The sequence below is a fragment of the Solanum lycopersicum genome, chromosome 6 (assembly GCF_036512215.1).
Source record: "Solanum lycopersicum chromosome 6, SLM_r2.1".
NCBI classification, from domain to species: domain Eukaryota; kingdom Viridiplantae; phylum Streptophyta; class Magnoliopsida; order Solanales; family Solanaceae; genus Solanum; species Solanum lycopersicum.
In genome coordinates this window covers 43,458,426-43,697,298 of record NC_090805.1, presented here as the reverse complement: position 1 = coordinate 43,697,298, position 238,873 = coordinate 43,458,426, and the positions used below count along the sequence as shown (strand labels likewise).

Below are 238,873 nucleotides of genomic sequence, written 5' to 3'. Positions count from 1 at the left end.
TAAGGGATATATATAGATATATATACCTTTGAAATATGTTAAATATTTCACATTTCCACAGTGAAACCAACACCATAATCTTCTTCAACACATGCTTCAATTGTCAACTCTCTATTTCCCAAATTCAAATTAGCTCATATAAAAGTTCAAATAATGATCAATTGCACTACTTAGGTTGAATCCTCACAATTTTATAGATACAACTCTATTATTATCAATCATTCTCAAATTACAAATATCATTATCAGAATTTCACAATTATGATTTCCTAACGATATAGCAAACTTAGGTATGCATAATAATTCTGCATTATTTGCAACATTTATTCTGATGGTCAAGATGAGATTATGGTGGTTGAGGATTGTAGTTATTCAGTGGAGGTAAAATAATCAAAGAAAAAAATGACAAAGATAAAGATATATGAGAATTCGTTTTAATATGATGTGTTTTTGTATGATTTTTTTGTTTGTCGATACGTGAATATCACTACAACAAGAGAGTAATAATAATCTTCAAGTGTTGTTTTTTGAAGTGAAAAGAATCACTTGTTTTTTTTTTAATAGTAATTGATATAGAGAGACGAGAAATCGTAATCAAATTGGATTATTTTGTTAAAAAAAATTTATAGTTCAATGACAAATTTATTCCTTTTTTCTTTGTAAAAAAAAAGGTTCACATATAAAAAATGAGTGAATAAAAGGTATATCTACAATTGAGCATAAATTTAGCTAGAGTTTGAAAATAGATTTTCAAATATTCTTGACAATTGTTATTCGAGTAAAAATTTAGGTGAAATTTTAACAAGTGTTTAGCCATAGTATTTGAGAAATATATTTTACTTTCTAAAAAAATATAATTTATACTCATAAGTTTTATAAACTATCAAAATTAACTATAAGTTTGTATTACAAGTCAATCGAATGTCCGTTGCAACAATAACAAATAGTGTTTATGACGCTAGAACAATATAATTGTTTGGAGTGAGTGCAATTAATATCATTCCATACATCGTGAAGTAGACAAAACACATGACTTTGTTACCTTGAGCCGGTTGTTCATCATTTTCATCAACAAACATATTATCATTTAAAATTCACTGAATATTTCACCACTACTTGATGTTCACGTAAAAAAAATATGTAATACAACGCAAACAACTGATATAAAGGGTGTTTTTGTAAAAGACAAAAGTTTGGGATGAATTTCAATTTTCAAAAGATTCCAAATAATGAGATTTGATCCAAATACTAAAAAAAGTTAGTATTTGAAAATTTGAGATATTTATTAAATAATAATAAATTGTATGAACAAACATTATTTGCCAATTTTTTTCTCCAATATTATTTGAGAAATCTATGGCGGTTAACAGTATCACAAGGTTCAAGAGTTTAAATATTTTCTCAATAAAAATAACTTGAAAGGTCTTGGTATACAACTTTATAATTATGAGGAGAAAAGTGTAATTCCATCAAACTAGATGAGAGGCTTTGTGAAATTCATCCTCTTAATTCCATCTAAATAGCCTAAACCCCTCAAAAACCCCTTCAAATTTTCAGTTACAGTCCCGTTCATGGCGGCATTTCTTCGAGCATCTCGTAGATCACTTCTCTCGTGTTGTGGCATTCTATATTCTCACGGCCAACAATCCTCTCTCAATTCCAGCAAGCACATCTTCCAATTTTTTAGGAGTCACGCATCGCAGGCAATCCAAAAATCACCATTTGAATCAAACATACTCAGAATACTTCGCAATGAAATCGAGTATCAGTTGGATTACGCCCCTCCCCACCCGGTAAATCTTCAACGAACTATGCAATTTATCTATTTTGGGAAGACAATGAATTTCCCCCTTTCTACTTTATTTTCGAGTCACTGAGTTATGACTACTCAGCGTGTACTGATTTTACTGTTTTTTTCCGGAAATTGAGGCTAAGTATTTTAATTGTTTGGAGAACATTTACATTATGTCAGGTGTTTAAGTTTGGTTGGAGATTGTAGCAGAGTGTGGAAATAAGTGTGAAATTTTTAACTTTTCCTAAGGCAAATTATTGAGTCGTAGTTATTGTTATGAATGGTATTGGTCCAAATGCAGCGAAATGGATATAAAGGAATCAATAAAGCTGACCCCGACTAGTTTGGGATGAATGTAGGCTTATAAATGCTACTACTGCAATAAAACATTCACTTTGTGGCTTTTTCCCCAGCAATGGCTCCAACTCGAGATTTTGATTCATAGAACTGTTCATTGTATCATATATCACCATTGAATATTCATTATCAAGAATAAAAGAATTTCGGATATTGTGGTACACTTGATCAGAGGTGGAGTAAGGATTTTCAGTTCACAATTTGTAGAAATAGGCACATGAATTAGTCGAAGGGGTTTAACATATATATATATATATATAAAATTATTTTAACCATTTATAAATAATATAATTTTCTGCCGAATGGGGTTCGGATGAACCCCTTTCGTACAAGGTGGCTCCGTCTCTGCTCTTGATAGGTTCAACTTCAACCAAGCTAGTTTATTATGGCTCAAGGCCAGTTTGAAACTCTTCGTGGCTCGATTTGAGCTTTACTTCATGGTGTTGTAATGAATAAGTTGAATTAATCCGTGCTACCTGGTAAACTAGTTTGGTTTGCTTGAACTCCCAATTTGATGAGGTGGTAAAAAATGAGCTAATGAAATGCAAATCTTTAGGGGCGATGAAGGAATATATCTCTGTCTTACATTAGCTGTTAATTAGGTTTTATGCTAACTTACATCCCAAAAGTTAGCTCAAAGGAATGAAAATTGCTTAAATCTTGTAAGAAGTCCACCAATTTCATTAACTATCAATGCGGTACTTTTTGCTTAAACACCCTACTTTACGCCCAGTGCTTAACATCTGGTGCGTGGGCAATTTTTTTGGGCATTTTTGACCCACCTCACGCCCATTGCTTAGTATTTGTGCCTTGCAATTTTTGGGCATTTTTTGACCCACTTCACACCTAGTGCATATGGTGCGTGGGCAATTTTTTGAATTTTTTTGGGCCCGAACATTGGGTGAAATGGGCCCTGCTCTGATACCATGCTAAATTACGTCTTAAGCTTAACTCATACCTCAAAAGTTAGCTCAAAAGGAGGAGGATTGTCCAAGCCTCATAAGGAGTTCACCCATCTCACTAACCACCAATGACACCCCCTCTCGTGTGGTCCTGCTTCTTTTTCATGGCCAAGTACGTGAAAATTCTTTTTTATTTTGGGTGGCAGTGAGCAGGACATCTGATACCATGTTGAAGTTTGTGACCAGCTCATCTAAAAGTTTAAGCTATTAGAGAAAACAACACTTTTATTATTTAATGATATTCTCAACATAGGCAAAGGAAATACTGAAAATACATATTTATATTTTTTCTTTTTGTGGATATCATGGGAGAGAAACCCTCGAGAGTTTTTCAAAAGGTAATGATTTTCTGAATCTCTCTTTCTATTTTGAAACCCTGTGCCTGAAGCCATAATCTTAAGTTTATGCAATTGGACATTTTGGAGGCCAATAGAACCTAAGTGTAGCTGTATTATCAATTCCGGGACTAGTCACCTGTATAAACTTTCTTTCGAATTAAGCCAATTGGTTTTCGAATGAACTTATCATTTGGTCACTAGAGGTTGCTTTATCTTTAGATGGTGTGCATTTGGTTCTGTATGCTTGTATATGTATGTGTTTGAATGTCTTCAGGCATGTGTATATCTTTAATGTGTCTATGCTGTTTCATACATCCGTGTGCTTGGATATATGTCGTTACAATGCAGATACAGTTCACTATTCTTAATAGGAGAAATAAATTCTTATAACTGACGAGTGTCTTTTATGGTGTGGCTGTCGACTCGTTTAGTTGAATTGTTTACTACGAAAAGTGAACAGTTCTTTTAGTATTAATTGACTGCAGTCAATTTTTTTCCATCCTTTGGTTTATTCTATCCAAAGAGAAAGGATATATTCCTCGTCAACCAATTTTCTTTTGTTATTCTGCAGTGCTTATTTATGCTATAAAAATCTCTATTAGCTTACCTGCCTTTCTGCATTTTGGGCAAGAAACTGTAAGATAGCTCTGTTATTTCTTTAAGCCCTTTTTATTGTTCAATTCAATGGTGATATTTGCATCCCTGTTATTTCTCAAACTGTATGTTGGCTTTCTCCAGCCTGTTACAAAGTTTAATACATTTATGGTGGAAGATCGGCCAGGAGAGCAGTGGGTTACCTTGAGGAGGAAATTTGGCGAGGATGAACATATCAAAATCGAGGCAACAATGATTGATGGAGCAATTACCATTCCAAAAGGAAATGATGAGAATTTAGGGGAGGATGTGCGGCTTCACATAAGTGTGCTAGTTGACATATGGAAAGGTGAAGGTAGTGATTTCTTGGAGTTCGTCTGTTCATCCTGGCCAAATTCCTTGGAAATTCAGAAAGTTTACTTACTCAGAAGTGACAGTTCTCGAGCTCAACCTTATATGGGCCCCAATGTTAAGTATGAGGCGTCTTCTTACTTTATTATATTGTGTATGCATTATACTTGCATTAATCTATTTCACCTATTTATAGAGTAAAATTCCCCAAAATAAGAGAAAAGATTAGGAGCTGAATTTTTCTTTTTTCTCATTGAAGTTCTTTTTTTCTTAAGTTCTTCTTTACAGAATAAAATAAAAGGAGTCACAAGCTTTCTCTGCATATTGTCTACCTATTCATTTTTGACATACTATGTATGTTCATTATTTAGTTGCAGTTTCTTATTCTTGCTCCTGAGTTTTTTTATACTTCTTTGTGCTTTTAATTTCAGGGATTTGAACAGTGGCTTCCGAGATGGCCTAAACGAATTCCTAAAGGCAAGAGGGATAGGTGATGAACTTTCTGCATTCCTTCATGAATTTATGATGAATAAAGATAGGATTGAAGCGATTGGATGGTTGAGAAAAATCCAGTCTTTTGTTGAAAAGTAGAGGCACGTTTCTGCCCTCTCAAATTCTCTGTAAAATTGATCTATGTAACTTATGCTTAGCTTTGCTGTGAGTTTTTGCACGAAATTTCAATTACCTCTGTGTTTACCTACGGGTCAATCAGATATTGTTTCTCAAGTCATTAGGTACTTTGCAACCTTCTCAGAGATGAAAAATCTACTGACTCGGTAAACCAAATTCAATTATTTTCTGCTTCAATTAGGGAATAAGAAGAGTGGCTGCAAATAAAATGGAATCAGACTTGTACAGCCAAATTCTTCCATTGAAATTTTCAAAGTGGAGTGAGTAGCTCTTTCATTTGGACTTTGGAGTACTTGCTCTTCAACTTCATTGCAAAACAATTTTCTTACAAGAATATTAAAGGATCATCTTGTGTAGTAAACCTGTTTACCAAAATGAATTTGGTATTCTGCCTGGGATCCAATTGATTATGTATTTACTTATTCATCTGGTTTTACAAGTAGGTGAACTGCCAAATGTCTAATTTATAATCAGGGGGTCTGCTTCACCTTACAATTCTCAGTATGTTACTGGCACAACTTTTCTGTTCAGTGCTTATAGTGATTATCTAGTAAAGTACAAGCAAACGGTCAGCTGTGGTAATAAACAGTTCAATTCTGCTGATCTCATGGCCTTAGCCAAGCAACAGGTAGTGAATTTGTTCATATTAGTAGCACACTTCTGATGCATTTCACAATTTACTTAGCTGTTTCAATCAAAAAATATAGATGGGGACCATCTCTATGGCAATCGATTTCCATTTTTTTCCAGGGAAGAGCGCACAAATAAGAGGAGTGATACTGATGAATTTATATTTTAACATTTGTACTAGAGATGATCACAATGGGAGGCTTTAAGCTTAGAGTTTGAGCATGACTATAAAATTCTCCAAAACAAGTAGTACTTGATAGGTAAACATTGTTTTTAAATTGGTTACAAAAGAGAGGACACAGATATGGAAAAGCACAACAGATGAGTCATAATATTAAGGAAACCATAGATTTCTAACCTATCAATTCAAACATAATAAACTTTGCAACACAGATATAACAACTCGCCTTTCTTTATAAATAATGTTGATCAACTATACACCTTTTTCTTATTAAACTAATAATAGAAATCCTAAAGAGGGATCAAACCCATACATACTTCTCTCTATATATACAAATAATTTTTTATTATGTATCTATCTATTGTCAGTACTCAGTATCCTTCCACAAGTTTCATCCTCTACTTCCTTCAGATCTGTCAAGTACCTCACGAATTTATGATTGCAGGTCTTGATTGTTATCTTCTTGATTGGTTTGTCTAGAAGGGGCTTCGGATCCAGCAATTGCCTCGAGAATTTATGATGGCCAATCTTGAATGTTATCTTCTGGATTGGTTGGTGTAGAAAGGACATTGAATCAATTTTCTTCTTCCTTGTCTTTGCTATGTTGGCTACTTTGGATAAATTCTGCAGAAAAGTATGGTTCAAGAGCATGTCTGCAGTCCAACGCGTGCTCGGATTCTTCACAAGACATTTTTCCAGAAAATTTCTAGCCTCATTTGACAACTTTGGATTCTGAAGCTTTGGTTCTTCAAACTCGATTTTGTCCAACACATCATCACCATCTGCGTCTTCCCATAGCGGTGTCCCAGTAATCAGCTCATAGACAGTACAGCCAAGAGCCCAAATATCAACTTTTGGGGTATACTCAGTGTTAATCACGGACTCAGGTGCCATATACCTTTCTGTTCCCCTGATAATTCCCTGTTTTTGATTCATGCCCTGTTCCAAGGTGATGGAGAGCCCGAAATCAGCAATCTTGGCAGTTTTGTCCGCGCCTACAAGGAGAATATTTCCAGGTTTGATATCGCAGTGAATAATTCCTTTATTGTGTATACAACTGAGCCCTATAAGTACATTCTTTGTGTGTTTCTTAACTTCAAACTCCGACAGTGAATTGCAGTTCTGAAGACGATCAGCAAGGCTTCCTCCGGAAGCATACTCGAGTAATAAGTTGTAAAGATTGACGTTATCTTCAAAAGAGACATTAGCTCCGAAACAGTGAACAATGTAAGGAGAATGTTTGAACATTCGGAGGATTTCAACTTCTTGTTTCAATGATTGAGAAGCAGTGTAGTTGCATGATTTGAGGGCGATGAGAGATGGAAGAGTAACACCACGAAATAGTGCGTTAGACGTAGAAGCTAACGAGACAACACCGAATCCACCTTGACCTAGAGTTGTGCCCCTCTTCCACAATAACCCCGCCATTGAAATTGAAAATTAAGTATGTTTGTAAGTAGTATATTTTATCATAAGAATACATTAGAAGAGAGTAATTTATATATGTTATCATATTCCCTTTCCTATACCTAAATGGATTCTTACAGTTACTTAAAAAGATAAAAGAATGATTTCACTTTACCAAATTTCTATTTTAATTTGTTTCCTAATTTTTCCTTCTACACTATTCTTTTCCCGTGTGTTCTAATTCCTTTAGGGATTAATTTAATTCAATTTCGATTTTATTTTCCTATATAAAATTTTAATTTATTTTTTATGAAAAAAAAATCTATGCATAGGCATGTTAGATCCTTCTAGTGAAGTTCATGTTTATTTTTAGTTCATAGATATTTTTTATTTTTCTCACATGAATTATTTTTTGTATAAATTTAAGGAATCCCATAGTGTAAATCAATAATTACATTCTGTCCCGACAAGTTTACTAATTACAAAAAATCCCTTAAAATTGCTGAGCCGTGATACTTTAGAAAGTTGTGATACATAGTAAATGATACATAGTAACTTAAAATTGTTAAGAAAAAATAGGGGATAAAAACGGACAATTTACAGCTGTTACTAAAACAGCTTAAATTGTGGTAACAGATCATTAATCAGCATTAAATCAGCACTTAATTGGATATTAATTTCATAATTTGAAAATCAAAGATTGTATCAGTTATTTAGAAAACAATTGGAGTTGCCGAAATTTTTTTGTTGTTGCAGTGGGTTTTTGAAGATGAATACTTCGATTTTGATTAGACATTCCGGAATTTGGGTGAACGAATTGCAGTATGAAAATTACAAAATTGATGGAATCGTTGTTGGAGATTCAATTTCGTTTTCTAATCTCAAAGCAGCAATTGCGGCCGAGTTGGACATTGATGTATCAAGGAAAGAAATTGAAATTCGATACATTGTAGAAGGTAACTCCTGTCCGATGAAACTTAAGAACGATATGAGTGTTAAACTATATTTTGAACTGAAAAAAAACGAGCCTGGATTTTCAATATATCCATTATGTATTGACACAATTGAGAAGAATAGTGGTACTGTACATAACTTTGATGGAAGAAGTGGAGAAATAACGTGTGTAGAAGGCACAACAAATGATACACAGGCTTTGGCAATAGTTGAAAATAGCTTATTTGAGACACATGAAAATTCAGAAGTTGGAGTTGCAAATGTTATAATAAATTCAGATATTGTTGATGTGAAGACAGGTCAGATATACAAGGATAAAGCAACACTTGTAGATGTGATGACGAAATATAAGATAAAGAACAACTTCAACTGCAAAGTGAAGAGGTCTGATCAACAAAGGTATGACAGTATTTTGATGTTTTAATGTATCATGTGTTGTTTTATAATTTAATTAGTACATGAAACATTACTGTGTTCTATATGAAAACCTGCAAGTTTCATATGTTATTTTATAATCTAATGTATCATCATTTCAGGAATTTGTTTTTGATACATTGAAATAAGTATTTTGATACTTGAAAGTACTACTACTGATATAGTAAGGACTGTATCATTTTAAACAGTCATATCACAAATAGTGGATAAATTTCATTAAAGTTTGATACTTTTCTTAAAAATTGGTTGATACTTTTTGTGTGATTCATTGTTTGATTAATTTAAACATTATTGTTGAATATATTATATATGATGTATTTGATATGTGTATTAATATGCTTAAAAAATATACGCAGCTATGTGTTGGTATGCTTTTCAGACAAATGTGGTTGGACTATGAAGGCGTCGTGCAGGAAAAAATCTGATATATTCATTGTTAGAAATTTCAATAGTGAACATACGTGTCCGATGAGGGAGAGGGTATTAATCAAAGTCCAAGCAACAGTGGGATTTGTAAGTGGAGTGACAGCTCCAAAATTGGTCAATTATAAACGAATTTATACACCAAGGGATATAATTGATGATATTAGAGAATATTATGGTGTTGAAATATCTTATCAGCAAGCATGGCGTGCTAAAGAACGTGCACTCTCCATGATTAGAGGAAAACCATCTGCTGGATATAGACGGATGCCGCGATACATACACATGTTAAAAACTGTGTATCCAGATTCTTATATAAGAATGCATAAGACTGAAGAGGATGAATTTATGTATCTGTTCATCGCCTTAAGACCATTCATTAGGGGATTTAAATACTGCAGACCAGTAGTTGTTGTGGATGGTGCACATCTGAGTGGAGCTTACAAAGGGACATTTGTATCAGCAAGCACACTTGATGCCGCAGGTATTTTTTATTTATAGTAATGATGTCTTTTTATATATTAAGTATCAAATAATATAATGTGTGTGTAATCAGGTTGCATATTTCCATTGGCATATGGTGTTGTTGACACCGAAAATGATTGTTCGTGGAAATGGTTTTTTGAACAGTTCAAACATGCATTTGGCGATAGAAAAGATATGTGTGTTGTTTCAGATAGAAATGAGAGTATCATGAAGAGTGTAAGGATTGTGTTCCCCGATGTACCTCATTATGCATGCATCTGGCATCTTTGGAAGAATGTATGTGGAAACTTCAAAAGGAGCAGAAAGGCCATAAGTGATCTATTCTACTCTATGGCCAAGGCATATAGAAAGGAAGATTTTGATAAGTTGATGGCTAAGGTTGATAGAATTGATCACAGGGTTAAGGAGTACCTTGAATATGCAGGTTACGAAAAGTGGTCAAGAGTTCATGCAACAGTAAACAGAGGTAGAATGATGACTTCAAACATTGCAGAATGTATCAATGGTTGTCTTGTTGAAGCACGCCAATTAACTATATTAGAATTCTTGGAAGAGGTTAGAATTCTTTTTGGATCTTGGCATTGCAAAAACAGAGAAGTAGCCTCATACACAAAGGACACATTAGGTAGAAAATTTGAGGAATTGTTGATTATAAATGCAGCTAAAAGTTCAAAAATGGAGGTATGTATCATTATATGATACTTTATATTATATATATCTAATTCTGTGTATCATTATGCTTTTTTTAACATGATTTGGTTTTTAAAAGTTATATATTTAAAATTTTTGATGTACACAGGTTGTTCCATCATCTGAGTTTATTTTCTCGGTTTATGAAAATGGAAGAAGATATATTGTTTGTTTTGAGCGGAAAGTATGTTGTTGTGGTAGATTTCAACTAGATGAGATACCTTGTTCACATGCAATAGCTGTATTGAAAAAAAAGAATGTCACCGATATGAATCCGTATTGCTCTGATTATTACAAGCCTGATGCGTTGGCAAAAACATATGAAATTCCAATGGTGCCAATGCCAGATAAGAAAGATTGGTCAGATCCTAAACACGTGGTAGCTGAAACTGTGTATCCACCTAGATACAGAAGATCATCTGGACGACCAAGAAAAAGAAGAAGAAAGAATGCAGATGAAAAGATTTCGGTGAACACAAATTGTTGTGGACAATGTGGACAAGAAGGGCACAACAGAAGAACTTGTACTTTCTACCCAAAAGAGAAGTGAATTTGTCGTAATGTTTCTATGATATAAAGAATAATTTATCACGTAAACATTTAAATGAATTTCAGTTTTAATTACGACTGCAAATTGAACACTTTGTGTTTAGATAAATAAACGTACAAACATGTGGTAATTACATTTGAAGTCGTGCTTATGATTATAAATACTTTCTTATTATTGGTGTTGGTAAAAATACTTGTGTCAATATTTGTTTTGAATATATAAATCTTATGCTACAGTAAGATAACATAATGTACATGATACATATGGTTAATCTAGTGTATCATGTACATTTATTGTGTATTTTTTGTACACATTGTTTATATAAAGTATCATGTACTTTTAGTGTGTATCATTGGTTTGCACAATGATACATCTCCATTAGATAAAAAATACAAATATATTGTTAATGTTATTGAGTACTTTAGAATGACTATAAATCATGTATCATGTGAATTTATATAATTTAACTTGTGTAATGCTTTTTTTGATATGCTTTTATTAAAATATACAGTAAATAACTTTCCTTTAAAAAAATAATAGCAATTCATATGAATATGCTATTCAATTTACGTAAGTATCTTGTAAAATTTAAGGATTAGAGTGTAACATATTGTACATTATACATACGGTTTGGCCAATGTATCAGTTATTTTTAGTGTGTTTCTGTTACATATGTATCATTTGGTTTTGGCAGTGTATCATCTAGATTAAATAAAAAATTTAAAAATCTTTATGTCTATGTTTGATTATAAATACTTTGATTATACTTTATTAAATGATTTAAACCTGGTTTTGTCAGTATATTTATTATGTCTATTTTTAATTAAAAATTTAAAAATGTTTATGTCTATCATTTGATATTTATATCTTCAATATAAACAAATTTGTTACGTAATGTGAAAAAAATATTCATGGAAATTGACAAAACCAAAAAAATAACATTAAAAAGGATAAAAATAGTTGTTCAATAACATATAAAAATAATAAATATAACATTAAAACATTGTTTTATCATGAAATGCTACGCTATGTGAACTAAATCTTCTTCTGGTGGTGGTGTGACTACGCCCCTGGATTTTGGTGGATCATCATTGTCGCTAACATATCCGCACTTAGCCTTCTCAATTCCATAACTCCACAGCAATGCTCCATATCTTTGACGCAGGTAATCAGGATTAAAATCAGCATAAGATATATTGATTTGGTCACTGATATACTCGGCAAATGCAGTAACATATAACCCACAGTCTCTACAAAAAATACAGAATAAATTAAAAACTTAATGATACATTAAAAAGGGCAACTGAAAAAATTCTTGATACTTACAGGCTATCGCTTTCCTGTGTAGGGATGTCTTGTGCAAATTCTATTATGAAAGGAACTTGAGGCTCCAGAAGTGATCCATTATTGTTGTCTTTATATGCTTGACAATCAGCAAAATTTGTGCGTTCATTTTCTTCAAAAAAACCACTGTCAAGTAGGTATGAAGGAAGCATTTTAGACAACATCTTGATCTCATGAGGAATTGTTTGTTTCCTTGTGCTAATTGATGAGTCAAAAACCCTTATCAACCTGTTTTTCAACTCAACAACAGCCAACACCCAATGGAATTGTTGATCACAGTTAATTGGGATGTAGACCTCATCTACAAGATGTCATGGTAAAGCAGCTGGTATTCCAAACCCTTTGATGGTGTTAATTATTGACCTCTCATGTACAGATACAACTGAAGCGCGATCAATATGTTCTTGTGTAGTAAGACTATCATCATCATCGTCCATGTAATATCTATCATAACAGTTTTTTACATGTGACATGAACAAACAGTGGGTTGTTGTGTATCTGTATTGATCCATGCTGCAAAGTTTTGATTTTTTACGAAGGTAGTAAAAAATCACATCGATGTGCTATAAACAAAATGAAAACAGAGTAAGAAATTATTTACATCTAAACAATATAAAAAAAGAAATATAATTATGTGAATATAGTATGATACTTTTGCAAATTAAATAGTATGATACTTATACATAATGTATCATTGCTAATTAAATAGTATGATACTTATAGATAATGTATCATGACGTTATAATATAGTTATGACTGATACATATTTCATAAATAGTTTAATATTTTACCTCATCAGACCAACACTTGTTTGGCTGTGACATGGCATAAAACCAATTCTTGTTCATTGGAAAAGCAACAACAAAGTCCATCATCGTAAATCCAAAAGAAGAAGATCTTGATCTGTATTTATCGTCCGATGGGTTCCTGCATATATGATACTTAAGTTTTCAATGTATCCACATGATACATAACACTCAATTATTTACAGTTTTTATATAACAAAGTATAATGAATTAGTTGTATATAAAATGATTACGCCTAACACTGAGAAAAAAAATGTATAAAACTTACTTATTGTTATGATTTTTTAGAAGCCCCCTCAACAACCAATTCATGTAATCCTCAATCAGTTTCGGTGAAACTTTATCTGCAATGCCACATCCTTCGAACGGGAAATGGAGTCGAGCCATATCCTTCAATTTCTCTTTTCCCTTTTCGCTTGACCCAAGAGAAGTACAATATGGAGATTGAATCCTTCTCGAAGGCATTCTATTTCTATGCGCAGGAGTGACTGCATCAGTTTTAACAGCAATCCCCGTTATTGGAATTTCAGTGGGTAATTGACTGTCGGTCAACAAGTACTGGCTGCTAGTTATATTCTTTGGATCGTAAGAATATAATGGTCTAGCATTGGTAGCATCTTTACCCAAATCTTTGATAAGCGCTTCTATTGCTGCTTGAGTTGATGGCGATATTGTTGTTGAAGTTGAAGAATCCTGTATAATATGATGTAATGATTTTTAGAATAAATTTGTGTGTAATGAAATTGTGTGTCATAAATCAAAATTGAAAAATGTACCGATGAATCTGTTGTTGTTTTTTCGGGCAACACATGAGGGATGTTGTGATGAACATTGTCGTCAACGGGTTGGTCCATGATATGTTCATTTAAATCTTGGTGCGACTGATGTGCGTCACCATCCTGAATATGCAGTTTTGAAATAAAAACTGTTAATATAATTTGTGCTGATACGTAACATTGATAACAATCACATGATACATAGTATTGATTAAATATGAATGATACATGACAGAATATAAAATGAGAAAAAAATGATCATGATACAAAGCATTGACTATATGTGCATGATACACAACATACCCACTGTATCATAAACATTACCTTTGGATCAGTGACTATTGGTTCACCCTCATTTACAGCAACACCAACACCATCCACATCGACATCCCCTGCATCGTCGACGATATGATGCTCACCATTTTTACCAGAAAAACCACCACCATCCTCAGCTACACCACCCATATCATCGAGATCAACCGGTATTTGCTGAGATGTTTGTTTGTCAGACTGAAATGTGCTTGTATCAGCCTGAAAATTGATGTTCTCTTTGCTAATAGATTGCATCAGCTGGGAGTGATTTGCTTTTATCAAAATAATCAATTCCTCAAATTTCTTGTCAACCTAAAAATTGCAGATACATTTAGGATAAATAAAAGTTTGTTTAAAAATTACAAAATAATTTACTTACGTAAGTTTTCAAATATCCTTTCAACTCTTCAATATGAGGAATTATATTGTTGACATTCTGTGAATCTGCATATCCATGAACATCAGCAGCCGGGTTCTGAGAAACGTCTGGAACAGAACCATGTACATCAGCAGCCGATTTCGGTGACACTTGTGGAACAGAACCATGTACATCATCAGCATTCGAATGTTGAGGCAGACTTGACATGGAAACATGTACATCATCATCCGGTGTCGGAGACACATTTGATTGATCAGGCTGTTTCTGTTCTGACACCTTCTTTTTTTGAATAATCGATTTTTTTCTTCTTTTGGCGGTGGTGGAGGAGATGTATCAGACACTCTAGAATATGTCCTCAATAACTGTTCTGGCGGTTTTGTGGAGAAATCATCTAAATCATCTTGCTCGTTTGGTTGTACTAATGGTATTGATGTAGAATGAGCATGTTCAACTTGTGCAATATCAAAAGCTTCAATTTCCTCTGCTGTTGGGACAATGTTTGAACATGCATTCTAAATGTATCACAAGCACATAAGATAATTTAACTGTTAGATACAGTAATAATTCATAATGTATCACAAAGACATAAATAACGATATTCCATATACAAAAATAAAATTTTACCTTTTGGAAAATGGTGGACATAAGCATTTCAAACTTTGCCTTTTCAGACACAACTCTCCAATTGCATATTCTTGGGATGACATTGCGTTCTCTCACAGCTATTTCTGAATTTAAATTGGATGCACATTCGTATATCCAAACATTTAGTGCATATGGCATCCCATATAATCGGTACAACTTTTTACTAACGTCAAAATCCTGTCTAAGTGAACCAATTAGTTTGGAAAATGATAGCTGACCCCAAGGAAAATGTTGATATCTACCATCTTCAACCATTAGAAAGTCGACAATAGATATCGCTCTGTTATCAATAGAAGCTAATACAAATGTATGAATAAAGAACAGTATAGACATTTGGAGTGCATCCTGATTGCTCTCCCAATTACCCATCTTAAACCTTTGAACTAGTTGATGCTTTGTAACACTATTGACTGCACCAGGGAAATACTTTTTAAAAAGCATACAATTAGTTTGTTCTGGGTATTTGAAATCATTGGTATTTCCTCTGACCTTAAGTCCTGTTAATAATGCAAAATCATCTATACCAAATTTCAGGACACACCCGTTGGAATGTCTAATATGCAACATATTAGGGTTGCTTTGTTCCAATTCTAAAAGCAATAAGCACTTAGTTATTTGGCCCTGAAAATTACATTTAGATATGTCTAAAAAGGGTCCAAAAATTGTATCCTTAAACATTTGGATAACATTATCCCCCACGTATTTTTCAAAGTCCTTTAGGAAATTGTTGTTAAAGTTGACAGCAAACCTTATGGGATGTGTTGGTATCTTTTTAATCTTGTACTTCAGTGGCTGCAATTTGAAAATAAAACCGCAAATTAAAATGATATAGAAATATAACTACTAAATAAAACAACTAATAACTTAATGATACATGGTTTCAGTTTTCAGAATTTCATACTATATGAAAAACATGTGATACATGTCTATAACATGTATCATTGAATTAAATAAAACATTATAACATGTGATACATGTCTAATACATGTATCATAAACAGCGACTAAACAACATACACAAAGAATCTATATGTATCATCAACTATATCTGATTAAGCATTTATTAAACTTAATGAATGATACATTATAACAAGTTTCAAAACATGTATGAGTAAATCAACTAAACAACTAATACCTTATTGATACATGATATCATACAGGAATTCATACTACATGCAGAACATGTGATACATAGCTACTACATGTATCATTACATTTACTAAACAATGTACACACAGATTCAACATGTATCATCAAGCACAGATTATACTTTACTACACTTATTGAATGATACATTATAATAATTTTCAAAAACCTAATGATACATATAAAATATTATGAAACACAACAAATTCACGTATCAGTTGACCATCTAAAACACTATACACCCTTTTTAAAATGTATCAGCAAGCACACTTGATTCCTTAAAAATTTTACTAATTTAAACAACACCATTTTTAAGTACCAATATACTAACCCGAGACAATGTAGGCCTAACAACAGTGTTTGCTGCTTCTTTTTTCCTTTTTGGTTGTATTTTTACAACCTTTGATGTTTCGCCATGGTCTTTGTTTGAATCCTTTTGAAGATTCATAGGATCATGCAAAGACTTTTTCCTATTTTCTTTCCAATTATCATCATCGGAATCATATATCCTTCTATTGATTGACGGATCCATTACTATGAAGTAATAGAACAATTAACAAAAACGAAAAAGAGAAGAATATATGAATTGATGATGGATTAACTATAAAAAGGGTCTGGGTTCTTACGATTCAATATTAGGAAGAAATAGTCGAATATGGATTAAGAATAAAAAGAAGAAAATAGAAAAATCTGCTGGGTTGAGAAGATTCAAATTTATGAAGGGATGAAGACGATTAAGGAAAAAAAAAGAAGTGCAACGTGACTTTGGTAAGAACGGTAGAATGCAGTGGAACCCTGCTTCTATGTTTTTTGAATTTTGAAATTCAAAATTTCAAAATTTGTTCTTTTATTTAAATTTAATTAAATTTAATAATTCAAAATTAAAAAGATGATTAAAAGGTTGAGTGTTTAAATGGAAAAAATTTAAAATTCAAAAACTGATTTAAGAGGTTGAGTGTTTTAATGGAGAAAAAATAGGCATTAAAATTGGTAAATGTGTATTATAGGAGAGAGAGTGTAATGTATCTAAAAACTTATACTAAAATAAAAAAAATAGGGAATTATGTAATATTTAAAAAAAGTAGGGAAAATTAGAGAATATAAAAATTATAGTTGTGTATTTAAGTTATTTTTACTTATTTTTTTACTTCTTTGATTTAACGAATAATTTAAATTTGAAATATCTCCCCTAAAAATTTATTTTCTTATCATCATTTAAGGCTCTTATTCTTATTTCATTTTTGTGTGAAAATAAAAGAAAGAATTGTAAATGAAAAAAAAAATTAAGACTAATTTTTTGAGATTATATTGTAAATCAAATTTTATAATATCACCCACAAACTCTCTAATTGTAGTTACTCCTAGTAACAAATTTATCATATATTTTCAGTCAACTTGATGGACCCAAAACTTCTTAATTCCTTCATAAATAGTTTTTTTTTTTTTTAAAAAAACAATTTCTGTATTGTAATCATTAGAATTGTCTACACTTTCTCGATCAATTTTGATAAAAAAATTTTAAAATGGTTGATCAAATCGAACACAGATTGAACACTCACACTACACCCATATTGTGTCAACACGAGTGCAGCACAAACTAAAAGATAGCAAATTCTATCATGGAACAACGAAATTCTCTATTACGTATGAGACACAACTAATAATAATTGTACGAGGAAATTATTTCATTGATATTATATCCTTATGCGTGGGACTCTTGCATTATTTTCCTGGCTGGCCTTTGTTTTTTCTCTCATTTTTTTTGTTTTCTCTAAATCTAATTTGAAACAAATTTAATTACTTCTTCTGTTTGTATAATAAAAATAATTTATCTTTATACTTATTTATTTTAATAATATTTTAAAAAAATTATCATTAGTAATATCATAAAATACTACATAATATAATATTAATAATAAAATTTCAAATTTTAAAATATAATTAATAAAACTAAATTAGTAAATGAATTCTTTAATATAAATACAATTGAATATGAAATGAAACACTTATTATTGCACTACACATTAAATACTTAGATGTTATCGACATAGAAAGAATGGTTATGATTATTATTATTAGGCATTTGACTATAGAATTCATATATATTTTTATTGTATTTGAAATATATGGAGTTAAAGTTGAAAAATAGAGTTATGTTTTATTTTTTCAAAATAATATTTATATTATACCTATCTAAAACTTTAAAAGTAAAAAATGAGGAGAACAACATATTATACTAACATAGTTCCAAATTTAAAATATACCTTCAGAAAGAAAATGTTTTGTTTCAAATTTTCATGATAAAAATCTATTTTCAAATAAAATAAAAATTATTTAATAAATAATTTTTTTTTATGTTTAAATGAGTCCTAAAAGTAGAAGTTACAAAGATACTACTTGGATTACAAATAAACTTGAGACATAAGTAAAAAGTAATTAATAATAATTCTTATAGACATATGAGGACCATTTCATGAAATCATTGATATGACCAATTATGCATATGCAATATTACTAAAAAAAATTAAAGTATATTTTCCTTAAACCAAATACACCCTAACTTTTTCCTCGTAATGAAGTTTTGACTCTGGCTTATTAATCATATAAATCAACAATTATCTTCGTCTCATTTTATGTGACAATATTTGATCAGATACGAAATTTAAGAAATAATCGAGAATTTTGAAATGTTTGCTAAATTGCGCTTCAAAAAAATCAAAAAGTAAATTTATTTTTCTCTCTCCTCATAAATATATTTGAATACTATTTTTAAAATTAAATGAGAACAACAAAGGCAAAAGAGAAATTATACTTTTAAATAATTATTATTTAAAAAAAATAATAATGCCTCAAGTTTATATAAAATGGAACAGAGGAAGTAACATATAGAATACATAAATTTCTAGAGCTAAAATGCCAAAATATGAGTCATCTTATATTAATTTTTAAGACCCACAACGATATTACTTCAAGTTTATTATATTTTCACCTTATTTATATTTATTTAGTATTTCAAAAATCAATTTTTGTATAATTTTCACTTTTAACAAATATAGAAAAATAATTACATTTTTCTGTGTTATAATTTTAGCATTAATTCTTCATTGACCAAATTGTTTTCAAAATCTGATACTCCACTAAACATTAACTAGTTGAGAAAATCTGATAAAATAATTATATTTGAATATTTCAAATTCACATGTAACAGGTAAACTGTAAGTAGAAAATAATAGTAAAACATACAAACTGAGTGTTGAGCAGGACCGTTTGGGACATTTTTTTTCTCTATTTATCGCCGCCGTGAAACTTAAATGAACAGTCATTCTCCGATGCAAAAGGAACCAAACAACATTCATCAGCCCAACATGGTAAAACAACTAATGATTCTATTTTCAGTAACTAATGTTTTTGTGATTCTATAGTCATTTTTATTTTTATGGCTTTTTTTTCTCTACCTAAAAATGTCTGAAAGGATTGAGACGTTTTTTCGGGGACCGAGGGTGGGGGATGGTGGGAGAGATGTATGACTTGAAACAGTGTTGCTAAAACTTTACTTTTGTGTAGCATTTTTAAAAATATCTTTTTCTAGTTTAGAGTTGAAATTAAAGGATATATGAAAAAAATTGTGTATTATAAAAAAATTTGACAATTATGGTTTCATCAAACTAAATTTATTGCAAAATATCCTTATTGTTCAAATTGATAGATTATTATCTAATTAAAATGTTTAAAGAGGTGTAAAAGTAATTTAGATTAATACTCTAGCAAATAGCTTTTGAAAGGATGGATATAACTGGATATTTAGCTTGTTTAAGTTCGTTGAGACACTATTCATTATAAAATACAACTAAATGAGTGTTAAACACTTAAAATGAAAGATAACATGAAACATCAGAGTAGAAGTAAATATCTACACAGATAAAAAGTTTCACAAGATGTATATATAAACACCATAGTGACACATAATAAATTGAAAATTTTTTCAAAATGTCAATATTTTAGCATTTAAGAGGGCTCATGAGCAACACTTTCAATATTTAGTAAAAATGTCAAATTTTAGTTTGTTATGATCTTATTTATGTTTTTATTTTTTTTATTTAAAGAATATAATTATTTAATAACAAAAGAGAGAAAATCAAGGGAGAGAACATTTCAAAAAAGGTAAGGATCATTAATTTTCTCATTAGTTACATTTTCAAATAAAATTTAAATTTTATTCTTTTTTTTTCTCCAGAATTTTAACCTTTTTAAAATTATATTCATTTCACAATATATTCTATTTATATTTATTATAGTTTTTTATTAGTTTGTATTCATTTCAATAGGTATGCCGAATTTATCTATATAGTCATTTAAGAAATATATTTGTATTTTCATATATTTTTTCCCTATATAGTTAATTTTTCATCAAAAATCTTGTATGTATTCATTTCAATATGTATTTTATTTGTAATTCTATTTATTCTAGTTTTTATTTAGAATTTTGTATAATAATATATAAAATACAAAAAATTAGTATGATGAAAAAAGTGAATGAAATATAAAATTGAAAAGAAATAATTGAATATTTGGTGTACTCATTCTTAAATAAAATATATAACTAGTTGACATACCTTTAGAATAAATACAAATTAGAAAAAAATGTCAAATTTAGAAACAATGCAACATAATTTTTGAATGAATACAACTGTTAATTGTAAAAATACATACTGACTAAAACAATATCAAAATTCAATATATACTTTCAAATTTATGAATACAAAAAACAATAAAATTAGGAAATACAAAAATAAATACTAACTGTGGTACATTGACATAACTATAAAAAAAAACATAATACAAAATGAATTAAATATATGAAATACGATTCCAAATCTATGGATACAAAATACAATAAAATAATGAAATACAAAAATACATACGTCATCTAAAACAACAACAAAATTCAATATACACTTCCAAATCTATGAATACAAAAAACATCAAAACTATGAAATATACACAATCAAACTCATATAATGTGTTATATTGACATAACTAACACACACAAAAAAAAATAGATTACAAAATACAATAAATATATGAAATACAAAAATAAATACTAACTATAACACAATAAAAATTCCATATACACTTCCAAAAGCATTGTAACATGAATTTTTTTGAATCTTAAAAATTACTAAACAAATTAAACTAACATGCAAGACATAAAACATGTAAAAAAAAAAAAAACCTCTTCTCCAACAAATTGGTCTTCTTCAACTTCATGGTTATGAATTTGTGTGGGATTTTGCCCATCGACGGATTCAGTTTCTCCGTCGTGTATCCTCCTTAGAAGCGGAACCTACATTGTTGTTTAATTCTTGAGTGAAAAAAAAATTAAATGATGAAAAATCGGAAGAACTTTGATTATTTTGTCTAACAACTCTAGTAACTCTCTTGAAAACGTCAATTGAAGAGAGAATTATGTAATCTCAAACCCTAAAAAATATTTTAAGGACAACAACAAAATTAAAAAAAAACACTAAAATCAGTAAGTAAATAAATAAGGAATCTGAAAAACATAATACCCAAATCAATGTTAATCTTCAAATCAAATCTTGCAACGAAATTAAATGAGAATAGTAGAAAATATTAATATATTGAATCGAAAATCTGTGGAATTGATTTGGAAGAATGTTAGAGAAAAAAATTAAAAAGAAGAATAAGAAAAGAGAGAAAAATCTGGAAATTTGATTCGAAAGAAAGTAAGAGAGAGAAATTGATAAACTTAAGAAAAGAAAGAAAAAAATTAAAATGACATTAATATAAAAAAATGTGTAATATATGAGAGAGAAAGAAAAGCTATAAATAATGAGAGAGAAAATATTAATAATATCATAATAATTATTTATTTTTACAATAATGACATTTTTGACATGTTTACTAATATTATAAAAGTATGGATACTATCACTAAATAAGTTATTTTTTTTGACTAGTTAGCTAAATTTTTTACCGGGACTTAGGCCCAAAAACGAACATATCACTAGTGAACTAAGCCAGTGTATGTCTCCTCCATGACAACAGGCCCCTAATTACACTTTCAATTTTGATTCTTGAGTCTCATTCCTTACTAACAAACAGTTCATAATCATACCCAATGGGCGATATCATCATTGCACAAGCGTTTCATTTCTTGCGCATCACTTACTTATTTGACAGATATGAAATTTAATGGGAATTGGAACAAATAGATAACTTCTTAAATGTATGTATAGTCTCTCAATTGTATATATGAACTAACAACAAATCATAGTTCTCTAATACCAATTGTGAACATGATAGGTACGTAGAAGACAAAGATAAAGCTTCTCATAAAGTATATACTAATTCATTCAGTGAAAAGTTAAAATAAAAAAAACAATGCCGTCATAAAAGAGTCATGCGAGGCTACACTAAGAATTTTACAAAATGAAACATGACATGAGCATGATATTTATGATTCACCTTTGTGTAGCTGATGACATTTTGTTTCTTCATTCTTCATTTTATTCATATGGTAATGTCGATTTTAAAATTCTTGTCTTTTCTTATAAACTTGCAGAAAAAAATTTGTGAAGTTTGCGGTGGTTTTGGTATTCAAGAAGCAATTATTACCTGCTATGAGTGTAAGAATGTTGATGTGCACCAGTAAGTTCTCTCTTTAATATGAAAAGGCGAGTTGAAAGTCATGACTCTATGATTGTACTTTCTTTATCACCTGTGCGTGTGTATGTGTTATTTAAAAACTTTTAACACTCCCAATTCTAAATCCCTTCTGTTTTGACTGACTTGTTCTATTCACATAAAGGGCTATTTCTCTCAAAGAAAATTGCTAGTTAGATTACCAACTTTGTCCCCTTTTTTGGTATTTTAAATAGGAAAAAGAAGTGTAATAGAATTAAGAGACTAAATTGAAGTAATATTACCTTTTAGGAAGAGTAAGGACATCTTCGAGTTGTCTAATCTTTCTGGCATTGTTGAAAGCTAATAGTATTGGACATTGGGTTCTACCTAAACGATACACTTTTTTTTTTTTTATTTATTTAGGTTTCAAAGGGTAATTTATTTATAGAGGCTTAAGAGTCATAGGTTGTAGGTTTCTAGCTCCTGCTATGAGTGTTTGATTAGTAGTAGCGTTTATACGTAGGTTGTCAGTTCCTATTACAGGCATATGGGTAGAACTAGTTCTAATGCAAATACTAGTATAATCTATTCTTTCATTAGCATTTTGTGGCATTCAATCTTTTAAATATTGTGTGCATCTTTTATGCATGCATATTCATAATCTCGTTCTAATTTTTTTTCCTATTCCTTTCAGATATTGTGTTGTGAGCTATTGAGAAGTTGCAGCAGTAGAAATCCTAAAGAGGGATCAAACCCATACATACTTCTCTCTATATATACAAGTAATTTTTTATTATGTATCTATCTATTGTCAGTACTCAGTACCCTTCCACAAATTTCATTCTCTACTTCCTTCAGATCTGTCAAGTACCTCACGAATTTATGATTGCAGGTCTTCATTGTTATCTTCTTGATTGGTTTGTCTAGAAGGGGCTTTGGATCCAGCAGTTGCCTCGAGAATCTATGATGGCCGATCTTGAATGTTATCTTCTGGATTGGTTGGTGTAGAAAGGACATTGAATCAATTTTCTTCTTCCTTGTCTTTGCTATATTGGCTACTTTGGATAAATTCTGCAGAAAAGTATGGGTCAAGAGCATGTCTGCAGTCCAACGCGTGCTCGGATTCTTCACAAGACATTTTTCCAGAAAATTTCTAGCCTCATTTGACAACTTTGGATTCTGAAGCTCTGGTTCCTCAAACTCGATTTTGTCCAACACATCGCGTCTTCCCATTGCGGTGTCCCAGTAATCAGCTCATAGACAGTACAGCCAAGAGCCCAAATATCAACTTTTGGGGTATACTCAGTGTTAATCACGGACTCAGGTGCCATATACCTTTCTGTTCCCCTGATAATTCCCTGTTTTTGATTCATGCCCTGTTCCAAGGTCATGGAGAGCCCGAAATCAGCAATCTTGGCAGTTCTGTCCGCGCCTACAAGGAGAATATTTCCAGGTTTGATATCGCAGTGAATAATTCCTTTATTGTGTATACAACTGAGCCCTATAAGTACATTCTTTGTGTGTTTCTTAACTTCAAACTCCGACAGTGAATTGCAGTTCTGAAGACGATCAGCAAGGCTTCCTCCGGAAGCATACTCGAGCAATAAGTTGTAAAGATTCACGTTATCTTCAAAAGAGACATTAGCTCCGAAACAGTGAACAATGTAAGGTGAATGTTTGAACATTCGTAGGATTTCGACCTCTTCTTTCAACGATTGAGAATCACTGTAGTTGCAAGACTTGACAACAATTATAGAGGGAAGAGTAACACCACGAAATAGTGCCGAAACGACACTGAATCCACCTTGACCTAGAGTTGTGCCTCTCTTCCATAATAATCCCGCCATTAGAAAGTAAGAAATGTGTATGTCCCGCCACATGACAATTAAATTTTGCATCCGGATGGGGCTGAAGGGTGTAGAGTTGTGGAGAGGTTTGCGGAAAACTCTAGAACCTTTTATATTAATCAAGAAGGCTAAAAATTCCTTAGAATTCTCTAGAATAACTTAGATATTTTTGGAAAGGTTTAGAAAATCCTAGAATGTTTAAACTTTTCTAGAGAATGACTAAAGTGGGACTTGTAAAGTAAATAATATTTACACTTAGGTCCAGGTACTATAATTAAATAGAGTGTCATTCATTTACAAGGCATCCTAGCTTGAGAACAACCATCCAACTTGTAAGCCATAAAAAGCCTTCTTTCAAATCTCTCCGAGTCTTTCATTACATTTTCTTAGTGATCTTTACATTCTCTTAGTGATCTTAGTTTTAAGCAAATTGGATGTGCAGTATGTTTGTAGTATATGATATTGTACATACTAATGAGAATAATTTATAGAATACCTAATTTTTTATCCTATTTTGACTTATTTTAAACCCTACTAAAGTTTCCAAATATTACCATTACCTAAAAGTTATTACTAATTGGGTTTTCTAAAAGTTTGTTGAAATTACTTGGATTTGAAAACATCCCTTAAATTGTAATTTTTTTTGGTTATATGAGCAGTATTATTTATGTAACAAATTTATAACGCATTTCCATCAACTTGATAAACCCTAGCTTCTTAATTTATTTCTAAACAAGGTAGAGTCGTCATACTGAAAATCGAATAATGTTGTTGGTAAATATATTAGTTGATAGAAATAAATTATGCCAATAATTTGAAGAGAAAAAAAAGGATTGCCTTTATTGACATTATTATATAATTTTATTTTATTTAATTGATGTAAACTAAAGAAGACTTAATATTTGTTGATTTAGATTTAAATTGTACAAGGATAAAATAGGCACGGAAACAAATTAATCAACTATTAAGAACCACCCTGTAGGATCACGTCTTGTAATGCATCAAATTCTAGTTTACTAAATATTACAACTTCTCTCGTCAATTTTTATTTGTCATCAAATTCAACACATGCTTTTGTAATCCAATATTTATTCTTTTTATTTGTCATCAAAATCAACACATGCTTCTGATTTTCATTCAATATAGTTGATTTGTTGTTAGCTCATTTCTTAGTTTCAGAAGCCACACATTCCTGTGGATATCAGTAGATCTTCCTTCTGATAATTGACGTATGTTGATTATTTCATTGCAGTTTTTATTGTTCCATACTAGTTGTCGTAATTACTTCGACTATCAAACACAGTCATGACCTTCTTCCGTTGGAATGAATGCAACCTGTATTTAACTTGATGGACTTTGTCAGACGTGAAAAATATACTGACTTAGATAACTCAGATGGAAACCAAATTTGATATACATGGCTTTTGTAAGAAATGACAGAAATTTGATACATGGCATATTTATGTAATGAAGACTTTGGAATGCTTGTGGATGGTGTGATGGCAGAATCCTTGCACTTAGATGCCAGTAATTTGGTGATTTTGGTCTCATAATACATTACATAGAATTTGCGGATCAACTGGTTCTCATATTAGTTTACACCATCTACTCTGTCCTCTACTGAATATTCTCACTTTCACGCCCCAAAAACGACGGATTCTAAATCATGTTGATACTTGGATTGGCATAGCAACCGCGTGCATCAAAACCAATTCAAGATACCTTCTTACATGTATAAAAATGAAGAGTCACAAAATTCACTGGTGAATATACAAAAAGATACAAACAAGCAAAGATGGTGCTCAAAGCTCCATCAGGAGTCCAATTAATTACTGTCTCATTTCGTCATCCAGTAAACCAAAATGAGAAACATGCATACAGAGGCAACTAATGAAAGAATGATCGTATCCATAGACTTTTTCTTCTTTATTGCTGAAAGAATATGGTTAACCTGCAAAATTGAGAAAGAGCAAATAAGAAAAAAGGATATAGATCCCATATGTAACAGAAGTTTTCCACAAATATGTAACAATGTGATCTCACTGGCACTCTTTATAACAGAGAGGGGGCAGACATCCCCACCTGGGAGCAGGCCCTGTTTAACTTTGGTACTTCACTAGATCTTCTATGATTAAAAGAAGCTTCTACTTCTATAATAATAAAAGAAAGATCTAAAGAAGTGTTTCTAAAAGAAAAGGCGAAAAAGTATCCCACTTACAGGGTCACTTTTCTCTCAAATAATCTAGAACTTGCAGAAGTCTACAGACACCTCTACAGCACAAAAATACAAGATTTTCTTTTTGAGAAAGGTAACATACAAAAATACAAGATCTCAAAGTACTTTACACTGACGATCGTATTCCTTTTTGATTATCTAATTTTATTTTACCTTGGGAAAATGGTCAAATTTGCCCATGTACTAACCATTGAGCAAGTGTGTCCTCTATTAAACTGTCTTATATCAGCCCACAGAGGAAAAAGTCTTATTTTGCTCTTAACCTCTACCAGAACTCCAACCTGAGGGTCAACTTTTCAACCATAGTCAAAAGTCGAGGGTTAAATTTGGACATGATTTTTCTCAAAGCATTTAGACGTGTAGAACACGTATTAGAGTCCATCAAATTCACTTTGAAGCTACATTAACGGTGATGGAAAATATGAAACGATAAGTTAATCGAGAAGGGTATAAATGGACCAGAAGTCTAACAAAGTGCAAGAAATTACACATAGTACAAGGATAACTTTGAACCTTCCCTCTTTTTTCTTTATGGCAGTGATGTCTGGATTAACTTGCAAGTAACTCCAATTAATAAGCGGGGACCTATTACTCAAGTAAATCTGTTCACCAAAATGTATTCGGTATTCTGCCTGGGATCCAAACTGAATCTCCAGGTTGGTGCTCCTAAGCCTCAATACCAAGCAATCCCCTTGAGGACACTTGGAAGGATAAAATACTCAAACAACCAGTAAAGAGATGACTCATCTTGATCAGATCAATAAAGCAGCTTGTGGCAAATGTCATCACTATTTAGAATGAAAATTTAAGCTCTCCTGCTTCAGCTCAGCTCTAGAAATTGAATTGAAAAAAATAGGGTGCTTATAACATAGTTTACTCACCGTTGGGAGGCGACTGCTGATATTGCTGAGTTTTGAATTAATGCCACCAAATGTTGATCTTTGAAACATAAGTGTCTTTATTGTTTCTTGAGCTTGAGAAATCACACCATCCATCTATATCAAGAAGTCAGTAATTTCTTCTGATATATTATCAAGAGTCGGCAATTAAATACAACAATACACACGGCTATAAAACTAACAGAAAGAGCAGCACCTGATTACTACAATAAAATAAGTACTCTTAAAAATTACAATGTCCATGGAAAATCTGTGGCCATCTAGACAGAGCTTTGTACTCTTATAGTTTTTCCTTCCTTTACAGCTGTTACTCAAAAAACATTAAGCGTAATAGTTTGGGTGCAATGATTTGAAGATAAGTATATAGTTGCATATTGTTTTGGTTTCAAGTCCATAACGACTGCACATTCATTTTAAGATTAACATATATTACGCTGACCAAGTCTTAAATTTTTACTTTATTTAAATGTATATATCTCATGTTTAGCACATCACCCCAGCTATAATATGAGGAAAACAATAGATCCGCATTGAAAGAGAAGCAAGAAACAAAAGTAAGTTTTTTAGGCAGCTCCAAGTGTTTGAGAAATACTTCCACATATGAAAAGACGGATTCAACATCATAACTGTGGTGGAATTTTCTTCACATGACAAGGAAAGTTAACCAACATCAATATATCAAAGGAACTTTATATTTTTTACCTGTCCAGTAGTCCTATGGAGAGTAGCACGTTCGTTAAGGAGTGCTTGGTCATGAGACCCACTACCATCTTCCAGATCTAACCTGGTCCGGTCGAACTCTCTAAAATCTTCAAGCAATGAAGCATGCTCTTTCTTGGCTCTGTAACTTGAACGGATCCGGTTAAACTCCTACAGTCCAACAAGAAAATTTTTCAAGTATCATTACCTTATTTGATAAGAGGATGTTTTACTAATCATGCTATTATAAATATCAGAAATTGTCCATTGGGACATGGAAACAAACTGCTATTAAATATTTGGGAGTTGTCCGATGACACATGCATCTCTTTAAAAAGTATGATTCCATGATCAGATATTCACTGATTCCCATTACCAAAATTGCATATCATACTTGAAAATTTTCACTGTTCAGGCTACCCTGGTTTACTTTGGCAATGAAATCACTGATCTCTGTTAATTCCAACTGTTCTCAGCAACACAATTAAAGAAGTTACTGCATTGCAAATCATCATTTACCCACAGAATCATTGGTTAGTTGCAACTGTTCTTCACACAACTAAAGAGTTTACTCCATACTCAGACAATTTGCTAGAACAAGAAATTGTCAAGAGATGATTCTACAAGCATAAAACTCATTCTTCCCCTTAGTTCTCACTGTGAATAAAACTGATTCTCAACGACCATCTTATGAATTTTGGATCTCATCAAACTTAGCATGTTCAGCAAATTCCTCCACTTATCAAAGTTCATCTTGGACTTATTTGGCCATTCAGCTTTCTAAATGATGATACAACATAGAGCCCATACTCTTTATTAGTCCAATAGTTGTAATGGGTGCTGATAGCCATGACAATACTGACAAGTGACAAGGAACCCTGTCAGTGGTTCAAGAACAACTATAAGGTGAAATAGACCCCATTAAATATAAAACTAATTTTCAAGGGAATGTTTGCCTTAGGAACACCGAATACTAGCTTCCCCAACATACCACAAAAAAAGGTCTAGCTTCACAACCAATGCTGAGCTTCTAGTAAGCCATTTTTTTTATGTGATGACTAAGAAATTAGTTGCTTCAGCTTTGAAACTCGGGAATAGTGGGCTAGCCCTTGTACCATTCTCTACTTAAATACCAGATCTGATGCAAGAGTGAGGTTTCAAAGTCATGTGTAAATCTATCATACATTTTATATTCTACTACCATTGCCTTTGAACCATAGGCCTATGCAACAAGGCATTAGCATTTTGCTTGGCGCATATTTCCATTACTACAAAATATCCATGGCTTGTAGTTACAGAATCTGTATAAAATAGAGTTGCGTCAAGATCAAGCGGGAAAAAATAATTTAAAGAACCTGAAAAAGATCTTGAAGAATTTCTTGATGGCGAGTCAGTGTATGAGAGAAGATCTCAGATCCTCCCGATGAAACCCATGCTTGCATTTGTGAATTTACTTGTTGAAGTTGCTTGAGCAGCTGATCTATACTAGATTCAAGATCATGATCATTAGCGTTACCACTTTTGTTTGAAACAAATCTACGATACAAATGCATCTGCTCATCCAGCTGAGCTTCAAGCTTCCTTGCCTAGTTGGATATGTAAAACACGCATAAGAATTTTTCAATATATATGAGGGGAGAAAAGAAGAAATTAACGTGAGATTTCAACAGAAGCTTCACCACATGACAGACAAGATCAATTGTCCAATGTGAACCTAAGCTGAATCAAGCAGAGGACCAACTAAAAGTTATCCCTACCACATGCAAACTGTTTGTCATGATTCTAGCCAATTCCACACCATTAGAGAACTCTTCACGTAATCTTATCATAAGCTCAAACGAACAACTATGCTAAGACTAAGCAAGAAAAATGGTTTTTCAAGGCTCCTACATTAAGCACTAAATTCTAAAGAGAGACCACTTCAACCTAGCACAAACTTTCAGATACTCATAAAATGCTTTCTTCAAATTGCAACCAAGAAACTCAGATATAAATTCTGAATCCCCCAAAAGAAAAGTGAGAAACTCATCTTTACGCATGCTAGAAGTTCCCAATCAAAACTGCTCAGATTCGGTTTTCTTAAGTGATATGGTTTCCTAATGGCTTAAAAGCTAATATAAGTTGGCAAAGCTGGGACCTCCCAGATCCTCATCCTTGAGACTCTTCTTGACTATATCACCTCCAAAAACCAAGCTCATCCTATCCCTTCACAAATTCTTAATTAACAATGGCCCTGATAACTAAATAAACCTGTGGCAAAGCCAGGAACATTTTAGCAGATAAAAAACCCAATTTTGCATGGCTTCAAGTGTGTCATCCTATTTTATGTAGTCCTATCAAATCTGTATAATACAATTATCTAAGAAGGACCAAATGCATTGTGGGTCAAAAAGGAATATTGATAGCTTATAAAAAGGGGGAAGAGGAGGGGCGGAGAAAAGAGCATCGAAATGCCTGAATAAGAAGAATGAAAAATTGAATTTCAAGAAATGAAAGGCTGCTGATAGATTATTTTCCATTTGGCAGATAGTTTTGTCAAATATTTCAATCATTGGAGCTGATTACTCCTTATGCGCACTATTTTTTGAAATCAATAGTTACTCATTATGCCTAGGGATATCCCAGTGCAGATTAGTTTCAAATTTAAAATGATAACATGAGTTTCAGAGTATGATACAACGAAGTTTCACAATGAAAGACTCAGCATTGGAAAATTTGTTTTGGCTGTAATAACAGCATAGGCTTTGGCATGAAAGCATATATTAAAAGGTATACTTGGATCGTGCGAAATGATCATGCTTTCTGTGATAAGGTCTTACAAGTACAATAAGGGGAACAGCTTCATGTGCAAATCATTGACAAAGCTAATTTGTTGAGAATTCCAAAACTTGAGTTGTACCTTTCTCATTCATTTTCATATGCAATATTTCAGGCCTCTAGTAGCAAGGATTTGGACGAAAATCAATCAACTTTCAGTCAAAACCACTTACATAACTATTGATACGGTCCTGTTCAATCACATAACCAAGCGCCACTATAAGTAGTCATAGTCCAGATTGTCAACAAAATATAGAACAATTTGTATCACTCTTTTAAGTTCCACTCTAATGGAAACTCTTTTTAAATTCCACTCGAATGGAAAGAAAGAAGAGACACCATTGTGGTTAATTTCTAAGATTAACCCTCAAGAGTAAAAAGAAATATGATCTGCAATAATTGCATTACACCAAACTATCTCCCCTATGCTTCTCTAGCAAAACTTATGCAATAAAAAACTACAGCTACGGGGGGAATTAATACACGAGTTGGACCAATAAGCACATGCTTCCCTTTTAGAGAGAGCAGCATTACATCATGAAGTTTACATATCCTAACCAGCAACCCAAATGAAACAGAACAACTTAAAAACCAAAATCTAATCCTATCAATGCTGCTTCCTAGAATGGTTCCAGGGTATATATTCACATTAATTCTGGCTGTTCGGGTCATTGCACCTTTTGATTCTGGTAGAGTATAGTCAGATCGCAAAAAAAATACCTAGCAGTTCTACCTCTAAATCTCCCTCCGTAACTACAGGATCACAAAACCTATCCCAGCCCCCATAGATCTATTCAATTTCATCACTCAAATTCATGTATCATCATCCAAAATTCTGGAAAATTGCACACCGACAAAACACAATTTTCATTGGAGAAATGTTATACAAGTTGGAACGAAACAGAGAAGATTGACACAGTCAACAAGCACAAATAGAGAAGTCATCTAAATCATTGTTTACGTAAAATTAAAAACAGAAATTCGATCTGAAATGATGAATGAATGTTGTTACCTGCTTTCGCAAGGAATCCCAAGAGGTAGGAGGATCCATGAGAAAGAGAGCAAGGAGGATCGAAGAAGAATTGCAGAAATGGAAGATTCTAGAATCCCTTTCTCTACAAAATGGAGAGAAGAAGAAGAAGAATAAGGGAATTGAAATTTGGAGGAAACAATAGGGTACAGCGTGCGTTTGGTGGGGGGTGAGTGGAGATAGAGCCGTCAAAACTAACCGATTTTTTAGCCAAATTGTCCTTTAAATATGTAAACTTGCACATTTTTTTAAATTTTTTTTTTTTAACATTGATAAATGGAGCATTTTTAGTGGAGAGTAGATTAAGCATAATAATGGATTTAAAAACTAATGATGACTATTAAAAAAATGGAATAAATTGATTGAATAACGGTGAGACTCCATCGTTCTGATTCTAATTATTTTAAACAATCAATTGAATTTGATTAATTTCTTATTAAATGGGATTAAATAGTTCAATTTTTCATTTTTTATTTTCTCAATATTGACGCAAAACAAACTATTAAGGACCGGTTTTTTTGACACGTCTAAATATCTATTGATTTTTATTGTACTTTTAATAGTACTTTTTTATAGTCACATAAGTTTTTAAGTCAGTTATATTAGTTAAACTAAAGGCGTTTAAGTATACTAACAAAGGATATGGTATAGGTGGATAAAGTTGTTATCCCCTTGACCAAAGATGGTATGGAGCATTCTTTTTATGCGAGAATCTAAATTAGTCAAGCTTTAATACATATAACACACGCCAAATTAGAAATAAAAAATTAAAAAATATTCCATTTAGCAAACTTGAAGGATTAAAGATGCTTGAGATGATCTCTAGAGGACAAAAACAAATCCTACTCCCATTGGCTAAAAACTCAAAGCGAACCATATTTAAGAGTATTTTAACCAAAATTTCATGTAATTTCCACCTACCAATTTTTTTATTACAAGGATGGAAAATTCAATAAAAGCGATGGTTATCCAATTATACTTCACTCATGAATATAGCTATAGATGTTAAATTTCAAGAAAAACAGAGAAAACTTTTTATTGGACAAGTACGAAATTTCACATTGATTAAAAATACAGTAAAATATTTGAAAGAAATTAGATAGCGACTCACCTTACGCTAAGGTGAAAAATACTGAAGTTACAATTTTACAACATGTCCATTTATATGTGGCATGTTGTCAATAGATTAAAGTTACAATTTCACAGTATGGTCCCTTACTTATACATGGGATGCTTACAGGAAAATGAGTCCAGCACAAATGAACAATTGCCCTGCATCTATCCCTACATATACATGGGGTGCTTACAGGAAAATGAGTCCAGTACAAATGAACACTTGCCCTGCATCTATCCCTACAGACTTGTGATCACTTTTTCATACTTTGATTCGATCAATCAATCAAGATGTTAACGCTTTTGCTTATGCAGGTTAGTAAAGTATGTTTTCGCGTTTCAAAGGGAGTACTTGACGAGTGGAAAACACAAATAAGAAAAAAGGAAAACAGTCGCTCTTGTGTAGTCATTCTATAATGGTTTCTAGGAGATGTCATTTCCCTACAGAATTTACTTTCAGTCAGCAAGTGGAACGCCCTAAAAAACAGTTTCATTCTGCTATATCCATCACAACATTGGTGGTGCTAACGTAAGTATCATCCTGCTTCTCCACCATCTCTATATCAGTATCTCCGTTTAAACTGCAGTGTTTTATCTCCTCTCCAGGAATCTCTGAAGGGCTAATGTCATGGGATATATTGCTTTCTGTTGTCCTTAAATTGCTAGTACCCTCGGACACAAATTCTGTACCTGTTGGAAAATTGTCATGTTTTCCCTCAGTAGTGTGAAGCCTACCATCCCTTAGAAATGATGGCACTGGAGAGGGGTTTCCACCTTCGGGCTTCCAATCTTCTTGAAGTTCACTCCCTGGAGCATTACCAGGATTCTGATGCGCGGAAGAAAGTACTCGTTTCATCTCTTGGAAAAAGGCCTCCAGTGGAAGGAGGTTCCTTTTTAACGCCAGACTAGCTGGCTGACTTGCTACTGCATTAAATGAATCTTCACCAGAGTCAGAAAGTACCTTGCACATCTGCAAAACCAAAAAAAGTAAAGCACAAAACACCTACTTCACAACCCTTCCTGTGAAAATATGTTTTATCTCGTATTCCGGCAAATATGATTGATTAAAGATATGAGTTGTTGTAGCTGCACCTTACAGTTCTACATGTATCGACTATTTTGTCCCATATGCAAAAAGAAATGCAAGTAGGGACATGCTTCGGCCTAATGTTTCTGTTATGCATGATAGATTAGATTTTATATGTGCTGATACTTCAAATATCTACTGCCATGGAATTTTTCTGTCTTTCAGCCCCACCCCCTCCCCAAAAAATTAATTATGCTTTTTAAAAATATTTTCAACTTTAAATTTTTATTTTTAAACTCCTACTCCCCTCCACCGGCCAGCCCCCCTACCAGCCCCCACCCATCCCAACACTAAAAATCATTTCCGGAAAATATTTTATACTCACCAACCAAACATGAGAAAATAAGTCCAAAATCTACTTGTTTTCCATGAAAACATTTTCTAGGAAAACATTTTCCATGGAAAACATTTTCCTCCATACCAAATACACCCTTAGTCTTGACCTTAAAGTTGGCTATCTCTCGTCATTTCATAATGTCAGCTTCTTCTTTAATAAGTTTCTCTATTATGAGTAAAAGCAGAATATATTTTGATTGGAAATTGTCAATTTCTCTTCAGAAAATTATGAGATATTCAAGCAGGTATTAAGAGTCAATTTTAGGAAAAAGTACTCATTCTTCAATTTTATTCAAAAAAAATTCATTGGGAATGGGCCTGTGCACTGCATAGGCTAGTCTTTACTACTTATCATCATATCATATATCATCATCATATCATATTATTATTATTATTATTATTTTATTATATTATATATTATTATAAATGGGAAGCTCCAATATTCAAAGTTGGATTACCATTTTACCCTTTCACTAAATAAAAATAAAATTTCATTAATTTATTAAATACTAATATTTTAATTACATAATGATGGAATATGAAGTTCAACAACTTCACTTTAATAATAAATGACTCTTCCAATTCAGTGACTCTTTGAATTTTGAAACTAAAATAAATTTTATGTATTATAATTCAATGTTCTCTATTAGTTTGGTAGGTGAAAAGACAACTAAATATCAGTAAATTGTTCTTGATATCATCATATTCATCATCATTTACTGGTCTCTTTTCTTCTTCCCAGATAATGATATAGATACATATCGTCAAAAACTAACTAAAGGAAATAACAGATAGCTTCATTATGAAATTAAAGGGAGAAGTTTTCTTACAATATAGTTCAAGTGTTAAGTTTAGAAGTATAAGATATGACATATATATTCTTTAGATCTTTTTTATGTTAGCTTATGATTTGAGTTTTTCTTTTTCATTTTGGAGTAGGTATGATTGTCCAAAATAAACTTAGTATGCAACTCATCTATAATATAATATTGTATCATTTGACATTGTTCTGAAATTTATTTCTTCGATTTTTTGGAGTTAAGGTATGGTTGTAAAAAATAAATTTGGCATGCAAAGATTATTGTATGTTGTCTTTTCCTTCTATATTTTATTTTTTATATTTTCTCTCTATCATTCTTCTTTAATTTAATTTTCTAGGAAAAGATTATATTATCGGAACATTTATTTGAGATTGTTGCATTTTTATACTAATCATTACACACGTCTTCATAAAATTTTAATCATTCTAACGAATTTATTAAAAAAAAGATGGGATACACGTGCATATAAGCTTAAATCCTGAGATATGTATGGGAGCAGAATATTCACCTTATTGTAGAGCTGAGCAACACTCAAACGATCCACTTCACCATCACAAGCAATTTCAGAGATTCCCTGTGGAGCTGCGTTCAGAAGTATGATAGCATGCTAGTCAGTAGCTTCTTGATGCACTAGAGAAGCTTCAAGCAATGAATGGCTATACTTACAAATTGCAATAAGTTTTGGGAAATTATCAACCATTTCAGTGCCAGCTGCCTCAACACTTCGACTTAGTTCGTCTACAATCTTGGTGTCACGCTCCATCTCTTTCCCTGGCAGTTCATGAGGTTTTCCGCAACCCTGAGGGAAGCACATGGATACAAATAAACCACATGAATACAGGTTTAATTGCCCTCAAATGATCAAATCAATCAATGCGGGTGCAAATCCCAACAATTAAAACATAAGTCATATAGGAACAAAATGAGAAACAAAAATCACAAAACATGAAAATGAGCAAAGTGAAATTACCAAGGTCAAAAGCTGTTCTCAACAACATATATTTGGGATAAGTCATGATTTATCTGCCAAGACAGGTAGAAGGAATAAAGACTCGTCTGTCCCTTGACAACGAGAAAACAAAGACTAAGTAACACATGAAATTCTATTCCTTTAAGCTTCACAGAAAAAAGTCCGCAGAATGTATATATCTAACACACCAAAGGTTCTTTCTCAAGAGAACATCAAATTTCACAGGCTCTATCAATCATAGAGAAATGTAGCCTTTTACATAGTTTGGGACACCACAAGGTTACATATTCAATGATTAAGAACTAGCCGGAACATGAAGTTCCAAGGCTAGCCTGCTAACATGGAATGACAACGGAAATATACCTAGAGTCTACAGGACCCCAATCAAACCAGGTTCGTAGTCCTATGGCTCTTAAGGAAAGAGCATAACACTCGATCTACAAGTCTTAGTTTTTCTTCTGAGACGACGTGACACCAGGAGAGAAAAAAAGAAGGAAAGACGACGAAACCAGGTTTGTTAGTACCCTCTTTGGATACATATCAATGACTTATAGACTTCCAAGTATAATCTAATGAACTCCAACATCAGATATTTTTGAAAATTTAAGATGACTTACAACAACGTCTCTCTGATACTCAGCATTAATTGCATTCTCAAGAAGCATCACCCTTTTCCTTATAAATTCAACTTGTCTTCTCTGCATCTCTCTAAAATGATATAACAAAGACGAATCTTGATGAAGTTGGGTTCTGTTTGAAGGATCGCTTGTACCATGTGAGACTTCATGGTTAGTCTCATCAGCAGCCTTCACCTGATTTCCAGAAGTCCCAGCATTAGCTGTATTCAGACCATTTGGTGCTTGATAGACTCCTGGAGCAGAAACTTGTGAAACCCCTGAAGCGGGAAGCGCCTGAGAAGCTCCAGGAGCAGGAGGAACTTGTGGCTGAGAAGCTCCAGGAACTGGTAAAGTTATAGAAGGAAGATTCAGCTCTTTACAGACAACTTCTTGGATTCTCAACTCTTTGTCATCGATAATAGCTTGCCATCTTCCATAACCATGCCTGCAAAAAATAGAACAATTAGCATCTTCTGCACAATAATTGAACTAAACATTTAGATTACTGCCCCGGAATTTCAACAGCCGAAATGACCAATGATGCATTCAAAAAGAAAGGCACAATGAAAAATTGCTGCAACACTATGTACACCCAGACAATTTGCATTGGCGGAGAAAGAAGTAGAGGATGATGGTTGAATGACCACAAAAACTCTGGCATAACTAAATGAATAAACATAGATCATCCCTACATTAGGCTCCAATTATGCAAGAGATCTTATCAATCTTTTATCGTTTAGTAACTTCACATTTGGAGGAGGCAACGGAATCTCAGGCGTTTGTTCATTCATTATGGATTTGCTAGGTAGATATGCACTATGTTGGGTAGTGACTGAAGATCTGAAGCAAGCACTGATTAGCTTTGGCAGAATGATGTGGAAGAGGCAAAAACAACAACATAGCCAGTGAAACCCCACTATGTGGGATCTAGGGAGGGTAGAGCGTATGCAGACTTCATCACTACTTCGTAGAGGTAGAGAGGCTGTTTCTGAAAGACACTCGGCTCAAGTGCATCAAATCAAAGTAAAAAGAAGAAGAAATAATGAATAACAGTTGATAAGAAAATATGTTGTTTATTATATTTCAATTATCACACTATACATGCTGTATATGGTGGACAAGATGGAAGGAAATCATAAGATCTCTAATGGGAAAAAAGGATCATCTTTCATCTTTCTCGTGCAAAGTTTAGATGTCAAAAAAATTTATAAAAAAAAAAAGTTTAGATGTCTTCACGTTTACACTTAAGGGATGAGAGGGACATAATAAATGACGGAGAAGAAATCCTGGAGTATGGAGCCCTTTTAAGTATAGAAAGAGTACAGCACACCTAGTTGAACATAGCTAGCACCATCTTAGCATTGTTGTATTCAAATAAAATTACCTTTCTATATTTTAAAAAAAAGCCAAAAAGGTCAAACTTGCCCCTGCACTATCCGAAATTGAGCAACTTTTCCCTCTGGTAGACCCCTACCATTAGAAAAAACTCTGGTTTTCACCCTTATAAGGGAGCCTAACCTGACGGTAATTCTAAACCAAAAACAAAAGATGTAAGCTGAATTTAGGCTTCTCTCGACAAAGCTGGAGACATGAAATCCCCCATTTTACATTGGAGCTCTTGTACTGACAAGCACAATACGAGACACTTTGCTAATAGTAAGGATATCAATGGACCAAAAGGCAAACGGAAGGGGGAAATCGGGTAATGTCAGATAGTACTGGGCAATATGGGTACTTTTTCCATAAAAAAGTGGAATCAAGGGTATCATACGATTTGGTAGTATATCTATATTTCTCATGTGTGTTTATAATATTTCATTCCAAACCCTGCTCTCTCCTTTTTGATGATGAATCCAAATCCTGCTCGTTTTAGAAATCATGTCAGGGAAGTTTCTGAATTTTCTTTCCATAGACATTGTCAGAGTATAATGAAGACCATTAAGTACTCTTTCAAGTATGCAAATGCAATGGAGTAATCTCTGTTCTTTCTTGAAACCATTGAGCAACGCTATGCTATGTTAATATTATCCAAAATTGAGCAATGTTATGCTCTATTAAACTTTTGGTCTAATATACCCTTCCATAAGGAAAATATCTCATGTTTTCCCTTGATCATAGCATCTAGATGCCTCCTCTGCAAGGAGGCACTAGAAACCAACAAACACCTTTTCATGCATTGTGAAGTAACGACACAAATTTGGGCTATGTTCACTGCCATTGCTGGAATTAATTGGATCATGCCTGAACATACTGCAGACTTGCTTAGCTGTTGGATTAGAAGAGGAGGAAGCAAAAGCCAAAAATATGGTGGAGGACAGTCCCAGCCTGCATCTGGTGGACCATTTGGAAGGAGAGGAACCAGAGGATCTTTGAGGGAAAAGAATCCTCTATTTTGAAGATTAAGTGGAAAGTAATTACTTCACTAGGTTTTTGGTGTAAAGAACAGAGTATAGAAGAGGAAATCCAATTAGTGGATTTTATAGGCTAAGTATCTCTCTTTTCTTTTTTGTAAACTATTTGGAGGTGGCCAGAATAGCCTTAATGCTGAAGGAATACAATTTACCAATTTCAAAAAAAAAAATACAATTATGAAAATAAGCTTTAGAACTAAACATAATTTGTCCATTATTTCCTTATACTTTGAGTTAATCAAGAACTCGTTCCTACTCATTATGAAACAAAATAGGTTCATATTTTTCTGTCCTTTGTTAGAATTAATCTAATAAGCAACTTGATGTGCAATTTGATTCCTTTTCACAAACAGAGAAGACTCTTCATGGAACTATCCAGAAAAGATCTATTAACATATTTTCTAATAAAACCCTTCATACAGGGGCAGATCCACGTGGAGGAGTATGGGTTCACGTGAACCCATCCACCCCTCTGTAAACTGTGTGTAGCACTGGTGTTCTCCTAGTGAGCATCCATGACAAAAATGTCACTTTAGTCACATCTAAGAAGTTACTCCAAAGTGGCTCATCACTTTCTAACTTCATGACAGATCAGAGGGAAAAAAGAAAAAGAAAAAGAAAAGATTGCATACTTTAGTACTGCTCGTAGCAGCAGCAAATCATGATCTTCCTTCCAAACACGTCCACCTTTCAATCCAGGAAACCAAGATACGATGTCCTTGGCAAAAAGAGGACTAGTTGTCTCTTCCGAGAAAGCCTTGACCTGAAAGAACTGACACTCTGTGAAATTTTAAAAATTAATGTACATTAAGAAGTGTAGCTTGATATGCTCATGTGATTGACGAGGATATCTGAGTTCACGTGAAAACTTTAGCAGCGGCAAAAACTATACATGAAAGCCATGCATATATGATTGTCTAGCTAATACAAGAAACTATCAACATAGGAATAAGAAATAACATTGCATTCCATCAGGCTATACAAGGATACATTGGAAGTAGCAATTCATGGGGAAAAAATGTTATTGTCCCCTTTGTCTCATATGTGAGAGCAGAACTCCTCACTCGTGCAAAAAGAGCAACTTGTACTCACTTCCATGCGCAAGTACTAAAAAGAGCAGAGAGACATTCAAGGTTAAAAGGTTACTACATTAGGAGATCAATGAACCGAACTCATTCATAAACCACTCCCTTGAACTTTATAAATTAGGATTATAATTTCCAAACACAGGTGTATAAATGAACTCATCTTTGTTTGAATTATCTATCATCAAAAATATATTATGACAAACAAGAATTGTCAAACTCCAAACATATGAAAGCTTAAAATCTGGGCCGGATGATCTGGTAACTCTTTATGAATTCACCTGAAGTCAAGCTGCAGCCAGCAAAACTGTAAGGGGTTGTTTGGTGTGAGGGATAAAAATAAATAGTGATGGGATAAGAAAATAGTGATGGATAAAATTTTGTATCTTGTTTGGTTGCCATGTTTGGGATAACTTACCCCACCATTTATATCATTGTGGTGGGATAAGTTATCCCATATACATGGTGGGATAAGTTATCCCATAGGATAGTTAACTCCAGGATAACTAATACTGGGATAACTTGTTTCCAACCAAACAAACCCCTAACAAAATAGAGAATTGTGGGTGTTCTTAATAACATCACAACATCTAATATATTTACAGTTACAAAAATAATTAAAGAGAATATCAAAGTAAAACAATTCCTAAGCTATCGCCTATTTACAACTAACTCTCCCCCTCAAACTTAAGTATACAAATCATGTATTCGCAACTTGTCTCTATATACAGTATCCTAGATTTTCTAAGAGGTTTAATTAAGATAAAACCAGTTGACAATCCTAACTAAAACACAAGTCAATATCCTCACTTAGCACCTTTGAACAAAAAATGACAATCAACTTCTATATATTTCATATCTAATGAAACCCTGAACTTGATGTAACATATACGGCTGTACAATTAAAACAATATGACTTCATAGGCTGACATTATTGTACTCCAAAATCTTCAAGTAAATTGTTTCAGTTACAAAACTTCCGCAAGGCTAAAATCATGGCTCTATACTCTGCTTCTGTGCTTGATCAGGCAACAATATTATGTTTCTTACTCTTCCAAAAAGTCATGCTTCCTCCAAAGATACACAATAAACTTCTGTAAAACCTTTTTCTAACGTTGAATCGGCCCTATATGACTCCTATCATAATATAGTAGTCCTCCTTAACTCTCTTAAGATACTTCACTATTCTAATCATAACATTTAATGGATATCCATTAGTGCGTCCAGCAACTGACTTACAACAGTCATAGGGAAGCAACCAATCTCTTCCAGAGAGAAAAAAAAATGTAGCGCTCCCTAAGTTTCAATCTTTTCTTTTTCTTTTTTTTTTTTTTGAAATTGGAAAATTGTATTCCTTCAGCATTAAGGCTATGCTGGCTACCTCCAAATAGTTTACAAAAAAGAAAAGAGAGATACTTACAAAAGGCCTATAAAATCCACTAAGTGGATTTCCTCTTCTATACTCTGTTCTTTACACCAAAACCTAGTGAAGTAATTACTTTCCACTTAATCTTCAAAATAGAGGATTCTTTTCCTTCAAAGATCCTCTGGTTCCTCTCCTTCCAAATGATCCACCAGATGCAGGCTGGGACTGTCCTCCACCATATTATTTGGCTTTTGCTTCCTCCTCTTCTGATCCAACAGCTAAGCAAGTCTGCAGTAAGTTTAGGCATTATCCAATTGATTCCAGCAATGGCAGTGAACATAGCCCAAATTTGTGTCGTTACTTTGCAATGCATGAAAAAGTGTTTGTTGTTTTCTTGTGCCTCCTTGCGGAGGAGGCATCTAGATGCTATGATGAACCCCCTTTTTTGCAGTGCCTCATGTGTCAAGCATGCTTTCCTAGCTACTAGCCAAGTGAAGCATTTCACTTTACTAGGATCCACACTTTTCCATATAGTATTCCAAGGTCCAGTTGACCTGCCTCCAGCAACACTCAGTTCCCTTTTGTATACACTATTAACAGAGAGAATTCCATCATTGTGGTGCCTCCAAATGAGTTTGTCTGAATCTGTATTAATGCCCGGGAAGTTTCCAATTAGTTTTAGAAAATCTACTACCCATGGTATTTCCCAATCATTTAGGGGTCTTCTGAAAGTGAGGTTCCACCCTTGAGGGGACCACATTTCTTGTATACTGCATCCAGTATTCAAGCTTATTGAGAATAGTCTAGGAAAAAGGGATTTGAAGTGTGCCATGACCACTCCAGTCCTCTTTCTAAAAAGGTATCTTGTCTCCCCTACCAACTCTAACTTTGGTGTTTAGCTTGAGAGTCGTCCATAGATTCCTGATAGATTTCCAAACCCCAACCCCATATGTATTAGTCACTTTATTAGTGCACCATTGCCCCTCCGGACCATACTTATGAAGGATAATCTCCCTCCACAAGGACTGATTTTCTTGAGTAAATCTGCATAGCCATTTGGTAAGTAAACTCTTATTATGAAGCTTTAAGTTCCTCACTCCCAGACCTCCAAAACTCTTGCTTTGCTAACCTGCGCTCCATTTTACCAGGTTAAAACTATTCTCAATCTTGCTTCCTTGCCATAAGAAATCCCTTCTCAACTTGTCTAAGAATTTCAGCACCTCACCGGGAATGGGGAATAAAGACATTACATATGTTGGCAGAGAATTTAGGACTGCATTGATCAAAACAACTCTATCTACCAAGGAAAGGTATTGTGATTTCCAAAGAGCTAATCTTTTTTCTGTTTTCTCTATTATTCCATCCCATATATTCAAGGCTTTGTGATTAGCACCCAATGGCATTCCCAAATAAATTGTGGGCAACTCCTCTATCCTGCACCTCAAAATACCTGCCAGAGATTGAATTTGTTGCACCTCTTCCACTGGAAAATATTGCTTTTCCTCCAGTTAATCTTCAACCCAGAGCATGCTTCAAAAATCATCAGTATCACCCTTAGGTAGCATATTTGTTCTTGTTCAGCTTCGCAGAAAATCAGGTAGCATATTTGTTCTTGTTCAGCTTCGCAGAAAATCAGAGTGTCATCAGCATATAATAAGTGAGTCACCTCCATGATTTCACTGTCTTGTTCTTAATGCTAAAGCCTTCTATCCAGTTGTTTGTTGCAGCCCTTCTCATCAGACTGCCTAGCCCTTCCATAGCTATGATAAACAAGAAAGGTGACAAGGGGTCCCCTTGTCTCAGACCCCTTTCAGCTGGAAAAAAACCTGCAGGTTCTCCATTTATCAGAATGGAGAACCTGGTAGATACAGAATTCTATCCACTTAATCCACCTTCAGGGAGAATCCCATTTGCCTGAGAATGTTCAACAAGAAACTCCGGTTCAGGTGATCAAAGGCCTTTTCAGTAACTAACTTGCACATAACTCCGGGCACATCTCCTGTAATCCTGCTGTCAATGCATTCACTAGCAATAAGAGCAGCATCCATTATTTGTCTCCCTTTAATGAAAGCCATCTGGTGGTTGTTTACAACTCTGCTTATTACCTTCTTTAGTCTAACAGCCAACACCTTTGCTATGATTTTGTAGACCACGGAGATTAAACTAATGGGTCTGAAATCTCTTAGATCATTTGCTCCAATCTTTTTAGGAATCAAAGCTACAAAGGTGGCATTGGAGCTCTTTTCAAACTTGTAGTGAGAGTAAAATCTGTGGAACGTCTGCATCAGTTCTTCCTTTATTGTTTCCCAAAAAGCTTGAAAGAAGGCCATGATATAGCCATCTGGTCCAGGTGCTTTTTCTGCAGCACACATCTTTATCCCTGCCAGTACCTCTTCTTCCTCAAAAACTCTCAAGATTGTTTCTTTCTTCTGCTGAAATGCTTTGTACTTCATAAAGATTCAAAAAAGGTCTCCAATTTTCTGATTCTTTGTAGAGATCTTGATAGAAATTCACAAATGGAGCCCTTGATAGCCACAGGATCACTAGATAGTTCTCCATTGATCAACAAGGAATCCATAGTGTTGAGTCTTTTATGTGCAGTGGCCATTCTGTGAAAAAACTTAGTATTTTTATCACCACATTTTATCCATTGGACTCTGGATCTCTGCCACCAAAATATTTCTTCATTCCTGGCTACTTCGTCATATTCCATGGCTAAATGAGCCTTTATCAGCTGTTCATCATCATTTCACGGTCTCCAAGCTCCCTATTTGATCTAGGATGTGTTTTTTTCTTGCCTTCCAGTTCACCTTGTGCTCTTTGCTCCATTCTTTGAGTTTCGCCTTTAACATGCTTAATTTTGTTTAGAATATAGTCAGGGGTACCAGATATGATAAAGGAACGCCACCATTCTTGAACTTTCCTTTTAAGACAACAAAATCCAAAGAGCATATTGACATTTCACACGTCTTTACATTAAGACCACAAGATTGAAAGTCTCATTTCTTAAACTCAGTGTTCAGTCAAACTAGGACAATTAAATTGAAATGGGGGGAGTAACAATTAGGCAGTTGAGTTTGCCAGCCGATCAATGATGTCTTCCAACATTTGGAAAGAGTTACCCATCTCCCAATAATAGCTTGACATTAAGATCCATTGATGTGTCTACTGGCTTACAATCAAGTAATTCAGTTTCTTCCCAAATGTCTATCGCATATTTTCTTCATAATATGATGTGAAGGATGTCGCGTGTAGATTGGGCACTTCAGTTACAAGAAAGTATGTTTAAGCCTCCAAAGAGATTGATGCAACATATTATGAGAAGACCTAAATGACTAAAATGGTGCAAAAAGATATGCCCAAGCATTATCATTCTGAATGATGTAAATAAAACGCCAAATTGTGTCTGAAATCTGAATCTCAGTGCAAAAAAGAAACGAAGGTAGAATATAAATTAGAACGATTTCATTCAGGAATTGTCTTCATTGGAAGTAATGAAATACTAACAATTACCCTGACTCAGAAGATCATATTTGGTCCTAGATATCTCAATGAATTGAAGAAAAAGAAGTATGAGATCTTACAATGACAATACCTAAAAGTTGAACTTTTGAGATAAAGAGAGAATCGTGAGAAAAAACAAATTATCAATACCTTCCCCACATCTAATATAGTAGCTCCAGAGTTGATTCTAAAAGATAACAAAAGAATGAAAAAGTACAACCAAGTCCCTAAGCAATGTCCTATTTACATAACAAATGAAGATAGACGTGCAATATGTCCCCATGAAGACCATCATATATAAAAAATTAATCCACCAACAAGTGATGAGTTGATTTGGTCATCCAAAAAATAGTAGACCTCTGATATGGTTTAGTAAATAACAATCAAATTAATTAGTCTTGTAATTTGAGATTTTCCAATTTATATTTTCTAAAATAGAATAATAAATTAATTTCCAGGGTCAAGCCTTTAATACATTTAAACAGATGCGCACAGCAAAAAGAAGCAATTCAGAAGAAGACTTTATCTTAAACTGTCAGTAATCAATATGTCAGTTGATGTTCCTTTACACAGTGCATCATCCCATTTACCAGTACGGAAGTATCTACAAGTGCTACAGTATATGAGATATGTTGAGTACTTCAAGCTACTCCTTGTTTGGAAGGTACACAAGGTGAATAAAACTTTTTTCAGAACAGAGACCTTCTTTTTCTAGAAAAACTTCTATAACTTGAAAGGATTTCAAAGTTTTGTAAAGCAAAAACCATCAAACGAACACAGCTTCATAACTTGGAAAAGAAAATCTGCTACATTCCAAATGACACTAGATCTTATCCCACTTTATGAAGTTGTCAACCTTTCAAGTGATTTTGGTTGGTGCAGAAGAGTAGCCTCAGCTCAGACCAAGTAGACATGTTTCGTATAAGGTGTTCTATGTTACCTCGTGTGAACAATAAAAAAAGACCTATGCTTACTCTTGAACATTGATAACTTTGTTTTCCTTCTTCCACAAATCTACCCATATTCTTCAGTAATAAGAGCATAAAAGCCAAAAAAATCTGCCATTCTACGTCACAGGAATGGCTGTGACCTACGAATCTGATTGTCAAGTTCTTTTGTAGTATGTTAATCGGAGTTAAGTGTTCTTTCTGAGGTCCTTCAAATTTTTAGATCAATCTACTTATACTTCACTAGTATACGGGTTGCACCATACTTCGTTGTTGCAAAAGATTGCTTACCTATTAAAAATCCTTCTTTCAAATGCATGCCGCATCTAAATTATTGACAATATAATAAGCCCGTATATCCACGTTAGGCTATATAGTCATATCACAGATCAAAAGAAGCACCATGAAAGTAGGACAGTTTACAAAGTCCCACTTAAAAGTTGTTCACAACTAAAGCAGCATTGACCAATAGCCAACAACCTTGTAGTTCAGCAAGTTATCTGATTTAAAAAATTACCTTGTCTCTAATGAGAAGCAAGACTGCAATCCTCAATAGCACATCGGGTATTCTTAGTCCTTCTTTTGGAACCCCATCTGCAATCCAAAATTTTAAATGTTTTGACCAAAATGATGAGCAGAGAGGAGGGGAGAGAAATTAAAGCAGTAAAAAAAAGGACAAATAAGAGATTCACGAGAAAGACGTAAAGAATAAATATAACTCCTTCACCTCTAAATGTTGGTGATTCAGTAATATCTTCAGCAATATGAGACAAAAACAGAAACCCATAACTGCAAGACAGAAGAGAATTAAATTAAAAAAATTCCCTTTCAAGCAAATCAAATGTAGCTACTAAATCAATCGATGTGGGGGAAATACAACAGTAGGAATTTGTCGTAATAATATTATATGATAAATCACAGTATATGAGAAGCCATCAAGTTATCAGCTACAACTGCCAGAGAAATCAAATTTTAAGTTGATTTGACATCAACTTCTGCAATAACCGAAGTAGAATTATAGTTTGTCAGATGGTTTATTTGTTTTATTGAAACTGATAACTTCTGTGCTTTTCTTAAATGAACCAAACAGTACATAGGCTGTAATGTCTGAAACCAGATTTACAATGTGACTCCAACACATTGCAGCTATTCTGACCATCAAATGGAATCTAGCATATCAAGAATTTCTACAGTTTCTCCTGAGTAAGACTGTTTACCCCCAAAGTCAAAAGAGTAAAATGCAGTTCAATTTGATCTTTTGCACAGAATTGTCCAAATTCTCAAAACATCTAGAATTTCTTTCTTTCAAGATTGTCCACCAAATTCTAGCTGGGATAACTCTTCATCTTTCTATATCCTTTGTCAAAGTCCTGCTTCCTCCCAACTCACAGAGGTTTCAGAAATCTTGCATGGCATTATCCAAGAGATGCCTCTTAAGAAAATTAATAAGATCAACGAAAATCCTTCACGATTGTTCAATTAGCTTGCAATGAAGAAAAAGAAGGCTGTCTCTGCTCTTTCACCACAGCCGACGATGACAATACCATATGCAAGGTATAACTTCGATCATGTTAGCCTAATTCTGGAGATTCGAAAGATAGAGAAACGACGATTTAGAAAGAGTTAGGGCTTAGAACATGTTCCTTTTTCAAGTATATTTTGAGCTTTATCATACAGCAGTTTAGTTTTAATGGATGATATAGTAGAGAGGGGAGGTAGAAGGAAGTAGGGAGATGAGAGAGAAAAGGAGGAAAGTTACTTTCTTAACAGAGTTAGGGTATAGGACCAAAATGAACACCGAGTTTTTTGTTGTTTTGTTGCAAGGCATGTAATGCATTCTTCACTAAAAAATCCCTTTACCGGAGAGATACAGAAACAATTTAGTCAACACATCAATGTGGTCCATTTATTTTATCAGGAGCAGTCTATGATAGAGAAATATGGAACATACAGAAATCAAAGTTGATAACTTTACGTACTCTTTTATTTCTTCATAAGTTTTCTGCTTCAGTCTTGGTGTGAATTCTGCCCAGTCATAGTCTCCAACTCCAAACCTGTAAAGAAGATAGATTATTTCTACACCCTCATGCATTAACAATAGAGAAATAACACAGGAAAAATGCAGAGAAATAACACAGAACAGAAAGGAAGATAGCCAGATGATACCTCATTAAAACTTTGACAAATGCGGCCCTCTGGCTTTGATTAAACCCTAGTACTCTAAATGATTTTCCTTCTCCTTCCATCAAAGGAAGTGGTATGGAAGAGTCCACTGCCAAAATGAAGAACCTTTTTTTTTAGATACTATCAAGTATCCTAGTTGAAATGTGAAATTAAATCAAGAGTTCATATTTCACCACGAGATCGTTTTCTGTAAGGCCTTCTCACAACTGGCGCCCCAGGTAAAGCTGTCTCACCATCACTCAAATCCGCTTCATAGTTATCATCCTCGCCATCAGAGGTCACCTCTTCCAAACCAGCAAGATCATCGTCTTCAACAGACACCATCTGGGAGGAGAATGAAGAGATAGTCATGACAACAGTAGAACATAGGTATCCTTGTAAATATGGTTTCAGTGCAAGCTTTACATTATTTGATTCATTATAGAAATAGATACAGTAACCAGTTCCATAGAAAAAGGTAGGTAACTACTTGTGAGAGTTGAGCATATTTAAAGTAAACACTAAAAATATACTCCCTCAATCCCAAATTGTGGCATCTTTGGGATTTCGAGAATTAATGTGTTCCTTTTGACTGCCAATCTTTTATATGCCTGAATTGTTAATTATTATGACTTAAGTACTTCTTATGTAGTTTCAAATATATTAAGCTTATTTAAAAAAAAAATACTTGAAGATTCTATATCCAAATACACAGACAAAATTAAGAAACTTGACCCTTGAAACCCGAAAATGTGTCACATAAATTGAGACGAAAGGAATAAGTACAGACGGCAAATTGAAAGAATGACTAGATTAATATGTACAAACAATATAGAGTTTAACGCCCAGCCAATTCATTCAACAGAAGAAAAATTAAATAAATGAAAGACCCGTGTGAATGGCATTCCACACCTGTTTACGACTTCTCTTTCCCTTGCCCATACCATTGAATTCTTCGACTTTATGCATTTCATATCTATCTCGTAACAATTCTTCCCAGTAGGTTGCTCTCTCAGAATTGAGTACTGTTGCTTTGTTTTCCAAGGGAGGAGTTGGGATATCTTCTTCTGGTGTTGCTTCTGCTTCTTCTATATACTCAAAATTAGCTACCTAAAACATTCAGAAGCTTTTAGCTTGTCCTAGATCAGCTAACCAAATACAAAGCTCAAATGCACCAAAAGATAAGCTAAAACATGAAAAAACTTTAGGAGGACGATACTTTCACAAATAAACCAATATATAATCATAAAAGCTTTCTTCACATATCCCCTTTTCTTCATTGGGAAAAAAATTTCGAAACAATTTCGACTATGCAGCATATGAATTCCTTATTCTTGCTGGAAAATGTTAGAGAAGACCAGTCAAAGCATTTCTTGCTTAGGAAGTACTTAATCAATTAGACAGGTAATGGCAAGAATCAAGTATATTACATAACCAGAGATACTTTTACACATGAGAACGTTTCTAGTATGAAGCTCTGGATTCTAAGTACAGAAATATCAAGCTCACACTTTCCTGGTGTTATTGTTAAATAAATTGTCTATGGTCCTTCATGTGTTCATTACAGGGGGAATAAAAAGGAAACAAAATAGTATTCAAGGTGCAAACAAGTTAGAGGTACATGGTTAATATGGTTAATGACAAAAGACCTTCATATTCCACCCCATCCACTCCCCAATATTCACAAAGTTCCTCCTCTTATTCGTGTTGGTATCTAGCGATTAATTCTTGTATACCAGCTCTTCCTTCAACCTTAATCATTAAATCAGTCTTTTACATTTTATTTTTTCATGAGGTGTTATAAATTCACTGAATTAAATATAAGAACCCATTGATTTATTAACAAGGTGACATGTTCATAATATGTCGTAGTACATAAATGGAAATGATATTTTCTTGTATGCGATTTTAAATTGAATAAATACCACCCCACAAATGCAAGCGGCGAAGTAATGAGTAGAATTAAGTACATTAACTTAAGACATGACAATCATACTACAGTAGAAGTGCATTCCACATCAAACAGTACCTATGCAAATTTAAGGGAATTTTATTAATCTTTAGTTAGTATTGTAAAGATATGACATTTGGGCCTAACTCACCCTAAAAGCTAGCTCATGAAGGGAGGTTTGTCCAAGTCCATATAAGGAAACCAAATTACATCCGATGTGGGACTTCTTAACACTCCCCCGCACGCCCAGACCTCAACTGGAGTGTGAACACTTCTAAGTGGGGGGCCAACATTGGTGAACAAAAAATTGTGTCTTGGCACAGATACCATGTAAAAATATGACACCTGGGCAAAACTCAAACCCAGGAGGTTTGTCCAAGTCCACATAAGGAGACCAAATTTCATTCCTTTACTGATGTGGGACTTCTAAAATATACCATTTAGAAGACCAATTATATGTATTTTGTTCCTCCATTTTACGTCAAGTGCAAGTACAGCTTAATATTTGAACAGATTCAACTTAAGCACTGAGAAACTGTAAGGACTTGTATAGTTTGTTAGAATAGAATAGGTATACACAATCCTACACAGAATAGGAATAGTTTAGTCTCCTATTTGGTAAGTTATTGTATTATAGTGTCTATAAATAGGGTTCTCAATGTAATAATTAAAACAATGATTCAATAATATTCAATATTTTTCACTATTTCAAAACCTAATTATGGTTAACCTTGAGCTTAGTGACGTGTTAAATGATCTTAAATGTGTTAACAAGGGCACATGACGTAGGTGAGGTGCTTAAAACACGAATCTAGAGGTTTGAAATGAGTTGGAAATCACAGCGAATTGGTGTTGAGGCTTAAAAGTGCTGAAAATGTTGTTAAGCAATGCATAACCAACTGTTAAGGCTACCTAGTGTTACTCCCCCGTTGTGAGGAGATCAGCCCCAGTCCCCAGGGTTCTGCGAGAAAAACCCTGCGCTGCGAGAACGGGAGATGTTCCTGACTGATGGCACACACAATGGGCTCGTGCTGTGTGGGTGCCTTGCATCCTCCCGCACTATAAATAGCTCTATCTACCCCAACGGAAGGTATGGAGGGACAAAATCTGTCCAAAGGAATGGAAGTTTATAGCGATTATCCCCAACTCCTTATTAGATAGATGTTGGGGGAAGACAGGTAACACAATCCATTGGCACTGCAAAATCACCTTCCAATTATAAAAATGTTATAGAGATATACCTTGAAGGCCTTCAAAAATGAATCCTCTTCTTCATCGTCCATGGCAGCATCCTCATCTACAACTTGATCGCGATTGAGCAATCTGAGAAAACAAAACAAGAGAAACATCACTACATTCATGTGACATCAACTAATACCAACCCTGAAGAGAACTAAAGCAGAGGAGAAAGTGAACCTGACATAAAGAAAACTCACCTATCTATTGCAGCATCATCGTAATGTATTTGACGCAATTTTCCAGCCTCATCATTCTCATCAGCAAATAACTCTTTTGACCCATACCTTATAATATCATCCAGTTCTTCCTGAATTAAGATTGTAATGAGCCACCTTTTCATCGTACAACAGTCAATAATGATGACCGTCCACAAAATGCTTTCAGTGTTGACCAATTGTAAGGTGTTTGGGGGGGGCTGCAAACCGAAAATCTAGTACCTCACATTTAGTCTTAAGCTCAAAGATTGTGAATTAGTTACCTGGTTGATATTTTGTGCTTTAAGCCTTCCAACAACTAGATGCTCCAAAACCATTTTCTTCTTAGTCATTTGCATCATTCTTTCCTCAATGGTTCCTCTTAATATGAGTCGAAAAATCATTACCTGCAATATCAAATATAAAAAAAAACTATCAAAACCTTAGATACAGACCAAGAAATCAATGTCAACATGACCACCTCTTCTTTTGCCATAGAAGCGAGGCTAATGAGTATCAATATTTTTCCTTAGGACCAGCACCAGAAGGGAGGAAATTGTAACCTTATTTGTTTGTCCAAGCCGATGAGCTCTAGCCATTGCTTGTAGGTCAGCGTGGGGATTCCAATCACTGAAAGATACGCTTAAAAGATAAGCAAGAGGAATCGCAGCACATAGAAAAGAAAAATGCAAAGAAGTTTCTTTCTTTCCCTCTTCTCTAGATTTGAGACAGAACGCCTAAAGGGGGGAATTGGATAATACATTTTTACATGTCATACCGTATTGTTGAAGTGTTTGACCATCTCATTTTAAAAGCATACACTATAGCTAGAATACATTTTTTTTACTTAATACAGTGTAGTCAATGATAGAGAACTCTAGATAAGTACACATGTAATTCAAGAAAAAAAGTAACTTCACTCATAATACTTTTTTTAACCACTAATACACTTTTTGTCAATTATATTTGTTGTTCAGTACTGCTTTATTCAAGATAGAACTCGCGTGCACCTTCATGCCTTACCTTAACAGAATCGAGCCAGGGTTTAGCCCTTTTAAGTTAATGGGCTCTAAATTTATAATTTGTTGGTAAACTTACATAAATATACTATATTAAAAAAATATTTACCATTTATAGCAATAACAATTTTTTTTTCACTTGATCATTTTTAATACATTTATAATACAATTTTAATTCATATTACAAAGAACAATTTATTATTACAAGTTTTATTGATGAATAATACATTTATCATACATTTTAATACACTTATAAATACGATGTGTCAATTTCTTACCAAACAAGCATAATATTGTTAAAAAACACAGTTACAATACATATTTATGCAGACATAATTCACTTATAATACACATAATTCACTTTTAATGCATATTGCAGATTTTATATTGCATATATAATTCACTTTTAATACATATTGCAGATTTAACATAGTATTGCTATAAATGGTGATAAATAAAAAAAATATCACTAAAATTGGTAATTATTTATTAAAAAGTACCCATTCAAGTAATTTTTCCTTTTTTGTACATATAAAATGATTTTTTTAGGACAAATATAGTGTTTGAACCAATGTTATAGGGTTTGGCTCACCCCGTGCCTTGGTCTCTAGCTCCGTCCCTAACTACACTGAAGAGAGGCGAAGGCCTCCCTAAAGCTTCTGCACTTAAGCGTCTTTGATTAATGCTAACTTAATTATGTCTTCAGATGTCCCCTCATGTGTCGATCTAATTCTTTTTCATAGTCAAGCATGTGGAAATTCATTATGATAATTGGAGACAGTGAGACTCAAATTCAAAACCTTTGTCAGCTTTGATACCATGATAAAAATGACCGGATATAACTAAACACAAAAAGCAAGCTCATGAAGTAAGGATTGTCAGGACCACATATAAGAATTGTCAGGACCATATAAGGAGACCAAGTCCCCCATCCACTACCGATCGGGGAATCTAGCAAACATACTCATCCTACTTCTTGGTGTAACCAAGTTGACCCTCATATATATTGTACATATTCCAGTTGGCAAGCCTGAGCATTCAGAGTGTTAGATTGCACACCGGTAGTGAATGGAGGACTTGGTCGACGTATATGGTCTTGCGCAATCCACACCTCATGAGATAGTTTTTATGGTACAGTTAGGTACAATGTCCATTTCCTATCACTTATTCCATGCTAGAAACTTACCATATACACCTAAGGATAACAAGTATTGTTGAAATAGCACAGATAATCTAAAATCACAATTCTATCTTGAAAGAGCAAACATAGAACGAACTGAGAAGGTTTTGTTTCTCTATTAAGCCAACACATAGCAACATGCAAGGCTTAAAGGACCAAGAAAATGCCTAGATATTTGAGTTTAACCTTTGTCTTAATAATAAACCAGAGTAGAGGATAACTTTGAAAAGATGGTGAATGAAGAAGGTATTTGCCAACAGAAAATTATTGAAAGGATCTAGGATCAAACAACCACCACTGTATAGTATACCTGTTAATACATAGAATATTACCATGATTAAATAAAATAATACTGCATCTTCATAATACCAACAACAACATATCCAATATAATCTCACAAGTGGCATCTTAGAAGGGTAGAGTCTAGTGCATACGCAGACCTTACCCTACCTTGGGAAGTAGATGCATCTTCTTGATACCATCTACGAAATTCTGGTTCCATTAATGAACTTATTTATTTTTTGTTATGATGAAGCAAGAGAATTTGACACCATCTATGAGATTCTCTTACTTCATCAAAACAAAAAATTATACCATAAAAAGAAATTGAAAAAATTATAGTTGATGGAAATATGATAGATAGTGAAAAGCTGAACATGAGGTATTCTCACTTGCAACAAGAATTGTACATGTGGTCGATGAGACAGATACCTACTCTCAATGGTGCGGTTTTAGTAGATTCCAGAATATCAAAGGTGTAAGTAAATTAAGTTATCATTTGGAGGAGGAAGTCTATGACCCAAGGATAAAAGCCACAAGGCAGTTTTTATTGCTTTATTCTTGAAAATGAAAGAGTTCTAAATATCAAAAACTGTGACCTATTAGCTTTGATGGATGCTTTTATAAACACATTGCCAAGGTCATCAATGACATATGACACAAAAATGCTTACGGTGAAGGAGGAAATTCTCGACGTTTTCAAAGGGAAAATTAGGGTATTAACTGAAGATGTGTGGAAATAAAATATTAGGATTAGACGATAGTCTTTACAACATTGCGGCCTAGATGATTGATCAATGCTATGCTTCCATTTTGAAACAGCAAAGTATTGTATTGATCCAAGAATTACAGGAATCTCTCAAAGTGCTATGAAAGTTGAGACCAGAAGCCATTTGGATAGAGAGAGAGAAAGAGAGAGACAGAGACAGAGAGAGAGACAGAGAGAGAGAGGATTCTTGAATATACAAATATCATTTTTTTGATAAGGTATTCTCGAATATAATATTACCTGTCATAAATAATTACTGTGTCAGCAGTCGCAAGATTAATTCCTAAACCTCCAGCCCTAGTGGATAGAAGGAAGCAGAATCTTGAAGAATTCTTTGCATTAAATCTGTCAATTCGGATTTGTCGTTCTGCCCCAGGAACTTTTCCATCAATCCGTTCGTAGTGCCATTTCTAAAAACATTAACAGGTAAAAATGCATCATATTTTGAGATAATAAAGATGAATACCAAATCAGGTTTAAAATAATATAATGAACTAGTATCTTTACCTTATAGGTACAGTAGTCTTCTAGCAAGTCGAGCATATGCTGAAATTGTGAATATATAAGAACTCTGTGACCTTGGTCTTTAAGCTTAACCATCATCTTATCTAGAAGTTGTAATTTGCCAGAAGATTCCAGCAGCTGTCTGCCAAATCAAAATGATCCACAGTGCAGATAAGATAGGGTAGTTGAAAGAACTCAAGAATAAACATTTTTTACTTCAAAAAAAGCTCTAAGCACACCCTTCTTGCAGGCAGGATCATCAACGATCTTACTAGGCAACATTAGTGCTTAGGAAATTCATAAAACTCCAGTCTCCTAAAAGAATTTTCTCACTTTAGGCCCTAATGATCATAAGAAACTCCTTTGACTGCAATTTCCAGATTAAAACAAAAGATTCTCTCCAAATAAAATGGTATCATAAAAAAAATGAAGAATCGTGCTAAACATTTTCTTCTAGGGAAATATATCACTTTGACGTGGAGACATTAAAAGAAAAGTTGAAAAGGGAGCAACATGTTGATATTGCGGACTCTTCAAAAATATTGTTGGTCGAGTGTTGGATCCTCCCAAAGTAGTGCATTTTTTGAGGATCCAACACGGGTGCAACAATTTGGGGAATCCAAGCAACATAGCAAAACGCTACTTATTTAACAAGACATCGCTCCGCCACCATCATGAAAGGGAGAAGAGAACCACTCTCACTTAACATATCGCCCCTCCATCCAACATTAATGGCCCTACTCAGAGTAGCACCACTACCACCTTCCCTTAGCCTCATAGCCCTTATCATATTCTCACAACTGCCAACCCCTGTCCTTTTCCCTGAACAACTTCTCCCCTTCTCATTGGCTTGGTCACAGCTCTCACTAACACACCTCTTCGACCCACAATATGCTGTTCTTCTACCTGCTATAGTTGCTGACAATGTTTCCGAATTTTATTAGTGAAAAGATGGGAAACCACCCACCTTTCTCTGCCTCCATCTCGGTCACAGATAACAACAACCCCCACCCTAATTGTACCCCAGATTCCCTTCATAAATCATGTATCTCATATTCCACCCCTACCAGAGATGGTGGCCCCTTCACCCTCTGCATGCTATATTCCTTCGTTAACAAAGAAAAAAGATAAGACTTCAAACATACCTTCTTAATTATTTTTTATTTTATTCTTTTCTTTTAAAAAAAAACTTGATTTTCTGCAGGCAAGAAATCAATGAAATTTATTATAAGATAAGAAGTGTACTTGGTAAACTCGTTAGTATCCTCTGGTTCAACTCCTTCTAACATAAATGGATGACAGCAGAGCTTGCGCAGTTCCATAACCACATTTATGAGGGAAATCTGATAGGCAAGTATCAACCAAGGTCAGAATTCCTGTTACAGAACAATAAGCATATATCAAACAAGAAGAAGCTGGAGCACCTGAGCACCTCCCTTGCGAGCCAGTATCTGGAAGTTACGTGTCAAAATTGCTTTGTAATATTCTTTCTGCTTGCTACTCAATTCCACTCGCAAAATGAGCTCCTTTTTTGGAGGCAGCTCCTTCATGACATCTTTCTTGACCCCTGCAGCCAACAAAACACACTTACACCAAAGCTCAAGAGTTCCGCATAAAGATAAACACAATCATGTTTCTTGAAGCACTGCCCTAGCCCATAACTATAAGCTTCACTCTGGAACTGCAAGTACATGTAATTTGAAAGAAGTACATAAATTTCAGAAACTTAATCCATTTGACCCGGTACAGCATTGTACTATGTACCTATGAGTTACACAGGAATAAGCATGCATGTGGGGCTTCTGGAGAACGATTACATTCATCTAATGATGGTGTGGTTGATTTGAGAGGAGGACAACAAGAAGAATTTCCAACAACAAATGATATAAGGAGAACTTGGCATCTACTTCTTGCTTGTTTGACCACCCATCCTCAAAGGTGTACAAGATAAAGTATTTAATGGAAAAACGAACAATAAAAATAAGTTTAATATGATATAACTATGGCATCTGTAATGCGGTTAGCAAAGGCTTGCTTAACAGAGACCTACAATTTAGGAATCAAACAAAGATGTATGAGTAGCATAGTGAAACACCCTGATAGTGCCTACTTCCACAAATCAATGTAAACAATAACTACTTATACATCTACTGACAAATCACGAAATAAAAGCTTGAGATTTGTACTTCTCAGCAGATGGGGTGCCAGCATTTTATGAAGTCTTGAAATCTGTTCTTCCTGACTAATATCCTCAAATTCCTGTTGGAATTCCTCCAAGCTTCCAAACTACAATCAAGTTCCATATAAAAATTTCACATCATAACAAATCAACACGTAAATTGGTTAGAGACGAATGCTTCAAAAAATCTGTGGTAGCACTAACCTTCCCAGCATCAAGGAAGTGCATAAGCATGAAAAGTTCATCCAGATTGTTCTGAAAGATGGGGAGAAAAGGAGTGTCATAACCAATAGTTTGCAGATCACTGTTAGTGGCAGATAACAGATGATGGTGATGAGATGACAATAGACGATACTCATGTTAATAACAATTATTATTAATATCATAATAATTAGTTCTACCACTAGTACTAGTATTATTATTATCAGTACAACTACGACTACTATCATTGGCACTAACATCATTATTACGACAATCCTAATCATCCTGTTTTTATTATTGCTGTAACAATATTAATATGAGAAGTGCTGTAGGTGAGTTAAATGTTTTAGATAAATGACAAAATTCTACATTCCAATTATCAGATACCCTGAAAGGATGATAAATGACAATATTAATTTTTTTTTATACAGGTAAAATTAATGAATGACTGTATTCTCTTTGGAGAGAAACAAAAGACCAAGTGACCCGCCTACATCACTACTACCAGTCAATTGGCAATAAGTTATGATTGAGATGTTTGCTTTTCACTTTATTGATACTTGGGAGCATCTTCAGCTACCTTGGCATATGGGAAGTTAATGTTGGACATTCTGTGAAGGGCCTTTAAAGTCAAATTCGGGGTGCTTTATGTTAAAGAATGGCAAAAGTCCCACATCGATGGTTAATGAGATGGGTAACTCCTTATAAGGCCGACCTAATTTCACATGGTATCAGAGCAGGGCCCGTCTCACCCGATGTTGGGATCCCCAAAAATCAAAAATGTCCACGCACCAAATACTAAGTACTGGCCGCGAGGTGGGCTGTTAAAAAATGACAAAAGTCCCACATAAGAAATTAATGAGATGGATGGACTCCTTATAAGGTTTGGGCAATCCTCATCCCTTTGAGCTAGCTTTTGGGGTGTGAGTTAGGCCTAAGACCTAACTTCACATGGTACCAAAGCAGGACCCGTCTCACCCTATGTTGGAACCCCAAAATCAAAATTGTCCACGCACCAGATGCTAAGCACTGGGCGTGATGTGGGGTGTTAAAGAATGACAAAAGTCTCACATCGGTGGTTAATGAGATGGGTGGAAAACTTATAAGGCTTGGGCAATCTCCTCCCTTTGAGTTAGCTTTTGGGGTGTGTATTAGGCCTAAGACCCAATTTCACACTTTCAATGAAATTTAATATATTAAAAGCGGTGTCTCTCCATCGTGCATTGAAGGCTGACTCTGGCAAAATGATAACTAACCTATCTTCACCTTTGAGAGACAAGATACTCATGTACCATACATGTGCATTGTACTTCCTAGTACAAAAATATTCAGCCACCTCGTCCTTTGTCCTCCATCTTCTTACAGGTCCTTGTTGTCATTGGAACCTTCATTAGGATAAAACATATCCACTCCATCACTTTCTTACCAAGTGTTATTCTTGCCATCATGTTTCTGCTTCTCTCTACCCAGTCAAACCAAACATCCTGGCCAGAGGTCTATAGGGTGATACCAGATGATCTTAATCCAGCTGTGAAGTAAACTATTTTCGGCCGTTAGGTTACAAAAGATCCTTGGAAAATCATATTTTTGGGAATCGCGGTTAGGGCTGGTAGGGGGACCGGGATATCCCGACCCGCCCCGAGTCCGCCCCGGCACGCGTCGTATGTTATAGGGGGTTTAAGGGGTGGGGTTTGAGGGGACCGGTCAGGGGCCGGTTAACCCCTGAGTCCTGGTGGACCCGGCCCGATTGAACCAGCCTGTTCGCAAGACCCCTTCAGAAATTAATTTTTCTTTAAATCAAAAAAGTTACCTTTTTAGCCGTGGGGAAATGGCTAGTGGGCCCCCCAACAGCTTTTTGACACTTTTTGACTTCCCAAACACCTCCTACCATCACCCAACTTTTAAAACTTTAATTTAAACCCTCAAGGTATAATAATTACACTTTAACCCATTTTTAATATTATAAATACCCCTCTATCCCTTTCAATTTCTTACAAAATCGTTTATTCTCATTTCTCTCATCTATTTTTCTATATCCTCTCAACTCTCAGGTGTCAATCTTAATTTCTATTCTATTTTAATTCTCATATTATTATAATCCATATATTTCAATTTTCAATTCTAAATTTTCATATTATTTTATATATATATATATATATATATATAAAATCTCATATTTGTTATCAAGTATTGGTTGGAGTTTCAAATTACAAGTTACAACAAATCATAAGCTTCAAGAATCGATTTAACGTCTGCTATTAACGCAGACGTTTGGTACATTCGTTTCATAATATTTATATTTTATTTTTCGTCTTTATTTTTTGTGTTATTATTATTTTTATATTACATTTTATATATAATTAAGTATGAGTTCTAGCAAAAAAAAATATCGGTAAAGGAAAAGAAAAAGAACAAGATAACGAACAAAGTGGAATTTTTAAAATATTTAATTTTAGTAAAAAAAATAATAAAGAAAAAAAGAGTAGTAAAAGTGGTGGTACTTCATATAAATCAACGTGTAGAGTTAGATTTAACCCAAATGATTCTACTTATGTTGATACTCCTTATGATATTAATTCAAATGTTCAACTCGATCATCAAAGTTTAGAACGAAGTTATGGTAATATTAATCCTAATGTTGATGAAAATTCAGGTGAAGAAGTAGAAGCTGATTTGTGAGAAAAGGATTTAGAAGATACACCTACTAGTCCGGTGACAGAAGTTCCAAATGACACTATAAATTCGACGGAGCAAAATTGTGGACGTCCACTCCTTATACCTCTCACAAGGGAGAAGGTGAAGTATCAACGCCCTAAAACTTATATTGTGTGGCAATTTATGACTTTCGATAAAGAAAATAGTGTTGCTATTTTGTAATAAGTGTAAGCAACCTTTTAAACATAAACAAGGTGGGGGTCAAGGTGGGACGGGGGATTAAATAGACATTTGTTATCTTGTGTGCCGATTCAATATAAAGAAGCTAAAGCATTAGCCAATAGAAAAAAAGGAATTTCAATTGATGAATTTGATATTACCGGTAGTGCATCGGTAGGGGCTTCTCACATAGTTCAAGGAACATTAGATCTTTCTAGCCCCGGTGGTCCAATAACACAACGTAAATATAATAAGGAATTTGATCGCGAAAATTTAGCTAAAATGGTTTCTGTTTGTAGTTTGCCTTATAGTTTTACTTCATATCCCGATTTTATTGAATAAATTTAACAAACTTATAATCCGAATTATAGAGGTTTTCAAGAAATACTGTTAAACATGATGTTTTTGAATTTCAAGGTAAACATTGTTAATTTCTTCGTTGTATATTTAGCATATTATATAGTAGAGTGTCTATAACTACGGATATGGGTCGTAGTGTCAATGGAAATGATTATTTAACTGTTTCAACTCATTGGATTGATCATAATTGGAATTTGCAAAAAAGAATATTAAGTTATACACTATGTGTAGAGAAAAAACTGGTGCATACTTAGCTTCAAAAATTTTAAGTGTTTTAGATTATTACATGGTTACAGATAAAGTAATGTCTGTTGCATTAGATAATGCATCTAACAATACAAACGCTTCTAAAATGTTAAAAGTTAGATTATGTCCAATTGACAACAATGTTTTTCATGTTAAATGTGTTGCACATATATTAAATCTAGTTGTACAAGATGGTATTTCATTATTTGATTGTGGTTACATGAAAATTGACTATGTCGTTGCCTGGATTCTTAATACTAACAATGCTTCTAAAATTAAGGAATTTAATGAGCGTTGTTTACCATGTGAATTGTCACCTAGAAAAATTCCAACACATATTAAATCAAGGTGGAATTCATTTTACGAAATGTTTTCAGTTGCTTACAAATATAGAAGACCCATACAAATGTGTTTAATGTTCATAATGCTGACCCATTAGATAGAATTTGTGATGAAGATTGGGAAGAAACTAAAGACCTATTACAATTTTTAAGACTTTTTTATGATGCAACAATCATGTTTTCTGGAATTTATTATCCTACTATTTTATCAGTATTAATAAATATTTGTGCTCTTACAATTCAATTTTCTAAATATAAAAAAATAGATAAATTTAAAGTTGCAATTGAAGGTATGATTGAAAAATTAAAAAAATATTTTTTTCTTATTCCTCAAATTTATTTAACTGCTACTTTACTTTCATCCTGATTATAAATTACGAGGTGTGCAGGGCCTTATTGACACTTTTTGTGAAACTTAAGAAATTTTACCTAAAGAAATTCCAAATTGTGAAACGTGTAAGTCTAGCATAAAAGTAGAAGCAAAAATTTTGTATAAAAAATATAGAACTAGTGAAAATATTGAAGGAGAAGTTGGTCAAACTTCTAATCAAGATATTGATTTTGAAGTTCGAATTTCAACTTATATGAGAGGTTTTCTTTGTCTTAATTCTACTAACCGTGATGATTTAGAAGAATATATTAATCAATCTTTAGAAGTATTTGAAATCAAAGATGGCAATGAAGATTTATTAGGATGTGTAGTAGGCGAACCGTTGCATTTCCAACTTTGAGCAAAATGATTTGTGATGTTCTAGTTATTCAAGCTTCATCAGTTGCATTGGATGCTGCTTTCAGTGCGGCAAGGTTTCAAATTGGTGATCATCGTCATTCAATTTGCATTTTGATCATAAACAACAATTTTCGAATTGGTAAATACAAGCAAGTTGGATCAAAATGCAAATTGAATGCAGTGATGATAAATTAGAGTCACAAGAGTTTCGGGCAAGTTTGCCAACACCGAAGGATATCACCATCGATATGATGCGACAATTAGAATTAAATTTTAAAGGAGAAAAAAGATATTTTAGATTACATAAGAGAACTAATTGAAAAAAAACCCTTCCTAGAAGGTGGCTGCGTAAAATTAGTTACTCACCTAATTTTTTTAACAGATATTAGTTTTAAGTATTAAAACTTATTGAAACAGAACCCTTCCTAGAAGGTGGCTGCGTAGATTAGTTACTCCACTAATATTTGTTAATTGTAAATTCTAAGTTCTATTGAATAAATTTGAAGGTTTTAACTTTTATTCAAGTTTTTTTTAATACAATTATTGTCTTGCATTTTAATTTTAATATATACAACTAAATATATACTAAAGTACTAAACTAACTTTAAAATACTTAATTTAAAACTTGTAACTTGACATCTGAAATTTCAAGTTTACATTACTTTAAACTTCTCAAATTTGAAATTTAAAACTTTAAAGTTGAAACTTGAAATTTGAACATGAAGCTTGAAATTTGAAATTTGAAACATGAAGCTTGATTTTTGAAAATTGAAAATTGAAAATTGAAAATTGAAAATCGAAAATCGAAAATTTAATTTGAAATTTGAAAGTTAAAAGTTAAATTTTAAAATTATAGCTAAAAACATATAATTCATTACAAATAAATAAGTATTTAAAAAATAAAAAAGATCCCCCGTCCCGTCCCCCCAAATCCCATCCCATCCCGTGTATATAGTGGGACGGGATGGGACCTATTTCCGTCCCCCCAATCACGGTCCCGGTCCAAATCCCCCTTCCACGTCCCCCGTCCCCTCCCCCTTAGTCCCGTCCCCCAGTCCCCGTCCCCGTCCCCGTCCCCGTCCCCTTGCCAGCCCTAATCGTGGTGGGTGATAATTGTTGGTTGAGAAAGAAAAGATCTAAATCCGGTGAAAACACGCCGGAAAGAGTATTTTCCAGTCCTAAGAAGTAGGAGAGAAAATTTTTGGAAATCATCTAGGAGCATTTTCCTTGAGAGAACAATTAAAAGGAGGCAATTTCTGAACAGCTAGAATTAATTCATTTGATTCATTTCCATAACTATGTAACTGCTAATATATGATCATCATCTTATTATAGAACTTGTAAACTTCATTATTCACCTCTCCCTTCACCAATAGTGTTCATTCTATAAATGTGCGAGGAGAATATGATTCTAGCAGTAGAATGACAAGTCAAAAATGTGAAAGACAGATGATGAGTGACAATTCAGAGAAAGTTTGCTTTGTTTGATTGATGCAGTATAAGACTTCAAATAGTACGAGACAACACCTATATAAAATGCAAATTACAGACAAACCTGAAGAGGAGTTCCAGTCAAAAGGACACGATGTCTACTAGCGTACTGCTTCAATGAAGAAAACAGCTTTGAGTCCTTGTTTTTGAGACGGTGACCTTCATCAACAATCTAAATACGAATGGCAGCGCCCTTAAGAAAAGAAAAACATAAAACAAGTAACAACACACTTGAGAATTAAAGCAATTACCATGCACTCCCACTTGATAGGCTTCAAAGAGGCCGAGTCCATGTTGATCATTTCGTATGATGTGAGAAGGACATCAAATTTTGTTCTATCTTTCTTACTTTCACCAACTGTCTGACAAGATTTCTTTTTTTTGATCTTGTTAGAATTTTTGGGGAAGAAAAATTCATATTCCCTAATAACAGCACGAGCTTGTGCAGAACCAACGTACATAACCTACAGCATCACTTCTCCTTAGAAAAAGCATATCAAATATTCATGATAGAAATTAAAAAAAATCCAACTTACCACATTCATTTGAGGAGCCCAAGTGGCAAACTCCCGCTCCCAATTTCTCAATGTAGAAAGAGGAGCAACTACTAAATGTGGAGAGATATCCTCTTCAAAAAGAGAGGCTAGAAATGCAATACTCTGTATTGTTTTGCCTGCAGGCCTTATAATGCATCAGAAAAGAACAATTATAGAAGAAACTATATGCCGACACGAGTAGTACCACTAATTCACCTAGAATTCACATAGAAGTAATTATTATATAAGAAACTGGTATGGGAAAAGACTAGAAACAGGGGAAAAAGAAAAATAAACTCACCAAGCCCCATCTCATCTGCAAGTATCACATGTGTTTGTTTAGACCAAGAAAAACGTAGGAAATTCAGCCCTTCAAGCTGATACGGATGCAGTGAGCCTTTATATCAACCAAAAATGAAGATCAATAGAACTCTTTCAGATGAGTAGAATGATTTCTAAAAAGGAACATCGAGGATACCTCCAGAAAGAAATTCGGGACTCCTCTCATACTGTTGAAAAAGTTCTCTGGGTTTCAGTTTTAATTCAGTAGTCTCTTTAGGCACACTATTTTGTTTACTTGAAGACGCTTTGTCATCTCTAAACTGAACTCTATGATATCGTTCAATTTCCTGCTGAAAAGAAGAAATGTCCGATTCAAATTCCCAGTAGCACTCATCATAAGGAAGCTCCTTCCACTTAACAAGATACTCTTTCTCTTCACCTTCTCCCCTGTAAGTACAATAGCAATTACTTAGTGCAATTACACCTGAAACTTAGACCAAATTCCATATAATACACCACAAATGAACTATTTAAGAAAAAAACTAAAGAAAATAGGTGTTATCTGCAAAACAATTTCTGCTATCACTTGTTCTTTCAGAACCACAAAAGATGGGAAGATTTTTGAATTAGCACAAAATAACCACGAGCACCAAACATAATCTATCTTACCAACAGAGATAACTTCCTAATAGAAACCTAGGCTAGATATGTTATATGGTCAGAAAAACTTGACATCGGTAACATCACTACACCACCTCTGTTTCCACTTTCCAGAACTGATTATAGCACATTCACTTGGTATCTCATATTCCCACAAAAGGCATCACTCATACAATATTCCATTAGCACCAAAATCATTAATGCAATAGGTGAAGTAATCTACAACTCTCTAAATCATTCTAGGCATTGACAATATACCAAGACTTTCAGTACATGGCAAAATGCAATAAGAACAATTATCACAAATAACATAGTATGATTTATAGATCTACAAAAATTAGTTTCACTAAGTTAGATGAATCTTAATTCTCAAGGCTTACATACTTCTTGATTGGAGCACACTGTTCATCACTTCATCTTTTCTTTGATGAAGTAACAAATTTTATTTAAAAGTCTCAAGGCTTACATACTTCTTGATAGGAGCACACTGTTCATCACTTCATCTTTTCTTTGATGAAGTAACAAATTTTAATAAAAAGGGCAAAAGTGTGCCCGTATACAAGAAATATACCAAAAAATAGAAAACCTTACAAAAAATGATCTTCTACATATAGCACTAATCATCTATGCATGTAGGGATCTTGTGGGTGCACCAAAAAGAAACAAGGAAATAGACTATTCCTCAAGTGTTTAAAATCTTTCACTACTCCCACAAAAGCTCTCTTATTCCTCTCTCTCTCTCTCTCTCTCTCTCTCTCTCTCTCCATATGATCCACACAAGTGCAGAGGAGCAAAATCACACTCCCTGCATCTTCTCTTCCTTCTTTTACAGGCTCAACTAAACATTGTTTCTTTCACAATGCTCGGGATCACCCACTTAGATCTGAACCATCTCAGAATTTCTCAGTTCCCGCCATAAACAAGAAACCACCTAACTATGTAAAGACGGTGATTCCCATAGGAGCACATTGTTCATAGAACTCTTAACTTTCTCAATGAGATTACTTTGTAGTTACTATTTTCGTTATTGAGGTCACCATAATTTAACAATATGACCTCTCCTTAGAATCACAGGTTGGCTTTGCAGCTGCTTATCCTTGTATTCTAGCTATTTAACATACCATAATTGTTACCAAGGATAGTCGAGAAAATAAATACAAGTAGGACTGTAGGAGATTACAAAGGATTGAAAATGAAAGACTCGCAGCCTGATAAACATCATATTGACATCTCGTTTGGAGTGTATGGGATGAGAGAAATAAATAGTAAGAACAGGGTAGAAAGTGTCTTAGATCAACAGAAAGCATTAAAAGGTCCTTTTCATTTCACTTGTATTTCTCGTGTAGGAGAGAATATTCTGTTCTGTTGATAGCTTGACAAGCTTGAATAACTCGGGTTAAGTAATATACACAATCTGTAGATATACTTTTTGGCACTGACTCGATGTTTCTTAATAAACTTTCCACAAATCAAAAGGCAATTTAACAATATGACTTCTACAAACTTAGAGCTTTAACATTCAATTCTTAAAAGTTATCATTGCCATACAGGACCGGAGAAAAAGAAATTGGGGCCCAGACTGACAGAAGAGAGAGCACAAAAACGAGAGTGAGGGCACAGGCTCACCTGTTGATTGAGCCATAACATGCTCTTTGGTAGAGCCCTCACCTCTGACGGATACAGCTAGCGCTAGGAGCCTAGAAAGGTATATAGGCACAGGTTCATTCAACTCAATCTAATAGCCTATCAATCCGGCTCTAACAAAGGAGAGTTTTTGCACAGGCTCATCATTGGAGGTCGAACTGAGACAAGAGGAAGAAGTGGGATTGATAACTTTCAAGAAACCGGTGGAAAGCAAGCATTATGTCAGATTTTCACAAACTCTAACACAAGATCCATCTATGATTGCCGGCATAACCATAAAAAAGATCATTAAGAAAGTGTGAACATGTCCCACATCGGTTGAAGAAGTGGCCATTGTCTCCTTATATGATCTTGGAGCCACGAGGTTATGGGGAGATAAACCAGACGGTTTGGTGTTTCTTGGGTAATGTCAAGATCTGTGAAGGAGTTGATGATCAGTTGGAAGAGTGGAGCTAGAAGGAGGAGGCACAAGGTGAGGCATGTTACTCCATTTGCGATAATGTGGGTCATTTGGAAAGAGAGGAATAGGAGAGAATTTGAGCGTGTGGAGATGAGATTTTCTCAATTGAAAGGTAGTCTCCGATCCCTTATTTTCTTGTTGGTGAACCCATGTAATTCCTGTTTGTATAGAGGATTGGGTGCCCTTTGGAGAAAACCAAATTATGCAGGTTTCTCCAATTTGGTATATCTTTGTATACAGCCATGTTGGCCTTGTTATTATCAATGAAATCTTTTTTTTTATGACAAGGGAAACCCGCAGCCGCTATACCCTTTGGGTGCGCACAGGGTAAAGCCCCCGCTCCTATGCAATAGCTCGCAAACCACATAGGAGAGGTAATCCGCACCAGGCAAGCCTGATGCGACGAGCCCGACCCAGAAGGCAAATCCCCTTGCTTTTGCTGGCAAGGGATTCCAACTTAAAACCTCCAACATGGAAGTCCAAGCTCAAATCACTGGGCCACCCCGAAGGGTTTTTATCAATGAAATCTTTTACTTGAAAAAAAAAAGACAATCTTCACCTCATAAATTGTCTTTAGGTTGAGTCGCATCAAACGTCCATTTTGCTTTACATGGTATCAGAGTCAGACTCATGCCTTCTTGCATTCTTGACTTACTCAATGTTAAGTTTGGTGTTATGTTCATATGTTGCCCACAAATCAGTATGTCCAGCAACCAGAGTCATGGGGGCCTTGAACTGTTATGTCTCACATTTGATGAGAAAGTAAATTATTGTCTCCCTATACGTTTTTGGAGAATCCTCGTCCCATGAGGTATCTTTTGGGGTTGAGTTAGGACAAATATTCATTTTCCTTGCATGGTCAGACCCATTCTTACTCTAGGTTTTCCCAATGTTTGACTCTCATATTATATAGTTCAGGCTCCAAATATCCAACCCTGCCATGCAACGGAACAAGGTCCATGGAAAGATGTTATAATCTCCAGATATGCAATTGAGGACCCATGGACTACAAAGGAAGTTAGAAGCCCTTTTGGGGTTGGTTTATGGAGAACAATCAGGAATTTGTGGCCTAAAATATGGAGAAATTCAAAAATTGATATAGGAAATGGAAGGAAGACATTCTTCTGGAATGCTGTGTGGATTGGACAACACTCTTTGAAACAGTTGCATCCTGAGATTTATAATCTGAACCAACAGAACTACAGAAGGAAGCAACAGTAGCAGAAGTCAAAGACAACCAAGGATAGAACCTATCTTTTAGGAGAAGGTTGAATGACTGGGAGATAGACAAATTAGCAGATCTTTACAAGTCTTTGGAGCAGGCAAGTGACATTGACACAAAGGAGGACAGTTTACAATTCTTGAGGGCAACAATGGGAAGTTCACAATAAAATCGGCTTATAGACATTTTGACAGGCCAGCAGAAATGTTGTTACCGTGGCCTTGGAAGATGATACCGAACATTAATGTAACTCACAAGGTGGCTTGTTTCACCTGGTTGGTGGCTAAGGAAGCAGTACCAACTCAGGACAATCTGATGAAAAGGGGAAGACAGTTATGCTCCAGGTGTTTTTTTTTGTGAAATGGAAACAGAGAAACAAACCATCTCTTCCTCCATTGCAGAGTGACAGAGAAATTGTGGCAGTTCTTTTTGAATCGAAGGGGAATCAGTTGGTCAATGTCAAGACACACCTCTGATTTTCTAGCATGCTGGAATAGAGAAGGGAATACATCAGGTCACAAGGAGAGATGGAAGATTGTCCCTGCTAGCATCTGGTGGACAATTTGGAAGGAAAGGTACCAGAGATGCTTCGAAAACAAGAGCGTCCCTTTCCAGAGTTTGAAGTTGAACTGTCTTACAACCCTTTATTTTTGGTGTAATCATGCCCTCCCCAAAGAGGTGGAGGCTTTTTCTCACTTGTTAGATAGTTTAGGAGGCGTATAAATGATAGATCTTTTGGTTTTGCTTACTGTATACTCCTGATGTTATTACCACTGAAATACAACATTGGTGTATTGTTGTCTATAAAATGTTAAACTTTCTCAAAAGATAAAAAAAACATCCCACATTAGTTGAGAAAATTGGTTGTTGCCTCCTCATATGATCTTGGGTAAATCTGGCCTAATAAGCTAAGTTTTGGGTTGATTTAGGTTTCGGCTCTATTTTCCTTATAATAGCATCAGCAACACTCTAGCTTCACCCCCAACCCCTACCCCCCGGCCCTTCAAGTAGATCTGAGCTAGACCCTTTTTTGACCTATTTCCTAAAAGAGTTCTTTCATAGAAGTCCTCATAAAAATGTTCTGTTTGGAGATGCTTTAAAGATAGGTCCAATTCCATACATAAAGTAAAATGGAATTGTATTGGAACTCTACCTCTTTGGTGTAAACTACTTTGTATAGAAGATGTAGATCAGATTGTAGAGTTGATAGGAAGCTTGTAATTGCACTTTTGGAGGTGGCCAGCATATCCTTAATGCAGATGAATACAATTTACCAATTTCAAAAAAAAATGTTCTGTTTGGATAATTATTTTAGGGATTCAAGTTTTTACAAACAATTGTAATTTCATTTGATTTTTTTGCAAAACCAGAAAACTATTAGCAACTTTTACTTTGCAAACTATCAATCAGAACTATAGATTAACAATTACATCTGTATTTTGCAAACATTATGACAATATTCCTAAAGCAACATGTATAAGAGTAATAGGAACGTACCAAAAAGGGAAGGGTCAGTGAGATAACATGTCTAAGTTTATAAGCAATTTTAATAGTAAATTCGGTTTCATTTAAATCAATGCAAAAGCAACCTTTTCTTTGTTCTTATTTTGTGAAAAAAAATCTGTAATGTTTCTAAAAAAGAATTTTATTCAGTTAATTGAACGAACATTTTTTCCGGTTATAGTTAACAGTCCCACAAATCACATCTAGAATAACAAGAACATATCTCCACTAAGCATCTTTCTTGCTGTAAACAGGGATTTCCCCAATAATAATACAATTATTTACCGTATAAAAAATAAGTTCTAGACTAAGCATCATTTTAACCCTCAAACCTATGGTCACTACTACATCAAGGTAAACATATGCCTAACACTATGAAGTCTCAAGAAAAACTGTTCATCATCGGCAACTCCACTAGTAAAACAAAAGCTCAACTCTTACCTATGGACTCTTATGATCCAAGGCTCATGAAATAAAATTGACAAACTAGCTGAGAAAAAATTATAGCACAAGGAAAAAGTTCTACCCTCCTAGAAACTACTAAAATTTGGCATGACAAGGCAGATAGTGTAAGCTTTGAAAGAAAATGTTTAGACTGATCCATAGCTCAATTGAAATATATTTGATCTACTCTAAAAAAAATAACCTGCAAGCAAGAATCCGGTCAACTGTAGTCCACTCAGATCGAATAGCAACATAGTCCTCTTCGGAGTTAGTCATTGACGACATTTGACGATGAAAATTGTTCACTTTAGTCTTAAGACGTGGATGCAACTTGTAAGCTTTCAGAAACTCTTTTTCAGGCACCCTGCAAATTTGATAGGAGAATATAACTTCACCAACATAAAATTGCAATTCACAACACAAAAAAAAATTGCTAACAAGGAGCAATAAAATCTGGTAACCATGATAAAATAAAAAGTAAACGTAATCTAGCACTAGTTGAGAAATGGTCACTTTGTAAAGAAAAAAAAAATTGATGACAAGGGAAACCCGCAGCCGCTACCCTTTGGTAAAGAAAATTTTAATAACAGTACTATGAATCAAAGCACTTCGAAGGCGCGCTTAAGCAAGGACGCAAGGCTCAACTGTATTGAGCGCTTTCCGTCGCTTAGTAGGCGCTTCAGTGTCATCATCAAGGCATACAATTCCTTGCCAGTGAGCGTAAACCTAAAGAGGTGATGCTAAACAACTGATATTTCACATTATCATACTTCTTTTCAAATTATAGTTTGTATATTAGTAATTCATACTTATAATTATTAGTCTTGGATTACACATACATATTTTTATTTTTTTTCCATGGCTTTCTTCATTAAACTGTATGCTTTATTTGCGCTAAAAGCCCCAACGGACCCCTTAGAGCTTTTTTGCGCTTTTTGCGTTTCATTAACACTGACTAGAAGAAGCTCTCATATGATAGTAAATTGTCAAAATTGAAAACAGAGCCCAGAGCAAATAAAGTAGCAGCAAAGAAGGGTACCATATGCAGTGAAGATACGACAATCCTTTCCACTTAACAAGATATTGTTTAACGAATACATGTTTCGACCCCATATTAGAAGCATCACTATCATCAGCAACAGTTGGGCGCATTTCACAATCCAATATCTTGTCAATATCATTTAGGGGGCTTACCTACAAAAACATGGTAAAAATCAAAGTGACAAACAAAAACTCTGACAGTACAGAAAAATTTTCAAGAGGAAGGGAACCTACACACTCAGGGCACCTCCAACTGCTAGGAAGAGGAGCTTTTAGTGGTGGAAGTAAGCACTTGGGATGGTAAGCATAAGTGCACGATTCACAGTACAAGAGATCGCCCTCTCCTCCACAAGCTTGACAGGATTCATCTTTCTATAAGTGAACTTTCATCAGTTCTCCGGTGCAAGTAAAAGTATTGTAGATCATTATCATGCAACAAAAAAAGTGCATGCAAAGAAAAAGATCTCTCTAACTTAACATGGTAGGGGTAAGGTTGCGTACACATCACCCTTCCCAGATCTCACTTGTGGATTACACTGGTATGCTGTTGTTGTTGCAAAGAAAACGAGTATGGCAATGCAGTTACAAACTGTGAAGTTGATTTCTGTTTCCCTTTAGATTAGTGAATTCCACAAAGTAGCATAGAGATGATGCAATTTTATTCAAAGACACAAGGAACGCTTGACTCTAGATGAGGAGGTCAGTATATACCATTCATTACTCCTGCTATCTACCATACCAGGTCAGAGGCATCTTATTTTCAACAGGTCAACCAAAAGGGAATGACAAAGAGTCGAATAGTAAAAATATGATGCACATCACGAATACCATAGGGACAAAGTGCTAAAGCTAAGAAATACAATGTATGTATCACGTCAATGAACTAGAGAGGAAAGGTATTTCTGAATGGAGAAAACAAAACTTTCAGTTTCATCCAACACGGGGGAAGAATCAAATTTCAATCAAAAGGGAGCAACAACATTCTAAAGTGAAGAGGCTGTCTACAAGTACATAGAAAGATAGCTTGTAAAAGCAAGACTTGTCTGTGCTTTGCAAAATCTAGAAACATCTACATAAGTAGAAAGTCAGTATAACTTATTAGGGTCCTTGAATAATACCTTTTGGACTTTACTCTTATATCCTGTATATGAATGGAAGAAAGTTACTTACGAAGTTCGGCTGCATTCAGTAGTATATTCGGGGTAGTGTCTTAACTACACCCTGCATTTTCAGATTGAATATTTCATTGTTCTACAATGATTTTATTTGACTTTTCACAGTAATTAATATAAAAGCTTCTAGTATTTTTATTCACTTGGTACAGTTTTGAGGCCTGCATTAGATCAGCCCAAGGGCGTGACTTAGTGGTCAACGATATGGGTTGAGAACCATGAGTTCTCAGGTTCAAATCCTAGCGAAGGCAAAAATACTAGGTAACTAGTTTTCATTTTTCCAAGCCTTAGTGGATAGAGTTACCTAGTACTTGTGTTGGTATTGTGTTGGATGGAGATAACATGTACTCCATAGAATTAATCGAGGTGCACAAGCTGACCAAACACCATGGTTATCAAAAAGACAATCTTCCATATTTTTCTTTCATGGGAAGAAATTATGTTCAAGTAAGCAAGGATCTCATGAATCCTGTAGTTTATCCATTGTGTATAGACTTCAAGGTAAATTGAACGGCTAAATTCTCCCCTCTAAGCTTGACTCTATGTTGGATTAAGTTTTCGATGAAAAACTAAGTAACCCGAAAATAATTGTCTTTCCTCGCAATGATCAAGACAAACCGTATTCATCTATAGGTTCTAAGTCATATCATAAAGCAGCAATTCAGTTTATCAGACAATTCACAGGGGTATATGAAGTAAACCAAAATAAGGATCTGCCTTTCCTAGTGATTACCAATGTTATGCCCAATTCAGCTATAGGATCTAAGTCACATCCTGAAGTTGCAACTAAGTTACTACAAAGATAAGTGCACTAAAGATAATATGGAGAACATACCTTGTTACAGACTAGTCAAGCAAAGAATGGACAAAAGAATTAGCATAGAAAAGCAATATTCAAGGGGAATTTACCGCGTCAGGACGGAAAATTCTCTCAAAGTTTTCCTGTCTAGGCTCAGACTTCTTATCAAATTCATCATCAGAGTCATCAAACAAACTGTAAATTGGTCTTCTATCTGTTCGCACGCGAAGCCTCTCCACTAGGCTAGACATTTTCTGCATTAAACAAAGGGGGGAAACTAGGCATATGTGCTAAACATTCCATAAAACCCAAAAACAGAAAAACATCATAAAAATCAGTTGAACCCAATTAAAACCATAAAACTTCTAGTCCACGAAATCAAAGAAAAATGAGAGAACATAACTTTTGTGATGAAACAAAGTGAACATAAGAATGGATTAGCCTGCGGAAGCTAGTACAGTACAAGATGAGTGATAGGCACATGTGTATAAGTAGAGCAGGTCCACCTAGTTTCAAAGCGGACACATTTGGCCAAAAAAATTATTCACTTTTTTCCGGAATAACTTTTTACTTCATTTGAAAACCAGTGTTTGTGGTCATGAAGAATTTCAAGTCCAACTTGAAGTTGTATTTTAAATTTGGAAATCAGCTTATAACTTGTTTCCAAACTCACTTTTCACTTTTGAAATCGTATTTAAGTACATTCAAGTATTCCAAATATTCTTTGCTTAAAGTATAACCAAAAACAACTCCAACTCCATAAATATTATATAAAGTGGAAAATATTTGGAATCTATGGCCAAAAGCCAACTTAGAAGAAACAACCCATCACTCTCTAATCTAGCACTGGCCAATCCAGTAGGTTATTGGATAGACTCAGTGTTATCATTTCATTTGCTAAATCAGTAGTATTCTAAAAAATGGAACAAAGGAGTTTGCTAAGAGGTTCGGGATACGAGAAATGCAAAAAAGATATCTCTCCCATATCTCTCAAAGCTTTAACCTTTAAGCTACATTTGACATGGGTGGATATAGCATGAGGGACGCAGTAGCTACAACCACACCCCACAACCCTTCACTTGAACTAGTACACTTTTGCACAATTTTCTTTTAATTAAATACTCAAACTCGCAATCAAAGAACTTAAAATCTTGGATCCGCCACTAAGAGTTCAAAAACTAGTAACATAAAATTACTAATACAGAGAAACTAGAAATTGAGTGAGAAGAGCTGAATCACCTGCTACCTGTTCGTCAATTTGCCCAAGAGAAACTACCGCTTCCGAAATTGGGCGAAATTGACAGTTAAGAACTCAGATTTGCTGAAATTTATGGATGTAAGAGCGACAGAGATAGGATTTGTTCAGTTTTGAGGTCTGTACCAGACAACTACCGACTTGTTCCTTCAACGACAGAGGAGTGACCCCTCTTTGTGAGTTGAGTTAACTTTGTTCCGTTCTCTTCCCTTTTGTTTCTTTTGAGAATATAAAAAGAAAATGACCAAAATGGTCCTGATTATTTTTTATTTTTTTCCCTTTTAACTCAAACTCATAAATTTTGAATTAGAATAGAAGAGTGTTTACTATTTGATCAACTTTCTCTCGTTTTTTGCTATTTTATTTTGATTTTTAATTAATTGAAATAGTTTTAGCAATGTTCATTTTGATCCTTAAAATATTTCATAGGATTAAAATTGTCCTTCAAAACAAAACGGGTTCATTTTTATCATTTAACTTTAACCTAATAGATTTAATTTATTAAAAAAAAATTAACTTAAATTTAAATTTGGACTGGCTAATGAAATTTATCATTAGCGTCTGCTTTGTTAGCTCCAAATAATTTACTTCATAAAATCTAACATCATTTTCTTTGATTTTTTTCAACTAAATAAACTATTTTCTCTTTTATAAAATATTACTTCGTTGGCGTAATACTCATTTATGTTTATCAAAAGAAATAGTAAATATTGTGGCAAAAAATAGAGAAAATAATGCTAGATTTCATGGATGTTTTTCTTTGGAGCTAATAAAGAAACAACAATGCTGGATTTTGTCAGCCACGTGGGTCCATATTAAATTTTGTAATTTTTATTTTAATAAAATTGTTAAATTTAATCTGAACATTTTTTGCTATACAGTAACGATTATGTCAATTAAGTGAAACATATTAAAAACCAAAATAAATATTTATTATAAAACATTTCAATCAAGTAAAATATATTAAATATCAAAATAAAAATATTACTTCATGCATTAAGGACCAATTGATTATTGTCTCGACATATAACATATTCTTATCTTGTAGAAAAAAACTGAAAGATTCCATGTAACTCCTTTTTTGCTAATAGTTAAACACATTTTAGATTTAGCTATTCATTATTAATTTATATTAGTATTATTTAATAGAGATTATGGTTATTATACAAGAATTAATTAAAAATATCAGCCATAACTCAGCACACTAACTCATAAAACATTATAACTTTGCAACACGAAAGTTCAAAGAAGTGAAATTTACATACATGCACCACATGCTATATAAGTATATAAAAAAAAAGTTTAATTTTCTTAAACAAGTAATAGATAATCTAATATTAACCTGAAAAAGGACGGATCCATCAATGTCTAAGTTATAAAAATGATTTTCTTTTCCCACTAAATATAAAAAGGTGAAGTTTATAAAATATCTAAAACTACAATAGAGATGTCTTTGGGGAGAATATTAAGGACATTATTATTTTCCTCCTTTTTACTCTATTACACGATATTTTTTTTCAGATTTTAAAGTTGGCAAATTGTGTTCCAAAAAGCAACTCGTCTAATTTTAACAGCAATGACATATTTAATCCATGTTTACCAAAAGATTTTGCTAAATTTATTTAGTGAATATGTTTGCATTTGATTGTAAAATTTTGGTTTGGAATTTATATACAAATGAGCAAACATAATTTGTTAAAATATCCTCCTTATCCAACGTTGGCTGGTTCTTGATTTTGCGATGGACAGATTCCGCTAGGTGTAGTGCTATCAAAGTTGTACATTGTAATTTATGGACAACTGGCACTACGTGGAATCCAACTCTCACCAACAAAGTGAAAGTTCGTACCAAATCAATTGAGCAACTAAAATTTCCATGTGAGTCGTATTTTTGTAACCCTATCTGAAACAAAAATTTCCCTATGCATACATGAAGAGTACCTGCTACAATAATTTCTATTCAGGATAAGTCATCACATCTTTGTCCTTCAACAAGTATACATGACCAATCGATTCATGTAAGAAGATTATACATGAAATTTGCAATAAGAATACAGCTAATACACATTAGTCTCATTAAGGATAGAGAGGCAGCTGTAGTCAAGATCATTTGATTGCTAAAAAATAAAATTGCCAACAATAAAGTATGATGCATGAAGAAAAACTGAGCTGTAATAGAAAATTGTTTTGTACCTTCCCGCGTATCCTTTTCCTCTCGATGTTCCTTTTTTCAATTTAAACAAATAATGGGGGAACATGGTTCAAATCCATTCCATGAACTCAACCGTAGATCGCTAATGTACACAAATGTAACAATTTAATGTCTCCTAGTTAGAACTACCTCAATAAATGTAGCCGGTATCTAATACAGGCAGCTGAGTATTTCTCCTCTGCAGGACCCAAAAGTGGGAACAGGACCTGTCTCTTGGCATGTACTAAGTAATATGTAAATCTTTATCATCAAGAATCCTTGTATCAAAACAGGCAACTGTTGACTAGAAACAACCCCAAAATTTGTGATAACAGATTTACAGAACATGTGAATCTTTATCTGCCCATTGGTTCTAGCTGAACTTCCATGCAGTCAGCCGAAGCTGCGTCTTTCTCTGCCATTGCCTGGCTTGGACTGAGGAGGTCAGTGTCCTCCTCCTCACCACTACCCAGAACCCAATTGCTTCTGCCGGATATTCTATCTCGCCTTTTCTTCCTCTCACGATACTCCAGATACATCACTGTCAAAACGCCAACAAGAATCCACAGAATTAGAGCCCACATCAGCCTATGAACATCTTCATCACCGTACCTCTCTCCTAGATGCTTCATTCCTGTTATAAGAGCTGCAATGCCGACAACAATGGCACCCCTGCCCACAATGACATGGATATACTCCCAAACACGCCGGTTTGAAGAAACCTCCTCTCCTGCTCCAGGTTTCTTAGGTCGTAGGTATGCATTAATGGGTTGTGCAATAGCAAGAACTATGGCCAGCATTCCAAACTTAACATGAAGGGAGCTGAAACTCAAACCGCGAAGTTCGGCTACAGCAAAGAGAAAACCAAGGAAGACAATCGATAATCCGGAATACTGTAGATAAACATGAATCTGAAACCACCCATCTCCCTTGATATGTTTCAAATATCTAGCAGCTAAAATACCACCTGGCAGCAATATTCCCCAAGCCAGAAACATCATAAACCCGTGTACAGCTAACACTGGCCGTAAATCCTCCTCTGCCTCTGCTGAACCACGCATGAGCAGCACTCTGATAGGCCTGCTGCTTGTGAAGGAGTGCATATTTCTCACACTCAGATGGTCATCTGACCATTGAGCACCCATGGCCCAGATGACTTTGAGTGGTGTCGTTGGATCAACAATATTATTGCACTCTGGCTTATCGTCCAGATCGCAAGAGGGACGTAGTGGACGGGTGAATTCCATAGTAATAATACCATTCTCTGACTTGCATCTTGCGTGTGTCAAATTCTCATGAGTTGGGTGAATATTGGAAGCATCTCTTCCATCTATCCAGTATGTGCTTACTTTCCCGTTACCAGTGTCATCAACCCAGCCCACGTATGCATAACTATTCACCATACCACGACCAAAACCAATTGCCAAATAACCACTCTTTTTCTCCCCTCGAGCTGCAATGGAGATTGAATTTTCAGCCAACGTCCAAAAGAAAGTAACCTGCTGATCATCCAGAACTACGCTGCTGTTATACATATCAGGTAAGCCTGCATCAACCACTTGAACTTTCCACCCCATTTTCTGAGCATATAGAGACTGATAGTAAACTAAATCTGGCGTGTTCCGGTCAGGAGCCCAAACTAATTCTGTGGGAGTGGCTTGAACTCCTTGTGCTTCAGGTCCCCCAAAGTAGATGGTCTCTGACATATTCCTCAATGTAGCATTTCCACCAAGTGGATCTGAGGTTATATAGAAGGCAACATCATGCCCAGCCTGAATTGAAAACTTTACTTGAACACCCCTCTCTACCCTGAGAAGGGGTGCCTCTTTCTTGTTAATGTAGAGAACTTTAGAAGGGTTTGGAGGATTTGGGTAGAACACAGCTGGACCTGTTGAAACAACAAGTGGTCCTTTTTTATCTGCAATGACAAGGTCTTGATCTTGTTTATCTTCTGCATCCAGCGGCCCCAAGCAATCATCAATATGTTCCGAGACATTCAGTGTCAAGTGCCCATAGCTACCACCATGATTTTGTGGGAGATAAAAAGGCCGAAGACTATCCGGAGGTTTTATCAAACCTAAAGCCCATATCACTCTCATTGTAGCATTTTGATTCAATTGCAAATCATACTTAGTATCCATGGACTTCAATGGCTTCCTAAACCTAATAAAGGACACACCATCCTTCCTTTGCCCATAAAACAACCTCGTATTATTCACTAATCCAACCGGATCAGATCCTTCATATATAGTATCCGGACAAACACCCTCAACTCTCCCATCCTTGCTAATCATACACTCACTATACTTGGTAATGAAATAATCATCAGCAAAAGGAGATAAATCTTCCTTAAACCCCGTGACAGTAACATCACTACCCATCATAAAACTACTTGAAGCATTCGGATTCGCCCATCCAAATGCCATATAACTCAAAAAACCTATTGCCGCCTCTAATCCAATCTCAATCACATCCTCTTCCTCATTCAAACTCCACCTAACCCTATAATTATCTGCTAACACCTTACAATTATTGAACATTGTAGGCATCCCATTTCCCTTAATCACAGTCCCATTAACCAAACTTGGCAACGGGGCTAAAAACTCAGTCCCATTCGTCAAATTCCTCAAAACAACATGCCCAAAATCCGAAGCCATGGGAAGATCCCAAACAGCTAAAACATTTATATCATCCCACGTCACATTCTTCATCAATTTCACAACAAATCCATCACTTTTATAAGTTCTATTCAGCTTCTGCTCAGAAACTACAAAACCCTTTGTGAGGTTTTCCAAATGGTCCCCAACCGCACCCCACCAACGCACATCAGACCCTTCCAGCATATCAAAATGACTAACCTTAAATGAACAATCATCTATTACCTTAAGCACACCTCGTAATTGATGTTGTGCCATGGAAAATTGGTATGTGAAGTTCACAAGAGATGCACTCCGGATTTGAAGACAATCCGAACCCGGATCAGAAACGGAAAATCGAATCAAATGAGAAAAACTCCCAATTATAACAAGTAGTAATAGACGGCATAGTTTAAACACCTCCATACCATATAGATCCTCAAATTTCTGTATAAATCACAAGAAAAAGAGAGTGATTTACCTCAATTGATTACTCTTTCGGCTTCATATACAAGAGCAGCGTATTGAATGAAGAAAATTTTGAGATCGGCGATTGAGGTGAGAAGTAGTAACCAGGAAGGAAACAATAAAGTTAAGGAAAATGCCGAATCTCCAAACTTAGGAAGATTTCGTTAGTTGGAGTTGACGCAAAGGAACTTTTTTGAGTGGGGTGGGGGTGGGGGCTCCAAGCTAATTAAATTAGTACTATAATCACAATAACTATCCTCTAACTAAAGAGTTTTAACTAAGGGGGTTAAATTAGTACTATATTAGGTAAATTATTAGTGTTTCATATGAGATTGAATTATTTTACTAAGCTTATGTTAATATATAATTATTTGGTAATATTTGTATTTTCGATATGTATCCTATATTGTCAAGAATATTTTATCTTAAAGCAAAGCGTTCCTTTAAAATTCTAAAGTGCTATATTTTTTTAATTTTCGTGTTTGTTGCATAAAAATAATGAGTCATATGGAGATTTTAAGTATAAAGAACAGCATCAGGTGTTAAAAAAGAGATCAAAAGCTTCGAACAACAACACTCGATAAAGTAAAATATCACGTCCATATAAAACATAATTAACTGAATTTAAATGGAGGACCTTCGACTCCTTTCTTATGAACATCCATCAATCTTTATTTATAATAGTATGTCGTATACGTACAATAATCCCTAAAATTGTTAAGAATATATACATTTTTTTCATTATTTCGAAATAGTCATTATTTTCGCTAAGGTTTCATAATTTTATGAACACTTGAACTCACAAATAATAATAAAGAAGAAAAAGGCATATTCCTTAGCATATTTTTCAAAAAAATAGTTTGTCGGTTGTATCCAAGTATAGAGATCACAAATTTAATTGAAAATAGCCACAAAAAAAAAGAGTTATCGCTACAAGATAAACGATCTTTAACGATAATTAATAGCTTAATTGATGCTAAATATGTATTTTTAGAGGCAATTAGTATTCTCTATAAATGTCTCTAAAGTCCATACCGATATTGATTCTAATAATAAATAATTAATGTCTATAAAAGCTCTAGCACTCTTCATTAATGGACACATTTATTGTCGATAAAAAATATTTTTATCATAATGTATTTTGGGCATCTATTCTTTTTGATAAAATTTGATATGTTATTATGCCCAAAAAAGGAAAAGAGAAATATAGCAAATTAGTCAACCGCAAATAAGAAGTGGTGTAACTGTCTCTATACTATTATTCTAGGAAGAGTGCAATGATATACAAAATGTTCGTACCTAAGATAAAATAATCAAAATAATATACTAACAGTGGCAAGTAAGGAATTATATGTTTGATCCTTAAACGTCATCATTTGTTACGTAATCGTTATAACATATTTGTTGTTTTGTGCTATCAAATATAGCACAACCCACAAACATTTTTCAAAAAGTATTATGAAGAAACATGTAAAAGGGAATAAAAGATAAGATGAATTTTCAATCATCATTGTTGAGATTTTTAACAGAATTCCAACAGAGTAACTAAAATAGCAAAAAGAAATTGTTATAGTTAACATAAATCACTATGACTTATAGTTTAAGATTAAGTTTCATGAAATAGGAGGAAGAAAACTTTGACGAATGAAACACACTTCATAAGCTACCTAATTAATGTATTTGAATTTGATTTCCCTATAGTGGGAAAAAAACTACAAATAATATTAGTAGAAATAAAAGTATTTTTTATTAAAGAACCAAATGTTACGAATTAAATGATTTCAACAACGTTATGAGTTGTGGGTTGAGAGGCACAAGAGTAATACTGTCATATTGCTATTGAAATCAATTTTTTTTTTGTTTATTCTTTCTTCTTTTGGAGCCTTGGAATTAAATGTTGAGCTTTAAAAGGTCTATATGAAAAAATGAAGAGTTAAAATGAAAAAAATTATGACTTTTATGAAAAGTTCTGAATTTTCTAAAAAGCTATAACTTTTAAGAAGGGTTAAATAAGAATCATGATCCGTTAGGACACCACGTAGACGGGTTTAAGATTCAATTTTATTGGATTGTTGAATAAACAAATTTTAAATAATTTTAGAAGAAAAAGGTTATCAAGTTAGCAATTCAATTTTGATTTTTTAAAAATATTGAGTTATTGGATAAACTAATAACCCATTAAAATTGTATTAGTTTATTATTTTTCCTCTATATAAATATTAAATATTAATCTTAGTATGTTACAAATTGGTTTCTATTGTCGGCACTTTTTAGCCTTCAATTCACACTTCATAGTGACTTTGAAATTAGAACTTCACATTATACAAAACGACAAAACCTTAAGGGACTGTTTGATAACTGGATAAGAAAAAAGTTAATACATGAATAATTAGGTTACTCATGTATTAATATTATACTATGTTTGGTTTGCAAAAAAATCAAACTTATTCACGTAAAATTTTTATACAATGTTTGATTGGTTTGTTTTCAAATGTTCATGTATTGATTTATGTGATGTTTAATTACATTTTTATAATTCTACATAGCTAATACTCATATAACTTATGAGGAAATTATGTATAATTTTATGCGGTTTAGAAGGCAAAATAAGTTATGAGAATATTAGCTATACATGAATTAAAATAATAAAATTACATATTTACCCTTAATTTGTTTACTTAGTTATTTATTTCCAGATAATAAATAAAATGTGTATTAATATTAATTCACAAGATTAATGAGTAATTTCTTTTTTTTAAAAAAAGACTGGCCTAACTCAATTTTTTTTAGTTTCGTGATTGCACCCCATCCACCCACACACCCCACCCCCCACACACACAAACAAACCTAGAACAGTTTCCCCTTCGACCTCGAGCCAAACTGTCCCATTTTATTATTTACAATATTTATAATTTTTATTAATTAAAGAAAGACGTATATTAATTTACAATTAATTAAATAATCAATAAGTAATAATATATGTATTATAATTTATACATAATTAATATTTGTATAATTTGTTAGGTTGTGGAGCCTGATTAATATATATAACTAAATTTTAGACTTTCCTATTTATTCTCTGTAACCAAAAATACTCTGATTTATTAATATAAATATACCTCACCGTCGTGGAAGTTTACTCACGGGGTGTTACCACGAAATATTGGGTTTTCTCTTTCTCTATCTAGATATCTCATCTCTTTCTCTTGAAAGTTCTGGTGTTCTTCATTCATCAAGTGTGTATGCGTGAATTCGATCCCAACATAATTAATACCTATATAATCAATATTTGCATAACTAATACCTTAATAACTAATACTTGCATAACCAATACCTACATAACTAATACATGTATAATTAATACCTATATAACTAATGTCTGCATAACTCTAACTAATAACCAAACAATCCCTAAGTAAAAATCTTATTCCTTTTAATTTCTTTTTGTGTTGCACTTGAATAGTTTTTTTTTTTTATCTTAGTTATTACTGTTTCTGTTTTATGAGTGATATGTAAAGTACAATATTATTTTATCGCATCAAATTGTTGGATAAGACAATATTAAATTCGTTTTATATGCATTTTCATATTAGTTCAACTGAAAATTGTATTGTTAATTGATAGAAATTGATAAACTAAAAAAATATAAAAGAACTATCATATTGATTTGATTATTGGTTTTGCGTATTTATATATTAAAAACTAATAAATCGAGCCGATAATACATAAAACGAACTAGCCAATGCACACCTCCAATTCTGAGTAATACAAGTTTCACATATATAATTTTTTATTAATATAATTCAGTTTTGCAATTTGTGTTGCTCAAAAGAAAATATGATTAGAAGATGAATATATGCTATGGAGTTTATCGATTTTTTAATAGTGTCAAAGAGGGATCGATGGGCAAAGCAAAGCTTCAACATGTTTAATTTTGCCACGGAAACAAACAACCTCGTTTAATTAAGTTTTTTTTTTTAATTAGAATCTACTTAAACATACAATGTATTTTTAGTATAAATATATGATTAAATAAAAGTTATTTGAGTTTTTGAGAACTGGTATGAAACATTCTAAATTCATCCTTAAATGTGTTTAGTCTTCACTGAAATCAACTTTAGATCCTAATAAAATTGAAAACATTTGAAGATTTCTAGATATTTGGATATATTCTTCAAGATTGCAAAAAAAAAAAAAGTTATCAAGTTTTTGGAAAAGATAAATAAAATTATTTGAAATCGATTAATGGATGATATGATATTTCTATCAACTTACCTCTTATTTTTTAACTTAAAATCTACAATATTCATTAATAAATGATGTCATTAATTTTTTAATTTGCGTATATATTAGATATCATGAGATTTCAAATAATTTTAATTGAAACAAAGTGAAAGCAAGATTAAGGGGAGCTAAAATAAGATAAGTTGTGAGGAGATACACTTTGCGATCATAAAGTAGACGTATGTGGTTGAGAAAGTCAGCATGACCAACAATATGTTAAAATGTGAAGCTTTGTATCCAAGCCTGACTTAGTCAAAAGATATCACTCACGTAACATATTGCAACTTTACTTTCAAAGTTCAAATTGTTTGTTGTAAGAAGAATATGAGTCGGGTGATTCCTACTTGCAATCATGTTTTAAGGTCACTTATCAAGTGTAACAAGGGTATAAAAAAGTAATTTAGAGTCATAAGGGACCTCTAACACTAAGTCAAGTTTAAAGTCTTTTGCCGACTAAATTTTGTACTATCATGCAAGAGTTAATTTCAAACAATCATATATTCTAGTATACAAAGAACTCCATAGCCCTTAAAGTAATTTAGAGTCATAAGGAACCTCTAACACCAAGCGAATTTTTCATTAGTATCGTTATTTTTGAAGTGACTGTGTTCTCCATGCGGCCCATAACATGGGGGCACTATGCTTAACCAATTTTTCAGTAGCCTCACTATTTTTCGAAGTGGATCTGCTCTCTATGTGACCCGTAGCGTGGACGCACGTGCCAAGCAAATTTTTGAATAACTCTGCTATTTTTAAATGGTTGTGCGTTGCGCTTAGCATATAGTGTGTGCGTACCGCTCCAAGTCAAGGGTCTAGATATTAAGATTCTCTATTCATTAAGTTAAGTCAATGTATCGCTATAAAGTTTATCTTAGACGACCTATGATTTATTTTTATCTCAAATTATCTCCTTTCCTTCAAGTCCGACTCCAAGACATGTTTCTTATATCTAGCTTAAATCTAAACAATTTCGATCTCTAAGCACGAATTCTTAACAAGATTTTAACATCAAATCTCTCTCATATCTAATGAAAATAAGAATTCATCCTACAGTTCAAAAAAGGGACTTACAGAGTTCCTATTTGAAGTTAGAGTTTCAGTTAGAGTGGTTCAAAATAAATAAAGCTACTCATTATGATGGACTACGTTCTTCCTCAAAATTTTACCGAATTTTTCATGAATTTCAAATTGATCTTTATTCCTTGTTGTTGAATTCCAATTCTTATCATTGAGATTATAGAACTTCATTTTCATTCTTAAATTGTTGTCATGCTTATGGCATCACATGAACCCTATTTAGTTGAGAATTGTTGAAAGTTTTTGCATAATTACTATCGTGCGCTAACTTTTTATTTAAAGTAAGTTTAAGTGTTTTAAGTTATCATTGAGAAGAGTTTTTTAGAGAATACTAATGATTCGAAATTCACTATTTTGTATTAAGAAATATTGTTAATTATAGAAAAGTATAATTAATTTCAAGAGAAGTTTCAATCAGTAAAGCAAGATCAGTTATTCCTCAAAAGGATTTTTTTAGTATTGATTCAATCTAGTAAGTATTACCATATGAGAATTAATATGTATGTTTGGAGTAGTATTGAACATCATTTTGGATAAAAGTTAAGATAACTTGAACCCCATTAATTACATTGTCAGCGTAGATAGGATCATATCGAAATCTGAGTGAAAGTTCACGTGCCTCATTAAAGCTTTTAGTGGATTCATAAGTTAGGTTGTGTTATATATTCCGACAAGGAAAAATTTTATTTTGAGCGAGGTACAACCAACAATAGTTGTACGAGGGTCCATTCATTTTTAACACGTGAATATGTGGGGTCAATTTGTTCTTTAAAGTCCGCCAAAGAAATAAGAGGAGAGAGAATATAAATTTTAATTGAAAATTAAAAAGAAAACGTGGGATCCATGCCATTTTCAATATATATATATATAATTAATTAATTACATTTTTCGTACAAAAAAGAAGTGACCAATTGTTAGGACCGGAAATAAGCAGGTGTAAATGCGGAAGCTAGCAAAATAAATCTCGAAAGATCACGAGTAAAAAAACAACGAGAAATATACCAAAAAACACAAAGATTTAACGTGGTTCGGTCAATCGACCTACGTCCACAAAGGAGATGAGCAATCCATTATAAATATGAGAGTACAAAATACAGAAGGAAACAACCTCAACTAATTCACTCAGAATACATGGGAGGTTCACACAAGTGATAACGTATCAAGCTTGTGACCCATAAATTCTCCCCCTAACCAAAACTCTCAAAGCCATTAAGACTACATTGTGAATGCTGGTTAAGTTAGAAGGAACATTCCTCTATTTATAGAATTCTAAACATTTTCCTACAAGAAAATGATTTAGTCAATCCAAAATTTTTTCCTAAAAAGAAACCTATTTATGATAAGAAATTTAGGGCAAATAAAACTCAACACCAATAAGTGAATAACATGTGAAATTTTCGCCCAAATTTTTTTTTAAAATAAAATAACCCAACCCCACCAAATCATCTTCTTCACACCACCCACCCCAACTCTTGTGTTTTCTCCACTCTTTCCCCACTCACCCAACGTCTTCTCCGCCTTACGCACTCTAACCCCAACATCATCTTCTCGAGTAGAACAACACACCCACACATACCCCACTCAAATCTAATTTGAGATTATTTATGAATTTGTGATTTTTTATTTTTCTTTTAAATTATTGTAGCAGGGATTTTCATATTGTCTTTTTGTCATTTTTATTATATCATTATATTATAAGTCTAATGGGTTCAAATTCATTTTTTTATCTGAAACATTGTCAAATTTATTTCTCCATAAAAAGAGTTTAAGTTTTGGAAGACAATGACTCGAAAATGAGAAAGAAGATGAAAAAATAAAATAAAAATGATTTAACAAGTCTTTCACGCGTCCGTAGTGAGTGTATTACACTCTCTATGACATGTCAACAAAAAGTGTCAAAATGACATAGCAGGATATGATATGAGGTGTCTAAAATGAACAAAGTTTAGTTAAAACGTCAAAGTGAAAATTGGTGTCGAATTAAGGGGGATACCGATGAGTTCCGCCTTATTTTTATACACTCTACTAAACGACTCCTTAAAAGTTTTGAGTCAAGTTCTATTATTCTAACTTTATAGTATATTTTTTTCATTGTTTTATTCTTACTCTATATGGTCCACATACATCCTACCTTCTCGAGACTTTACCAGTAAGATTACATTTATTATGTTATAGTTATTTTAATTTAGGGACATGGGTCTGAAAAACACCCTAACTTTGATCGAATTTGTTGTTGCGATTCTAAACTTTCGTGAGGACCTATTACCTCTATGAACTATTTAATAGTGTATTTTTTATCCCCTGAACTATTTGATAGTGTATTTTAAAAGTATATATGTGCCCACGTGGATACATCACTAGTTATAATTTTGCATTATTTTTTATATCTACATGAGCAAAAACATATGTTTAAATTACTGTATTAAATAGTTTAGAGAGGTAATAGATCCTTTTATCATGAGAGTTTAGTATCGCAACAATAAATTTGATCAAAATTAGAATATTTTCCAGACCTTATCCCTTTAATTTTTTTTTTTATATATATATATAACAGGTCTTGCAATGAAATTTGACATTAAGCCATTTAAACATGTTAAAAATTAAGATGAGAACTCGGCGGTGGGGGTTGGGGTGAAGGGAGAAATGTACATTCCATATTATTGGTGATTGAGTATTCATAAGCAATTTAATAAGATCTTTTCACTTATTTATTCAAATTTTCAATTTTTTTTTGTATCGAGTATTACTTGATTTTTTTTATTTGAATATTTTATTTAAAAAAATAAATTAAAATAAAATTTTTGATTAATATCTTATATTTTTATATCTATTAATAAAACATGATTAACCCATCGCTATTTTAATAATTCTTGTTCTTTAATGTTTAAAAGCAGTTAGTTAATCATAAGACCCTTTATTTACTTTGATCTCAACCTAGAAATGACAAATTGAGACTAAACAAAATTAATTAATAACAATTTGAGAAGTTAATCCTCGTTATCATATTCAAACTAGAAATAGGAACTACATCAAGACATATTATGATACTTTCAATGTTCTTAACTTGATCGATAAATAATTAACTAAATTAATATAAAATTATTATCAATTGCTAATTACTCATCATTAATTAGTGGTATATAATTATTTGTTATGGATCACTCTCGGTGTTAAATATCTTTTTCTATCTTTCATATTCTTGAGTTTATTTTAATAGTGAAAGTTATTCATCATTTTATCTACTTGCTGATTAGATTTATAGTTATATTTTCAAATAAAACATAATAATTATAGATTATTTGATTTATCTTTATTGAAAATTTTGTAGCATGTTTAATTGCACTAGACATAGTTTTTAGAGAAGATTTATCGACGACAACGATTGTTTATGCTCTCATTTAGCATACACAATGAATAAAAGTGTGTATTCTACAATTTTGTCAACTTTATTTTTACATATTGATTTGACTGTTTTTCTCTTTTGACACGTTATTTAAGTTTTAGTCTCGTATAATAATTATGATATTTTATATTTAAATAAGAATGAAAAGTTTAATGTGTTCAAACTAACTATATGACAATTTTATCTTCTTAGAGGGTTATGTTAAATAAAAAACAATTTTATATATTTTAGCTTGTATATTTTAAAATATACATGATTATAACTATATTAAAATATCATATAATAACGTGAAACACATTATCTATATTCATTTGAATCAAAATATTAACTTGATTATGAATAATCACAATCTTACTCATTTTTTTTTTGAAATAGCTTATGACAAACTACAAACAAGGAAAAAATCATTTTACTTATGTTGCTAGTTTAATTATTTTTTCTTTTGGTATAATAAGGATTTATTTTTAAATGATTATTTAAGCATAGAGATTTTCATATAAAGTTTTGATCTTTATTCTAAGCATTGTCGTGCATAAATGTCTTCACCAAATATGATCGATGCTGCATTTCAAATATTTATATAGCTTAATATATATTTTTAATGATAAAGAATAATATATTTCGTGAAATTCACAATTTTTTTTAAAGAGAGTAAAATATACGTAAATTATATTACTATCTTATGGAGATAAATAATTATTTTCAAATGGTCAGCGACTCGAGTACAATATATCAAAGTACATTATGAAAAAAGAAAACGACAGAAAGAAACCGACACTGGAGAAAACCTAATCAATTAATAAGGAAACAAAAACAGCCACATAATAATGCGATAACCTAAACACGTTAACCTTTTACCTTAATACGCGATTTTCATATCCTCCTATCTAAAGTTACATACTATATAACCTAAAAGTACGTCCATACCTTGTCTCATTATCTTTTTCCAAAATTCTTTTGACCTTATGAATTGAAACTTAACAAAACTAGTAAATTTATAAACTATTACAATACAATAATAATTAAAGTTTATTTTTTTCCCCCCAAAGAAACACAAAATTAAGGCATGGTATATGGACATTTCATCACAAAATGGAGAAAATGCCACGTATCTCAAAAATTCCAATTGGCGGACTTGAAATTCAGAATTAGACTAAAATTGAATGAGACTACATAATTCCGCTCCTTAGCGGGATTCTCTTTACTTTTTATTTTCCAACAACGAAAGCTCTCCATAAATTCAACCCTTTAAATTTACATCATTTATCATCTTTCCAAAAAAGAACAAAAATAAAAAAATATATAAACCGAAAAGAGCCCATCTGTATTTCTATACTGGAAAAAAAAAAAAGCTCACTTGTTCTTCTAGGGTTTCACAAGATCTCTTTTGCCTCTGCAAAACACGAGCGAATTGCGATTTCTAGGGTTACGATTTGTGTTTGTTCGGGTGTTTGATGGTCCGAGGAGTGATTTGAGGGTATAAATCTTGATTTTTTCTGGAAGATTTTGAAGAGAGAAAGGAAACGATGGCGCCTTTTGACAAAGAGCTTGAAGAGCAGATTGCTGTTGCTGGGAACAAGCTGATTGAGCCTCCTTCTTCACTTGAAGAACTCCTCCGTTTGCTTGACGTAAGCTTTTTTGTTTATTTTGGTTGTGAATTCTGTTTTTGTATAATCGGTATGATATTTTTTTTAGATTTTTATGTTTAGGTTTTTTTTTTGTTATCTTGAACTATTTCATACCATTTTTGGGCTACTTCGAATTGTTTTAGATGTTTGTTTAAGTAATTCTCGGGTTGAGTTTCTGCTTTTGTATGATGCTCCGCTTTACTTTAGAGCTAATTAGGGCTAGATTCAAAGAATAAAACTTGGAAGCCTACAAAATAATTGAACTATGTGTTGACTCCAGGGCATTGAACCTGAGCATCCCACATCTGGGAGATATGTGTACACCCTTGACTGGTGACCTCTGCTCTAGGTTTTGTCAAAGGGTGTTCAAAATTCTATATATACAAATAAAAACTAGTATTTAAGGCTAATGATGTTCGGCTGATTACCCTAGTACCGCCGCAGCTGTGCCCTTGTTGATTACCCTAGCACCGCCATAGCTATGCCCTTATTGATTACCCTAGCACTGCTGTAGCTCTGCCCTTGTTGATTACCCTAGCACCGCCGTAGCTATGCCCTTGTTGATTACCCTAGCACCGCTGTAGCTCTGCCCTTGTTGATTACCCTAGATCTGCCCTTGTTGAACACTGTTATCAACTTCTAATTTATTTTGATAAGGAAGTAAACATTATAAACTATCTTTTGGTTGAAAGCTTAACTTTTATTCAGCCAGTATGGAAATAGTACACCAGTTAGCTATTCTAATTTCTCACTCTTTTACAATCCTCATTAAGCTAGCTATTCTATCAGTTTCTACTCTACAATTCTAGCTATCTGTCTAATCTTTGAAGCCCCCCCCCCCCCCACCACACCACACCACACACTTACACTTGGTCTGGTGTTGTCCTTTTGTGTGAAGTTGGGGATGATTCCTCTGGATCTATGCTTGCATTCCTGCTGGTGTTGTTGAAATATTCTAGCATTCTGCTCAATCCAGACATGGTAAATGCATGCATTGAACAGCCAGCCTAGCATGTGTAATTCTGCTTTCCTTTGTTTCACTCTGTGCGTCAACTATTGGATCTCAGCCTCCCAATTTTAGTGATTCAAAATATGATTTAAAAAAGCCCTTCTTGATTGGTAACAGCCTTACCAATATCTTCACAAGTTAGTGGTAGGTCTACAGACACACCACCCTCCCTAGACCCAACTTGTGGGATTACAGTGGTAATGTTGTTGTCGTTTCTCTTTCTTGTGATGTATACGATGTTATCCCCCAGGACAGTATTTTGATTCTTACTCTATATAGAGCCCTTGAATACTGTTATTAGCTTTTGATTTGTTTTGATAGTGAGGTAGAAACTGACTTCTTTTAATTATTCTAAATATGATTAAAAATCTTTCTTTATTTGTTATCCTCCACCCTGGATGATTGCCATATGTTCCCTCTCCTCTTGTTTGATGCAAGTCCTTTACTATTCTTCAAATTTAATTCTTAATGGCCTACCCGCTGTTTCAGTTTGCATTGAGTTGAATTATCCTGCTTAATGAAAGTATTGCTTTTAAAATTCATGCTTTTCCTAATGTTTCTTTTAAATTTATTTTGATATTTGTTGTCTCTGCCTATTTGGAAATATTTTGGCATGTCTTTTTTATAAGTAATTTCTGTATTCTGGTAATTTTTCATTTTTTCCTGTTAACTGGTGGTCTCTGTTTAGAGTCTGGTTTAAACTATCTTGAAGCATTATGGTTTGCAATTGATGGGCATTGCCACTAGGGCCACTCTTTTTTCATGACTCCCCTGTGGGATGTGGAATATTACTGGGTATGTTGTTGCATGTGATGTATACATTAGTCGCAACTTTTTGTTTGGGTCCTAGAGTTTTGTGGTTTGCTAGTGAGACATATGAGCATGTCCATAGTTAAATAATTTGAACAGGATGTAGTCTGTGTAATCTTGACATCTCCTGGCGGAGCTTTTTATTTTTGATAATTGTTTCAAATGATGGTATCTGAAAATTCCAGAGAGATAATTGGGTTGGCGGGTAATAAGTACACCATTCTTTTTATTTGATAAGTGCCTGACAATTTGTAGGAAAGGGAAAATGAAAAAAATGGAAGAAGTAGTATATACTCTTGGAATCTCTGGGTATTAAATAACAGTCAATATTTATGCTGAAAGATAGCAAGGCTGTGGGCATGCTGTGTGTTTCCCCTGTGAGGCTCTTCTAGTTGTACTTGAAAATCCCGTTGGCTTTTCCTGGAGGGTTTCTCAAGGAGCAGAGTATGGGCAATATTAGTTTTCTTTCTGAAGTGGTGATTTTCTTATGCAAATGGTTTATTGATTTAACCCCCCATCTTAATTGAGAAGCCACAATGAAATAAGTTTCCTTTTGTGGGTGTCTTCCCCTAGTCAAAGTTAAAATGCATAGATTTGTGTTTAACAATCTCATAAATTAATTGTCATTTTACTTTTTAGAGAAAATCTGACTGTGCATCTTCGTATTGCTGGTTAAAGAACGATAAACAGTGACAGATACTAATTTGGAACCATGAGTTTCCTGGTATTTCCTTGATAACAAGCTGATGCAGACCACCTGTTTTTGGTGATAAAATTGATACTTTATGAATACGTCCTTTAGATTATTGTTTAGAAGATTTGGTTTGTGTGATTTTATGCTGCCATAATTCTTTTGGGAAAATACAAAAACCTTTAGCCTGTATGGATAAAATTGGGGCCAGCTGATTGTCATCACTTAATCGATGTGCGAGACTCTGAGGTACCTTAACATGATCTGTAGTAAAAAGGATCAAGTTGACTGTTATTCCCCTTTTTCTAATCAATGTGCGAGACTCTGAGGTACCTTAACATGATCTGTAGTAAAAAGGATCAAGTTGGCTGTTATTCCCCTTTTTCTTTAAAGTGGGTCATTGACTTCTAGATAGGAGATCTTTTTTCTTCTATAAATTTGTTTGGAATTTAACCCTGCAGTAGTATGGTTGGTTACATGGAGAAAAGGAAAAGCTAGAGTTTTTGAACTTAAGGAAGGACAGTGTAATTAACCATGGGTCGGAGTTTATATTCTTGCTTAGTTTTAGTGGTGGAGACTTGGTTGACTTAGCAGGTCCTTTACACTTGCTGACTTTTTTTTTTTGATGTACTCTTTTCCCATCATTGCAGATATTTCATACATTACCCATATATCAATAGATACTGTTGGTATAACAAAACAGAAGTTATTTTGAACCGTTTGTTTTGGCAGATTTTTGGTTTCACTGTTAATTTTGCAATTAACATATAATGTTTCATTTGCTGAAACTCATGCACGGTCTTTTTCTTGCCTAATCTTAATATACTTTTGGTTTTTTCTGCTTTAAGCAAGTAGAGTCTTCCCTGTCTAAAGTGGAGCAGTCACCAGCGAAATCAATGCATGATGCACTTTCTCCATTGATGAAGGCATTGGTTGCAAATGATCTCTTGAGGCATTCTGATGTTGATGTGAAGGTCGCAGTTGCTTCGTGTATTAGTGAGATAACTAGAATTACTGCACCAGACGCTCCATATGATGACGACAAAATGAAGGTATGAGAAATCTGCTTTCTCATTCTCCTTCCTTCTATCAGTCCTTCAATAACATTCCATTTATTTGATACAGGATATCTTTCAATTAATTGTGTCGTCTTTTGAGAATCTGGATGACCAGTCTAGCAGATCTTATAATAAGAGGGTGATGATCCTTGAGACAGTGGCCAAGGTCAGGTCATGTGTTGTCATGCTGGATCTAGAATGTGATGGGCTCATCGCTGAGATGTTTCAGCACTTCCTTAAAGCTATAAGGTATTACCAATATATTGCTTCAACAGTTGTATTGTTTCTATAATGTTTGGTTTCAGATTTCTTTATCAAAATGTGTTTGGTTAAAGATTTCTTGTATGTCATGTTTCTTTAATCCCAACCTGGATTTTTTTTGATAAGGACTAACTTGGATTGTTCTTTTAGACATGACCATGGTTTTAGAGAATATATCTGAAGTAAATAATACCTCACATTCCATTGAAACGTGATTAGATTTATGTGATTGTGAGCTTCTCATGTCTGGTTGTGTTTTTTAGTGGAGCTTCTAGTTAAGAAGTTTTCTTTCCAACCACGTGAAACATAATTTACAAGCTAGGCGCTACTTTCAAGTTCTTGAATTTGCATGGATCTGAGTATCTGAGCAGGGTTACTTGTTCTGTTTTTTTTATATCCAATTTGCTAAACCTTCAGGAGTAAATTGAAATGATTACTCCTAGCTCTTAAAAGATATTTTTTACTGATATGTTATATGTCCGAATTACAGCATTGTTTGAAGATGTTCAGTTGGTAATTCACCAGCATGAAAAATTCTCAAAATAATTTGGGTTGAAAGTTTCCCCTGTGGGTATTTCTCTCATTTTATTGTTGAAACAACATGAACTTCTGGGAACAACAGATTTGTTGAACATGTTTTTCTTTTCCTCTAGAAAATATTTAGAAGCTTATCCAAAAGTTCGTTACGCGCCCTTGGTAGCTATATATAAAACAGTAGCAAGTTGGAAGGTTTTGCACCTAAATATATTGAAACTTGAATGGATGTCATGTTTTTTCTTCCAACAGTGTACATCAACTTAGGAAAACTTACCCCTCTGTAAATACATTCATAACCATGTTTGCTCTACTGCTCACTTTTATATTGATAGTGGACTAGTTAAAATTACTTGCTGCACTGGTTTAACTGGATGATGCTTGATTAAAATCTGTCAAATAGATGGGTAATGTTTATTATGCAATACTTTGGTGTATGTTCTCTACCACATGTAAGGCTCTTGATTTTTCTTATTATTTTGTATGCTAATTCCTATCGAACATTTTATTTTGTAATAGTTTGTGTTGTTTATTCGTTGACTTTCACTTTCAGAGAGGATCACTCTGAAAATGTTTTTTCATCCATGGCAACAATCATGACTCTTGTGCTGGAAGAGAGCGAAGAAGTGTCGTTGGAATTGCTTACCCCTCTATTGGCTAGTGTTAAAAAGGACAATGCGGTATGTTGTTGTTGAAGAGATGATATTCTTTTTATATTTTATACCTCTTAGGTCTCTCTAGTCTCGTGATAGTGCTAAATATTAATACTTTTGTTTCAGGAGGTCACACCAGTGGCTAAAAGGTTGGGAGAGACAGTATTTGCAAACTGTGCTGCAAAGCTTAAGCCTTACTTGCCTCAAGCAGTAGAATCATTGCAAATCTCCTTAAATGAGTACAATAAGATTGTTACTTCAGTCTTGGAAGGGACTCTTCCAGCTGTTGATGGTATTAATGACGGTGCTCCTAAGGACGAATTGGTTAGTGTACATTTACTGCTAAGTTATTCTGTGTCTGAACTTCTGCTGCTGGACTACCATTTGTCTAGCTGATCATGAAGTCTAAAGTCACATTCACATGTTCCTGCATCGTGTATGGAGTCTAAGATAATAACCCTTTCTCGTGCTTAAGTTGTGGTTTGAGCTAATATCTGCTGGCTTGATAGTGGTGATGCTGTGTTGATGTTCATTAAGTTTAGACATCTCTTTCCTATCCCTGTTTTAACCCTTATATGCATTTTCTTTGCTCCTGTGTGTGTGTAATAAAGGACCACACAGGTTTGTAGGTTTCTTTCCAAACAGTACTTTGCTTCTTCTGTTGTTTGCGCTTTGCTTCAATTTTTCCATGCATGGAGACTGACTTGTTGGAATAGTATAATTCTCGACCTTTCCCCCAAAAATGAGCCCGATCACAACAAATTTCATCTCTGTATTTGTCCATATTTTCAGACACGGTTGCTGCTGAAATTCTGCTGTTTTATTGGAAGATATCTAGATATTTTGCATTCAGAATGACAGTTAATATCTCTCTTGTTTGCATTGAGAAAGGATATATATTTATGCATGGCTCTTGGTGAAAGACGGGGCTGCAAAGCATGTCCAATTTTTTCTGTTTAGTCATATTGAATGTGGCCATTTCACTTGTTATAATGATTGACCATTTGGTTATATATCATTTTAAGCTATATATGTTTGTGAGAAGAAAAATTGACTTTGTTGTCTTCCCATGTCAAACTGTCACACATCAGGAATTGAAAGCCATTTTTTCCTTTTGTCAATGTTATTGGTTCTGACCTGATATTGTTGCAATTTTTTTTTTGCACAAGAATGACTTGGAAGGTCTGGTGCTATTTAGTACTGCAAACAATGTAAATTACCCTTATAAGTTATACCCCCATTCTAAGGGATTTGGTATTGATGTTTTTTTAGGTCACTGAAGTCAAGTTGGCTGAACTTCCGGAGGCTGCTCAGGCAACTCAGGTGTTTGGCTTTGGATGACTTTCTTTAGTAATTTTCCCAGAACCTTTGTCTTAACTTTGTTTTATATTGCCTCTGAATCCTTGTAACATTTAGGATGGTGGAAGCAAAGTGGGTCCAGCATCTTCAGGCGAAGCAGTCCAGGCATGTAGTTTGTATATTTTCTAGTTGTTGTTGGACATAAAACTTGCAAAGTAATGAAATATTATTTGCATGTCAATGTTTGTGTTACAAATTTGTTCACCATCTGAACTCCACCTGTAATGGGTTCTCTTAGAGAACTTCAGTTTTTCCTCGAGTGAAATTTCAAAATTGCAACTATTTGTTCAAATTCAACATCAAATACTCCTATTTCATCTTTAACCAAATATTGTCTGAATGGGCCAGTTTCTCGTGTTGGTAAATCAATGAAAAACACCCTTAGGAACGAGCAATATCTTTGATATCTGTACTGGATGGTGTAGAGTTGAATTGAACATGTTAGTGCAATGGTATGCTTATGGCGTGCAATCTCTGTTGTCTGACTGTCAGTTAAAGGTATTTAGTCAGAAACTTTTCTTGTTTGTTCAGACGGCTGAGAGCGGGAGGGATGAGGCATGTTTGGAAGATATTGAGCCTGCTGTGAATGGATCTCCCAAATCAATCACAAGCAATGGTGGTAGTTTGGAGAATGTGAGATTGACTTCTGAAACAGAATCGCTGATGAAAGCTGGAGCTCATGATGAGGTGGATCTCCATGATGCTTCAAAGATACCATCTGAATCTGATGATTCAAGGGTTGAAAAGTCTACAAAGTCGGAGCCCAAGTCTATGAAGTCAGAGCCCAAGTCGGAGCAACCTTCTAAGAAGAGAGGAAGGAAGACAGTCTCTTCAATAAACTCAGCCGAATCTTCTCACCAAGCTCCTGAAGGAAGTGGAAAAGAAATTGAGAAGCTTCAAGATCATCAGAATGATCAAAACAAAGATGACCATAGTTCAGCTTCTGAAGATCCAGTGGTTGAGCAGTCCAATCTGTTGGAGAAGGAACCAGAAACTAATCAGCACTCTGCACCCAAAGAATCTGAGGAGGAAGTTGTGGATGTTGCTCCTCCATCCCAAGGTCAGAGCCTTCCTGAAGAGATTGCACTGAAGAAGGGTGATCTCCCAATGGAGGACAACTCAAATCAAGACGGTGAGTCTAAGAAGGAAATTGAAGCTGGAAGTGACTTGGAAGTTAAGCAGGTGAGGCGCCCTTTGAGGAAGACTCCTTTAGAACCTTGTCGTAAGGAGAAAGGTGGATCCACCAGTGATACCGAGGCTAAAAAGCTGAAGCAATCGGGTAAGAATGTTGACACCAAAAATAAGAGTCAGGTTGGTCCATCTGCGAGAAATAAGGAAGATAGCAAAAAACGTGGACATGGAAAAGCTAGTCAGGTAAAAACTTACTAAATCTTTAAGTTAATGTGATGTTCAATAATTATCTCGTCTCTGTAAATTCATCTCCCTATTGGACTACCAATGTGTCCCTGTACGTCTTATCAGTAGTTAATTTCACTGGTGCAGGAGACGTTGCCTTCACAAGAGTCTCCTGATCGCTCTGTTAAACATGATGAAGATAACGAAGAGGAAATTCCCAGGACCACTACAAAGAGAAAGCGTTCTTCAAGCAAGGGCAGGGTAAGCATTTTACATCATTGATTTCATGTATAATGCACATTTTATTCGAGGTAGTATTTTGATGTGCTATTTTTTCCTGTTTCTGTAATTCTTATGACTGAGCTTGTTCAATTTTACTTACTTACCATGACCCCTCCGTGTCTGTCTCATCAGTTGTTATTTCGTTGTGCAGGGGAGTAGGCAAGTTGTGCAGAAGAGTGTGCCTACGCCCGAGTCTCCCGACAATTCAACTAAACATATAAGCGACGAAGATGAGACTGACACAAGTGCAAAGAAAAAGCCTTCTTCAGGCAACGACAGGGTAAGCATTTCAAATTACTGTTCATTTTTGATAAAAATACTGTTCATGTTTTCCCATTTTATCCTGGGCTTGTTTTGATACTAATCCTTTACTTTTCTGTGCTATGATGCTTATATTTTGAACTTGAAAATTGATTTTAGTTGATCATTTTCTTCCAATTGATGATATTATTATAAAAGCCAATAGTGGTTATATAGAAAGTTTGTAGCAAATTACCATTTGTTGTGACATGTTTAGTGCTAGTATACTTCTGTTATTGTTTTTACGTGTTTACAGGGCATTACTGCCTAATTTCTCCTTCTGTCCTCTTCTTGTTATTGACATTCTTAGTCACTTATTTTTGATTGTTCGTGTATATTTAATGCACTAAGAAAGCTGTCTTGATGGACTGCTTAGGCCCTACAGTACTCCCGTGTGATTAATCAGCGGTTTGCGCCGCTATACTGCTATTACTTGACAGGTAACAGAGACTGTGCAATGTGATAAGAATCTGGTTGGTAGAAAGATCAGAGTTTGGTGGCCATTAGATGAACTGTAAGTGCTCGTCTTCTTTTATGCTGTGGAACAATTTTTTTCCTTCCTCATTCTTGACATGATAGTTTGGAATTACTGTGTTTTTGAGTTTACTGTATCTGAGAACGTTTCCAGTTCTGTATTAGTTGGGATAATTTTTTATCTGATTTGTTGTCACAGATTTTATGAAGGGACGGTTAGCAATTATGATTCTTCCAGGAAGAAGTTCACAGTGAGTGCAGTTTGTTTTCTGTTTCAAGAAATGGAATTGTTCCCTTGATGTAACACTCATATGTTTGATTAAATTTTTTCTTATTAGGTTGACTATACTGATGGAGAGACAGAAAAATTGAATCTCTTGAAGGAACGCTGGGAACTTGTTGAAGATGATAATATGTCAGAAGAGGTTAGTTACTGACTATATTTTGATTTATTATGGTTATGTTTCTTTGATACATTAGGATGCATTTGTTGACAGGAGCAAGTAGCCAGCGCTGATGCAGCAGCTTCGGAAAGGTAAACCTGGCCATTAGTCACCATTTTCTTTATTTGGTTTTGACTCATTTATTTTCACCTGAAGATGCTTACTCGATTTGAGCCAAGTGATCTGAATTGTCTCCCTTTGTGAAACCCTTTTGCATTTTTTCATCTACAAGTGTCTGTTTAGCATTATAACCACTTGCTAGTATGTCTCAACTGAAGAAACAACACAAGATTCTTGTTGCTGTGTTGTGCTATTTTTGTGTACCTTTGATGTTTTCTGGGTTTGATATCTTTGTCCAGTCTATAGTTTCATTTTTTTTGTGATGCATGCGATGCTATCATAAGCAAAAAAAGCAATTTGTCGATTTCCTTTTTCTGTTTCCAAATATTCTGCTAACTGTAGGAGAAGTGGTAAGTACGTTGATATGAGTGATAGTGATTTCCTTTATTACATGGAAATTCTTCTTCGATGAGCAAAGTGAAACCAATACTCAATTTGATGTTTGTACTCAATTGTGTTATTAGATTATAATATTTTTGTAGCTGCGATTTACTCTCTTTTCTTAATCTCTCTGTGTAGAAGTACTTTTAACATTCATTCTATTCATTGTGTTAGGTAAAGAAAGGACAGAAATCTTCCAAGTGTAGTTAGCAGTATGACTATTCTTTGTTTAACTTTGACTCTGTTTTTGATATGTCAGTCATAAGAAGAAAAAACCTAGGAATGCTGAACCATCACTAAAGCATGAAATGGATGCTTCACCTAAAAGGTTGGTATAATCTCCTTAACCATGTGTTTGTGTGACATATTAACATCTGACGTTTTGAAAGCCTAATGGTACCAATGGTGGGGTTCTTTTTGCAGCAAGTCAAAAGAGGCGACAGCTAAATCTGGACAGAAATCCAAGGGTAAACTCAACTTGAAAGATGGCACCTCAAAATCTGCCGGGAAAGCTGATGACACAACCAGCAGCAAGTCTGCGGCTCCATCCAAAAGGAGCACTGGCAAATCAGTTGATACTGAAAAGCCATCTGCCAGGTCTAAAGATGTTAGTAGTAGTACTCCCAAATCCAAGTCCAGGCAAGATACTCCATCAACAACTGCCAACAAGTCCAAGCAAGAAACAGTTAAAGCTGCCAACAAGTCCAAAACCAAAACCCCCCAAAGTGGTGGCAAGTCCGGTGCCAATGGTTCGGAGAAGCTAAAATCTAGTTCATCAAAGGTTAAAGAGAGTGGGAACCAGAAGGAAAAAGCAACTAACTCAGCAAAAACCCCTGATGGCAGCACCAAGGAGAAACTGTCTAGTGCATCAAAGGAACGACAGAGTGAGCCCAAGAGTGGAAAGAAGCGTGCGAGGGGGAAAAACTGATTATTTGTTGCACATTGTAATAGTGGAGCTCCTCCTACTTACATTCTTGGACCCATTGCGGCTCATTGAAGATGCTACGGTGCCTACTATTCCTTGTGTGCTATTGCTGTTTGGCAAAATCTTGAGGTGCAGCTTGCAAATGCCTGTCTTAGCCTTTTGGTTATGGTGGTGCGTGCTAGGTTTCTGGATAGTTTTTTTTTTCAGTTTAAAGCATATTGTTAGAGATGTAATTGGTTAGATTTATCATTTTGGTTGCTAGCTGTATTCACTTTTGTTACTTTTAGCCCTCTTAGCGTAGGAAGGAGATACTCTGTTGATGAGTATTTTATGGATGCGTTGGATCATAAATTACCATCTCTTCTCTTGGCTGCTGGTATTCTGAATCAGTCTACTTAAGTGATTACAGGTTGATACGTTACTTGTCTGATGGTACGTAGAGAAAGTCTACAGTCTACTCATCTACCTGTCCTCGTTTATGTGGACATTGTTTGATTGAGTATTGATCTGTTTGAATACCCCTTCACTCACCCGGGAGTGAATTCTTTTCTGCAGGATTTAGGGAGTCTGTCTTTTGCTCATATTGTCTCCTATGGAGATGCATTGATATGGGGCCTTTTGCTTCTTACCTATTCACTTCTACTTGAACTGTTCGATGAGCGTATCAATTTCTTTTTTTTTTTTGCAATTTTTGACAAATCAAGTAAATATGTTTGGAACCTATCATTTAATATAAATAAAATGATAAACTTACTATACAAATTATTATTTTCTTAAAAAGTATGTATGTTGTTAAATAAAATGATAAACTTACTATTCAAATTATTATTTGACAAGTAAATAAGAACAGATTAAATTCTATTAGAAAAGTAGCAATTGAAGTGTTGGGTGTGCCTAAAGGTCTAGGACATTCGAACGCATACAAATATCTAAAGAGGGAAGCTAAGAAGACAATTAATAAAGATTTTGGAGAACTAAAAGGTAATGATTTCAACAAGGTGAAGTATATTAAAAGATGATTTTTAACATGCTTTAATAGGAGCAATGAGGCCTAGGAAAGGAGGGCCTCAATGCATGATACAAATTTTAGATGCACTCTTTAGTCATGAAATTTAGGGCCTCCACACGTCAATTTTAAGTACTTGGTACACTCATTTATTTTAAAAAGTGAGATTAAAATAAAACAACTATAAGATTACCTGTATGTGTATATATATTTGTATTTCTTATCCGCCTAATTAAAGCTTATAACTAGTACTACTATTTTCCAAATTAAATCCATTGATCCTTCACCTAATTAGAAAGTATTCTGTTGTTAAACGAAAAACAGATCACAAGTCTGAAACTCTGTTGTTGCTTCTTATAATAGACGCAACGAGTTGTTTCGATTGACTTATTTTTACCATTTTAGTTTAAACCTAAGTGCTTATAAGCACTTTTGCAAGTTATCCAAAACATTCCAGAAGACCAGTGCTTAAAAGCTGTTTTGGCTTACACTTAAAATAAGCTAATCCAAACGAATTTCAAACTTTTTAGTTCAGCTAAAATTCATACATAATCCACAAGGTAGAAACAGGGAAAGGGTCTGTAAACAAACATGGTTAACATACACAAAACCACAAATGCTTGAGACATCCTACTCCCAAAATATAGTTTTAGAAGATGCTAAATTGTATACCTTTCTGCCCATGCTTCCAATATTCCACCAATGGGATAAGCAATGGTATCAGGGTTACAGGAACATCGTCATTTTAAGGACATACATTAAATAAGCATTTACAAATCCGACGTTCATCCACCATAGAAAATAAAAGACCTCCACATTCCAAATTACACCATGTGATGCAAAATTGTATTGTGAGATGCACGTGTCACCAACATGAGTTGCTCCTCTAACAAAACCGAGGTCTGAGAAGTAAAACTTGCCATTGATGATTGCACCAAAATTTGCAAGGGAACCATGATGTAATCTCACGTCAAGAGACTTTAAAGCAAGGGACTCGTGCACTTTTCGAGAAAGCTCCAGCAGCAAATAAAAGATTTCTTCGTGAAAACTGCTCACAGAGTATAACATGCAACTTTTAGAGGATCCAATAATAAAGCCACAGAAAGAAGCAAGCATAACAATTCTTACGTGCAAAGCATAGATTGGTGTAGCTTTGGTAGGTAGGGTCTTCAATAACCGAAGCCTATTGTTACCTCCAGATTTGCTGTTCAATAGATAGAGAGAGAGAGGGCTGGTATTAGCAGCAATCTAAGAGAAAACAAATGCCACAGTAAATGTCTGCTTCATTAATACTTACTTCTCTTCTTTTAGTGGCGCTCTGGTGCTTGTGGTTACATCCCATAATTTTACAGTGCAATCCGCAGAGCCCGATGCAAGAAGTGAACCTTCACCACTGAAATAAGACAAAAAAGCTTCAAAAATATAATCTATATTCAATGAACTTCATACTCAAGTGCATCTCTGAGCGTACACAAACTTAAGGTTAAGTTCATTTCTATCCCTACCTAAAAGCAAGTGACCACACACAAGAGGAATGACCGGTCAAAGGAGTAATACAACGTCCACTTGAGAGATCCCACATCATGACTGTTCCATCTTCATCACCGGATGCCATATATCGACCATCAGGAGACATTGCCAATGATAGGATCATACTCCTATGACCAATGAAAATTCTGACACAGTCACCACTCTGGACGTCCCACAAGCGTACAGTTTTGTCGCTTGATCCGGTTGCAATGTAATTGCAATTTGCGTGCCATCGCACACACTACATGATGAATTTAACATCCTCTCAAATTTATGTCAATAGAAAGGAAATTGCAAGAAATCTAAGTAACTGAAAATTTCCATGCCAAATCAAAAATTACCCTGATATGGTTATGGTAAGTGCATTTTATTAGTGCCCAATCTCTCCAGATAAAATATTCAACCTTCAATCTTTTTAGTAAAGCATGACAACTTGTTTGGAATTAATTAAATACATTAATTAGTTTTAAGTAATTTATTTAATGTCTATTGTCTGTGTATCTCTGATATAATGTATAGAACTTAACCTTTTCTTGCAAAATTAGTAGTCACAAATGGGACATGGGTACAAACTAGGTAAGGCCTTCCCAGATTAATAATCCAAGTTATAAAAAAAGTTACTCTTCCCTATGCGCTCAGTCTCTCCAAAATTATTGCCGCAATCAAATCGGATCCTTCAAAAAACATCACTATTTTGGGAGGATTGTTGGTGAAAAGATAAAAAAGGCAAAAGAAAGAGTTACACTAAAAAGTAAAAGTTAATGAAGTGTGGACTGTTGTTGAGAAGATACCAAATCAAAGCTAAAAGAAACATTATACTCTCCATCTGTCCCATTTTATATGAGATATTTGACTGGAATGGACTTTAAGATGTCATTTGAACTTATCAAATGTATTAGCAGTAGTTTAAGAAAAGAACTAAATTGATAGTCGAAAAGTTAAGTGTACGCCTGAAAACATCACAAGAAGTTCAAAAATTAGAATACTTAATGAACTTAACTTCTTGTAATTGCCAAAGTATCAGTGGTGGCCAACATTATGGGGCCTCACAAAATGGAAAGATGGCCCCCTATGTCTGGGTATTTGAGCACTCGGAAAACTTAGCCATTTCATTTTTTTTACATGGGGAAAAGATGTCACTTTATAACAGGCCAAGTGATTATAGAGGACGAAAATGAAAAGTAGGTCAAGTAACTAAGATTGATTATACAGCCACAGAGTGATAAAGATGCCAACGTAGATCAGATCAAATAAATAGTTCCCATGGCATAGAGCACAAACTAGATACTCACATCTACATCTGACAAGTGTCCGGCCATTATTCTTAGAGGCTGTATCCTGTCCACAGACCAGATCCTTGCAGTGCGGTCATGTGAAGAACTGGCAAAATAATGTCCAGCTGGGCTAAACTGCACTCAAGATGTGAAGTGAAAACCAAACATATATTTGCCCATTGTGACAACTTTTATCTACAGTTACCATGAGAAAGCAAAAAATGCATTAACTCGGGCAGTTCTCTGTTTAACAACCAATTAGGTGAGTTACTTAAAGAGATTGCAAATATATTACCACAATTACATCCAAAAAGGAATCATTAAACAAAATAAATGACAAACTAGCAACCTACCTGAACATCCCATACTGGGTAATTGTGGCCTTTGTAGCAAACAACATTAGCATTTAACTTTGTGCTCCATAAGCGAACTGCATAGAAATAATTAGCCAAAAAGGTCACATGGTTATAGAGTAAGCATATAGAACTTCAGTAACTATCATAATCCATATGAATAAGAACTATTGTAGAGCTAATAGCAATCAAAGTCATATGATATCATACCAGTTGAATCTGATGATGAAGAAAGAAGAAAATCCCCGTGCGGACTGAATGATGCAGAATAAACAGGCCCTGAATGGCCCTGAAGTAATGTATAACATCTTCTTCCACCATTTGCGCCAAGCACATGCTCACTTGAAGGTGAATCAGTCTCCCCCTGCAAAAAAGCTGGTTCTAGCACTGTTCATCAACCATTCTTTTTTCTGTTTCGGCAATTTTTTGTGTGTATGAGAGACAGGGGGGCACACATTAACAATGACATGTTTTGCAAGATGTTGATTGTTTACAGCAATACTCTAAGACGTCAGACTATCTATGGCTACCCTGGCCCCAAAGTAGTAGCCTTCTTTTGCTTCAGCGAGTCAAACAAACTAATCCTTGGTTAAATTGCTTTCACATACTTTTATAGATATTAAAGAACAACTACACCCCTGAAGCAATAACCTTTCATTTAGTTCTTGATATGTGGGTTTTATTTTTGAAGGACAAATTATTCAAAATTAGTTGCTTCAGTAACTGCTCAAATTCATCCTCAATAAGCAATTTGTATGGAGATAGCAGCTTTTATAAGAAAATTGATAACCCTCAATAAGCAATTAGTATGGAGATAGCAGCTTTTTTAAGAAAATTGATAACCCAGAAATCCCCGAGGGCTAGCCGACGCAGTCCAAAACTCGGTGGATATTGGAGTCGCCCCTCTCACATTCTATACTTAAAAACTATGTTTTTTGAAGTGGTTGGGTTCAAACTCGTGACATGCCTCTAACTCAAACATTACATGATGTGCTCTTACCAATAGACCAAATTCATGGAGCTGAAAAATCAGTTTAAGAATCAATCTTGACTGCTGATATGCCTTAGAGAATAACATAACAGCTGGCTCCAAAGGCGTGCATTTGTAAGGAACTATGAGCTATTTGTCTTATTTCCTTTCTGCAAGTTAGAATATGACAGCTCAAGGCAAATATGCCAGTTTTACAATATAACTAGATTTTCCTGAGGGATTGTAGTGAGAGTATCAGAAAAGAAAATCCAACTTAGAATTTAGGACAAGATAAAGGTGGAATCAATTTTTATAGCAAAACTACCCTCAACCTGATACATCACATGCAACATTCAGAATATTACTGATGGTGCAAAAGAATAAACAACTTAGCACAAGCTCAACTATATAAAAGGCTGTAATAAGAAGTAAATAATTAATACGAAATAACAAAGAATGAATAAAGAACATGAAATATAGCATCATATGGAAACTTTTCCAAGTAACATGGACATCTACGCATTGTTTGGCACTTAATTGGTATTTATAAATGAATTTCTTTTACTTACATTCCACCTTATTCAACGGAATTATCACATCATAGGGATTATGATCGGCCCTGAACCATAGTGGATATGCAGGCCTTTTGAGAAAACTCTAACCAGAGGTGCTTTGAAGACAAGCAGAATGGACTTCAGAGCTTCAAGATGAATTCTCTAGCTTTATTTTATTTTTGGTGAAAAGAGAACTTTTTAGTCCAAGCGCAAGATATCTGGGATGTCTTGGATTATTTGTAAGAAATATAGGTGATAGACGGCAATATTACTAGACTGCAATACCTTTTGAAGGGGACTACATATTTTGGATGTAGTCTAGCTGTGAATATTTAGATTAGTGTTACTATCCTCAAAAAAAAACCTCATGTTAACATTTGGATTCAAAATGTTTGCCTTTTCCTTAGGAGTATCTAAACCACTAGCATACATGATGAGCGTCATAACAAGACATGTGACAAAATTCTCAATTATTGATCACTTCAACATTATAGGAGTGGTTCAAGACTTTTTAAGAGATAGAAAACGAGTATGTAGACTCAAGGAATAGCTTTTCAATCCCTTGATTCTTTTTGGTGCATTAGTGAAGTTCTTATAGGCCAGTCTAACTCGATAAATTTAAAGAAGAGAGGATTCCAGTTGAGCACCAGATGTTAGTAATACTGTGCAGACTTAAAGAGTCTAACAGACACCTGTTCTTACATCTTGGTGTAACTGCTCAATTGTAGCAACTCTTCCCAAGCATAGTTGGACTCGGATGGACAGTGCCAAGAACTACAGCTGATTTACTGAGATGTTGGCACAATCAGGGAGATCTCACTCCAGCATTTGGTTGACAGCTTTGAAGGAAAGGAACCCTAGATGTTTTGAAGGCAGCAATAGCCTCATTCAAATGATAGAGATGAATTGTTTTGTGTTGTTTATGTTTTTGGTGCAAAGAGATTATGTAAATGATGTAGAATCCAATATGACATGATAGATCCCTAGTGAGAAGTAAAAGGATTCCCAATACTTTTGGAAGCTGCACATGGTTACCAGCACAACCTTTTTACCAAGTTTCTTTAATACAAATGTTACTTTCTCAAAAAAAACAAAAAACAGTAGGATATTGTTTGTTAGAATCATATTCTGATACTTTCTCCAAAAAAAAAACAATAGGATATTGTTTGTTAGAATCATATTCTGATATAGTTATTTTTTGTGTACTGCATTGTATACAGGAGACTTTTCGATTAAAATTATTTACCTAATTGAAAAATGCAAGGAGTTCAAGAAATACTTCCATCAGAAATGTAAAGCTGCATTTATATGTTCAGTCGAGAAACCTTCATAACTAATCATGTTTCTGCTAAGCAAATTTCTGATGTAACAAACTTCACAACCCTAGTGCAGTTTCTTAGTGAAATAAAATTTATCTACTTATCAAATAAATTAAAGCAGCAAAGAATAAATCTTTCTTGCTGTCCTGGCGAGATATACTGTGACTAGGAGTAGTATTAAAAGGGACCTTTTCAACCTCTATTCACTAAAACATCTTGAAACATGAAATAACAATACATTGAAAAGGAGCTGAGGACCATCATATTGGACTTACATGGACCAGTTTGTTCCCCAAGCTTTGCCATGTCCCAGACCTGTAAAATGGGGGACTTAGATTAGAAGATGATCAAAGTTACCAGTTCCAAAAAAAAGATAAGAAGATGATCAAGGATCAACAGATACTGTAATTTGTGACAACATAATTTCAACGTCATTCAGAAGCTACAAGCACCTTCACAGATGAATCTGAGAATCCACCAGCCACTAGTGATCCATCATGTGATATTGATGCACAGTTTAGTCTACAGACATTTACAGATTAACTCACTGAGATTAGGATATGTTCCTGAATACGAATTCCACACTTAAAAGATTCAAGATCATGAAAACTTACCCATTGTGTGTATTAACAAATGTATAGAAGCTAACAGAGGGCAATGATGCATTACTCAACTGTACGCGGTTCCTCAAGTCTTCCAGAATAGAAAGTTCTACCTCTACAGGTCTGTGACAAATTTTCTTTCAGTTAAGATGATCCAAGATCCAACCCCCCCCCCCCCACACACACAGAGAGATAAGAAACATAATGCAATATATGGATGAATGTAAGAAGATATACCGAGTATGACTTTATTAAAGATATTTAATTATCTAAAAAAATACACTCCCTCCATTTCAAATTCTTGTTTTGACTTGGCACAGAGTTTAATAAAATAAAGATCTTTAAATCTTGTGGTTTAAAATCAAAGATCTGTCAAATGTACCGAAATGCCCTTTATTCTTGTAGTCTTAAACATACAACTTGGGAAGTAAAATTTAGAAGTTGCTATAAAAAGGAAAGGGTCATTCTTTTTTCAATGGACTAGAGAGGAAAAAAGGTCAAATAAATTGAAATGGAGGGAGTACTATGAGTATGACACCACAGAAAGGATTGAGCTCAATCATATTTTCCTCATCCTTCATAATTTTCCTTTTTTATGCAACTTCTTTGTATAGCCGTTTCACTTGATGTTTTCTAATGGATCATGATGACTGTATTTCAAATAAAATTATGACATCCAACAAGAATGACTTTTCCAAGTACAGGGATGATGTCGTGGGAGAGAAAAACACAATAGGGCCCTCTCTTTTTCTTTTGGTAAGTAAGATAATAGGTTTGAGGAGTACATAGCAGGTAAAGCAAGTTCCGGTTTGACACGTGGTGCAGTTGTCACTGTGCTGCTCTCTGTACGAGAAGATTTCCCTGTTGCAATCCCAACTTTGTCCTTCTTTAGTTTTTTAAGAGGTGCACCATGTTTACCACCTTCAATTGACTTCTTCTGAAAAAAGGGCAAAATAAAAACAATAAATGTGGAAGGATGTCACTTTTTCGACAAAAGTAAATGTGGAAGGATGTCCACCAAAAAAAATTTACACCACTAAGGAAAGATGAGATAATTAAGTGCGAAATATTTATGAATATGATCAAGTGGGAAATGAACTGATAGAAATTCAATACCTTGTTTTCTTCCACTTCTCCTTCCTTCGGATCTCCATCAAACTTTTCCGAATCTGGAACAGAACCTCCAGTCTTTTCTAACCGTTCTTCTAAAGAATCTTCAAGCATCTGCAAAATAAATTATTAACACATCTCCTGGGGATAAATTTTAAAACACGGAAGATCTACATTACACAGACTCTTCTAAAATCGGGGGGTATGATCCGTGTCGGAAGTGTCAGACACTCAGACTCATTAAATTCTGTCTAGGATATGTGGGTACAAATAGAATATCAAACACAGCTAAGGGGATTCTAAATAAAAATGGAAATAATCATTTCACCTCAGTTTTTTATTCATTAATATGCTTTGTAATATGGATTGGTCCGCTCCAATACACACACACATGGAATGTAAGATTGGCCTGTTCCACCGCGAAAGGTAAGTTATATTACCACTATATTTCATCAGGCCTAATACAATATTTTTGTAGTATTATATATTCAGCCCATTTTATATTCAGCCCACTCCCTAAAGTGAAGATGAAATAATGAACGAAAGAATTTTCGAAAACCCATGCATCACCTCACCCTCAGTTACAAGAAAAGAAAGAGGATGAAGATTAAGGCGAAAGAAAGGACAACTCCATCACGACATTCTTTATCTTTTGACTCTAGTCTCTCTGACCTCTTCATTCGCCATATGAAAGTCAAATAATACATTTTTTTTAACTTGAAAATGGTGGTGTTTTATGACAACTTGTGTGCACCTTGAGTATTCCGTTAGGTACTTGCTTTCTCCCACCAACACAGTTACAGGATAAATCAACTACCAAGCTTGGGCAGATGAGAAGAAATCACCTAGTATTTTTGACTTGTCTCCTAGGTTTGCACCCATTTAATTACCCATCTTATTTTAATCAAATCCAACATGTATTCCACCCACATTGAGGAAGTGTGATCAAGAGCATAACCCAAGCAATCCTTACAAAACATGGAACCTAGAATGGCTAAAACTAGTTGATAGTGATATACTTCTTCTTCTTTTTTTATGACAAGGGAAACCCACAGCCGCTACCCTTTGGGTGCGCACAGGGTAAAAACCCCGCTCCTATGCAATAGCTCGCAAACCACATATGAGAGGTAACACGCACTAGACAAACCTGGTGCGACGAGCTCGACCCAGAAGGCAAACTCCTTGCTTTCGCTGGCAAGGGGTTTCGAACTTGAGACCTCCAACATGGAAGTCACAAACTCAAACCACTGGGCCACCCCAAAGGATTGATAGTGATAAACTCTCCTTAGATAATATTAGTTTATACACGAAGGAGTAAGCTTATCACTTGTCTATAACTTGCAGCTCCACATTCTCTTCGTTTTATTTTTTTTTCCAATTTAATATGGGTTGTTCAGTAAACTTGCATGAATCTGTATCTACTACCTTCCACCAGTATATACACAGTATCTGCCCACCAAAGCTTAGGTAGACGAGAAAAAATCACCTAGCGCCTTTGTTTCTACAGGAACTTGAACCCTGATCTCCCATAAGTTTACCCACTTTATTGACCGCTTTGCCATACCCATAAGCCATAGCTATAAAACATAGAATAAGAGAAATGTTTTATAGTGGTGAACTAGTCCCAGACCCAACCCAGATGGTCTCCAATTACTTTGATGAACTGCAGGGCCCTTTTCCCTTCTTCTTTTTTGGGAACTGGTAATGTTGTATAGGGCCACCTTTTCTTTTTCCTAAAACCGATCTTGATAGAACAATTTTAGATCATAATGTGATTTTATCCTCAATACTCTGAAACACATACTTCAAAGGTAATGCAATCCAAAGAATTGTTATTTTCCCACTAATTACCCTACCTCTCAAGAACTCAATGCACTGCACTACGTTCTGTTAAAGGAATTGGTTATATTGTTTCTTGTTTTTTTTTTTTGGGGGGGGGGGGGGGTATCCATTCTTCCATACGTTGGCATGGGAAGACTTCCAGCTGGCCAATTTAATTGTTTCATGGTCAGTTAACCAACAAACAAGAATATTCATCAAATAGCTCAAGAAATTGACAGGTAAAGTGGTCAAAAGCTGATATTTACTACACAATCCAATCCAAAAACATAAAGATTAAATTATTGGTATTGACTGTTTGCTTACCCCCCAAAGAACTTCTTTCTGATTTATGAGACTAGCATCATGGCCACTTGCAACAAGAGTTACAACTTCCGTATCACCAGATATAGAGCCAGGCTGTCCAGGAGAAACTGTCATTTGATACAAATTAGCTTCATGTTGTACTTAAATTTAATAAATACATAGCTCTAAAATTATACCATATGATTATATAATGAGTAATAGGCAAGGCACAGGGGGATCATGGGCCACTAAACTATTCATAGGGTTGCATTTAGGACAATTTTTTGCTAGAACATTGCCAGACTACCTGGGAAGAACATGTCTTCGGCCTTGCACCAAACATACCATGAACTTAATTGAGTAAATCATGTGCATCTAGTGACTTTGGCATTTCTTGGCACAAGCAAAAGTGGAATCCGAATGAAAGAGATAAAGAGGAAAAGAATTCAAGGCCTATAAATAGATCTGGAATACCCTCTGCATCTATAACTCACTCTTATTACTGTTCTTCATTCCAATAAATCTTTGACCTTAATTTTAGCAACCTCCCTTGGTCAGAACCCAATAGAGGCAGCAGTGAAGGCACATAGTCACTATAGCTAGTTAAACCACCACTTGTTACACCTCCTATGTGACCATGTTCTCCCACGATAACATGACAATTAAGCAACAAAAACAGCCACCTCTGCAATATCTTATCAAAGACTTCTTTTCTCATTTCTTTTTCTCCCTGTAACTTGATAAATTTTAGCTACCAAGGAAAATGTATTGGAGTTTGTTCGAGTTAGTAACAAGCCTTGAACCAAGAAACAAAAGCTAGAGAGCACACCTATGGAAGAACCAAGCAATATAAAGGAAGTAATTATGGTAAAATTCACCACTATTTATAATAAACATGACAGTTCCCCTCTAGTCATGTAATTTGGTTCCAGAGGATTGAGATGGTTAAGTGATCATGGAGGGACAAAATAAACAATGATCTGACAGAAAGAAGTTGAATTTAAATTGGAACGCTTTTCCTTTCCCCGTCTTTATTCAGTGGATGTAATGATGAGCATTTGTTCTAAAGGACAATGGTCAAGGAAAAGACATTTCTCTTCTTCCTTCTCATATGGTTTCACTATCATACCAATATAAATGGAAAGATGTAACTGCTTCTTCCTAAACACTTCATGGTGGAATAAATATTTACGATATTCCTAGGATTCCAAGGAAGGGGTGCTTCTTCACTTGGTTAGTTTATAGAGGGGTGATTTTGACGGCGGAGAATGTTAGGAAATGGAAAGTTGTCTGTATTAGTTGGTGTTTCCTTAGTAAGGAGGCAGGTGAGATCGTGGATCATATTATGCTACATTGCAATCTAGCAATGAGGTTATGGTAGGGTATCTTTAGATGGTTCGGCATTTCAGGGCTGATGCCAAGATCCGTGAAAGAGTTGATGTTTAGTTCGACAACTGGTGCCAGGAGAAGAAGGCAAAAGGCTTGGAATGTTACTTCTCTTGCTTTAACGTGGGTCATTTGGAGAGAGAAATATGGGGGCTTTTGAAGGAATGGAGATGAGCCTTGCTCAACTAAGTAGCAGTCTCCACTCCCTATTTTCTTTTGGTGCACCATGTCGTTCCTATTAGTATAGAGGATTGGGTGTATTTTAGAGTGAACCATATTTTTGTAGGTTTCTTCTTTTAGGGTATATCTCTTGTTTACAGTCATCTCGGCCTTGTTTTCTTAATGAAATACTTTACTTAATCAAAAAAGATTACGCTAAATTAAAATGGTCAATTTAACATAGTTGCAAATTGAAAGGTTGAAAGCAACTGCGAAAATGGGAAGTGCACCTTGAAAATTAATGCGCTCATTGATGATCCCAAGCATTGTAATAGATTCTGTCTTGTGCAAGTATTGCAACAGAAGGTCATAGGAGTACTGTTTCAGAGTAAAATAAGCAAATCAAAAGGCTAATCCAGTTAAGTCTAAAGGTATGCGTGGTAAAAAGTAATCAAATGGTGCCAGACATGTATATTGACCAAAAAACAGTAATCAAACTGCACGTAAATCCACCAAACTAGAAAAACCATTAGACAAATGATTGTTCCTTTAATATACATGGTGATAAGATCCATGGCATGAGAACAATAGACTAAATGTTGTAGTTAATTCCAACAAACCTACAAAATGAACCAGTGTTTGCTATTTCATCAACATAACTAATAGAAGTTCAGCTTCAAAAGAAAAGATTTGGAAAGAGGTGGATTTTTTGTCAAAAAGTTGAAGTTCCACAGCAAAATAAGTGGTCAAGAGAAGGAAATGAAAGATAATGCACTCTAAAGTGAAATATCACATTAGTTTCTTTTCCTCCTTTGTAACTACTAACTCGATATGCATTTGTCACCAATTGCTAACAAACCCCGACACACTTGGCTTTCACAGTTGAGACATTAGTGTGCACTATAGTAGCAGAAAAATTCAACCAGAGGAAGCAAAAGGATCAAGAGAATACCTGACACATCTTAATGTTCACTTTGCTCACCCGTATAGAATGAGCAAATTCCATTTCCTGCATTTCGGAATAAGTTTAGTGATCTATGACACACTTAAGCATGGAAAAGGTCATCCACACAGTTGCTAGGATATTGATGTACCTCTAGATGGGAAGGTGAGAGGACGCCTTCTAACTTCTGAAGATCACGCAGATGCGTCATCTCATGGTCTTCACGGTAACTATTGAAAAAGGCTCGTGCTGGAAATAAAAGAATTGTGTTAAAAATTCTCTCACAAATATCAAAATACAACCAAAACATAACTGACAAAGTATACCTTCTTGAATATAACCTCTAGCGACAAGTTCCATGAAACAATGAATAAATACAGGATATAAAACACGAAGCAACTCATGCTGCAAGATTGAAATATATATATGTTCAGATGAATCAATAATAACAATAATCTCATCTAACAAATAAAAGAGGATAACAATAATCAACATAATATAAGATGATTTTAAATGAGTCACGCATACTATAAAAGAGAAAGACTTAACAACCCCAATATATACAATGGCCAAACTGTTGGAAACAACAAAGTTTGCACATCATTTCTGCGAACCGAAAGGTATTCTAAGCAGTAACAGCACTGCAGAAAGAGAAACGACCAAAGGAAAAAAAGGAAACAGAACACTCGGCATTTAAAATTGTTTCATTTTATCTCCAATGGATCCTACGATTCTTTAGAGAGACAATACAACCGCACTCTCTAGGATATGAAATAACTTTCATGTACGTGAAAGAATTTTATGGAGAGAGATGGCTAAATAACAGAAGGAGCTGATAATAAATTTTCAGAGTGAAACGAGGGGCGGATCTTTAAGGGCGAGGCGGATCCCAACCCCTTCGTTAGCTAGCTTAACTTCCCTCTTTTCAATCAATATCAGATTATGTTGGAATTGGAGAAAATCCAGATGCACACAGCACATCCTTCAATTCCAATAGAAAGAGAGAGGCAATCTGGAATGGACTGAGACAAGGTAGACAGAAATGGACAAAAATAAATGGAAGGTAGCTTCAGCTATTACAGGAAACCACAAAATCTTGAAGATTAAAGAGTAAGTCAAAAGGAAGTGTCTAACTTGGAGAGAGAGAAAAAATGGCTCCTTATGTTTGAGTATAGGTTCAAGGTGGTCCTTCAATATACCCCCCAACAATTTGGGTTTTCTAAGTTTGCCAAAAGTGAGCATTTGGTCTCTGACAAATATTTAACAAACTCGGATGGTTAAGACTTTTTTTTTTGAAACAGAACTCAAGTGGTTGGACCCTTTTTTTTTTTAAACAGAACTTGAATGGGTAGACTTCATCGGAATGGTCAAAATAACTATCCAACCAAAAACACCAAAAAGTCCTGTCCTATCTTGAAAATTGCAACACCAAAAATTGAACCATATACCACACAATAGATATTAAAAGATGGCAAAATTGCACTTCAAAAGCTGCACCATCCTCCAAAAATAAACCAAAATTAGCAAGCTGGCAAACGTTGAAACTATAGATGTTACTCCCTTGGTCCAACAATAGTTGTCTACTATTGACTTAGCACACCCTTAAGAAACAATAAATAATAGCGGTAACATTACTATTTTATCCTTTGACTTTATTAAATTTAATGCTCTGGAAAATGTGTTAGATGATAAATAGTATTTAATAACAAAGGACACAAAAGGTAAATTATCTCTTGATTTTCTAAACTGGACCCTTGCTTTTGCTAGCAAGGGGTTTCGAACTTGAAACCTCCAAAATGGAAGCCCCAAGCCCAAACCACTGCCCCCCCCCCCAAAGGGTGTTTTCGCTTTTGGTGAACTTAAAGGACCAAAATTGTTCAAGAGTATTAAGGGACCAACTTGAACCTACCAAACATATGGAACCATTTTCATCACTTTTTCATCTGGCTTGTATAATCACACAACCTAACTTGTATGAAGACGGCACGCTTGTCATGCTTATGTTATGAAGAGCTATTTTTGGCTCGCTATTATGATCGCAATGGTAGAAGACAGTACTAAATCCATCACTGGTGCTACATTTATAGCATAAGTCAATGAACTAGAGTTGAGAATCACAAATATGAGAACTCAATTTTGAAGACCTTGTCACTGCCAGAAAGACAGCAGCAGAAGTATTAATAGGTCAAGGTGCACATCACTAATACATTATGTTAAGGATTAAAAAGGGCTAAATAAAAGAGAAAATGAAAGCCTTTCCTTTCCATTTATGTTTATTTCCTATGGTGTTACTGGTGGCAGACCTATTATTAGTGCATTACATGTCATGAGGAGCTATGCATCATGATACTGCATAAACTACTTCTCATGTTACTGTTAGCACAAGTCAGGGGACCAACCTTATACAGATCCAGTGAACTATAGGCCCATGACCGAAGTTTGCTATATTCTTCTTGGTATCGTTGGGGACTGGTTTCAAATCTGAAAACATAAAAATTTAGATTCAGAATGATATCAAAGATGCATGCTAAGAAAATAACCAGAAAGTATGCGTTATACAGCTGTCAAGACTTCCAGCTAGTGTAAGGCGGTGTGAAAACGGAGCCATAACATCTATCCATCTATATCTGTAATATTCTAAAAGTAGGAAGCTCCAAAGTGTAATGTCACTAATAGAATGTAAAATAACACCAAAGCTTCCTCCATACCAAACACACAATTATTGTTGCTTCCCTTCTTGAAACAACTAATGAAGCCTCAATCCTAAACAGTTTGAGACTTTGGGTCAGCTCATAAATCCTCCTCTACATCCCCTCTATTTATTTATTTATTTTGAAATAGGTAACTTAAATCCGCACAAAAGAACTCATCAGACTGATGAGGAGGAATTTACAAACCCCAGGGGATGCCATCATACTCAAAATCCAAAAACAAACTTTCAAAAATTTACAGTTGGCCTATAATCTCCACTAAGCTATCTATTGTCCCCACTAAATCTTGCTTACACCAAAAAAATATAATACTAAGAGATCTCATCTTGATCTTCTGTGTGCTGCTACCCTTCCCTTCATAATATCTCTCATTCCTTTTTTTTTCATAACGTCCACCAGATACAAACAGGGATATTCTTCCGCCAAATTTCCTTTGATCCTCTCTTTCCAATTCCTAGACAGTGTGCTAGTACCTCAAAAGTGGTTCTGGGCATTGTCAATGCTATTTAGAACCGCAACCTCATGGCTAAGCACTCTGCATTTAAAATACAGGAGAAGAGGACAATTGATTCAAAAAGAACCTATTTCACCAAGTAGTGCTGATTTCTCCCTCTTTAGAATGGGTCCAGTAATTAAATTTATGTTATCTACAGAGAACAGATTATTTTTGTCTGACGGTTCAGGGTCAATTTGGGCATTTGCAGAAATGCTACTGGAGGGTGCAGAAAAACTGCTTCAATTATATTGCTCCTGCTTTTCTTCCAACAACCAAGTCACCTCTCAACCCTAAACTAGTTTTCAGATCTTCTGTACTCAATCCTTCTCTACTTAAACGTGTTTCATTGAAATTAAACTATCTTTCAAGGTAAATTGATTTTAGAACTTAATCCTCTTAGCCAAACAGTAATTTTTACATCAAATTAAGTGGAAAAAAGAAACTTACTCAGAGAAAGAAAGGATTTTTTTGGTTAAGTCGGGGTCAATCTGAGAATTTGCTGAGTTGTTGTTATTATGGATTGAAGAAGAACTGTTTTTATTCACTTGCTGTTCTTCTTGAAAAGCAATCTCCGTTTGCTTGAAACCCTTCTTCTTCAAATACGCTACGACTGCTTTCTCAATCTCTTCTTCATCCATGGCGAGAAATGGTAAGATTTTGAGAATTGGGAAGAAGAAGAAGAAAACACCTGGGGTTTATAGGACCGAGAATTTTGATTTGGGGTTTCTGGAGGGACTTAATACGACGTCGTCGTCACTTTGTTTATGGAAGGTGTTTTGTTTTATATTTTTTTGGTTAGGCTCCAATTTCTCTCTTAATCACAAGATTTGCCCTTTAAATGGACCCATATGCTTAGTGAAGAATAAGTTTTTTAAGGACATAATATATTATTTTGTGAGAAATTTATTTATCTTCGGAAGCAAAAATCAAAGATTATCACAACAAACTAGAGTCAAAAGATGCAAACTTTTTTATGCTAATGTGAACCGGTGAGACAATAGTATATAATCATGTATATTTGAAATACTACTAAGAATTAATATTTAAAAAATGTATTAATATGGCAGATCTAAGGTGGGGTGTCACAGTATATGTTATTTGCAGATAATATAATTTTGATTGGTGAGACTAGCGACGGAGTTAACGTTCACATAGAGATTTATAAATAGACTTTACAGTGAATGATTCGGGCTGAGGACATGACTAAAATTGGATACTCAAAGTACAAATTTAACAATGTGGTGCATGAGGCTGATGTGGAGAAGTGAGACTTGATATACTAGTCATCCAAAAGAGAGATAGTTTCAAGTATTTTGGATGTATTATCTAAAAACGGAAAGATTGACAAGTAACACCCAACGTATTGATATGAGATTGAGAAAGTGGAAGTTTTATTTTCAGAGTCTTATGTGATAAGAAGGCGTCACCTAGCCTTAAATGTAAATTTCATCAAGTGATGGTAACATGAACTGTGCTTATAGGGTGGATTGTTGGCTAATCAGAAACTCCTCACATTCAAAAAAAAAAAAATGATTAATCTTTTAAATTCTATTGACCAAAAAAGAATGTCAATTATTATTCCATTCTCTTTCTTTTGTATTTGCATTCAACGCCACGTCGTATATAAATCATTTACTTATTTGATCTTTTTATCTGTTTTATTTTAACTATAATCAAATATAATAAAATAAATATTTATTACAAATACTTGTAGTCTAAGAAAACATTTAGAGAGAGAGAAAAAAGAGCAATAATCAAATTAACAAAAATTACTATGATAATAATGTTATATATTGTTACATTTTAAATGGCAGAAAAACTATCGAATGTATTTAAAAGGAGTAAATCTTGCGGCAATCAAAGAACCACCATTTCCGTAGAAAAAGATTGGTGGAAAAAGAAAAGAGATAAACCTTTGATTTGTCCTGCATGATAGATTTAATTTGATCTTTTCGGCGGCTGCGACATGCTTCTTCTCTCCAAATTTTCAACTGAAATAGAAACACAAGAAATTGTTCAAAAGGGGTAGACCTGAATCGAAACCTGAATGAAGGATGATGATAACAAATGCAAGAAGGCAACCTGAATCAAAACCTAAATGAAAAAAATGTTGATGTAGACGAAACAGCTGTATTTTTTTGGTAAAGTTTGACTATAAAAGGTAAAATGGTAATTAATTTAGAAGTTTAAATATCATAAATTCTTACTTAAATCAAATAAGGACTTTATTTAATTCAAAAGTCTTAAATATGATGATGATAATTAAACAATAATTATTTGAGGAAATGTATAAAATGATTGTTTATTATAAAAGTTGCACGAATTACATAGTACTACGAGCTAATTACATCTTATTTCTATTTTTTTTTCAAATTAAATTACAAAAATCTCTTAAACTTATAGATCTCGAATACATCAGCAAACCTCCAGCGATAACTAAACAATTCAAATTTTATTTCTTTTTTAGGAATTGGTGGCCTTATTTGCTGAAACTTTGAGGAAAAACAGTTTTTTTACACCAAAATTTGAGCTTGCATAAACATAGTGTTAACTTAATATATTCATATTCCATTGACTTTATGTCGTGTTACAAATATATAACCAAGAGAATACAAATTTTAGTTTCAATCTAATCATCTTACTTATCAAGAATGTCGGTAAGGATTGAAAGAATCGTTAAATTAAAAGAACTCTAATAATAATATTCATCAGTTTTAAACTTGTACTCCCTCCGTCCCATTTTATGTGACAACATTTGACCGGACACATAGTTTAAGAAATAATGAAGACTTTGAAATATTTGTTAAATTGTCATTCAAAAAAGTCAACTCAATTTTCTCTCTCCTCATAAATGTATTATGTACCATCTTTAAAATTAAATGGGACCAACAAGAGTAAAAAATGAATTATACATTTAAATACTTACCATATATAAGAAAATGTGATTCTTTTTTTGGGGAGGGGGGGGGGGAGGGGAGGCTGACCAAAAGGAAATTGTGTCACATAAAATGTAACGAAGGGAATATATTTTTTTAAAGCTACTATTTAAATATAATCTTGATAATATTTATATTACGTTCATAATTCAATACTTATTAATTGATAAAGAATAAACAGGCAACACTCATATCAAGAAATTAATAATTAGTACCGGAGAAAATAAAAATACTTAAAGAGTTAATTATGATGAATGAGAGTCAATTTTTTTTAATTAATAAAGAATACTAGTAAATAAATAAAATTAATGAAAAAAAAAAAGAAGTCTTCGCACGTAAACGTAAAAGACAAGAAATTTATTCCTCATTCTTCTTATATTATCCTTTTACTTCTATATTTATCAACAGCCCACTTTCATTTTAATCTTTTATAAACTTATTTAACGGAATTGTTTTTTCAAAGTCGCAAACTTTTTTTTCTTTGGTTAAAAAAAGATAGTGCGTGCAATACACTATACATACACCAAACACATACGAGTGATAGTTTAAGTGTGTTTCTTACATTTATAATAATTTACGCGTGATACTAAAAAAAGGGATAATTTAGATATATTTTTTTATTTCCCACGTTCTTAATTACTTAAATTGTTCATTTTTAAATTAACACGTCTATTAAGAAAATATTTATTAATATAGTGATTTTACCATTTTATCCTATTAATTATGAAATGCATGAATTAAATTTTAAAATTTTCTAGAAATTCTATCTTTTCAAAGAAATTAATTGAAGGTATAATAGGTAAAATAAATTTTTATTTTTTGATTTGTTAAAATAGACAAATAATTAGGAACAACTAAAAAAAGGAAAGTGAACAAATAATTAGGGACATATGGAGTATTCAGTTACTACTTAGGTTAACTAGTGAATCTTTGTAAATTACATGTATCTAAAAGTTTGTAATAACATGTAATCATCGTACGTGGAGACATGAGATTATTACTGCGGCGTCTTAGGATACTTTGATACCTTATTTATGAACTATAATTCTGTTAATTTTAATAATACTCATTCTGTCAAACAATAGTTATCTACTATTGACTTGATATAAACATTTAGAAATAATATATAACATGAGTAATAATACTACATTACCATTTGAATATAAAATTTAATACTTTGAAAAATATATTAAATGTTGAAAAAAATTTAATAGTAAAGGTAAAATATTTTTTTTAAAAAAGGTAAATTATCTCTTAATTTTCAAATCGATCAAATATTGTTAGACAATTACTTTTAATATAGTAGACAAGTAAAAATGGATTGAGATGTTAGGATAGTTTTGGAAAATCGTGGGACTTTCATGTTTGAGAAATCCAACTTGCATATCTAAATAAAATTTCAAGTTTAAATCAATATAATTCTATTTTTATATTATTATTTTGAAATCATGTAAAAATGGACCTAAGTATTGTATTTGAACTAGCAACACCCAGTGATAATTTTATGTCGAACTTGCAAGTGTTTACAAGTTAGAGAATAATTGTAATTGTTTTTATTCTCCTGTATTTCTACAATCATTTTACAAAAATAAAATTATATATAACATTATACTATTTTTTTTGTGGCAAATACATATAACACACTGTTAAACATGCATATTTCTTCTATAAGTCAAGAAATAAAATTTTAAAAAATTAAATCATTTCGAAAAAAAAATCAAACAGTAAATATTGTATTTGTACTAATAGCATATTATTGAAAGGTGGTATTTTAATACGAAACAATATTAAAACCTTGATTGCACGTATATCTTTTGTAAAGTGCATGTGGAACTAGAGGCAGAATTATTATTATTATACTAAAAATATCATAATTATTTGTACGTCTTGTAATTAGGTGTGTCAAATTGTACCAAATTTTAGGAGTAATAATTCATGTCACTAGTAATTAATTTGCATCGTACAAAAAAATGTAGAGGATAGCTAATTTACAATTATTATATCTCGTACTTTGTTTGTGTTACATTTATTGTTTTTTGAATCCATTTGATCATAAAAAATATTTTCTCCGTTTTTTAAAAAAATTATCCTATTATTTTTTAGTCTGTTTAAAAAAGAATAACTCCTTACCTGTTTTGACAATATTTTAATTTTAACTTTTCACGTGACATGTTTAAAACATAAGATTAAAGGACATTTTGATATATTTGACATGACTTTAATTTAGAACCATAATATTAAAAAGTCTTTTTTCTTTTCTTAACTCCGTTTCAAATCAAACTAGACAATTCTTTTTAAATGAAGAGAGTATTTTTTTTTAGACTACTTTTTTATTTTATTTAATAATTAGTGTTCGATCATAAAAAATATAAATTTAAAAAATAACTTGTAATTTAATTTTTGTTTTTGAAGTAATATTTAAGTATAATCAAAGCATGAACTAATTTCAAATATTGTTTGTATTTATATTCAGCTCCAACTCTATAAAATCCTAAAGAAAGTAAAAAATATTTAAAAGCTACGGCCAAACGCCTACTTGGTCTCTACTTATTTTAATTTGTTTTTAAGTATAACATTTTCTCATATAAATTAAAAGACTTTTTTGTTAAAAAAACGCAAATATTACCAAAAAGAGAATAAGTGATACATGTACATTTTTTTTTTTGAAACATGCTTGAGTTTACTTTTATTGTTTTTATCTTTATTCTTACCCTCTCATGCCACCTTTTCTCTCTCTCTCTCTCTTTTTTTAAAAAAAATAAATAAATAAAGAAGAGCATTACTTGTTTGAATAACTTTAAAATTTCTCTTTTAGTAAGTTTTGTGGAGAAAATATTTTATAGAAACAAAATTTTATTTGTTAGCAAGTAAGAATCATTTCAAAAATAACTTTCTCATAACTAGGGGACTGAATTAGTTTGTGCGCATTCAATTATTTTAGGGAAAAAAGATAAATATATCTCCGAATTATTATAAATGGTATGCAGATATCTTTCGTCATACTTTTGAAATATTGATGCCTCTGCCGTAAAAAAAACTAGACCGTATATGCCCTTCACTCTAACAGAAGACTAAATAGGGACACGTGACACAATCTTATTCATCGATTCGATGTCGGGTTGATGGATAAGATTATGACACATGTATGTCCGTTAGTTAAAGGGTATATATACTTTAGTTTTTCAACGGTAGGAGCACCAATGTCCTTAAAGCATGACGAAAGGTATCTACATACTATTTACTATAGTTCAAGAGTATATTTAACCTTTTTTCCATTATTTTAAGGGAAAAGACTCATTTATGCCAGTACCGTTCAAGAAAAGGTCCATTCATGCCATTATTTTTTAATAGTGATTTTGCAAAACCATTTGTGACACATGTCCAATTATAATTTTGTCACGTCATCAATTTTTGTAATAAAAAAATAAAAAAAAAATTAATTCAATTTTTGTTCAGAATTATGATTTTTCTATTTAAAAAATTGATGATGTGGCCAAATTATAATTGGCCACACATAAAAGATGATATTGCAAAACACTGTTAAAAATAATGGCATGAATGAACATTTTCTTAAATGATAATGACATAAATAAACCAAACTTTTAACGAATGATATAAATGAGTATTTTCTAAAAATTTAATGACATATTTGAGTTCTTTCCCTTATTTTAATATATCTTAAAGATGGGAGAAAAAATAATTAAAAAACCAATAATAACCCTATGAAAAAAAAAAGGGATCTTTTTCAAATTTGTGTGGAGAGACGCTTTACTCTTTTCATTTATTTATTTTTCTTCCACAAGGCCAAAGCTGAGAGGCTGAGAGACCCACCTGTATTTTTCTATCAGAAATAAGTAATCAATAATAAAACCATCTCACAAATCGAGAAAAAAAAAGCAGAACATTATTGTGAAAGAAATAAAAAGTTAGCCAGTCATTCAAATTTACTGCTCTTTAATTTTTTGTTCTACTTTTATTATTATTATTACAGTAAATTATTGTCAAAAAGATACAAACAAACAATGATGAACTTTCACCATTTTCCCCTCTGCACCATGCATCCATGCCAAGGTTCATAATTAAGCTCACTTACCCCACCCCCTTCAAACCCAAAAATTTCCTAATGAAGAAGAAAGCTTTATTCACTTGTTGTTTTTATGTTTATGTATAAAATGTATGTACATAGTACTAGTGCATGAAGAAATTGAATGATGAATAATGACATTTTTTGTTTTCTTTAGCCTTGTTATCAGCATCTGAATCTCCTTCTTTCTCCCCTCTTCAACCCACCACCCACCCAACCTACCCACATCCTGACACCCTCCCTACCCCCTTCTCTGCAATATATCTGAATCTTTTTCATGTTATGTATATATAAATAGTTATAATGAATGTGTATGAGATCTGGGCTCTCTCTCTTTTTATTTAAAGAATCCAAGGTTGTAAATTGAGCAAAAAAGGCTTCAGCTTTGCATGATTCTTGCATTTTTTTTCAATCTTTTCCCTATTTGTAAATCAAGATCTGAACCACCCTTTAAGTTAGTTTGAGGAAAGATTTGATTTTTCTTTCTTCTTGCTGAAGATAATGGCACCCCCATTTTGTGGTTTAGCTTAAAGTTTGCAGATTTTTTAGCCAATGGGGTTTTGGTTTAGATCTTGGTTGTGTATTACAGCTCTAGGGTTGTTGCCCTTTACCAGTAATATCTTGATTTGAGTGTTTTTTCACCCTCTTTTATCTGTTTTGAGTCTGTTTTTGTGTTAAAAGTTTGTGAAAAGCACCATGTGGAAGCATTTTCTGAGTAAGCTTCCGAAGAAATCACTGAAATCTGAGTCAGTAGACTCAGGAAGAGGCAATTCAGACTCAAACAGTCCGAATGCAAGCTCAAATTTAGGCCCTGGAAGGCCTAATAGTGTTCCAAGGAGGACTTCCTCAGTTGTGTTCCCAGCAAGTGTGATTGCAGGGATCGAGCCTTTGATTTCCTTCAAAGATGTTCCCAGCTCTGAAAAGATGAATCTTTTTATCAGTAAGTTAAGTCTCTGCTGTGTAGACTTTGATTTCAGGGACCCAACTAAGAATGTAGCAGAAAAGGAACTAAAAAGGGCTACATTATTTGAGCTTTTGGATTTTGTATCTGCTAATCCACCCAAATTTTCAGAACCTGCAATTCTTGCATTGTGTAAAACATGTGCTGTTAATTTGTTTCGGGTTTTCCCTCCTAATTATCGGTCTAATAATAGCCACGCCAGCGAAAATGATGATGATGAGCCTACTTTTGACCCTGCCTGGCCTCACTTGCAAATTGTGTATGATCTGTTGCTTAAGTTTGTAACATCCTCTTCTCTTGAAGCTAAGGTTGCAAAGAAGTATATAAACCATCAGTTCATCTTGAAATTACTTGACTTGTTTGATTCTGAAGATCCAAGGGAAAGAGATTGTTTGAAAGCTATTTTGCATAGGATTTATGGCAAGTTCATGGTTCACAGGCCTTATATAAGGAAGAGTATAAGCAATGTGTTTTACCGTGTTGTGTTCGAATCGGAGAAACATAATGGGATTGCTGAACTTTTGGAGATATTTGGAAGTGTGGTTACAGGGTTCGCTCTGCCATTGAAAGAGGAGCATAAGATCTTTTTGTCAAGGACCTTGATTCCTTTGCACAAGCCAAAATCCTTGGGGATTTACTTTCAACAGTTATCATATTGTATTAACCAGTTCATAGAGAAAGATCCCAAATTGGCTAGCACTGTGATTAGGGGTTTGTTGAAGTACTGGCCTATCACAAGCACCCAAAAGGAGGTGATGTTTTTGAGTGAGCTGGAAGAAATTTTGGAAGTTATTAACATGGCTGAGTTCCAAAAAGTGATGGTTCCCTTGTTCTGGCGGATCGGTTGCTGCATCAATAGTTACCATTTTCAGGTACTAATACTTGTGTCTCTAGACATGTATATATGTGTGCGTGTGTACTTCAATTTTTATTTGTTGCGTAGTTTCTGAGTTGTTGGTTAGATATGGTTTGTTCAAGGATCTATGAACTAATATTGTGATAAGAATTCTCCTTCTAATTGATACAGAGGATTCAGGCTAATGTGGGATGGAAATGCAATTGATTGAATGATGTATTCTTCATCCAGTTGTTTGACTTGTAAAGAATCAGGATCCTTCCAGATTTACATGTATTTTTAGCTGTGTGGAATTTTTATATGAAAATCTTTAAAATTACTACCAGCTCAGTTGCCTAGAATAAAATTTCTAGATTGCTGACAGGAGTTTTTCATTTAGTTTGAAATGGTCTCAGCAATGAGTCAAGAACTTAAGATTATGAGCCAAAAAGACTTGTGCCCCAAGAGAATGTTCAGGATTTTTTTTGTCTATACGAAACAACAGCCTTGTCAATGAACTGGGTAAACAAGTGGTTTCAAGGGATGACAATAGATAGAAGAGTGCTGATAAAGAAGATCTATTACTGTTTCCCAGGGCATTTCTGGAATCAAGTTAATAAAATTCATCAGAAAACCTGCCAATAAGAAGAATGAGATATATTGCTTAATCTGCATTATTCAGTCAATCATTTAAGTATCTTTGTCCATTCTTAGACAGACTCAAAAAATGGATTTTCAAAGACAGAGAGAAACTGATGAAGTAATTGGATCTTTGACAGAGTTAACTTAAATAAAACCAAGTATCATGGGCCTGTTTGGCCAAATCTTCTGACATCAATCAGTCATTGCACTTCGATGAACGCCACCACCATATTCTGAAGAGTTGGTGGTGGTGGTTATAGTATGATATCTTTAAACCTGCAAGTTCTCAACACATCTAAACATGTGTAAATTTCTACTTGTTATAAACCAAGTCTTTCTGGTAGATACTTGGATTTCAATCATTATATGGCATCACATGGTTCTTCTCCGTTTATCTTTTATTGTTGAGGCTGGAAATTGTTGGGTTCAGGGACACAATTTGCCAAAAACTATAGCATCTCACTTCCAAGGCATATAGTATATTTTTGCGACTAAGTAATGATCTTCTAACCAAGAGTGAGGACTACGCTTATGAATTGTGTATTTATCTAAATACTGGAGGCTTCTACATGAAAAGTGGTTTGTGGATGGGGAAGAGAGAGAGAGAGAAGAATGAGTATATGGCAAAATGGTTGAAAAACAAATTTAGTTCATTGTTGGTTGGTTTCTGAAACCCCTTCCTCCTCTTTATCTTTCCATTCACTCTAGAGTTCTCTCTCAACCCCCCTTTTTTCCCAGTGGGGAGTGATAGATATGAACTTCAGGCCTTCTCTGGTAGAAAGGTTGCCATATGTGATGATCTCTTTGATGCTGCATTAGTCTGTTATCAGTTACCCCCCTCCCTCCCAAAGACATTTACTTGTCATCCTAACAGTCAAACTTCTATTTTCCAGGTTGCTGAAAGGGCTCTCTTCCTTTGGAATAATGACCAAATTGTCAATTTGATTGCACATAACCGGCACGTGATTCTCCCGATTATATTCCCAGCTGTGGAAAGCAATACTCAGAACCACTGGAATCATGCTGTGCAGAACTTGAGTCTAAATGTAAGAAGGATGTTCTCCGAAATGGATGATGTACTTTTCCTTGCTTGTCATTCTCATTACAAGGAAGAACAGGAGAAAATAGACTTGGAATCTGAAAAACGGAAGGAAGCATGGGAACAGCTGGAGACTGCAGCTAGTCTACGTCCACCTGTAGCTGGAAACATTGCTGTCCTGGTAACGCCTTTAGCAACTTCAATCACTTGCTAAGAGGTGATGACTCCACTCTATCCTTGTCCCCGTGTTTTTCTGTGTATGTTCCACGCAATCTAGGAATCATGGATGGAAAATGGCTGTTGTCTGGAGCAGGTTTTTGAAGATCAACCCGATTAACAGCCTTATCTCTGTTGTAACCTTAGTCCTGCAACTGTGTTGAGAGCGCGAATGGGGGGGGGGGGGGGGGCTAAACTAACATTTGTTTCTTTTATTTTACTTTATGAACATTTTGTCATGGCCTTATATGTTATCTAAATGGCTAATATTTTCATCACCTTTTTGCCTGGCTTCTTTAGTGTTCAGCTTTGCTAGTTGGATGGAAGTGGAAAAGAAAATATAAAGATCTCAGGCAATTTGTTTGACACCATTTCTTGACATTGACTAATTTGTAGTTTTGTACTATATTTATGAAGCTTCTAATTATTACCTTTTCATTTTGCCCTCAAACAGATGTTTTTATACTCTTTAAGTTCCCATTTATTAAAAATGGTTTATTATAGTGATATTTATGCACTCACTTGCTTAAAAGTTATGACTTAAGAATGTGCTAACTTGTATGGTGAGGCAAATCTAGAATTTAGTTTATGACTTCCAGTCTGATCAACAGATTAAAAAGAAAAAAGGACAGCTCGGTGTAGTAAAGCTCTCACCATGTGCAAGGTTTAATGATTATGTGGACTTATTGTATGTGGTTTTACCTTATATTTTTACAAGAGATTATTTTTACAAGAATGTGGACTTTTGTGATTCTTCAAAGTCAAAATTTATTTGGTACCTGTTTGTAGCATTATAATAATGAGCTGTAAAGGGGTACTTTACAGCGAAATAATACCATAGAAGAGTACGGAATACGACCACATTCAACAACTATACGATAAATAGAAAAAAGTAGTACTACTATTTCTCAACTAAAAAAGAGTTTTGAGAATCAAATTAAGTCATAAAAATATAAAAGTAATCAAAATAAGTTATTATTTTAGAGTAACTAAAATAAGTTTAGTAAAAGAAAAAGTTTTACTATATCCGAGAATCTAAACGTTTTCCGTTAGTGTCATAATGTTTATTTTTAATATATAACGGAACTTTTTATTACACTTTATAAAGTGGAGTTTTTTCTTCCACTTTATGAAGTGGAACTTTTTATTCCATTTTATAAAGTGAAACTTTTTATTACACATTATAAGAAGAATATTTTTCACGTATTGAAGAAGCTTTTCCAGTGTTATACAAATTATATTGATTTTGATATGTCATTAAAACGAAAAAAAATATTTCATTATGTACTTTTGTTCTGAAAAATCTTTCAATCTCTATTTAAGGACGTTTATGGATAGTTGATAGCACCTACAATATAAAATCTTCTATATTTGTTCATTTCAATCTAAAAGAAATGTCTTCTACACCTAAAGTTAAAGTTTCATTTTATTGGAATGACGAAATTATTCATGACGGAAATACCGTTTATTATAATTGTCCTCCCAAAAACAATGTTAAATATCAAATTAATATCCGATATCATAAATTTATTTCATCAATTTATAAAAGAATGGGTATAAACAGTACGGATTATAATTTATTTATAGTCGAAAAATACCCTACTTCATTTTTATCACAAGGACAAGTAAATTTTGGAGAGTGAATTATCTATAATGACGAATATTTAACCGACTTTGTGAGGGTTCCAAATGACTATATAGATCAAATCAAGTTAACAACACTTGAAATCTATGTTAGGAAGGAGCCTAAGATTAGTCAACAATGTTCTCATTTATCAGTCGATGTCCATCCCTAATTAGAAAATCGTAATAGCATTGATGAATTTCCGATAATTCAATCTACTAATTTTCCTAAAATGACTCATTATCAAAATATTCATACTGGCCGATATGATTTTGATTTAAACGAAACTATCAATGAAAGTGATCGGTAATGCTCAATTATTATATTTCGGTTATTGTTTGTTGAATTTGTCAATTATTTATTAATTTATATTATTTATTATTCTTATTATTATATATTTTGTAGCGGTTTACCTCAGCAAGATAGGGATATTGCTCCAAGTTATGGACTAAATAATTATTTTGGTCAGTCTTCACACTTTGAAATGACGAAAAATGTTGGGACATCCTCAAATTTTCATGTCTCGCCTACTTTTGATGTAGATGATTATCGCTATGTCTAACACTATTTTTTTTTTTGAATAAGTTAATTATATGAGCCAAATATTTATATAATTTTTTACATATATAAAAAAAATATTACACAAGATGAGCCAATTGATCCTGTGAATATCAATAATCGTGATCTTCCTAATTACGGCTCACCTTCAGCTAGTAATAGTGATGATTTGCCTAATGCTGAGGAATCAGGAGATAATGTTCCATTTGAGGCATCATCTAGTGATGATGATTTTGACTCCCATTCGATCGCCAAGACCAATGTCCATGAGTCCGTTTCGTAATCATTAATTCCTTATCTTGATCATCTCCCGGATAGTCCATATATCTTTGGTGATACACATGATGAGTATACATCACAACGTACGTGGCATGAACCAGAAGATTTCATGAATGATGCTATTTATATTGAAAAAGACATGTTATTCAATTCAAATAAGCAGTTGCAAAGAGCAGTAAAACTTTTACATTTGAAGATAGCAAGGGAGTGCTTTGTTATTAAATCGACAAAGAAATCATGGCGACTTGTTTGCAGGCGTGTAGAACAAGGATGTCGATTTAGGTTGACTTCTTTTATTGATAAACATACTAACATGTGAAAAGTTGGAAGATATTAAAGAACATACATGTGATATGGGTACGTGCCTCGAAGGGCATTTCAACTTGGATGTTGAGATGATTGCTAAGTCCTCCGTGTTGATATAGAAAGAATTCCAAGATACTATTTTACCCCTAGATGATTTTTAATTAATGAGGAAACATTCATTTTTTATTTGATAATTAATATTATTATTAATTTTATGTTTCCCATCAAATACTGCCAAACAGTTGCTCTTATATTAAAGCATAAGACATTTCAGTAAGTAAAAGAAAAGCTTATCTTGATTGCAAGCGGGCTTTTGAAAAAGTCTATGGCACTTGGGAGGGTTTTTTGCCGAGTTGCCGAGGTTCATGAAAGCTTTAACACACTTCAATCCTGGAACAATAGTCAATTGTATGTCGATAGTCAAAACACATATTCGTGCAGAAATAGTCAAACAACACCATATGGGAAAATTATGAAAGATTTTTTGATATTTTTTCAAAAAAAATAATTTGAAAATGTTTCAACTTAAAGCTAGATAAAAAGATAAATTTTTGTGTACTTTATGACATAAATACTTTTATTTTGTCTAATATTTTACGCTATTATGCCTCTTAATTTATTTTATTTTATTTTCATATGATTTTGAAGTAGTGTTACTACTGAAACTTTTATAGGATGTGTAAACCTAAAGTTTTCAATCAATGAATTTAGGTGTCTTCCTAACCAAAACTAAATTAAGTCTAAGGTCGAAAGTAAATCAAACCAAAATCACATTCTAAAAAAGATAAAATTTTCCTACAAGTACAAGGCTGCAATCTTACCTATTTTTGCACCTAAAGCAACAAATATGAGTTGTATGTTGTCGAATTGTGCTACTCCAAAATTTCAATTTATTTAGTGTGGGGCCTCTTCAAACTATCGGATCGGGAAAGTAAATTTTTTTTTATGGGAGTCATGAAAAGGAAAGGGAGAGAATATGAAGGTGAAGGTGAAAAGGTAACTTTTTATAAAGTGGAAGAAAAAGTTCTGTTATATATTAAAAATAAATGTTATGACACTAAAAATTGAATATAGTGAAAAAGATTATTTTAATTACTTACTAAAATAATAATTTATATTAATTACTTTTATATTTTTATGACTTATTTTGATTTCCAACTCACTAAAAAACAGAAATTAATGCTTTTTTTTGCCCCACACATTTTATTCGTGTGAGCACAATATATTACAGTACTAGTATAATTGAATTGTTGACTAATAAGTTAAAAGGATAAAGGTAGTACTAATAGTATGGACTTTGGAGGACCTATGTGAAAAAATCAGTACTAGTAACTACCTGCTCCTTTTGTATCAATACAAGTGTCACTTTAGAAGAAAAACAAATTGTCCCAAAATAAATGTCTAAGTTAAGATAAAAATAAATTAGTATGTTTTATCAACTATAGTATATCCTTAATACTCCATGTAATAGTGTTAAATTTTTAAGAAACATTTATTAAATAAAGATACTTTTTTTATTTGAATTTATATGACATTTTTTATATTTTGAGAGTTAAACAGTTTAAATTTGATAAAAAAAAATTGCACGTGAAATTTTCAATTTTTTTGAAATGAAATTTATATATTTGTAAACTACGTAAAAGGTATTATGAGTCACAATAATTAATAATTCAAAATGTTTAATGATCTATGAAAAATTTATGGTCAAACATAGACTTGTTTGACTCTTGTAATCCAAAAGATGACATATAAAATAGGACGGAGAGAGTAATAGTTAAATAAACTATATATTATATTTATTGATATCTTAAAGACGGTGATATTGTTTATATCTCATCATAGTGATATTCAATAATATTTACGTCCTTTTTACTAAAGCGAGGCCTACGTTCAGGACGGAATAAAATTTGGTAAACCCTACTCAAGTCTTGTTATAAAACCATGTGGGGTGATATTTGCATACATCCCTCAGCATTTACAGTAATTAATGTAAGTTTTCACATTAGTTTATGACTTAAACCATAGAAATTTGGTGTAAATATCGGGCGCAGGTAAACACAAAAGTACCTAAATGCTACCTTAACAAATATAGAAGTTAAACGAGAAAGCATGTAAGCAAAGTTATGTAAGCTTGATAGACTTAAACAATTTGTATCTCGTCCAGAATGGAAAAGGATTTATTGCGCTTAATGAATAGAAACGTCAAATTTGGAACCATTTTAACAAGAAGAGCTCTCAAACAGCTTCATATACATGATAGCAAGAAGCTAACCAGGTGCTGTGAAGTTACTTACATATTGCCATTACTTTTTAACTTAGTGCATCCACTTCATTCAAATCTACAGCTTTCTGTATCATCTGACGGGCCATGGTAGGATGATAGATGTGGTTAAAATTCGAAAGAGGGTTGAAAAGAATGTGTCTCTTTCCAGGAAGGATGAATTATTGTATGTTAAAGATTAATGTTCCTTCGCTTGAAAAAGTGACACTGGATCTGCCAAACATGGATTGGCCACCGAGACTTAAAATCAGCATTTCCTAGAACAGTGATTGGACTGGTTTTGGAGACGATAAAGTTGCCACGGACTTGAACTGTCAATTCAAATGGAAGCTTCAGTATACAGAGTGCAATGATAAACAGCTGATACATGTGGTTGTGATAGAGTTTCTTACCTTTGGTTGTTTATACTTTTCACGGATGGCATTCAGAGTGCTTCCACTGGTGTTCATCTGTAAATCTTGCAGCAAAAGAACTGTAGTTTTCAGATCTGACGCCTTATATGTAGTGTAGTGCTCCAAAGTTGAATTCTGCAAGACATTTCAGGAGTTATTTTGTGGTTGCATTCAATTGCAAAAAAAGATGACAGGATCAAGGTGCAAAAAAGTTGCATACCCATGGGTGGTTAGATTGATCAAGTGTCCATCTGGCTAGAAATACAGCTGATGCAGCAGTAACAGATGGAAGAAACTTGAGAAAACTATATTCAGCTAGTGTTAACTCTGCTAAATAGTTTGCCATGAATTCCAGTTCAACAGAGGGAACCTGTAGGTTGGAGAAATTTAATTTGTCATATAAGCTTCATTTTCTAGGACCCAAACCAAAAGAAGAATGATATCTCATCTACCTCATAAGAAGCTTGTGATGCTTGAACGAATCTCCTAAAAACAAAGGACAATGGCACAAATAAGGAGCCTACTCTCACAAGTAACATGATTAAATTTGCATATATTGCTAATTACAGGTACCTCAGGAACTTTTTGGTGGTCGGAGCAGCAAGTTGAAAGCCCAAAAAATTCAGAACCAGACTTTCCATTCTTACTACCTGACAATGGATATGCAATTAGTAATTAGCCTTTTCACATCCACAGGGAACTTCAAGTCGTATATAGAAGACAAAGGAAAACATTTGGGAAATGTTCAGATCATTACTCAAGTAGGAAAAAAGTATGCATCCAAGATATCATAAAAGAGAAAGGAAAGCTCAGAGCTAGATGAGGCAATCTAGATTTTCGCTTTTAAGAAGATAAACACAAGGGGGTAAAGTAATGTAGCTAGGACAAGCAAAAACAGTCAAAAGAACTAGCAGAGGAATGCAAGGTGTGGGTCTTATACAGTTATCAGTTTACAAGGACAAATTCTGAAAGACTAGTTGAATGCATAAAGGTACAAAATGTTATAACAGACCTTGGGCTTGACCTTCAAAGTTCGCTCATGAACTGAGGATGGTTGAAAAGCATATAAGAGCTACAACCTTTACTCTCAACCACTGTGGGTTCTAACACTCCTTAAATGCCCAGTACTAGACATCTAGAGAGTATCACATAGCACGGGAGCTCAATATTGAGTGACCAAACATCAAGGATGGGTACAAACGACAAATACAACCAGGAGAAATGAATTTAAAGAATCTAAAGCAACTCATCATGCTTCTAACACTAATTGAAACTAAAGTTATTCAATTGCTCTTTATCACATAACATATCTCCAAGTACCTCTTTCTCCACATAAAAGAAAATCACGACTAGATCAGCATTGGAATGAGCATACCTCTTCTTTCGAGTAAGTGTTGTCTGTAATAAAGCAAAATTCTTCCACACGAGGTGCACAAATTTCTTCATATTTGCTGCAAGCAAAAAAGAAAATAAAAGATCACATACTGCAGAAAAATTACAATGAAAAGATGCAGATGGAAGTACATATAGTTTCTCTTTACTGAAACTACAAATAATTCTAAAAATTGGGCAAAGTATATTACCGTGTTGAATAGCACATGCACATACAAATTTTTAAAAAGGGGAATGTTAGTTAAATGGCTCTAGTTCCCACAAGCTACCACGGTAAAAAAAGGAAAATCTTTGTGATCTACAAGTTTATAAATGTAAAAACTGTTTAGTCTACCCTATAACCTGACATCCTTGAGTATGAATATCCAAAAATGATTTACTTACGAAGCAATTAGCATGCAGGTAACTCCAAGCAGCTGCAGTTTTTGTTTTTCAATGTAATGCTCAGAAAGGAACCTATCAATAAGATGTACAGTCAGGTAAAGAGTGTCCGGAACCAGCCTATATTCTTCAGATACCTGCAAGGGAGAGAACAAAATGATGGTCAACGGATAGAATTTTCACCGTCATGCAAGATAAGCATATCCAATACTTCATAAGCAGGAAAAGAGCTTATCAAAAGTAAGTCTGAATTCCATAAGCCAGTGCCATTATCAATATGCATAATCAATGGCGGAAATGTAAAGGCTCTTTTGATTTCCACTAAACAAAAATAATTCAAGCAATAAGTTCCCGACTACTGATGAATGTTTCATTCTATTTTCATATCTTGCATAAATATTACATGCATAACTTATGAGGGAACTTAAGAATTATTTTACCCAGGATAAAATACTGAATAATAATTGGTAAGAGAATAACACCATTAAAGTATTGCACCTCTCATCATAGTTAACAGACTTATTTTCTTAATAGAGAAATATAAATCATGAATGTATCATAATATCTGCTTATGATATTCCAAAATGAAAAAGGAGAGATGAATAGGCTAAAGTGTCATTTGGTCATTTAGACAGAAACCATGACTGTAGACTAAATATGAAATTTCCCATTAGAACTAACATTTGATGAAATGCTTTCAAGGAAAAAACATATGTGATCTTCCAGGGAGGATAACCATAAAAATTAAACAAGACAATAATGCTTGAATATGAAGCAAAAAGTTTCAGTTGGTGATGCCTTCAAAAAAAGGAACAGTTCATCCAATGATCATAGAAAAGGTAGTCAACAAAAAGGTTTTCTACTATCACAACTTAGGTCTATATGTGAAGATTTTGTTTATAAAGAACCACAACATACTCTTTAAGATAATATCTCATATTATTAAGCAGCGTTAAAACATCCAAGTAAAAGCAAACTGACCTCCACAAGCCAATCAATAAGAATACTTCGCATACCCTTGTTAATGTCCCGCTGAAGCTTTTCCATATAATTAAAGGAAGGCCGCCGGTCAAGCTGTTGATGAGATGAATTTGTCATTTAGTAATTGAGAAACATAAAGTCTTATGTTAACAAAGAAAAGGAAGGGCACTTTTAAACTTGTTCAGAAGTATTTAAACTATTTCATTGCAATTATCCATGATATTATTTGTTTAATTAACAACTAAAGGCAACATTAAACTTGATATTGTTTAGATGGTTTTGGATGCCTAGTGCTATCACTAGACTTATCAACAATTCAACAGTGCATGAGTAATTTTTTAAGTAGTTAGGAATGCACTAGTCATACTAACCTCCATGGCTTGCAAATTGTTATATATATCAGGAGCATACAGACTACACATTAGTGGATCCTTGTGTTTTGAATCTATATCTGCAATACTAAGCGAATTGGAGCCTTCCTGTTTCAAGCAAACCTTGCTTTCATCTGCATGATGGAAGAGAAACAAATAAGCACCTTCTAGAAAAGAACATGACAATAGGAAGATTTCCTTTCAAAACTAATAATGCTTTCATGCAATGTTAAAATGATGATTAAATTTTGCAGGCAATGCCAGAAGATCAAACAGATTAAATAAGATTTCCTCCTACAAACAGTTTTGGCTTTTTACCTTTTTGGGAAAAGGTTTTTCAGTCCATCCATTTGCAAAATGGACACAAAAACGCCCTTTGTATTGGAGAAATAAAATAACCATCTCCGTAGAACCACAAAGACATATCACCCATGAGGAACTATGCACTCAATTGGTTTCTTCGCTCTTTCTGTTGCATATATTACATTGTCTCTATACTTCCAGTTATTCGAGGGTTACCATTTCTTATGATGGTTCTACAAGTCAGTTACTTCACATTTCAGTGAGCAAGAGCTCTCTTTTGAGGTTTTATGAAAAATAGAAATTTTACACTGCTTTTCTTCAAACAGTTTTCTGAATTGAGACTTACTAGAATGCAAAACAAAAAATGAGCAAAATGCAGTGAATGAAGTCTTTATAAACTTTCTTCTTGCTGCATATACAGTAGAGAACTTTAGTAACCGCAAAAAAGTTGTAAATTGCTATTCTAGAGGTTGTGCTTGGAATTATAACATCGAATTCAAATGGATGCCTATTGTAATAATGATATATCTGAGTTGGACAAAGGGCCATAAGTAGCTTTGCACTTTGAAATTTTAACTAGAACTATATGCCAGTAAAGGACACACATGCTTGTCGCGCTCACAAAGAATTATACGTGGTTTGAATAGAGCATTTCATAAAAGGATCAAATTCAAAGGCGTTGAATATAAATAAAAACTAGTTCACAGTTTCATCGTGCACAGCACTTAAGAAATATTAAGTTTTCAGGAATGTTATGATTATCAAGTATCTTGGTTGCTGGTCTCTCCTGATGAGCAGGCAGCAATTACCACAGATTTTTTGAAATTTGAAGGAGCAGACATAGCTCAGTCATGGTAGTTGCACTTCAAACTATGTCTAAAGAGAGGGAATGAAATCAACAAATTCCAAGGCTTTCAAATCTTGCATAATAGCACACAATAGCATACCTTTTGGTGTTGTAGTCTGGAGGGTAATGTCATTACATGAACTCCTATTCACAGGCATAAGATCAACTAAACCACTTTGAGCGGCGGTGATATATTCACTTGGCTGAGTAAATGGGTGGTCCTTGAAGTGTGCTTGTGAACAGTGTTCTTGTGATTCCTCAACCTTTACCATTTTTGCTTCTTCAATCACACTCTCTTTTCTATCTTCAAGCTCAGGCTTTTTCACCAAAAGAGCAGGTGTCACCTTTGAATTCCTCTTATCAGAGAATTTCTTAACCTATCACCATAGGACAAGTTGACATCATTGGCCAGAAGTTGATAAGTTTTTGAAACAAAGAAAAAGATTTAGCACTGAATCTCCATCTTTTGAAACAAAGACATTAGTTCAATAACCAATAATTATGTTTAGCAGAATGATTTCATTTCCAAAGAGCAAATATGATATAACACATCCATTGAAGCTCACCTGAAATTTGCTTCCATTGATGCAATTCATGTACGGATTTTCACAAAGCACATTAGTGACATCCCTGAGAACAGCCCTTCGCTTAGGCTGTTGAGAAGCAGTACTGGAAGAATTAGCTGGTTTGTTCTCATCTGGGGCTGGTCTTTTGGATTTTGTTCCTTGTGTTACAAGTCCCTGTTTCTTATCCTGTCTGACAGATGGGTGTAGAGGTGGTAGTCCTCCTGATGAACCCAAGGTTTTTGCCCGTGCTCTTGTGATTCGCATAGTAGGCACTTTAAGATTAGAAGATCCAGTTGCCATAGTTGCATTCCTCATTGACCCAGGTGGTGATATGCCAATTGTCAGAGCTACAACTGCAGAGACAACATTGCATCATCTTTAACTTTTCATAGTCAAAGGTAAGAATGACCCCCAGAAAAGAGTTTTTAAAAAAAGACTCCGCAAAAACAGATGCTCAACATGGACCAAAGAGTAGGGAACTTTCAAATAAGTCTCAATATGCAGGATCCAAGAACTTGATGAAACAGCACAAACATCATTCTTCAGCAGTGTTGTCAAAGGCAGAGGAAGATTCAAAGGTTGGGCTTTAAGCACAACACACATCCAAAAAAAGTTCTAGTAAAGGGCCTGATGAAGATAAAAATTAAAGGATGTATATGCAATACAAGAAAACAAAATTATTAAAAAAAAAAAAAAAAAAAGACACACAAATTACATAGACAAAGCTTTAGGGCCTTAATGACATTATTCCCCAGAAAGTTTAGAACGTTGAAGTTTCGGCAAATATATGTGTCCAGGTACCAGTGTAAGAAGATAACTAGTGCCTGATTGGACTCTGACATGCCATCAGGTGAACTAATGAGATTTAGGAAGATCACAAATCAAGCAACTATTATTAACTGGTATAGTGACTTGAACTTGGAGCCTTCTTAGTCAGTTAAATACACGCAAGTTATGCCTGTTTAAGCTACTAATTTCTAAGCAGAAAGTAACTTCAACAAACAGAAGTGAGCATAACCAACACTATTGATGCAATCTTTAAGTCATAATATTATTTCAATTATAACATTCACTTATGAATAAACTGAAATAGCAAAGAGAAGAAGTAGAGAACAAGTTGGAAGATTAGGAGTTTATGTTAACTTATATTATGAAAGTCAATCGTACCAAAGAACAAAATAATGTAATAAACTACAATTGAAAAAGTCGATCACACTTAGTTTTCTTCTTTTCCTCAGCTGTGGTCATTATATTTTCTCATTGTGCTGTCTTTGTTTATTTCTTTTGTAGATTTTCCCATGACTACCTCTAGCAGACAAGGACACACTTTTATTTACAGAGATCATCTTTATACATTTCAAACTCTTCCATGAAAGAGGGTCTTAAATATCAGAGAACCACCAGCATCCACTAGCAATCTACTGAAGTAGACTAGAAATAAAGAGTTTCAAGCCTGTGAACGAGCTGAAACACAAATATGTATCTTCAAATGCAGCAGGCACAAGAGACTGTTTGACTTATTTGATCAACCAAGGGTCAATAAACAAAAATGGATACAATCATATTATTCTAATTCAAAGCAGAAAGAAATTGTGTGGAGAGAAGCAATGACAAAAAAGTGTTACAAATTTGATAACAAAGATATATTTATGTTCACATCTAACATTTGATGAGATCTTATCTAAGGCTCTATCCCACAACAAACTGCCAAGACCATATGATTTTTGTGTTCCCATATTTTGCTGTGAGTTTGTAGTGTGTTCTTAACTGGCTTGTATCAACCCAAAAAAATGACATCATATGTAGGACATAAGTCTATATTTTGAATAGTGATATTCACCTGCATTGTCTTCCACCACAATTCTAGAGCTTTATATAAATAAGGAGCAACTGTCACTGTACTCTTGAATCAGGGACGAGCCTGCATCAAACATTCATTGATTTACTTACTTAAGCTTTAAGGTGTAAAAGGGAAAGATAGCACATACCATTTGCATGGAGAGTTCTACGAATGCAAAAAAAAAAGCATCTACTCATACGTTGTTGCTTCAAATTAAGTCATGTATACAATTCAATTTCAAAGTTTAGCACCAATATATTCAAAGGTAGATACAGTATATGATAGACGATTTAAAGAACTTTAATCCATAAATCAAAAGATATCAGTCATCTCGGTCAATGTTATACAATTTAACTACTGAAAAATTGTAGGAATTCTTTAAAATTTCTCAGTTTGATCTAGCTGAAGATCTTCTACAAATCCACAAAAACAAAGCCTTAAAAATAAAAAACTACACTAAAATTTCTGAGAATAGCATGATAGATCCATCAATTGTTCTTCAATTGGAGTTCAAGTCCATTGTAAAATCAATTTCCTCCTAACTTGTAAATCCACACGCAAAGCAAAAGTATTAATTCAAATTATTTTTTTCAAAACCAATCTGGAAAAATAAAACTAAATAGCTTTAGAACTCAAAGAATCAACCAAAACACATCAAAATTTAATTTGCTTAATCACAACTAAGTATAAGAAACTGAAAATGGCAATTAACAAAACCAAATAATTTCTTTTCTCAAAAGAAACTAGAAAAAAATAATTTAAAAAAAGCTTTCCGACCTCAAAATTCAACCAAAATGCACTAAAAAAAAAATTTAAGAAAAAAAGTAAAGACAACAACTAAGAACAAAAATAGAAATTGAAAATAAATAATCCAAATCAATTTTTTCATAAGTAACCAGAAAATGAAAATCAAAGAACCTCAAAATCCAACAACAATGAACCATAAAAAAAACTCAAAAAAATACAACCAGCAACAACAACAATAGAAATTAAGCAAATCAGGATTCCAGAAATTAAGGAAAAATGGAAGAAAAACTCTAAGCTCACAGATCCATAAGCAAATCCTCAAGGATTACTCAAAATAGAGCTAAAATTTTTCAAAATTTCAAAATAAATCCCTTATTCATCTAGAAAAACCTACAAGGCTGTGATACATTGCAGCTAATACAATATCCATATCGATATGTACACATAAACAAGTACATATCAAACATGTATGTATAGGTCTAAGCTGAGCTTACTAAGCATTATTAACAGCTCATGAGCTGCCCGCAACACCGTTCTACGGCGGTGCCTCGATTGCAGAGCTAGGGTTTCTACCTTCTCCGATCGGTCATACAATCAATGTAGCTCGTCTGTGTGGTTCCAGAGGGGTGGGTGGGGGTGGGGGGTGAGAGAGTGAAGAGCGTAGAGTGGTGATAGATATATAACACTGTAGATGTGGAAAGGGGGAGGGTGGGTGGGGGTGGGTGGGTAGAGTGGGGTGGGTGGGGAGTGAGAGCGGGATGGTCCATAGTTCAAACTTCTGATGCTGCAAGCTCCCAAAGAAAAAAAAAAGGAAAAAAGAAAAAGAAAAGAGTTTTTTCAAATTTTACACTTTTTTTCTACTGCATTTTTTCAGGGCATTTAATTGTTTAATTCTTCTTTCTACATCAATGGGTCCATTTTCTCCATTAGTACTTACTATTAGATTATTTTGCAAAAAGAAATATTGTCACGAAATTCTCACTCTTTGAGTAAATGAAAGTGTTCACTTTATTAATTTATTTATTTTTCAAGTGTTTAATAAAAAATTTATTATTAAATTTGAAAAGGAGTTTAGAAAATAATGTCACGAGCTTTTCGTTGTCCTGATATTTTCGAGATTAAAAAATATGTTTTATTATGTGTTTGACGAATATACATCATGATCTAACATAAATAAAATAAATACTCAGTAGAATGTCTACTTTAAACGTAATTTGAGGATATAAAAGTTTGACCAAAATTTAGAGAAATATGTGATATTAAGCGGAAATAAATTAGAACTCAAACAAATAAACAAATAAAAAAAATAGAAATTTGAAATTTATTCTTAAAAGTAGAGGAAAAGAATGTGATTAATTATTTCATAATAAAATATATTTTTATCATAAATTTGTATTTACTAAAATTATTCCTCTTCAATTGAAGTGTTTACAAAAAATACATAATTAAAATATCATAATGATAAACATTAAAACTTGTTTAAATAGGAGTAATATTTATCATTAAATCTTTTATTATAATTATAAATTCAAAAATAACTTTTAAAAGAGTTGATATTATATATGAAATTAAAAAAATATTCAAATTAAACTAATTTTAAAAATTTATTACTTTGCTCGCGGTTTATATAAATAGTGAGCTGACACAAACAAAAAAAAATGTTTATTTTACTTACTTTTTTAAAAACAACTAAAACTTATTGAGAGAGTTAAAGAGTTTAATAAATAATTACAGTATTATATTTGAATTTTTTTATTAGAAATAATAAATTATAAGTTTTTATATATATACAATAAAAAGTATATAATGTTATTTTATTGATTTGTCTTACTTCTTTTTAATTCGTTTCAGAGCATTAAAAGAAGTTTTTGTCTTTTTTCTCAATTTTTAAATTTAACTTTCCACATGATATATTTAAAACTATAGATTAAAGACATTTTGATGTGTGTGTATATAAATATCTTCTTTATTTTTTAAAAATTCATGTTAAGTCAAAATTGGACAAAATATTAAAACAATTGGGTTATTTTTTATCAGAAAAAGTTAGTTAATCAACACATAGAAATAACTTTGCTTATAAAAATGATCTTAAAGTATAATCACAATTTTACTTCTTAAAAAAATAGAAATTTGAAATTTATTCTTAAAGTAGAGGAAAATAAGTGATTAATTATTTCACTATAAAATATATTTTTATCATAAATTTATATTTGCTAAAATTATTCCTCTTCAATTGAATTATTTACGAAAAAATAATTAATTAAAATATCATAATGATTAATAATAGACTTGTTTAAATAGGAGTAATATTTATCACTAAATCTTTTATCATAATTTTAAATTAAAAAATAACTTTTAAAAGAGTTGATCAAACACAAATTATAGATGAAATTAAAAATTATTCAAATTAGACTATTTTTAAAAACTTATTACTTTGTGCATGATTTATATAGATCTTGAGCTAACACAAATCAAAAAAGAAAATGAAAATGTTTACTTTACTTATTTTTTTAAAAAAAATAACTAAAACATATTAAAAAAAATTAAAAGAGTTTAATAAAGAATTATTTGTTATTATTATCATTATTATTATTTATTATTATTATTATTAGATTTGAAACTTTTTTTAGAAATAATGTTATAAAATTTTCCCTTTCAGAGTATCATAGACATTGAACAATATGCAAGGGGGACTCAACATATTCAAAACGAGGGCATACGGCATACATCTTAGGTCTCCGAATTTGAGGGTCCTTTGGTAATAATAAAATAATTATAATTTTCTTTTTAAAAAAAAAGAAGTATATTGTGTCTTTTTATTAATTTATCTTACTTTTTTAGTTAATTTCGAAGTATTAAAAGATGTTTTTTTCTTTTTTATCAATTTTAAATTTAACTTTCCATATGGCATGTTTAAGACTATAAGATTAAATGACATTTTAATCTATATAGATATTTCTTCTTTATTTTTTAAATATTCATATCAAGTCAAAATTAAACAAAACATTGAAACAATTAAGGTATTATTTAATGCAAAAGTAAAAAAAATTTATCAAGAGAAGGAAATAACTTTGCATATCAAAAATATTAAGTATAATCACAATGTTGCTTCTTAAAAAATTAGAAAACTAAATTTCAAATAATTTTTATAAAAAAATAAAAATTCAAACTCTTCAAATTATTATTTTCTTGACTCTAGATCACTTATTAGCTTGAACCGTCCTAACTTGTATAGATTATGAGCTCGCATAGATAAAAGTGTTTACTCTACTAATTTAAAAAAATTAAAACTTATTCAAAGATGGTAAACAAAGGAATTCATTTATTTGACACCTCATATTATTTTAATAAATATTAAATTTCTTTGCTATGTTTTGCTTGAGAAAAATGTGTTCTTAACTTCTATAATCATTTAAAAATAAAAATAAAATCAAATGTTCTATATATGGTGAATAAAAAATAACTATCTCATCACAAAAATAATGTTTTTTTAATTTCAATTTGCTTTTATTTCTTTATTTGGTGATTAAGGTTCTTTGAATGGGGTCAGTGATTTGTAAAGATTGAAAATTGGATCCTACTAAATTGGTAGATTGGAAAATATATGACAATCAAGAAAATGGTCCTAAAACGAGCTAGTTTTCACATTTGTATTGACAAGAAATTAGATTTAAAATCAACCAAAAATTTTTAGATTCGAATTTTATGATAATATATATATAAAAAATATTTGAATTTGTTTAAAAAATACATATATTTTTTAGTATAAATTAACTAAATTTTTATATAACTATCGTATCGCATCATATCATATAAGAGGGGGAAAAGTAGACTCTAAACTCGTCTCTTGTGATTAGTATTTTAAGTTTGAAGTTATAAGTATTTCATATGACTATTATAATTTCATCGACTATGACATGCTATCTATTTTTATTTGGATTATCTCTTGTTCTTATAAACATTTAAATTGTTAGTAGACATTTTAACTCAATTTTTACTGTAAAAATTCTTATAGTTGGTAATTAATTGCTCAAATTGTATCATATTAGTTGTCATTTTTAAAAAGTTAAAAGATAACATTACTTATTTTATTTTTCTATCTTACCATTAATAATAATTGTATTTGAAAATTATAAACGGGTTCAATTTTAAGATAAATGACACATAAATAAAGTAGATGTTCAATGAAGAGAGATTACAACTCAAGACATAATAAAGATAAAGTAATTAATAATTATTTATATTTAATATATATTTTTGAAACGTATAAACAAATACGACAGTTAATTTTAAACAGGAAATAGGTAACATCCATCTAAAAAAATGGCCTCTTTGAGTAAGTTAGACAAAGTCAATTCCCCATACCATCAATGTCTAGTTCAATATTTAAAGGTTTAAAAAACATGAACAAAAAAGGTTAAAAGCTTGAATTTCTCCTAGTATGTTACAACTTACAAGTGTTTTTTAATCACTTTTCTCAACAAAATTATAAATTTGTTACGTGATTATCGAAATTGAAAATCAGCACATGATTATCCAAAATACAGGGACAAAAATAACCCTCCTAAATGTATGTTAATGCATAATCATAACTTCTATAAACAATTAACTTTAAAATGTTTTACTTAGCATTCACGATGTTAATGTTAATATGTTGTCACTTTCAAATGTATGTCCATGTCTAATATTAAGTTTTCAAAAGAGTATCAACAATCCATTGAGGCGCAAATAATAAGTGTACATTCATACGATGTTAAATTTGATTTTCATTGTTTTAAAGTATATTTCTTATAGTGAATGTTTTTCTATAATTGATATGATCGACGATATTTATATATATTATATGCATCATGTTTTCATATCGTAATAATTTTCTTTAAATATAAAAATTATAAATAAAGAAAGCACTCCTCATAAAAATAATTGACGACATTATATTTAGATAGATAGCTCACATAATAATATGTATATAAATTATAATATTTTAGTATATTTCAAATTATTGACCCAAAAAAATTATATTTAAAAACTCGAATGGCATAGTAAAGTCAATTTGTAGCATTATAGGGAGACTTTTATACCAATTCGACACAAGAACCAAAGCTCAATAGATGGATACATTGGTAAGGGCAATGGGTTTATGTCCTTTTAAATAGGAAGAGACCTTTTGTCCGGGGTAATTTTGTCTTTTTTTTCAATTTACGTAGTAATCTATCGAGGAAATGAGATTATTCATTCTCTTATTATTTAAATATAAAAAATGCTAATATTTTCAGATTCTTGTATATAAAAATGAAAATCTTTTATAAAACAGATATAAACTAAAAATAAGTTCGTGTATGATTAAAGAGTTGTTGCTCCCATCATTTCAATTTTGCTATTTATTACTCATTTGTGTGAATTAAATTTTTTTAATCACTTACAAGATAAATAAAAGAACGATATTTTCAAATAGTTTAGGTATAAATGAAGATCTTTTTTAAAAGGATATAAACTTTTTTTTTTTAAATAAAAAAGAAAACCTTAGTGGCTTAATAGAATATTTTTCCAATTTATGTGTATTTCTAATATTATATTATTTGAAGGTCTCAACCTTTTAAGATGACACATTTTTTCTGGCAGAATTCAAAATGAATTTTCATATATGGTTCCCAATGACGTGATAATTACGGGGTTGTTATTATTAATCTTTGTTTAGTATTTTTTTTTTCCTTTGACCATCACGATAAATCTTTAGTAAAACGTTCAAAATATTAATTATATATTCTCAATGAAATTTTAGTGTAATTTGAGAAGCTTGGAGTTATTTTACCGTTCATAATTCATCGAAAAATTATTATTTAAAAGAGTACATGCTATATAATCATATTAATTGTATTTTTTATATTTTAAAAACATATGTAATAATTCAACTTATTTTTAGTAACTGATTTAAGATCAGGAAGGTTTATTATCTTATTTAAAATGTAAAGAGGATATTATTTCTCTAATTAATAATGTTAAGGGCAAAAGTGATATTTAAAAAAAATAAAAGTAATTTATATGTTACAAGTGGCGATTATAAAATAGATTTTGATGTATAGAAAGATTCATATCTATCTAAGGTCATTAAATATGGAAATCAAACCAATATTCAGTATAAAAATCTTGCATTCTGATCACTCCTAAAGTTTATTATTTTGATTGTGCGATTTTTTTAGGTAATTTCTTTTTATTTGACTAGTTAATCAATTCACCAATAAAAAGGAAAAAAAGGAAAATTAACAATAATTATTTATCGGGCCATCAAAAAATATTATGTCAAAAGCTGACATTTTATATCACTCAAAATATTATTCTTCATCTAATATGAAAAATCAAAGATTTTAAGAACATACTAACAAAACGATAATAGATTGTATAGTCAATCTTCATCACTTAAGTGTTTCCCAACTTATCGAACGCGATAACTTGACTTTTAACTCATTATCTTGATGTTAAACTTTTCATTAATATATAATTATTTTTATCTCATTATAATAACTTTTATGAAAAACATTGTAAGTAAAAAAAAACCTTAAAGAAAAACCATTTAAAATAATATTAAAAATAATTAACAAATGCTTGCGCCTTAAAATGATGTCAGTGTTAATAGCTTATCAATGAAATTACTAACTTGAAATATTCATTTATAAAAATTTCTATTGAAATAGTAAAAATTATGACCTTCTAAATTTGAATTTTCACGTGATCAGACATTTATTATTGACTAGATAATTAACTTTAAGTCTGACAAATCAAATTAAAAATGCTTATTACTTAATTATAATTAAACAATAAAAGATATATACGCAAGATATAATATCTTATATCTATTATTTTAATATAAATATTCGATGTAGATTAATTTTTTCCATCCATATTATATCCAAATATAATTTTGATCAACTTTTAAACATACTCTTTTTCAATTATAAATTCAAACTAAGTTTTTTTGTCAATCAAATATTATCCAAATGCTTAGGTGTTTATGTTTTTTTTTTTCTAAAAAAGTGAATCGAAAAGAAAAGGTTTTAAATGCAAATTAATTTGCCAAAAAAAGAAGTGATAAACTTCTTTTTCTTTTATTTTTCAACTTTCACTCCTAAAACGTTTTTCACTTTTCCCCCCTCTATTATTTCAATTTAAGTCAACAAGATCTGAAATTACTATAACATTACAACAATAACACAATTTTCGAATTTTGAAAACACTGTGTTATTAATTTTCGAATGTAAAATTGTTAATGCATATATCTACTAATTAATTAAATAAAATTTATGTAGTACATGACATTTGGACATAAAGTGATGTGAAATTTGAAAAAAAAATTCAAATATTTGGAAAAAGTTTTTTTAAAAAGAAGAAGACGGTATTTTTAAACTCAAAATGTGTTTGGACATGAATATAATTTGGAAAAATACTTACTTTTTTTGCGATTGATTTAATTAATTAACATTTTATCATAAGATTTGATAGCCTGATTTCAAATCAATTTTTATTTATGAAGCTCAATAATGCATATTTTCATTTCCTACTAATTTTACAAATACCCCAAGTTTAGTGTTAACATATTTGATCAGTCGATAATTCGATTTTCTTTTCTTTCTTATGCTCGTAAGTCAGTCTATTCGACTTTCTCTTACGAGTCCTCTCTTTTCCGCTTTTGACTATGATTATGCTCTATAATGGTAGAACCTAGTGAATTAGGCATACTGCTTGACTTGTTTTTCTTCTCTCATGATATTTATGATATTGTAAGTCGAACCTTTGCTATTTATTGCCTATAATATATAAGAGGTAAAAGATCGAATCGTCTGTTCATAGTTTCGCTTCTGCCATTCTGTTCCTGAGCTCTACCGTGCCCGCATTTCCTTGTGTTTTGAAGTAAAAAAAATATTGCTGCCAATCTGAACGGATCGATTTATTCGATCTAATTATACCTCGTAATCTTTAAAAAGCATTCTGAGTGTATGTATATATATGGGGGCTATTATTTAAAATAAACAACTATCTATGTTATAATCTTATTTATAAAAATGCTTAGAATTACTATAGTTTTTTTTCTTCTTATTATTATTTACCGTGGAAGATAATTATCTTTTTAAAATTTCTCCAAGTTAAAAAAGAAAAAGAACCGTGCAATACTTTGGGGGGAAAAGCCCTTTAAGTTGAGAAAAAAGAAAAGAAAAGGATATCCCAGTATAATTTATCGAAAGTGAAAAGTGAAAAAAATGAAATAATTGTATGAATTTCTTTTAAGTCAACAAGATCTAAAAACGTCAATAACAATATTATTGTGACAAAATTCAAATTTTTGAAAAAATATTAGTGGGTCCATTGGCGCGGACCGCACTTCTCGTAACGATGTTGACCAAAAAGGGTGAAAGAAAAAAAAAAAAAAACAATACACGAATTCTATATATTGAAAGAATATTAATAGCTCGATTAATTGACTATCTAATCTTTTTATCTTATTGAGTCGATTCCCGCTCCTTCCGTCTCCAATCATTTTTTTAATAAAAATAAAAAAGCAAGTCTGACAAGCTAGGCTGTTAATTCAATAAAGAAAGTAATCCTTCGAATTCCTTTCTTCAGTGAAGGTTTGTTAGCTTATTGGAGTTTGAATTAAAACAGAATAGAATATACTACTATAAATTAAATTATAATAATAACACTATTATTAATACTTTATTATATAACTTAATTAACCAGTGAGACCACACTATATTCTAGGCTTAAAGCAAGACTAGGGTTTTGACCATCTCATATGTTTACCCCCCTAGTCTTCTTATTCTAAACATATGTTTAAATTAAGAGCATCGGGATTCTATATTTTATAAAATATAATAATAATAATATGTCAGTTTAATTTTATAAGTAAGAGTATAAAGAAGATTAATACAGAAACTTTACTTTCTTTTTATGAGGTAAAAATTACCTAAAGATTGTTTCCAAAAAAAAATTGTTATTGCTTAGAAAAAAAAGAGACCATTGTTTTATATAGTTACATAATTCATCGATTATATTATATCAAATTCTTAGCTAGTGAGAGTTAAAATTATTATTTGAACTCATGTGTGTGATTTTATATTTGAAAAAATTGATAAGATATATAATGGATTGGACCAATGAGAATATAGCAAGTGGCCAGTAAATATAATTGGGATAATTTGATTGATCATATGTTATATGTGGCCATGTGGGGGTTGAATTGGCTCCTTTGTTTTTTTATTTATTTTTTTTGAAAAAAAAATTATGTTATAGTCACGGGGAAGAAGGTGGGAAACATGGCATGGGCGGTAATATATATTAGGACAAATTAAAATAACTCATCGCGTGATCGAATTGATTGATCATGTAATTAGAGATTTCAGATTTAAAATTTTATGTATATTTTTTTCTATTAAACGATTTTATAGAGTTTATTTAGTACTATTTAATTGTGATTCATGCATATCTTAATAGTTATAACCTAATTATGAATTGAACTCTAAAAATTACACTTAAATGACAATTTAATATTCTTTTCATTACATTTTTAGTTTGTGTAATAATTTTTTAGATTATGATCTAAACAATTCATGTATTGTAAAAACAATAAAGATGGAGCAGCGTACTAAATGGTTATCCCATAAAAGACAATTGACACAAATTTCTTGATAATTGATTCATAATAAAATAAAGGGAAAATTTTTTGATATATCCCTTAATTTTGTAATATAGAGTTGATATACCCCTTGTTACAGAAGTAACTCATATATACCCCTTACTTATAAATAAATGACTCACGTATATCCTTTTCGTCTAACGGAAATGAATTTTTTTTTTATGTTAATCTAATTTTTAATTATTTTTTTTAAAAAATATAATCTCATATGAGTAAATATAATCCTCGTCAAACATATTTTTTTATTTTTTTTCTTTCAATGACTAATTTAAAATTATTATTTTGATAATTAAATTTATTTATATTTCACTAATATTCTTGTAAAACTTATTGTAGATGATAAAACTTTTTTCTTCGAATACAAAAATCAAATTACAATATAGAAAAAAATAGTTTAATTTTTTTTCTTTAAACTAAGGAATGAAAGAAAAAAAAAAGAATAAGAAACTCAAATGATTATAATAAAAGAAGTCAAAAAATAATTTGTGTATGAAAAAAAATTAAATATACCTTGAACTTTGATAGAAGAATCATATATACCCCTAAATCATTTTTTTTTTAAAAAATAATTTAAAACTAATTTTTTAACTTCCGTTAAATGAAGCGTATATGTAAGCTCATTTTGTAAGGAAAGGGGTATATGTGAGTCATTTCTATAACAGTAAAGGTATATATGAGTCACTTTCAATTCGAGGAATATATCAAACCCAAATGACAAAGTTGGGTGGTATATCAAACCTTTTTTCCTAACTTTAATGATTTTATTTTGACACATTACTGGAGTCTTTGCATGTTGCATCTCCAAACTTACTTTTTATTTTACTCTCTAAATATAAAATTATTTATTTATTCAAATAACTAACTTCAATTTAATTTCTTATTTATTCTCAAAAAAGAAATCTTTTTTCTTTTTTTGATATTATATTACTATTTCTATTTTATTTTTATTTTCTTATTTCTTAATATATATTATTACTTCTTTTTGCAAATAATCACTCTATACTCTATATTATCTTTATGTAATATAAAATTTTGTTCTTCTTTGAATTCTTCGTTTAACAATTATATTTTATTTTAAATTTCTAAATAACATATATTACCATAGATATTATATATACTACATATTAATGAACAACTTAAATAAAGTGAAATTACTGATGAAATACATAATAAATATTGTATAATGTAAAATTTACATAAATATTCAACTTTCAAGACTATTATGTTGCTTTTGTAACTGTTCTATTAATGTATACCGTAGTTCAAAATGAACAATTTTTTGTCATTATTTTACGCGTATCTAATAATTGTTTAAATTAACAATTTAATTTTGTATCCAATTGTTTTGTGTAATAATTTACTCCCTATATTTCATTTTGAACTATTGCATCAAATATTTTCATATTTGAATATAAGATGAAATTGTTAATTGAAACAATTTATTTGATATCCTCCAAATATAGAGAATAGAGAGTAAATTTAAACTATTTTGTGTACTAATTATTTCATCCATTTTGTATTTTTTTCCCTCTTCTTTTCCTTCGCCAAATAGTTGTGGAGTGTTTGATTTCAAAATTATGTATGAGTATCTAAAAAAAAAGTATTCTTTTTAAAGTATAAAATGATATAATAATTGGAGTTATGTTTAACTATAAATACAATTGAAAATATTTTTGGAATTCTTTGAGTAATTTTAAAGTTTTTTAAAAAAAAGTAAAAACATGTTTTTGATAATTAAAAAAAAATCCGGAAAATTGTAAAAATTTACAATAAAACACATTTTTCGAGCAAACTAAATCATGATCAAACATAAATTACATATTTGCAATATTTACATAAACCTCAATTAGTGCAATCAGATGCTGTATTAGCCACATAGTCACATTTCGTTGCAATTAGGGGATTTAACGAGGGCTAATTTTATAAATAGCAGATATTAAATTTAATAAGCCTTTTAAGTTATAATTTTCCTAATTTCACTTCATAGTTATAGCGTTGTTTGTTAAAGAAATTTTCATTTGCCAATATAAACAAGGTAAAGAAAAAAAATTGTGCATTTATTCATTTATGAATTTTTCATGATTCTAATAGTATATTTTGGTTGCCAATATACAAATAAGATAATTTTTTATGATTTTTTTTTTTATAAATTATACATCAAATGTATCACCAATCAGATACAACTTCAAAATTTATACAATCATAAATCGAATTATATAAATTTATAATAAAATTTAAGAAATTATAACCATAAATTATAAATATTCAAAATTATAGCTAAAGAAGTAATATACTTAAATATTTATCATTTGCACAATTTTTTCATTTAACAAAAGACTACTAAATTAAAATAATAAATAAAAACAAAAATCTATATTTAAATAATGAACTCGTAAAAATAAACGACCAAAAAAAGTATATTTGACATTCTTTAACCACCGCTTATCAATAAATGTCATAGAAGCTTTTAATATACATGTTGATAAGATTCAAATATATATATATATCTTTTTGACATTCTTGAACCATGCTTTGTCAATTTATTGGAAGCTTTTACTATGTCAATGAGATTCAAATAATATTTTTGGGGAATTAATTGCCCTTAGGCCCCATATGACTCTGGCATTGAAAACAACATATGATGTGAAGATGAGACCTACCCCTCGTGAAAACAAAAAATAACAACACTAATGACAAATTCTACATATTATCCAATCATATTCAAAATCGTTTAGTACGATAGATAAAAGAAGAAATAATTTTGGAATAAATTTTTTATAATCTTCAGTTCTTTATTTGATCATAAGATATGAAAAAATTTATCTTATGATTAATAAATTTGGTTGAAATAAGTTTGTTTCTATTTGTTGGTAGAATAATAATATTTAAATAATTTATTCCAAAATAAAAATATAAAATAATAGAAACATTTTTTTAAAATCGTCTTTTATATCACTTTTACATCAGCGTGTATTCAATTAATTTTTAATATACCATTTATAATTATATTTAGAGTCTTCACTATTGATTATTTTTATGATAATATGTCTTTTCATTAGAAACTTCATATAATTTTTATTTATGAATATATTATAATTTGAATTTATTAACTAATTCTTATGTTTAAATATATTTTAAATTTTTAAATACTTTTAATAAAATAGTCTATGATCAGTTAAATTTTTATATTTTACGTCAATTAAAATGAAGATAATTGTAATCTTTTTTCATATATGAGTAATATGTGCTTAAATAAAGTGACATAATAAAATCTCTTGTACTTTAACAAAATTAAGATAAAATTTTTATTTTTAAGATATATATATAAATATATATATAATTTAAACTATATTTTTTCATGGCAAGAAATTTAAATGAATCTCGTCTTACCTAACTCTGCGCTTCTCATGCCATCGTCTTTTTTCAAGGTTGGCTTTTACTTCTTTTTTAAAAAATCTCAAATATTTTTTATTTTATTATATTTTCCTTTTTCTAAACAACAAAAAGTATACAATATATACTTTGATTATTTTCTTCTTAGGATTCAATAATTCCACTTCAATTATTTGTTACATGCTGAAGTTCGATATTTTTTTAAAGTAGAAATATCACCAAGAACCCCACTTATAGGACCTCTATTTAAGTTTTGTTAAGACCTAAATTATTAATATTATTTTTCCATTACTTAGAAAAAGGACAAATGTTGCTTCTTCCTCTTTTCCTCATCTTCCTTAAACTTTAAGATAATGAAATTTGTATAATCAAAATTTATTTTTTCAATTCAACTTGTTAGTTTAATACTTGAGGACATTGTGAGTAGTTTGAATTTGTTAAATATTAAATATTGGTTAAATTTTAAATAATTTGGAAAATATGGTTAAAGCTTAAAGAAAGGCCCATAAGTGGCTATCCGTGCAGCCCAAAGTCTCATAATAAGGGCTTTCTCGCATTTTTGTCTATTCGGCCGAATAATAAGTTGTTTTATATATTTGTTGATTATTTAAAATTGCGCGTATAAGCAAATATATATGCTATTTACTTACTTAATATAATTATAATTTGTCTTAATTATTTACGATCTACTTTTAGTTATATTTACGCGGCCCAACTTTTTACTTTTGTGTAATTCAACATTTATATAATTCAGAATTTGTATGACAAAATCTGTATAATATTTGTATAATTCATAATTTGTATAACTATTTACACTTTTGATGTTTGTTATTGTATAAATTCATCATTTTGAATTTATACAAAAAAAACTGAATTATACAAATGTCTCTGCAAATTATACGAACCTGCGAATTATACAAATTCGTAAATTATAAAACCTACAAATTATACGTATCTACAAATTGTATAAACGAGGCATCTTAAACCGTATCTATAACCTGTAAATATGCAAATTATAACTATGGAGCATAATTAAATTTATTATAATGACTATTTTACGCAAGTTCCTCTTGTTAACTTAAACATCACTATAGAATAGTTCTTCGAGTTTACCAATAAGAGTGTGAGTGTGAAAATCCGACTTTCAATATAAAAGAATGACTTTATATAACAACAAATTATCCAATTTGAAAAGATGTTTATCTCAATTATTTTTTTTAAAAACATAAATATGCAATAAGTAGATCAATTTAAAATTATGACCTAGCGATTAATAAAATTTGCAAATTTTACTAAAAGATTCATATTCAAAATTCAATAATATAAGTCTCCATAAGATTTCTAGCTGACTCTATATACAGTAAGAGATGCTAACTTATGATCCACAATTAGTGGGATGAGAAAAAATATAGACATATAGCTTTCATTAAGAGAGATGCACATGCTATGATAAATAAAGAGAAAGAAGAGTATGGTCTAAAATTTGACAAAATTAAATATGCACACAAGTCTATGTCTAATATTGCATTAAATTTCCTAGTTGCAGTTTAAATTTCTTGCAAACTAAATGTTTTTTTTCAGATTTTGAAATGTACTCTCTTTCTCCATTTTAGCTGGTATAATATTGATTTGACCTATGCATTATAAAATATAATATAGAATAATAATGTTACTATATTGCCTATTGATTACTACAAACTCAATGTATTAGAAAATGGTAATAGTTAATAATAGCAATACATTAAACAATGGATTACTCCCCCGTCCTAATTTATGTGACACTTTTCGTTTTTCGAGAGTCAAACAATTTAAGTTAGACCGAAAATTTACGTATTGAATCTTCAATTTTCCTGAAATGAAATTTATATATTCGTAAACTACGTAAAAAAGTACTATGAGTCACAATAATTAATAATTCAAAATGCTTAAAAGATTTATGAACAATTTACGATCAAAGATAAGATTTATTTATATCTCAAAATTCAAAAAATATCACATAAAATTAATCTGAGAGAATAGTTATATACAAAGTTAATGGATGAATTATTTTTTCTAATACTCTACCACCAAAATAAGCCCTTAAATTGGGTTTAGACTCAAAATCATTCCCATAACTTTATATGAATAACTTATAAGTTGTGTTCCTCAAAATTTTGTGATTCCATAATATTGTTAAATCAACAAAGTACAACTAATGCAGAAGCTTTAACAAATGATGTTTCATAATCAATTGTGTTTAATTATTTATGGGCAAAAGGATAAAAATCACATACTATTAAGGAAAAAATATCATTTGTCCCTTATAAGTTTACAATTATAGAAATTCCTTAAACTGATACAATAATACAAACGCTGATACATTAATCTGATGCGCGAGATACATTAATTGTTAAATAAGATACATTACATGTTATACACGATGCACTAATCTGATGTGCGAGATACATTAATTTGATACGCTGATACATTAATTTGGTGTGTGAAAATGAGGAATTTTGAGAATTTGTAAATGTGAGATTTCTGTCATTTTTCGTTAATTTTGACTATAAAATTTTATCTATCGCTATTGATCGGTTACATGCATACATAAGTCTTCACTTCACATTAATTGATCCATACTACGTACATACGTACTAGCAAAAATTGAAAAGCATATAAACTAACTTTAATTGGACAAATCAAAATATATATACAAAATAGTCTTCACTACCCACATGTAAACGTTGAAGTTGTGCATCTATGGAAAAGTCCAACATGTATACAAAACTTGGGGTTAAGTACAAGCTTGTGAAAAATTGATTAACAAAAAATTAAAAATTTAGATGTTAAAAAACTGTACCAGAAATATTAGTATAAGTTATATATGTTAATTTCATGTTACTATGATAAAAATAAATTTTAACTAAAATTTACTAATTTGAATCTCAAATTACGAAAAACAACTTATAATTTAGGCATGAGCAGCTCAATGCGTATAAAAATAAGGCCGTTGCCTTAGGCCCCGAAATTTCGGGGCCCCCCAAATTTTTGTCTAAGAATAAATTGTGTGTTAAAGTTTTTATAGAAAAATTAATTAATTATGATAAAAAGTATAATTTTTTTTAAATAAATTATTTTATCCACTTTAATATTTTTTGTGGAGTATTTTGTTAAAAATGAAAATTAACAGTGAAAAGTGTTACAAAGTGAATTACAAATTCTTTTTATTTCTTATTAAATTTTAGTTTCAAACATTATTCTAAGCGTATTAAAATAATGTTATACTAAGTCATCAACTTTTTGAGTCAAATTCTATGGTTTTAACTCTTATCTTTATTTAATATTTATCAACTTATTACTTGTATTATTATGTTAATAATACCTATAATAATTGTCTCACTTAAAGATGTTTTTCAATGTTGAATTGATAAAATCTTACCTAAAATTAGTAACTGAAAAAATAACATTAAGTACTAATAATTTTCATCTTAATAGTGTAATTTTTTTAAATAAATACATATATAAAATATATTTATATTTTAGACCGCAAATTAAAATTTTACTTTAGGCCCTCAATCACGTTAAGCAACCCCTGAATTTAGAATTGAGTGGTATTTTCTTACACCTTCAATCTAACACATCTATTCAAATAATTAATAAAATTTATTTTGGAATATATAGAGTACAAGAGTATTTACATTATGACATTGATTATTGTGGAATAACTTTTGTTTTTATTGCCTTTTACACTATTAACAAGGAATTAACCAACAGGAATTTAGATTATTTGTTTTTTCAAAAAAAGAAAGAGGATTTATTTAACTATATATATAAGCAGCATGACCCCTCCCCCCCCCCCCCCCCCCAAAAAAAAAAAAGAAGAAAGGTTGCTGTTAGTGATATTTACTATAAACAAGTGATAATTATAAACTCACATATTTGTCATTTTATTATAAATATATTTATTTGTTTAGTTAAAATAGTCTAACTACTATTAAAACAAAATCTTCTCTAAAATTAACAGCCCTAACCATGCAAATCTAACTTCAAATATATAAGAAAACAATTTTCTTTTCAATTTGAACAATAAGTACGTAGTAATTAATTAGTTACATAACTAATAAATTAAAATGTCACGGTGACTTAATATAAGATAGTAGATACATTTGGAAATTATTATGGTTTTTTTATTTAGAAAGAAATGATACAGGTAGTGAAATGATATAACAATATATCTTTGAAAGGAATTAAAAAGACGTTAAAATCACCCTCTTAGTTTGTCATTTCAAATCAGAGTGATAAAAACCTAATTTAAGTATATCATGATAGTAAAATTCTATCACTTACAATATCTTATTATATATTTAAATCGTATGTAAAAAATTTAACGAAAATTATACATCAAAAAATATTATACTTAATGAAATATAAAAAGACATCACAATTCTTTCTCACTGAAATATAATTTAATGATTGTTCAAATACGCAATCACTAAAATTTATTGATTATAATTGCAGTTGAAGCCTTTTAAACTTAAGTCCAATCGAATTTAATGCACTTCTAGTTAGGTGGTTAATTTAGTGTATAAAAGTAGAAGTTTCAATAAGTTTTCTTGCAAAAACAATACTAATAAAACAAGTGGGGCAATGAAATAATACTATAGTTTATATACATATATAAATATAATATTTGCACGACTATCTCATTTTTGTTAAGGATTAAATCTTTATTAAAACTAAAAATATTACTTCTTTTCCACACTCATTTTCTATGTATTTTTTTTGGTTTAAGGGTTTCTTAGGAAAAATTATGTTTACAACCCTTAAAATATTGCAAAATCTAAGTTAATTCTTGTGATATCTAATTAAATATATTTTAGTTGTCAGTTAATGAAAATAGTAATAAAATTACTTTATCTCCCATCTTGTGATGAATCGTTACAAACTAAAAAGAATTAAATTATTAAATCATATAATTATTCATGTTTTTTTTTTTTTGTTTCCCACCTAATATTCAGAGTCTTCATTGGAATCCAGATCAAATACATATCGTGTATTGTCAAGTCCATTTAGAGGTGATGCTTCCAATAAGATTTTCTTCATATTAAGACTCAAAAATCGAAATCTTTAATTAAAAGTGAAGCAGTCCCACCATGTACCAAAATCCATATTGGTTAATTATCCATATATTATGTTAATTGTTAAATCTCTATGCTTAATCCATTTTTGAAGGTATAACATATTCCCATTCAACTAATTTTAAAACGAATAGAAAGGAAAATAAAAGATAGAAAAGAGTAAGCAAAATGAAAGACTCCACCAAGTACCACATCATAGAGCTTTTTAAAAAAAAATTTTATTTTTCTTGTCTAGTATACACAATACAGTTCGATTAATTTGAATTTATAGTGTATATAAAGCTTTAATGGGAGGAAATAATCCACCGGTTCATCTATTCATACAGGTGAAACTCCAATTCAAAATCTCTAAATAGGGAAAGGTACCCCTCAACTTTTTATTTAGAGCTGATATACCCTTGTTATGAAGCGATTCACATATATCCTTATTGCTATGAAAAGATATATACAAATCATTTATATAACGACAAGAATAGATATGAAATCACTTTTATAAAAGAAAAATATATTAACTATGAATGACAAAATAGAAGGATGTATTAAGACGTTCTTCTTATTAAAAAATAATAATTTTTCAATGGTAAGCATCATAGAGTTTTAATGCCAAATGTGACAATGAGAAAATACATAACTTCAGAATTTAATGAGGAATGGTCCAATGGTTAGACAAAACAACGTAAAAACAGGTTGTCTTCAGTTGTCATATTTATTATATTTCAAAAAATGTATTTAATATGACAGACAATCTATAACTCTGACAAGTTTAACAAATATACCACGCAGTACACTTGAAAACAAATTTATGATAAATGATAATAAATAAACTTCTGAGTACATATAGAGAGTTATATACAATAAAATATTGTGGTATAATGGATAAATATTTCTCAAGTTTTCAATTATAATTTTTATGTTTGAGTCCTAAGTCAATGAGTTATTGATTTTTCTTGGCGAATTCGGATATTGAATGAAAAATAAAAGGAAAAAAATTGAGAGTTTTAAATTTAAAAATTTATAAAAAATGTTCCTGTTAAAATTTGAGATTAATTTAAGCATGTTGATATCTAATCCTGACGTTGATCGATTTAAGAGGGAACAAATAAATCAAAACCTTGCTTCAATTTAAGTTACAATTATTCTTTTCCACTTATCTTGAATAAATTTTATATAATGCATGTTTTGCTCTATATGATTAGAGTCTCTTGGATTTTGTATTTCCCCTCCCTCAATTTTTAGTATATGTAATTGGACTCATATTGAGAATTTCATATTTTGAATTAAAAAAATATATATATAACATAGTGTTAATAGTTAATACATTTTATCTCTTTTTCTTTTTCAAATTACAAAAATCTCTTAAATTTTAAAGATTTAAGATATATTGCATCGATTACATTATTTTTTTTGATACAAGATACACCCATCTCGATACCTCATGTTCCGATACATTATTTTTGTTGATATATATAAGAATCGCGCAAGAATGATGTATCCAAAAATAGAAGAGAATAGAGATTTTTATAATTTTTTCAAATGATAAATTTTTTTACAAAATACAATAAAATAAGTTTTTGTATATAGATAATTTTTTCATCAAGATATTAGTTAGTAACTAAAAATAGTGAAAGAATTTCAAGTAACTAAAGAAAATGTTTTTGGAAAAAATAAAAATACTCATATTAATTATTGCGTTTATAACCATCAAAATTCAAACTCGTACGTAACTATGAGAGAGTAGTGGACAACTTAAATACTTAGAATGGTTTAAAATTGAGATTTCTTACCACTATAATTATATTAAATTCAAGACTATAGCTTAAACAACACCTTTTATGTTGTATAAGTTATGTCAATTTTAGCTAACGCTTAAACCAAATATAGAATGCAATTAATTCGAAACTAAGAAAGAGTAGTCGATAACTTAAATACTTAGGATGGTTTAAATTTGTGATTTCCCACTACTATAATTAGATTAAAATGAGGATTATAATTTAAATAACGCTTTTTAATATGGTATAACACGTTATATATGGATTTTAGCTAATGCCTAACTAAATATATAACATAATATTAATTCAAAATATAAATCGGGATAATCCACCTAATCCCGTGACCATAACACCCCTAAATGCACATCGCATTATCAAATTACAGTTATAAAAAATAACTCTAGTTTTTGTTCTCTCTTTCAAAATCACATTAAAAATACGTAAAACATCTAAGTGATATAGTAAACTTATTATTTTACAAATTATTTCTTAAAAATTGTGTTAATCAAATATAAACAAATAAAAATGGATTAATGGAGTATTTATTAAGATTTCAAAGGGATTTTTACATAGAAATTTATATTTAAAAATATATTAAATTCAAATGAACTCAATACTGCTAACATATATTTATTATATAAAGTTAAACGACACGCGTTTTTCCATTATCTAAAAAGAATTTACTTCTCCTTCCAAAATTAATAATCGTTTTAGCTTAAACAAAGAAAAACATTCCAAAATAATTATCACTCCAAAAATTCAAGACAAAAGTAGACATTAATTTCCAACTATATATAACCTTAACATCAAAAACAGAGAAAATAATCATTCTACTTATGTTTAAACTTATATTTATGATTTTTTTTAAGTGGACGTTCAAAAAACCCTAAATTGTTTCGGGCAGAGCTAGTAGCCAGCGTGTGGATCCGATCTAATCTAGAAGATTTTGCTCAAACGATTTAATTATTTGTGCGAATAAATTCATTAAATATAAACAAACATTAAATCTGATTAGAATTCAGTTATTGTCGCTTAAAATCTTTAAAAAAACCTAAATCATTCCGGAGCGGAGCTAGTAGCCAGCATATGGGTCCGATTGAATCTAGTAGTTTTTGCTCAAATGATTTAATTTATTTGTGTGAATAAATTTATTAAATATAAATAAACATTAAATTTGATTAGAATTCAGTTATTATCGCTTAAAATCTTTAAAAATTCCCTAAATCGTTTCGGAGCGGAGCTAGTAGCCAGCATATGGATCCAATCGAATCTAGTAGTTTTTGCTCAAACGGTTTAATTTATTTATGTGAATAAATTCATTGAATATAAATAAACATTAAATTTGATTAGAATTCAGTTAATATAAAATCGTGATTATAAAATTCAAAACCTATAAAGTTTGAAAACCTAACTTGGTGTTTGTTTGTTATTTTTGGTTGTGAGTGGAGGGAAATGTTAAAGGTACCTTACCTTTTTTTCCCAACTGTTTTAACTACTTTTGTGTATTCCAACAAAAGTCTTTTAGACTATTTGAAAAAAGAAAATGCAAGTAATATTTTGTAACCTAAGTCTTAACTTAGATTTTCCCAACACTTTATCTGCCTCTGAAAATGTCACTTTCTCATGCATGTTTATAGATAGAGATTTGTAAAGATTGGTTGGGAGTAGAGAGGAAAAAAGTACTAACACTAAACATATCAAATTAATGCAAAAGTTTTCAAGCCTACAAAAGTTGTTGGAATATTGACACATCTAACATTAACCACCTCATATATCATTTTTCCCTATACTTTTTCTTGTTGTAATCATATATCCTTAGATATCTCCTCAAAAAAAAAAAATTTAAAAAAATTGTAGTTGTGGCTTAGTTAACTATGTCAACAAGAGGTGAAAATGGAGCTAACAAAAATGAAGAGGATCTTGTGTTGGCAGCTTTGCAAAGATCCCCTACTTATATACGAGCACGGACATCGATCTTTCGAGGCATTGGTGGAGAGGTTGCTTTAGTTGATGTTGGAAAAATGAAAGGTGAAGAACAAATGCAAGTTCTGGATGGGTTGATTAATGCTATTAATGAAGATACAGAGTTGTTCTTCAAAAGAGTTAAGGAAAGATTTGAGAAGTAAGTTAGTTTCATTTTGAAACATAAGGTTTATAGTTATCTTTAAGGTGATCTGATAGTGTAGAACTCCTTTACATTGTCAGTGTATAGAAGTTAAACTCGAAAGAAAAGGACCATTTGTAAACCTGATTTCAGTTTTCATGTTGCTTATGTTGATGGTTAACACCTGTATGAAAGGCAAGAACTTACCTTTTCGAAAAATTGATTCTTGATGGTAATCAGGCCTCATTTAGGAGTGAGTTTCAGATAGTATAAACTTGGAAACATCTAAACGAGATAATGGTGTTTTGATATGAGTTCCATTAGGACAACAAGAAGCTGAAAGATCTATGCAAAGTGTTAAGAGTCTTAAACTTCTTACATACATATGATCTTCAGCATTATTCATTGTATTGGTTAATATTGAACATATCGAACTAATCTAACTTTCAGGGTGGATTTGGAATTCCCAAAAGTTAAGGTTTGCTTTCATCATCTTAAAGTTGATGCAATGGTCCATGTAGGGAGCAGAGCATTGCCTACTATTCCCAACTTCATATTCAACATGACTGAGGTAAACCTTCACCTCTCATGTGCTTGCTAAATTACGATTTCGTAGTGCCTAGAGTCTGACAAAGTTTCTGTTGTAAAAAAATTAACAGAGTTCCTTGAGACAGTTGAGGATATTCCCAAGTCGGAGAAAGAAATTATCTATCCTAAACAACATAAGTGGTTTTCTACGGCCATCAAGGTACGATTTGAGCTCCAATGAAGTGTGTCTCGTGTCCACGAGTTATATTTGGAATCTCCTGAGGTGTTTTTGTCTTTCAGGTTGACGCTGCTTTTGGGTCCGCCTAGCTCTGGAAAAACAACATTGCTTTTGGCACTTGCTGGCCGTCTTGATAAGAATTTGATGGTACAAACCTTTACTTGTTCCATCACAATGCTTATCAGTATATACTGGAAATGAAATGATTTTTAATGACTTTTTGCGCTATAATAGATATATACCTGTAATTACTTATAACTGAACTAACACACTATCAGTTTATATAACTTAACAACATAAAAGCTTCAAATGCACTAGTAATGAATTGGTTTTAAGTGGTAGTATGACATGCATCAATTTTTAACGACTTATTTCCCATACTGGAACCTTAAAACAAGTGTACATGCAATTCGTCCTTTGATATCAATACTAGAATATCCATGAGATAATACTTCAAATATTTTTAATCAATTCATCATAAACATATTTGTTTGGTGCAAAATTGCTGAAAAGTTGGATTTTTTTTTTCATAACGTCATTGTAGCTACCTTAGCTTTTGTTTCGAAAAGATTGTTTTTGTCCCTCATTAATGCAGTTAACTTACTATGAAGATATCAGGAAGAGTCACTTACAATGGACATGATCTGAAGGAGTTTGTTCCTCAAAGGACGGCTGCATATGTCAGCCAGAGGGATTCACACATCGCAGAAATGACAGTTAGAGAGACACTTGAGTTTTCTGGACGTTGCCAGGGTGTCGGTTTTAAGCAGGGTATTTTCTAAACCTGTTACTATCAGTGATGCACTTTACGGTACTTTTCTAGTTGAATTTGATATAAAACCATCAAAATTTGGCAGATTTGCTTATGGAACTTCTAAGAAGAGAGACAAATGCTGGAATAATTCCTGATCAAGATATTGATATTTTTATTAAGGTATGGCGGCATCTGCATAAAGTTTGTTTTCTAGGTTACATGTGTAGAGAAAACACTTCATTAATCTTATGTTGATGTAACTGTTTTCTATCAGGCAGTAGCATTGGGAGAACAGACAAGTATAGTTGTAGATTACATTCTAAAGGTATGTTAGCAGTGAGGCTTTATTAAATTCATTGTTTTTCGACATTCATTCCACATGCTGCATATGGACCTGTAATTTTCTGTATGTTAATTTTACATGTCGAAATGCTACTAACTACTATGAACCTTATATTTCTTTACTGACTGCACAACTTTTTACCGGACATGCTCAATGTGAAAGATACATAAAAGTTGATTATAAGAAAGAGTTATGGTCCAATTTATTGAAATATTGTTGTTTTATCTTCTGTACTATGCTTCAATAATCAATTGCATCATGTTATGGATATAAGACATTAGCGTTATAGACTTCATTGTGCTTTCGCGGACTACTTTCTGGGCATTTCTTTTACATCCTTCTGAAATATCTGCAAAGATTTTAGGATTGGATATTTGTGCGGATACATTAGTAGGAGATGAAATGCTCAAAGGGATTTCAGGGGGACAGAAGAAGCGGCTCACTACTGGTACTTGCCTTCATTTCTGCTAGCTGATATCTGCTTGTTTAAAATTATTGAAAGAAGTCATTGCTTGGATTATTGAAGTTGTGAGAAATGTATGCAGGTGAGTTACTAATGGGTGCACCAAGGGTACTCTTAATGGATGAAATCTCAACGGGGCTAGATAGTTCAACTACCTTTCAAATCATCAAGTACTTAAAGTACACGACTTGCGCATTTGATGGGACTACCCTGGTTTCTTTATTGCAACCTGACCCTGAAACTTACTCTCTCTTTGATGATATAATTCTTTTAAGTGAGGGCCAAATCATTTATCAAGGTCCTCGCGAAACTGCGCTTGAGTTCTTCAAATTTATGGGTTTCAAATGCCCCTCCAGGAAAAATGTTGCTGATTTTCTTCAAGAGGTAATTTTCTGATTTCAAGCATTTGACTGATGCTTTATTGATGGTGCTCTTATTTGGTTTATCATCTTGTTATCTATCTCTGCACAGTTAACATCAGAAAAAGATCAAGGGCAGTATTGGTTTCTCAATAGTCAGTACAGCTATGTATCAGCAACAAAGTTTGCTGAGGGGTTTCAATCCTTTCATGTTGGTAATGCATTGGCACAAGAACTGGCTATTCCATTCGACAAACGTGACGGTCATCCAGCAGCTCTGTCCTCTAGTACATATGGTGTGAAAAAGTCTGAGCTTCTTAAGATCAGTTTTGACTGGCAGTTGCTATTATTAAAGCGAAACTCTGCTGTGCTCGTTTTCAAAGTCACACAGGTCATATCTCTTAACAGTTTCTTTGCAAAAGAAAATCTCAATACACGTTGCTTCTTTAGATCCCTTTTCGAGTTATACTGTTAGTTGTTGAGATGGACATATTATTTTCCATATTGCAGCTCTTTCTGATTATCTTGATAATGATGAGTGTGTTCTTCCGTTCGACAATGCATCATGATACACTTGAAGATGGAGCTGTTTACCTTGGTGCTCTCTATTTTGCAATTCTTATGGTTCTTTTCAATGGTTTCTTGGAGGTGCCTATGCTGATAGCGAAGCTTCCCGTTCTTTACAAGCAGAGAGATTTACATTTCTACCCGTGTTGGATATACACTCTTCCGTCTTGGCTTTTGAGTATTCCCACATCACTTTTAGAGTCCATTATTTGGGTTGCAGCTACATACTATGTGGTTGGCTTTGATCCTCAAATAACCAGGTATCTTTTTAATTGTTTTGACAATTGGTTCTATTCGTTTCATCTTGTTTTGTATTCTGTATTAGTTTTTCACCATATTTGATAGAGGTAAGATAACTTGTTTTGTTTAATAACTTCAGGTGCTTCCGTCAGTTTCTGTTGTATTTCTCATTGCATCAGATGTCAATAGGACTTTTCCGTGTGATGGCATCACTAGGCAGAAATATGATAGTTGCTAATACCTTTGGATCTTTTGCAATGTTGGTAGTCATGGCTCTCGGAGGATTTGTTATCTCAAGAGGTAATTTACACTCTCAATTTGGCTCATCGATGAATTAGTTACTTCACCCTGAGAGAAAATGGCTTTTATTCAATTAGTTTGTAGTTGAACTTTTCATATCGTTACAGATAGCATCCCAAGTTGGTGGATTTGGGGTTACTGGTTTTCCCCTTTGATGTATGCCCAGAATTCAGCTTCAGTGAATGAGTTCCGTGGCCATTCTTGGGATAAGGTAATTCGGTATTCTGGTGTCTGTTTCATATCAAATTACAGTCCAAGACTTGCTAATAATCTACACTTTAATACATCCAAAAATAGCGGATCACCAACATAGCAACGAAAAATTCAGGTGGAGTTAGTCAAACTTAATGTCTATTCATGAAAATGAGATATATATTAGCATGTTTTCTTCCTTTTTTACGAATTTCTATCTTCCGAGGAAAAACAAACTGTTCTCTTCACATGGTGTTGAAGGCCTTCAATCTTGTGTAATTCTTTTAACACTAAGAAATGACTACTATAAAGTGTTGATGCTTCAGATAAAAATATGTTTTGACTACTGTTTATTAATGCTGCTCATTTGTTAATCAGTACTACTGTTGGATATAGATTTACCTTTTCACTTTAAACTGGCAGAGATTTAGGGACAATATATCTCTGGGTCAGATGTTATTGAAGGTTCGTAGCTTATTTCCAGAGAACTATTGGTATTGGATCGGTGTTGGTGCATTGATTGGGTATATAATAGTGTTCAACGTCCTCTTCACGATATTTCTGACTTACCTCAACCGTAAGTTTCTTCTTCTAAATCTTATATACAATCCTCTTAAATATCCAAATTCTGGTCCTACAAGTCTTTATTGTGACGCGTTTAGAGAGGAAGTCTAGCTGTAACAAAGATTTGAGCAGAAGAAAAATGTTTGGATGCTCTAGTATTACTGGTTAACATGACTTGCTCTTAATGCCTATTGTTCTAGTTTCTTTTCATACCTATTGTTCTAATACAAGGAAACAAGATGCAAGTTCTTTGGGAACTTATCATGTTTTGGCAACTTTCTGCAGCATTAGGGAGCCAGCAAGCAGTTGTTTCAAAGAAAAACACCCAAAACAAGGACAAGGAACATGAGAGTGAAGATAACATTGTTCCATTTGGAGAGTTTTTGAACCATTCACACTCATTCACTGGTTTGTTAAAGAATTTTCACTTTTGAAGTTAACTTTTCGTTGCAATGAGTAGATATTCATGATTCCCGGTCTGTTGGCAGGAAGAGAGATCAAGAAACGAAGAGGCATGGTTCTTCCGTTCGAGCCTCTTTCTATGTGTTTTAAGGAGATCAGTTACTACGTTGACGTTCCAATGGTAAACGAACAGCAGTTCAATTACAGTAAGCAATGAATGCAATATATTCCAAAGCAAATTCCTTATCAGTATACGAAATTATTTCTTCAGGAGCTTAAGCTACAGGGGCTAGTAGGAGATAAACTGCAGTTACTAGTCAATGTTACTGGTGCATTTAGGCCGGGCGTGCTTACTGCATTAGTTGGCGTCAGTGGTGCTGGTAAAACTACTCTGATGGATGTTTTAGCTGGAAGGAAAACTGGTGGACATATAACAGGCAATATCTACATTTCTGGACACCCAAAGAAGCAAGAAACTTTTGCAAGAGTATCCGGATATTGTGAACAGAACGATGTTCATTCCCCTTGCTTAACTATCCATGAGTCACTACTGTTTTCTGCTTGGCTCCGGCTATCTTCTCAGGTTGACGTGAAAACACAAAAGGTAATCTTATAGTTCTTTGAACTTATGACAACGCCATAATCTGTACATACAGAACCTGAGGAAGGACCATTCTTTTGCAGGCTTTTGTTGAAGAGGTTATGGAGCTAGTGGAACTAACTTCATTACGTGGAGCTTTAGTTGGCCTACCCGGAGTAGATGGATTGTCAACAGAGCAAAGGAAAAGGTTGACGATTGCGGTTGAGCTTGTAGCCAATCCTTCAATAGTTTTTATGGATGAACCTACTTCAGGACTAGATGCCCGGTCTGCAGCCATTGTAATGAGAACAGTGAGAAACATTGTCGACACTGGAAGAACAATCGTCTGCACCATCCATCAGCCTAGTATAGATATCTTCGAATCATTTGACGAGGTTTTCATCTTAAATCTTGCTCCACGTCAAATCTTGAATTAAACACTGCACTTACAGTTTTAGTAGTTACATATAGCTATTACCTTAGTTTTCATTACAATCAAGACATGATTTTACATGGTATATTTGCAGCTTTTGCTCATGAAAAGAGGTGGACAGCTCATTTATGCTGGTTCACTAGGGAACAGATCATGCAAGCTTATTCAGTATTTTGAGGTAATCCTTTAATTGATGAATTCAGAGCTTTCTATGTCTTAAAACTGCATAATAAATAATCCACTTGTAATTTTCCTAGGAAATTCAAGGAGTTCACAGAATTAGGTCTGGACAGAACCCTGCTGCTTGGGTTCTTGAAGTTACTTCTTCAGCAGAAGAAAATCGCCTCGGTGTAGATTTTGCTGACATTTATCGAAAATCAGCTTTGTTCCAGTATTTCTCTATCTCTCCCTGTGTGTGTGTGATGAAGAAATTATCTGATTTGTGCTTTCTATAACTAACAATGTTTCTGCCATTTCAGGCAAAATGAGGAAATGGTTGAAAGTTTAAGCAAACCACAAGAAGGTTCAGCTGAGCTATATTTCTCAAGCAAGTACTCTCAGTCCTTTTTCGGACAGTTTCTTGCATGTTTATGGAAGCAAAACCTGTCCTACTGGAGAAATCCACAGTATACTGCTGTGCGCTTCTTCTACACGGTCATAATCTCATTGATGTTTGGAAGTATATGCTGGAAGTTTGGTTCTAAGAGGTTTCTTTCTTGAAACTTTGCCTTCACCATTCAAAACAATATAAATCCATTCACTCATTTTGATCTTATGACACATTTGGCACAAGACTTGAAGTTATTCAAATGATTCCTCATAATCAAAAAACTAATTGCTGTCGTACTACAACTTTCTCCTCAATACAAGTTAGTAACTGTTTTCACTTAATCTGCTAACCTTTTTCCCACAGGAGTACTCAGCAGGACATATTAAATGCTATGGGATCCATGTATGCAGCTGTTCTTTTCATTGGAATCACGAACGCTTCCTCTGTCCAACCTGTAGTATTTATTGAAAGGTTCGTCTCATATCGTGAAAGAGCAGCCGGGATGTACTCAGCTCTACCCTTTGCATTTGCACAGGCATGACATCTTTATATTCTTCGTGTGCTTTTCTATATGATTCAATGTCACACTTGGTCCGCGAATGATGCATTTGCCTGTCTAAATTGGATAACCTTACTGTCTTTGCAGGTCACAATTGAGTTTCCATATGTTTTCATTCAAACACTGATCTATAGTGCCATATTCTACTTCATGGCATCTTTCGAGTGGAACATCTGGAAGTTTGTTTGGTACATATACTTCATGTACTTCACACTTCTATACTTCACGCTCTTCGGTATGATGACAACTTCAGTCTCTCCAAACCATAACATTGCTGCAATTCTTGCTGCACCATTCTACATGATGTGGAATTTGTTCAGCGGATTCATGATTTCTCGAATGGTAATGCTCTAACAGGCTCTCTAGTCTCTACATCATGACACAAATGTTTGTTCACTAACTTTGTTGTTGTGATTTCAGAGAATTCCTATTTATTGGAGATGGTATTATTGGGCTAATCCAGTAGCATGGAGTTTATATGGACTTTTAACATCACAATATGGAGAAGTAAATGAACATCTTACGCTCGCTGATGGTGTTCACACAGTATCAATAAAAAGGTTCATTAAAGAACAATTTGGATATAGGCAAGAATTCTTAGGCACTGCTGGTGTTGCAGTTATTGGTTTCTGTATAATCTTTGCAGTAACCTTTGCTTTTGCTATCAAATTCTTCAACTTCCAGAGAAGATAAAGATTATAAGAGGCATGTGCTGTTAACACTAAGGTAATATACACATGCAAATTCTTGTTTCATCAATAGAGTTTGTGCTCCTAAGAATAGTGTCCACTCAATACCTTAAACGAAAAAATAGCCAGCAGAGGTATACTGTATGTATAATCAGTGTATAAACTATGTATATCGACTAAAAAATTTAATCGTTGAATCCGACTGGCTATTTGTGTAAAAATCCCTTGTCATTTACCTTCATCAGGTGATGTTTCATTCTCCTCCACATACTCCCGCCGTCCCAGTTTAACGGATTCTCACAGTATAATGCCGGACAAATTTACTGTTTACTTTTTATACGTGGATTATACAAATATATTATACATGGATTAATAGACCATATTATTTAAATTCTGAATTTGCTAAATAGCTGAAGGACATCAATTTTGCAATTATCAATATAACAAAAGAGCTAATACACATTTCTTTTGCAGGGTTCTGCATTAGTTTTGACTCATTGATCAGGTTATATAAAGAGAATAAGGATGCAACTATATATATATATATACACTACAATACATATATTTCTCATGAATTTCTGTGACAATTCATTTTATATATATGGATCAAATTCTGTATCACATATATGAATGTGTATATAATAATAATTTTTAATCAAAAAATAAATATAGAAGAAGATGGGATAAGATTCCATCTTATTTTTTCACCTCTTCTGCTTCTCACTGAAAATGAATTTGTTACAAATGTTGAACAAACATTCAATTCCGGTTTAGGATTCTTTACTGTGAGTCTGTATACAATTGTTGCCGTCTTCTTATTAAACTCGCGTATGAAAATATAATCATTAATGATGGCTGAAAATCGCAAACGACAAGTTGTTTTCGTGTTGATAAACTATAAGCATATATAATAATAACAGCATCAATGTTGTATAGTCTCAATCTATCTAAAAAAAAAATTGAGTTTTCGTCTTCAGAATCTGCATCATTGTTCTATAACCAAATGACGAATGTGTGGCTGTGTCCTGAATGCTCTCTTTTGGTTAGGCCTTTGTAAACTGGACCTATAACCATGTTGCCTCTTCCTCTTCTTTGGAGGCAGGACACTGTCAGCTGATTTCAGAAAAGAGTGATTCAATAGCAGCCCTGCACTCCAACGCGATTTTGGATTCTTGATCAGACAATATCTCAAGAAATCTTTTGCCTCTGTAGACAGTTTGTCATTCTCCAGATTTGGTTCCTCGTACTTAATTCTGTCCCATACATCATCAAAGTTTGGATCTGAATTGGATGATTCCCATAGTGGTGTTCCAGTGATCAACTCGTAAACAGTACATCCAAGTGCCCAAATATCAGCTTCTGGACCATACTCCTGCTTAAGTAGAGATTCAGGTGCCATGTACCTTTGAGTACCTCTCATCCCCTGTTTCTGCGTCCAGCTCTGTTCTAAAGTTAACGAAAGCCCGAAATCAGCAATCTTTGCCACCTCCTCCGTATCATCATCATCATCATCAGTAGAAGTAAGAAGAATGTTGTGTGGCTTTATGTCACAATGAATGATCCCTTTTCGATGAATGAACCTTAGCCCTAAAAGAACATTCTTGGTGTGTTTTTGTACTTGTAACAGGGGCAACCCTAGTTGATCATTATTGAGAAGGCGATCCGCAAGACTCCCGGCAGAGGCATATTCTAATAGCAAGTTGTAAAGAAGTATACCATCTTCTTGAGTGACTTTAACTCCGAAAGATCGAATGACATGAGGAGATTCTTGACACATTCTCAAAAACTCTGTTTCATCTTCAAGAGATTGAGAATGGCTCAACCTACAAGACTTTACAGCAATAAGTGGTGGAATGAGAGGAGAACTATGAGTCGTAGAAGCTAATGAAACAAAACCAAATCCTCCCTGCCCTAAGGTTCTACCCCTCTTCCACATAATCTCACATTCTTGATCTTCCGCCATGGAAGAACAATTGCAGACTCTGTTTTTTCTTGTTCGAATAGTGTGACCGTGTTTTTGTGAGTGTAAATAATATATAGGACATTCATTAGTTTCCTAATTTTATTTTATTTTTTGTTTCACTTTTAATATATGGAAATTTATTTACAGCTCAATAAAATTCAAATAGTTACCATAAAATAAGAAGCAGTTAAATTAGCTGTGATTTATTAAAAGGGTTGATAACTTGAATGATAAGTCATTCACTAGATCTGAATAACGAATCATTCACTTATAGAACACAATTCTCATTTTACAATTTCAAAATATATCCTTAAAGACAATTCTTATTTTACAATCCTTATTATTTAATATTAAATTAATTTTTTACGAGAATTTTTCAGTTTAATTTTATTTTGCTACTTCTTTTATTTAATAGTCTTTTCTTACGTACATCACATATATTTATCAGCTCAGATGGTCAAGATAATTGATCATTGCTTTCTATTGGATTGTATATATTTTTGTAAAAGTATATCAATATTATTTATAAATAAATAATAAGTAAGAAAACTATATATATAAGAATAGAGTATATTAAATGCTTTTTGTGAAAGGGGTTGGGCATTGAATTGTGACATGTTTGTCAACGTTAAGATAACTCGATATAGTATGAACCATAAGTGTAACGATGTTCATGGTGTATATTTCTTTGCGGAGGATGCATATTAGGGTAGATAATTTCTTCTCCTTCCGTTTTGTCACTATTTGTGGTTGCTTGTACTTTTGACTATCATATTATTTTATTATAGTTATTGTTATGCTACTATACGATATTTTTGTATATCTATTACCTTTTTCCTAGACTATTTTGGATGATATTTACTAAGATGAGAGTTTATCGAAAATAATCTATTTACTTTTAAGATAGATATTATAGGTCTGCATACACATTCCTCAAACCCCTATTTTTGAGATTACATTGGGGTAAAACTTATCCACACCGGGTGTTTACACCAAACCAACGCAATACGTGATTTAATGAAGTAAAGCACATGTAAATTAATTATGACTAAGTAAAATGAACTATTATGCCATACATGTATTGACTTGGTGTAAACACTGAGAATAAGTTTTTTCTATTACATTAGGTATATTATTATATATTCCGTTATTTCTCTTAACCTCGCGATATAAAATCAACCATGTGAAACCATTATTTTATCTTACTTGATTGAAGTATATTAGTGAGAACAATCTCTAAATCATGCATGAAACAAAGAAGCTAAATAACAAATTAACTTGGGAGCCCCATGTACTAATGATAATTAAATTAGGCTAATTATATACTATTACAAATTAAAGTTCAACATGCAAGAAGGAGAAATAGGAAAAATGAACACTTTAGCAGATATATTACCTTTTGGATTATACTGCTAAGTTCCTTTAATTAGAATAGCAAAAAAAATTTAGAGCAGCACTAATTAGACTAAAATATGATATATAAACATAGAGGAAATGCATATAGACTCTCAGTAAAAGGAAGTATACAAGATGTTCCTAAGTTTTTCTGTGTTCCCTTTCATACTAATAATAGGAGAAACTATATTAAACTTCTCCTTATTTTTTTTTTACTTATAATAGGACCTAAATTCAACACTACTTTCACTTTTACCCTTTTAGTTATTCTCACACTATTTATAGAAAATAAATTTTATCATACATAAATACAATGTATATGTATGATTTATTGTAATATTTTTTTGTTAAATGGTTCATTATAAAATAAATATTAAATTCATAGTAAAAATAAGTTCATTATATATAATGTTCATTGTTTTTTGATTATCAAATATTATTCATCGTATATTTACTAAAAACATTCAATGTCTGGTGGTGAAAGAATATACTATATAAGTAACACATAAATTTTTTTTGAATCATATAAAAAATTACTTTACATTTAAAAGGTGTGACAAAATCAACAACGACATATCAAATACGTAAATCATTACATGAGTAGAAAAGAGACCATTCCACGTGTACTAAAAAAGATTTACAACCGTGACAACATCAAAATTTTTGAATGTAATAACAAAAGTTAGAGTTGAGCTTCAACGTAGATTTAAATTTAACAAATAAACAAAATATGACAAAATCATATTTTATGAAAGCATATTATCTTATTAAAACAAATGATTTTTTTCTTTAACCCAAGGCGAAACATAAAAAAAATATTATCATAAAAAAATTATTAATTACCAAACATTAAATGAGTTGAGTGTCCAATCCATTCAAAATGGATAAACATGACTTAAATATCTATATAAATTACTCATTCTACCATCGCTAGCCCTACCTGGAGTTAACAAGTTTTGAAATAAACGTCGGTTCAAGATATGGTGATATAGACTTGTATAGTTATAATAACTACAACAAATAACTCAGAAGAAGAAGAAAATTGACAAATCATTAAAAAGTCATGTTTTTCTACTACAAGTCTAGAAGAGCCGTACTCGAGGGGTGTGATGTAGACAACTTATTAAAATACTAGCATAATATATAGAAAATTTCCACTAACAATAAAATCTATGGAAAAAATTGTGTGTAAATTCATGTATTAGTATTAGCCAGTGACATCTTTTTGTTGTACACAAATTCTGGTACTTCAACATCATTCATACTATAGGTTATTCAGATATAACATGGTAACAAAAAGTGTATGAAATCATAGATTTTTTAGATGTAATGATGAATCATAAGAACAAAACTGAATTAGAAAATCATGTATATAGCTTCCATTAATCACAAATATCCAATGATGAACATAAGACATGCTTTGGAATATAAAATGTACAAGACAACACAAAATATAATTACTCTCCATAGCTATATTTTGTATAATTGCTCTCCATAGCAAATATAAATATGTATATTTCGATATATATATATGTGTGTGTGTGTGTGTATGTATATATATATATCATCATATATTACTAAAAGCATGAACAAAAAAAGTTGAAAATTGAATTACAATTTTACCCCTTCTATAAATTAAATTATTATAAAATATTTAAATATTTGATTGTATAAGTTTAATTAAAATGTTAATGACTTTTAGACTTCCTAATATTAGTTCCTAATTAAATATCTACTTTATTAATATTTATCATCTATAATCTATATGAATATAATAGTTTTTTTTTAAAAAAATAATCTCTACTTGCTACACTTTTCCTCTTCTGATAACTTTTTCCTTACGCCCTCTCATAAATAATATAATTGTGTGGATAAAGTACTATTCTTTATGATAAATAATGAAATTTAATAATTTAAAGGGTGCAAATCTGCAAAATGGAGACACACACATTGATAATGTCCTCTTGATTATTATTAAAAAATGACTCTAGATTTATAAATTTAAACTCATTGATGCTTAATTATGTGATAAGAAGTTTAGTTGTTCTTTCTACATGGTTTGCTAACTTTAATTATCTTTTTCTTATTCTTCATTTATTTATTATTATCTTCTAATTACTTATTCAACTTTTTTACTCTTAACATCCATAACTCTCATCTTTTCATATTCATAACCTCCAAATATTTACACTAAAATTTTAAGATATCTTTTGATATTCCTTCTAATTAATTGTAACGACCTGTTTAGTCATTTTGAGCAGCAGATTTTATTTCTGGAAAAACAGGCTGAGACGACGGAACCCACGACGGAACGTCATGGACACGACGGACCGTCGAGGGTGTCTCGTCCCAAAACACTTAGAAATTCTGAAATTTGGGTGCTGAAATCGACTCTCTGAACTCTGTGACGGACCTGCAGGACGGACCGTCACAGGCACGACGAACCGTCGTGATCCACCGTTTCAAAACACTTCAACTCTTGAGAATTTGGTACAGGGAACGATTCTCTGAACGTCGTGACGGAAGTGCAGGACGGACCGTCGTAGGTACGACGGGCCGTCACAGACTCCTTAAGGAAATCGAGTCTCTGATGAACCTGCATGACGGACCGTCGCAGGCGCGACGGGCCGTCACAGGTTGCGTAATCCCAGTTGAAGTCGGAATTCTGGTTAAGTTTTAAAGGGGCGTTTTGGACTATTCCTGCTATAATTATATATTTCGTGGATTTATATTAATAACTCAATTTTTTGGGGAATAAAAGAGGCAACCTTAAGTTAATTAGTGGGCTATTATTGTCATCTTTTATTCTTAATTATATACTAATTAGGGTAGAAGAAAGAGGGTTTGAATAAAGAAAACAGAAAGAACAAGAGAAAGAGAGAGAAGGGAATCGATAGCGAGAGACGATCGAGAAGGGGGAAAACACAAAGCTTTGGGAAAATTTGCTTGCTTGATCACGAATCTTCGGTGGAGGTAGGTTATGGTTTCTCTTACGATACTCGTAGTAAACTCTTAATAGAGAATGATATGTATTGATAATATTGTAAACCCTGCTATGTGCTTAATTGTATGCTTGCATGAAGGTAATTATATAATTGTGATTATATAAGCATGATGAAGTTATTGAATCCCAAATCTTGCAAAATCTTAATCTCTTTGTTAATAATGAGATCTTGGTATAAAAGAAGGCGTGATGAACTAAAATAATGGGATTGATGATGCCTTGGTAAGAAAGAAGGCTTGATGAATTGATGGAAGGAGATTAGGGGATCGGGTGTCACAAACCGACACGTAGTATTAGGGGATCGGGTGTCACGAACCGACACGTAGATTTAGGAGATCGGGTGTCACGAACCGACACATAGATTTAGGGGATCGAGTGTCACGAACCGACACATAGATTTAGGGGATCGGAGTGTCACGTACCGACACAAAAGGATTAATGAATATTGAGGGAGCGGAGTGTCACGTACCGACACAAGAGAAATAAAGATAATGAATCTTGAAAGATGTTAATATACTCAATCTAATGAACATGATTCCCAAATGAGTATGGTATTGAGGCTTGAGTCCTCATGTGTGAACTTGACGGTAATTGTTAATGATATAGTATTTGTTGTTGCTACATGTTGAGTATCATAGTTGATTTTATGATATTACTTGGTATATATTGATTTCTATTTTGAGTTGGCCGATGATATCTACTCAGTACCCGTGTTTTGTACTGACCCCTACTTTTATGTTTTCTTCTTGTTTATTTGTGGAGTCAGCAAACGTGTCATCGTCTTCAACTCAACAGTAATTCAAGCCAGTCTTACTACATCGGAAATTCAGGGTGAGCTAATGCTTCTAGCTTGGACTGGATCTTCTTCTTCAAGTCTTGATGCCTTGAACTTCCGGCATGGACTAGCTTCTTATGTATTTTTAGCTTTTAGAATACTCTTAGTTTAGTCATTTGATCGTAGATGTTCTTGTGATGATGACTTCCAGATTTTGGGGAATAATAGATGTTGAATTTTAGAAGTTAATGAATTGGTCTTTATTTAATGAGTTTAAGTCTTCCGCATTACTTTCTGTTGATATTATATTGAAATGTTAAGGTTAGATTGGCTGGTTCGCTCACATAGGAGGGTAAGTGTGGGTGCCAGTCGCAACCCGGTTTGGGTCGTGACATTAATCTATATAAATTCAACTTCTTTATCTCATGAAACCCCTATCAAGATTATTAGGCTATAATTTTTATTCTATAGTTAATGTAGATGAAAAGAACTCTTAAATTTTGATAGGATATGTACTAATTTTGTGCTTATTTTTTCATCTATATATATATATATCAGTCTTATAAGAATAATGTTTACATTGTATTTTTTCTTAAGTCTGTTTGTCTTTGTCTTTTTTTTCTCTATTAGACTTCTAGTTTAGTTTTTTATGAATGTTTTATTGCCGTAAATCTTTATTCTTATTTTGTAATTTTTATATTTTATTATTTAATACAATTCACACACACACTCACATTATTCTAACGTATCTATAAAAATTCACATGAAACACACGTGCGAAGCATGTGCTCAGAAACTTGTGTGTGTGTGTGTGTGTGTGTGTGTATATATATATAAACAATTTTATAATTCACCATACATATATTAAGGAAATCAATTGTATACAAAAGAGCAATTGTATAATTGTGTATGTATAAAACGAGAAAGAGAGAAAGACAAAAGAAAATTGGGCAGTGAAATATTTGTATTGTATAATTATAAGTGTATAGAACAAAGATATATGTATTTGCATGTGTATATACAATTTTCTCTCTCTTTATACATTTCGTTTCTGTTTGTATAAGCGAGAGAGGTGATGGTGGCGAGCGAGAGTTGGGAGAGAGGCGACTGACAAATAGTTTGCTACACGGGACAATTAAATCAAAGTATGGTTATAACATTTAATTTGAATTATTAGTGTGTCATTATATACAATTTTTCCTTCAATGTATGATAGTGAGAGAATATACTATATAAGAGACATATAAAATTTCTTGAATCATATAAAAAATAACTTTTCAATTAAAAGGTGTCACAAAATCAACGTTGACAGATCAAATACGAAAAGCATTATGTGAGTAGAAAAGAGATCATTCCACGTGTACTCAAAAAGATTTGCAAACGTAATAACACCGAAAGTTTGGATGTAATAAGAAAAGTTAGGGATAAGCTTTAACTTAGATTTAAATTTAACAATATATATATATATATATATAACAATGTCATATATCACTAAATTGTCTTACATACATTTGTACTTATAAAGAATTGTTACGGGACCGTACATTTATATATAGGTCTTGTGAAAATATATTATGTTATTGAAATGAGTAATTTTTTCAATGACCTAAGCCAGGACGAGAAAAATAATATTATCTTAAATAAATTATTCATTCTGCCACCAACCCCAACTGAAGCTAACAAGAAACGTTGGGTCAAGATATGGTGACAAGAGACCTTTATTATTACAAGTACTACAACAAATTACTCAGAAGACAAATCATTAGAAAATTCTGTTTTTCGACTACAAGCGTAGACATAACAGGATGAACTGGTGTACAAAGCATGGTGCAGAGAAGGGTCTCGTATCCAAAGAGTGTGATGTAGATAACTTATTCAAATATAGCGTAGTATATAGAAAATTTCCCTTTAACAATGAAATCATGGAAACTTATGTATAATTTTGTATGAGTATTAGCTAGTGACATCTTTTTGTTGAAAACCATACCTCTCGTCACTTGGGACAGGTAAAATATGCACTTATTTCACACAGAACCTAATGAAGCATCATTACAAGACTCAGAATACTTGTATAAAGGATTATAATACATGATTTCTTTTTTTGAAAATAAATCTATTGAATTTCAAGGTTTTAATAAGGTCCAGTTGGAATAAGAAGCCAGACATAAATAAACTACAACTCAAGATGTATGAATGAATCCTCTGTAGCCATTTCACCCCAAGAATAAGCAAAACAGAATTCAGATAAGTGAAACCATCATTGGAACTGCATCTAGTGAACAGATGGAGCATACATGTCTTGAGAGTTCAAGGCCTAAGCAAGCCTATAAAAACATCTGTTGCATTTCTTTTGGAATGACCGATAAACTACTAAATAAAGAGTGGTACAAGGTTGGAAATTTGGCTTCAATAGGTAGTTCAGCTGGTTTCTAGGGGGTGAAAGTAGTGAAAAATAAAGGAATAGAAGACAAGTAAGATGGATTTGTGACAATGTCAGCCCTGTTTGGAGTCTGCATCACATTTCTCGTTTTTCATCAGTGACGTTTTCTGCTAGTTGCACTGCAGTTTTTGTTTCCTTAGTTATGCTAACCCCTCGATTGATACCTACAAATAACAATTAACATATTTGAATAACATGAGGACTTAAAAGGAAACGTGCTGTCTGAAGTCAAAGAATATGAACATCAGCTGGCATGATTAAATATTTTCATGCATAACAGATTAAATAGCCAAAAAGTTTTGATGGGTCCACAAATTTCACTTGTCAAACATAAGCAACCCTCTTGCGACTTGTGTCAGTTCTATGAGGCACAACGGAACATTTCTCAATTAAATGGGAACAATGTTGCACACATATATATATGCTATTCTGTTGTCATAGAATTTTATCATGAGGCACAACGTAACATTTCTCGATTAAAAGGCAACACTTTGCGCACTTATATATATGCTATATTCTGTTATCTTAGAATTTTAACATTCCATAGAGCCTTGCTGCAGTCAGCATAAAAACATCTATTAACAGAGAAATTTATTACCTTGAGGGATGGAAATGTGATCACCAGAACCAAAACCGTGGGTGAAACCTGCTTTGCCAGATGACCTGCCATGCAACTCTCTTATTAAAGCTAGGTTATTGCCCTTGGTTGTCTCATTCTCTGCTTTAGGCAAATAGTTTTCTCCAGTTGATGGCCTTGCTGTAGGTTTTGGAGCATATGTTGTTGACCAAGATCCTCCATTTGATCCAGCCAAGGACATTATAACATCTGCCTGATACATAGCAGGAAACTCGATCATCTTATGCTAAAGAATTTTAGAACTTGATTGATTCTACAATCTCAAAGAGTCTAATCAAATAGCAAAGAGAAATGCGATTTAGTTTAATTATTTAAATGGGAAATTAAGGAAAATCCCCTCCCCTTATGCCACTTTTCAGCAGTAGGAGACAAAAGAATTTTTCTTTTAAATATAATTGAATGTTAAGACAACAATGATGCTGCTTGCACCTCACTGCATATATTTGTAGCTTAATGCACTCCATCCTGAAGTATAGTCTTAATTCCACTGAGCATGAGTACTAGAAAAGGCTAGAAGTAAAATAGAGGTTTTCAGATAGATGAGTCTAAAGGTAGAGTTAACGAAAAAAATTTATAGGCTTGAGACTTTTTAAACAATGAAAGTCAGCCTGAAATTAGTGACATATTCATAAGATGCCACTGAGAAAATGGAGTGAAGAAAGCAAAGGACAAATAGAGAGATCGGGAGTCATCCTTTACAAAGGATCAACCACAACCAACCAAAAATACAGTCATAATAGGATTTCAAATTATACACTACGTTGTCTATAAATATATAATGTACTTGAACAGCAACGAATAATGAGTAATAAATGTAGCTCGGGGACCAAATTATTTGTTGCTAAGTGTTGGATATGGAAAGGTGTGGATCATGCAGCAGAATCAAAACCTTTCCCTATACTTGTGAGAACAAAATATCTATCCAACCAGTACAACATGCTAGTAGAAGTAACTATCTGAGATTTCTTAGACACAGTCTATAAAATTGCTCTGACTCTCAGATATTTCTCGCTCAATTGGTGTAAATCAGATGAGAACAAAGGCCCTCTATTTATATAGGTTAGAATAGCATGTCAATGTCAGTGACATGGAAAATGATAGAAATGTCAATAATTTGAATGTAAAGAGAATTTCGATTGGTTGGTCAAACCTGCAGACATCTGAAACTCTTACCAAACAAAGAACACATTTTCCTTATAACATGGAGGAAAGGATTGGATAAATATTTTGTTCTCACAAGTACAAGGAAAGGATTTACTTCATGTTTTTATTCCGCTGGGTGACTTCTACCATTCCAAAATCCAACATTAAGTACCTCGGTTCTCTTGTTCAAAGGACTTCCACCAAGAACTTCCTTCAGACCTTAAAGTAAACGACAATTATGTGGCAACTTTCGACTTGAAGAACAACAATCAAATGATTTTGAAAACAAGGATTTGACCAAAAGATTTTCTTCTTTTTTGTGGGACCCCTAGCCTTCATTTTAGGTTTCAAGGACCTACAATAGGCACTTAATCAACTACAAGTTTTCAAATGTTTTTTTCTAACTCTTGATGTGATGCAACAATATTTAAAATGAATAAATGTTTAAGGACAATACTTTTCTCTTAAAGAACAAGGCCATTCGGTCCCCAACAGTTCAAAAACAAATGTAAAGATAATCTGGTGTATTAGGGATATTGCAAGTACATTAATGTGTTACCAAGTTAGTTTAACCGTAATCAACAAGAAGACTAACAGGTGAATAAAAAGAATTTGCTCATGATTTACAGTAGAATTGGATCATTTAGGGAAGAGAAATCAGAGAATTTGTACATATGAACTGGAATAAGTTAAGAAAACATTAAAGTTTTAAGATAAATCTTTTCCTCGAGAAGTCCAGATAAACTTATAGTGGAGATACAGATCTCGGGCCTAACTCAACTTTAAAAGTTATCGCACGACGGGATGATTATCCAAAATCATATAAGGAAACCACAACTCATTCACTCAACCGGTATGGGACTTAACCCCCACCCAAACTCAACTAGAGAGTGGATTACGGGAGCCAAACATTGAGAAACACCACAACATGGATTGATGGGCCTAGCTTTGGTACCGTGTGAAGATATGCCCTTGGACCTAACTCAACCCATAAGCTAACTCATTAGGGATTGTCCAAGACTATATAAGGAGACCACAACTCATTACGTCAACCAATGTGGGAGTTAACATTTATTACGCCAAGGAGGTGAAGAAAAGCTCATATAAAAGTCAGAACTTACTAATGCTAACCCAAACATAAGGTCAAAAGTCAAAACAATATAAAATGATTCACTGTCTATAATAATCTGGGTAGCTCAGCATCTCTTCACATATAAACTAATAGCTATTGCTAGAGGACTTTCCTGATGTATTTCATGCCATTTCTCAACGTCAACTGAGAAATTATATTTCATACTAGAGGCTCTTGTATGCACTTAATTTGTTATTTTTAAGACTGGTGATGGAAAGATCCTCCACCTTCTACCAAGAGGTTGGAGTTCGAAAAATAGAGTGAGAAAAAGAGCCATTCTTAACTGTTGATCAGGGGGTTTTGGGCAGGGTTTTACTTATCAAAAGAATTGATATGTTTTATGCTACTTTCCTCTCTGTAAAATATGATACCACGTGTCAAAGCTGACAAAACCTAACCAAGCATAGATGTAGCCTGGCTGTTTCACAAGATCACCTAATTGGCATCCTTGCTCTACACTAACGGATATCTCAAGTTATATGAAAAGAGACGTTATTTGTTCTAATCACAAGGGCATGAAAAAAATTTAATTGCCATATTTGTCCCTCTAGCGACCTTCCTGGAGTTGGTGTATACTTCTCCAAACAACATAATACTAAAGGGAACCACTGCATCGAAAGACAGTGAATCATTTCAAACATTAATCACTCTATGCTGTTGCGTTGATATTTAATTGTTTTCATGAACTATATTATGAGTACAGCTGGTCCAGATATATTGGCTTAATGGTGAAGGAATAGTTTATATAAATCCACATATTTCATGAGAATAGGACATCGTAGAAATAGTCATTTGCAGGAACATCGCAATGATATATAATGAGCACAGCTGGCCCAGATATCTTGGCTTAATGGTGAAGAAATAGTTGATAGAAATCCACATATTTTATGAGAAGAAGGCTTCGTAGAAACATCAGAGTGATAGTAATTTTTGTGTCATGTGTCTCATCTGAAACAAGTATCTAGAACAGTTATTACCAACAACATATAACTTCATCATGTTCTTTACTTGATAATTTATACAATGCCTTTTTTTATTTTCGTCTATGGTTGTGCCTAGCATTCAGATTTGATATATACCAGTACTTTTTTGTATTACCGAGAAATCCGTCTGTGTCCCGCCCTTTGGACCAATCACAGCCTTCTAAACTCGGTGGATAATACTAGTACTATTTCCAGTACTGTCTTCTTTACAACAAACTACAACTTCTTCAGTAAGATAATTCTCCTCTTTCATTAGAAATTGATTTACCAAAATTCTCCAAATTAAAACTAAACAAATCACAAATTATATCGCCAAGGATACAATCAGTCATTACCATAGCCAAGTAAGTATGAGGCACTATTATGTCACACGCTAAACAATTTATTTAACTATTGAAGCATGTTACTTTAATATACACGATATAGTAGACTGATAAATTTAGACAAGTGAGCAATTAGACAATAACTTATCAGTTGGCTTACACACTAAAGTTTTCACCAATCAGCTCAAAAAGAAGAGAAAGAAAAAACAACACAAAGACATACAGAAACAGTAGAAACACAGAAGAGAAGTGTGATTGGATAACGTAGAAGACAAACCTTGTTGGGATGGACATTATCGAAAACATGGGCTTGACCCCCGTAAAATATAGTCATTTGAGAGCCAGCAGGTGACGATCCTTGCCGACTATCATGCAACAACATCAAAAAGTCTCAATGATATAATTAGAGAAGGTCAGACAGACATCAAAAGAGGCAGTTTGTTCAGATCTACTAAAATTACCATGGGTTAGAAGATTCTAGGTCAGAGAAGTGAAGTGTAGACTTCTGCTTAGCACCACTTAATGGCAACCCAGAAAGGCTTCTATCAGAGATTCCACCACTTGCATTAATGGAGCTCAATATTCCGGATCCTTTGATTCCTGTCCTTGATCCTTCATCGGCAGCTTGAGATATGTTAGAAGGTCCTGCATTAGCATCTCCAAACCTGCTGGATGACGATTGATATCCAAAAGGTAAAACATGACTAGCACGTGGAGGATACTGCAAGGTGGGACCAACATTGACGGGAATAACTCGATCCCACTTGGAAGCATTGACATCAGTTCTACCAGTGGCGGATGGTTGTGATATTAAAGAGGGATGAAGTGGCCTCAATGGATGCATAACAAAGGACATTTCTTGGTCCTGTGGTCGTCCATGTCGCTCACCCCCTGCATTTCGTAGTAGCTGAACTTGAAGAAAACTACCAGTATCAGATCAAATAGCAGGCACTATAGGAAGATAGGCAACCAACAGAAGAACAATTAGCAGCAGTTTTTCCTTTTTTTCTGCTTTCTGAAATTCGGTTAATATATGAGGTAAAAGAGGAAACACAGACCTTCTGCATATGCGAGCTCTCCAATGCGTCTGGTCGCAGCATTGCAAATTTATCTCTTGTTAACCCCATCAAAGAGTCAGAATTGCTTCTTTTTGTTCCCGACAATCGATTACTTGTCTCAGGCCCTGAAAGTTCACCCCTTAGGCCATAGAACGGTACTCCTTCGAAATGATTTCCTACAACTCTTTCTACAATGATAAGAAAATGATCAAATACTGTTCAAATTTTCTTACAGAATAACAATAAGAAAAGCAATGTGCGACCTCGAAAACAGAACTATTCAATCACTTGTTACTTTAAAAACTTTTCTTTTAAGATAACACCCTTTTAGTAACAACAAACATGCATAGAACTCCCATATATGAATGCTAAATGCAAATGATAATAACACTAAAAGAAGTTCAAAAGTTGAGTAAAGTTTTCATAAACTAATACTAAAATAGAACATGATTCACATGTATTGTAAAAAAACAATATATGCCTATTGATTTTGAAAGGAAAGCTTCCCCAAAAGCCTACCATATCAATCAATTATCTCAAGCAAACTTCCTCCACAACAAGCATTCTCTTCGCCTTACCACTTACAAGATAGGCTTAATTAGGTACAAAAACACATCACAAGAATCATAAGCTTATACACATAAATAAAAGTAAAGCAGCATCATGCAAAAACGAAATACATGTTCATGAGAAGTACCAACTGAATAAAAAATTTATAGCTAACAACCTCCATTTCCCCTCAAATTGCATAAGAAAAGGGAGTACGAAACATGAAACAGGCAAAAGAAAAGTTGAGAATAAGGGTTGGTTTTAACTTACCAGAACCCAGATCAGAAGTAGTGGAAATGGGGCCACGGCCACCCCCAGAAGAAGCACCAAGTGAGACAGAAGCAGACGGAGATGCCTCTGACGGCAACACCACTCTGCCAGACATCGCCGGAGATGAATCTTGAGTATACCCTTTACCCAAAAAATCATGAAAAGTAGTGGCTGCTGGTTTCACTTCATCTGCTTCAGTTGCAGTACCACTAACACTTTTGTTACTTTGGATGTGAGCCATACATGAACAAACAGTACCATCACCAACAAACCCATTTCATCCCTATACAACTATCTCCTTGAAGCTCCATAATCAAGTCTAGTAAAGGGGGTGGGGGTGAGAAAGAACCAAAAAAGCAATAATCTTTGCACAAGAAAGATGGGGGAGAAAAGGTCACAACACACAGCTATTGTACTTCAGTGTGAGCTTATCTGCATCAACTTTTGCAGACAAGTTTACCCACATGAATTAAATTCAAAATATGCATAAACTAGCCTTGACAGGGTAAAAAGAAGATAAAGGTAGTACCTTTAAGTGAAAAAAATGGTTCAAAACCAGACAAGTCTTGAAGTGAAGAGAAGAAGAGAGAGAAAGGGGGCATTAAAATGCAAAAGTGACTGGCTTTTTCTTACACATACATATACATAAATGGGTTCTGTGTTCTTGGTTCTATTGCCCACTCACATCTACTACTATGGCCTTCAAAAAAATATACAGAGACACAAGCATTGGGAAGGGAGAAAGCAGGAGAATAATAGTGTGGGGTTCTTTCTTTTTTCTGCAATTTATTGGAGGACATGAAAATATTTTTAATTGCGAATCTTGTTTTACTTACACTTTCAATCAGCAAATGGTTTCTCCTTATTTAATCAGACGTCTTATGTTTCAGTGAATTGAATTTAAATATAAAATAAAATATTTTTTTTTCAAATAAAGTTGAAATTTGAAAAATAAACTTTAATATAGTTATCAAACACGAAGCCGAAGAAAAAAAAATCAACCATCATAATTCATAAGTCCAAATTGGCTTAATTGAAGGAGAAAAGGAGGAAAAAGGTCCATGCTGACTGCTACTTCTGGAGAAAAGCCAGCTCGTGAAATTTCATGCGTTTGATATAAAATGGAAAAATAATAATGAATATTAATTCATTTTTAAAATATTTATCTCATTATTTATAATATCACAAAGGAATAGATATCTTCCCTGCCAAATTACCTCTTATACGATTAGCGTTCGGCTCCAAATTTTCAAATATTTTCAACAAATAATATTTGAGCCAAGTTTTTGGTGAATTGCATCATGTGTTTGGTTTCAAGTTTTATCAAAAATATTTGACTATTTCAAAAATATGATTTATATTCATAAATTGTAAAAATTATTAAGATATTCATAATTTTGTATTATCATTTTATAATGAATATTTTCAGTTAAAAAATAACTTTATAATATAATTGATAACAAATCAACAATAACAAAATAACAATATAGGCAAGACAATACACTAATCGTATACTCAAACTTATCACTGGTTCGGTTATAGTTATAACTTATTATACACAAATTTTTCTGTTTTTTCAATTTGTCACTCAAATCAGAAATCAACTTTTTCTAAAGAAGGTAATAACAAATATCAATTGAAATTCATTGATAATAGGTATTTTTTATAATATATAAAAGTTTGGGATAATTTTTGAGTTTTTAAAATTCCCAAATATTAGCATCCGGCTCAAGTAATGGTATTTTCTAGTACTAGGAAACTTGGATACTTGGCAAATATATTTGTCAAGTTATATGATCAAACACCACTTTTCAAGTTTTTTCCACGTATTCTTGAGGGCCAAATGGATCCATATTCTAATTTCCTCCCTATTCCAATGCATTCAATGGATTCCACTATGAATCGAGAGCGGGCGAAGACAAGCAGTTTTCATTTTAGAGTTACACAGTCAAGTACTGGGCAAGAGGTATATATCACACTCATTCAAAAGCGCAGGGTGCTTTTGTCAGGAAAATTATAATAGTTAGTAATAAACTAAAATTAAAATTTAGAAATTTTACACAAATGTCACAAGTGTTAAAACTAATTACATTTAATCCCAACTATTTTCCAAAGATAAAAATCACTTAAATGTAGTGTAATCCAAATACATTCCAAAATATTTTGATATATCACGTAATGGTTCCAAATACATCCTCCAACATCCTGTTACATCGAGTAAAGTGACATATCCAAAAACAGGAGAGATTAAAAAAATTTGTAATTTTTTCCAAATAATAAAAAAAATTAAAAATATGATAAAATAAATTATGTATTTAAATATTTTTTTCTAAAAGAATATGCTATTTAATTGAATGATTTCATTACTAAATAAGTGTATGTAGAACCTTTTCAAGAGTCGACAATAGATTTTTATAGAAAGATAGTGTAGGAATCAAATAATCACTAAATTATTATTGAATGATTCATTCTTTTGCTTCATTTTAGATTAAACACAAATTAAGTTACAATAGTTCACTTGCCTTATATTAAAACTTCATTCAATCTAGTATTGGTTTAATCACATGTGATACAAATATTTAGCTTATTACAAATTAAAATTATTTCAAAAGATATTTAAAAAAAAAAAAAACTAAATAAATCTTGAGCTCATCATTATTAGAAGCAAGTAAACATGTACATAAATATCAATATCATGATTACGATGAAATAGTTAAAACATCTCCATTCTTAATAAGAATATTGTTTTTGAGCCTATGAAAAAAAAATATCTTTTTTGAATTGTCATTATCAGAAAATGGACCTTACATTGATTATAGTTAATGTATGTACAACTAAAATATTTATATAATTATCATCCTTTATAACGACAGTAATTCATTATAATGTTCAACCTCTTTAAAATCTTTTTTGTTCTTTTATTATTAAAAATATATCATATAAGATATCGAGCATATGAAATAAATAAATTAAAACGGAGAAAGAATAGGTTTGAAGTTGTGAAAAAGTTAGACATGTGAGTGGTGGGATTCTTTTGAGTGGGGAAAGAATTTTGATTCTTTGATTGGTAGTATTATTTTTTAGTACATGTATTGACTGTATTCCTATTTGCTGCTTTTCTCCCCCATCACTCATATGTCCTTTTCCCAACTTTAATATTTTATTTCACCACCTAAACGTAACTTCGATATTTATATAAATATCATTTTTTAATAACAATAGGAATTTACTATACTTTTATTTTCAACGATATGTCACTTTCAAATTCTATCTACTTTTAATATAAAAATAACACCATATATACACTACTTTTAATTTACTTTTCAGAATAGAAAAGATGTAATTAGAGGTCATTAACTTTAAATCATGAAAGAACGTTCAAATTCAACTTTTGTTTGAGTTAATTTTAGCATTAAAATGTTGAAAGAATAAAATTATGTTTTGATGGTCCGATAAACGAATTTATGAGAGTTGATTTTATCATCCTAGAATATTTCTAAGTTATTAATGAATATGATATTCTTCTATTTATTGAAAATGTGTTTTGATTCGTTTAAGCAAGATATAAAATATCAATCTTATTTGATAACAAAAATAAGGTTTGATGAGCATATTTTTACTCTTAATGATTTATTTTCAACTCTAATACATAATTTTTTATTATTAAGTTAAGCTAAAATACTTAACTTTTAACATTCGATGAAATGAATTAATGAAGAGACTTGACTTCAGCTAGTGGGACAATTTAGTACCTAAAGTAATAGTACTTAAATTCAGCTAAGTCATATAAGCGCAAAATCAATGAAAAATAAATAATTTTTTAAAGCAATAGAAAAAATAAAAATCGCTCTTTCATAGCAAGGGATAGCAGCTATGAGTATTAATAAAGCAATATAAATAGTAAGAATTTAAATAATCAGTTTAATTTATTTGAAAGTAAGATATCATTATTATATCTATACCTATTTACATAAGTAAAGTTTAGTAACTATCGTAATACTTGGACAAAATACTATAGAAGATATTTTTTAGTTAACTTTGTAAAAATAATTAAACAAAGTAAAGCACTCGTACTAGTGGATGAAACCTGAACATATACTTAGATAAAAAGTGTATCCAAGATTACATTCTATTATAATAAAAAAAGTATTGAAATTGTCTCTGAATTATACGAAATAGATTACTTACACCCTTCATTATATTTTGGGATCAAAAATATCCCCGTCGTTATCTTAGGAGACTACAAATACCCTCAAGAGTTAACACCCCAAATTTTTAGTGATGTGGCATGCCACATGGGACTAATCCATCCACCTAAGCGATGCCAAGTAAGACTCACTACAAAAGAACTTGACCTTTAGTGGCGACATATTTGCCACAAAATCTTAAAACTTGCCACTAAAGATTATAAGTGATTTTTAGTGACAACTAAAGCTCCAACAACCATTCACTAGTAAAACCTATTTTTTCAACAAAAGTATGATAATTAATTTTTAATTGCAACCTAATTTTCTAAAATAAATAACTTGTAATATCAATATTAAAAACACTCAATATTATTACGAGAAATCATGAAAATTACTTCTCGATTTACATCTTCTACTATATAATTCATCATTATATATTTTATACGTTTACATATAACATAAAAATAAAACATGCAATGTCAACTCCTACTTAATCGATATCATTTTTGTATTTTTAAAAACAATATAGAAAAAAATACAATTTAATGTTAAAAACTTTTTATGACGAGTTTTTGGGTTTTGGTGGCGACAAAGGTCTAGTTCTTTTGTAATAAATCCTACTTGGCAATGCTTAGGTGAAAGGATTAGTCCCACGTGGCTTGCCAAGTCAATAAAAATATGGGGTGTTAACTCTTGAGGGTATATGTGTTCTCTTAGGATAACAGCAGGGCCATTTTTAATCCCAAAATATAACGAAGAATATAAATAATCTATTTCAACGCAATTTTAACCCTTTTCCGTATTATAATTTATAACAAATTAAGAGAAAGATGAAAATGGAATCATTAGATGATGACTAACTACTCCATTAACAGTAATTATAATTGAAATCTTGACAAATACCAATACCACGTCCCAGTGGCTCATGTCATTTATCAATTAAATACAATACAATATATTTATATAATCTCTCTAATGGGATTTTGCATTATCAACATATAACAAAGTCCTTTTTTTCGGAAGCATGCGGAAAAAGTTATACAATTTTAAAAAATATATATCTATATATAATGTTTGATATTCGTATTAAAGTTTGATTATTTTATATTCACGCTATCTAGAAACCTATCTCCATAATGTCATTTCTTCCTCTTATCCAAACAGTCAATTCATTTTCGACAAAGAATAATCACGAAACAGCTACCTTATAAAAATATGATCTTGAGCGATAGAATTTGTCCATGCTAAATTCATTTTATGATTTTTCTAGTGATGTATTTAGACGTTAATTGAAAAAGGTCGAAAAATATAATATAGTTGACGTATTACATATTACATACAAATAATAGAGAAACCAAGTTGTTGAAAGTAATGACAAACTTTTATGCGACAATTAATACAAATCATTCTTAGAGTTAAAGTGGTTTTATGATTTGTTTATTCAATTGCCAGATACTTCAGAATCTTATTTGAATAAATTTTCAAAAATAAAATATCATTTGTATAAAAGAAAAAGCATAAAAAAAACCAGGTATGAACAACGTCATAATTACTGTGAATTCAGAAAGTTACAAATTTAAATTAGATATACTAAACTTACATATAAAGACATAAATACATATAAAGACATAGATGGTAAGATAATTTGTTCTAGTAAATTATTCGATCTCGATTAACTCAAAAGCTTAGTCTGATTTAACCAAACCACATGGCATGTTGAATTTAATTAGAATAATGATTAGAAGAATTAAGCTAGGATGATTAATATGATTGTGACATTGATGATCCAAAAATCCTAGAGGGACCCTACATCAGCCACACAAACAAGCAAAAGTAGAATAACATTTTCCCAATTTCCATATGAAACAATTATTTTTAAAAAGAAAATTATACTCTATGATTGTGATATTATGAATACTATTTTTGTCATCGGCTACTAAAAGAAATTAAAACTGGTTTTCGTTACCTTAAACTATTTATCCATATTTAATATTACCAAGAAAATTCAATGTCTAATTTCTCTATTTATCTATCTTAATTAACTAGATGTCGTTAATAAGGAGAAAAAAAATGAGCTTTTTAACACATTACTCGAACATATTATGCCAATTTAGAAGAAAACAATTCGGAATGAAAGGGCATTTGGTACGAAAAATAAGTTCTTTAAAATAATTTTTTGCCAAAAATTGAAAAAACAAATTTCATAAATGACATGTCAAGTTCGTTATTTCCTCACCCACCCAATGCCCAAACCCTAGATCATCCCACCCGCGGACTCCGACTCCCCACCCCACCACCCTTTTATTTTGCTAAATTACATATAAATACTTTTGGGATGACATAAATAAGAAACCCACTCATGTTCTCAAGAAACATTTTTCTTTGTAACATACATGCCCAAAAAAAGGAATAAAAAATGAAGCCAAGTGGGATTTCAAGTCAGATTTTGAAATTTTGATATTCAAATATTTTCAAGTATATTGGATTTTTGGGACTCCCACTCATGGAATTTCAATTCCTTTTTTCCCCTAAAATAAAATACACAATTTCAATAACCCAAATTTTCAAATTTTTAACTTCAAAATCTATGACCGAACAGGAGCAAATATTTAATTCAAGCGTAAACCGACTATATATCAACAAGATGAATGTCAATCAGGAGAGGAAAAGAAAATTAGTATCCCACATTTTGTAAGACCAAGTGGCCCATTTGGCCTAAACAACAATATGGAATCAAAATAGAGTACTTGTTCAATTTTGGATAGCACAAGAGCTAGCCAAAACTTTATACAAGGATAAAAGAAAAGGACAGCTAGTTCGTAAATCAAAGTTCTTATTGTTTGACTTAAAAAAAAAAAAAACATGACAGATAAAAATAGACAGAAGGTCAAACACTTGTAAAAGCATACAAATGGAGAACTTATATAATACTCTTGTGTTGCATCAGTGGCATTATACTTCAATCATTCTAACTGACATAACCATTTGTGGAGAGGGGAAAAAAACATAGCATCAACTCAACAGCAAATTTACTTCTTTTAGGTTTTAAGGTAAAGTTAAGTACTAGTAGTCAAGATGAGCAAGGGATGGGGTTAGTACATGGATCTTCCAGGCATAAATGAGGAAAAAATAACAGAACGCAAAGCCTAAAGCTAGAAAAGACAGACACAAGTATCTCTTCAGACACCAATAAAATATTTTACAGTGGACATAAAACATGGGCTCCAAAAGGAAACCATGGGATGGAACATATTACTTCCAGAGCTTAACAAACTTGTCATGACTAGCTGAAGCAACCAAACCTGCGACTCCCGATACAGCCAAGGAAGCAATTAATCCTTCATGGCCTGTGAGAGTCATTGTCTTGTTCTCATTCATGTTCCATAGCTCCAAAGACTGCAAAATGCAATTCATATGCATTAGAATTTGTAAAAACTATAGATCTAGTGAACTGAGAGATAGCCTTAGTTGAACCATGGGGACGCAGGATTCAAATATCAACATAGATGAGAGCTGAGAGTATTTCTTCTCATCTGTCCGGAGACACAGTTATCTGGTACCTATACTAGTGGATGGTAGTAGGTATCAAGTGGAGGTTGAGGTGCGCACAAGGCCCGGATGTCATCGTTATAAAAGCAAGTCACCTCACTCATATCCTTAGGGAAAGGGCGCAGGAGGAGGAGAGCGGGAACACAAAATGATACGGCATCTGGGAACTTGGGACTGTGGAGTCAACTGAGTATTAGAAAGTCTATGTTAAGACTATGAACTAACTGATTTGAAGAGATACCGACCCAAAAATGAAGGTGATTGAAGGCGTAAGATTAAAAAGTTTAAGAACAGAGAAATGAAGAAAGAAGCAAGATGTTGACATAGTGAAGGTGCAACAGGAAATTTGTCGTTTTAAGAGACTTAAATCATGCAACATTGCATGGTTAATTTTTTTAATATTCAATGTTCCACCGAGATTAGTCTATAGCATTTTTTTTCTTTTCAACAGGAGATTGATTTACGCACAAAAATAAGCTGCCAAGTGCATATAATCTCTAGATGAGTCCACAAAACAATGCACACGACTTGCCTGGTAACAGCCGATAACTAGCAAAGACGAATACGCAGGGTGGAAAACACACGAGTGGAATTTGTTGCCATTTGAACTAAGCTCATGTAGACAGTCACCTTCACTACCCGATCTCAATGTCCAAACCCTTACAGAGTCTTCACTAACAGATGCTAGGAGCTCGCCTGAGGGATCCCAGCAGACAGAATGGATTGGTTTTGTGTGGCCCTACAGAAACAATAGCAATATGTTAGGCAAAACACTAGAAACACAAACAGAGCTAGAAAGAAAAATACGACAGCAACAACTATCAGTGCATGTAAACAGCCTTGGAAGAAAATCAATAAGAAAAATATATTTATACAAAATTCTCTCCTACTATGTCTACCTCCTCCATCTCTCAACTCTTTCTATGTCAGGTCGTACTTTATTAGGTTAAGTAGCAGGTGCCTATTCTCATTAACTGTGCGAAAATCCAAAATCTGCAACGAAATAAAAGCTAGATATAAAGCAATGGTGACTAGTGAAACAGAAGTCTCACTGCAATTAAAGGAACCTTAAAACTGACAATGAAGCCATCTGCACGAATGCATTTTCTCAGCCTACATGGAAATATAATAGATGTGATCCTATCTTCGTTTAGTGTAATATTGGAATATGTTACTATTGATATTGTGAAGGTAGGACAAAGAATTAATAAATGATTAAATATATCATGTTTCTTCTAATTATCTTAGTTATTTTCCTGGTTGCAGAGATGGATTAGCATATTTCAACTTCCAAAAGAGATTGGTGAAACACTAAAATATAACAAAGTAAATAACTTAAGTAGTACTGATGTGTCATTAAGGAACACCAACCTTTAACGAATGCCGACAAGCTTGTGTCTCCACATCAAGTATTGATACAACGTTCTCGGCAGCAGCAGCAAGATATCTACCAATGCGAGGCTGGAATCTCACCTGGGCCGTCCCACCCTACTCGAGGCATGAAATAACAATCAGAAGAGATGGAGGATCATATAATTGTACATCAGGTCCCCAATCCCCCGTGCTACTGCACATCAATAGAAGATGAAGAATTTTACCTTGAACACCCTTGTGCAGCTACCATTGTTAATACTCCAGTATCTTATTTCACCATCACCATCACAAGAACAGATGAGATCTTCTTTATTAGGATGGAAGTCAAGTGACATTACACCAGCAGAATGCCCAGTGAAAGTCCGAAGTGAGTAGCCCGGCTACAAATAATTACAGGGTACATTAGGAAAACTTCAAGAAGAACAATCAAGATGGTCTTTGTGCTACTTTTCTTATTTGGTCATTTATGTAACTGCACCATGATCCTCCTAGAGATGTTCATCAATGCAACTTTACCACAACCTCTACCGTAATCATTCAAATGGATTTGAATTGACAAAATGACCGTCACCAAGGTTTTCCACCCATTCTAAACAAGCCAATTCTGATTTGTGTCAACATCCGGCATGCATACGGCCCATCTCAGAGTAAAGAAAACATCAATCATCAACTCTTGGTCCATAATAAAAGCAAATCTAGTGTATTCCGTCAGATTCAATTACATATTACTCTCTTTATTAACAAATATAAACTTTCGATGAAAAAATATTGACAAACAAAAGCTCATAAGACAAGCCAAATATTCTAGAAAGCCGAAGATATTTGTTCTGAACGTTCTGTTTAATTTACCAATACCTTTGATATGTTATATAGGAGAGATCTCAAACTGTCTCAGCCTATAAGCACTAAAGACATATTCCAAAACAGATATTTACCACACTCAACGAAACAACTTGGATGAAAAATCTCAATCCAAAGCATAAAAATGCTAATAAGGAGAAAAAAAACATCAAACACTAGACTCTGTTGGCTTACATTGTCCGCATCCCAAACCCTGACAGTTTTGTCAAAAGAAGATGTTGCAAGTCTTGCCATGCTTGGACTGAAACGAACATCAGTAATGAGTGATGAGTGCTCTTCAAGTGTTGTTTTTTGTTTTAAGGTATCAGTATACCATAAAACAGCCTGCAAGAGAAGATGGACAAAAAAAATACAAGTTATTCTTTAAGAACCATGGCATCAAGTATAATAAGTCAATAACAATAAGACATTGTCATGGCAAGATTTTGGATACTTCTAGACTAACCTTTTTGTCATGGCCACCACTAGCTAGCAACTTTCCATCAGAGGAGAAATGACAACAAACAACTTTACTGCTACTGGCCCGGACAGCATTCACTTCATTAAATGAGAAGCCTGCAACTAAAGGTTATTCCTGTCAGAACATGCCCCAATGCATAATTCTAGATAAACTAGGCAGTCAACAAATTTCCAAGTTAACAAAATCATACATATAGACTTGAGTGTACAACATTCATGTTTTTTGCTAATAAGAAACATCATAAATTGCTTAAAAATACAAATGTTCACAACAAATACCAGATCCGCAAAACAACAATTTCATAAATTGTTATGAACTGTTAAGTCCCAGATCAGTTGAGAGAATGGGGTTGTGGTTTTAAATATAGCAAAATCCTCCCATCGGGTGCTTGATCAAGCACAAGATCCATTTCTTCAACATGGTATCAGAGAAAGCTACCATGTTGTTGTGTTCCACAATGTGGGTCCCCCTGTTATGTTGTCCATGCTCCAGTTGGTCAGTCCTGCGCGCGCAGGGAGGGTAAGTCCCATATTGGTTGAGGGAATGGATTATTGTCTCTTTATATGGTCTTGCGTAATCCTCTCCTACTTCTGGGGTTGAGTTAGGCCCAACATCCCTTATATTTTTTTTAACATGGACAATAGACACGCACCATAAAAATACATGGATATTAGAAAGTGAATGCACCACAAAATGGAACATTCTTTTTTTGGTGATCTCTGTAAAATCTAATTTTTTTGCTGTTCTCTGTAAAACTACCATTCTCTTTCCTTTATGTTAAATTCTTTTTATATGGGGGGCAGAGATTAGGCTGAACTAGAGGCATCCTACATAGATCAAAGTATCAAAAACTAAGTTAAGGTTTGAAGTAGAAATTGAAAGGCTTGCAAAGATGAAAGAATTACGGCAATTACACACTAGTTATCATAGATTCCTTGTATCAAATATCAAACACCAAAGCAGAATGTGTCAAGTACAACTACTGCTCAGTACACGACCACACTAAATTCAGGTAAAAATATTAAGCCAGGGAACCAAGTAGACCTCACTAACCTTTACTAACATCCATACCACGACCAACTGCATCTCGAGGGTCCACCTCGTCTTGAGATAAAAACGATTCAACATTATCTTCAAGAGAACCATCGACCTCAAAACGATCCATATCAGCCTGCACAAAATCTTTGTCATCCCACTGCCAAAATTACATTCAATGAGGACTGGGACAACCCATTATGATTTCATCCACTGCCACAAGATAAAGCACTTCTTTACCAATTGATTTGATGGCGACGTGAGAGTTCCATTATTATCTGCTCCAAACATCATCAATGGCTTTGAAGAACTTCCACTATGTTGTAAGACAGGCATTGAAATCACATCTCCAGGTGTGTGAGTTGATGGCGTTGAAGGAGCAGAACTTGGGGAAGGTCCAGCGGTGTTTGCAGTTCCTGAGCTGTTGGCGGGACCCGAAGATGAAACAGGGTGTTTTCTTTTCCTCCCAGTCTGGTTTTTTGAAGCCTTGAAAGACAAGAAATACCTTATTAGGAATCTTAATAACTTCAAGCCTGTGAAGCAGAAGCTGAGCATAACAATCTCCAATATTGATTTCCATGGATCCCTTCCAAGTCATAAGAGATCAAGAGCTTCTATCAATAAACACAATACATAATTTCGTAATTTTGCCAATTGTTCACTTTTGGGTGGGAGGGGGTGACAGCCATTTGCAAAATAGAGGAGAGGCGGAAGAACGGATATTCCAAAAAGATAAGCCCTCAGAGCCTAGTTCATTAACTTGATTCCTTAGTGCGGGTAACAACAAATGACCAAGAAGATTCTAAGCAAAATACAATTTTTTCTTGGTCGAACAGACATCCTTTCAGAAATCATATTGCACTTATTTCATCAGTTAATATTTTCTGATTGTGCTACAGCATCAAGAAGAACCTGGTTTTCTAACAGTAAAAGTTTATACCAACAAAACAAAAGAAACACGGGTTTATGCAGCTGAACAAAAGGGCCACATGATTATGCTGCTAAATAGAAGTTTCTATGGTATAAACCAGAAAAGTAGAGACCTGATCATTTCCACGAAAAGAATTTGACATGCTTCCATCTCCTGTGCCACTGCCCATAATTTTATCCTGTTGTAGACTGTGATTTGAACTCTGTGGTTGCTGACCAGAAAGTGAGTGCTGAGGAAGCTGCTGCTGTTGCGACTGCTGTGGATTACCACTATGCTGTTGTTGTTGTTGCTGCTGCTGCTGCTGAAATTGGGCCATCCTCAACTATACATGAAAAAAAATTATAGTGATTAGATATGCTGATCATGTATATAGCATGCTGCAATACATGGTTAACACATGCAAGACCTATAGCTGACATTTCACCGTTAAATAGAAAAAGATGTGGTACCTTGAGCAAAATATCTTGATCTCCACGGGGCAAAACAGGGCAAGGACCCTGTGAAGGTGAACTCATATTTGGGACAACATCACCAACAGAATTTGAAAGGCCATCCTTGCCCATACTAGAGTTCCGATTACTAAGGAGCATCCGTAGCCTTCTGCTTTCGACGTCGTTAGCAGATGTTGAAGTCAAATTCTGCTGTGCTAAGATAAGTTGTTGCTGGTGTTGTGGTGATAGCATTTGCAGTTGATGGAAGGGCTGCGAACCCTGCATAAAAGACTTTGGCTGCTGGAGAAGCCCTGACGACCTCAGCTGATCATAGCCCTGACATGCATGACACAGAAAAATTTGTGATCGTAAAATACCAATAAAGCTCCAAATATACGTCTCAGTCCAGAGCTATATGCTCATTCCATATCAATTATGTGTCTTTTTTTCTTTTTAGTCTATACCAACAAGAAAGTCACTTTACTATATTTAATACTAGTTTTAAATTCCACCAATCCCATTCAGGAAATGAAATGGCATGTTTAGAATCACAAGATTCAAAGGGTATTTTTGTTTATATAATGCACATTTTAGTTTAAGACCACAAGATAAAGAAGTCTACAATACGTTCTTAAACTTTGTATCCAGACAAACTAAGCCACATAAAATGGGAGGAGGGAGTAATTAATCCTAATTTATAAGACCAATCTTTTGTACACCCGCAAACAAGAAAAAAATGCCTAGAAGATGGAAGATTACAATTTTTTAAAAGTAAAGTATAGAGGTCCGATCACTTGAATTACCAGCCACCAAGAAACATCATCTTGAACGCACTACTAATAATCTTCAATAGAGGATGAATAATGAAGCCTTACAACAACAACAAAAACTCTGAGTAATCCCACAAGTGGGGTAAGCCTTACATTACCCCCACATATACATATAGTGTTTCTATGAAAATCACTATGGTAGTCATCAAATTCTGATGCATTACCTATGATCTGCTCTAGGGCCACCAAAAATCCACAGCAACTTAAGAACTCTCAGTAATTCCTTTACAGAACGCTAAATTTCAAAAACCCACAGCAAAAATCCACACCAAAGCACGGATGCCTTTACAGAACGCCTAATTTCAAAAACCCAAAAAGCATAGGTCTTTTCTGCTAGCTAGGAGCAAACTTCAGAAAACCCACTAAGCTGACGAGAAAAAAGGTCTGATATATGCAATTTTGACTTTATAAGTCCATAACATTGAGAACCCTGAAGGACTCAACATTGATTCCAGTAGAGCAGAACCAAAGGAGACAAATTTCACATTCATGTCTTACTGAATATCAAAACTGTGCACCTATCTCCAGAAGTGCTAAATAACTGTTTACCAACAACATGTAAAATGTTTGAACTCAAAAATGCCTCTAGACAAGTTGCAACAAATGCAATCCTAGAAACAATTGACACTTGACACATGAAAAGGTTTCAGATGAAATTTGCAGAAATACAATACAAACTTCAAAACCTGAGTTGCTCGGACACTCCAAAATGTTGCCGCGCCCGTGTCGGATCCTCCAAAATTGCTCTACTTTTGAAGGATTCAACACGCACCCGATGACATTTTTGAAGAGCTCCAGCAACATAGTAATTAAAACTACAATAAGGTTTTGGGACAACCAGGTTTCTGAACCAACTCCTTCCCCATCAAAATAACGAATGGGCAGCTTCACTGAACCCTTTCCTGATACCACCATGCTATGAATACCATCCTTCAGGTAACCCGATACATTTTTCTAGAAATAAATTAAACATTTACTATCTTGCTCGAGCCGTACATTGCCCATGTAAATCAGCAAAATCACAAAGACGTGTACTGGGACACATATTGGCATATAGAAGCCAATAACATATAATGCGGCAAATGCACTGTCAAAAACAATGAAGCAAGGAGAACCTACAAGACAAAATATTAGAAACTTACAGTGAGGGGCCATCCTTTCAAAGTCAAATTGTTGCCAGCTTGATTTGATCCTAATACAACACAGTTAAGTCAGTTCATCTGTAGATCAAAAAAGTCTATGATGACAAGTCCCCTACTTCAATTTCCTTTAAAATTTAATATCATGTAATTATTTGATAATCAAAATAGAAAAATAAGTTATATATCAAGGAGCAGGCTTTCAAAAAGAAGCAAAAGCACATAGGGGATCGACAAAGATAAGGTACCAGGTATTCCAATCAAAGATCCTTCGGGACCTGCAGCTCTGGGATTAAGCATCGGATTGATTTCAGTCTTTATGTCCTGCTCAAATGAGGTAATAAACCATGTAGCTAAAGATTAAAATTACTGTAAATGAAACTCGCAAACAAAGAAACTAGAGAAAGAAGAATACTGACTGGTGTAGACCCTGGAAGTTGCTGACTACGTGCCTGAACCTGTGGGGACATGCTACCAGCAGTACCATGCAGCATTTGCCTGAAAGTGGGAAACCAGAAACACCTTAGTCCAATTTAGACAAATTTAGACAGATTAATAATGTTAAAATTGCTTTCAGTCAACCGAAATAAACTAAACTTCTTGATTTACATTATTGCAATAAACCTATGCTCCAATATAAACAATTAGATAGAATAATAAGAGTATAAACCAGGTAACGTGATCACCTTAAGCTCCTCAAATTGCAAGAAGCCTTCCCAATGAAAATATTGCATAGATCAACATTAAGTTCATAAATAATGAAGTAGTGAAAATCGGATCTTTTTCCTTGCTCTTCTTAGTTTTATCTCTAAGAATTATGCCAACCATATCTCTAGTATGTCCCATTTTAGTATGAACAGGTAAATAAACTATATTCAGAATCATACCCTGAGGGCTGCCCAGCTGATGCTGCCGCTGCAGATTTCAGCACAGATGCATGATTTGGATCTAAAAGCTGATTGACATTCTCACTAAACCTTTGCTGAAACAATAAAAACATTGAAGTTAATAGCTGAAAGGCAATAGTTCTTCCAAACCTTCGTGCAAGACTGCTACCTTCATAGCTGCATCGTCTAATCTTTCCTCGTACATCTTTGTAGCCAATGCATTTGCAGTTCCAGTATTCTGTCTCAGGAGAGAGTCGCTTCCACCAATCCCATTAGTTGTGCCGTTCAAGAGGTGGTTACCATCTCTACGCTGTTGTTGCTGCTGTGCTTGCTGCTGCTGCTGCTGCTGCTGTTGCTGCTGTTGGTGTTGCTGCTGCTGCTGCTGCTGCTGTTGCTGCCTCTGCAATAAAATCTGCTGCATCTGCAATTGTTGTTGTTGCTGCTGCTGCTGCTGTTGTTGCTGTTGCTGCTGCAGATGTTGAGGCTGTTGAGATTGCTGTTGTTGTTGCTGCTGCTCCCTTGCCTTCATTATTTGTGTCTGCAATTCGAGATTAACATTGTATATAAAGCAATGAAAAGCTGCACAAAACCTTAAGATAGAATTATAGATGAGATTTCAACAGCCCAGCCAATAATGAGATAGTCATCAAATAAACACCACTTTTTTTAATCAGTGGGTCGTCAAATAAACATACAACTGGTTGAAAGAATGACAGCTCACTCTAGATGCTAAATTTCACTGCCCAAACAATGTTCGCTCTTGGTTTAGATAAAACCTTACAGATTCCAACAGTTCAAGACCTACACAAACTCAAAAAGATTTTCTAGACTGTTTATTAGATCGTCTGCTATAGATGTAGGTTGACAGTGCATATGCAGCCATGATCACAGCCAAATAAATCAATCAACCCTGTCCACTCAACAGATTTTTTTTTATTAAGGTAATAAACCATACAACAGATCATTTAACATGCTAAATACTCGAACATCAAGATAATAGCAGGAAAACAGGCATTTTAAAAGCGTGTATCTATAGAATTCATTATAACTTGTACAGATACTATTCATTAAATTTTGTATTCCCATAAGGTAAGAATAAGAATTTTTCTGGCAAATCTGCAGTCTGATCTCAAAGACAAAGGCATGCTCTGACAAGACCCAATATATGAATGGGTTCATGAGGTTGGTAAGAGGACTAGGATACATGGGATGTCCCAAATTGGGGTTTCTCCACTGCAACCCCACAACAGCAAAAGGGAAAGGAATACATACAACGGAGAGAAAGTATGGCTTCCCTATAATCAGTTCCTAAAACACACTAACCATTTCAACAACAGAAATGACATTACTATTAAGGAGTTAAAGTAATACAGTTTCCATGAATCCATGAAATATTAACTATTAAAGTTAATGTCGATAAAGTTCAACAAACCTTTGCATAATTATATCACAAATTAAGGCACAAAAAGAAAAGCAGCTGAGTATCCTTTTCCACTTATCAGGTAACAGTTATGTAATTATTTTATCCAGAGAAATTGTTAAGTGAAAAAGTAAAAGGCCTTCTGCCTCAGCTGCAACAGATGGTTCTACAAAATATTGACATGAGTGAAACCAAAAACATTCTAATCAAACAAACTGAATACAAGCTAAAAAGAAAGCAAGTTTGGGCATCACTCGTCTTCACAAGTAGTAAGCTTCCTGCCTCTGGTATCGATACAACTTCCTAACAGCTCTCATGTAAGTTGTAACAAAAGAATGAAAACAGCAAGAGATATTTTCTTGACAAGAAGTCTCAATAGTTTTTACATAAATTCAACTAAGGACTACAAAACTAATCATATCAGAATAACTTAACTTAAGGTCCAGTTGAATGATAAAGTTCATAAGACACAAATTTTGTCATAAACTAACCTCGATATAAGAGGCAGCAACTTCCGAGTGCTTCTCATTGGTCCTTGCGATGAATATGTCCCAAAATACAGACCACCATTCAAATAGAAAACCACCAGGAGCATCAATAGCTGAAAGAAAGACAATCAACAGGTCAAAATAATGAAAATCCACTGGTGAAGTCTAACCTCCTCTGCAAATGCTCAAATTTATAATCTCACCAACAGGGTCAGATGACACTTTCCCTTCAGCTTGAAAGGCCTGAGCAGAAGCCTTTAGATCCCTTTTCACTAAATAATCATGAATATAGACATCTAACCTGTAGTTCAAAGTACCAATACTGTGTCAGTAACCACAACAGAAATCACAGTTGAGATACAGATATTCTGATATAGATAGGTTCCAAAACAGAAATTTGGAAACCTGGTTGCATTTAATAGACAGGTAGGATTGAACTTGATTATAGAAACGTGAATTAGGGGAAAAAATACGAACGTGAGGGAACACTTGGACCTTGAAACAACAACTTCTTACTCTTTCTACAAAACAAGATTGTGTATCTTTTAACTTTTTTCACTAATGTAAAACAATAGGATAGAACCAATTTGACTGCTCATACTGCTGGTTAATTAAGAGACCTACTTTTTCTTCACTTGAATCATGTTTCCAAGAAGCAGATAATCAAAAGAAAAAAGATTTCTTTTTTATTAATGAAAGGTGTTCAGTTCTTTTACATTCATACAAAAGCCCTAACCACCCAAAACACTGACTGCTTCCTTCAGCCAAACCCTAGCAGCACGAGAGTTACTAAAAAAGACTCGAACTTTCTTCAAACAATATATAACAAACATATAATTAAACATCCCCAGAACACGAATCTGGCGAATACCCATGGAACTATCCAAAAAGTTGAAACTTTACACAAACCCCAAAACCAAAAACTGAACCCAAAGAGAGAAAAGTGAAAACAAGAATGCACATAAAACATATAATAATAACAATAAAAAACAAGAAAACTAACATTTTATCCGCTTCCCAGTTGGTCTGAGACATGTTTAGTAATCCAGTAATTCAAACAAACTCTTCTTAATAATGCCAGATCCTTAGAAACCCACTCCTTCTTCCTTGCCCTCTGAAGTATATTTCATCAATGAAAATAAAAACAAGAAACAGTAAAAAAAAAATATTTTTGGTTACTAATGAATTCAAGAAAGAACATAATAAAGGATACAGATAGAAAAAACATATGGGTGTCTGTATATACCCTTTACATTAGTGTTTTTGCATATGTAATTGCAATCTTGAGATGAATGGACTCAGTATGACTGATAAAAAAGAGAGAGAAAGATTAAAGAAAAAGAACGACTTTTTTTTTAATTTTCTTCAGCTTTTTTTTTACTATTTTTTTCTCTCATGAAACTGAAATTCTCTTCTTTTTCTGATGATGGGTTTAGAAAAGAAGGGTTGGATTTGCTGGAGCTGATGTTGCAGATATCGTAATTTCTGTAAGATGATTTTTGCATAAAAGCCCTTTCTTTTTATCGAATTTTCAATACAAGTCCTCTAAGAAAAAAGCTAATCTGTTCCTTCTTTCTAAAATAGCCCCGAATTATCGAGTAAATTAACTATAATGACATCTAAGTAATATAAGTTATAAGAAATTATTTAATCAGCATGGACAAAAATGTCATTTCAAAATTATTTAGTCTTTCGACAGATGTACTATCGTTGCAGTATATTTGCATAGTAAGTCCCTTGATTTTAGTGAATTTGCGTTTTGTTTTATGTTCTAGATCTTCAATTCTTCATTAATTTAATATTGAACCTTAAGGAATAAGAATTGATCAATTCCGGGTAGGTTGCCAAACTCAAAATGACAACTTTGTCCTTTGAGGTCAAAGTGATTTTTAATAAAACTAATAGGAATTTTTGTCATTTAACCGAGTCATAAACAAGTCATTTCGAGTAAAATTAGCGATAAGTATAATAAATACTTTTATCGATTGAATTAATAATAAGTATATATCTTGTCAAAAAAATGTATATATCGATATTGATTAACTATCATTTTGTAAGTGAAAATGAATAATTTAACTCATTTGAATTCAAATTTGATACACAGTTAGTTGTAATTTTTCACGCCCTTCATAAAAAAAATATAAGATCATATACTTTTTATATTAAGAAAGAAATATTGATATTTGCTAAAGTAATATTTGTTTTTCCCTTCACGCATTTGGTTGTTGTGATATCATAACAATCTATTTGTTAGTATTATTTTATTATATTAAACATGTGATGTATTAGATCACTAGTCAAACAATTACGACTATGATTTTATGTGTTATAGGTGATATTTATGATTAGATATATTTGATTCAAAAATAGTTGATAATAAATTATAGATTAAAATTATAATTATTATATTTATGTTTGGTTATGAATATTATTATTTTGACTTTAAAGATAATTTGTCTTGTTATTTGAATTATGATAATACAATGTCATATTATAATTCATGAAATAATTTTGTTTATCCTATTTCTAACAAACAACCCCTTATTATTTAGATTTTTAAACTGAGATTAAGAATATGATTCATTATATATTTGAGAATTACGAGCAGTAATCATTAATTGAGGCAGTTCACTTGATGTCCAAGAAAATTAAATGATAAGTTAATAATTTAAGAGACTTTAAACAACTTATTATTTATTATCATGAGCTTAAGTATTATTGCTAGTCGTAATATCCTCAAATAATTATTTTCTCTTTTTTTTATCCTCAAATAATTGATTTGTGATCCCACTATATACAAAGCTAATAATTCAACAACATTAATTCTGTGGTAGCTAATTTATTTCTCTATAATACACATCTTCGTGAATTTTTTTTGTCTTTAATCATTTTATTTTCAAAGAGAAAAAGATATTCGGAAAAAAAAAAACAATATAGAAATAGTCATGTTATGACAAAATTATAATTATTTGTTTTTCCAAGACAAAAGTATAATTAGTCATTACTTATTTTTATAGTTATTCTTATTATATATTCAATATTCAATACAATATAATGGTGTGAAAAGAGAATGAAATTTTTCAATTAAGACTAAAAAATACTAAAAATAAATAGTACTTTACTTAATTGAAATATAAAGTATCACATATATGCTTCTATTTTGTTGAAGAATTTTATCATGTCTATTTATCTATATACTTCAATTTAATTGTATATTTTAATAAAAAATTATGTTAAATTTATTCATTTTTTTAACTGAATAAATAATTATAAGGCGAAAAACTTTATTTGCTAAATATTTATGAAATAAATTCCTTCATGTAATTTGTAAAATGCAAAAAAAAATTCCCTTTGATGACAAAAAAATTGACTTATAATCAATTCCTATCCTAATTTGCATTTTCCTTCCTCTTCCTCAAAGTCAAACAAGGAAAGAAGAAGAGAGGGATTATGTTAGAAAATCATTTTATTTTTATTTTCAATTTGGAAATGTCTCTACAAATATACAAAAAGAAAAAAGCAAAACACACTTGCATAGAGATAAAAAAATATCTTGAAATTTATTAGTAATCGGTTATTATTATATCTTAAAATTCACTCATTCACCTCTCCCCCCCCCCCCCCCCCTCTTTCCTTTGCCCGACCAAAAAAAAAGAGAAACTTAAAAGAATTTATTTTTTTCAAAAACAAAAAGAGTTAAAAATATTCCTCAGTTTTGTTTTATTGGTTAATTATGTCGTTATTATTAAAGTGAATTTAATTTTATCCATATCGTTACTAATCTCACCATATATACCCTCATTTAACGGAAATACACAAATCAATTCAGATTAACCCAATTTCGATTGAAATTATCCAAAAAAAAAAAAAATCAATCCAAATTCGACCCATAAAACCAAATGAATCAATACCAAATTAAAACCCTAAACCATCTCTCTAATATTCTTTCATCTCCTTCCTTCTTCTTCATCTCTAATCCAAACCCAAGTCAAGAAGATGAAGAAGGTGGTATTCAGTCCAACTCTGGTTTTTGCGATTGAAATCCTAGGTGCACAATGAGCAATTTGCTAACATTTGGCAATCCCGTTGTTGTACTCCATGCAGTAAACAACTTGAGGGTATGCTCATGTACTCTTTGCTCTAAGGCAACTTGTTGAAATTTGAGATCGTCATTTTGAATGTAGCATTTTGGAAATGAGGCTTTGACCTGAAATGAGGATAAGTAGGATCTTTAATCCGTCTCCATTTTGTAGCTGTATTTGTAATAGGGTTCTGATTCTTACTGATTATGGTGGAGTGAAATCGGGTTAATTTGAATTGATTTAGATCTTTCCGTTAAACGAGAGGTATATATGATGAGTTTAGTAACAGTAGGGGTAAAAATTAACTTCACTTTAACGGTAAGAGCATAGTTAACCAATAAAATAAAGTTGAGGTATTTTTAACCTTTTTTTCCTTTTGAAAATGAATAGGAAAAAAAACACACAACTAAAATTAATACAAATCATGTGTCTCATAACAAATAAAGTTTATTTTATTTTCTTACTTTTGTTCTTAAATTTAATGGTTTTGATATTTTCTCTTCAATATTTTAAGTGAAAAATAAATAGATAGTAATATTTTCGATACTAAAGTAACAAATAACTTTTTGTAGGCATAAGTTTATAGTTTTATATGATTATTTTATACTACAAATTATGTCTTTAAGTCATGACTATACTATACTTACCTAGCAGCATTTGTAATTTGTACAAAAAAATAATTAAAAAATAAATTTTATAACATTTTAAAAAATTTGTCGTAGTGTTCAAAATCTGAGGTTGATCTTTAGGGGCATATATTTTTAATTATTTTAAGACTTTTTTTTTTTAATGAACATAATGTTGTATAAATTGATTTTTAATTTTTTTCTCTTTTATCATCAACTTAATATATCTTTTAAGTTTTAAAAATCGAAGTTGTGTGCCTATAATTTGCGGATACTTATGACCAACAGAAAGATGAAAATAAATAAATATTTTTTTTAAAAAAAAAAAGAAGAGAAAAATTAGATATTAATCCTTTTGAAGTACAATTATTGCAAAAACTCTACTTCAACCCTATCATCCCATATAAGTTTGCCCCTTACTCCCTCGTAAAGAAATTATTTAACATAAATTTATGTTAGGTATAAGTTTTAAAATTTACTTATAAAGTAAACTTGTGGTAAATTGAATATGTTTATTGTCTTAAAATATATTGAAACTTCTAGCTTAAAAACAAAAGTTAGAATGTATGTCAAATGTACGATGTATCTAAGTTTTAATTTTTTATTGTAGGGTCTTGAACATTTGTCTTATGAGAAAAAGCTAGAAATTATGTCTCGTAGGCGATATCTGTTTGGTAGGAGTATTATGAGAAGTAGTTAATGTATTATATATGTTATTAATTAATACTATGTTTGATAGAATTTTTGAGCCTAAGTATAACTAATCCATGGATTAGTCATACATCCTACATAGTATTATAAGATGTATTACTAATACCTTCCATTTTGTGGTATTAGTAATACAATGGATTTATTTATTTATATAAAGACTAAATATTATTAAAATCATTTATTTTTTTGATTTTATATTTTATATTTTATATTTGTACTAGTAAATTTATTTTAATAAATTAGCTCTAAAATTTTGTAATTTAGAGCAAGTTGTTTTGATAAATAAATCCAATACATATCAATATAATATTTAAAAAATGTAAGTTGTTTAACATATACTAATTGAAAAGGTAAATATATCACCACATGACGTTTGTGATCTTAATTGAATATATAATTTGTTGATTTATATGTGATTTCTTTTTATTTGTATTTTGAACGATTTATAAATTGCATACACATTAAACCACAACTTGTAATTTTAATATATAAATGTAGATGATTTATTTGATTTTACTGTTGCTTACCATCTTTTCAATTTTAAAGTAGATTGTATATCTATTCTAAATTGAAAATTGACGTTTTTAAGTTACTATTTTATTAAGATGATAATTATTTTCCCTCAAATAATTCAAGTGAGAAAATAACGAACATGACAACAAAATTGTTTTTCTCCTAGCTAATTAGAAGGTTATAGAAAAATAATATTGTCCGGTAATATTTACCTTGTTCCGATTACATAAAATAGAAAATCTCATTATAATTCAAGGATATAATTGAGAGAAGCTTTTTGTAGAATTTTAACCAAAACAAGCTTGTTCCGATTACATAAAATAGAAAATCTCATAATAATTCGAGGATATAATTGAGAGAAGCTTTTTGTAGAGTTTTAACAAAAAACAAGATGAGTTGAGAAACAATGAACCAAACACTTGATAAATTAACCCTACATTATTAATCCTAGCACTACTAATCTCTGCATAACTAATATTTGCATTACTAATTCCTACGTTATTTATTTTTCTACTAAATAACCCCTTAAGGTTTAACAAACGTAACTTTTGATCAGCTTGATAATTCAATATCTTAAATATCTTGAACTTCTTATGAACAAAAGTTAGTTTTTTTCTTAAACTCAAACTATATTTTTATTTTTAGAAAAAGTTAAGTAGGGCCGAAAGTTCAAGTACCACATCATATGAAGGTAGATTTTGTTACATTTTTTTTATAGGGACCAAAATATCAAAGACCAATTTTCTTACGTCCATTTATTAACTTGACTCATATGTTCAATCAAACAACGTCAAATGAATTGGGATGAAGAAAATATTTATCATCATTTATATATAGACAAACAACATAAATGTGCTATTTCAAGCATAATTACACATCTTATCGTGAGTATTTAAAATTACCATTCGTGCAAGATTTTGAGTCCTATGTACATTAATCAAAATTAGACGTAATTTATTTCAAATACAATGTTTCTCAATGGATTTACATATATTCAGGACACACTGACTCTCTCACTCGTTTCTCTTATCTCGCATGCCTCTTTCCTTATGTATCTCCGTTTCAGAGTGTATGTGGAATATATTAATTTGTCATCTCAGATACATGTATCTGGATACATTGACTTTCACACTTGACTCTCTTCCCTCTCGCTCATCTTTATGTATATGTATTTTAGAGTTTATTTGATAGCAGAAAAAATGTATCTAGATGTATCTAATTTCAAATCTTATGTTCAAATTATTAATTGAGAAGATAATATGTAATCATTTTAAACTTTAGAGATGATTATTAAATTGGGGAAAACTAAAGATACCCATAAAGTATACATCTTTACATCCATATCCCACTAAATAATTACACTATATACACCCAATTAATTTCTTATTCAAAATTACTCATTAATCGATCATACTACAAGAGTATACTTGTAATTATACACACTTATAATAATACTGACTAATGAGTAATTTTTGAACAAAAAATCTTAATGATACCGCAACAAGTACTCTTATAATATCATTGATTAATAAATAAAATCTACAAAGAAAATTTTAATGATACCAATACAATATATATATATATATATATATATATATATATATATATATATATATATATATATATACACACACACACACATACTAATTTAGTATCAGTTAAGTAAAATTATCAATATTAAGGATATCAATATAGTATATGATGCTGATATAGTATCGGTTAACCAAAAATTTTTAGCCATACTGAATGGTTATATGAGCTGTAATATATTTATTTTTGATGAGAGAATGAGTATTTCTTGAATTACTTTTAATTGAAATTAGAGTATTAGAATGTAATTATCCTTTATTGGAAAAATTAGTAAACTAGTCAAAATAAATAACATATTTAGTAAAAATATCCATACTTTATAAATATTAGCAATATTGTCAAAAATGTCATTATTTTAAAAAAAATTGTGTCCCAATTGTCTTTCTATTTTATCTCTCTTTTTCAATTAATTCTATATATCCTTTTTTTTTAAAAAAATCATTCTCTCTCATATTTATCTTTTCAAATTGTTACTTTTCTCTCCCATTTAATTTTCTCTCTCTCTTATGGTTATCTTTTCGGATTTTCCTCCAACATTCAAGTTGCAAATATTTTTTTGCCATATATTTTGGTTGTTTTTTTAAATCCAAAATTGAATCAACAAGAATCCCTTTGATTAAGGTATCCCTAATCTTTATCCTATTTTCATATTTCTTTTCTAATTTTATTTTTGTTTAAATCTTAAGAAAATGTTGTTTGTATTTTTCAATTTCCGTTATGATTTACTCTCCAATGGCTGAATCCAAGAGGCTTACTAGAGGTATTCATCTTAATCAATCAATTTCTGGTGATTTTTCATCCTTTAATTTATTTATTGCTTAACAAATAGTGTATAATGTATGATCCGCTGCTAAAATGAGGGAAGAAAGAGGGTAAGAACATTTACAAGACTCAATGGTGTGCAAAACCATCCTCAAATTCAGAACGCAAATGTAGAATCTTTGTCTACTCGTTAGGATCTTGAAAAAGACGACGAAGATCGGATAGTTGTCGAACAATTTTCTGTTAGTTTGTTTTGTATTTATAGTTCTTTTTTAGAATTTGGTATGCTTTCTTAATTTGTATTCAAATCACTATGTATACTATCTTGTATTTATTAAAAATTTCATGTTGTATGGTTTATGAATCTTGTATTTTGTCCCTAATTTGTATTTTCATCCAAATATATGTCAACTAGTTATGTATTTTATTTATAAGAAAAAACAACTTTCTATTAGTTTATTTGTATTCGAATACAAATACAAATAATAGACATATTCGAATAAATACGACTTAGAAAAGGAAACAAGATTTTGAAAAGAAAAATAAGTATACGGTGAAAAATATATACGAATACAAATGTATTTCTTAAATAGCTACATTTTATTTGACATACATATTGGAATGAATACAAACTAATAAAGGTATGTCAACTGAATTTGACATTTTTTTCTAATTTGTATTTATTCTAAAGGTATGTCAACTAGTTATGTATTTTATTTAAGAATGTGTACACCAAATATTCAATTATTTCTTTTCAATTTTATATTTCATTCACTTTTTCATCATACTATTTTTTTGTATTTTATATATTATTATATAAAATTCTAAATAAAAACTAGAATAAATAGAAATACAAATAAAATACATATTGAAATGAATACATACATGATTTTTGAAGAAAAAAATAACTATATAGGGAAAAAATATATGAAAATACAAATATATTTCTTAAATTACTATATAGATAAATTCGGCATACCTATTGGAATAAATACAAACTAATAAAAAACTATAATAAATATAAGTAGAATATATTGTGGAATGAATATAATTTTAAAAAAGTAAAAATTCTAGAGAAAAAAATAATTAAATTTTATTTGAAAATGTAACTGACGAGAAAATTAAGGATGCTTGCCTTTTTTTGAAATATTTCCCCCCTTAATTTTCTCCTTTTTGTTATGAAATAATTATATTTTTTAAATAAAAATAAATAATAAAAACATAAATAAGATACATAGCAAACTAAAATGACATTTTTACTAAATATTGAAATTGTTGCTAATGAGTCCTCTTAAATGCTAAAATATTGACATTTTGAAAAATTTCCCGTATTAATTTTGACTCTCAAGTAAGTCCGCTATGACCTAAAGCTGTAAGGCCCAATACATTTTTGTGAGATGAAAAGAGAAGACGAGACATTTAAAGCCCAATTTCGTAAGAAGAAGAACAGGGCCCATTATATTCATCTTCTCTTTTGTGTTCTGAAACCTCTTATGGCTTATACTATAATTATTTTATAAAGTTACAATTGAAACATAACTTTATGATAAAAAAAAATATACATGTTTATTGTGATAATCGTCTTTAATGCACGCAAGTTAGTGTTCATTAAGAGCCATATTATCTAAAATTTATCTTGTCACTTTTTTTTTGTCTTTATTGATTAATATACTCATCATTATTCCATTGCTTTTACCAACGCTTTCTTACAAATTATATCAAAGCCGAAGAATTTATAATTATCTATAAAACTCCAATACACCTCTATATAAAAAAAAATATTATGGTTAAATTAACAATCCGTATACATTTTCCTAAATATATCTCAATGTAGATATGTAGCATTAGTTTCTTTTCTAACTTTATTATTTTCAATCTTTCCATCTATGATTGGTGAAAATATTGAGTTTTCTTTTGGAAAAAATGTATATAATAGCAAATTAATAACCTAAATTAAATGGAATAGCTAGGGTTTGATTTAATTGTGCTCCATAGCAAACATTAACTAAAATTTGCCAGCGTCCCTCTCCCAAAAATCTTGCTCGCCACTCTCCATTCTCGCTCGCCTCTCTCGCTTTATACACAGAAGTGTATAATTCTGTTTCTGTTTTGTATAAAGCGAGAGAAAATTGTATATACACATGCAAAAATGTATATCTTTGTGTTATACACTTAATTATACAATTTACAAACATTTTACTTCAAATATTGCAGTAAAAAATCCAAAGAATTATACAATTGCGAATTATACAATTGCAGTGAAATACAATTTTCTCTAGCTTTATACAACAGAAGTGTATATATTGTGTTTCTGTGTTTTGTATAAAGCGAGAAAAACATATATCTTCTTGCTATACACTTATAATTATGCAATATACATACGTTTTATTTCGATTCAACTGTATGCAAAACAAATTATACAATTGCAGCGAAATAGGCCAGCGAATTATACAATTGTATATGTATAACAAATTATACAGTTTTATGTTTGCTATGGAGTGCAATTATGCAAAGTTTGCTATAACATACAAATATGAATTTTTTATTTGCTATATATAAAAGTTGCCCTTCTCTTTTTGAAAGCCCCTTTCAATAAATATTGAGAAAATTACGACTTTAAATCCTTACAAAATATTCACAAAATGTAAAGATTGTTTTTTTATATATATAAATACATTATATATATATATATATATATATCCAAACAATATAAATATTAAATATACTTTATTTGGGTTGATAAACTAGTTGACCAAATACATACCCCTTTAATATGTTAGCTAGTGTAGATCAAATTCAAAGTTTTTTTTGTATCTTATCATAAGTTAGAAAATTAGGAAATAGACTATGGAGTACATGTTCATTGGAAAGTCGTCTCTCTTTCCCCATTAACAAAAAACTCGATATTTTATACGATTTCATAGTGTTAAAGCTAATTATATCATAATTCTGTTATTTTTTAAATTACAATTTTTTTTTGAATATGGTAAAATTCGAACACAATTCAAGACGCTTGATACAACACATCGTAATTTCAAATATTATCGATTAATGTCTGGATGTCTAGTATCTCAATTTTGAATAAGTCATTTATCGTCTGAATACATCGTATATATGCCTCGATACTAATATATCACGTAATGTGATGTATCTGAGAAATAAATTGTATATTTAGATAATTTTTACGTATGCCACTTGATCAAACAAACAAAGTGGTCCAAATATTATTAAAGAAAAACTGAATTAATGTCAGAAAACAAAAGAGAATTAAGAAATTCCCTTTATTAATGTAGCTATTACTGTGGCTATATATATAGAGCTAAGCTAGTTGCATGTGGACCTCTTCATGAACAATCGTTATATATATATTCATAATCAGTCAACAACCTTTGAAATTAAAAGAAACAAAAAGACAAACTATAGGATATACGATAGTGACACATAAATGAAACATCGATTTGTCGCGCACTTGATACAAAAATCACTAAAAATAATAATAGGAAATTATACAAGATTAACGCAATATTTTTATTATTTAGCTACGAAAATTTATTCGTCGATAATTTCTTATTTTTTCATAATAATATACATTAACATGTTTGAAAATTTGTTTGCATGGCTAACAAATATATGAAGAACAGCAAATAGGTTAGCAGTAAGGTCTCGTGAACAATTCTTTCTGCCACCGTACTTGGAATAAAAGAAGAAGACAAAACTTGGAACAAATTATTAACGTATTACTACAATTAATTGCTTGGAAAATTCTCAAAACAATTGATATATGCTTGGAAAAATAAATGATCTTCTCAATATAATATTTAAGTAAAAAATGGTTCTCTCAAACTTTATATACAATTTAATATGTTAGATTAATTATACCACTGCGTATATGATCGTTAGTTGGATTGTTCAAATACTATAAGAAGCCAAGAATATTGAGTATATTTTCTAGTCAGAGTTTTATACTGTTCAATATAGTGTGTGCATATTCGTGGATAACTATTCAAGATTTTATGAGTCACATTGAATTGAGCGTGACTTAAGTCAATTCACACGCCTCTCAAAAACTAGCTCAAAGAAGAAATACTATTCTAGCTAACCTCATGATTCTCGTCTTTTTAACAATCTCGCTCTTTTCTATGAAATCTACATAGAATAAGATGAATGTAAGAAAAAGATTGTACATCAAAAGAAGATAATTTCTTCTTAAAATATTATACATTAATCTAGTTATATAGTAGTATATGGCAAGCTAGAAGGTGTGGACCATTTTGTGAACTATCAACTATCATTCTCAGTTACCATAGAGGAAATTAAAGAATAAAAAGGACATAGACTATAACAAAAGAGGATGTACGATTTCAAAGAATTTTTTAAGAAAGGGACACATAAATGAAATATATCGATTTGTCGTCTGCACAAATTTTATAAATTAAAAATTAAAAAATATACTATACATGCATGCCGATTTGCTTATTGCATGCCCAAAATTACAGTGTGGTATAGTATAGTTGCCAGTGTGGACCTTAAACTCTCATGAACCATATATATCATCTCTTAGCTAGCCACCACTTGATATAGTCAAATTTGTCAAAATTATGGCACACGTGAATTTACGATTTCTTTTTTATCAGTAAAATTAGATATTTTATGTATATAATTTTATAATATTTGTGCATATTTTTTAGATTTTGAGATCAAAGTTTACCGCCATTTAAATTTAAAACAAATAGGTAATTATTCATGAAAAGTGCAATATGAGATTTGAAATAGTACTATAAAATTATATATTAACAATATATATGAATTGTTGCATGCAGAAGGAAGAGTTGTTATATATGGCAGTGGCATGCATGGCAAGTATGCCAAATTATACGAATACGGATATAAAATTCCAATATTCTCATTTGTAATCTTATATACTAATATGTTTCTTAAATATAAAAGGTGACATAAAATGATATTTTGATGAGATAAAGACTTTTTGACTCCTCCTTTGTTTAAAATTCTGGACATGTCATTTACTATTTCTATGAGAAAAAATAAATTTCAAATAATATTTTTATATAAAAAATTTATGAAACTTTGGTTTTCATTGTTTCGATAAGAATCAATTTTTTACTATGCATATTTTCAAAGAATTGTTCAATAGGACACGAGCGAAAAAATAAATCATATTCTATACTACAAAGTGTTTATCGATTTGCGGTGTAATAAAAACTTTTATTTTAGTAATGAGTATACACACGTTGTAATTATGCATGCATAATAGACGATGTAATCATAAGAAATAATCCTAAAATGATATAATGTAATCAAAATTAAATTTATAATAGGCTACGAAATTATATACAGATCTTTGACTTCACTTTATCTAAACATTGGGCCGGGTCAAGCCATTCAACATGACCCACAAGCTTAGGCCCATTGGTGGCCTAAATGTACTGTAGACTGAAGTTGCCCGGGTTGGGCCAAAAACCCACAAATTAAAGAACAACTTTCACATATAGCAAACACAAGACGCAACGCAATTATGCAAACTATAGTTATAAACCTATAACAAACAAATATAATTTTTATATTTATTATATGTCAAAGTTGCTCTATTTGTATAATATGATCTCTATTTGTATAATTATAAGTGCATAAGATGAAAATATATGTATTATATTTGTATATAAACTTATCTCACTTTATACAAACACAAATTATTTTAAACATTAATATGGAAATGTATAAATGACTAATTGTGTACCGAATCAGACGATAAAAAATGAAATGTTTGTTGCGAATTACAAAAAAAATAAATTATGCCTATAACATTTAATGTTGCATTAATAGTTTGCTATTTTATACAATTTTTCTAATTGATTTACAATATTATAATGTAATTTTTAAATATATAACATTTATTTTTAAGTACAAAAATTCTATAGATCCTAATTCACACCAAAAGTTAAGTACATATATGGGTTATATATAATTGAAAAAAAGAGATAATTTCGTTTTCAACATTAGTTGCATTCACTTAGTTATGAAATATAATAAAATTTTGATTTCAAAATATAGTGAATCACCTAAAAAATAAGGTCATAAAACAGCTCAACATTTGGACTAAGATTTTTGAACATACAATTTTTTATCCAAATTTGTAACGAAAAACTTCCTCATATATTAATGTTACTACATCATTATTTGTTTAGTTATCTAAAATATGTTTACGTTTCATATTTATTTTAATAAATAATTTTATCTTAATAAGTAAAAATTAATGAGTACATAAATCATAGCAATTAATGTATGTTTTTTTGTTTTTTTTTTTATGACAGAGCAGATGATACACTGCATAAATATATCCAGAGTAGAAAGTAGATAGCCCTTTCATAAATAATCATGCATGCATTATTATTTTATTATAATGTAACGTAACGTAACGTAACGTGTCTGTCTGATTTCTAACATGACAGGCAACAGAGAAGAAGAACAATATATACTTCACAAAAAATAAAATAAATGACGTAACAAGTCAGTACTAACGTACACAGAAAAAAGGCATAAGTACGTACAATACATTAATTATATCATTTTGGATTTTCTATTCCCTCTAAATTCAATTTGCTTTTCCTGTTTTACACTACTTTAATTATTTTCTATCTCAATTTATGGGATACTTCTTATTTTCGAGATATAATTTAACTTCAAAGTTACAAAAAGATGTTACCATATTGAGAAAAGGGTCCTACGTACAAGGCATTGGGTGAAGTTCACATGATGTATAAGAGAGTAGTTGAAGTAATCCCAGTACTGTAAAGAGTACAATAGAGATAGTCAGAGTCCTATCATTGTCTTAATAATTAGGTTAGATAGATAGCGTGAGAGTGAAAAAAAATCTATACGATCAACGTGAATTATATGGCAATACGTTTGAAATTTTTTGGGTTTGAACTTCTTAGGATCGAAAAAATCTCATTAAAAGGAAAGTCCATTTAATTAAGTTATGTTTTGCATAAATTTATATTTAACTGAACGTCGACGTAGATATTTGTGAGTGAGAACCCCCGAAATGAAGAGCAATTAAGGTACTTTTGAAAATTGACGTTTCCCCTCACCTATTTTCTTTTGGACAATTGGTAATTTCTTCTCTTCTTTTTTAGTGAATATATTGGATTGAGATAGTTACACTTGCTTCATCTATGAACTTTTTTTCTTTTCATTTTCACAAAGTTATTCATTATTTACAACTAATAAAAAGCAATAAATATTGAATTAATCAATAAAATAAATATATAAAAGATGTTACTTAAAAATACCATGATTATAATAAGAATAATAGTTAAATTTCTAATTGAGTGGTATAGTTGCCCATTTTCCCTTCCAATATAATACTTGCACCAATAAAAACAAAATTCCTTTTTGAAATCACATGCCACCATAAATAGGTTCAAAGAATTCATTCAAATTTTTATAACTACATAGTTTATATACGATTTTTCATTATGTATACAATAAATTTTGAACAAACTTAATTATTAGACTTTTCCATCTGTTTAGTTTTCATATTTTAAACTACTTTAATAAATGTTAAAACTCCGTCACCACGTCACGACACATGTATCACAAAAGGCAAGTTTAATTATTGGATGAAGCAAAGAAGGCATTACTTTTACTTTATGGAGCAATGGAAGAAAAAAAAGTAGATTTACATCCTCTAGTATTAGTACTTTACTCATTTCTTTTTCTCATTTTCAGCACTTTATAACTATAACAAAGATTTGAAAACAGCTTTTTCTTCCATCTTTTATGTGTATATATATAATATACCTTCTGTTAATATGCCCCTTTTTGCAATCTTCAGTTCAGCACTGATCAAAAGGAAAAAAGATGTTGCTAGCTATAGATACTATGTTGCAAAATGTACCAATTATTAAAACATTGCCATTTCTTCTAGCTATCTCTAGTAAGTACACTGTCAAACTAATCATCACCACTTTTTTATTTTTTTATTTTTATAAAACAAATCAAAAATATTTTCAGCTTTAATTCCAACTAAGATCTTCAAAAATAACCTAAAGAGAATAAAAATACATAGCAACATGATGATATACTAGTTAGAGGTACAATAATGTCTTATCTAATTCAAAGTTTCATTATGCTGTTTTAGATGAAAAACATAATTGTTAGATTAGTATAATATAGTTTTGTTGAGAAAGACAAGGCACTGATAAAAATGTCTAACAGGATAACAGTGAAATAATACTCGATTATAATAAATTTTTAGGGACATCTATTTAGTAAGTGACCTTTTCATTTCTCTATCGTACTTATATATTAACCTTTTAAACAATGACAAACTAAAGAATGTTCCTTTTGTGCAAATTGAAAAATGTTATGAGGAAATATTTCAATAATGGTCTATAGTTTTGTAAGAATGCTAACATTAGATGATAGACAATTTCTTTTGTTTGTAAGGTCGATTAATATATGAAAAATTGTAAAGCCGATAAATATATGGAAATTTCAGTTAATATATGAATATTCGTTTTTTTAATAAGCAACAATGAAACTTAAACCTATAGTAACTTTTATGTAACCTAATATGGAGTACCATATTATTGAAATACATAATTAACCATTCCCTAAAGAACTTTACATATAGTTTTTTTTTTTTTCTGTTAGGATTAGTCCCTCTCAGTCTTTCCACCTGAAACCTGGCTAAGATACCCTAACCTTTGCTTTATTATTTTCATATAGAAGATTTGGTGGTCCTATATAAGGATTCTTATTTAAATTAAATGGCATACACTTTCACCAAGTGAAATTGAATACGATAAAAGTTTCATTTCTCACCTAAGATTAAAATCTTGACATTGACACACACCATACATATTTAAGAAGTTCGGAGTCTAAAGGGCAAAAGAGTAATATCAAAACACTTTTTAACCATAACGATAAAATCACTACCAACACAACAATTTATTTTGATGGCGTTAAGCAAAATCCCTGCTCCAGCAGCGATATTATACAATTTTTATTTTTATTTTGAAATCGCTCCCTTGACAGCGATTTTTTTTTTTTAAGTTTTGTTTAGAAAGTTTTTTGATATACTCTTTTGAAATTTTCGTCAACTTTTTTTACCCGTTAGGCTCCGAACTCCATATTTAAGATACAACTATGATCTTGCAACAAAACTAATTAACTACGTCTAACCCCTCATAAGAATTGTTACAATATACCGTACCCTAAAACCTCAACCCTAAATTTTAAATATAATTTTTCACATTACTTGTACACTTTTATTATATCAAAAAAAAAATTAAAATATTCCTTTAACATTAATAACTCATTTCTTAAATTATTTTCCTGGATTTTTTAAGATGTTAATCTCGATTCCACTTGAAAAGATAATTGCTAGAGAAGCCGTTAAAGTATGACTGAGAAGTAAACGTTGTGAAATTAGGTCTTAGGCCTAACTCACACCTCAAAAGCTAGCTCAAAGAGAGGAGAATTGCCCAAGCCGTATAAAGAGTTCACCCATTTCATTAATCACCGATATGGGACTTTTGCCATTCTTTAACAAACGTATAATCTATTTATATAGACTTGAACAATTCTATATGCTCATAAAGTAAATTATGAAGTTTGCATTAGATCAAATAACATATTTTTACATGATATTAAAATCAGATCCGACGCAGTTAAACATGAAAAATAATTTCTTTGTTGGATGTTGGGAAGGAGGGTAGCCATTGAAAAAGGTGTCCGATTAATATATATATATATATAAAATTAATATATGTTAGGTCAGTGAAGGTAGCAGCTTGAAAAGCTACATACCACTGAAACAAAAGAACAAAATAGTGGTCCCAAATTTCCAAAAAATACCCCTGGTTAAAAATTCAGAAGACAGGAAAAAGATTCTTATTTCTTTCTACTTATATTAATCTACTATATAGTTTTATAAAATAATGTATGGCCGTTGCAGTAATATATGCCTATCTAAATTTCTAGTAATAATAATATATATAGCTGGAGACGTTTTCATGAACTATCATTTTCTCAGCCACCACACTTCATTTTAACTAATCCTATAAAATAAAGGACCACGCATAACACATTCTATATATACTTGTAAATTTACAAATAAATGAGATATGTATTGATTTGTACACTCGTTCAATAATATTCTAACACCTATTCCATGGAGAAATAACTTATTGTCTTACGCAAATCTCACATTAAAAAAAAAAATAAAGTTGAGAATATATATGAGAAAATAATGTATTTATCTCGATATATTTTCGATTCACGAAAAAAAGAATAAAATCATGTGACATGAATTAAAAGGCTTGGGGCGATCTTAAAAATAAGGCCAAAGCAGACAATACGTTAGATAATTTATGTTGAACTGTTGCAAAAATATATACATATAATGATATAAATTATTATAGAGTGAATAGGAAAATTGAATGAACAGTAATTTGACAGTAATGTTTGCATGCATGTGGAGTCATGCCAATCTATACTTTGAAATTTCTAAAACTATTTTGCAGTCTACGTTTGAGGTTATATTCCAGCAATCTTAGTCCCACCTTATTTGTCTCGTGTAACAGACACATATGCACCTTAATTTAATTTTCGGTCATTAATGATGAAATTAGAAATTTCATAAATATAGAGGCGTATATATAATTTTGATATTACAAAATAAAATAATTTAAAATATAAATTGGATTGGTTTAATATTTAGGTTTTTGTTATTGAAAATTTAATATTATAGGTCCGAAGATAATTCAATAAAATTAAAATGTCAAAAGTGCTACAAATTATCACATAGAGAAGTGTTACCTAATTTTAGAAAGAAAAATAAAATAAGATAAACATAAAATTTAAATTTCTAACCTCAGTTCACTTAGTCATTATCACATTAATTATGTGATACTCGTATTGTGTGTTTCACACATCTTATTTTAAAAAATATTATATATGATTCAATCTCTACTATAATAATTATAAAATAATTTCAATCATATATAAATTTTGTATAATATTTTTTCAGGAAATTCAGATTGTAAATCGGACCTCAACCCTGCATTGCTTGTGACCAAAATGTGTCATGTACAATCTTCGAGCATGCGTATCATTTGGATAGATTCAAGAGCGTGTTATTTGTTACTAAACAATATATGTATATGTATATATGTGTGTATATATATATATATACACACACACTCTGTCCAACATTATTTGTTCAGTTCAAATTTATACATCCATTCAAAAAAATAACGATTGACATAATGAGTCAATTTTCTCCCTCCGTTTAAAAAAGAATGTTTCAATTTTCTTTTTAGTTTGTTCAAAAAAGTTTTTTTACAACATTTTAATTTTAACTTTCTACGTGACATGTTTAAGACCACAAGATTAAAGGGCATTTTGATATATTTGATATAACTTTAATTTAGAACCACAAGATTAAAAAGTCCTATTTCTTTTTTTAAATTCGTTCCAAATCAAACTAGATCATCCTTTTTGGAACGAAAGGATTATTAATTAAGAATATAGTAAATAAAAACAATAATTTATACTTCATAGATTGATCAAAATAAACTAGTAATTAACGACAACTTTCTTTTTTTAAAAAAACAAGTAATGAGGAGAGATGGAGTAGAATATTAGGAGCAAGTTGATAGTAGTAGTACTAGTTTGAAAGATGCTGACTTTGATTAAATGCAATGAAAGAAAGATGGGATTGCATTCACTTAGGAAAAAAGATTGAATGAGTCCATATGAGTGGTGGAATCAAACTTTCAAATCTTATGATTTTTGATTTTACGATAGTATGACTTGTCATGAATCGTGTCACGTGAGATTAATTCGAAAAAAAAAATTTAAAATTTTTAATTAAGGAAAAAAAAATAACATTATCCGATGCACACTATGACTTTACAAGAATATAAGAATTGAGTGAATCGAATAGAATGGTGATGACGTAATAAGAAGTCAGTAAAGACAGAAGAGGCGTGCATGGGAGTAACTGAGACGGAAAGCGTGTGATTTGGACTTTGCATTTCCTTCAAAATTCAAATTAAATTCAATTAATGCTGCCTACTCTGCAAAACTCTCTTTTCATCTCTCCCTTTCCACTTTTTCTTCTCTATTTTCTCATCTAATAGTTACATTTCGAATTAATCAATATTTTCTTTGACAAAGTTATGATATTTGATTTAAAAAAATATTATAGGATTGAAATAATGATGCATCGGATATGAAATTGATTTTTCTTCTTAATTATAAGTTTTTGATTTGTGTTCTAAATTTAAAAATATCCATATAACGCTTCTTCGAAATGCGGTGCGAACTCAAACTAGTCGAGATTAAGTGTATTAACCGGTTTGATATGGGATGAATCTAATTGAAATTTATGGATAGGGGGTATATTCTATTCATAGCCCTGCACGGTCCAGGGTTCCCACATTGGACCTGATCAATGGACCTGACTCAATCTCATACAAGGTGGAGTTAAAAATTTCAAAACAAGATATTAAGAATTAAATACAAAAATTGTAAAATTACGTGGCAATATTAATACTACATTATACAATGGCATAATACATATATTAGACCCTAAATTTGGCATCAAATTTTAATTTTAACCTATAACTATCATAATGCACAAACAAACACTTTAACTATCCAACTTTTAAAATAAAAAAACACATGAGTCCTATATGACACAATACACATAGGACACCACGTCTGACAGAAAATGACATATTGGATGACATGTAAGACATGCGTGTCTATTTGTTCAACTTTATACGAATTTAAGTGTCTACTTATGCACATCCAAAACTGAATAATATAAATGTAATTCGAAGTCAAGTTAGTAAGCACATTTATATATTATGCCTTATATAATTATTGTAAGGTATGATTAAGAATGTGATCAACATTACGAATAAAAATATGTAAGTGAAATATAGGACGTATAATATATAGTACAATAGATAAATGTCAGAGGTCCATGATTGTGTCAATAATCAGCGTGCATATGAGGGAAACTACTACAACTAGTACTCAATAATATCACTGCACGTTTCCCTCATCACTCTTAACCTATATTTTAATTTCAAATTTCCCTCACACTATACCTTAGACTTGGGTGAATTTTTCTCAGCCCTTTTACTCTTTCTTGGGAGGTTTTACTTTTAGGTGGGGGTTAGGTCTATTCTATGGTACATTCAATATACTACTAAAAAAGGTGACACATACACCAGTCGCATTATAATACATATAAAGTGTCTTTTAACTCGTCTTCTTTGTTATTCAGTTTTGGACGTGGACAAGTAAATATTTAAAATTTTTGTATGAATTTTTAGTATTTACATGTACACATATAAGTTAAAAGGACATAAATATCTAACGATTGAATCAAATTAAAAGTCGTATCTTACTTTATGGCATCAGCAAAGTAAGATTGTTGTCTGAAAGAGATAAAAAGAAAGTTGAATTTGAAGGAAAGATTGATGATCTCAACAAACTGAAAAAGCTATAATATCTAACGGCTTTCTCCGTTTTCAGCCTTTGACTTTTTATATTGAGTTTTGGAATATCAAATTAAACTCATAAATATATTGGGGATCTCCTTAAAGATAAATAAATTTAGGATGAATATATACGTAAATACATTGTTAATATAGGTCGTGGTACAATAGTATAACTCTATTTTATTAATTAGAAGTCTTGGAATCAAGTTCGAAGAAAATTTACTATACGTAATCTGAATCTAATCAAATTTTTAACATGAATTTATTCATTTTTCTAAAATGTAAAACTATTAACATCTCCCTCAAGAATAACATTGAACAATTGTAGTAGCAGAGCCACCAATATTTTGATCAATTTGAAAAATGAAAAGGTATTATGTAAAAAAATATTTTTAAAAAATCAGAAAATTACATAGAAAAAATTTGATTAATTTACAAAGAGAATAGGAAAAACGACAAGATAGAAGGATGAACTTTCCTCTTGTTGAAAATATTGAAGAACTAAAATTACATTTTATGAACCCTCTAACTACTTTTTCCAAAACTTGAGACCCTTTTTTGGAAAATTTAACTATCATCTAACTCTGTAACTAAAAAGGCTAAAAACATATGCCTTGGTTATCTGATAGATTTTTCGTAGTACAAAAGTTTTTACAGAAGCCCTTGAATTCTCTCCATTGTTCACTTATGTCCCTGGCAATGTTTTTTGCATCATTTGCAGTCCCTAATATTCCTCTTCTTGTAAATCCCACTGTATATAATCCATTTTCCCCTTTCCAACCATTTGGAAATGGTGTTTTTGGCATCCCTTGCTCTGTGAAGAAATCACTTCCCTACAAAATTAATATTAAAAAAAAATTAGTACTAAATTAAAATTTTTGAAATTTAAATATTTCATCATTAATTTTGGAAAAATAGAAAAAATCTTGCATGTGATAGACCTAAAAGTCTCAAAAAGTTGGGTACCCTTTCACTACATATAAATAAACCATAGGACATATGCCACTATGCATGGTCTAGTAAGTGCATATCTTTGGTCAAAATTGGCCCACAAAATTATTTATTTTAATAAAAATATTTTCATAATATATAATTGTACTTAGTCTATATGTATTATTACTAATCATTATAGTGTATAGGAATTCAATAAATATGAAATTAATAATTGTAACATGAATTATATCATTATTGTATTCCCAAGCTATAGGAACTAGGAAGTACACACATTAATTTAATTTATTTTTTGGGAAAAAAAAATAGGGAAAAGTCCAGACAAATGAGATCAGAAATTCTCTTTTTTGGTTTAAGAAACGTTTTGTAGGCTTCTGCATGTGTAAGAATGAAAGTGATGTGAGATTGAGAGTAAAGATAAAACTAGAAACTTTATAAGGTAACAACAAAATACTCATTGCCTTATTATCACTTTTGTCATTTACCAATTGCCCCACCCAAAAAAAGAATTTGTGTAACGTAATTTAACTTGATACGAACAGAGAGCGAATATTATCATTTGTTATACCTTAAACCAAGAAGGCACATTGCTTTTGTATCCTGTTGCTAAGATTATTGAATCAAATTCTCCTTCTTTGCCATCTAAAAATTTTGCTCCTATTTTAGTAATTTCCTTCACACCTGGCATTATCTATTTCAAAAAGAATAAAAAAATCATCCATTAGACAAAATTAACTATTTTGGCTAAATGTAAGTATTTTTGAAAATTTACCTGAATTTTTCCGGTTTTTATTTGTGATAATGCTCCAACGTCGAGTACCGGTGTTTTTCCGGTGGCATTTTTAAGTTCAAGCGGGCCGGTTTTCGGTCGCCGGAGACCTAATTTATCAGTGCTACCTAAGGTTAAGTTAGCAACTAGTAATAACAACTTATCAACTATTCTTAAAGGCATCCATTTTAGAAGGGCCATAGCTATTGAAAATGTTGATATTCCTAACATTTCCCTAGGTAAAATATGCACCTGCATAAAATAAAATAAAATAAATAAATTAATAATGTTTAATTTACATCAAAATCATAAATATTTCTTTTGTTCTCGATTAATTTCTTTTTAAAAATAACGATAAATAGATCAAAATACATACTTTTTATGACTTTAAACTCACTATTATCGTCTGAATAACTTTCTCTTGTCGAAAGAAAAAAAAAAGGTGAAATGTACTTACAGAATTTCTGACCACCATATGAGGAATGGCGTTATGTCTACAGAGGTCTAAGCTAACTTCCATACCAGAATTTCCACAACCAATTACCAAAACCCTTTGATTAATAAACTCAGTACCAGATTTATAAACACTTGTATGCATTACTCTTCCTTTAAACTTATCAATCCCTGGAATTTCTGGTATAACTGCCTCTGCATTTTCCCCTGTTGCAACAATCAACCATTTCGACAAATACTGAAAATCTTGAGTTTGTACTTTCCAAAACCCACAGACTCCATCAAATTCTGCAACTTTAACACTCTGTTTGAACTTGGGGGTGATAGAAAAGTGTTTGGCATAAGACTCAAGGTAAGAAATGAACTGGTGTTTTGTGGGGTATTTTGGGAAATTTTCTGGGAAATCAAACAACGGGAGTTGACAGAATTGTTTAGGAAGATGAAGTTTTAAGCGATCATAAGTTTTATGTTGCCATAAAGAAGCAATACAATCACTTCTCTCAAGAATGAGTGAAGGGACTCCATTTTCTTTAAGACAAGCTGATACTGCTAAACCAGAAGGACCTGCACCTACTATTATAGGTCCATTAACCCACAACCATTTTGGTTCTTCCTCTTTACAACAACCCATCTAAAAGGTTAAAGCTTTTTTCTTCTTTTCTCACTTTAAACTTTTGAAAAGAGTGTAAAAAGTTTCAAACACTCAGAGTTGCTCTGTTTTTTTTTTGGTTAAGTAGCTCTACTTTTTCTTCTTCTTCTTCTTCTTTTTAGCTCTGTGAAAGTGTAGAGTGAAACAAGTGGGAATTTAAAGAAGAGTGAAGGTTGGGGGTAGGGGGGGGATTAGGGGGTGGGGTTGAGTTTCCTCTTTAAGGCTATTTTTATTTTTTTTCTTCTACGAAGTTGCATAGAATGAAGAGAAAAAACAGGGGAAAAAACAGAGGGGTTATTAATGAGGAAGTGTGTTAATGGAGGCGTGAAGGTTAAGGAAAGGATTTGGTTCTCCTTCTCAAGGCTCTCTCTCTCTGCTGCAGAGTTTTGGTGGTGGTGTTATGGAGGTGTATAATGAGTTTAGGGTCGTGTTAATGACTAACTATTAACGTTCGATATTTGATTCAGTATTTTTAAAATTTTAATTTTGATTATTGAGTATTAGTGATTAGAGTTTCACCCTCAAATGTTAACATTATGGATTTGTCAAATAGGTCAATCGAACATTCAAATCACTTGTTAAAACAATAATAATAACATATCTTGTATGATCTTCGAAAATGGAATAAGTGAAAGAGATATAAACAAACCTTATCACTATCTTATCGTTAAAGAGATTACTTCTTTGTATTTATGAAAGACTCAGAGTTCGAGAAAGAACAATCAAAATAATATTTCTTTACTTTCAAATTAATTGAACGGTTGATGTGTTTCACAATTTTTAAAAATTGAAGATTATGACATAAATTACATTTTGTTTTTGCCTTTATTAGTTATTCTCGTATCTCTATTTACTTGTCCATTTTTTCTTTTATTTATCTATTTTAATAAATCAAGTGGAAGGACACTTTTTCTTTTCTGTTATACCCTTGCTCAATTAATTACTTTGATAAAGATAATTTTTCTAAAAATATTAAATTTTTAATTCATTCACTCTATTATTAATAAAGGTAAAATGGTAAATTGACTATTATAATAATTGTTTTCTTAATAGGTATGTCAATTAAAAAGTGAACAAGTAATTAAAGACAGAAAAAGCATTGTCAAATTAATCTTAGACTAATTCAAAACAATTGAAGTTTTTTAAACTAATCACATCCAAAATCCAAATAATAAAAATAGAAGATAATTGTAAATGTAATTTTGAAAATTAAACAATTAAATTAATTTAAAATATAAGAAATTTATTAACAATTTAATTATTTTAAAATAAAAAAATATAAATAAGTAATAACGAAAATAAAGACAATATGACAAAATACTATAGACAACCTGATAAAAAATCCTAAAGAATAGATCATAACAAAATAAAAATATAACTTCATTGTAAAAAAAACTCAGAGACAATAGCCAAAGTCAAATGACAATAAACTATAAAAGTAACACTACAACTAATAGTATAGAATAAAAAAGACGAGACCCAACTATGTAGCTAACCATCGATCATTAAATTTAACTCATCAGACCTGAATGTTCAATATTCGATTTAGTATTTTTAAGATTTAAATTCATTAATCAATAATTTAAAATATATATTAAATATCAAACTTTCAACGTTAATTCAATATCGTAATAAAACTTCAATGCGGTAAATCCTTGTTCAATTTGATATTTGATGATTTATACCCAACCCTAGGTAGAAAAACTTATAGAAAATCAGACTTGGTAACATGATCTCAAAAGAGAAAACCAACCTATTAGAACCTATGATTTTCATTAAAAATATTTTGGGAGTTAAGTGTATGTAATTTAAAATTGTTCTCCATAATTAATTATCAATAAAAAGCATAGCTGTTATTGTTGTCGTTTGATATTCAAGTTGAAACCAAGTATGAAAAATTTAACATTCATATTTTCTTAACTTTCACATGCACTAATAGCCAGACGATACTAAAAAAAACATGAATATTTAGTGTTTGAAAGTGATGAGAAGTGAATTGGAACACGTCAAAAAAGAACAGCAATTAGGGTTGTAATGAAAGAAAAAGTTGAATGCTATAGCAATTAATAAAATGTGTTGGTAGCTCAAATAGAAACGGAATCAAAATTAAATGATTTAGTGGACCCTTATACTTATATGTATTTGTATTATGAATTCTTTCACTTGACGTTTTATCAATTAAATTCTTATATTGAATATAATATATGAAACCTCTCTAACCGTTGACCAAACATACGTGATATCAAAATGGCAGGAGTATGTCATTACACATGCATGTAAACAAGTGAACATCATATTTTAATTAAAAAGAGTTGTTAAAATTTTAATAAATAATATAAATAAATTTAAAAAAAATCAAAAAAAATCTTGTTCTTCTCCATTTCTAACTTCTTTTCCAGACAACCCAATTCCTTCCATATCTCTTTTTTTTTCTCTTTCATATACTCCAAACATCAGAAAGTAATTTATTGAAATATTATCTTGAATAATTTATTTGAGGTAGTGAGTAACCATAAACCTTAACTATTTTTGACATATGAATTTGAGAGGGATTGACATTGATCTTTCTGTTTTGAAGAGAAGTATAAGGTTCTATCAGACTATTTCGCCAATTATAAAAAAAAGAAAATTTATAGCAAAGCTATTGGATTATGGCGCTTTACTTATTACTGAATCATCGTTTAATTTTGTTAGGTGCTTTATAAGTTAATATGTACATATATTTATTTAACTTTTTAATACAAATATAAGGTCTATGAAGAAGCTAATATCTACTAGGTTCATTTGAACCAATGAACCCCAATAAACTGTGCCTCTGACTCAATGCAAATAGTTAATATATACATATATTTATATAACTTTTTAATATAAATATAAGATCTACAAAAAAACTATTATCTATTGGATTTATCTGAACCAATGAACTTCAATTAACTGTGTCTCTGAATCAATGCAACTCGGTGTATCGCAACAAATTAAGGTTGGACGCTACAAAAGAACCCTAAATACATTGTGTTCACTAATAATAGTATTACTTTTGTTTGCAAAATCATTCGAGTGATAGTAAAGTTGAACTAAATTAAAGGAACGTGTAAAAGGTAAAAATTAGAGCTAGTTGGGCTAAAAGGCCTAATAGCCTGCCTGACATTGATGTTATCATAAATTATCTTTTCTTCATCGATATTTTTCTTCTCCTTTGACTTACGTGAACAATTTTAAGTCCTCTCAAAAATCTTTAAAAAGATTGCAAAGGGTAATTCTTGAAAAAAAAAAACAATTTCCTCCTTCTGATATTTATAATTCAAAATTACAAAAAAAAAAAATTAAAAATATTAATTAATAAAATTAAGATATAACTAATTGTTATTATTTTAATTTATTTGCTGTTGAAGTCATTCTTATTGAAGGACTAAGATATATAAATGTAAAATAGATTAAAAAGAATAAATGGTTAATTAAGTATAACAATCTTTCTTATTTAAGATTTCTTAAGAACGTATAAAAGAGACAGATAATATGAAATAAAAGGCATCGTTATTATAATAAAAATAATTTTTAGCAGTAATAAATATTAACAAAGAGTACTAAAATTTTATCGACATTATTAGTTAAGTGTTATTAGATTGAATGTCATTAAAAACTTTAAGAAAATATAAAAAAAATGTTAATTATCACTTAAAATACATATTTAATAACAATTAAATTATGTTATTAATTAATTGTCACTGATAATTTTTTTTATGTAACGAGTATTACATAATAAATAAGTGATGAAGGGGAATGAAAAAAGAGAAAATGGAGAGTTAACATAAGTTTATCATGTGAAAAACTTTTATAATAACTGATGAAGGGGAATGAAAAAAGAGAAAATGAAAAGTTAACACAAATTTATCATGTGAAAAACTTTTATAATTCCCGTAAAGTTTGATCATTTGAAATTAAATTTCACGATCAATAAAATTATAAAAAATTAAATTCTTAGCATGTCACTTAATTACCAGAACAAATTATGCTAAAGATAGGTATATAGTATGTATTATGCACATACTGAACACAATTACTTATCCAAGGAATACAATTTCTACATGGAAATAATGGTATACTTCTCTATATCCTATTCGTAAATCGTATATATAATATTTTAACAAAAGAAAATTCAAATAATTTCTTCTATCATACTTACCAAAAAAACTCAAATATATTATATACGATATAATTTTTTAATCGAGTGATCAATATTGTGTTAACGTCATGTTATGACATTAACAAAGTAAAAATTAGAGCGCTTTTTAAAGTCACGTGACATCATCGCACCGTCACCTGCTGCTAGTCACGTGCCTTACTGACTGACAGATGTATCTCTAGCCTCTCTCGGTGGGCCCATTTTACATTCAGCATGACGTGTACTCAATAGTGGGTCCCAGCGGTGATGACACGTGTAAATAAATAATTAAAAAATTAAAAAAGTTTGTTGACAACGATAGTGATTAGCTGAGTTGACATCTAGCGAAAGAATGAATATGTACTCCGTCACAATCCCGTTACCTATCATTATTTAATAATCAAAATTTTCCTCATAAAAATATTATTTGAAATTATATTTTTATTTCTAAAATAATATTAAAACTTAATTTCCGTTTTTTTACCTTTCACTTTTATTAGTGTTATATTTTTTTTTCTTAAGTTTACATAGATTATTAATATATATAAGCTAATACATATATATTATGACAAATCTTAGTTTTATTTTAATAGAATAATGTTTGATTATAGTTGGTGCAAATAATATTTTAATGTTTTGAATTTATGTGTTTAATGTGATTTGAAAATGAAAATAATTTGATCGAATAGTTATAAATTTTTTAAAAAGGAAAATTCAAAAAAATATATATGATGAAACTCGAGATAACATTTCAAATATTTTCTAAATTTCAAATGCAACTTTTAAATTTTCGTACTACAAAGACTTGAGTTGTGACATTAAAAGAATAATAATTAAAATAATAGTGGAATAGAATTATCAAAAGAATTTGCCAAACGTGACTCGTGAAAATTGTACTTTAGTTTAGTAAAGTGTATTTTTATATAAGTAGAGTTTGGAGACAATAGTGTATATTATAAAGGTGTTTTTTTATTTAATGAAGACATAAAAATTGTTTTTGATAAACTCTTAGTTCAAGTTAGTCATGATAAAAATCAAGATAGAAAATGAAATACAGCCGTAATGCTGTATGTTGAGCCATAATTAAGTTGAAAACGATAGAAATAACAATTAATATGATAATTAAAAATAAAGAAGATACATAACGTGTAATAATGATAAAATCGAGGAACAAAACAATAGAAAGTAGTATAAGATAATTCTTTGGTGTGACTCAGTGATTTTGATTTGAATTTTTCATGTTGGAGATTTCCAACACAGGGAGCTATGTCTTAAATCAATATACACAACGTTTAGCCTATCATTTTAACGTTGCTCTTTTGATTATTAACTTATTTATTTCTCTTTAGTCTCCTGACTCACGTAACTCAAAGTCTTGTGATTTTATTCTTTGTTGTCAATGTCAAAATATTTTTGATTAGTTTTTGTTGCTTAAAATGGTGAAAGATTAAAATCAAATACAATTTGAAAATAAGAGATCATTAATAACTAATTTAAGAAGGAAGATATTATCAAAAAAAAAAAATAGTCTACTAATAACTTCGTTTTTCTTTTCTAATAATAATTTGCCTTTTTTTTCCTTCCATTTTTGATATTTTAAATGAATGGTATTACTTTCTTTTCCTTAAATTTTTTTTCCATAAGTTTAACTTTAAGTAGCAAACTGCCAGTTTTTTTTTATTTAAAAAAATCGTCGTTTCTTTTCAAGTCAATTCGATAGAGTGATGGAAAATAGAAGAAAAGGTGGTATTATCTATCTTCCATTGGTAACAATAGGGATCTTTCACTCATTTACAATATTTATGTCTAATTTATTGCTCATACTTTCACTTTGACCATTCAAATGTCAAATTGTATTTTAGTCAAGAATATATACAACTTAAATATTATACTCGGAAAAGTATATAATATTATTAATCTGACCCAAATTAATACATGTCAATTCCATTTCGCCAGATTGAAAGAGCCATCAATCACGATATTCTTGTTCTTAGAAAAGAAATTGCGTAAATTCTTTGATAAATACAAATAAATATTTTTTTTTGAGGAATAATGTCCAAGTACCCCCTCAACCTATTCTCGAAATCTCCGAGACACACTTATACTATACGAAGGTCCTATTACCCTCCTGAACTTATTTTATTAATAATTTATTACCCTTTTCGACCTACGTGGCACTATCTTGTGGGCCCAACGATAGTTGACTTTTTTTTTTCAAACTAGTGCCACGTAGACTAAAAAGGGATTGAAAATTACTTATAAAATAAGTTCAGGAGGGTAATAGGACCTTAGTATAATATAAGTGTGTCTCTGGAATTTCGAACATAGTTTAAGGGGGTACTTGTGCATTATCCCTTTTTTTAAAGAGAAATAACTCATCTTTAGTTTATCAATTTTTTTAAAAGATGTTCTTCTTTAGAAGACAAGTTATAAATTATTAAAAAATAACATAACTAGGAAAAGCAAATTTTGTGTTTGATAGTCGATTTTTCACATTGACGGTCTATTTCCATCCACTTATACATGTTACCCTATATCTCCGTCCTTTACGTTCATAAAATATATTTAAATAATATATAAGTATTTTTAAAATAATATATTTTATTTATATCGTAACACACAAAAATTATTTTTTTTCTTAAAAATATATATTTTCCTTCGTCCGAAACACACAAAAACCTTTATATGCAGGGGCAAAGCCACGTAGGCTTCAGGGTATCCAATTCTCGAAAAAAATTGCTATATCACGTACAATTTTAATTTAATATTGGTATATATAAAAATTAGACCTCTTGAAATGGTTAAATGAGACGCAGTGGAGTTGGCAATAGCTATCACATCCTTACACCATGCTTGGGTTCAATTCCCTTTTGTAGCGTATTGGTTGATTGTGTCATGAACCCCTTTCTCTCAAATTATATCACCTATTAACAATAGAATCTCAATAATTTTTTTTCTCTTTCAGTTCTTTTATTTTAAAACAAAATACCAACATACTATTTTAGTTTCAAGTTTCAGTGGACATGAGGAATTATTATAATAGATTACCAAAAAAAGATTGACTTTTCTAGATATTGCTTAACTTAATTATTTGTTTTGATAATTCAAATTATCATTTTATTTTTTAGAAAATACTATCAAAAGTTTTTGTATGTGTGTCTGTATGCGCGCGTGTGCGTGTGTGCGCACGCGTATGTGCGTATGTGCGCGCTCGCGCGCGCGTGAGTGCATATATCTTAAATGGAGTACTATGTATAATTTTGTTGAGGCAAAACCAGACGAAGAGTTTAGGGATTCTAAATTTAATTAATAATCGTCAATCAATTTTGTTAGAACTTCACAAATTAATATACATATAAATTTAATTAATTTTATAGTACAAATATAAAATTCACGAAAAAGTCACTGGATTCATCTGAACTCATGAATCCACCTAGCTCCGCCTCTAAATTCTGTATTAATATTCGTATATAAAGAAAAAGAAGATAAAATGGTTTCACTGGTCGATCGAGGGTGTAGGGATGAAGATTTGTGGAGCTTACCTAGTTTCGATTCTTAGCATTTTTTCAATTTTTTTTTTTTGACAATTTAGTAGTTAACCCTTTTTATTTTTTAAAAGAGGGTATCTAACCTAAATTTTATAGTATGTAATTGAAATGTCTATACTATTTGAAGCAAAAGAACTAACTTATCTCATATTAAAGATATATAATGGTATTCTCCACTCGTTTAATTTCTAAGTTCAAATTCTTTTTATCAGTTTTAAAAAGAATTATATATGTTAAATATATAGTTATATAAATATCTACGACTTATTTTAGATCACAAATTTTAAAAAAAATATGAATATTTTAAATTTTTTTATCAAATTAAATAACGTCACGTAAATTAAATATGATGAAGTAGTCGTTTAGTAGTCGGTGATGTGCTTAAAAAAGAGAAAAACCACTTGGCCCCCCTATGCCAAGACAATTAGGGCTACTTATATATCTTAGATATGAATTCATTCAAAAAAAAATTCCCTTCTTACCTTTTCTCAACCAAGTAGCACATGTACATTAACAATTATCATATTACTAAAAATGAAAAAAGTAATAAAATGAGCTAGTCCTAATTATAAGGTTCTTACTGATGGAGGTTGCATATGTTATTTGCCACACTATAACTAGCGCAAGCGTTTTTTTATCGAGAATTTTTGTATATCAAGGCTTGAATCTAAAATTGCTGATTAAAAATAGAGCAATCTCATTCATTGTTGGACGTCCTTTGATCGTAGAATCATAATACTTTACTATTTTGTTTATAATATATAGGTTTATGAATAATAGAAATATTTATATGAAACAATTTTTCATTCATATTTTTAGAATTTTATTACTACTAATTGTTTCCCTCCCAAAAAATCGTAAAACTTTCTTGATAGAAATAATTTATGTTAGAAAGAAGAGCAACAAAAATTAGTAGAGTGGGAATTTCCTTATTCAATGGGAACAATAATGATAAGGGCTTGATTGCGATGAGTGATTCTCAACTAAGATGACCCCATCTAAGTGCTGCTCAAGCACTTTTGATGGAGTTTCAATTTATTCGTGTGATTTTGATTTGAACAGGTTTGAAGTTTAATTAAAAAAAATATAAGCTTTTAAAACTCGTAGTCTTAAACTAAAGATTGAAATGTATGGTACAATTTTTTTTACTTTTTTTAAGAATACTTGTAATAATCTTATTATTGTTAAAGAATGACTTTCACATTTCACTCATCCCTCAAATTTGGAGGTCCAAGGTAAGTGACTTACTTTCGGTTTACCATACCCCATGCATAAAATTTTTGTTAGATCAAATGTATTACGGTCGTTGTTTGAATTTTTTGTCTGACTTTCACTTGACACTTCCAGTGAAGGTCGGATATGTACCACTTATACCATCAGCAGATGGATTAATTACCACTAGTTCCATGCCACCCAACATCTTCTTTTTTTGAGGATCGACACGTATGTATCAAAATGCTTCTTAATCTTGCAGTTCTGAATATATCCGATGAAAAGTTATAATTAAAAAGCTGTCACAAAGAAAAAGATGGAGTTGAAATGAAGGAAGTATTCTTTTCCTTTTCACTATTTAGCTATATGTTTTATGATCTTACCACCA

At 32.1% G+C, this 238,873-nt stretch overlaps 17 protein-coding genes and 1 pseudogene across 31 annotated transcripts; 5 read left to right on the top strand and 13 right to left on the bottom strand.

Annotated features, from left to right (window-relative positions):
- Positions 1 to 1,460: 1,460 nt before the first annotated feature.
- On the top strand, positions 1,461 to 5,074 carry LOC101267416 (uncharacterized protein At2g39795, mitochondrial). The gene is made up of 3 exons (XM_004241747.5): positions 1,461 to 1,792; positions 4,187 to 4,515; positions 4,825 to 5,074. The coding sequence occupies exons 1-3, from the start codon at positions 1,571 to 1,573 to the stop codon at positions 4,982 to 4,984; spliced, it is 711 nt and encodes a 236-aa protein (XP_004241795.1). The 5' UTR covers positions 1,461 to 1,570; the 3' UTR covers positions 4,985 to 5,074.
- A 979-nt stretch (positions 5,075 to 6,053) lies between these two features.
- On the bottom strand, positions 6,054 to 7,465 carry LOC101249831 (mitogen-activated protein kinase kinase kinase 20-like). Its single transcript, XM_004242175.5, has one exon. The coding sequence runs from the start codon at positions 7,260 to 7,262 to the stop codon at positions 6,189 to 6,191; it is 1,074 nt and encodes a 357-aa protein (XP_004242223.1). The 5' UTR covers positions 7,263 to 7,465; the 3' UTR covers positions 6,054 to 6,188.
- A 308-nt stretch (positions 7,466 to 7,773) lies between these two features.
- LOC101250129 (uncharacterized) lies at positions 7,774 to 10,779 on the top strand. The gene is made up of 5 exons (XM_069299738.1): positions 7,774 to 8,197; positions 8,495 to 8,594; positions 8,987 to 9,537; positions 9,610 to 10,220; positions 10,339 to 10,779. Exons 1-5 carry the CDS (start codon positions 8,011 to 8,013, stop codon positions 10,777 to 10,779), a joined length of 1,890 nt encoding a protein of 629 aa, XP_069155839.1. The 5' UTR covers positions 7,774 to 8,010.
- A 918-nt stretch (positions 10,780 to 11,697) lies between these two features.
- Positions 11,698 to 12,450, bottom strand: LOC138349163 (uncharacterized). The gene is made up of 2 exons (XM_069299324.1): positions 12,106 to 12,450; positions 11,698 to 12,029 (listed from the first exon to the last, which is right to left on the bottom strand). The coding sequence occupies exons 1-2, from the start codon at positions 12,285 to 12,287 to the stop codon at positions 11,801 to 11,803; spliced, it is 411 nt and encodes a 136-aa protein (XP_069155425.1). The 5' UTR covers positions 12,288 to 12,450; the 3' UTR covers positions 11,698 to 11,800.
- On the bottom strand, positions 12,435 to 14,702 carry LOC101250419 (uncharacterized). Its single transcript, XM_026031581.2, has 6 exons — positions 14,397 to 14,702; positions 14,030 to 14,329; positions 13,706 to 13,828; positions 13,198 to 13,622; positions 12,915 to 13,050; positions 12,435 to 12,686 (listed from the first exon to the last, which is right to left on the bottom strand). Exons 1-6 carry the CDS (start codon positions 14,601 to 14,603, stop codon positions 12,435 to 12,437), a joined length of 1,443 nt encoding a protein of 480 aa, XP_025887366.1. The 5' UTR covers positions 14,604 to 14,702.
- An 8,707-nt stretch (positions 14,703 to 23,409) lies between these two features.
- LOC101250705 (mitogen-activated protein kinase kinase kinase 20-like) lies at positions 23,410 to 24,856 on the bottom strand (annotated as a pseudogene).
- Positions 24,857 to 26,211: 1,355 nt separating this feature from the next.
- On the bottom strand, positions 26,212 to 33,372 carry LOC101267714 (Golgi SNAP receptor complex member 1-1). The gene is made up of 5 exons (XM_004241748.5): positions 32,344 to 33,372; positions 29,870 to 30,100; positions 28,518 to 28,685; positions 27,798 to 27,911; positions 26,212 to 26,631 (listed from the first exon to the last, which is right to left on the bottom strand). The coding sequence occupies exons 1-5, from the start codon at positions 32,380 to 32,382 to the stop codon at positions 26,518 to 26,520; spliced, it is 666 nt and encodes a 221-aa protein (XP_004241796.1). The 5' UTR covers positions 32,383 to 33,372; the 3' UTR covers positions 26,212 to 26,517.
- A 71-nt stretch (positions 33,373 to 33,443) lies between these two features.
- LOC101268002 (CHD3-type chromatin-remodeling factor PICKLE) lies at positions 33,444 to 75,743 on the bottom strand. 5 transcript variants are annotated; one of them, XR_011221785.1, is made up of 31 exons: positions 75,348 to 75,607; positions 74,212 to 74,355; positions 72,365 to 72,502; positions 72,129 to 72,283; positions 71,292 to 71,453; positions 65,353 to 65,603; positions 65,176 to 65,271; positions 64,875 to 65,011; positions 64,590 to 64,802; positions 64,403 to 64,510; positions 58,300 to 58,350; positions 58,103 to 58,202; positions 57,341 to 57,483; positions 57,162 to 57,259; positions 55,920 to 56,058; positions 55,653 to 55,822; positions 52,729 to 52,795; positions 52,450 to 52,572; positions 52,169 to 52,278; positions 51,974 to 52,055; positions 49,694 to 49,891; positions 48,976 to 49,126; positions 48,785 to 48,890; positions 48,598 to 48,672; positions 47,346 to 47,407; positions 47,136 to 47,212; positions 40,349 to 40,479; positions 36,689 to 37,750; positions 36,385 to 36,517; positions 36,227 to 36,300; positions 33,444 to 34,444 (listed from the first exon to the last, which is right to left on the bottom strand). XR_011221785.1 is itself a non-coding variant. In XM_010324432.4 (31 exons), exons 2-31 carry the CDS (start codon positions 74,350 to 74,352, stop codon positions 33,965 to 33,967), a joined length of 4,416 nt encoding a protein of 1,471 aa, XP_010322734.1. In that variant the 5' UTR covers positions 74,353 to 74,355; positions 75,341 to 75,743; the 3' UTR covers positions 33,444 to 33,964. The 5 variants fall into 5 exon arrangements, 4 of the variants coding, with proteins under 4 accessions (XP_010322734.1, XP_019069928.1, XP_019069926.1 ...); XM_010324432.4 differs by having other exon boundaries at positions 37,306 to 37,750; positions 75,341 to 75,743; XM_019214383.3 differs by having other exon boundaries at positions 33,444 to 34,398; positions 37,306 to 37,750; positions 75,341 to 75,743.
- A 1,708-nt stretch (positions 75,744 to 77,451) lies between these two features.
- Positions 77,452 to 80,853, bottom strand: LOC101268288 (cytochrome b561, DM13 and DOMON domain-containing protein At5g54830). The gene has a single exon (XM_010324434.4). It carries the CDS (start codon positions 80,607 to 80,609, stop codon positions 77,904 to 77,906), a length of 2,706 nt encoding a protein of 901 aa, XP_010322736.1. The 5' UTR covers positions 80,610 to 80,853; the 3' UTR covers positions 77,452 to 77,903.
- A 9,765-nt stretch (positions 80,854 to 90,618) lies between these two features.
- On the top strand, positions 90,619 to 102,050 carry LOC101268581 (sister chromatid cohesion protein PDS5 homolog C). The gene is made up of 16 exons (XM_004241751.5): positions 90,619 to 91,043; positions 94,402 to 94,605; positions 94,679 to 94,860; positions 95,960 to 96,086; positions 96,186 to 96,383; positions 97,332 to 97,382; positions 97,476 to 97,523; positions 97,950 to 98,792; positions 98,922 to 99,035; positions 99,208 to 99,336; positions 99,797 to 99,870; positions 100,030 to 100,081; positions 100,169 to 100,255; positions 100,328 to 100,365; positions 101,034 to 101,102; positions 101,198 to 102,050. The coding sequence occupies exons 1-16, from the start codon at positions 90,942 to 90,944 to the stop codon at positions 101,700 to 101,702; spliced, it is 2,823 nt and encodes a 940-aa protein (XP_004241799.1). The 5' UTR covers positions 90,619 to 90,941; the 3' UTR covers positions 101,703 to 102,050.
- A 1,152-nt stretch (positions 102,051 to 103,202) lies between these two features.
- On the bottom strand, positions 103,203 to 119,224 carry LOC101268876 (transcription initiation factor TFIID subunit 5). Its single transcript, XM_004241752.4, has 19 exons — positions 118,684 to 119,224; positions 117,429 to 117,510; positions 115,356 to 115,434; positions 115,181 to 115,278; positions 115,039 to 115,095; positions 114,377 to 114,464; positions 112,563 to 112,669; positions 110,424 to 110,531; positions 110,093 to 110,244; positions 109,320 to 109,430; positions 109,158 to 109,227; positions 108,981 to 109,020; positions 106,073 to 106,237; positions 105,863 to 105,939; positions 105,528 to 105,644; positions 104,211 to 104,476; positions 104,003 to 104,098; positions 103,834 to 103,909; positions 103,203 to 103,753 (listed from the first exon to the last, which is right to left on the bottom strand). Exons 1-19 carry the CDS (start codon positions 118,872 to 118,874, stop codon positions 103,676 to 103,678), a joined length of 2,058 nt encoding a protein of 685 aa, XP_004241800.1. The 5' UTR covers positions 118,875 to 119,224; the 3' UTR covers positions 103,203 to 103,675.
- A 5,848-nt stretch (positions 119,225 to 125,072) lies between these two features.
- Positions 125,073 to 129,227, top strand: LOC101243899 (serine/threonine protein phosphatase 2A 57 kDa regulatory subunit B'). Its single transcript, NM_001310018.1, has 2 exons — positions 125,073 to 127,089; positions 128,588 to 129,227. The coding sequence occupies exons 1-2, from the start codon at positions 125,953 to 125,955 to the stop codon at positions 128,945 to 128,947; spliced, it is 1,497 nt and encodes a 498-aa protein (NP_001296947.1). The 5' UTR covers positions 125,073 to 125,952; the 3' UTR covers positions 128,948 to 129,227.
- Positions 129,228 to 133,828: 4,601 nt separating this feature from the next.
- Positions 133,829 to 142,453, bottom strand: CycA2 (cyclin A2). Of its 2 annotated transcripts, none has more exons than XM_010324014.4 (13): positions 142,391 to 142,453; positions 141,071 to 141,151; positions 139,231 to 139,583; positions 138,765 to 139,041; positions 137,515 to 137,648; positions 137,144 to 137,236; positions 136,166 to 136,299; positions 135,765 to 135,840; positions 134,963 to 135,039; positions 134,842 to 134,875; positions 134,610 to 134,759; positions 134,390 to 134,524; positions 133,829 to 134,308 (listed from the first exon to the last, which is right to left on the bottom strand). In XM_010324014.4, exons 3-13 carry the CDS (start codon positions 139,543 to 139,545, stop codon positions 134,255 to 134,257), a joined length of 1,479 nt encoding a protein of 492 aa, XP_010322316.1. In that variant the 5' UTR covers positions 139,546 to 139,583; positions 141,071 to 141,151; positions 142,391 to 142,453; the 3' UTR covers positions 133,829 to 134,254.
- A 21,082-nt stretch (positions 142,454 to 163,535) lies between these two features.
- On the top strand, positions 163,536 to 173,795 carry ABCG42 (ABC transporter G family member 42). 3 transcript variants are annotated; one of them, XM_069299321.1, is made up of 25 exons: positions 163,536 to 163,906; positions 164,339 to 164,459; positions 164,548 to 164,636; positions 164,717 to 164,801; positions 165,266 to 165,425; positions 165,512 to 165,588; positions 165,683 to 165,733; positions 166,109 to 166,199; positions 166,297 to 166,598; positions 166,686 to 166,964; positions 167,084 to 167,400; positions 167,520 to 167,680; positions 167,788 to 167,891; positions 168,296 to 168,449; positions 168,722 to 168,844; positions 168,925 to 169,019; positions 169,110 to 169,442; positions 169,523 to 169,813; positions 169,946 to 170,029; positions 170,109 to 170,242; positions 170,331 to 170,558; positions 170,765 to 170,936; positions 171,048 to 171,302; positions 171,381 to 171,686; positions 172,752 to 173,795. In XM_069299321.1, exons 1-24 carry the CDS (start codon positions 163,659 to 163,661, stop codon positions 171,651 to 171,653), a joined length of 4,227 nt encoding a protein of 1,408 aa, XP_069155422.1. In that variant the 5' UTR covers positions 163,536 to 163,658; the 3' UTR covers positions 171,654 to 171,686; positions 172,752 to 173,795. The 3 variants fall into 3 exon arrangements, with proteins under 3 accessions (XP_069155422.1, XP_010322739.1, XP_069155423.1); XM_010324437.4 differs by lacking the exon at positions 172,752 to 173,795 and adding an exon at positions 172,124 to 172,356; XM_069299322.1 differs by lacking the exons at positions 163,536 to 163,906; positions 164,339 to 164,459; positions 164,548 to 164,636; positions 172,752 to 173,795 and adding an exon at positions 172,124 to 172,356 and having other exon boundaries at positions 164,726 to 164,801; positions 165,273 to 165,425.
- On the bottom strand, positions 172,498 to 173,752 carry LOC101251300 (mitogen-activated protein kinase kinase kinase 20-like). Its single transcript, XM_004242179.5, has one exon. It carries the CDS (start codon positions 173,610 to 173,612, stop codon positions 172,635 to 172,637), a length of 978 nt encoding a protein of 325 aa, XP_004242227.1. The 5' UTR covers positions 173,613 to 173,752; the 3' UTR covers positions 172,498 to 172,634.
- Positions 173,796 to 180,878: 7,083 nt separating the features above from the next.
- LOC101244194 (protein TIFY 8) lies at positions 180,879 to 188,426 on the bottom strand. Its single transcript, XM_004241754.4, has 6 exons — positions 187,322 to 188,426; positions 186,503 to 186,690; positions 185,906 to 186,351; positions 185,722 to 185,809; positions 181,825 to 182,056; positions 180,879 to 181,390 (listed from the first exon to the last, which is right to left on the bottom strand). The coding sequence occupies exons 1-6, from the start codon at positions 187,560 to 187,562 to the stop codon at positions 181,302 to 181,304; spliced, it is 1,284 nt and encodes a 427-aa protein (XP_004241802.1). The 5' UTR covers positions 187,563 to 188,426; the 3' UTR covers positions 180,879 to 181,301.
- Positions 188,427 to 194,403: 5,977 nt separating this feature from the next.
- Positions 194,404 to 206,506, bottom strand: LUG1 (transcriptional corepressor LEUNIG). 8 transcript variants are annotated; one of them, XM_010324438.4, is made up of 19 exons: positions 206,160 to 206,506; positions 205,917 to 206,027; positions 205,117 to 205,214; positions 204,917 to 205,026; positions 203,175 to 203,543; positions 203,006 to 203,100; positions 202,538 to 202,616; positions 202,367 to 202,442; positions 202,122 to 202,171; positions 200,168 to 200,485; positions 199,831 to 200,040; positions 199,028 to 199,273; positions 198,806 to 198,947; positions 197,738 to 197,853; positions 197,467 to 197,616; positions 196,656 to 196,811; positions 196,429 to 196,545; positions 195,590 to 195,796; positions 194,404 to 194,904 (listed from the first exon to the last, which is right to left on the bottom strand). In XM_010324438.4, exons 2-19 carry the CDS (start codon positions 205,946 to 205,948, stop codon positions 194,761 to 194,763), a joined length of 2,715 nt encoding a protein of 904 aa, XP_010322740.1. In that variant the 5' UTR covers positions 205,949 to 206,027; positions 206,160 to 206,506; the 3' UTR covers positions 194,404 to 194,760. The 8 variants fall into 8 exon arrangements, with proteins under 8 accessions (XP_010322740.1, XP_004241804.1, XP_010322742.1 ...); XM_004241756.5 differs by having other exon boundaries at positions 197,738 to 197,847; XM_010324440.4 differs by having other exon boundaries at positions 198,806 to 198,923.
- Positions 206,507 to 227,050: 20,544 nt separating this feature from the next.
- Positions 227,051 to 229,670, bottom strand: FZY (flavin monooxygenase). The gene is given in 4 exon segments (NM_001247414.1): positions 227,051 to 227,574; positions 228,261 to 228,383; positions 228,465 to 228,713; positions 228,919 to 229,670. Coding segments are annotated over 4 exon segments (1,233 nt in total). The 5' UTR covers positions 229,546 to 229,670; the 3' UTR covers positions 227,051 to 227,340.
- Between the last annotated feature and the right edge of the window lie 9,203 nt (positions 229,671 to 238,873).

Excerpts from the sequence above, each read along its gene's own strand:
- LOC101267416 (XM_004241747.5), top strand. The coding sequence starts at position 1,571 with ATGGCGGCATTTCTTCGAGCATCTCGTAGATCACTTCTCTCGTGTTGT. Across the intron at positions 1,793-4,186 it reads ATTACGCCCCTCCCCACCCG|CCTGTTACAAAGTTTAATAC; the intron begins GTAAATCTTCAA and ends GGCTTTCTCCAG. Across the intron at positions 4,516-4,824 it reads TATATGGGCCCCAATGTTAA|GGATTTGAACAGTGGCTTCC; the intron begins GTATGAGGCGTC and ends TTTTAATTTCAG.
- LOC101250129 (XM_069299738.1), top strand. The coding sequence starts at position 8,011 with ATGAATACTTCGATTTTGATTAGACATTCCGGAATTTGGGTGAACGAA. Across the intron at positions 8,198-8,494 it reads AATTCGATACATTGTAGAAG|GTCAGATATACAAGGATAAA; the intron begins GTAACTCCTGTC and ends ATGTGAAGACAG. Across the intron at positions 8,595-8,986 it reads AAGAGGTCTGATCAACAAAG|CTATGTGTTGGTATGCTTTT; the intron begins GTATGACAGTAT and ends AAATATACGCAG.
- LOC101268876 (XM_004241752.4), bottom strand. The coding sequence starts at position 118,874 with ATGGATGAAGAAGAGATTGAGAAAGCAGTCGTAGCGTATTTGAAGAAG. Across the intron at positions 115,279-115,355 it reads TAGAGGTTATATTCAAGAAG|CACGAGCCTTTTTCAATAGT; the intron begins GTATACTTTGTC and ends TTTTATTTCCAG. Across the intron at positions 112,670-114,376 it reads TGAGCGCATTAATTTTCAAG|TTTCTCCTGGACAGCCTGGC; the intron begins GTGCACTTCCCA and ends ATCAAATGACAG.
- LOC101250419 (XM_026031581.2), bottom strand. The coding sequence starts at position 14,603 with ATGTCAAGTCTGCCTCAACATTCGAATGCTGATGATGTACATGGTTCT. Across the intron at positions 14,330-14,396 it reads AAGGATATTTGAAAACTTAC|GTTGACAAGAAATTTGAGGA; the intron begins GTAAGTAAATTA and ends TGCAATTTTTAG. Across the intron at positions 13,051-13,197 it reads CTAAAAAATCATAACAATAA|GAACCCATCGGACGATAAAT; the intron begins GTAAGTTTTATA and ends TCATATATGCAG.
- ABCG42 (XM_069299321.1), top strand. The coding sequence starts at position 163,659 with ATGTCAACAAGAGGTGAAAATGGAGCTAACAAAAATGAAGAGGATCTT. Across the intron at positions 163,907-164,338 it reads GTTAAGGAAAGATTTGAGAA|GGTGGATTTGGAATTCCCAA; the intron begins GTAAGTTAGTTT and ends TCTAACTTTCAG. Across the intron at positions 164,802-165,265 it reads GTCTTGATAAGAATTTGATG|ATATCAGGAAGAGTCACTTA; the intron begins GTACAAACCTTT and ends CTTACTATGAAG.
- LOC101251300 (XM_004242179.5), bottom strand. The coding sequence starts at position 173,612 with ATGGCGGAAGATCAAGAATGTGAGATTATGTGGAAGAGGGGTAGAACC.
- LOC101243899 (NM_001310018.1), top strand. The coding sequence starts at position 125,953 with ATGTGGAAGCATTTTCTGAGTAAGCTTCCGAAGAAATCACTGAAATCT. Across the intron at positions 127,090-128,587 it reads TCAATAGTTACCATTTTCAG|GTTGCTGAAAGGGCTCTCTT; the intron begins GTACTAATACTT and ends TCTATTTTCCAG.
- LOC101268581 (XM_004241751.5), top strand. The coding sequence starts at position 90,942 with ATGGCGCCTTTTGACAAAGAGCTTGAAGAGCAGATTGCTGTTGCTGGG. Across the intron at positions 97,524-97,949 it reads CTTCAGGCGAAGCAGTCCAG|ACGGCTGAGAGCGGGAGGGA; the intron begins GCATGTAGTTTG and ends TTGTTTGTTCAG. Across the intron at positions 100,082-100,168 it reads CTTCCAGGAAGAAGTTCACA|GTTGACTATACTGATGGAGA; the intron begins GTGAGTGCAGTT and ends TTTTCTTATTAG.
- LOC101267714 (XM_004241748.5), bottom strand. The coding sequence starts at position 32,382 with ATGGATCCTCCTACCTCTTGGGATTCCTTGCGAAAGCAG. Across the intron at positions 30,101-32,343 it reads GGGATTCCTTGCGAAAGCAG|GCAAGGAAGCTTGAAGCTCA; the intron begins GTAACAACATTC and ends ATATCCAACTAG. Across the intron at positions 28,686-29,869 it reads TTCTTCAAGATCTTTTTCAG|GAGTTTAACCGGATCCGTTC; the intron begins GTTCTTTAAATT and ends GTTGGACTGTAG.
- LUG1 (XM_010324438.4), bottom strand. The coding sequence starts at position 205,948 with ATGTCTCAGACCAACTGGGAAGCGGATAAAAT. Across the intron at positions 202,617-203,005 it reads TCAGCTGGGCAGCCCTCAGG|GCAAATGCTGCATGGTACTG; the intron begins GTATGATTCTGA and ends TCCCACTTTCAG. Across the intron at positions 195,797-196,428 it reads CTTGTCGGCATTCGTTAAAG|GGCCACACAAAACCAATCCA; the intron begins GTTGGTGTTCCT and ends TTGTTTCTGTAG.
- LOC101249831 (XM_004242175.5), bottom strand. The coding sequence starts at position 7,262 with ATGGCGGGGTTATTGTGGAAGAGGGGCACAACTCTAGGTCAAGGTGGA.
- LOC101244194 (XM_004241754.4), bottom strand. The coding sequence starts at position 187,562 with ATGGCTCACATCCAAAGTAACAAAAGTGTTAGTGGTACTGCAACTGAA. Across the intron at positions 186,352-186,502 it reads AGAGCTCGCATATGCAGAAG|CTACTACGAAATGCAGGGGG; the intron begins GTCTGTGTTTCC and ends CTTCAAGTTCAG. Across the intron at positions 181,391-181,824 it reads TCACATTTCCATCCCTCAAG|GTATCAATCGAGGGGTTAGC; the intron begins GTAATAAATTTC and ends TGTTATTTGTAG.
- LOC138349163 (XM_069299324.1), bottom strand. The coding sequence starts at position 12,287 with ATGTTGTCTAAAATGCTTCCTTCATACCTACTTGACAGTGGTTTTTTT. Across the intron at positions 12,030-12,105 it reads ACACAGGAAAGCGATAGCCT|AGACTGTGGGTTATATGTTA; the intron begins GTAAGTATCAAG and ends TATTTTTTGTAG.
- CycA2 (XM_010324014.4), bottom strand. The coding sequence starts at position 139,545 with ATGAGGAATGCAACTATGGCAACTGGATCTTCTAATCTTAAAGTGCCT. Across the intron at positions 135,841-136,165 it reads ACCTGCATGCTAATTGCTTC|CAAATATGAAGAAATTTGTG; the intron begins GTAAGTAAATCA and ends TTTTGCTTGCAG. Across the intron at positions 134,760-134,841 it reads CATCACAAGCTTCTTATGAG|GTTCCCTCTGTTGAACTGGA; the intron begins GTAGATGAGATA and ends TCCAACCTACAG.
- LOC101268002 (XM_010324432.4), bottom strand. The coding sequence starts at position 74,352 with ATGTCTAGCCTAGTGGAGAGGCTTCGCGTGCGAACAGATAGAAGACCA. Across the intron at positions 55,823-55,919 it reads AAGACTACTGTACCTATAAG|AAATGGCACTACGAACGGAT; the intron begins GTAAAGATACTA and ends TAATGTTTTTAG. Across the intron at positions 34,445-36,226 it reads TTGCTCAGCTCTACAATAAG|ATGTGCAAGGTACTTTCTGA; the intron begins GTGAATATTCTG and ends TTGGTTTTGCAG.
- LOC101268288 (XM_010324434.4), bottom strand. The coding sequence starts at position 80,609 with ATGGAGGTGTTTAAACTATGCCGTCTATTACTACTTGTTATAATTGGG.